This window comes from Leucopleurus acutus (genome assembly GCF_964270905.1).
Source record: "Leucopleurus acutus genome assembly, chromosome: 7".
Taxonomy (NCBI): Eukaryota; Metazoa; Chordata; class Mammalia; order Artiodactyla; family Delphinidae; genus Leucopleurus; species Leucopleurus acutus.
In genome coordinates this window covers 34,050,186-34,338,543 of record NC_139150.1, presented here as the reverse complement: position 1 = coordinate 34,338,543, position 288,358 = coordinate 34,050,186, and the positions used below count along the sequence as shown (strand labels likewise).

General features: G+C 41.9%; 5 protein-coding genes and 1 pseudogene across 9 annotated transcripts; 4 read left to right on the top strand and 2 right to left on the bottom strand.

The window, feature by feature from the left end:
* The first annotated feature begins 4,196 nt into the window (after positions 1-4,196).
* On the top strand, positions 4,197-92,684 carry TDRD7 (tudor domain containing 7). Its single transcript, XM_082842814.1, has 17 exons — positions 4,197-4,311; positions 26,313-26,525; positions 28,866-29,007; positions 30,848-31,061; positions 43,233-43,306; positions 45,805-46,022; positions 59,904-60,499; positions 64,034-64,220; positions 68,441-68,552; positions 70,295-70,497; positions 71,523-71,657; positions 73,425-73,511; positions 80,013-80,147; positions 82,408-82,518; positions 84,432-84,934; positions 89,520-89,680; positions 92,273-92,684. Exons 2-17 carry the CDS (start codon positions 26,319-26,321, stop codon positions 92,491-92,493), a joined length of 3,306 nt encoding a protein of 1,101 aa, XP_082698940.1. The 5' UTR covers positions 4,197-4,311; positions 26,313-26,318; the 3' UTR covers positions 92,494-92,684.
* A 26,256-nt stretch (positions 92,685-118,940) lies between these two features.
* On the top strand, positions 118,941-177,194 carry TMOD1 (tropomodulin 1; the record flags this gene model as incomplete). 2 transcript variants are annotated; one of them, XM_082843375.1, is made up of 9 exons in its annotated part: positions 118,941-119,084; positions 138,069-138,225; positions 145,369-145,488; positions 153,346-153,435; positions 154,353-154,483; positions 156,214-156,321; positions 161,079-161,222; positions 170,385-170,529; positions 177,087-177,194. In XM_082843375.1, 9 exons carry the CDS (start codon positions 118,941-118,943, stop codon positions 177,149-177,151), a joined length of 1,104 nt encoding a protein of 367 aa, XP_082699501.1. In that variant the 3' UTR covers positions 177,152-177,194. The 2 variants fall into 2 exon arrangements, with proteins under 2 accessions (XP_082699501.1, XP_082699502.1); XM_082843376.1 differs by lacking the exon at positions 156,214-156,321 and having other exon boundaries at positions 118,960-119,084.
* A 292-nt stretch (positions 177,195-177,486) lies between these two features.
* TSTD2 (thiosulfate sulfurtransferase like domain containing 2) lies at positions 177,487-201,816 on the bottom strand. 2 transcript variants are annotated; one of them, XM_082843473.1, is made up of 11 exons: positions 201,762-201,816; positions 198,317-198,529; positions 193,786-194,099; positions 192,610-192,730; positions 187,451-187,576; positions 186,506-186,611; positions 183,369-183,487; positions 182,719-182,877; positions 182,002-182,140; positions 180,022-180,288; positions 177,487-178,674 (listed from the first exon to the last, which is right to left on the bottom strand). In XM_082843473.1, exons 2-11 carry the CDS (start codon positions 198,479-198,481, stop codon positions 178,565-178,567), a joined length of 1,626 nt encoding a protein of 541 aa, XP_082699599.1. In that variant the 5' UTR covers positions 198,482-198,529; positions 201,762-201,816; the 3' UTR covers positions 177,487-178,564. The 2 variants fall into 2 exon arrangements, with proteins under 2 accessions (XP_082699599.1, XP_082699598.1); XM_082843472.1 differs by lacking the exon at positions 201,762-201,816 and adding an exon at positions 201,631-201,745.
* A 181-nt stretch (positions 201,817-201,997) lies between these two features.
* NCBP1 (nuclear cap binding protein subunit 1) lies at positions 201,998-241,286 on the top strand. 2 transcript variants are annotated; one of them, XM_082842527.1, is made up of 23 exons: positions 201,998-202,291; positions 209,354-209,442; positions 210,367-210,467; positions 212,317-212,473; positions 215,122-215,229; positions 215,588-215,709; positions 216,662-216,731; positions 217,179-217,394; positions 222,467-222,564; positions 223,511-223,574; positions 225,011-225,121; positions 225,848-225,912; positions 227,286-227,348; positions 227,592-227,666; positions 229,803-229,906; positions 232,252-232,374; positions 233,345-233,447; positions 234,593-234,686; positions 235,407-235,510; positions 237,434-237,548; positions 238,922-239,050; positions 239,637-239,750; positions 241,155-241,286. In XM_082842527.1, exons 1-23 carry the CDS (start codon positions 202,258-202,260, stop codon positions 241,266-241,268), a joined length of 2,373 nt encoding a protein of 790 aa, XP_082698653.1. In that variant the 5' UTR covers positions 201,998-202,257; the 3' UTR covers positions 241,269-241,286. The 2 variants fall into 2 exon arrangements, with proteins under 2 accessions (XP_082698653.1, XP_082698654.1); XM_082842528.1 differs by lacking the exons at positions 201,998-202,291; positions 209,354-209,442; positions 210,367-210,467 and having other exon boundaries at positions 212,458-212,473; positions 217,271-217,394.
* LOC309963751 (ras GTPase-activating protein-binding protein 1-like) lies at positions 219,859-221,339 on the top strand (annotated as a pseudogene). The gene has a single exon. The product of its transcript is annotated as a ras GTPase-activating protein-binding protein 1-like (transcript).
* Positions 241,287-243,632: 2,346 nt separating the features above from the next.
* Positions 243,633-279,318, bottom strand: XPA (XPA, DNA damage recognition and repair factor). Its single transcript, XM_082842529.1, has 7 exons — positions 279,139-279,318; positions 274,760-274,870; positions 258,494-258,599; positions 255,822-255,987; positions 253,870-253,987; positions 244,888-245,042; positions 243,633-243,725 (listed from the first exon to the last, which is right to left on the bottom strand). Exons 1-6 carry the CDS (start codon positions 279,308-279,310, stop codon positions 244,894-244,896), a joined length of 822 nt encoding a protein of 273 aa, XP_082698655.1. The 5' UTR covers positions 279,311-279,318; the 3' UTR covers positions 243,633-243,725; positions 244,888-244,893.
* Between the last annotated feature and the right edge of the window lie 9,040 nt (positions 279,319-288,358).

Genomic DNA, 288,358 nt, shown 5'->3' with positions numbered 1-288,358 from the left:
TGGTCTTCTTTTTGGAGGCATTATAGAGAAGATACAGGCAAAATCAGATGGGACGTGAGATGAGGGCAACCAGAGGTGTCTAAAATTGCCTCTCTAAATTTTGGAGGGTGGGAGAGCTACCTATGGCAGCTGTGAAGTCAGAGAGGCTCTGAGAGGGAGGATGAGGTGTGTCTCTTTCTTGGGCTCTATTGCAAACACCAAAACACCCATCAGGTGAGATGAAAACAAAGTGAGCCACAGGTATATTCTTGGAACGTTGTTGCTATTTCCCCTTAATTCTAAATGGTGTTTGCTGAACTGAGAGAAGGAGGGGAGGGCGGGACAGAGATTCAACTCAACCAACGGCTCTGGCTCTGTCTGCTTTTTACAGATGTTTTGGTGTTTGTGTCCAATGTGGTGGCTCTCTCCAAATGAACGGTCTCCCTAAGTGGGGATAAAAATACTTGAAGGGCTTTAGATGAAGGTTTCACACTTGAAATATTTCCTCCTTTCTCAGCCCAGGATAAACTGGCAACAAATCCATCTTCCTTCCTCATCCTTGGGCCTCACAGCTGGGCATGCCCTTTCTATGATAACCTCTCTTGGGAAGTATCTGGATGGGCACAGAATGCTTGCCAGGCTGCTGCCTACTGGCCAGCTGTTCTTGATCCCCCTACTATCCGCCTTGCCTACCCTTGAAAGCCACCTGAGCAGATCATTAAGGACCTCTTGACAGCCCTTGGGGATGGGAAGGGTGCCTGCCTTTCCTGAAAGAGTGACCCAGATGCTCCTGGACCCCACTCCTGTCTTCCAGGGATGAGCTTGAGCTTTTGCTGAGAGAGAATGCCTTCCACCTGAGTCTTGTCCATTCTGAAAATTCTGCTTTACAGCCTCATGACATATGCCTTCATCTAAGGAAGTTTTTAACAGGGGTTCATAGTAGGACTTCAGTCTACTGAAACCTTCTCTGAAATCATGTGCCAAATTTTGTATCTGTCTGTTGCTTTCACATATTCTGACTCCCTTCCCCACAAAATGGTAAGAACCATTGTGTTTAAAGAGTAGCCAATTTGTGTCATCTCTGATGTCCCTTAATTCCCCTGAAATCCAATTATATCCAGGGAATGGGAATTAATTTTTGAGCTCCCTGGGTTTTGGACCATTCCCAAAGAGAATAAAAACAACTTCGTAGCCTGTCCTTGCTATGTCAGCTACCCAAGGACTTCTGAGAACCTCCTGATATGTGTCAGCCAAAAATCTACCTGCCAGAATGGACACTTCACCCAAGAACATATCTGAAGGGGCAATAAACACATGAAAAGATGCTCAATATCATTAGTTATGGGGAAATGCAAATTAAAATCTCAATGTGATATCTTTACAGATCCACTGGCATGGCTAAAATTAAAAAGTCTGACAATTCCAAGTATTGGAGAGGATTTGGAACAACTGGAATTCTCATACATTGCAGGAAGGTAGAAGAAGGGGAGCCCAAAATGATGTAGTCACTTTAGAAAATAATTTGACAGTTTCTTGTAAAGTCAGACATACACTTTATCCTACAGCTAGCAATTCTATTCCTAAGTCTTTATGCAAGAAAAGCACATGACCACACAAAGACCTGCATGTGATTGGTATAGCAGTGTTATTCATAACAGCCCCAAACTGGAAACAGCACAAAGGTATATCAAATGTGAATGGATAAACACATTGTGACATATCTATACAGCAATAAAAAGGAACAGACTACTGATATATGTTTACAACCTGGTGATTCTCAAAAGCATTATGCCAAGGGAAAGAAGCCAGACACAAAAAGACTACAAACTGTATGATTCCATTTATATGACATTCTAGAAAAGGCAAAGCTATAGTGACATAGATCAGTGGCTGCCAGGGGCTGGAGGTAGGAGGAGGAAATTAACTGTAAAGGGGCACAAGGAATTTTTTTGAAATGGTGAACTTGTTCAATATCTTGATTGTGGTGATGGTCACATGACTGAATACACTTGTCAAAATTCATCAAACTGTACATTTAAAATATGTATTATATGTAAATTATTCACCAATACAGCTGACTTTTTTTAAAAAACTAGCTGCAGAGCATCATTTTTCTTTATATATAGGACAGTCCAAACATGGAACTCTTTTTTGCAAGGATAAAGGATCTCAGACTTGGGGTCAACACATATCATTTTATGATTTATTTTACATATTGGACTCTGGAGTTTATCCTAATTTCCTACTCCAATTGGCACTCTTTCAATTGGGAGCTGCTTTTTACATCTTTCCCATCTTAAATGTGGAGCCAGGGGATGTTATGAGCACTGCAGAGTCCAAATTGTGTCTGGTTGTATTTTAGGTCTATTAAATCCACTGCAGTGTTTGGAGCAGACTGGAGGGGAGAGAAGGAAGAGATCTGAAATAGACTGAAATACAGCACTGGGGATGGAAAGAAGTGCCAGGGAGAGATATTTCAGCAGACTTTGTCAGGGACTAGATAAGGGGTATAAAAGAGAACAAACAGTGTTCAGAGAAGACTTTGAACAGTTTCCCATTGCTTTTGAGAAAAAGCCCGAACTCCTGAGCATGGGCTATCAGGCCTTCCATAATCTACTTCTAGTCTCCCTCTTCATTGCCCACTGCCTCTTTTCACTGAATCAGAAGCTCTGCAAGCACAGAATTCTGTTACTTAACAGCAGCTGTTCAGTACATACTGGTTGTATATACATGTATACAAATGTCCATTCACCTACTGATGGACACTTGTGTTGTTTTCATATTTTGGCTATTACAAACAAAGCTGCTATGAATATTCTTGTCCAGGTCATTGTGTGGACATATGCTTTCATTTCCCTTAGGTAAACCGTGGCAATAGAATTGCTGGGTCATATGGTAGGTGTAGTACATCCATACAATGGAATACTACTCAGCAATAAAAAGACAAACTATTGGTGCACACAACAACATGGATGAATCTCAACGTGCTTCTGCTGAGTGAAAGAAGTTGCATACCCTCCCACCCCAGCAAAAAGACAGCCAGGATGTATGATTCCATTCATATAAAATTCTAGAAACAGCAAACTAATCTATAGCAACAGAAAGCAAACCAGCATTTGGGAGGGCAAGGGACAGTGAGGCACATAGGGTGAGGATTATAAAGGTGCATGGGGAGGCTTTTTTGGGGTGATGGATATGTTCGTTATTTTTATGGAAGTGATAGTTTCACAACTGTATACATATATCAAAACATCATACTGTACATTTTAAATATGTGCAGTTTATAGTATGTCAATTATACCTTAATAAAGCTGTGAAAAATACTGTTTGAATAAATAGCAGGCCCTCCGTAAATGCATATAGAATGAATGTAGAGAAATGTTCATTGTTGGTTTAAGGGATACAAACCAATATGCCCAACAAATATTGGTAGAATTAATGTACAGAAGAAATATGTGATTAAATAGTAGGTGTTCAATAATTTTATAAGGAATGAGTGAATGAATGAATGTGTTTGACAAATGTTTATGTCAGCCTATCGTGTGCCTGGGACTATCTTAGGCTCTGGGGATAGATTGGGAACAAAACAAAGATCCCTGAGTTCACAGCTTTAATTTGAGGAGGACAGTAAACAATGAAAAGATAAGTAAAACACATATAGTGTGCTAGACAGGTGCCAAGGAGAGAGAAAGCTGAGAAGGGGGACAGGGAATGTCAGGGAAGGAGACTGACATTTTTGAGATTGTGGCCACCCTCCTCCCAAGGGTGACGCTTGAGAACAGACCTAAAGGAAATGAGCGGACCAGGTGGGTATCTAGGAGAATAAAAAATGACGGCCCCAGAATTGAAGAAAAGAATAAGCAAGAACTGAATGAAACTTCTGACGAGTGAAACGTAATAGCAAGAGCGCGTAAGTGCTAATAAAGACGGCTGCGGCCCGGACCCTCCCGGCCCGCCGATCCTTGCGTTGTCCACGAGGAGGCGCTCCTGCTCCCGCCCCGCAGTCGCCTTCCGCCAATGCGTGGGCACGCGCAGAAACCGCTAGGCGGCGTCGGTTTCCCTTCCCACGCGCGGACGCCAGCGTGGGCCGACGCAGCCGGGGTGCCCGCGCGTGCGCAGAGCCGAGGCCAGTCTGCCCTTGGGGCGGGGCGGAGCGGGGCGGAGCCAAGCAGGGCGGGGCGGGGGTTTGAGGTGATTCCTGAGGCGCGGCGGCTGTTTCAGCCGTGCGGGGAAACCGAAAGTGGGCGGCGGCCGCGGCTGTAGCGCTGGCGGAGACGGCGGTGGGAGCCGGGCCCAGAGGCGCGGGGACAGGCCGCGGGCCCGCAGAACAAGGTGAGAGCAGGTCCTGCTGGCTGCGGGAACGACAGGTGCCAGGCGAGGGCGGACGAGGTTTCGGGCGGGCGCGGCGCACCTGGGTGACTAAGAGGGACAGTGGCCCAAGCGGGACTCGAACGGACCCGGGGCCTCTTCCCAGCAGCCGCAGAGGATGCCCTGGTCCCCACCCCGGAAAGCGGGCTGGGCGCCAGGGGAGTTGGCGTTCCAGAGCGTTGTGTTTTAAATCTCTGATGGGACTGTCTGGGGTTCACCTGGGAGTCGGACGGACCGCTGCCGCCTGGGAAACTCAGTGCAGTGGGGGCAGTGCAGCAGGGGGAGGGCGGGTGTGTGGACCTGGGGTGGGAGGTGCTGACCAGGAAGTGGATCCCGGTACCGGCGGGCGGACGCCAGCTGCCCGCCCGGAGCAAGGGACATGCGAGCCCCCTGGCTGTTTGAACTCCCACACCGTGAGCTTTTAAGTTCCTCTCTTTACAGACCCGCCCCTGCGGGCCGCTGGAGCAGTGCAGGACACAAATACTATCCGTTTCTCTCAAACCGTGAGCACCTGAGCCCCGGGTGGGTACAGCGCTCTAAGTTAGGAGGGAAATATGAATCCATGAGTGAGTTATCTTAACTTTCACCGTGTTCCCCAATAGTGTCAGGTTCTCAGCCTCAATTTAATGGGAGGGGACTTGGAGCCGGCACAACTATTCTGCTCCGATCCCCTTGAGTGAGTAGGTACAATACATTTCCATACATAACCAAGGGCACCACTCACTCCCAAACAATTACAAAGAACCGGAAAGGGAAATAGCTATATTAGAAAAAGTCTTGGCCCAAAAGGATTATGAAAGCCATTCTACAAAACAAAAACATCACTGATCTGTGTCATCCCTCCATCCCTATCCTCCACCCCCCCATCCCTATCCTCCACCCCGCCCCCCCGCCCCTTTCGTGCAGGTGGAAAAACTGCAGAAAAGTGCCCTGCCTAGTGATATACAACTTAAAGCCAGAGGTGGAACTTAGACCCAAGTCCCGGCCGCTTTGATGTATAGGTGTTGCATACTGCAAATAGCGTGGGCTTTGCAGATTTGGGTTGGAATCTGGGCTTCTCCACTTGCTAATTGTGTGATCTTGAACAAATTACATACTTTCGTTGAGCCTGGTTCTCTCTTTATCAATTGGAAATATTTAACTTACTCTGCAAGGCTTTTGTGAGATAACTACTGTAATTCCTTTGGCTCATAATAATAGTCAAAAGTGTTAACTCTCTTCCTTCCACCAAACTTGCCGTATTTTACATAATTGGGGTTCAGTTTCTTGGATGCAGGGACACATCTTTAAGTGCTCTATGTAATATAAATTGGCACATGGTGGAGATTTTTGCAGTTCCATTCAACTGATATTCATGGAGCATCAGTTACATGCACAGGACCGTGCCGGGGGTAGGGAATTGCTCTGGGGCCAGCTGGTTTAGAACCCACGTCTCCTGTGCCCCAGTCCAGGGCCCTTTGCCAGCCCACAGCCCCCCTCTTTGCTAGTTAAACACAGTGAACTCTGAAGCAGCAGTTGGTGGTTCCTTCGGATTTCAGTCCCTGTAGATTGGAAATGAAATGTAATCTCTGCTAATGCCCTTTTAAGTGAACTGACTGAACATGGCTGAATGAACTATTGTATTTTGTACCAAGAGATTTAAACTCCTTGAAGAACCTCTCAGAAGTTCTCTGTGCAATATAATCTAGTTGGAGACCTAATGTGAACGTAAAGGAAAAATACTTTATAATCCAACTCTAAGTGCCTACTCTGTGTTTGATCAAGTGCTATTTCTAAGAACTGAGATTTGACGTAGAGTGAGTACTTTGCCTCTGGGCACTTTCGGGGTCAACACATAAATACAGAAAGGACAGAAGTTCCTTGGTGCCTGGAGTGAAATCTAATTTCATATTTATGTGAATTGGTTTTTCTTTATGCAAAACTGACTTTCTCCTCCCTCTGTTCCCACCCATATGCTTTTGAAAGCTTCATTTTCAATATTTCCTCATTGGGCCAATTTTTTTAAAATGTTGTCTTTCAAACAAGCTAAAAGTATTGATAATTTGTCATTTTGAGCTGAAAATGTGTGTGAGGATATATGGCAGTTAGAGCTTCTGATCGGCACAATATACTCAGTGTGACCCCAAAGCAAACTCGATATTTTAGCTATGCAGCTTTGTCAGGAGGAAGCAAACCCATGATTTCCGTTAGGTCTTTGGACCCCCGTTTCAGCACTTGAAGGACTCCAGGGAAAGTTGAGAACCATGGATCTTGCCCATCCTCCTTATCTTCCATATGAAAAAAGCGACCTGAAGTGACTTGCTCAAAGGGTCATAGCTAATGAGAAGAAGACTGGGATTAAGACCCAAACTCCTAACTAAGCCATTTAGGATCTCAGAGCTTTCTCCAGTATGTAGATTTATGGAAAGCCTATATTATTCATACTACATAATTAGTAATGCATGTATAATTTGGAGGTTGAAATTGCAATAATTAAAAAAGGAAAACTGCTCTCTAAAGATACCCTGAGGGAGTATATCACCACCTGAGGGCATTAATTACTATCTTTCTTTTTTTTTTTTAAACAGGATTTTAAAAAATTAATAAATTTTATTTTTGGCTGTGCGTGGGCTTTCTCTAGTTGTGGTGAGCGGGAGCTACTCTTCATTGTGTTACACGGGCTTCTCATTGCAGTGACTTCCCTTGTTGTGGAGCACGGGCTCTAGGCATGCAGGCTTCAGTAGTTGTGGCACTTGGGCTCAGTAGTGGCTCACAGGCTCTAGACCACAGGCTCAGCAGTTGTGGCGCACGGGCTTAGTTACTCCGCAGCCTGTGAGATCTTCCCGGATCAGGGATCAAACCCGTGTCCCCTGCATTGGCAGGTGGATTCTTAACCACTGCGCTACCAGGGAAGTGCCAACTGTCTTTTTAAAAAGAGTTGGTAAAGGAGTAATTAAGGTGGTAATAAATAGACTATAATTGGAAATAAAAGATAGCATGTTAAACTGTTGCAAGATGAGAAATCACCTTGGAAGAGTCTTAGACAAAAACCTTCCCTCTCTTAGGCTCAGTTTATTGATTTGTAATAAGGGGTTTGGGATAGACTAGATGATGCCTAAAATCTTTTCAGCACAGACATTCTGAATTTTAAGAGCCTGGCTTGTTGCTAAAATAGTGTCTTCATGGAAGAAGGCAGCCATTTACCAGAAGTATGTGCCCTAAGGAAATACTAAAAATTGAGTAGCTGACTAAAGAAGGTAAGAGATTGCTTGGTGATTTCACTTTACCCTAATGATTCTTCAGATTTATTTGTGGGTTTAGTGCCACTCTTCAAGTCAAATTTATGACACACAAAAAAATGCAATGAGGAAAATGAGTCAAATGGTACAGTTGGAAATAGTTGAGAAAAGAGGAACTGAGAGGAGAGAGCATATACGGGAGTGAGACCAGCTTGGCTAAAGGTCTTTGGGCAGCAGGATTGAGGAAACTGCAGCTACAGGAAGCAGATCACATGCAAACGATGGTAATGGTAAAGGCAGGTATCCAGAGGACACCAAAACCTGCTTCTTCAGAATAAGACTCTCCCGGGACCATTTTTAGGTGTATTAGAGAGAAAAGTTGTGAATTTACAAATACAGTTTTGAAAGTGAGAATTATTTTAGGCTATTTACATTGTTTAAACCTTGCTTTCCTAAAGGTTGTCATTACTTTCCCCTACTCCTTGCCCCACTTCTTGCACATTGTTAGCATTTCGGGATACTCAAGATTAATTGTATAGCAAAATAGAAAAGGAACAGTATAAAAGGATTGAATTTTTGCAGCAGTTGGCAAGTATTTTGGATTTGGGTGCCACACCCTTAAATCAGAATGTGGCAATCCCCATTTCATGCCACTTTAAGGGGTAATCACTAAATATGCCCCAGGGTTGTTCTCCGTATTCCCCAAGTCAGATTTACTTTCAGAAGCCACCTCTGTACATTTGGAGCAGCTGTCTGAAAGGATGCCCCATTTTTGGGAGCCAGAAGACCTGGGTTCTTGTTGTGGGTCTGGCCATAAAAATATGTGAGGCCTGGAATAATTACCCTGGACCTCAGTTTCCTCATTTAAAAAAAATTTTTTTTTACTTTTATTTATTTATTTAATTTTGCGGTACATGGGCCTCTTACTGTTGTGGCCTCTCCCGTTGCGGAGCACAGGCTCCGGACGCACAGGCTCAGCGGCCATGGCTCACGGGCCCAGCCGCTCCGTGGCATGTGGGATCTTCCCGGACCGGGGCATGAACCCGTGTCCCCTGCAGCAGCAGGTGGACTCTCAACCACTGTGCCACCAGGGAAGCCCTTTCCTCATTTTTAGACTAAACAGTTTGGAGGAGATGGTGTGAAGGTGCCTACTAGCATTCCGTGCTTCTCTCTCAGCTCCCTACTCTGAGGTCGGGCCCACTGTCCTGTCCTGTGCTGTTTTACAATGTCCAGGGACATTGTGGGACATGGCAGTTAAGAGGCTTTTGCCTACTAGTTAAGTGCGAAATCTTGGAGATCTGGTAGCTTTCTTACTAAGCTTGCCAGGTCAAGTATGTTAATGAGGCAAGTAAGAAAACCTGGGAAAACGCTAATATTTCAAATTTGATGCTGTACTAAAAATTTCTCCAGTACACCAATGTCTGTATTATTGCACTCTTAGCTGTGTAATGCAGGTATTCATAGGTATTTTGCCATCCATACCATGTTTCCAGGAAAATGTAACCACCGAATGTCAAGTATTGTGGTAAGCACATATAACTCTATTTTTGACACTTGTCATTCAGAAAGAGAGGCAAGGAAAGGAGGAGAAAAACAGTGAGAGGAAGGACATGAAAGTCAAGTGCAATGTGTTGTGATCCTTGTGGCCAGTTTCTTCCTCCTTGACTGGGGTCTTTGCTTGCTGACCTTGGTCAGTTTTTGAGATTAAAATACTCTGATTAAATAATTCCCCAGACTCACCTCCACTTTACTCTGCTCAAGCAGAGGATTCTTATTCAGCTCAAGCTTCCTCTTTATTATCTAGGGAAACCCTTAAGAATTTTAACCTAAATTTAAAGAGATGACCAACTTTATTTCTCCGAACCTCACGTAACTTACGGTCACCAGGGCTTACATAACATTCTCAAAATAAAAGTACGAATTTGAATTCTCTTAAACTCTAAATTGTATTTATCACAACGCTTTTAGAGAGTAGAAATAAGTAGGAAAGTTGAAAGATCAAAATGGCAACTTAAGAAATTTGGGAGCCACACATCATCAAAAGATCTACAAACAATAAATGTTGGAGAGAATGTGGAGAAAAGGGAACCCTTCTGCACTGTTGGTGGGAATGTAAATTGATACAGCCACTATGGAGAGCAGTATGGAGGTTCCTTAAAAAACTAAAAATAGAATTACCATATGACCCAGCAATCCCACTACTGGGCATATACCCTGAGAAAACTGTAATTCAAAAAGAGTCATGTACCACAAGGTTCACTGCAGCACTATTTACAATAGCCAGGACATGGAAGCAACCTAAGTGTCCATCGACAGACGAATGGATAAAGAAGATGTGGCACATATATACAATGGAATATTACTCAGCCATAAAAAGAAACGAAACTGAGCTATTTGTAATGAGGTGGATAGACCTAGAGTCTGGCATACAGAGTGAAGTAAGTCAGAAAGAGAGAGACAAATACCGTATGCTAACACATATATATGGAATTTAAGAAAAAAAAATGTCATGAAGAGCCTAGAGGTAAGACAGGAATAAAGACACAGATCTACTAGAGAATGGACTTGAGGATATGGGGAGGGGGAAGGGTAAGCTGGGACGAAGTGAGAGAGAGGCATGGACATATATACACTACCAAACGTAAGATAGATAGCTAGTGGGAAGCAGCCGCATAGCACAGGGAGATCAGCTCAGTGCTTTGTGATTGCCTGGAGGGGTGGGATAAGGAGGGTGGGAGGGAGAGGATATAGGGATATACATATGCATATAGCTGATTCACTTTGTTGCACAGCCGAAACTAACACAACACTGTAAAGCAATTATACTCCATTAATAAAGATGTTAAAAAAAAAAAGAATTTTGGAAGCCACTTTGGAGGAGTTGCCATTGAGGCACTTCACTAATAGTTGAAATTCCCATGATAAGCTTCCTTTTGTGCTTCTAGTGGATGACATCCGAGATAATAAACTTGATTTTTATAGTTAGAAGAAAGTATTCTTATATGCATACTGTTTCCAAAAGTTCTTGAGTATAATTGCCATCTTCAGAAAACCTCAAAAAATGCCATGATAACCAAGGAATTAACAAAATTTAGAGCATTCTATAGCAATATAGTAGATTAGAAAATAATAAGTTTTTTAAGCTTTAGTTGTAACATTCTTTTTGTTCAGTGCCTGAAGTGATATTGCTAATGTTGGAATTGCAAACTGGGCTGGAAGAAATTGACAAACATGAGAACAAGACATACATCTAAACAAGATGTACAACCACATTTACCCTTCGAGGTTTTACTGCACTTACCTGTTTCTCACCATCTTTGAGATCCTCAGTCCTATAGTCTGGGGACTGCCCTTCCCTCCAAAAAGTTGTATACAAATAGAGAATTATAGTATTCCTTGAAAATAGCATACTTAAAAAAGGGGAGGGAGAGGGATGCCTAATTCAGATTGTAGCCATGTGGTCAAGCGTTGCTTCCCAGTCTCCTCAAGTATCAGGTTCTTTTTTCTAATTTTTAAAAAAACTTTGTGAAACTTCACACATGAGTAGTTGTACTTCTAATATCCGTTGGTTGATAAAATATATAACTACCAAAAGCTGTTGTAAATTCAATATCGTGTTTGTGACTCTCGACAGTATCTGCACACTGTTTGAAAAACAGGAATACATGTAAGTATGAGACACTTACCAGTGTTCAAGCAGTGCTTGCTTACACATCGGGACGTGTGGACTTTTTGCAGTAATGCTATGGCCCAGACCTGAGCCTGCTCATTGAGAACTCTGGCTCAGAGTGGAAAGGCCCAGAAATAAACTGTGTGATGAATCTCAGTCACAGCTTGGTGACATAATTGGCTGTCTCAATCAGTTTACAACAGTCATTAAAATTTGCAAATAATTTTTAATAACTTAAATTTAAGATTATTCCTTTAACTGCTCACTTGCACTACACTATTATTTTAGTGAGTAGGAGAGAAAAGGAGTGGTGTTAGTTATATGGAGAATTTCTCATTCATTCACTCTATGTGTATTGAGCTCTTGTTGTGGGCTGGGCACTAGGGATTCAGCAGTGAACAAAACCCACCGAAATCCCTGCTTTCATGGAGCTTACATGCAAGTCAGGGAGACAGACAGTAAAATAAAGAATATTGGATGGCATAAGTGCTACGGAGTAAAATAAGGCAGGGGAAGGGTAAAGGGAGTACTGGGCAGCCGGCATAACAGTTCTGGTTTTGAATAGGGTGACCAGGGAAGGCTGTACTGAGAAGGTGACATTTGAGCAAATACCTGAAGGAGGTGAGGCAATGAGCTGTGTCTACCCTGGGACAGAGGGACTGGCAAGTGCAGAAAGAAAAGCAGTGTGGAGTGGAGTGAGTGAGAGAAAAGGGGAGGAGGAGTTGAGGTCAGAGAAATGGGCTGGGTGCAGATTGTGTAGGGCCCCTTTGGCCCCTCGGAAGACTTTGGCCTTTAGTCTGAGTAAGACAGGAAGCCCTTGGAGGGTTTTGAGCAGAGGAATGACGTGATGGGATTTATGATTTAAAAGGATCACTCTGGCTGTGATGTGAAGAATAGATTATCTGTGAAGTGGAAGCAGAGAGACCAGCACAGAGGCAGTTGCCTCAATCCAGGCAACAAATGTTGTTGGCGTGGACTAGGGTGATCACCATGCAGGTGGTGAGGAGTGGGGGAACCATGAACTGAGCCTGTCCATCTTCATGTGTCACTTAGTGGTGGGGGGATTTGGCGGTGGAGAACCACTAAGACCAAATCCCTTCATCTTACAGATAAGAAGAAGGCTGGGGAGAAGGGATTTGTCCCAGGAAAAGAAGTGCTCTTTGCGTAGTGGTATTGAACTTGGGGAACACAAGCAGGAAGAGGAGGTGTGTGCACAGCCTTCTGCAATCCCCCATCTCTCCCCCAAATAAAGTCAGAATCAAGGTATCATCTACTAGTTGTCAGTAGCTTTACTCTTGAAAGAAACATTAAACTTCCTTGGTCGTAACTGTGGATTTTAACTATGATAATATGTGCATTTAAGAGAGTGAAACTAGGAGGTTATGTGTGTGGCAGGAGCCTCTCTCAGGTCAGGTTGGGAAGTCTAACTTAGAAAAATTAGTCTAACAGTTGCCAAGAAATGAAGATAGGCAAACATGAGGTTAGGGAGGGTGAGAAAAGTGAAAAATAAGGATGAGCACTTGTGTGCCACACAGATTAGCACTGTTTTTTAATTTATTTAACATTATCATCAGTTGCTCACTGTAAATACATACCTTTTACCTGCATGAAGCCTACCTGATAGTCTTGGGGTAGGAGGATAGGATAATCAGGATAGAGGCCATAAGACTACTGTATCTTGGCAGAGTTTAGGTCCCCAAAGAAGAAGACACATTCAAAGAGGGTGGGATTAAGGAAGCAAGCACTGGGCAAAGCCTTACAGCTTTTACTGTATTCTGTGGCAATTAGACAAGCTGTATATGTGGGTGTATGACCTTCTCCCTCCCCAAAATGTGTTAAGTGCTGTGTTTGGGAGATCCCTGATGACAGCTGTTTCAGAACAGAAATAAGGAAGATAGAGGGGAACATTTCAGAGAAAGTGGCCTGAAATTGCTCTCCTTAGGATGGAGGGACCAGGAGTCTTTCATTCAGGGCGACCTGTGAAACAAGCCTCTGGTTAGCTTCTAAGATGGGGTTAGAACTGTCTTTTCAAGCCAGTATCATATTGGAGTTCTGTTATATTTTAATCATAGGATTTCCATTATTGAGTAGAATGCATTTATTAGAGATTTTTTTCCCCATAAATTAGTGGTTGCTGTCTACCCCCTAAGTAGCTGGGGAAAAGTAGACCATAGTGGGAAGGTAACAATGGAACAGATGCTCTTTCCAAAAAGAAGGGAAGGAGGAGGCAGTAGAGAAGGTGATGGGTATGTCCTTCATACTGAAACTGTGGCAGGGGAATTTAAAGTTGTTCTGACTAGGGAGGAGCCAGATATGCTAAATAGTCTAGTTTGATCCTGGTACACTGCTCACACCCAAGAAGGTATATTCCCACATGGGCACTGACCACCTGACTTTATACCTACAAATAATGTGTATATAATTCATAGTCAGGGCCCACTTAGATATGCAGATGTACAAAGAGGTAAAGACCAGTTTTACTCAGAGGAGCTCTAGATGAGTAGGTGGGAGGGATTGGGTTTGAAGGAAAGAAGAGAGTAGATAGATAGGTAGGAAAGGTGGAGGTCAAAGAGAGAAAGTTGAGAAGGCTTGGCACTAGGAAGTTAGCAAGTGATCCTTTAGTTTCTCCTCTTGCAAATTAAAACTTGGCCAGCCTGCTCGCTTTGTGGTTTTTCTTACTTGAGGAAATAACTGTATACTAAAAGTTCAATGATCTTTGAATCATGAACCATTGTAAATCAAAGCATTTCTCTTGTAATCAGGAGTTTACTATTTAAGAGCCAAAGTTCATACTTCAGTTTTAACATCTGGCAACCTTGAGATATAGGTCCCAAAGCCAGCCTCTCTTTCCTTCTCACCAGCATACTCAAAATGTAGATGGACATCAGGAGTAATGCAGGTGCTCAGACTCTATAGCTGTTGTCTTTCTCTGCCATGAATTTTTAGTCTTTAGAGTGCCTGTCTCCAGTTGTCTCGTTGACTTGGGATCCATACCATACCTTTGAGTAGGCTGAGTCTACTGTTCATTTCACAGGACTGTTTTTTTTCTTCTCTTCAGTTTGCTTTACTGTCTTTCTTGATTGTCTTGTCTCCTGTTGTTAATTCTTCAGGGTTTTGTCTTTTATTTTTTTCAGTACCAGTCAGGGTAATATGATAGAAAGAATGTGGGCTTTGGCATCAAACAGACCAGGACTAAAATCCTGGCTTCCATACATCCTGTGATATGTTGGTTATTTAACATCGCTGAGCTTTGGTTTTCTTATTTACAGAATGAGAATAATACTTTCCTTCCATAGTTATGGAAGTTAATCTTCAGATAGTCCAATTCTCAGAATTTACACGAGAAAGAAAAATATATATCTTTGCAGAGCAGCTTCATTTATTTTTTATTGAAGTATAGTTGATTTAGAATGTTGTACTAATTTCTACTGGACAGCAGAGTGACTCAGTTATACACATATATACATTCTTTTTTTTTATATTCTTTTCCATTATGGTTTATCCCAGGAGACTGGATATGGTTCCCTGTGCTATACAGTAGGACCTTGTTGTTTATCCATTCTAAATGTAATAGTTTGCATCTACTAACCACAAACTCCCAGTCCATCCCTCTCTCTCCTTTCCTCCCCCTTGTCAACCACAAGTCTGTTCTCTATGTCTGTGAGTTTTTTTATGTTTGGTAGATAGGTTCATTTGAGCCGTACTTTAGATTCCACATGTAAGTGATATCGTATGGTATTTGTGTTTCTCTTTCTGACTGACTTCACCTAGTATGATCATCTCTAGTTGCATCCATGTTGCTGCAAATGGCATTATTTCATTCTTTTTTATGGCTGAGTAGTAGTCCATTTTATGTATGTACCACATCTTCTTTATCCATTCATCTGTCAGTGGACATTTAGGTTGTTTCCATGTCTTGACTATTGTGAATAGTGCTGGTATGAACATAGGGGTGCATGTATCTTTTTGAATTATAGTTTTGTCTTGTTATATGCCCAGGAGTGGGATTTCTGGATCATATGGTAGCTCTATTTTTAGTTTTCTGAGGAACCTCAATACTGTTTTCCATAGTGGAAAGCAGCTTTATTTTTAATACCCCAAAGCTGGAAGCACCCCACATGTCTATCAGCATTTGAATGGATAAACAAATTGTGGTATATCCATACAGTGGAATACTACTTATCAATAAAAGGGGATGAACTACTAGTGAGTATTGTTTATATATTCTAGTTACCAGTCCTTTACCAGGAATGCTATGAAAATATTTTCTCTTAGTCTGTGGCTTGTCTTTTCATTATCTTAACAGCCTTTAGAAGAGCAGAAGTTTTAAATTTTGATGAGATCCAGTTTGTCGGGTTTGTTCATCATGGCTCTAAAAGTTCTTTGCCTATCCCAAGGTCACAAAGATTTATTCCTGTTTTCTCTAGAAGTTTTACAGTATTAACTTTGTCATTTAGGACCTAAATGATTCATTTCAATTTAATTTTTGTGTCTGGTATGAGATTCATATTTTGTGTATGGATGAATAGTGTTCCAGCACTGTTTGTTGAACTTTCTCCGTTGAATTTCCTTGCTATCTTTGTCAAAAATCAGTTGACCATTTATGTGTGGGTCTATTTCTGGACTATATATTCTGTTCCATTGATGTGATTGTCCTTTTGTCAATGCCACACTATTCCGACTAATATACTGTTATGGTAAGTTTTGAAATCAGTCTGATTGCACCAGCTAGGACCTCTAGTGTGGTAATGAATAGGAGTGAAGAGAATGGACATTCTTGCCCTGTTCCCATTCTTAAGCAGAAAGCATCCATTCTTTCACTATTACATGTGATGTTAGCTGAGGGTTTTTCACAGATACTCTTTATCAGGTTAAGGAGGTTCACGTCTATTCTTATTTTCTGAGAGTTATTAAAATAAATGATTTTTAACTTTGTCAAATGTCTTTTCTTCACCTATTGATATCATGTGGTTTTTCAACTTTAGTCTGTTGATATAGTCAGTTACATTGATTGACTTATGAGTGTTGAACCAACCTTGCATTCCTAGAGTAAACCATAGTTAATCATAGTGTGTTATTTCTCTTACATATTGTTGGATTTGATTTACTAATATTTTGTTAGAATTTTTTGCACTTACGTTCATGAGGGATATTGGTCTGTACTTTTCTTATAATGTCTTTGGTTTTGGTATCAGCATAATGTTGGCCTCATAAAGTGAGTTCAGAAGTGTTCCCTTCCTCTCTACTTTCTGGAAGAGTTTGTGTAGAAGTGGTATTAATTCCTTCTGAAGTGTTTGGTAGAATTTGCCAATAAAGTCATCTGGGTTTGAATTTTCCTTGTGTGAAGGTTTCTAACTACAAATTTAATTTCTCTAATATTCTTAAGGATATTAAGTTTATCTGTTTCTTCTTGAGTGAGCTTTAGAAATTGTCTTTCAGTGAATTCATCCATTTCATCCAAGTTACCAGATTTATTGGCATGAATTGTTCATAATATTCTCTTTTTAATGTCTATAGGATCTGTATTTATGGCCCTTTTTCAATTGCATTATTAGTAATTTGTGTCTTCTCTTTTTTTCCCCTTGATTAATCTACCTGGAAGTTATCAATTTTATTGATGTTTTCAAGAGCTAGTTTTGGTTTCATGATTTTTTTCCTTTACTTTTTTTCTATTTAATTACTTATCTGTTTCACCATTCCAGTACTGATTTTGCTCTCATCTTTATTAATTCCTTTCTTCTACTTCCTTTTGGTATAATTTGCTCTCTTTTTTTCTTAAGGTAGCAGATTAGATCATTGATTTGGAATGTTTCTTTTTTTCTAATATAAGCATATGATGCTGTAAATTTCCCTCCAAATATTGCTTTAACTGCATCCAGCAATTTTTTATATACTGCGTTTTCATTTATTTAAATGTTTTCTGGTTATTTGGAGGAGCTTTCCTCTTTGACCCTTGGTTATTTATTACATTTGCAAATACACAGGGATTGTTCACATATTTTTCTGTTACTCATATCCAATTTAGTTTAGTTCTGGTCATAGAATACACTTTGTATAATTTCAATTATTCTAAATTGGTTGAGGATTGGTTTCAGCCTCAGAATGTATTCTATCTTGGTCAATGTCCCATGAGCTCTTGAAAAGAATGTATATTTTGCTACTGTTGGGATGGAGTGTTCTGTAAATATCAATTAGACCAGTTTGGTTGATGGTGTTGTTCAGCTCCTCTATATCCTTACTGATTTTTTTGTTTACTGGATCTACCAATTACTGAGAAAAGAGTTTTGAAGTCTCCAGTCATAACTCTATTGTTTTCTCATTCATGTATTTTAAAACTCTAATGTTAGATGCAGTCACATTTAGGATTGTTATATCTTCCTGATTAATTAATTCCTTAATTATTATGTAATGTCCCTCTTTTTAAAAAATTTATTTATATTTTATTTATTTTTGGCTGCTTTGGGTCTTCATTGCTGTGTGCGGGCTTTCTCTAGTTGCTGCGAGTGGGGCTACTATTTGTTGCAGTGCACATGCTTCTCATTGTGGTGGCTTCTTTTGTTGCAGAGTGCGGGCTCTAGGCATGTGGGCTTCAGTAGTTGTGGCACATGGGCTCAGTAGTTGTGCCTCACGGATGGGCTCTAGAGCATAGGCTCAGTAGTCGTGGTGCATGGGCTTAGTTGCTCCGTGGCATGTGGGATCTTCCCAGATCAGGGATCAAACCCATGTCCCCTGCAATGGCAGGCGGATTCTTAACCACTGCGCCACCAGGGAAGTCCCTGTAATGTCCCTCTTTATCCTTGGTAATATTACTTGTTCTGATATTAATATAGTCATGTATTTACATGCATATCTTTTTCTATATTTTTACTTTTAACCTATGTGTTTGTATTTGAAATAGGTTTCTTGTAGATAGTTTATAGGAAAATCTTGCTTTTATATCCACTCTACCAATCTCTAACTTTTTAATCAGGATATATCAATCATTTACACTTAATGTAATTATTCGTATGGTTGACTTTATTTTATTTTATTATTTTTTAAAATTTATTTATTTGGCTGTGCAACAGGATTGTGGGATCTTAGTTCCCTGTCCAGGGAAAGAACCTGGGCCCCCTGAACTGGAAGCACAGAGTCCGAACCACTGGACCTCAGGGAATTCCCCAGTATGTAGTCCTTTTTTTTTTTAAATTTTTTAATTTAATTTAATTTTTTTATACAGCAAGTTCTTATTAGTCATCAGTTTTATACACATCAGTGTATACATGTTAATCCCAATTGCCCAATACATCACACCACCACTCCCACCCCACTGCAGCTTTCCCCCCTTGGTATCCATATGTTTGTTCTCTACATCTGTGTCTCAACTTCTGCCCGCAAACCAATTCATCTGTACCATTTTTCTAGGTTCTACATACATGCATTAATGTACGATATTTGTTTTTCTCTTTCTGACAAACTTCACTCTGTATGACAGTCTCTAGATCCATCCACGTCTCAACAAATGACCCAATTTCGTTCCTTTTTATGGCTGAGTAATATTCCATTGTATATATGTACCACATCTTCTTTATCCGTTCGTCTGTCAATGGGCATTTAGGTTGCTTCCATGACCTGGCTATTGTAAATAGTGTGGCAATGAACATTGGGGTCCATGTGTCTTTTTGAATAATGGTTTTCTCTGGATATATGCCCAGTAGTGGGATGCTGGATCATATGGTAATTCTATTTTTAATTTTTTAAGGAACCTCCATACTGTTTTCCATAGTGGCTGTATCAATTTACATTCCCACCAACAGTGCAAGAGGGTTCCCTTTTCTCCACACCCTCTCCAGCATTTGTTGTTTGTAGATTTTCTGATGATGCCCATTCTAACTGGTGTGAAGTGATACCTCATTGTAGTTCTGATTTGCATTTCTCTAATAATTAGTGATGTTGAGCAGCTTTTCATGTGCTTCTTGGCCATCTGTATGTCTTCTTTGGAGAAATGTCTATTTAGGTCTTCTGCCCATTTTTGGATTGGGTTGTTTGTTTTTTTAATATTGAGCTGCATGAGCTGTTTATATATTTTGGAGATTAATCCTTTGTCCGTTGATTCATTTGCAAATACTTTCTCCCATTCTGAGGGTTGTCATCTTGTTTATGGTTTCCTTTGCTGTGCAGAAGCTTTGAGGTTTCATTAGGTCCCATTTGTTTATTTTTGTTTTTATTTCCATTACTCTAGGAGGTGGATCAAAAAAGATCTTGCTGTGGTTTATGTCAAAGAGCATTCTTCCTGTGTTTTCCTCTAAGAGTTTTATAATGTCCTGTCTTGCATTTAGGTCTCTAATCCATTTTGAGTTTATTTTTGTGTATGGCGTTAGGGAGTGTTCTAATTTCATTCTTTTATATGTATCTATCCAGTTTTCCCAGCACCACTTATTGAAGAGATTGTCTTTTCTCCATTGTATATCCTTGCCTCCTTTGTCATAGATTAGTTGACCATAGGTGCGTGGGTTTATCTCTGGGCTTTCTGTCTTGTTCCATTGATCTATTTTTCTGTTTTTGTGCCAGTACCATATTGTCTTGCTTACTGTAGCTTTGTAGTATAGTCTGAAGTCAGGGAGTCTGATTCCTCCAGCTCCGTTTTTTTCCCTCAAGACTGCTTTGGTTATTTGGGGTCTTTTGTGTCTCTATACAAATTTTAAGATTTTTTGTTCTAGTTCTGTAAAAAATGCCATTGGTAATTTGATAGGGATTGCATTGAATCTGTAGATTGCTTTGGGTAGTATAGTCATTTTCACAATACTGATTCTTCCAATCCAAGAACATGGTATATATATCTCTCCATCTGTTGGTATCATCTTTAATTTCTTTCATCAGTGTCTTATAGTTTTCTGCATATAGGTCTTTTGTCTCCCTAGGTAGGTTTATTCCTAGGTATTTTATTATTTTTGTTGTAGTGGTAAATGGGAGTGTTTCCTTAATTTCTCTTTCAGATTTTTCATCATTAGTGTATAGGAATGCAAGGGATTTCTGTGCATTAATTTTGTATCCTGCAACTTTACCAAATTCATTGATTAGCTCTAGTAGTTTTCTGGTGGCATCTTTGGGATTCTCTATGTATAGTATCATGTCATCTGCAAACAGTGACAGTTTTACTTCTTCTCTTCCAATTTGTATTCTTTTATTTCTTTTTCTTCTCTGATTGCCGTTGCTAGGACTTCCAAAACTATGTTGAATAATAGTGGTGAGAGTAGACATCCTTGTCTTCTTCCTAATCTTAGAGGAAATGCTTTCAGTGTTTCACCATTGAGAAGGATGTTTGCTGTGGGTTTGTTGTATATGGCCTTTATTATGTTGAGGTAGGTTCCCTCTATGCCCACTTTCTGGAGAGTTTTTATCATAAATGGGTGTTGAATTTTGTCAAAAGCTTTTTCTGCATCTATTGAGATGATCATATGGTTTTTCTTCTTCAATTTGTTAATATAGTGTATCACATTGATTGATCTGTGTATATTGAAGAATCCTTGCATCCCTGGGATAAATCCCACTTGATCATGGTGTATGATCCTTTTAATGTGTTGTTGGATTCTATTTGCTAGTATTTTGTTGAGGATTTTTGCATCTATATTCATCAGTGATATTGGTCTGTAATTTTTTTTTTTTTTTTGTAGTATCTTTGTCTGCTTTCGGTATCAGGGTGATGGTGGATTCATAGAATGAGTTTGGGTGTGTTCCTTCATCTGCAGTGTTTTGGAAGAGTTTGAGAAGGATGGGTGTTAGCTCTTCTCTAAATGTTTGATAGAATTCACCTGTGAAGCCATCTGGTCCTGGACTTTTGTTTGTTGGAAGATTTTTAATCACAGTTTCAATTTCATTACTTGTGATTGGTCTGTTCATATTTTCTATTTCTTCCTGGTTCGGTCTTGGAAGGTTATACCTTTCGAAGAATTTGTCCATTTCTTCCAGGTTGTCCATTTTATTGGCATAGAGTTGTTTGTAGTAGTCTCTTAGGATGCTTTGTATTTCTGCGATGTCTGTTGTAACTTTCCTTTTTCATTTCTAATTTTATTGATTTGAGTCCTCTCCCTCTTTTTCTTGATGAGTCTGGCTAATGGTTTATCAATTTTGTTTATCTTCTCAAAGAACCAGCTTTTAGTTTTATTGATCTTTGCTATAGTTTTCTTTGTTTCTATTTCATTTATTTCTGCTCTGATCTTTATGATTTCTTTCCTTCTGCTAACTTTGGGTTTTGTTTGTTCTTCTTTCTCTAGTTCCTTTAGGTGTAAGGTTAGATTGTTTATTTGAGGTGTTTCTTGTTTCTTGAGGTAGGCTTGTATAGCTATAAACTTCCCTTTTAGAACTGCTTTGGCTGCATCCCATAGGTTTTGGATCATCGTGTTTTCATTGTCATTTGTCTCTAGGTATTTTTTGATTTCCTCTTTGATTTCTTCAGTGATCTCTTTGTTATTTAGTAACATATTGTTTAGCCTCTGTGTGTTTGTGTTTCTTACGTTTTTTTCTCTGTAATTCATTTCTAATCTCATAGCATTGTGATCAGAAAAGATGCTTGATGTGATTTCAGTTTTCTTAAATTTACTGAGATTTGATTTGTGCCCCAAGATGTGATCTATCCTGGAGAATGTTCCGTGCACACTTGAGGAGAAAGTGTAATCTGCTGTTTTTGGATGGAATGTCCTATAAATATCAATTAAATCTATCTGGTCTATTGTGTCATTTAAAGATTCTGTTTCTTTATTTATTTTCATTTTGGAAGATCTGTGCATTGGTGTAAGTGAGGTGTTAAAGTCCCCCACTATTATTGTGTTACTGTCGATTTCCTCTTTTGGAGCTGTTAGCAGTTGCCTTATGTATTGAGGTGCTCCTATGTTGGGTGCCTATATATTTATAGTTGTTATATCTTTTTCTTGGATTGATCCCTTGATCATTATGTAGTGTCCTTCCTTGTCTCTTGTAACATTCTTTATTTTAAAGTCTATTTTATGTGATATGAGTATTGCTACTCCAGCTTTCTTTTGATTTCTATTTGCATGCAATATCTTTTTCCATCCCCTCACTTTCAGTCCGTATGTGTCCCTAGGTCTGAAGTGGGTCTCTTGTAGACAGCATATATATGGGTCTTGTTTTTGTATCCATTCAGCAAGCCTGTGTCTTTTGGTTGGAGCATTTAATCCATTCACGTTTCAGGTAATTATCGGTATGTATGTTCCTATGACCATTTTCTTAATTGTTTTGGGTTTGTTTATGTAGGTCATTTTCTCCTCTTGTGTTTCCCACTTAGAGAAGTTCCTTTAGCATTTGTTGCAGAGCTGGTTTGGTGGTGCTGAATTCTCTTAGCTTTTGCTTGTCTGTAAAGCTTTTGATTTCTCCATTGAATCTGAATGAGATCCTTGACAGGTAGAGTAATCTTGGTTGTAGTTTCTTCCCTTTCATCACTTTAAGTATATCATGCCACTCCCTTCTGGCTTGTAGAGTTTCTGCTGAGAAATCAGCTGTTAACCTTATGGGAGTTCCCTTGTATGTTATTTGTCATTTTTCCCTTGCTGCTTTCAATAATTTTTCTTTGTCTTTAATTTTTGCCAATTTGATTACTATGTGTCTTGGGTTTATTCTGTATGGGACTCGCTGTGCTTCCTGGGCTTGGGTAGCTATTTCCTTACCCATGTTAGGGAAATTTTCAACTATAATCTCTTGAAATATTTTCTTGGGTCCTTTCTCTCTCTCTTCTCTTTCTGGGACCCCTATAATGCGAATGTTGTTGCGTTTAATGTTGTCCCAGAGATCTCTTAGGCTGTCTTCATTTCTTTTCATTCTTTTCTCTTTATTCTGTTCTGCAGCAGTGAATTCCACCATTCTGTCTTCCAGGTCACTTATCCGTTCTTCTGCCTCAGTTATTCTGCTATTGATTCCTTCTAGTGTATTTTTCATTTCAGTTATTGTATTTTTTTTTATTTATCAGTTATTGTATTGTTCATCTCTGTTTGTTTGTTCTTTAATTCTTCTAGATCTTTGTTAAACATTTCTTGCATCTTCTCGATCTTTGCCTCCATTCTTTTTCTGAGGTCCTGGATCATCTTCACTATCATCATTCTGAGTTCTTTTTCTGGAAGGTTTCCTATCTCCACTTCATTTAGTTGTTTTTCTGGGGTTTTATCTTGTTCCTTCATCTGGTACATAGCCCTCTGCCTTTTCATCTTGTCTGTCTTTCTGTGAATGTGGTTTTTGTTCCACAGGGTGCAGGATTGTAGTTCTTCTTGCTTCTGCTGGTATGGTTGACGTTAAATCTATCATTTTGCTAGATGTTTTCTGTTTGCCTTTTCTGTTCTTTTTGTTTCTGTTTTCTCTTTTTTCCTACTTTTTTTTTTTTTTACTTCTACCTAGTTTTTTATTGAATTTCTGTTTTGTTTTACCTGTACTACTACTGGCTTATTAGTTATGCCTCTTAAAAAATTTTAGTGGCTGTCATAAGTTTTACAACATATCTCTTTATTGCATTCCTCTTTGAAATAATATTATGTTACTGTATGTATAGTATAAGAACCTTCCAATAGTATACTTCCAGTTCCTTTCACTCATTCTTTGTGCTGTTGTGGTTGTACATTTTACTTTTACATATATTGTACACCCCACATTTTTGGTGATGTCTAGATCTTGATTGTGGTGATGATTACATAGTATATATGTGCTTTCAGAACTCAATAAACACTACACATAAGTATTTTATTTTATGTAAATTATACCCAAATGAAGATTTTAATATAAATATAAACATATATTTTAATATAAATATATGTGTATATATACATATATGTGTGTGTATGTCTTTCTGTCTATAGAGAGAGTGAGAATATAGACCTAGTATAGGACTTTCCTAGACTATTTACTATTTAATTAATTTACTGTTTAATTAATAGTATTAATTAAATGCCATTGGTGCTAGTGGTGACAATTTGAAGAGTTAATGTTTAGTAGAGCCAAGTACATAATGCATACTTAGGTTATTTACCATTTAAACTTTGCCATCTTTTGAGTATTATATTTATAATCAAGAGCACCTGCAAATGAGCTATTTTGTCTCCTTTTTTAAATGGACAAATGAGGAAATTGCTAAAACTGTATGCTGTTCTTCCTTTATGTTTCTAAACCAGAGAAAGAGCAAGATTGTCTAGAATTCTGTGAAGTCTGATATAGTATCCACTTGCCCTATTTAATTTAAATTAAAATTTCAGTTCCTTAGTCATGCCACATTTCAAGTGCTCAGTAGCTACATGTGGCTAGTGGCTACCATGTTGGACTGCACAGATATAAAATATTTCTATAATCACAGAAAGTTCTTTTTTAAAATATTTATTTATTTATTTATTTGGATGCACTGGGTCTTACTTGCCGCATGCAGGATCTTCATCGTAACGTGCAGGATCTTCGTTGCATCATGCAGGATCTTTAGTTGCAGCGTGAGAACTCTTAGTTGAGGCATGTGGAATCTAGTTCCCTGACCAGGGATTGAACCCAGCCTCCTTGCATTGGGAGTGCGGAGTTTTAGCCACTGGATCACCAGGGAAGAAAGTTCTATCGGATAGCACTGTTGAAGGAAAAATTAGCAAGTTGTCCATGGCTTGCCTTTCTCCTTCCTGTAATGAAAGGCTAAATCTACTTTTCGTAGCTGCTTGGATGTCCTTCTCTGAATTTATCTTCATTCTCTTTACCATTAGTCCAAAGAAAATATGAGTGATTAATCTAGAAAAATGCCTGTTACTGATCAATGAAAATCCTTAGCCAAGGTCCCCATGGATTTCTTTGGTACCTAAATTTATTAGTCACTTTTCTTTTTTCTCTCACTTGACCTGTCTTTTATTGCATATGACATTTTTGAATATGCCATTCTTTCTGGCTTTTTCCTCTTTTTGTTTGTATGACACTGTGACTTTGCCTTTTCTACTTCTATCTCTCTGGTCCCTTTTTCTTAGCCTTTTATAGGTTCTTGTTCCTCTGCGCATCTTTTAAATGACAGCCTTCCATAGCAGTCCATCCTTAACATTATTTTTAACTCCCTGGACACCAGATACCACATATATGCTGAAGGCCAACAAATCTATAAGCAGTTCAGATTTCTAACCTAAGTTCCTAATGAATATAACTACGTGGCTGCCCTAAGAGCATCCCAACCTCCATATGTCCAGAACGATTTCACTCCCTTCCTCTCTTGCGAACCTGCCTCTACCCCACCTAAGTGTGGGCCATTACTATCCACCACGCTTCTAGCTAGAAATCTGGGGCCTCTCTCATAATTCAAACCAGTTAATCAGTTCCTGTTGATTCCACTTCCTAATTACCTCTGATACTGATTTTTTGTTTTTTCCCAAGGCCCTGTTTTCAGATCTTCCATATCTTCAGTTCTTACAACTCATTTATCTTTCTCCTTCTAGTTTATTTTCCCTGCTACTGAGGAGTGATCTTCTTAAAATGCAGAGCTGATCATTTTATTCTGCTATTTAAAATCCCTCCAAGGTCTCACATTACTTTTGGCAAAAATGCAAACATCTTAGCATATCCAGTAGTCTCTTCTGGGTCTGCCTCTTCTCACCTCTCCCATCCCCATCTTTCAGTCCTCAGCTTAGAGCCTTTGTTCATTCATGTCCAGCCACTTAACTGCCTGGGGTTCTCAGAACCAGCCATGTGCTTCTCTCTCACTTCTGTGCCTTTTGAATTTTCCGTTCCCTCTACTTGGGGCTGATACCTCTCCCCACCCCCCACCTCCACCCACACACACCCTTTGCTTCCTTGCCTGGCCGATTTCATCTTGTCCTTCAGGACTCCATCAGGCCTCCTCCCGTTTGGGAAGCGTTCCCTGATATTGTCCCTCCCCGGGCTAGTCTTTGTGCCTTCCTGACTTCCCTAATGTTCTCATAGTATTCCATGCTTTTCTCTACCATAACAGTTATTTCCCTGTATTGTAATAGTACAGAAAGTATTCAATAGCAATTTATGAAATACTCAAACAAGTGTAAACTCTGAAAATATATTTGAATTCACAGACTAATGCATCATTACAGTAACCTTCCACTGTGTTCTTATAGGTGAAGATGCTGGAAGCAGATCTGGTTTCAAAAATGCTACGAGCTGTTCTACAGTCTCATAAGAGCGGAATAGCATTACCCCGGCTCCAAGGAGAGTACAGATCCTTAACTGGAGACTGGATCCCCTTCAAGCAATTTGGTTATCCTACGCTAGAAGCCTATCTGAGAAGTGTGCCAGCAGTTGTCAGGATAGAGACTAGTAGATCTGGAGAGGTAAGAAGGTGATTGTGTGTTTCAGAAGAGTCAAACCAATTCTTAATTGCCTGTGTTGCACTTCCAATCTCATAATTAGGGTAGAAGTCAAAGTGAAAAGCACTAGCCAAGATTGGTAGTGATAGAGAGAACAGCATCCACAGCACAGCCAAGGTTCTCATGTCTTTTGTTTTACCCTCAGATTCTTTCTGTTGTAAAAATAAGGTTTTAACCATATTAAATTAAAAATTTTCAAGTTAAACTTTACCCAGTCTCACTGTCCAAACTAAATGTACTGGAGACCTTAACTGCCTAAATGTCATACCCACTCATTATAGACCTGCTACAGCTGTTTTTGCCTAGGTCACTAATGACTTCCTGATTACGGAATCTAGTAGACACTTTAAAATTCTCATAATTTGACCTGACTCCTATCTATTCCCACTGTCTGGATCCTAGTTCAGCCTCTAATTGATTGATCATCACTTTTGGTTATTACAGAGTCCTCCCTACTGTTATCCCTGTCTTTAGTCCCTAGGCTGTTCCTCACCGTCACACTTTAGTAACAGTGATCATGTTATTCTACAATTTTAAATCCTTTAGTTTCTCTTGAAGAATATTTTATATATAACATGGGCGATTAGGTGGTAGCAAGTGAATTTTTTACTGCATATACTCTATGACCCAAAAGTTTCACTTCTTGGTTTCTGCCTAATGTACAGTATGAAAGATATGGACAAACCACCATCCAAGACAGAAAGGCACCCATCCCCACAATCAGTACCTTTTTCAGGGTACATTTCTATATATGTAAATATGTAGAACAGGTCTGGAGTATTTCTCACCAAAAATTATAATAGTTGTCCTCTTAGGAGGGGGGTGGGTAGGGAGGCAGTGGATAGAGGAGAAAAGGAGCCCAGGATTGGGAGAGTGGTCAGAGGTTCACGTAATCTGTAATAAATTTTATATAATGAGAAGGTATAAACTAATTAAATATTATATTAATAATAAAACTTTCTTCAGTGACCCTGGTTCTCCCAGACAGATTTAAGCCCTCCTTTCTGTCTGCTTGGCCCCTTGTAATACATCCAGTATTACACATGACATAATGTTTTCTGTTTAGTCTCTTTGCCTCTCTTTCCTTCATAAGTTTCTTGAGGATAAGGGATTTTTTTTTTTACCCCTAACAGTAGGTGTTTAATAAATATGTGTTGAATGTATAAATGATCAGATATCTGAATGAATTAATTAATAATTTAGTAATGCTTCATATACTTACTATGCTATAATTCACTCAACTCTTTATTCTCCTATTTTGGACATTTTTAATGTTTCCAGGTTTTGACTATTAAAATAACCCCTAATGCACATATTTGGGTATGTAACTTTTTCTTCTTTTGAAATATATTCTTACATTTTCAGGAATGGAAATACTGGGCCAAAGAATAGGAACATGTTTTGGCTTGTGGTGTAAAGCCTCACTGCTTTCCTGTTCTAGATTTCAACTTAGAATCAAAGACTTTAACACTAGATGGTTCTCTAGAGATAGTCTAATCTCAACAGTCTACATTCTTTTTTCATACCCTTTTTCAAATATCCTATATATCCCACCATTTTTTTTTTAAAGATAAAAAACTGAGCTACTGTATTTTAAGTAGGTGCCAGAGGGTCCAGGCCTCTGCTTACCCTGTCTTGCCCTCACAGCCCTGAGGCACCTCCATGGAGTTCTGTGGCTCCATTGAACAGTTTGAAAACCCCAGATCTAAGCTCTTCCCTGTTTTACAGCTGATAATACTAAGATTTTAGAAGTAAACTGGATTGCCCCAAGTGACCCAGCTAATGCATTGCAGTGCAAGACTAGGATTTAGTGGTCTTTGGGAGACCACTAAATACAAATAGCAGTTACAAGTGTGTACTTTGAATTCAGAGAGATAGCCTAGCTGTGTGGCTTGAGAAGTTTGTTTAACTTTCCTGAGCCTCTGTTTTCCCATGTGTAAAATGGGAATAAAATATATCTCACAAATTATATGAGATAATATATGCAAATCACAGGTTTCGTTTGGTTCATTTGTTAATCCTACAGTACCTAACACATTTTAGATGCTTAATAAATACCTGTTTAAGGAATAAGTGAAAGTTTCAACTTGAGGAGAGATTATTCAGTGTGCCGGACTATGCTTGATTTCTCTTGCAGAAAATATAATTTAGCTCTAACATTATCAAAGAGAGAGAGACATGAATATTTGCATACAGCTTGATTTGGGACATATAAACACACAAAGATGCACTTTGAAAAATCAGCCTTTAGGTACCAGTGAATCTGAGAAATGTTTCTCCTCTTGCCTTGCCTCTCATAATTAGATTACCTGCTATGCCGTGGCCTGCACAGAAACTGCAAGAATTGCTCAGCTTGTGGCTCGTCAGAGGAGTTCTAAAAGGAAAACTGGTCGGCAAGTTAATTGTCAGATGAGAGTAAAGAAAACCATGCCATTTTTTCTAGAAGGTAAGATCTTTTCACATGCTAAAATTTTAAAGCCTGTCTATGAATATACTGTCAGATGGAAATATTGCTTGTATTCATGATAAACACCTTTATTTGTTAATATTCATATGTCAAGGGAGAAGTCCTGAAGCTAGTATTTCCATTTGAAATTAAGTGAACATGATAAGCATGACTTATTAAGTAAAGTAATTATACAGTGTGAAATAACTCAGCATAGATTTTAATTAAACTTATTATGGCAAAGTGTGGTTTTACTCTTTATTTTGGGGGAAAGGCTCATCTAGAATGTTGGATGAACCAAGAACCTCTAAGTTAATGTCTTATTTAGGAAATCATGTCTTTTACTATAAATCCTCTATTTTCAGAAAAACGTGAATTATATAGTACATAAAGGTATTATAGGCAACTCAGCCTGTGTTTACTTATCGTTTATCTCAAGGAGCTTATAATCATTTCTAAAACTAAATTCTCAAGAAATAGTTCAATGATGGTAGAAAAGAGTTGATGCCTAAATGCCACAAGGAGCATTTTAGACAAAGGAGCAATCATTGTGAGAATGGCAGTGGAGGGCTTCATGGCAAAGGGGAGACTTGAACCCAGACCTCTAACAGTTGGAAGAATTTAAATTGATGGAGAAGAGATGGGAGGACTGAGATAATGGCTGAGTGTGCTGCATTTGTAAGAATGTGAGGTGACTGCCACCACGTTACTTGGTGAGTAGAGGGAAAGTAATGGGCTAGCCTAGCAGATGAAGCCACGTTTTGAAGAACCTCATCTGCTAAATACACACCAATCTACTCATCCCCTGCTGACCGACCCTCTAGTGACCATCTCCTCATATTCTTTATTTTTAAAATATATTTATTTATTTTTTAACATGTTTATTGGAGTATAATTGCTTTACAATGGTGTGTTAGTTTCTGCTGTATAACAAAGTGAATCAGCTATACATATACATATATCCCCTTATCTCCTCCCTCTTGCATCTCCCTCCCATCCTCCCTACCCCACCCCTCTAGGTAGTCACAAAGCACCGAGCTGATCTCCCTGTGCTATGCGGCTACTTCCCACTAGCTATCTGTTTTACATTTGGTAGTGTATATATGTCCATGCCACTCTCTCGCTTCGTCCCAGCTTACCCTTCCCCCTCCCCGTGTCCTCAAGTCCATTCTCTATGTCTGTGTCTTTATTCCCGTCCTGCCCCTAGGTTCTTCATGACCATTTTTTTTTAGATTCCATATATATGTGTTAGCATACTGTATTTGTTTTTCTCTTTCTGACTTACTTCACTCTGTATGACAGACTCTAGGTCCATCCACCTCACTGCAAATAACTCAATTTTGTTTCTTTTTATGAATGAGTAATATTCCATTGTATATATGTGCCACATCTTCTTTATCCATTCATCCGATGATGGACACTTAGGTTGCTTCCATCTCCTGGCTACTGTAAATAGAGCTGCAATGAACATTGTAGTACATGACTCTTTTTGAATTATGGTTTTCTCAGGGTATATTCCCAGTAGTGGGATTTCTGGGTCGTATGGTAGTTCTATTTTTAGTTTTTTAAGGAACCTCCATACTGTTCTCCATAGTGGCTGTATCAATTTACATTCCCACCAACAGTGCAAGAGGGTTCCCTTTTCTCCACATTCTCTCCAGCATTTATTGTTTGTAGATTTTTGATGATGGTCATTCTGACTGGTGTGACACCTCCTCATATTCTTACAAACTGTTCTGAGAATAGAGACCGACAGAAAACATCTGGACAGGGGAGTGACATAATGAAACCATGGTTTTGGGAAGCTAATCGATTCCGTTATGTATGCCTGACTTTGTAGGAAAACCAAAAGCAACCCTCAGACAACCAGGATTTTCTTCAGATTTTTCTATCAGCAAAAAACCTAATCCAACACTGTTAAGAGACAAAGGAAACTCTCTTGGAGTTAAATCTGTTGCTGAAATGCCACCTTACACATTACATACAACTATTGGAAATGAAGTATTCAAAGATGTTCCAGTGCAGAGGCATGTGACCATGTCTACCAACAACAGGTATTTGTGCTTTGTCTGACTAAAAGGAGAAGTTTGGTGAACCTAGGATAATAAATATTAAACATGTGTGTTCAGGGTAAGAAGGAAGTACTTTCTGTTTTGTGTAATACAAGTTCACATGTTAGTAAAGAAATGCATCATTACTAGTTAGTCCACTTTCCTGGCTGCCTAAATGTCATTCTCTGAATATCTCCATTTTGTATTTGTTGTGCGTTATTGGTAATCTCTCTTTGTAAAAATTATTTTAAAAGCTCTCACAAATTGATCTAAGATGCTATTTCAGCATAACTTACTTTTTCTGAAAACCTTTCTTACAATTAATTTTGTAAGTTTTAAATAAAATCTGATTGATTTGTACACTCTGCTGTGTTCCAATAATTATACCCTTAATTATACAGTAGCATTATACATCCATGCATCAGAATACTGGACTGGAAGTAATAACACAACTTTAAAGTTTTAGTTTGAATGCTGCCATTCACTAGCCAGGTGAAATAAGTGAAATTATTTCATCTTTTGGGGCTGTGGTATCTTCATTTGACTAATGAAAATGTTAACTGGGTGATCTCAAAGTTCCTTTCTGGCTGTAAATTTTATGGTTTTATGAGGTAACTCAGGTGAGCAAACTACAACTTATGGACCATTGCCTGTTTTTGTAAATAAAGTTTTATTGGAACACAGCCACATTCCTTTATTTATATATTGTCTGTGGTTGCTTTTACACAACTACAGAGTTGTGCAGAGACAGTATGGCCAGCAAAGCCTAAAATATGTACTGTTAGACCCTTCACAGAAAAAGCTTGCCATCTCCTGATGAATCAGTATCACATTCTTCCATCCTGTTTGTACCTCTGCAAAACAAATTTTGTTGTATCATGTTCATTTAAATCAGTGTTCAAAACTTCCATTTTGTACAAAAGATAGTCCCCTTCCCCCCAAGCACTCCCCCTACACTAGACTATTTAGAAATAATTAATTTTGTTAAGTTAGGTAAAAGGGTACTAGTTTTTTATATTTTGGTATTTTTTATAAAGTAACCCTTAAATATTTTTCATAATGGTATATATTTAATGGTGTTTATGGTTAGTTATTATAATTTTTGATAAGGTCTAGAAAATACATAATTAAAATTTGGATCTTTACCCAAAGCACTAGTTATGTCCAGTATGTGACTGAGGTACCATTGTTTTCTCTGGTTGTGGGCCTAAATTTCAAGATTTTGAATTGAATCTATAAAATGACAGCAAAACCAGGCATCCTTGATTGTGGTCCCAGAGGAGCATTCTCCACCTCATGGCCTGGTGTCCCCTCCTTCTCACCTAGTGCCACTGCATGGCCCAGGTAAGTGCCTTCCATCCCTGCAGGTAGCACTAGCAGTGATTGAGTGGGGGCCTTGCCAGCACCAAGCAGCCCACAGAGTAGGCCCAAGGTGGTGCTCTCTGACCTGCTGCCTAGTGTGCTCCCAGCCCTCCTCCCCAGCAACAGGGGCCCAGGGAAGTGTATTCTGCTGTACCAGATCAGAATAGCACCATGAGGGCCCTGAAAACTAAATTATTATTGGAACCACAGCCTACAAAAGTGGGCCAGGAGGTATATGATAAACCTAAACGGAGTAACTGCCTGCTAAAATAGGACATTCGTAACTAATTCACTTTGTTGTAGGGCAGAAACTGACACACCACTGTGAAGCAATTATACTCCAATAAAGATGTAAAATAAAACAAAATAAAATAGGACATTTGTCTTAACATATGTCCAAATGTCCAGGTTACAATAAAAAAAGTCAATCTTTATACTAAGAGGCAGGAAAATGACAACTTGATTGAGAAAAGATAAGCAACAGACACGAACATTATGATGAATCAGATGTTGGAATTATCTGACAACGATTTTAAAGCAGCTGTTGTAAAAATGCTTCAGTTTGCTATTGCAAATACTTTTGAAAAAAATGAAAAAATAGAAAATTCACCAAAGAAAGAGAACATACAAAAAAGAACCAAATGAAACAACCAAAATAAAAATGCAGTGTATGAGCTCAATAACAGAATGAATATGATAGAGCACAGAATTAGTGAACCTGAAGATAGAACAATAGAAATTACCCAATCTGGACAACAGAGTAAATAGACTTAAACAAAACAAAATAACTAACTGAACCTGAGGGGCCTATGGGGGGAAAAAACATCTAGCAGAGCCTTAGGGACCTGTGGAGAAAATAAGAAAAGATCTAATATTTGTATTATCAGAGCCTCAAAACAAAGAATGGGACTGAAGGAGTATTTGAAGGCATAATGGCTGAAAACTTATCAAATTTGCCTAAGGACATAAACCTACAGGTTCAAGAAGCTTAGGAAATCCCAGACAGGATGAATCCAAAGAATCCCACACCAAGGCACATCATAATGAAACTTCTGAAAACTAAAGACAAAGAAAAAATCTTGTAAACAGCCAGAGAGAAATGACACATCACCCATAGGGGAATACCAGTTTTAATGACAGTGGATTTCTCATTCACAGTCATGGAGGAATCATGAAGGAAGGAAATGGGACATTTTTAGTGCTGAAAGGAAAAAACCTATCAACCACAAATTCTGTATCCAGCAAAAGTATAATTCAGGACTGAAAGGGAAATAAAAACATTCTCAGATGAAAGAAAACTAAGAGAATTTGTCATTAGCTGACTTACTCTTAAAGAGTGACTAAAGGAAGTTCTCTCAACAGAAAAGATGTAATATAAAATGGCTTGGAACTTCAGAAAGGAAAGAGCAAAATGGGTAAAAACAAGTGTAAATAAATGGATTATCCTTCTTCTCATGAGTTTCTTGAATCATATTAGTTTGAAGTAAAAATTATAACACCATCTGATGAGGTGCTAGCATATGTAGAGAAAAACTTAAAGCAATTGTATTTGTAAAGTAGGGAGGGCAAGGAGACCTAGATGAAAGTAAGGTTTTTACACTTGAAGTGGCAAAACATTGAGATGAGTAGAATGTGATGTTATATGTGTATTGAAATGCATAAGCAACCAATAAGAAAACTATACAAAGTGATATACTAAAAAAAATTATAAGTAAATCAGAATGGAATTTTCAAAAATGTTTAACCCACAAGAGTGCAAGAAAAGATAAATAGAAGAATGAGAAACAGGGAACAAATAGAAAACAAATAATAAAGTGCAGACATAAGCCCTAACAAAACAATAATTACTTTAAATGTAAAAACACATGAAAATATGTTCAACTTCATTAGCTATTAGGGAAATGTAAATTAAAACTACATTGACAGAAAAAAAAAAACAAAAACCCTACATTGACAGGGACTTCCCTGGTGGTCCATTGGCTACGACTCCGTGCTCCCAGTGCAGGGGGCCCGGGTTCAATCCCTGGTCAGGGAACTAGATCCCACATGCTGCAACGAAGTTCCCACAGACAGCAACAAAGATCCTGTGTGCCACAGCTAAGACCCGGTACAGCCAAATAAATAAATAAATATTTTTTTAAAAAACTGCATTGACGTATCACCACAACACACCTATCAGAATAGCTAAAATAAAAAATAATGATACAATAATAGTAGGGGACCTTAACACCCACTGGCATCAATGGACAGATCATCCAGACAGAAAATCAATAGGTAACAGTGGTCTTAAACAACACAACAGACCAATTGGACTTAATAGCTATCTATAGGACATTAAATCCAAAAACACATTCTTTTCAAGTGCACATGGAACATTCTCCTGGACAGATCACATACTAGGCCACAAAACAAGCCTCAACAAATTTAAGAGGAAGAAATTATATCAAGCATTTTTTTTCTGACCACAATGGTATGAAACTAGAAATCAACTATGGAAAGAAAAATGGGAAAAGAAGAAACATGTGGAGACTAAAGAACATGCTGCTAAAAAACCTTGGTCAATGATGAAATCAAAGAGGAAATCAGAGGGCTTCCCTGGTGGCACAGTGGTTAAGAATCTGCCTGCCAATTCAGGGACATGGGTTCGAGCCCTGGTCCGGTAAGATCCCACATGCTGTGGAGCAGTTAAGCCTGTGCGTCACAACTACTGAGCCTGTGCTCTAGAGCCCACAACCCACAACTGCTGAGCCCACGTGCCACAACAGCTGAAGCCCACACACCTATAGCCTGTGCTCCACAACAAGGGAAGACACCTCAATGAGAAACCCGCATCCCACAATGAAGAGTAGCCCCTGCTCGCCACAACCAGAGAAAGCCTGCGCACAGCAATGAAGACCCAATGCAGCCAAAAATAAACAAATAAAATAAATAAATTTAAAAAGTTTTAAAAAAAAGAGGAAATCAGAGAATACCTCAAAAGACAAATGAAAATGGAAATAGAACTTTCCAAAGTTGGGATGCATCAAATGCAGCTCTGAGAGGGAAGTTTATAACAACACAGTCCTTCTTCAAGAAACAAGAAAAAATCTCAAACAACCTAACCTACCACCTAAAAGAATTAGAAAAAGAACAAAGCCCAAAGTCAGCAGAAAAAATGAAATGATAAAGATCAGAGAAGAAATAAGTAAGAGATCATAAAAACAATAGAAATGATCAATGAGACCAAGAGCTGTTTTTTTAAAAAGATTAAAAAATTGATAAACCTTTAGCCAGGCTTACCAAGAAGAAAAGAGAGGGCTTCCCTGGTGGCACAGTGGTTGAGAGTCTGCCTGCTGATGCAGGGGACGCGGGTTCGTGCCCCGGTCCGGGAGGATCCCACGTGCCGCGGAGTGGCTAGGCCTGTGAGCCATGGCCGCTGGGCCTGAGTGTCCAGAGCCTGTGCTCTGCAGCGGGAGAGGCCACGGCAGTGAGAGGCCTACATACCGCAAAAAAAAAAAAAAAAAAGAAAAGGAAAAAGAGAGGACTCAAATAAGTGAAAGAGGAGAAGTAACAACTGATACCACAGAGATATTAAAAATAAATCGTAAGAGAATACTATGAACAGTTATATGCCAATGAAATGGACAAATTTCTAAAAACATACAGCCTGCCAAGACTGAAATAAGAACATACAGACAATTTAAACAGACTGGCCACTAGAAGTGACATTGAATTTGTAATAGAAAAACTCTAAGCAAACAAAGTTCAGGGCTGGATGGCTTCACAGGGGGATTCTACCAAACATATAAGAAGAACTAATACCTATCCTTCTCAAACTATTCCAAAAAACTGAAGAGGGAACACTCCCACATTCATTCCATGGGGCTACCATTATCTTGATACCAAAACCAGACAGAGATACTATAGAGATAGAAAATTACAGGCCAATATCTTTGATGAATATAGATGCAAAAATCCTCAACAAAATATTATCAAACCAAATCTGACAGTATATAAAATGGGTCATACACCATGATCCATAAGTTTGGATTTATTCCAGAGTCACAGGGATGGTTCAACATTTGTAAGTCAATCAGTGTGATATACCACATTAACAAAAGGAAGGATCAGAATCACATGATCATCTCAAGAGACACAGAAAAAGCATTTGACAAAATTCCATATCCATTCATGATAAAAATTCTCATCAAAGTGGGTATAGAGGGAATATATCTCAACATAATAAAGGCCATTTATGACAAACCCACAGCCAAAATCATACTCAGTGGTGAAAACCTTCCCACTAAATTCAAGAACAAGACAAGGATGCCCACTCATGCCACTTCTATTTAACATAATATTGGAAGTCCTAGCCACCAGCAGTCAGAGAAGAAAAAGAAATAAAAGGTATCCAAATTGGAAGGAAAGAGGTAAAACTGTCATTACTTGCCGATAACATGATACTTTAAATAGAAATCCCTAAAGTCTCCACCCCAAAACTATTAGAGCTAATAAATGAATTTAGTAAGGTTGCAGGATATGAAATTAATATACAGAAATCTGTTGTGTTTCTATACACTAATAATGAAATATCAAAGAGAGAGTAAGAAAGCAGTCACATTTAAAATGATATAAAAAAGAATAAAATACCTAGGAATAAACTTTGCTAAGGAGGTGAAAAACCTATACTCTGAAAACTATAAAACATTGATGAAGGAAATTGAAGATGATACAAAGAAGGAAAGATATCCCATGCTCTTGGATTGGAAGAATTAATACTGTTAAACTGGCCATACTACCCAGAGCAATCTACAGATTTCATACAGTCCCTATCAAAATAGCCAGGACATTTTTCACAGAACTAGAATAATCCTAAAATTCATGTAGAACAACAAAAGACCCCGAATTGCTGAAACAACCTTGAGAAAAAAGAACAAACCTGGAGTATAACCCTCCCAGACTTCAGACAATACTACAAAGCTACAGTAATAGAAACAGCATGGTACAGGCACAAAAACAGACACATAGATCAATGGAACAGAATAGAGAGCCCAGAAATAAACCCATGCACCTGTGGTCAATCTATGACAAAGGAGGCAAGAATATACAATGGAGAAAAGACGGTCTCTCTAACAAGTTAGTGCTGGGAAAACTGGACAGCTACATGTAAAATAAGATACTAAAACATTCTCTCACACTATATACAAAAGTAAACTAAAAATGGTTTAAAGAACTAAATGTAAGAACTGAAACCTTAAAAGTCCTAGAAGAACATAGGCAGAATACTCTTTGACATAAATTGTAGCAATATTTGTTTGGATTTGTCTCCTAAGGCAAAAGAAATAAAAGCAAAAATTTTAAAATGGGACCTAATTAAACTTAAAAGCTTTTGCACAGCAATAAAACGAAAAGACAACCTACACAATGGGAGAAAATATTTGCAAATGATGTGACCAACAAGCAGTTAATATCCAAAGTATATAAACAGCTCATACAGTTCAATATCAAAAAAACAAACACCCCAATCAAAAAAGTGAACAGAAGACCTGAATAGACATTTTTCCAAAGAGGATATGCAGTTGACCCCAGGCACATGAAAAGCTCAACATCACTAAGCATGAGGGAAATGCAAATCAAAGCTACAATGATGTACCATCTCACACCTGTCAGAGTGGCTATCGTAAAAAGTCAGCACATAACCAGTGTTGGAGAGGACGTGGAGGAAAGGGAACCCTTGTACACTGTTGATGGGAATGTAAATTGGTGTAGCCATTATAGAAAACAGTATGGAGATTCCTTAAAAAACTAAAAATAGAATTACCATATGACCCAGCAACTCCTCTCCTGGGCATATGTCCAGAAAAAAAACAAAAACACTAATTTGAAAAGATACATGCACCCCAGTGTTCATAGCAGCACTATTTACAATAGCCAAGACACAGAAGCAACCCAAGTGCCCATCAACAGATGAATGGATAAAGATGATATGGTATATATATACAATGAAGTATTACTCAGCCATAAAAAAGAATGAAATTCTGCTATTTACAGCAATGTGGATGGACCTAGAGAATATTATGCTTAGTGAAATAAGTCAAAGACAGGTACTATATAATATCACATTTATATGTGGGATCTAAAACATACTACACGTGAATATATCAGCAAAAGAGAAACAGGCTCAAAGTCAAAGATATAGAAAAAAAACTTGTGGTTACCCAAGGGGAGAGAGGAGGGGGAGGGACAAATTAGGGGCATGGGATTAACAAACCATTATGTGTAAAATAGATAAGCAACAAGGATTTACTGTATAGCACAGGAAATTATCATATTAGCCATTATCTTATAATAACTTATAATGGAGTATAATCTGCAAAAATACCGAATCACCATGCTGTACACCTGAAACTAATATAATATTGTAAGTTAAATATAGTTCAATTTAAAAAATAGTGATAATACTGAATCTGGCAAGGATACAGAGAAAATGGATCACTCATACATTGCTGTTGGGAATATAAAATTGTACAACCACAATAGAAAATAGTTGGGGAGTTTCCTTTTAAAAAAATAAAACATGATACCACTATATGACCCAGGAATTCCACATTTATCCCAGAGAAATGAAAACTTAGATTCACACAAAAACCTGTACACAAGTGTCCATAGTAACTTTATTCATAATAGGCCAAAACTGGCAAAAACCCAGATATCCTTCAGTAGTTGAAAGGTTCAGCAAACTGAATACATCCACACTACAGAATACCTCTCAGCAGTATAAAGGAATGAACTATTGACACATGCAACAACATCAGTGGATCTCAAGGGAATTATGCTGAGTGAAAGAAGCTAATCTCAAAAAGTTACATACTATGTGATTCTATTTATATAACATTCTTGAAATGACAAAATTATAGAGACAGAGAACAGAGAAGTAGTTGCCAAGTGTCAGGGGTTGGGGAAGGGTGAAGGGTGTGGCAATAAAGGGGTAGAAAGAGGGACCCTTGTAGTGATGGGATAGTTCTGGATATTGATTGTAGTGGTGGTTACATGGACCTATATGTGTAGTAAAATTGCACAGAACTATACACACACATGTGTATGTTTAAAACTGGTGGAATTTGAATAAGTTCTGGATTATACCAATGTCAGTTGCCTGGTTTTGATATTGTACTATGCAAGATGTTACCCTTGGGGGAAACTGGGTGAAGGGTACATGGGACTTCTATGTACATTTTTTGCAAATTCCCATGAATTTATAACTATTTCACAATAAAAGGTTAAAAATTGATAGCAAAATCTTTTTATATGGTTTTAGTTTTGAGAATTAATATAGTATATGCTTTTGTCTTTTGCCTTTCTCCATAAGAATTTTGAATTCCATATAGTTGAATGTAAAATAGAAAGAGGGGCCAAAAGTGAGGATGTACGATTGATTTATGGTTTCTCTGGGAAATGTTTATTTCTAAAAAAATACAATTCATGACTGTTGTATTTTGTTAAAATGATGAGATTATTAAAATTTGGTTTTTTAATGTATTTATGCATAAAACATAGATGAATATGGCACTGAAGACCAGGGTTCCATTAGGCCTAGAATGAGAGAAGAAATTGCTGTATATATATTGTAGTGAGTAAGATCATGGACTTTGGATATGAATAAAGGACTGTCTGGCATTAGCCAATGGGAACCATGATTGAAAAGGCATCTTTCAAGTATTAAGTTAAAGTAAATGAATGTAGGTTTCTGAGATCTTGTAGGTTTAAAAGTCATGTACTAAATATTTACAGGAAGCATTTTCTAAAATACATTTATTGCTTTCTTCTGATTACAAAAGTACTAATGTGTATGGTATAGACAATTTGCAAAGTAGAAGAAAGTAAAAGGAAGAAAAAAGTCACCTCTAATCCAAACATAAATGTAACCATTAAAAATTAACTTTCTACATTATTTATTTATATAAGTTTTTAAAAATACGTATTGGGTCATGATGTATATTACTATTTTATAACCTGTTTTGAAAGGCAATATATTGTGAACATTTTCCATATCATTAAGTACACATCTCTGTTATCATTTTTAGTGTCAGGCTAGTCCATTGTCCAGTCACTCATTGTTGAATATAAATGATTTTCACTATTGTAAGCAATACTACAATGAACATATTTGTAGAATGATCCTTGCATATATTCACAACTAGTTCCTTAGAATAAATTGGTAGAAATAGACTCTCTGGGTAAGAGGGTATACACACTAAGGCTTTACTAATTTGTGCTCTAAACAGATTATACCAGTTAGATTCTTCTAGAAGCATATGGGAGTGATAGTTTGCTTGTGCACTTGCCAACATTGGGCATCAGTGTTTTATTTGCTACTCTAAAAGGTGAAAAAATGTACATATGTTTTAATTTCTATTTCTTTGATTTTGATTCTTAAGGAAGTTACATTTTTTCATATATTTATTAGCCCATTTATAGATCTTTTGTAAATTACAGGTTTTTGTCTTTTGTTGCTTTTTCTTTCTAATTGGTAAAAATGATTTATAAATTAAGGATGTTGAGCCTTTTGTCCTGTAATATGTTGGCAATTTTACCAGTGTTGGCAAGTTTGTTTAATTATGGTATTTTTGGTATACAAAAACTTTAAAATTTTCTATTTACATCTATTAATCTCTACCTTTATGGCTTCTGCCTACAGGTGTTATGCTTAGAAAAGCGTTTCTACCCCCATATTATGTAGTATGTCTTCTGTTTTCTTTTAGAATTTTTATGGTTTCAGTTTTTGCATTTAAACCTTTAATTCATCCAGAATTAATTTTGTTGTATAGCATGAGAGTAGGAATCCTGTTAGCCAGATGTCCTAATATCAATTATGACATAATCCTTTCTTTCCCTGCTGGTTTGAAACACTATCTCTATCAATACTAAATTGTTATAAATATATGACTCAGTTTCTGGGCTTTCCATTTGGAATCACTGATTACCTGTCTATTCTTTAGCAGTGCCAAACTACTCAGATTATTATAACTTTATAATAAGTGTTAATAACCTTTACTTTTTACTTGCTCCTCTCTCTGCCTCCTAATTGAGTTGGTTGCTTTTGTCATGTGCTTTTGTTAACACCTACTGCCCCTATTATAGCACTTAGTAGACTTTGTTCTTACATACAGATTCTGTCAGTTCATTAATTATCTGTTGTGTAACAGGTTATCACGAATTTAGCAGTTTACAGCACATACTTATTATCCTGTAGCTTCTGTGAGCTAGGAATCTCAGAACCACTCAGCTAGATCCTCTGCTTCAAAGTTTCTCATGAGGTTGCAATCAAGGTATCGGCCATGGCTGGGTCAGCTGAGCAGGAATCCCCTTCCAGGCTCACTCGTGTGGTTGTTAGTACAATCCATCCCTTTTGAGTTGTCCCTTAGTTCCCTCTGGCTATTGGCCAAAGACCACCTTCAATTTCTTGCCATATAGCCCTTCCTAACATGGCTATTTGCCTCATCGAAACCAGCAAGAGACAGATTATGCTAGCAAAGTGGAAATTAGAATCTTCTGTAATCTAATTACGTATAATCCCCTCAACCTTGAAGTATCCTATTGATTAGAAGCGAGTTACTCAAAGGGAGGGGATTACACAAAGTTGTGGATACCAGAGGGGAGAATCACTGGGGGCCATCTGCTAGCTGCTTGCTACAGTCACTTTTCTCAACTATACGTGTAGTCCATGAGAATAATGGTATCTTCCTCTTGTTTAATCATTGATCATTACCCTCTGACACAATGCCTGGCATGTAATAGTAGGTCCTTAAATAAATATTTGTGGGATAATAATGTGTCTCTAATAAGTGGCATATGTATGAGTTGGGAGTTTTTTTTGTGGGGGGACAGTCTAAGTATTTCTTTTAAGAAACAAAATAATAAGTCTTTTATACTTACTGTTATAAAACTGGTTGGACCTCTATTATCTTATTAAGTTTGTTTTCACATGTCCCTGCGGTTTTCCTTGAACATCTTTCTTTTGCTGTGTTGACAGTTTTCTTTCCTGTGCATTAGGCCTACCAATGTTTGCATGATAGCAGTCTCTGCTGTATCCTTGCTGTACTTTCACTCTTCGCTTACATCCCTCTGCTTTCTGCTAGAGCCCTCACAGCTGACTCAAAGCAGGGGAAGATTCCAGTTTACATTTTTAGGGCTCTGGTGCAAGGGAAAGGATTGCTGTCTCCCTGCCAGTCCTGCAGAAGTAGGAGCTGGATATGTTTTTGGCATCTTCTGTCATTACCCAGATGCATTAATACACAAGTGTGATGCTCTTATAATTGCAGAGCATCGTATACTAAGTAAGCTTTTGCTGGTAGCCTACAATCTGATCATTTCTTTTAGAATTAAAATATTTTGAGGAGATGTGCTTCATTTCAAAGAATTGATCTAATTTTTAGAGTATTCCATACTATTGAAAAATTGCAAAATAGGTGTACTGTCACTGTCACCACTAGTCCCCTACCCACCGCTGGGCAAGATGTACTCTTTGATTCATTCAATCATCCTATTCATTCACTCTCCCTTGCATGTAGCAAGCACTGCCCTAGGCACAAGAAACACAAGTAATTAAGACACTTGGGGTCTAGTGAGGGAGACAGACATGAATACAAATTATTTCACTTTGTGGGTGGTGGTGGGAGGTATTTCTTTGTCCGCATATTTAGAAAATTTTTCTACATATATCCAGCACAATTTACATAAAAATTTTTTTGGTGAGGGTATGAGGTGGGAAATCTACATTTCTTTCCTAAGTAGTTAATTGAATTTTAATTTACCTTTTTTTTTATACCTTAGGTTTAGCCCAAAGGCATCCCTTTCGCCACCTTTTCAGATGCATCTCTCAAGAACCTGTATTAAGGAAATGAGTGGTATGTTTTCTAAACATTATTTTCGTAATACATTATGGTTTCTGGAGCCTCAGAGCCCCCCCCGAAATATCTAATGGTGGCTTTTGACATTTGTTCTCACCTTCTCCCACTTGGAATACATCTCTCCTCCCCTCTTTTTTGATTTCTTTAAGTTATGAATTGAAGTGATCTAAAGAGAAAGTAATACCTCCAAGGATATCATTATTATTCTGACTTGAGGCCTTCCTCACACCAGACCTATTCTGTTTCACTTCCACGTGTTACCTACAGAGATATTTGTGTCCCTTGTCACTCTCTTACACATTAGGGAGTAAGATTTAAAGCACATAAATAGGGGACTTCAACTCATAAAATAGTTCCAGATACTCTACCAGGTAAAATCTGGGCCCCTAAACTATGTGCATTGGCCACTAAGCATCTAAATAGGAATATAAATATATAAAATCCAAAAGGACTGTTAAGAAATCAATAGAAGACATAATAAAGTTGAAGAATCTGAAGATTAGAAGTGCACACACTCATCTTGTCTCCTCCAACCAAAGTGTAAATTCCCTGCTGTTAGACCCACCCAAGGGATACAGTATTTTCAGAAATTTTGCTGCATGAAATTTAAATGTGGTTTTAAATGATTTGCTGCTTTAAGTGTGATTCTTACTGAGTTGAAATCATTTTTTTCCAAAGGAATGTATCTCCAGTATTTCTCATGGAAATTAAATGAACAATTTGATTTTTGTTTATATCAATTACTTTTACATATGCATTTTCTGAAAAATGACTACTCAGTAAAGTCATATACCCTTTAGAGGCTGTAAATCCTTTACATTAGAATAAGCTTTTTCTGCAGAACCAGGAGGACTTGTTTCAGGAGGATTATGATTCACCCACCAGCTGATTTACACACACACATACATAACCTCTCCTACCTGCTGGCAGCCTAAATTACTTCCTTGATTTGTTTAACAAAAGGTACAGAAGCTTAGCTGACTTCAGTGGCCCCACAGAGCAGGTGCATTTGCAAAGCCTCCAACTATATGTCAGCTGCTGACACTCTCTCTTTAAGGGAGGGACTGGCCAGTTCCAAGAAACTTATCTTTTCTTTCTTCCTGGTTCTTTTATATATCATTATTTGGGAAGAACTTTATAAATTAACTGTACCTTTAATAGGATATGTATGTGGACATCCTGGACCCTTCTGTTGGCTGAGCCAAACTAAGTCTCAGCAAGGGCAGGTTTCGTTCCCTATGGTGGGTAAAGGAGAGTCAGCATCCAGCCATACTCAAGGAATAGCTCTCCCTTTGGCTTCCTGGCATCCTCAAAGGCCAGCATCCCCAAACCAGCCTATGTGTCTCCACCAGCCAGTTTAAAAAATAAAATAAAATAAAAATTGTTGAATCCCAGCAGAAATGCTATATGATTAAAATATGAACATATTTTGCTTATAGATGGTAATTTTTAAAATATTCTGATCTGTATCCCAGTGAAATTTAGAAAAGGTTTGGAATGAATTTCATAGTTCTTAAAATACCAGAAATATCAGCTACTGGGGACACTTAAATTTCTTTATCGCCTTAGGATGTTAACTCAGGCATTCTAAGTTTTAAATAAAAATAAATGTAAGAGAGCTAGCCAAAACTTTATAAATATTCGCTTATGAAAAATGAATGATTTGGATTGGTGAAATAAAAACAAATCATTAATAGTTATTTATGAGCACCAAACCTTTTATTTATGTTTATAAACTGAGGCTAGGATGATTATTACAGGTGGATCAATTTTTGAACTTTCATTTATTGCTAAATTATTTTTTCTCATTAATAAAGGGAAAAATTGGGCTTCCCTGGTGGCGCAGCGGTTGAGAGTCCGCCTGCCGATGCAGGGGACATGGGTTCGTGCCCCGGTCCGGGAAGATCCCACATGCCGCGGAGCGGCTAGGCCCGTGAGCCATGGCCGCTGAGCCTGCGCGTCTGGAGCCTGTGCTCCGCAACGGGAGAGGCCACAACAGTGAGAGGCCCGCATACCACAAAAAAAAAAAAAAAAAAAAAAACCTGGACAATTATTTATTTTTTATAAAATGTTCTTTGATCTTACTATTAAGGCATTATCCTTAGGCTTTGTAAAATATAGCTTTAAATTTATCATTACATATATACCATTATTGCCTAAAATTTAACCTTTCTTAGTTGCAATTAGAAAATGATTGGTTAAATAATAAATTTCATTATTCTTTATGAGTTTAAATTAAACTATGACAAATCCTTGGAAAATAAAGGGGCTAGGTTCCCTCTCTGAGTGGCTGTTGACCTTCCTGGTTATTTCAGGGTTAAAACTTAGAATGAAATTGTCATGGTCCTGCTCTCCTAATCCTGCTCTCTTTGAAAGTCCCTTAACCCCCACAAGCCTGAAGTATAACAAAGCCTGAAGACACAAATACTAGGTAATGGGGATAATCTAAAATGTTAAGCATTCTGGTTAATTCTATCATATTTTTTAATTTAAAGATAATTTAAATCAGGCTGTTGAAAAACCAAATGTCACGCCTCCTGCCTCTTACACTTATAAAATGGATGAGGTTCAAAACCGCATAAAGGAAATACTAAACAAGCATAACAATGGCATTTGGATATCTAAGCTTCCACATTTTTACAAAGAATTATATAAAGAAGAACTTAATCAAGGAATTTTACAACAATTTGAACACTGGCCTCATATTTGCACGGTACGTTTCTTCTTATTCCTCCCTCCTGATGCCTCCTCCCTGCCCCACTTTCAGATTTTGAGTTGTTAGTAATATCACCTTTTATTTGGGGAGCGCGAAGCTCTTTACATAATATTGCTTCATTAATCTTTATGACTAAGATTAACACATACTGGTTCTTATTTATAGGAGAAATATGTCACGGCTGAGGTCTGTGTGTGTTGTAATTGCTGTTTTTATAGATTTTAAGTTATTTTTAAATGCATTTAATATGTGATAATATATATACCATTTTGTATTGAGCTGTTACCAATAGATATTGATGGCTTTGTAATTTTAATAACTTGAACTTAACTGGTAATAGAACGTTTTTTGTTAGCCTCAAATTTTATATTCTTGTTCCTGAGCATTTTTAAAGACATTCAGCTGAACAAATTTTAGTTATTTTGGCTAATTATTTATAGAATACATCTAAAAAAATTAATACAGGGTTCAGATTTAAACTATTCACAAATTTCTTTGGAGAAAAATATTGAAAAGTGAGCTGACATCTATTTCCATGCCTCTTCCTATTTGAGAATCTATTATAATAAAACGATGGCTCAGAGTAGTTTATTAGAAATCTTTTAGTTCATCCAGAGATAGAGACAACTAGATTCTTAAAACAAAATAACTAATTTTTAGATGTTTCTTAATGTTTTTATTTACATAGAATATATTCAACAAAATAACTTTTAAATTAGCGGTTACTTGGTGCTTCTAAGCTTATAGAATTGAATATGCATGACAATTATTGCTTGGTAGAGGGCTTTCATTTCTTTAACTTAATATATATTTTGGCCCCCAACCCTGTTGGGCAGAGTGTGGGCCACTCTCTCTTATAAGCACCTGGCCTAAAGACAGCATGTATTTTTATAACCACTTCTTCCTCCAGGGCACTGACACCCACTCCAGTCCCATGGGCTTTCCAGTCAAGAGTCATCCATCCATCCATCTGTCTTATTTGTTCTTACATCATTTACTCTGCACCTGCAGGTACCATGCACTGCTTTAGGGGCTGAGACCACCTTAGGGCAATGTGATGTGCTGATGAATATACATACAGTGTGAAGTGGGAAAACAAGAAGAAATGTCAAACTCTGGAATTATGGCTGTTTCCCTACCTATAAAGTCAAGAATGATCATAAGAATGTTATCCCTGATTTATGTTGAATATGGGGTTTATTCTTGTAGTGGGAATTCCTAAGGTTGCTATTCAGTTCATTCATTTTTACTCCTTTCTGAAAAGAATATTCTCACTGGATGCAGGTTTAGCAGCATTTGAGGGACCCCCTTAGGTTTCCATAATCTTGAAGGGGACTTTTGAGGTTTCACCAGGCTGCTTGATTTGAAGGTTCAGGGCCTGGAGCTCCTTTTTGGAATGCATATGGTTCTTTTATTTTTTAAATCCATAGACATTCATGAACTTATGTCTTCAATGAACTTTAAGCCCTTTTATTGTGAATATACACATAAAACTCACTATTAAGCTTCGATAGAGAATTATCTTTAGAGAAAAAGAATTTTAAATTAACTTCACAGATTCTTCTTAATGTATTATGTTTCTGGTCACTTTGTTTTACACTGCATGATAATTACTAGTATTTGTGTAGCTTAATTTATGACTTTTGGGGGGAAATTTTCATCCTCGCTTCTCTGCATATCTGCAAAGCCTCTAAATTTCTCTTGCTAGGACTGCAGGAGAGAGAGTACCTATCTCTTTGATGTTAAAACTTTATCTAAAATGGGTGGTTTCCTACTAAATTTCAGGTGCTAAAATGACTGATTTTTAATTTTTTGGTTGCTTATATGCATCTATGTTGCATGATTATTTTCTGTCCAGGCAGTGAGGGTGGAATGTGAAGCAGAAATGTAATATATCTTTCTTATCTCCATGCTGTTTCTCTCAATTTTGAGTAAGACTGTTTAGGTGCAATCACTATCAGTTGTCAGGTATGAGAATTTACTTAGTGAAGCATTGTGCCTAGGATGACAAAAACTGCCAGTTTTAATGACATCTGTTGATATTTTTCAAAACTTTTTTTAATAGCTCTGATTTTTTTTTTTAACAGCCTACTGGTAAACAGTTTCAAACTGTTACACCATGTTTATTTTTAGGCAGTTTTAAACAGTTACACCATGGTTAATTTCCCTTTCTTCTGACTTCTTGCTTTTCATCTTGCTGAAAAGCAGGAACACTGATAGCATGCCCAGGGCTGATACTACTGCAAACAGGGTCAGACAGGTTAGAACACAGTGCAGAAATTTTAGGGTAAGAAAGACTTAGTAATGTGTATCTCCATGTTGTTGTGTAACTGAAGAAGAAATCTGAGTGCAGTGTACTTCTTTATTTAAAAAAGAAAAAAAGTGCTTTCTCCCCTCAGTCATGTAAAATGTCCCATATAAAAATATTGAAAACTAAAATTATAAATGAAATAAAAATCACCCATCATCCTACCTCCCAGAGATAATCACTTGCAGGATTTCCATTTTAATATAGGATGGGTAGCATCAGCTCAAGGGACCAAGTAAAAGCTCTGAAATTTTACCTTCATGAAGGTTTAATCAGGTATATGCTATAAGCCACTTTACAAGGTTGTTAGATGGTATTTTGATGCAGGCAGAAGGATGCTTTGAATCTGTTGTTCTTAACCTTTTGGATCTCTCTGACAACAAAATGTGGACTGAGAGTTTTGAAAGCTAAAGAGAATATAAAATCATATTAACAATGGTGACCCAGTTCCATAGTGTTCCTAGGCAACTTTCGAGGGAACTGGAACTTGTGCAGAAGCTGTCTTCAAAAGGCAAAGAGCCCAAGATGGCAGGCTTGACCAGTATCCTTGATGAAGGATACTGGCATCTAAGAATTGCCATTGAGTCCTAGGAGAAGGATAGCAACGTCTCTTGCCTGTTCTAAAGTGGTGGCCTTATTAATAATGTTCTCCTTAATTGTTGTATTTGGCTAGTATTTATAAAATGCTTCTGTGAGCCACCCACTGACCTGGGTGCTAAGAATAACAGTCAACAAGACAGACCTGGACCTTGCCCTTACGGAACTTACTGTCCAACAGGGAAAATAAACATTGAGCAGATAAGGGCAAGCCTGCAATAGTTATGAAGGAGAAATGCAGGGTGCTAAGGAAACATGTAAACAGGAGGATGAGACGTAGTCTGATGAGTCAAGAAAAGCTTCCCAGAGGAGGTGTCTGTTACACTAAAACCTGAGAGATGAGTTGAAGTAAGTTAGACAAAGGTGGGAATGCTGGGGAAAAGGCACCTCAGACAAAAGAAACAGCTTGTGCCAAAGCCTGAGACAGAAAAACATGGCTTTTTCAGAAAATTGTAAGAAATTCAATAAGAAGACAGTGGCTCGAGAAGAAACTCAAGAGGCAAATGGGCCAATTCACTTTATTAAAGAGTCATAATTTGGTGGAAACTTAGCGGGTCCCTGCCATGAGGTCACACAGAATCCAGAGCCTCTGGCCGACTTCAGTTTCTAGTAAAATTTCAAATCTTGTGACAATTACTGTTGAACATGAGAGATTTTGTTGAAATCCTCCACTCTGAAACATGGGTGGAGAAACGTCTCCATTCCTACCTGAGACAGAATATCTGTCTTTAGTGCCTTACCTGAAGCTGTGTGGAGAGCTGGGTGGCTCGTTTAGAGCCAGACAGGAATAGATGCACTCAGCTGAGAAGGCTCTCTGACAGTAGCCTCAAAGATCTGTAGCGTAGGAGCATTGGGGGCAACTTCAGGATAGTGGGAAACGTTCTGAGTTCACCTGGAAGCACCTCAGGCCTTAATTACAAAACATAACATTTAGTGAATGAGAACATAAAATGTTGTAAATGAGAAAAAATACCTAATGACACTAATTATTCATGCTTTTATAAAAAGGTTTTACTGTTAGGCTGTATTTTATATGTCATTTTTCTGTCCATTAGAAATCACTGAGCTTTAAGTCATTTAGTCCTCTAATACCTCAGACTTTTAAAAATTCCTACAGTTCTGGATTGCGTCAATATAGCAATTTCTGTAATATCAAAAGAGGCAACAGCAGTTCTGCCACTTACATATTTTTGTATTTTTGTATGTTCAGGAATTTGTCTTAACTTTAATTGTGGTAATTAATTATATAAGATAAAGCACCTGTCAGCCCATGCAAAATGAATTGCCTCTTTTTTTAAAGCCTAGATATTTCTGGGTTAAAAACAAATTGAATTTCTAAGGAAGCGAACATAAGTGAAACAGCAGTGATATATCCTCAGGCTTCGTGGTGTTGATACAGTCTATGCAGCCATTCCAGCAGAAGCAGCAGTGAGAAGTAAAGCTAGGACTTGAAAGTACAGCCATAATATCTAATTGGAATCCAATTTCCTTTCTAACTTTTCATCAGCAAAAAGAAATATGCAATGAACACGTTGGAACAGTTTTTAAATTCAATTTCAGTGACCATCTGAATAGAAGAAAGATAAAAGAGCACTGTGGCGAAATCAGAATAGGGCAGTAGGGGAGTAATGTGACATTGCTGTTGTGGAACTTGAAACAGAAAATTACCCATAAAGCCCAATAGGACAGTAGAAAGAGTTTGGGCTTTGCAGTTAGGCTTTTGCCCTGGCCATTTCTTAGTGGTGTTACTTTCAGCATATAAATCTGGGCTTCATTATGCTCTAAAATGTAACTGTTTCTTCCCATCTCTTAGGGTTGTTAGAATTAAGTTACACAAACTATAAACAGCTGCCAGTACAGTATAGAAACATAGCAGGTACATAGGGGACTTCCCTGGTGGTCCGGTGGTTAAGAGTCCATGCTTTCAATGCCAGGGGCGTGGGTTTGATTCCTGGTTGGGGAACTAAGATCCCACATGCCGCACAGTGTGGCCAAAAAAAGAAAAAGAAAAGAAAAAAAGAAACATAGCAGGTATATAGGAAAAGACAGCTGTTATTTTTCCAGGAACAGTCTAGCTTAAATGCAAGCAAGTTAAAACCCACCGGTTATTTCCCCCCAAAAGTCATAAATCAAGCTACACAAATACTAGTAATTATCATGCAGTGTAAAACCAGAGGCATACCCAGCAAGCTCTGCAGAGGAGCCTATCTCAATGAAAACAGAGGAAATGCTAAAGAGGGCAGAACAAAAGTTTAAATTGAAAAATAAGAGCAGTGGATAAAGGAACTAAAACTCTTAGATGAAGTGAATTTCTGCCATCCTAGAGGAGCAGATCCTGCTCCCCGCAAAGGTAATGAGAAGCACATCTAGTACCTGCTTAGCTTAGAATGCACAGTGAAAGCCGCAGCTGCCAGCCAAGATCATGCCCAAAAGGTCTGCACACAGTTAACCAGGAAAATGTCTTCCTGAAGGGGACCTGTGAACAAGGGCCTAACCTTGGGCCACACTGAAGGAAAATGGCTTGAAGTTTATCCAAACATAAATGGTTGTAGTCAGCATCGGTGCGAAGTCCTTACTAGGAAAGGGATGGGAGTGAAAGAGTATTAGCCTTGAAATACATAATGTCTATAAAACTACTTACCCAAGATGGTGGAGAAAGAGTTTCTCTGGATAGGTGGTTTGTGAACAGACAGGGTACCATCTACAAAGAACTTTTTTTTTTTTTTTTTTTTTTTTTTAGTGTACGCGGGCCTTTCACTGTTGTGGCCTCTCCCGTTGCGGAGCACAGGCTCCGGACGCGCAGGCTCAGCGGCCATGGCTCATGGGCCCAGCCGCTCCGTGGCATGTGGGATCTTCCCGGACCGGGGCACGAACCCGTGTCCCCTGCATCGGCAGGCGGACTCTCAACCACTGCGCCACCAGGGAAGCCCTACAAGGAACTTTTTACCTTTACCTTTGATTAAACCTCTGTGGAATATGCCACAAACACCTGTACTTTCTTAAACAGAAGCGACTAAAAATTATAACCCTTTCTGAATAATCTTGGGCGTAGCATGAACTGCTGCAGAGAGGGTGGCAGTTGTAGGTGGTCTGGAACACTGAATTGGGTGTTAGCTCATCTCAGTGTATTATCCTGCATGCAGTATAAGCCTCACCCACTACCCTTAGAGGCTTCAGATCTGAACCTATCAGTTTGTCTTCACTGTGGCCCAGTCAGGCCATTGGGGACCATTTCCTCGTCTCTTTCTCAGTTGTCTAACTTTCCCAGCACTTCTCAGCATTAACACAAAAAGACTGAGCTCTGTAGAAGGTCATCAACCAGTCTTTCTGTCTGTGAACTTGCTAATCATAGGGTGCAAGCTTCTGGTCAGTGACTCTTTGATGTTGTAGTTGTTGCTAGGTACCCAGAGGTCTTTACTGCCTGCTGAAATTGAGTTTTTTAATTGGTTTGTTTTTGAGTTCCAAGCCACTGCTAATAGTTGGAGTGCTGGAAGGCAGGTCTCCAGGTAAACGTGATTTTACCATACTGTCTGAGGTTGGTATTTAGAATGTAATTTAAAGCTTCAACACAAAAAACTACTACCCAATGGAAACAAAACTGTGTCTGAATGACACCCATACAACTGCTTTGAAACTTTTTGATTTAATTGGACAATACCAATTCTGTTACAGAATCCCAAAGAAAATTCTAATTCCATAAGAAACAGTAAGTTTACCTCAGCAGCCTATGCTGCAGAGTTAGCAGGTGTGCCTTCATAGACTCAAATGAGTTTGGCTTCAAGAACTTTACAGAACAGGTAAATTAGGAAGAAGTAAAGACCTCTTAGAATTAAGAAGACAATTTCTAGGCATATAGCACGAAGACTTCTATTTGTGTGAACTTACAGGGCTCCTGAAGAAGTTGATATTTTAAGTCCTTGAGTCTCACATCTACCAAACCTAATCTGTCAACTCCAAACTTACAAAAACTCAGAGGGATGTGAGAGAAGTATCTCATTCAAGTTGTGATTCCAAATGAGGCAGAAATCAAGCTAAATATAATGAACTTGTGGGAATAGAAGGTTTAAGGCATGTTAGATACTAGAATCTTCTGATGATCACCAGAGGAGATGGCTTGAACTCCATGGTGTAAGGAGTTAATCCTTTAGGTTACTACCTGTCTCTGCTGTTGGGAGGTGGAGGTAAGGACCCATACATAGTAAATCTATGGAGTTCCAGGTCATGCCAGTTTCCAGTCATTGGACTGGCGATTTTTTGGGTGAATATCCAAAACCAAACACAAAACTGACGAGCCACAAAACAATGAAACCGTGGAAGAAAATGGCAGGATTATGATCCTGAGTCTTCTCCTATAGAACAGGAGGCCTTTTGACCCCCTTCTCAGGTATGTACCTGAATCAATTAGACTACAGGAACTATTGGGTTGGCCAAAAAGTGCCTTCGGTTTTTAAGTAAAAATAAAAGACACACTTTTCATTTTCACCAAGAACTTTATTGAACAACGTACTCACCCTTTTGTTCCACTACTTTCTGCCATTTTTCAGGCAACTTCATAATTCCATCTTCCCAAGATTTTTTATCTTTTTGAGCAAAGAACAGTTCCAGGTGCCTTTTACAGTCTTCCAGGGAATTGAAATTTTTTCCATTAAGAAAATTTTGTAAAGACCTAAATGGAAATCCGAAGGTGCAATAATAGCTGGTGAATACGGCGGATGAATCAGAACTTCCCAGCCAAGCTGTAACAGTTTTTGCCTGGTCGTCAAAGAAACATGCGGTCTCACGTTATCCTGATGGAAGATTATGCATTTTCTGTTGACTCATTCTGGACGCTTTTTGTCAAGTGCTGGTTTCAGTTGGTCTAATTGGGAGCAGTACTTGTTGGAATTAATCGTTCGGTTTTCCTGAAGGAGCTCATAACAGAGGACTCCCTTCCAATCCTACCATATACACAACATCACCTTCTTTGGATGAAGACCAGCCTTTGGTTGGTGGTGGCTCATTTTGCTTGCCCCATGATCTCTTCCGTTCCACGTTATTGTACAATATCCACTTTCCATCGCCCATCACAATTTGTTTTAAAAAACAGAACATTTTCATTACGTTTAAGTAGAGAATCAAATGTGGAAATATGGTCAAGGTTTTTTTTGCTTAACTTATGTGGAACCCAAACATCAAAGCGATTCACATAACCAAGAAGGTGCAAATGATTTTCAATGCTTTATTTGGATATTTGAGTATGTTGGCTATCTCCCGCGTGGTATAACGTTGATTATTCTCAATGAATGTCTCGATTTGATCACTATCAACTTCAACTGGTCTACCCGACCATGGAGCATCGTCCAGCGAGAAATCTCCAGCACAAAACTTTGCAAACCACTTTTTAAAATTTATTTATTTATTTTTGACTGTGTTGGGTCTTCATTGCTGCGCACGAGCTTTCTCTAGTTGCGGCGAGTAGGGGCTACTCTTCATTGCAGTGCGTGGGCTTCTCACTGTGGTGGCTTCTCCTGTTGTGCAGGATGGGCTCTAGGCACGTGGGCTTCAGTAGTTGTGGCTCACGGGCTCTAGAGCACAGGCTTAGTAGTTGTGGCGCACAGGCATAGTTGCTCTGCAGCATGTGGGATCTTCCCGGACTAGGGCTCGAACCCATGTCCCCTGCATTGGCAGGCAGATTCTTAACCACTGAGCCACCAGGGAAGCCCCGCAAACCACTTTTGATATGTTCGATCAGTCACAGCACCTTCTCCATACACTGCACAAACCTTATTTTTGCGTTTCAGTTGCATTTTTACCTTTCTTGAAATAATAAAGCATGATATGTGGAAAATGTTGCTTTTTTCTTTCATCTTCAGTATTAAAATGGCTACACAAAAATTCACCAGTTTTGATAAGTCTTTTTTTAAATGCACACTGATATGACGACTGTCACAATACAATCTAACAAAATCGTTTCAATTGAAGTTAAAAACAACTAAGTGCTACTAGAACCATCTTTCGGAAAAAAACGAACGAACCTTTTGGCCAACCCAATAGAAGTTGTAAAAGCACCCTCCTGAAAGATCCAACTGGAATGATTAGCAGCTGATTATCACACTAAGGAAATAATAAAAGCCATGTTTCAAGTAGCCATTGACTTACCTTGGTCATTTATGAAGGCCAGAAGACAGCTGTTCTGTTTTGGGGGATGAGACAAGAGAACAGCATTTAAATCTGGTCAGATGTACCAGAGCACAGTGAAGAGTGGACACCATACTGTAACCCACATTCCAGCAATTTCTTGCCTTTGGGAAGATTCTCATAGGCTGGGAATAGATATAGTAATAGGTGTTGTTTCTAAGCCCATTGACCAGAAAATTAAAAAGAAGACACATGTTCTGGAGGACAGATGGTGATCACATTGGAATGCCTGAGAAAAGCAAATTTTCACTTTCATGAAAAATTTAAAACAAAGAGTTTAAGTTGAAAAAAATTACATTTGTCTTAAATTACATATATTTTAAATTCTATACAATATGAGTTTCATGATCTTTTCCTTTGAATTGAGTAACCCTTCAGCTATTCTCCAAAGATTGGCTAATGACGTACGTGGACCAGGCATATTTTCCATGTCACTAAATTATCCATGAATAGTTGTCTAACATGTTGAAGAACATCTGCATCAACTCCAGTTAGTGTCAGGTTCTGTTCCTAAAGTCAGGCTTACGTTTAATCTTAGTAGATGCTAATTTGAATTTAAAGAGGCCAAATTACTAGAGAACAAAGTGGAATTAGGCACATAACTGGCTTATGAGATCAAGAAGAAGCCAGTAAAAATTGGAAAGTGGCTACAATTCAAGGAACTAGTCATTTGGGGATTGCTGGGGGCTGGGGTAGGGTATCTACTTTAAGCAATGAAAATAAAACTGCTGAGGAAACAAACCTGCCTTCTAGTTCAGATGATTATTTGGCCATTGTTTGTACTTTGAATAAACTCAGGCTTATTGGTCAAAAATCTGCTTTATAGGCTGACTGGCAAAGCTTGATATAAATGCTCCAGACAAAGCCCTGGAAGCTTACTACTTCCAGGTGATCTTTAAGCATTATTCTGGAATAAAGGCCGGAAAAATGGGAATTCTTCTCTTGTCCTGACCAAATTCACATCAAGTGGACCTAATATTCGTAACTTCTGTTAAGATAGTAATCCCCAGGCTTCCCTGGTGGCGCAGTGGTTGAGAGTCCGCCTGCTGATGCAGGGGACACGGGTTCGTGCCCCGGTCCGGGAGGATCCCATATGCCGCGGAGCGGCTGGGCCCGTGAGCCATGGCTGCTGAGCCTGCGCGTCTGGAGCCTGTGCTCCGCAGCGGGAGAGGCCACAACAGTGAGAGGCCCGCATACAGCAAAAAAAAAAAAAAGTAATCCCTAGTTAGAAGAACTCAGTGTGCTGGTCATGTTCAGAGGTCATGTTTAGAGGTTTGACAGATTTGACAATTACATTGTTAGGTAATTGGTCCTGATTGCATCTAAAGCACAGGTAGGAATGGAAGCTTTGGGGCCAAGAGTGGGGGAGATTAGTAAACAAACATTGAAGTATCTCCTATTCCCAGTTAATTTATTGGAAAGAAAAGGATCGTTAAACTGAAGAACTGTTGTCCTCTTTTGGGTTAGAAGAAGCCATGTGGACAGATAGGACATGTGGCTTTTGAAAGTTATTTTAGATGAATAAGATGGACTATATTCCATTGAAATTAGCCTCTGCCATCCACTTCAGAGAAGGTGTTACAAAAAGTTGAGAAGCTGTTGCTAGGTGAAGACTGAAGAAGGGTTTTAAGATGGGCCCAGCAGGCTCAGCTGGCTTTGGATATGGAGGACTGCCATGTCTAAATCTAAAATTGTACTGACCGGGATTTTTTTTTTTGTTTTTTTAACATCTTTATTGGAGTATAATTGCTTTACAATTGTGTTAGTTTCTGCTTTATAACAAAGTGAATCAGCTATACATATACATATATCCTCATATCTCCTCCCTCTTGCATCTCCCTCGCACCTTCTCTATCCCACCCCTCTAGGTGGTCACAAAGCACCGAGCTGATCTCCCTGTGCTGTATGGCTGCTTCCCACTAGCTATCTATTTTACATTCGGTAGTGTATTTATCTCCACACCACTCTCTCACTTCCTCCCAGCTTACCCTTGCCCCTCCCTGTGTCCTCAAGTCCATTCTCTACGTCTGCGTCTTTATTCCCGTCCTGCCCCTAGGTTCTTCAGAACCATTTTTTTTAGATTCCATATGTATTTGTTAGCATACGATATTTGTTTTTCTCTTTCTGACTTACTTCACTCTGTATGACAGTCTCTACGTCCATCCACCTCACTACAAATAACTCAATTTTGTTTCTTTTTATGGCAGAGTAATATTCCATTGTATATACATGCCACATCTTTTTTATTCATTCATCTGTCGATGGACACTTAGGTTGCTTCCATGTCCTGGCTATTGTAAATAGAGCTGCAATGAACATTGTGGTACATGACCCTTTTTGAATTATGGTTTTCTCAGGGTATATGCCCAGTAGTGGGATTTCTGGGTCGAATGGCAGTTCTATTTTTAGTTTTTTAAGGACCCTCCATAGTGGCTGTATCAATTTACATTCCCACCAACAGTGCAAGAGGGTTCCCTTTTCTCCACACCCTCTCCGGCATTTATTGTTTGTAGATTTTTTGATGATGGCCATTCTGACTGGTGTGAGGTGATACCTCATTGTAGTTTTGATTTGTATTTCTCTAATGATTAGTGATGTTGAGCATCCTTTCATGTGTTTGTTAGCCATCTGTATATCTTCTTTGGAGAAATGTCTATTTAGGTCTTCTGCCCATTTTTGGATTGGGTTGTTTGTTTTTTTGTTATTGAGCTGCATGAGCTGCTTATAAATTTTGGAGATTAATCCTTTGTCAGTTGCTTCATTTGCAAATATTTTCTCCCATTCTGAGGGTTGTCTTTTCATCTTGTTTATGTTTTCCTTTGCTGTGCAAAAGCTTTTAAGTTTCATTAGGTCCCATTTGTTTATTTTTGTTTTTATTTCCATTTCTCTAGGAGGTGGGTCAAAAAGGATATTGCTGTGTTTTATGTCATAGAGTGTTCTGCCTATGTTTTCCTCTAAGAGTTTTTTATAGTGTCTGGCCTTACACTTAGGTCTTTAATCCATTTTGAGTTTATTTTTGTGTATGGTGTTAGGGAGTGTTCTAATTTCATTCTTTTACATGTAGCTGTCCAGCTTTCCCAGCACCACTTATTGAAGAGGCTACTAACTGGGATTCTGTATGACAAGTGAAAAACTTACATAGAAATAGAATTCTGTTTTATTTTTCCATTTTCTCAAAAAGTATATTTCTCAAATCTTTTCTGGATACCCAGTCGGTGTCCTTGTATCTTAAGTATCTTAAAGCACAGTGAAGATAGGCATTTTAAAATTCCAGATTTTAAAATGTGAGTCTTTGGAGAGCTAGGCTAACCATTGAGAGCAAAATGAGGAGTGTCCCAAATGTTTGTGTTTCCAGCCTTAACATTAAGGACACAAATTGTGAATATCATATAAATACCATCCAGAGTGTCACACGGTGTCAGCAGGGTCAACTGTATTTATGTTCTCTCTTCCTAAGCATTATATAGAAAATTAGTAAATGAAGTCAATGTTCTTTACTGACAAGCTACCCACCCAGCAACTTTAATATTCTATTCTTCTTGGGGAAGGGGGTGCTTCTTGTAAGCTTGTATTATCACCTTAGTGGTCTGGATAGCCTCCTAAGGTCTTAAATTTCAGCTAAAGAATAGGTGAATAGGATCTGACAGAATAGAAGCATTTCAGAGGGCTATGAGTACTAACTTCAGTCTAATCGGAAATTGAGAAATTCTTTTTGTAAAGGACCAAGTAATAAATATTTTAGGTTTTGCAGGCCAAGAGCTATGTGACTGTCACCCATAGTCTGGCACAACCACCCGACTCTGCCATTGTAGTGCAAAAGCAGCCATACGCACTACATAGAGAATGGCTGGGGGCCAATAAAACTTTGTTGATGTACACTGAATTTCATATCATTTTCATGTCACAAAGTAATTCTTTTGATTTTTTTTTCAGCCATTTAAAAATAGAAAAACCATTCTTAGCTCATGGGCTATGGAAAAACAGGTGGCACGCTGCATTGGGCTGCAGCCAGTGGTGTGCTGACCCCTGGTCTAGAAGTGGAAAGGCTTAGAACTTGGAAAAATGGTGCCATACATCAGTTTCTCTTTTCCTCCTTCTCTCATATTGAAGCCGTGCCTCTCTGGAATGTTATGAGAAGAAAATTAGAAATTGGATGGTATACAACTGCTGGGCATTCTTAAGTCTTGTTCATTAGAGGGACAACACTTTTAGCTAACTTTCTACTGTAGTTGTTGGAAAATGTGTGCCTTACCTCTGGACTGACCTTCCTACATAATGGAAAGCTGAGGGTTTTCTCAGGACACTGTAGGAAGAAGAGAGACAGCACCTCAGTTTTGCCTGAATATTTCCTAGCTTTCTTCCCAGTGGTTTATTCCTGACAGTTCTGATACCTCTTCATGGTTTCATTCCTCCTTGTATTCTGTCAATTTTGTAAGCTGTTGCTTTGTATTTGTTAGAGAAACTAGGTGAGACAAAACTATTTGTCAGAGAAACTAGGTGGTGTACAGGGCAGAAGCTCTCATGATTTCCTAGGGTTATTGGAGGTCAGGTGCTTCACATGGGAAATTCATACTATTTCATTTCCCTGCTTGTTACTGAAATGTGGTGCATGATCATGTTTGCAAGTGAAGGCAGTGTATTAAAGTCTTAGTGACTGAGAAGAGTAAAATGTACAATTTTGTGTTCTCTTCATAAATTTGAAAAGTGTTTCTCTCAAATTTAAAATGCATTAATGTGCTCTCAGGTTGTTTTTAGCCATTAAAATATCTGTCATTTGCTGTATTTAAAAATTTCAGGTGGAAAAACCTTGCAATGGTGGTCAAGATTTACTTGTTTATCCAGCTAAGAGAAAGCAGCTTTTGAGAAGTGAACTGAATGCTGAAAAAGTGCCACCATCCCCACTACCTGCTCCAAAACAAATACCACCACTCAAAGGGTGTCCAACAGTTATGCCAGGAGACTTTAAAGAGAAAGTTGAGGAGCTGCTGGTGAAATACTCAAGTGGTCTTTGGGCCAGCGCACTCCCCAAAGCATTTGAGGACATGTACAAAGTGAAATTACCTGAGGATGCCTTAAAAAATCTTGCCTCGCTTTCCGATGTATGCACCATAGACTACATTTCTGGAAACCCTCAGAAGGCCATTCTCTATGCTAAACTTCCACCACCCACTGACAAAATCCTAAAGGATTTAAAGGATGCAGAGCAAGCACATGGAGATTATGATGTCAAGTCTGTGATTGAACAAGAATATTTGCAGATAGAAAAAAACATTACCAAAAGTACCGATACCTTTATGGAGACTGTAACAATTCCTCCGTTAATCATTCCAACTGAGGCATCCCCATCTGTACTGGTGGTTGAACTGAGCAACACAAATGAAGTGGTTATCAGGCAAGTTTTATTTTCTAATTCTTTAGAATCCTAGTGTACTGTTGCTACTTGGCTATTCTTCATATAGATGCTGGTTGAGGAAGAATAATATATTTTTAGTTCTATAGAGTTATATTGAAGTATAATGTTTAAAATAACTATTTTTGCGAGAAAAGATTTCTTACAGTTTTAAAAATTGAAATGATGATATGGTCTGAACATGAAAATAATCTATGTCAAAAGCATAATGGTAACTATATAAGTCAAAAGCAATACCTAGTCCGTAGAAAGAGCAATCACCCACTAGGTAGGTAATACTGTTTAATCTGGGATTACGTAGTGTTTCCTAAAAGTCAGAATAGCTAAGCACCGCCTTCTAGTGTAATGCATCAGATTAGCCCTCTGGTTTCTCGAGCCTTTTGATATCATTGCCTGGGAGAAGGAATTATTGCCTAAGTAGCTAATGATAACTGGAATTCCAAAAAACAGTTCGGTTCAGGCACTTGATGTGGACTTTTGGAGGAAATGTAGAATACATAGAAAATGTTGAAAGACTATAATTTGCTGTTTCTGACTTGGGATGAAGAATGGTAACCACTGTAGCTGGATCTCTGGAGGCAGCAGCCCAAGGTGTGGCTGTGGCTGGAGCAGAACAGAATCCAGGCTCCTTCACCCAAAATGTCCCTGTGCGTTGGACTCTTACTCTTCCCAAGGATCATAGCTGAGCTGAGAAGATCCAATGAAAGGCCACAAAAAATAATCAAAGTCCTATACAGCAAACCTACTGAAGCTTTTCTGTTTGAACAAACTAAGTCTGATGATGAAGTGAGAATCAAGTATCTTAGGATGTTCAAATAGAACATGTAGGAGCTTTGTTGAGGTCCTTTTTATAGAGGGGTGGTAAGTGTATAGAGCTTTTATTCTAAGATGTGGTATGGCCTGAAGATAGGAATAGCTTGCTGAGGGTTAGGGTTCCTACTGTGGGTCACTAATAAACTGAGGTAAAGGAAGGATGTTGAGGAGCACATTGCTAACTTTTACCATTTGACATTATAAAGAAAATCTAAATCTGCTTCCTTGGCAGGATCCTTTGGTATCTGTTACCAGTAGTCATTGGTGCCACTTTCAGAGAGCCAAGCACCCAGCACTGGACTGGATGAATCATGTGATTTCTTACGTTCTTCCCAAGATCTGGCAAGAATCTGGATCAGTTCCAGGGCTTCAATAGGATGGGGGTTCAATCTACTCCAGGATGATTAGGTCCAGGGTCCTCAGGTTATCTAGATCCCTTTTTCAGTATAAGTTAGAATCCCAGAGCCGGCATTCTACGTGTTCATTAGGGTGGCTGGCAACCAGCAAGCATGATGGGTAATGTCTGCCCTTAGGTTGACCCTAGGTCATTAGTGTCTCCCCACCACCCTGACCCCAGCAGGCTGAGCCCTATTCTACATCCACACCTTTACCCAGGCAGTAGACTCTGGAAACTAGTAGGCTTGTGACTCATAAAAGTTACAGGGAGGTGCCGTGGCAGGACCCTTAGGTCAAGTATGGGAATCTGTTGTCTCCAGTCTAAAAATTAACTTTGTAAAACTTTGTATTTATGGCATATCTAAATTGGCCTGCATATCATTCTTTGTTCACTTGCTCAGGTAATTTGGGGATAATGTATGACCTTATTCTTGCCACTACCCACTCTTATACCAACTGTCATATTACCTCCTTACCCCGCCCAGGCATCGTTCTCTGTTGGTGGCTACAGAGAGCAGAAGCTGCCTGCAGATCTCATGCTGCTTCTCACCACCTCCCTCCTCCCTGGCAGGAGCCCATGCTATGCAGACTACCAGACCACAGGTTACAGCCTAGGCCTCTGCCAGTTGAGCTCCCAGGACTGTAGCAGCGCTACCAGGAGGCCCCATGAGACTCCAGGTCCCAAGGAAATGGGCACTTGAGCAGAGCTGCAGATCTACTAGGAGACTCCAGAGCCAAGAGTGCAGCTGTATTCCAGGCAGTACCCTAACATTTGTAAAGCTCAGTAACCTTAAATGATAGAGTATGGCAAAGCTTTTACAGCTGTTTCTGGAGTGAATAATATGCATGTCATATTTTGTTTTAAAATAGCCATTGCCTCCAAAAGAGGCATTATTTCCACATTGTGTAGGGCTTTTAAAAGCTTTTTTTCCTCTAGTAACAAATAGGTTGACTCTGGTTTCTTCTGTCCTGCTGATAGTTACCAAAAATACAGGAAGATACTCCTAAAAGGAATAGTTTCTGAAAGCTGTATAGGACCACTTGAGCCCTGAGTAGAAGCTAGAACAGTTCAAAGAGCAATGTTCTTGTGGCATATCCCCCATCTTGCTGGCCAGGTGATTCTGGTGCTGGTACAGCATAGACTTCAAACTCAAAAGGCTTCATCCCATGGCTGAGATAGCTCCTGTTAAAGGAGCCAGGTTTGATTTGCCAGGTTTTCCATCCTGAAAGGAGGCCTTTGTTGGAATCATCTCTGAAGACTAAAGGACAAGGAAGCAGCAGCCTATTTATGGCAGAAAGCAAAACAGTATGTTTTGATAACATAAACTAGGACAAGGTGATTGCAGTTGTCAACAGCCGAAAATTGTAGAAAGGGGATAGAAGAGTATCCTGGAAAAAAACATTTCTTAAAAAGCATGCAACTTAAAGAGGCATTTATCTAGAACATGTCATCTCTTTAAGGGTATCAAAACCCAACATTTTGTTGTAATTTGTTCAAATTTGTTCAGTAAGTTGGAGGGATGGGTTGTCACATGGTTCTGTCTATTGTTTTCAAGGGTTTGTTTTTCTCTAGGAGGAGTCAGATTTCATTGGTTTTCAGAGATTGAGACTTGTTCAGACCCAGCCTTAGTTAAGGCAGAACTATCAACTACATTCTCTTCTCAGAAATCTACACACATCTGCAGCAGCCTGAGTCAAAATCTCAGGTTGACTCTTGCTCATCTGGCTTCCACTGGTGTCTTCCTTTCCACTTCCTCCCTTTCCTTCCCTTGAGTCTTCTCTCAACCTGGTCCTCCCTGACTGCTTACTGTTATATCCTCTAGTTCTCTGGATTGTTGTTGAGCATTTGCTCTGTTGTGTGGTGTGTTGGACCTTGGTCTTTTTTGTGAGCTCCACAGTATTGTATTCTCCTTTTTCAAGGTACAATTGTTGGGCTTCCCTGGTGGAGCAGTGGTTGAGAGTCCGCTTGCCGATGCAGGGGACGCGGGTACATGCCCCGGTCCGGGAAGATCCCACATGCTGCGGAGCGGCTGGGCCCGTGAGCCATGGCCACTGGGCCTGCGCGTCCGGAGCCTGTGCTCCGTGACGGGAGAGGCCATGGCAGTGAGAGACCCGCGCACCGCAAAAAAAAAAAAAAATATATATATATATAATTGTTTACTAACTCCATGTTCTCCTCCCTGTCAGTGTAAGCAAGTCTGAGCCTGGAACCAAAGATGACTGTAGAAAAACAGAGTAATATTAATGAATTCCTGTAGCTTTCCTTCTTCCAGCTTGCTTCATTTGTGTTCTCTTCCTTTAATTTAGGTATGTGGGCAGAGACTATTCTGCTGCTCAGGAATTAATGGAAGATGAGATGAAGGAGTATTACAGTAAGAACTCGAAGGTCACACCAGTCCAGACTGTGCAGATTGGCCAGTTGCTGGCTGTAAATGCTGAGGAGGATGCCTGGTTACGGGCACAGGTCACCTCAACAGAAGGGAACAAAATAAAGGCAAGCATTATGAAGACAAACATTATTTTTCAGATGAAAATATTGCGTCTAATATTCTGTCCTCTCTAACTATATTTAGTTTTCCTCAGAAGTTGAAAAAATAGTATCTGTGAAAGATTATCTCTGTCAACTTTTAAGTCAGTGGTAGTTATATTATCTTAGAGTTTTAGTTTAAAAAAAAGAAAAAAAATTCTTCTCCATTGTTGTACCATAACCCATGATGTAAGCAGGAAAAAAATCTCTATTCCTATCCCCCAAGGTTATATAATGAATACTGATCAGAGCTCTGTGGGCTTCTTATCAAGGTCAATACTTTGGAGTGAGGGAAACCATACTGATTAGAGGAGATGGCATTCTTCTTTCACAGCCAGCTGAGGAGAAGCCCAGATAAGACTTGGGCCATGCCCCAAGTCTTGCCCTCTTGGTCATCTTGGACATCTTGGAAAGGTCAGAGGGCTCGTTCACCAGTCTCTTGCCTCAGAGGCTCTCATACTTCCAGACTTGACCACATTCGTGGTGATCATCCTCTGCACCATTGCCTCTTTTTTCCCTCAGCTCAGAGATCCAGAATCAGAACTCACTCACGAAGGCACAGTTTTGTCTAAATTTTGTAAGCAGGGTTAGCACATCTCAGAACCCTTAGCACTGCAGGGGACGGGAAGTCCAGGTGAACAAGACCCCAGTCAGTGTGGCCCCATCACTGCTTTGTGCTCAGTGAGAAACCTGAGTGGCCTCTAGTCGATAGGAGATAACTGCCCCAGACATTCCTAGCTAAACTTCAGTCTACTTGCTGACCGTTTCCCTGCCCTTAGGAAGTCCAATACAACTTAAGCTATTTGAAGACACAGGGATTGCTTATGAAGAGAAGAACCATACAAACCCCGGTGACATGTTAACAGTGCATCAGTGTTTATAATAAATGCTACAAATACTCCACAAGGATATCTCCTAGTCTGAGATCTATAAGGCAAAAATAACTTGGGCCTTCCCCTTCCTTCCTTACTTCTACTTTGGGAGTTTAAGCTCTGGAGTCAGTTAGACCTGAGTTTAAGTCCCAACTCTGCCACTTCTAGCTGTGTGGCCTTGGGAAAGTTATTTAACTTCTCTGATTCCTTACCTATAAAATCAGACACTATCATTATGCTAGTATCTGCCTGTTAAACTTTTCATTCATTTTTTTCCACTGTCCTAGGGCAGGAGACAAGACTGACAAGTCCTTGTTCTCAAGAAGCTTATATGCTAGTAAAAAAAGACAGATAATGAACAAGTATACAATAAATAAACAGGACAATTTAACAGCAGTGAAAGAAATAACCAGGGTGCTGTGATAGAAAATAAATTTGAAGGAAGGGATAAGCAGGAGATGTGATCTGGTTTATTTGCTTCAAAGATTGTTCCAGTGCCTGTGTGGGGCATGGATTGTAGTAGTGTAGAGAACATGGATTGTAGTAGTGTAGAGAAGGAAAGTAAGACTGACTAGTTGGCTGTTGCAGTAGCCAGCAACTTGTAACCTGAATTAGGGTAGAAACAGTGGAGACACAGGTAATGGGACGTATTCAGGATGGATTTGGAGGTAGAACTGACAGGACACTAATTCATCGGATGTGGAAGAGAAGAAAGGAGAAGATTCAGGATGGCTGCTGGGTTTGGGACTTGAGCAACCTGGTGGATACTGGTGCCATTTATTGAAACTGGGAAATCAGGGGAAAGAACCAATATATAGGAGAATCAAGAATTTTGTAGGACCTGTTAGGTTTGAGAAAAGCTATCAGATTTCACCTGGACAAGCCTGGAGCTCAGGGAGAAGTCAGGACTGGAGATGAAGCAGCAGGGTGGGAGGCATCAGTGTGTAGGTGCTACTTGAAGCCATGGGACTGGGTCAGATCTCCTTGAGGAAGAATCACCCATAGAGCAGAGAAGGGGACCCAGAACTAGGCTCTGAAACACTTCAGCATTTAGATGGTGGGTGTGAGAGGAGCAAAGAAGACTGTCAGAATGGCCAGAGAAGGAGGAAAACCAAGAAGGCAGTGTCACGGAAGCCAGAACAGGAAAGTACCTCGTAAAGGAGGAAGCAACCGGCTGTGTCATTGCTTCTGAGAGCTGTGAGCTGGTGTGAGGAATAAGTAGAGCAGCTTGGTGTGTTTTACGGTGGCAAGCTCTTAAGGCAGCAGTAGTTGTGGCAGTCCTGGCCTCATCTTGTTCCCCATATCCCATGAACCAGACAGAGATGAATTTTACCCTTTATTAGGAGAAACCCCAGCTACTTGGAAAGTCTTGTTTCTCTTGAATTTTACTGTGCCTGACAGCAAGAACAGGTTCCCTCCTTGCTTTCCACAGAGCTTGCTGAGTATGAGAAACAGGAACATGCGGTCACCCCCTCAGGTTGGTGCCAGTTTGGCCTGGCGCAAACCCACATCCCAGGGGTGTTTTCTGGTTATTACTCAGGTGGTGCTGTGAGACCTGTGGCCACTTGAGGGAGCCAGAGATCCAGGAATGAACTGGGGCCCGGTGCCACGATTATGAGCCTGCTTGTGCTGATCTCAGGGCCAAAGGACACAGGACAGAGGGTGGTGAGAGTCCAGCTGGACAGTCCATGGGCAGATGTTTTATGGGCCGCAGATGACATACAAATACATGGTATCGTGATTCAAAAGAAGAAAGAAAAGAAAACAAGCTCCAGACATTACAGAAACCCTTTGAAGATTTTAGAGCAGTATTCTTTAGTCTCTTAGTGCTAGGAGTACATTCGAAATTGCCCAGGAATCATGATTTCACATACTATGTCCTATTCACAGACACGTTGTCTCCATTTTAGACCTAGGAAGAGCAGAATCCAAATTGTGGGTGTTGATAGCTATTAAAGGACACAAAAAGCTGCGTGAATCCTGAGGCCTTTGGGAAGGAAAAGCAGGTGCTAATTAGGGGTTGGAGAAGTGGCTGGCTGTAGTGTGGGGACCCTGCCAGGGATCAAGGCCTCGGCGGGCACTGAGTCAAGATATGGACTCTAAGAGATGATCCTTTCCAACGTGGGATATACAGGCCCCACAGACACGGCTATCAGGTGGTCAGGGAAAGGTGTTAGTCATCTCTCTATTCTTTTCTTCCTTAGATTCTCTGATGGGGAGAATTTTTGTTTTGTATACTTACTGTCAGAATCTTGGTGCTCAGAAGCTGTGGACTTTATTTTACTGCAGAAAGTAAAACTCTGTATTACTTGGTATTTCTTTGCCATGCCTTTGCCCTGCGTTTTTGTGATTTGTTCTGTATTTGTAATAACCATCTGCTTTAATTAGAGAAGCATACTAAGTTTTCAACACTTTCCCTCTGATTCCTAGTTATCATTCTAAACCACAGCTTAATGTCTCTAGATTTATTTTTCTCCAAAAAGAAAAAGCCGTTGGTTATATAGTCCTTCTCAACTGAAGGTTTTATTAATACACTAAAAATAATATCCAGGCTCTCCATGATCTGTGATGGTGGTGAGGAAGTGCCATGCAAGTCTCTGTAAACACAGAGCTCTGTCCAGCAGACTGGGACCTTCTCCTGAATTGGATGAAGGCCTAACCCAGCTGCACAGCCCCCCAAAAACCCAGAATTACCTACCTTTACAGTGTAGGATTCCATGTTATCCAGCCATGGCATCATTGTTGTCATTGACAGAAAGCATCTCGGTCCCTGGAAGCATAACAGCTGAGAGCAAGCCGTCACAAGTGTTGCTCTGGGGATTTAGAATCTGATAAATACCACCAGTGTGATGCCTCCTCTAGAAATAAATAAGGATCTGCCTAAGGAAGCAGATCCTTAGTGGAGTTGTGTAAATCAAGAAAGAATAAGGTGATGTAGGCATTATGCCAGCAAGGAAAGGGCGGGGACAGTCAGGGCTGGCAGACCAGGTACGTGTGCTGCTGAGAAGCTGACAACAGAAGGCATCGGAGTTCAGCACTCTTCCCTCTTCTCCCCTTTGGCAAAGGCGCGGCGGAGGAGTGCGGCCTGGAAGTCAGGAGCCCTGGCACGCCTGGTCCCATTCCCAGCATTCCTCTTCCGGGCTAAGTCAGGGGCACCTCCCCTGGCATTTTCCAGGCAGTGGTGCCACTTCACATGCCGATTATGGGGTAAAATGAAGCCAGTTCAATGCATCAAGTGATTTTTTTTTTTTTTTTAAGAAACGAGGATAAAGAATTTTATTTGAACCTAAACGTTGTTGTTTCTGTTATCATTAGGTATGCTATGTTGACTATGGTTTTAGTGAAAATGTTGAAATGAGCAAAGCATACAAATTGAACCCGAAGTTCTGTTCACTGTCATTCCAAGCTACAAAGTGTAAGCTCGCAGGTAAAAGGAACTTTTTTTAAAGTGCTCTCCACTTTGACAAACGTATGGACCCCAAGCGGGGAAAGTTGGGGCCAGTGTGTGGGGGGGATGAGCTGGGAGATTGGGATTGACATATATACACTAATATGTATAAAATAGATAACTAATAAGAACCTGCTGTATTTCTCTTTGTAAGATTTGATCATTATAAAAATGTTATAATGTTTTAATATATTTTTGTTACGTTATATATAACATATAGCACATTTAAATTTATTATTAAAAAGCCTGTTGGACATCTGAGAGGGTTTGGTTGCTGTTGCCGTAACTGCCCTAGTAACAGCTGTTCGAGGCCCTGTATCGTGGGATACAGGATCAGTGTAAATCATGTTGTTCGACCTGTTGTAAAGTGACTCCCAGCTTCGTTCCCACTGAGATGGACTCCGTGGGTGCTGCTTGTTAGCAAGGAACACTCCCTCGTGCACTCAAGCACGAGTCCAGCTGTGGGTCATGTGCGGTCTCTGGCACTGTCACGTATCACTGTTCTTTTCTTTCCTCCTCAAGGAAGCGTAGAGAAATGCACATGTGTGAGAGTGACGTGTAGGGATGACCTGAAAGTATGGGGGGCACATGTTAATGATGAGGAAAGACATTGGAATATGTATGCCTCATGCAGGAGAGCCAGAGCTATATTCAGAAAACGATCAGAATTGTTTTCATGAAAATTAGACCTGTGAAGAAATGCCTCCTTCCCAGCAGGGATGTCTTTATGTCAGAGGAACTGGGTTTGGCTCTCTCTGTGAGATAAATCTAGAGTAATTTAAAAATACTGTTACAAACCTGTGGGAGTTAGTTTTGAAAAGAACATATCAAGAACATAGGAAAAATTTAGGATGCTGAAATGGAAGCTTTGATAAAAGCTATAGAGGTGTGTGTCTGGAGAACAGAATATGAAAAAGAGAAAGGTAGGTCAGAAAGAGTCTGTAAACTTTTGCTTACGGATTTAAAGGGGAAAAATATAGAAATAGACATTGTAGTACCATTGGGGAAATGATGCCCTAGTTTAATTAGTTTAATGGATTAACTTAGAGTTGTCATATTATGTTATATGAAATTACAATTTTCCAAGAATTTAAAGAATAATTAGACTGCAATAAAATTAACCTAATACCCACATTACATTAAACAGTATTTTACCTTTCTTTCATAAATCTGAAAGTTCTTTGGTATCCTCAGGGCCATGATGGTTTACTTAAAAAGAAAGAATGAAAGGGAGGGGGAAAGGTTGTCTAAATTTTCAATAAGTGCATGTTCATGCAAGAAATAATTGTGCATATTTAATTAGAAAATGAAAAAACCAAGGGTATATTTTTAGGAAGAGTGTTACAAATACATGAGTGACAGACATAATTGGCTGACAACTTCTTTACGTGTTAGTCTTTTTGTTTTAAATATGTGTTTGTAAGTAAAGTGAAGGCTGTTTCTCCTAAGGTAGAAATTCAGATTGATCGTCAACTTTTCTTCTTGTTTTAAGATTGCCCGCCTTCGTGTAATCATTCAAAAGGGCATTCATGTTATAATAAATATTTTTAAACCTAAGGGTGGATGGTATAAAGAAGATTGTATAACAAAGCTTCCCTATAAAATTTAAGAATTTTGTAGTAGATTCATAATTGTAATAAGTAGCCAAAACAAACACAATCTCTGCATCTTAAAATGATTCTTCTAATTAAGTAGAAATTTAAATATTCAATATTTTTCAGGGTTGGAAGTTCTAAGTGATGATCCTGATTTAGTGAAGGTGGTTGAATCTTTAACTTGTGGAAAGATCTTTGCAGTGGAAATACTTGACAAAACTGATATTCCACTGGTTGTTCTGTATGATACCTCAGGAGAAGATGACATCAACATCAATGCCACCTGCTTAAAGGCCAAATGTGACAAGTCACTAGAGGTTCACCTTCAGGTACCACTGTGACCACTGTTGTCTATTCACAAGTATCACAGGAAGGAAATTCACCAGAAAAGAACGTTGTACATTTTAGGCTAACACTAGATAGAGACAGATTACGTATGTATTGGAAAAAAAAAGGAAGGAAGGGAGCTAAAAGGAGGGGAAATGCCAAAATATAAATAGTAATTATTAAGAATTGGATTTTTGTTTTATTTTCCAGTTTCCACAATGAGCATATATTAATTTTATATGAAATTATTTTGCAAAGATAATAAAGGAGGATAATTCAAATGAAGGGAAAATTAGATCAGTGACGATGCTTATTAAATTGCTAGCTTTAACATTTTTTAAATGTGAAGAACATAGATGTCTGTACGAAAGGACACTTTTAAATAAATTATAGAGCAGCCACTCGAAAGAACAGGATGAGATGTTAAAAATGATCATTTTTAAGGCTTCATAGCAACATTGGGAAAATATTTGTTTTAATAAGTAGAACAATAGTAAATTGCCTTTATATTATGATTTGACTAAAAATGGCTAAAATTAAACCTTTACTGTGATTATAATTTTTAAAAGTTACTAAAAATTCCTGTGGCCCATGGACGTGAATTAGAAAGTAAACTGATAATGGGATTGATTTTGTGAGAGTTTTTTATTTTTATTTCTGTTAATGCTGCAAAAATATGTTTTATATAATAATTCTTTTTCTAAATTAATGGGGAGAAGATAAACCAGAGTTAAAGCAGAGCTAAAAATACTCTTAGCCTTTCAGACAGTAGAAAGTGGTAATAATATAATGTGTGTAAAATGTCTACTCTGTGCCTGACACAAATGATACCAGATATTCCTTTTGGAAAGAGTGGTATGCAAACTAGTTTTCCACATTTACGTTATGAATTTCATTCTATCTGTCCTCCAGCTTGCTTAGAAGATTGAAAAGCGCAGAAATGTTCAATGAGCTATTTAGATAGATACCCTTAGGTAGGTAAGAGCTGCACTCTGTTCTCACATCCTTGGTGTGTCCTTTGTTTCAGGTCGATGCCATGTACACAAATGTCAGAGTGACTAATATTTGCTCCGACGGCACACTCTACTGCCAGGTGCCTTGTAAGGGTTTGAACAAGCTCAACGACCTTCTGCATAAGATCGAGGAATACTTTCATTGTAAGGTATGGCCAAGCAGCATCCACCTCTAAGATGAGTCCTAACATTGCAAACAAGAGGAGTCACTAAATTGTACATGTGTAGTAAGTTTTGTATATTTTAAGGTAGACTCTCTAAAATAGAGGGTAAGTGCCCCAGACTTCAGAATTTAAAACAAAAATAAAAATCCCCACTAGTTTCTTCATGGTAAAATGAGGATAATAATAGTGAGTACCCACAGGATTGTTATGAGGACTAGTCACAAGGCTGCTTATTATTAGCACAGGGCCTGGCACATAGAAAGTGTGCAACAACCGGTAGATTTGTCATTCACAAGGTGCAGTTGATGAGCCTACAGTGCAGCTGCCTGTGACTGTCTGCTCGAGCAGCTGGCTCCTCTGCCTGGGCAAAGACGGAACCATGGAATTTAGAAGGAGAATAAAACTTCCGAGGCATCACTCTCCAACCTCTTTATGGTCCCTGAGAGAACCTGCGCCTTGGAAAATGTGGTTGTGCAGTTTACATTTATTAGTAATCTCTTTTCCCTTTAATTCTAGTATTATTTTCTGAATCAGGATCTGTAGGGGTTTTGTTTTAAGGTCCTAAAGGGATTTCCTTACCTCCATTTGGACATTATAGTTGTAATCCACAATATGCTGTGGTTTCCAAGTGACTAAACTCTGATGCCGCTTCATCTCTGACCCCCTCACCTGGAAGTGAACCCTTGCCTCTGACCTACAGAGCACCCCGAGTGCCTCATGACACTTGTATGCAACATTGTTTTAGCTGTTTGGGTATTTGTTTGCTTTACTAGAGTATAGGCTTCCTGAGGGCAGAGACTGAGCCTCCAGCTTCTGGTAAGTACCTAATTCATTTAGGTACTGTAGTAACTTATCTAGTGTCTTACATACAATAGGTATTCCAAAGTATTTGCTGAAGTGGATTAAACTTGTATTTAGACTACAGCCTAGAATCGAGACATTAGATCTATAGCTTTACCTCTTTCTGTTACAGATGTCTTAGCTTGTATCTCAAGGTCATTACTTAAGTTTGATTTGCTGATCTATCCTAGAGAAATCAGAGACATCCAGAGGGTGACTGTAGTTACTCATTTGCATGCATGTGCTTATAATCTATAATGGTGAAAAGCACTCTTGATAGTTCTTAGTGCCCTGGAAACTCAAGTGGAAGGAGACATTGCCTGTGGGGAGAGTAGAAACATTTACCCTGAAGGAAAGAGGCAATGGCAGGTCCCCCATTTCAAGCTACAGCAGAGGAGGAGGAGGAAAACATTGAACAACATTGAACTGGCACTGATATCCATATTTGTGTTGATAACGTTTCTTTTGTTTTGGATTAAAATCTTATCTTTGAATCTTGAATGTTAAAAGATGAAAAGAGGAGGCCTTATGAACTGCTAGCCTAACTGCTTCCCTTTCATACAGGCTGTTCATTTTATCGGATTCATCTTCCCTCTTTGTGTTTAACTGATGGTGCCTGAGCCTGGATGAATTATACTGACCTCCATGCTAACATTTTTAGACATTTTAACAATGCTGATTTATGAGCCATGTGCAAGGAAGAAGGGTAGATGGCTGCCACCAACATATGAGAAACAAGGCAGAAGCCCTACAACCCCTGTACATGTGGCGTCCACTGTAGCACACACCTTGCCGAAAGTCTGATCACATACGGGTGAAGCAGTTTGCCTGTGCCACAGCGGTGTTTTTCTCATGGTGTAGCAGTGTGCTCTTTGCTGAGAATAATAAGTGTCATGCGTTTCTGTTTTGCAGCACATGACCTCTGAGTACTTCGTTTCATTACCCTTCTGTGGGAAAATCTGCCTCTTCCATTGCAAAGGAAAATGGTTACGAGTAGAGGTAAAATCAGTCACTTGACTTTTTTTAAACTTAAGATAAAATATTTGAGACATATAAATGAGGTTTTTAAAAAATGGAGTAAGCATCCATATACTCATCACCAGTTTAAGAAATAAAACATGATACATAAAACCAATATACAGTTGATGCTCCCTGTCTGCAGCCCTTTCTTTTACTCCCACCCCTGGGGGAGCTACCAGCTGAATTTGGTGTTTCTCCTTCCTATTCACTGCTCTAGACTTTTACTATATTTGTGTCTATACACACATACTTTTACTATCTGTATATTTCAATATAGAGATATTTAAAATGTAGAAGTGAATAGTATATATAATATTTATAGTAAAAACATGAATAAAGTATAACTAAATGAATGAATGTCTTAAAAATTTACACATATTGTAAGATGTATTGATTCTTCTATAACATGCTTTTTCATTCATTATGTTTGTGATGTAATCTGTTTTCCCTGCTGTATGCTGTAACAGTGTACGAATATGCCAACATTATCACTCCATTCTTCTGACAATGGATATTTAGATTGTGTCGAATTTTTTGCTGTAAACAGCACTACCATGAACCTTCCTGTGCATATCTCCCAGGGTACATATGTAGGAGTGGAATTTCTGGGCATAGGGAATGCCTAATTGCTCTCCAGAGTCACCCCTCCCTCGAGGGGTAGCCCTTTGAGTGTTCTGGCTTCTTGGGGGCATCTCATGTCCTCCCTCACCTCTGCCCAGGATGGCTTGGGTTTCAGTGTTCACATATTCCTCTATTTCCAGGGCCTATAATTCCTCTATTTCCAGGGCCAAATAATTGTTTTATTTTCTTACAAGCTCAGTTATGAATTTGCAAGGAGGTTTGTTACATTTTGTCATAAATCTCTGTATGTTTTTCAAAGGTAGGTTTTGGATTTTTGTGGTTTCTTTCTTTTCTTCGTCTTCTTCTTCTTCTTCTTTTTTTTTTTTTTTTTTTGATATCTATTTTGCCCAGTTAGTAAAATTGCAAATCTGGGCTTGAATTTTTTTTTTTTCCACAGTGGTGCTTAACCTAGGTGCAAAGACCTCTGCTTACAGGGAGCGCCTGGACCCCTCCCCAACAACTGTATGCAAATTATGTGTGTGTGTGTGTGTATTATGTATTTTGGAGGGAAAGTATTCATAATTTTCTTAAGATTCTCAAAGAAACCAACCCTAAGTAAGAATCATTGCTTTATTGAGTTTTATTACTGCATAGCAGCATTGTGATAACTTAATTGTACTGATTTTCCCTTTATTTAAGTAAATCTTGGTCATGGCCACTTTAATGAAAGCATCAGTTTTGAAATAATTATTGTCAATGTGAATGTGTGTCAGAAAGTTGAGATCTGGACTAAGATTTGGGTGCTTAGCTATAAACTTCAAAACATGATTTGTTAAAAAGAACACGACATTATCTGAATTTTAAAGCTCTGTGCTGTTTAGTGTATAATATGTAAATGCACAAATACTTAATTTTTTAACCTTTTATTTTGAAGTAATTTCAGACTTTTAGAAAGTTGCAAAAATATTTTAAGGAGTTCCCATGTGCCCTTTACCCACCATCTCCAATTGTTAACGTCTTACATAACGATTATCAAAATCAGGAAATTAACATTGGTACAATATTATTAACTAATCTGCAGAACATACTGACATTTCCCAGGTTGTCCTCCATATGTCCTTTTTCTGGTCCAGGATCCCAAGATGTATTTAGTTGCCATGTCTTCTTAGTTTCCTCCAACCTGGCAGTTGCTCAGTCTTTGTTGTTTGTGGCCTCTTGAAGAGTAGCAGTGTTTTGTAGAGTGTCTCTCAAATTGAGTCTCTCCGTGTGTGGAATCAGGCTATGCCTTTTTGGCAAAAATACCTTCTCAGTGTGTGCTCAAATACTTTAGATTAATATCTAGTATTATTTGTATTACTATCAAGTTGTGTATTATCTACTTTTGAGGTAGCAAAAGTGTTCATTCTCTTAGTGATGCATAGAAAGTTAAGGAAAGAAAGATGATTAATGAAAAGCAGATCCTGTGTTTAAGTGATGTATTTGCTCTTGACATTGTAACTTGTCTAAACTTGTCTAAACTATAGTGCCTATACATTCTGAACTTATTCTGTAAGTCCAACCAACTTTATTCAGTGCAGTGGCCACTACTCTCCCTGTTTCCCTGTAGAAGTGGTCTGCATTCACTCTGCACCATCTTCCAGTCAGTCCTCAGTCACTGCCACATGACTTCTGCCCACACTCCATCACAGAGCCTGTTCTTGTGAACAGCGTCTTAATTTTGCAGTTGTATTAGTATCTTCCAGGTCTTGTCGTACCAGACCTCTTTGCTGCATCGAACAGTGTTGAAACTTGAAATTCTCTTCTCACTGGGCTACCATGTTATCAAATCCTAATTTTCCTCATGATAGTCTAATAATTCCTTCTCTTATTTTTCACCCAAACCTCCTTCCACCCCCACTTCTGAAATGTCAGTGTCCCTAAGTCCTGTCCAGGCTCATCACTCTTCTCGGCCTCTGCATCCTTCTAGGTAATCCTATCTCATAGTTTCAGGTACCGTTTTGGCCCTAATGACTCCCAAATTTGTTTTCCAGTCCTTGATGGGCTGCAGATTTGAGCAAAAAGCCAGCCTAATTGTCCATCTCACAAACTCTTTTAAGTTCTACATGTCTGAAACCAAAATTATCTTTTCCCATCCTTACCTTTCTCCCTTATCTCTATTTTAGTGGTACCTCCATTCATGCAGCCATGCAGGCTGTTTCTTAAGAGTTATCTTTGACTCCTGCATCTTCCTCAGCCCCAAGTGCAACTAATCACTGAACACTGCTGATTTTACAACTTTGTTAATTCTTGCCTGGAACACCGCAGTACCACACCAACTGGTTCCTCTGCCTTCACTCCTGTCTTCCTCTAGTTGAGCTCCGTATCACTAAGAGTAGCAACCCAAAATGCAAATAATTATACATCCAACTTATGACGAGACTTACTGTTTCCATGACACTAAATGCTTTTTTAAATATGACTGATCTCATTTCATGTTCACAAAACCCTGTTATCCCTGTTCTTACTGATGAGGAAAGTCATCCAGCTAAAAAGTGGGAGAGCTGAGATTTAAAACCAAATCTATCTGATCCTAAAGCCCTCACCAGCAATTTTAGAAAGCTGACCATCTCATTCTTCTACTTAAGGCTTGACATTGGCTTCTCATCTACAGGGTAAAGTCTTAGTTCTTGAAGGCATGATATCTGCTTCTCTTAGACCTTGCCTTTGCCTGTCTCCCAGCCTCACCTCTTGCCTTGCCCGGTCTCTCATTTTATGCTCTAACGTAACCAAAATGCTTGTAGGCCCCACACGTAAGAAGTATGTGTGTGCCTTTGCCCATCCTCTCCCCTCTATTTGAAATGTCCAGATTCGCCCCTAACTGGACTCCTACCAACCTGGTTTACTCCCATTCATCATTTAAGGTGCAGCTCTGAAAGGACATAAATTTGTGAAATTTATGAAATTTCAGTTTGTGAAAAAGGAAATACAAATGCCCAGTAAATATGATTATTTCTTAAAGTAACAAATTTGTGTAAACAAATTTACACAACCTAAATTATCCAGCCAAAGTGATTTGATAGATAAGTCACAATGTATGTATATGATAGACTTAAATAACATTAAAATGACATAGAAGACAAATTACATGAAATATTTTTATGAGACTCTGAGTGGAAAGCAGTCAACTATGAAATAGTATCTACAAATATTTTGTAATTCTTGTAAATCTAATCTTTTGTGAATCATGGGTAAAAGACTAGAAGGATAATTGTAACCTATAGTAGATTACAAGTGATTTTTATATATTTAAGTATATAAATTTTCTACAGTGGAGGCATTTTACTAAAATAAGAAGAAAAAAAAGTAAATTTTTAAAGAAAAGTACCAATTCTAGGCATTCCCTCCTCCTGAAAGCTTGTCCTAACACCTGCTTCCTGCTGGGTCAGGTACCCACCCTCTGTGTTCTCACAGTACCCCAAGCGCAACTTCATTATTGCCTTTACTACATTATAGTATGGTTATGTATTTGTGTCGTCTCTCATGGCACTAGGAGCTCTTTGAGAAGGAGAAGTATATCTTTGCAGCCTAGTTATGCCTGGATATAACAAGCATTCAACAGATACCATCCATACCAATATATATGTTCAGTATGTATGTTTGAATAAACAAATACACTTTAAAATATTCCTCCATGGGACTGTTTGTGTTTATCATGTCTTAGATTTAAAAATTTATGCTATTATATTAATCAAGCATTCTCTCGGGCAGTAGAAAAAGGCTTCACTTCTGGCGAATCTGACTTCCAAGACGAAAGTGGCCCAGTTCTCAACAGTCATCATACCGAAGGCACCACCACACTTAGGTAGCAGTTAGTGCAGTTGTAGGCGTGAGATCTCAGCCCAGATAACCGCCTCCATGGGGCTATATTTGGCCACTGTAAATATTTAACAATGGCAAGTGTCACAATGGCATTTTAGGGGCATATTAGGGGAGATTGTGGCATTTAAAGGTGCATCCAGAATCTTACATTGTGTTCTTGCCATTTGGCCACAGGTAGGTAATTATTGCTTTGATTCAGTGTGTAACTTACCCATTTTTTTTTAAACATCTTTATTGGAGTATAATTGCTTTACAATGGTGTGTTAGTTTCTGCTTTATAACAAAGTGAATCAGTTATACATATACATATATCCCCATATCTCTTCCCTATTGCATCTCCCTCCCTCCCACCCTCCCTCCCACCCTCCCTATCCCACCCTGCTAGGTGGTCACAAGGCACTGAGCTGATCTCCCTGTGTTATGCGGCTGCTTCCCACTAGCTATCTATTTTACGTTTGATAGTGTATATATGTCCATGCCACTCTCTCACTTTGTCCCAGCTTACCCTTCCCCCTCCCCGTATCCTCAAGTCCATTCTCTAGTAGGTCTGCATCTTTGTTCCCGTCTTGCCCCTAGGTTTTTCTGACCATTTTTTTTCTTTTTTCTTTCTTTTTTTTTAGATTCCATATATATGTGTTAGCATACAGTATTTGTTTTTCTCTCTCTGACTTACTTCACTCTGTATGACAGTCTCTAGGTCCATCCACCTCAGTACAAATAACTCAGTTTTGTTCCTTTTTATGGCTGAGTAATATTCCATTGTATATATGTGCCACATCTTCTTTATCCATTCATCTGTTGATGGACACTTAGGTTGCTTCCATGTCCTGGCTATTGTAAATAGTGCTGCAATGAACATTGGGGTGCATGTGTCTTTTTGAATTATGGTTTTCTCTGGGTATATGCCCAGTAGTGGGATTGCTGGGTCATATGGTAATTCTACTTTTAGTTCTTTAAGGAACCTCCATACTGTTCTCCATAGTGGCTGTATCAATTTACATTCCCACCAACAGTGCAAGAGGGTTCCCTTTTCTCCACACCCTCTCCAGCATTTATTGTTTGTAGATTTTTTGATGATGGCCATTCTGACCGGTGTGAGATGATATCTCATTGTAGTTTTGATTTGCATTTCTCTAATGATTAATGATGTTCCCATTTTTGACAAATGACACAAAGTATCATTGGGCTTTTTGACTAAGCTATAAAATACCAAAATGTGTCATGTTTTAACAATACATAGTATTGGGACCTCCCTGGTGGCGCAGTGGTTAAGAATTCGCCTGCCAATGCAGGGGACACGGGTTCAAGCCCTGGTCCAGGAAGATCCCACATGCCGCAGAGCGTCTAAGCCCGTGCACCACAACTACTGAGCCTGGGCTCTAGAACCCACAAGCTGCAACTACTGAGCCCGCACTCTAGAGCCCGCAAGCCACAACTACTTAGTGCGCACACCTAGAGCCCATGCTCCGCAACAAGAGAAGCCACCGCAATGAGATGCCCGCGCACCGCAACAAAGAGTAGCCCCCACTCGCCACAACTAGAGGAAGCCCGCCTGCAGCAACGAAGACCCAATGTAGCCAAAAATAAATTAGTTAATTTTAAAAAAAGACCAAGTTTAAATGTAAAAAACAAAAACACATAATATTTACCTACTACAAGTAAAATTCTGTCTCTGAATTCTCTCTATTATTTCCTCATTGCTAAGACACAGTAGTTTTTTTTTTCCTCACATCCTAATATTTTGGAGAACAGACTGTATCTTACGATCAGCAGTATATAATAATGTATCAAATTGTTTTACAATCATTAGTATCCTAGAATTGAAAACATAGTAATTATTACTATATTTATGAATTAACAGCAAGATGTTGAAATCAATTCTACTATAAAAATATCTATTTGGTAAATAAGTACATTTTAAAATAAGAGAAAATTCAATCAGCACTGATAGTTTTTGTTGCTTTTTATATGCATTTTAGAGCTGTACAAAATGTAATTGCACAGAAGCATTGTGGCCTTTTGGATATGCTAATAAATCAGCCAACACTTGTCTCATTGCAGATTACGAATGTTCACAGCAGCCGGGCTCTTGATGTTCAATTCCTGGACTCTGGCACTGTGACGTCTGTGAAAGTGTCCGAGCTCAGGGAAATTCCCCCTCGGTTTCTCCAAGAAATGATTGCAGTACCACCTCAGGTACTATATGTTACAAGCCTAGGAGATTGGCTGAAAGGGATTTGGATGTGTTCATAATCACATTGTGAGATGCTCTCTCAGTTTTTGATGATGATTGAGTTTAACAAAATTGGAAATGATCCAAATGGTGGCTCACGTAGACAAGAAGACCAGTGAGACTTACAGAATATTGTTTGATAAATGTTTGTTTTCAAGCATGTTGAGTCATCAGGCTATATTGTCCAGTTAGAGGTTCCACTTTAATAATTAGATGCCAGTGCTGGCTTCTACACGGTTTCAGGATATTATATGTAAATATTTACTTCCAGAGTTCTTAATTTAATTAGGTAACCATTCTCTTCGGATATATGTTTATATTTAACCTTCTCCTCATAGATTTTAGTGAAAAGATTAACTTCAGTCTATCCTTCCTCTCTTGATAAAAATTCAAGATGATAAGAAGTTTGAATTATTTTGAATTAATTAAAATTATTAATAGCTATTTCCTACTTAGGAGAAGTAGAGTTTGTACAGAAATCCATCATGCTTTGAAAATAAAATTGTTCAACATTCTATAATTTCAAGGGGCCCCTTGACCTATATTTACCAGAAGATTTCTTATGTATCAAAACTCAGTGAATAAAAAGTACTTGACCATAATTAGCATGGCTTTTATAATTTCTCTCACTGCAGTCACTGTTGCCTTTCCTAAAATGACTATTACAGAGAAGCTGTTTAACTTGAGTTCAAGCCAATTTCCAGAATCACATTTTTTCTTATTGCTGCTCAGCATAATATTGAAAATTGTTAGACCTTTAAGTGCTTTCACTTGATAACACCTCTGGCCTCTGTATCCCTTGTTAGAACATCCATCTAGGGCCAGCCTTACCTAGAAAAGGTTTCCAGGGCTGGAGGAGATAGGTGATCTGTCCCACTGCTTCTGACTGTCTGAAAATTACACAGGTGTACTTTCTTGGTAAAAGCCACTCTAATTTTTTCTATTAATCTTATCTGGATTTTTTATTTGATAGATGCGAAGTTGGGGGAACCTTTAAAACAAGCTAGGGCAAGCCTCTGGCTAACAGCATCTCCCCAAGAGGTTCAGAGTAGCAAACTGATGGCCTGTTGGCCAAGGCTGACCCATGAATATTGGGTCTGGGCCCTTGTCTCGTATAGTGTTTTAAAATGTGAATTAGTTGTCTGCTTCTAGCTTCTCTTGACCAACTAGAAAACATGACTCTATTGAGCAGTCCCCTTTATGGCACAGTGCTCTGTGGGAGCTTGGGAAGTGACGTTCTCCTCTGCAGGTCTTGTGCTCTCCAGTGCGCAGGCCCCAGCTGGCCCGCCTCACTCCCTCTTTGCCCACCTGGCACCTGCACTAGTAGAGTCTGCTCTCTTTGCTCTAAGTGACCTCCTCCCCACCCAGAAAGGTACCTCATGCAGGGGGCACAGTGGGAGACTTGGAGCCCCCAAGGATGAAGGGAGGGTGTACGACAGGGAGGTTGGGGCTCAGAGAGGAAAGAAGAAATCTAGGAATCCTGGAAGTAAGTTGCATCTCCTGCATAAAATTGCCTCCATCAATTCAAAGGCTCCCATGAGACTGGAGGGAGTCCCTGGGGTTACCTTTTCCTCCCTGATGTAGCCATTCTGCAGAAGCTTGTGCAGTGATGGTGGGAGGTAAAAAGCATCAGGGAAAATGAGGCTTTTAGGTGTCACTGGGTTTTAGTTTTTCTTTCCCTGCTTAATTCTCATTACAACCTCCTTCAAAAGTTAAGTACAAATGCCTGGGGTACTCAGCAAATGCTTCATTCAGCCGGAAGCCTCCACAGAGATTTTTACAACAGGAGTCAGATTTCATCCAAATGACATTTCATTTTTTTTTTAGTTGGGCATGAAGGGAAGACCTAGATATAAGTCCCAATCTTGTCTTCACGACTTTGTGATCTTACACAGGTTAGTATCTCTGAGTCTGTTTCACCGTCTGTAAAATGAGATCACAACACTGGCCTGCCATGCAGAAGTATTGTAGGGTGAGAAGTATGTGAAGTGCCTGGTATAACCCTGGTTCATGATAGGAGTAAAGACAATGGTAGTAATATAAATAGATCAGGAACATAGCAGATGCTCCAGCCTGAGAACTGTGATTGTCATTATTAGCTATTGCTGTTGCTTGCTCTCTACCTTGGCAACATTTGACTTGTAGGAAAATAATTATTGACACTACTCATAAGTACATATTTTAAGATGGCGTGTCCTCTTTTCCGTTGTGTTTTCTTTTCAGGCTATAAAGTGCTGTTTAGCAGATCTTCCACAGTCTATTGGCATGTGGACACCAGATGCTGTGCTTTGGCTAAGAGATTCTGTTTTGAATTGCTCAGACTGTAGCATTAAGGTTAGTTATCTTATTGGTCTTGATAAAAGGGGGCTGTCAGCCAAAAGGACTCACTTTTTTTTTTTCCCCCTTGTTTTTGTGAAAGAATTTTATCTTACTGTAAACTGATGCTTTTACCTCCGACACACTTTTATAGTCAGGAGGTTGGTTACATGTGTAGCTATAAGATATCTGATGGTTTAATTTTTATTTAAGAATTTATCCTATATCTCCAGTGTTACTTTTAAACCCTTTATATAATTTTTTGATTATTAATAAGGTAGCAGGTAGTTCCGTGCTCCTATTTTGCTCCATGATAAGGAGTTAAGTCTGCAACAAAGGACCATGTATCTCTTGATAAATGTTTCTAAAGACCATTTAAATAAGTCCGGTATTTCTTTCTTTTATCCCTAAAGTAAAATGGATTATAAACAAATATTTGCTTGTAATCTTGGTTTTTGTCTCTTCCTAAAACTTATTTAAACTGCTTTATTTCTTTCACTAGCGTGTTTCTTTTTCACACTCTTGCATCTTCATATCAAAAACACTGCTCATATTTCCAAGAATAGAAATGTAAGATAATATTTCTCTATTTTAACTGATGTAAATAGTGTTATCATTTTATATAAGCATTTAACAATGTTAGCACTGAAATGTCCTTGAGAAATATCTTCATGAAGACCTCTCACTTATTCGAGCCCACACTGATTTTCCTATCTTCATTCTCCTCTAGGGTTTATCATGTGCAATCACACAGTTATATACCATTTTATATTCTTCAATTGCCACATGAATATTGTTTTCTCAGCTACATTTTCAGCTCCTAAAGCCAGGGTATTGGGTAGTCAATAAAAATCTTTTTAATGCTTGATTTTTGAAACGGTGTTTCTGTACCATAAATATCAAAATGAATTAGCAGTCAGTACTTCATTAGCCCTCCAAAGAATGAATTTAAATAGACTCCTCTTGCTAGGAGAAAAGCTTTTAAAGTAAATTACTTTAGAAGGATTGCCTTGCTGGTGTCTCCTTGTCTTCATGCCTGTGTTCCTGCCTTTCATTTCTAGCCCAATTTGGTAAAAGATAGATGTGGCTAGAAGTGTCTCATTTTTGTTATTCCTGAGATAAACCAGAGGAGCTGATGAGAAGAATTAACAGTCACCCAGCCCTTTGGGACACACAGTCCAGTTATCAACGTGTGGTGCTCCCATACAGACATTCACCCCTCTGACAGAAAAAGGTAGCCAGGTAATCAGAGGTCTCCTGGGCGAAAGGTGCAAAATGGTGACTATAATTTTGGCCTATTCAGTGGAGCTTTCTTCCTCTTTTTCTCCCAAGGTCCCTCTCCTCTCATGTAACTGGGGGAAAGGGAGAGGAGTGAGAGCAGATATTAGGACCAAACAAGGACTTTGGACCAAAGATCCCAAAGGGTATGGTGAAGGTCAAAGTTTTTTCTTTCCCTTCCCTGTCTGAGGGTACACCAGCATTAAGCAGAATTCTTACAGGACATTTTGCCGTTTTTATTATTTTTTATTGTTGAAGTTGGATGATGAGCACATGGGGATTCATTGGGTTACTCTTTCTTCTTTGAGTGTTTTAACATGTCATTAATGTAAAAAAATTAATCATGATATATAGAATCACTTCCTCTCAGTGATAATGACCTCTAGCCAGTCATAGATATTCTCAGTTTTTAGAGGTTAGTAAATTTTTCATTTCCACAAGCTTGCCACTGGTTTCTAGACTACTTGGACCTACGAGCTTATTCATTGCTACAGCTGTGTTAGATAATTCATCTGACCTCAAATAAAATGATTTTAGCAAGTCGGGTTCTTTGCAAAATGCTGTTTTATAATATTTAAAGTTAATATTATAACCACCTCAGAATTCAGCGTGAACTTGGATTTCTTTAAGTTGGTTTTGTGTGTTTTCCAAAGGTGACAAAAGTGGATGAAACCAGAGGGATGGCACATATTTATTTATTTACCCCCAAGAACTTCCCCGACCCTCACCGCAGTATCAATCGCCAGATCACAAACGCAGACTTGTGGAAGCATCAGAAGGATGTGTTTCTGAGTGCCATATCCAGCGGAGCTAGCTCCCCCAACAGCAAGAGTGCGAACACCTCCGTTGTGGGCAACACTGGAGAGAATTTCAGAAAGAGCCTCTCGGATATCCTCAAAAAGTCGTTGGTAGACCATACCAGCTCTTTCTCCGTGGAGGAGCTGCCACCTCCTGTCCACTTGTCCAAGCCAGGGGAACACATGGATGTGTACGTGCCAGTGGCCTGTCACCCGGGCTACTTTGTCGTCCAGCCGTGGCAAGAGATACATAAGCTGGAAGTTCTGATGGAAGAGATGATTCTTTATTACAGTGTGTCTGAGGAGCGCCATGTGGCAGTGGAGAAAGACCAAGTGTATGCTGCAAAAGTGGAAAATAAGTAGGTCCTTGGACAGACAGAGCCTTTTATTCTCCTCCTAAGAAAAACGTGTAGAATGATACCAAGAGTCCTTAATCCCTGCAGGGGGACTTGGAACTGCACAAATGGGAATTTTGAATGTGAAATGAGACCAATGAATTGTGCAACTTTCTAATATTTAAAATGATGCCATTTATCTAAAAATCTAATGACCCTAGTGCTGTTAAAAACCTCATTATATCTAAAGTGAATGTTTAAATATTTTTTCTGCTTTCCTATGAGAAAAATATTTTTTTATTTAAGAAATAATGTTTTTTATTTAATGACTTTCTAAATTTTAAAAATAAAATGTTTAGGGGCTTCCCTGGTGGTGCGGTGGTTGGGGGTCCGCCTGCCGATGCAGGGGACGCGGGTTCGTGCCCCGGTCCGGGAGGATCCCACATGCCGCGGAGCGGCTGGGCCCGTGAGCCATGGCCGCTGAGCCTGCGCGTCTAGAGCCTGTGCTCCGCAACGGGAGAGGCCACAGCAGTGAGAGGCCCGCGTACCGCAAAAATAAATAAATAAATAAAATAAAATGTTTAGGGCTTCCCTGGTGGCGCAGTAGTTTAGAGTCTGCCTGCCGGTGCTGGGGATGTGGATTCGTGCCCCGGTCCGGGAAGATCCACATGCCGCGGAGCTGCTAGGCCCGTGAGCCATGGCCACTGAGCCTGTGCGTCCAGAGCCTGTGCTCTGCAACAGGAGAGGCCACAACAGTGAGAGGCCCGCATACCGCAAAAAAAAAAAAAAAAAAAAAGTATAAGAAAACAAAGTCAGTCAACCAACATAACCCTTGTTAAACTACTTATGTATTTCTTCTAGTTTTTTTCCTATACATATTTATACAATTGGTATATTACTATATATAATTTCATACCTACTTTTTCACTTAACATAATTCTGTGAACACTTTTCCATGTGATGAGATTTCTTCATAAACATTTTAATGGCTAAATATTCCATCATATAGAGAAATCATAATTTACTTATCACTTTCTTTTGTAGGTTTTTTTCTCCCAGATTTTTCACTGTTACAAATAATGTTGAACTTAAATCTTTGTTCGGCTCTCTGATTATGTATTTATGAGATAGATTCCTAGAAGAGAAGTCACTTGTTTAAAGATTACAGGATTTTTGATATATGCAGTCAGTTTCTTTCTAGAGAGCTTGTGGCACCCTTTATAAGGTGCAACAGTGCCTATTTCACTGCTCTTTGGCCTTTGGACAGTGAGAATCATAATTCCTTACTTTTGTTTTAGCACTTTCAGTCTGTTTTCTCACATTTGCACATTTGGATCCACACTCTCCTCTCCTGAAGCCCCCAGGATGTGCTGGTTCCAACCCAAGGAAGCCCAAGTTCCTCAAGCTATACGCTCACTCCGGGAAGCCCTGGATAATGGCACAAGCTCCCCGCTCCCCCTTCCCTTTGCCGGCTTTCTTAGGGAAAATGTGCCAGCTTATTTGACAATGCTGAACAAAAAGAACAATCTCTCCCCCTACCCTCCCTGTCCCAACACACAGACATACATACACACCCCCCAAAACTCAACTTGAAAGGGCAACTGCTTATTTTTTTTTCTATAAAATGCTTTCCTTCATTCTTTTGTTTGTTTGTTTGTTTGTTTTGCGGTACGCGGGCCTCTCGCTGCTGTGGCCTCTCCTGTTGCAGAGCACAGGCTCCAGACGCGCAGGCTCAGCGGCCATGGCTCACGGGCCCAGCCGCTCAGCGGCATGTGAGATCTTCCCAGACCGGGGCACGAACCCGTGTCCCCTGCATCGGCAGGTGGACTCTCAACCACTGCGCCACCAGGGAAGCCCCTCATTCATTCTTAAGATAGCAAGTACAGGCATTTATAAAATTTTGTTATTTTTATGGGAGGAAAAAAACTAATTTTCAACACTTAAAAGTGAAAAGTATAATAGCTCTCATTCTAAAAAGCATTCAACTTATATGTCATAAGCTTTAAAAATATTTTTTAAATATTTAAAAAATATTTTTACTATATGTTATTTACAATCATAAGCATAAATGGATTCCAATTTGCCTCATCAGAACTCTTTGTTATTGGATAGTTTAATCTCAGTTAAAGCCAAGCTAATGCTAACTCTTATCTGAGGAGCAGATTAATGATGATTAGTGGTGGGGAGGTGCCACTTGGAGGGAAGGATCATGTGAAGAGATCTGTAGTGTGGGACTTCAGACTCTACCCCTACTCCCCCATGGATTGAACAGTTCTGCCTCAGGACTCTGGGGCGTTAATCCGTTAATTTGTCCCAGATAATCAAGGGATGTCTTATATATGGGAACAGATTATCTGATATTTTTTGAAACTTTATGAACTGAATCAATGTAAAGTGTTCAGAGCTTCTGTCTTGCTTACAACCCAGGACTATTTACTAAACCTTGTTCCCAGCTCTGGTAAGTTAAGATTTAGGAATTTCAGGTACAGTTTTGATTTACAGTGATTTCCAAATCTATCCCAATTTAAGAATAACCTGGGAAGCCTATTAAAAATGCAGATTCCCCTTCCTCACCCCAGGCCTCCTGAGTCAGAATCTCTGGCAGTAGAACCCCAGAATCTGTGTTTTAAGTAAACTCTCCAGGTGATCCACATGTAGCCTTGCACTGAAATTGGTAATGTCGTCAAAACTGAAGCCTTTATTTAAGCTCTTAGTTTTGAAAGTTGAAAGCTAAATAGAAATGCAACACATAGGTTTCCTGATGGTTCTCTCCTCACAGCTCTGTACCTCTTATTTATAGACTAAAAGCACAGACCATCAGTCATTTGCCTTGTACAGTTTAAAGACAGTGATATTGGTGGAAACCAAATGTTTTTATCTCCTTTTACACTTATATGAATTAGCAACCTGCACCATACTGGCATTTCCACATATGGAAATTTCTCTTCAAATTAATCTAAAGTTCTTATTTGCACAGCTTATCTTCATTTTAAGAATACTTATAATAATGGCTGCCATTTGCCAACTGTCTGTTATATGCCAAATTAATGTGTTAGGCACTTCATATGTATTATTTCTGCAAGTAAATTAAAACTAAACATTACACATCAGATAATTGAGGCACAGAGAGGTTAAATAAAGAGCCCAGAGTTAACATGACTGAAAAATGGCTCAGTGGGACTCCAGCTCAGGTCTGTTTGGCCCCCAAAAGTCAGGTCTGTTTGGCCCTCAGGTCATGTACTTATTATGATACCTTTCTGTGTCCCTGTTGTCTCTGTGATTCATGGGTAATTGCTTGCTTCACTTTGGGCTTATCTGAAGGTTTCTAGAGTTCCTCCCAGAACCCCCCAATTATATACAGTGTTTGAAGTTGGCCTCTTTGTAGCTTTTTTTTTTTTTAATAAGTTTATTTTATTTATTTTTGGCTGCACTGGGTGTTTGTTGCTGCACATGGGCTTTCTATAATTGCGGTGAGCGGGGGCTACTCTTCGTTGCAGTGAGCAGGCTTCTCACTGCGGTGGCTTCTCATGTTGCAGAGCACGGGCTCTAGGCACGCGGGCCTCAGTAGCTGTGGCACGAGGGCTCAATAGTTGTGGCTCGCGGGCTCTGGAGCGCAGGCTCAGTAGTTGTGGCGCACGGGCTTAGTTGCTCCGCGGCACGTGGGATCTTCCTGGACCTGGGATCGAACCCGTGTCCCCTGCATTGGCAGGTGGATTCTGAACCACTACACCACCAGGGAAGTCCCGAAACCATTCTTATTAAAGATATAGAGCTCATTACCGAGTCCAGTGGCTTCTGTTAACTCAATCCTAGTTGACCTCCCTGTAACATGGAATGCTTTACACTACTTGTCTCTTGGTTTCTGCAGCACCACTCTTTTCAGGACCTCCTGCTGCCACCTACCTTCTATTCCTCAGTCTCCTTTTACTGGGTAACCTTCCTTTGCCTTAAATTTTTGTGTTTCCCAGGATTCTGTCCTCACTTCACTTTTTTTCAAACATTCTCTGCTGAAGCATTCTCATTCTCTCTCATAGCTTCATAAACTACCTTTATTTTGATGACCTTCCCCCCTACCAACTCTAATCTGTATCTCCTGCTTCAGCCATTCTCCTGAGCTCCAGACCTTTGGTCCAGATGCTACCTGGATAGCCCTAAAGTATCTTGCCTGGAAGTCCCTGAATTAATGCATTCTCCATACCTGGTCCCGCTTGCTTCTCTCTTTCCATCTTCCACACATGGACCTTGTCCCCAAAGTACGGCCATTTCCTGTCTCCCCGTCAAAGTGAAGGGATCTGCCAGCCTTGTCCTGATTGTGCTCTGTAGCACTGTTTCCTCCTGCTTAGTGGTGGTTTTCCTTTATTAGCTCCGTGAGGCCTGTAAAAGGGTATTGAGTGAACAAATTCCATCAAATGAGCCAGTGACAAAGCAGAGAATAGTAACCTTTGGAAAAGAAGAAGCAGTCTCTTTAAAAACTTCTACAACAGCATAGTTTTATATTTTAGTAAATAACATTTGTATTAATTTTCCTTTTTATCAAAAAATGTTGCCCTTAAAGCAGGTGTTGACTTTGTGCGTTTTTTTCTTCCTTTTTACTCCAATGCACATCTAGGTGGTACAGGGTGCTTTTAAAAGGAATCCTGACCAATGGACTGGTGTCCGTGTATGAGCTGGACTATGGCAAGCACGAATTAGTCAACATAAGAAAAGTGCAGCCCCTGGTGGACATGTTCCGAAAGCTGCCGTTTCAAGCAGTCACAGCTCAACTAGCAGGTAACTTCTGGGGAATTTGGACTCATGACACAACAGTAGTATATATTGTCATTTTGTCCTGGGTACAGAATCATTGGCCTATTGATAATTTTTAATGATCTCTCAAGGTCATGCCCTTCCACTATATCTGTTTCTGTTTTTCCATATTCCTTTCTGTCTCTGGTTTCATGTATGAGTATTTTTCTAAAACTGTAATCTTCGTACAGGTACAGTATTGCATTCTGCTTTCACACTGTTGCTTTTTGGGTGGTTGTTTGATGGTCCTGATAACAATTCTTAATAGCTGCAAAATATTCTGTTTAATCATTGTTACCCTATTGTTGAACATTTAGGTTGTTTACACTTTTATTGTAGTATTGAGGAAAAAACCCACAGCTACATATATTAGCCAAAACAAGCAGATGGAAACAATGAGACAAATAACCAACAGGAGAACATTGCGCGATTAAGATTTCATAATTTATTGCAGGAATTATAATGCATCTACGTAATGGACTTTCACAATTATAAAACATCCCTGGCTCGTAGAATATGACCATTTTCATGGCCAAATCAGTTTCCACTGGCATTGCAACTAACAACACACAAGTGTGTGATTTCACCACACTCACACCAGCCTGTTGACTGTCATAAAATCTGAGGAGCTGAGTTAATAGGTGTAGAGTGGTACTTCTTTATGATACTGTCTGATGAGATTTGTTTTATCTTCTGTGAAGACAGTGCAGATATCTGTGTGCCCTCTACCAGTAGGTAGCATGGGTGCCTAGCTGAAACTCCACCCAGAGAGCTGTCGCCGTGAGCAGAGGGTGCGGAGGCCAAGAGGGCTGAGGGGTGCTGACACCTCCAGTTGTCTGGAGGTCCTGCTGTGCTGGGATAGGGCAAGTTATGACCACATGTGCAACCCTCATTCCTCACCCCCCGCTCACCCCATACACTTAGCAGTGGCAGAACTGACTTGATTTCAGAAATGAGAGAAATTATATATATAAATTCTTCTTATTGACAGTGTTTATTGAAGATATATATATATATGTAGATAGATAGATAGGTAGAAAGAGAGAGAGAGAGAGATTGCCTTATTTGAAGTATTTTCCAGTTTCTTTGTGTCTCCTACTAGAACTCAAAGGAAACTCCCATGGTAGACAGATATGAACCAAAAATGGCATCTTACACATGACATGACTACCACTGATCTGCTTTGAACTCAAACTTCTAAATGGTTTCTTCAGAATTAATGGCTACATTTTTCATTTTCACTTTATAACATTCAGGTTTTTCTAACAACACATTTTGTTAAACATGACAATCAAACGGCCCAGTGAAGGGGTCTCTGTGAGGGAGGATCGCATGGCCCCATCATCCCCACCCCGGCTTCGTGGCCACAGTCACTGGTCTTCCCTGTGCAGGGGACTCTACAGCCGCTTCATTTCACTGAATTCGTGCCAGTGCTGGGAGGCTCAGGCTCTGTTACAGTCACTGAAGCAGCAGCTTATAGACAGTTCTAGGCTTCTCTCATGGGAAATTCTTAGTAATCAAAGAATTTAGCCCACTCACGACACCGAAAAGTCTTTTAAATTATATGTGAAACTCCCAGACCTTCATCACTATGGGGCATAATTTATATATCTAATCTAACATATGTGAACTTAATTTATGTTAGTTAATAATACTTCTTGAAAAATACATATTCTTGTCTCAGTTTTGTTTTAAAACCTAATTCAGAATTCTCTAACTTGAGCTCTCAAGTTTAAAAGTCATGGGGATTTAGAAATACATAGGACTTAAAATTCATCTGGTCCAACCACTTTATTTTACAAGAAGTAAACTGAGGCCTGAGAAATCAACTGGTTTCCTCACGATCATACCATTTGATAGAGGAAGAGCTGGGAATAGTAACTGAGTCTCCAGACTTTCATTCCAGTGCTTTTACCATGGTGATGTATGTAATTTAAAATACTGTTGGGCTTCCCTGGTGGCGCAGTGGTTGAGATTCCGCCTGCCGATGCAGGGGACACGGGTTCGTGCCCCGGTCCGGGAGGATCCCACATGCCGCGGAGCGACTGGGCCTGTGAGCCATGGCTGCTGAGCCTGTGCGTCCAGAGCCTGTGCTCCGCAACGGGAGAGGCCACAACAGTGAGAGGCCCCCGTACCACAAATAAAATAAAATACTGTTAAGTGTATTAATTCTTCTTCTTCTTCTTTTCTTTTTTTACTATATCTGGTTCATCAGGGAAAAAAATCTGTAAATAAGAGAAATGTCATTGATATTGATATTTCATTCTCCATCAGTCTATATCTACATATACGTTACGGAAACGGGCAGTCATTATTATAACTTCATTTTATATCACAGCATTAAATCTCAAATGAAATTTGTGTCTGTAAGTGAAGGTTTACAGAAATAACCCCATTCAGAATAGAAAAACTGTAAGCAAGACTGTTGTAAGATTCTTCAGCATCTGTTTTTCAGTTAGGCAAGTCTAAGCTGGTGTGTTTAACTACTTTGGGACTATTTAAATAGTTTTCCATTATAACGGGTCAAAGAAAGGCTCATTTGACCCCTCATTGATCTGCGAACTCCCTTCCTCTTAGGAGTGAAGTGCAGCCAGTGGTCTGAGGAGGCTTCGATGGTGTTTCGAAATCACGTGGAGAAGAAACCTCTGGTGGCATTGGTGCAGACAGTTATAGAAAACACTAACCCTTGGGACCGGAAAGTAGTGGTCTATTTAGTGGACACGTCACTGCCAGACACAGATATCTGGATTCATGATTTTATGTCAGAGTATCTGGTAGAGCTTTCAAAAATCAATTAATCACTGCTTCTGAGACCCTGACAACTAATTCAGATTTTTTTTAGCAATAACAAAATGTAGTAGGCTTTAAAAAAAAAAAATCTTACCTCTGCTACATGGCTCTGACTGCTGTGCGGGATTGAAAAGAATATGTTTGTGTTTGATGAAAGATATTTAACAAGTTTTGTTTTAACAGAGTTGACTTTTCAAAGAGAATTTGCACTTGAATTATTACTATAATATTAGAATAAAATGTTTATCAATACAAAAACTGACTATCTTATCATTTCTAGGCTTTATGATCTTAAGGTGAAGAGTTTCCCTTTCTATTCATGTTGTCTTCCTTGTGGTGCTCGGTTCTTTTCCAGTTAGACTGAGAATTCCGTGACTTAACCCTACCCTGGGGTAGTGATGGGTCCCAAAGCAGGTGCTCACCACACCATGTGAAGTCTCTCCCGAGTCTTTAGCCCATCAGCATTGCTAGTGGTGCTGCTGGAGGAACAGCCCAGGCAAACCAGCACATCCTGATCACCCCAGATCACCCCAAATCTTGGGTGGCTTATTGCCCAGAGAGTCTGGACTGAAAACGCAGGCCTTTACAGTCTCCCTGCCCAACCTCCCTGTTTACTACTCCTTGCGCCAGCCACACTGGACCTTCCCAAACCCCATGCATGTTCATCTAGGACTACTGATACTCTAAAGGAAGCTTCACTTCCCTCCAGACCACTCTTATTCTTTTCCCTCAGACTGCAGCTCATTTTCTCCCCACCATTTTTGTTTGTCAGTATCCTCCCTGACCTCCCAGTCTGTCCATGAAGCCTTCCCTGGTGCCCCTCCTACTGCACTGTACTTTGTGCCCCTCGTGCTGCCCAGATCTCACTGACCTTCATAGCATATAACTAGTTGTCTGTGCCAGTCACCGCAACTAGATTGTGAGCTCCTTGAGGGAGGGAGGGGTCTTAGTCATCTCTCTATCCAGTCATATCCCGGTAAATGTTTGACAGCTGGTTCTGGTGGGTGTGTGGCGGTCATGCGGGGAGTGAGCCTTGATTTGTAGTGTCTGACGATTCCCATGTTGTAAATATTCCTACTGCTGTTGCGTTCCAGCTAACAATGTGACCTCACTGAATGTGGTGTTGGGAAAAGATGCACCCAAACAGCTCTTGTGAGCGCTAGGATGGTGACCCCTTACTCAGTTTGACTGGGAAGCCTAAATTTTTGATTTTGAACATATACTGAATTTAAGCTAGTAGACCTCTGTGTGAAGATATGCATAAACTATTGGAAATATGGAGAGAAGGGGAGAAGACGAGGCCAGAGATAAAAGTTTTTAGTCATTTGCTTATTTTTATTTGAGAACATCTAGGAAAAGTAAGAACGGAAAGAAAATAAAGACCAGATGTTTCAAGTTTTTCATGTAAAATGTTGAAATTGTCTTTCCAGCTTTTTAAAATTTATATTTAGTATTTATAAATTTAAGTGATTCAAAATTCAGGAATGTTCATGCCAGTGATTTAAATAATCATTTATGATAAAGTAAAAATATCCTGACACACAAATGTTTAAGTGAAATAAAGTAGTGTAAATGTTTTTTTATAATGGTTTCTTTCCCTAATAACAACAACAACAAAAATCTTCAAATTGTCCACAGATAAGAAAGAAGTGGTTTGTACTTCACTAACTTTAGGAATGTTTCTATTACTTTTTAAAATAAAGCAATTAGTTGTGGATGTAACTGAAAAGTTAATCTGGTGCTGGGACAGTTTGACAGACAGAGAGACTTGCCCCCCACCTCATACCATATTCAGAAGTCAAGTCCAGGTGGACTGAAAGCCTAAACATGAATGGCCACTGTAGGAAGGTAACCCAGGAAAATACCTTTATAATCCAGGAGCAGGAAAGATGTCTTAAACTGGATGCACAAAGTGCTAACAATAAAGGAAAAGATTGATATACAGTTGACCCTTGAACATGGTGGGGGGAGGGCATTTAGGGGCACCAACCCTCCCTGCTGTGGAAAATCCCCATGTAACTTCACAGTCAGCCCTCCTATATGCAGTTCTTCCGTGTCTGTGGTTCCACATCTTCAGATTCAACCATCCAGAGACGGTGCAGTACTGTAGTATTTTCTATTGAAGAAAATCCATCTATAATTGGACTTGCACTGTTCAAACCTGTGTTGTTTCAGGGTCAACTGTACTAGACAAGATTAAAATGAAGAACACCTGTTCATCAAAGACGTTATTATGAAGGTGAAAAGGCAAAGCACGGATTGGAGGATATATATATACACGCATACATATATATATATATATAGAGAGAGAGAGAGAGAGAGAAAATAATAGATTACATATATTCAATAAACAAAAGAGTATCCAGAAGCAAAATGGGCAATACGTTTGGACAAACACTTTACAGAAGAGGAAATCCGACTGGCCAGTCAACATGAAAAGGTGCTCAACCCATTAGGACACAGGGAAATGCAAATTCAAAACTCAATGAGATACTGCTCATATGCCAGAATGGTGAAAATGTTTCCATTTTTGTTAATTCCAAGTGTGTTGAAGATGTGTGCGCTTGTGCAGGAGGATACTGGTAAAGAATGTTCACAGCAGCACTATTTGTAATAGCTAAAACCCAGAAACAACCTACATGTCCATTAATAGTAAAATGTATGTTTCTAAAAACTGTGATATATTCATGCAATGGAAACCTCTACAGCAATGAGAGTAAACAAACTACAGTCACGTGAGCCAACACGGATTAATCTCACAACATAGAGTTTCGCAAATTAAAATAAACTATGGAGGAAAGAGGCAAGCAAGGAAGTGATTACCGAAAGAGTCATGAAAGTGGTCAACTTCAGGAGGGAGTTGTGACGACCCGGAAAGGCACAGGTTGGGTTCTGGGCTGCTGGCAGTGTTGTTTCTTAACTTGGTGGTTGCAGCAGGTGTTCTCATGATAAAAATTATTAAACCTGCACAGTTATGTTGTATGCCCTTTTCTTAAATGTTTGATTCCACAGCAAAAGGGTTTAAAATTTTAAATCTGAAATATTAAATCATTGCATTATTTTAAAATATATCGCACATGCCCCTTGAGAGGAATATTCTCATATACCCATGAGGGTTTTGTAATGTAGGAGTACATTTGCATGGAAACAAGATTTTAAAAAGGTGTTTCTCATTAGTAATCTGTACACCAATATTAAAAAGTTTATATTAATAGGGTCTATCCCACCAGAAACTATCCTATAATAATCCAAAGACACCTTATTTTCTGTCCACACAAATTCCTTTTTATGAGCCATTTTTAAAATTAAAACACTTAAAGTTTCTGTTTGGGTTTAAGTGGTTTGTTCTGGAAAACATATTAGCCTTTTAAGAAAGTGGGGCTTTTGGAAACAAAAGCAAAAATAAACAAATGGTACTACATCAAACTAAAAAGATTTGCACAGTGAAGGAAACTTATCAACAAAACAAAAAGGCCACCTACAGAATGGGAGAAGATATTTGCAAATGATATATCCAGTTAGGCATTAATATCCAAAATATACAAAGAACTCACATAACTCAACATTTTAAAAAAATGATTAAAAAAAGGGCAGAAGATCTGAATAGATATATTTCCCCATCTGTATAAGGAAGACATACAGATGGCCAATAGGCATATGAAAAGATGCTCAACATCACTAATCAGGGAAATGCAAATCAAAACCCCAATGAGATATCACCTTACCCCTGTCAGAATGGCCATCATCAAAAAGACAAGAAATAAGTGTTGGTGAGGAAGTGGAGAAAAGGGAACCCTAGTACAGCGTTAGTAACAATGTAAGTTGGTGCAGCCACTATGGAAAACACTATGGAGATGCCTCAAAAAAATTAAAAATAGAACTAACATACTATCCAGCAATTCCACTCCTGGGTATTTAGCCAAAGAAAACAAAAACACTAATTTGAAAAGATATATGCACCCTTATGTTCATTGCAGCATTATTTACAATAGCCAAGATATGGAAGCAACCTAAGTGACCATCAACAGACAATGGATAAAGAAGAATGTACATAAACACAATGGAATACTACTCGGCCACAAAGAAGAATGAAATCTTGCCATTTGCGACAACATGGATGGATTTAGAGGGTATTATGCTAAGGGAAATAAGTCAGATAGAGAAAGACAAATACTGTATGATTTCACTTATATGTGGAATCTAAAAAAGCAAAACGAACAAACATAAAACAGGAATGGAGTTATAGACATAGAACAAACAGGTGGTTGCCAGAGAGGAAGGGGTTGGAGCGAGGAAAGAAATAGATGAGGGAGATTAAGAAGTACAAACTTCCAGTTGCAAACTAAGTCAAGGGTATGAAATGTACAGTGTGGAGAATTTAGTCAATAACTATGTAATATTTTTGTATGGTAACATATCGTAACTAGACTTATGGTGATCAGTTTGCAATGTATAGAAATATCTAACCACTATGTTGTGCAAAAGGAATTAACATGTTGTAGGTCAATTATACTTCAAAAACAAACAAGCTCATAGAAAAGAAGATCACATTTTTGTTTGGGGGGAGGATTGGATGAAGGCAGTCAAAAAGTACAAACTTCCAGTTGTAAGATAAATAAGTGCTAGGGATAAAACGTACATGATAAAGATAATTAACACTGCTGTATGTTATATATGAAAGTCTTTTAAGAGAGTAAATGCTGAGTTCTCATCACAAGAAAAATTTTTTTCTTTAATTTTGTATCTATGTGAGATGATGGATGTTCATTAAACTTATTGTGATAATCACTTCATGAGGTATGTAAATCAAATCATTATGCTGTACACCTTAAACTTATACAGTGCTGTATGTCAATCATATCTCAATAAAACTGGAAGAAAAACAAGGTGGGGCTTTTGGGGTTGTTTTGGTTATTTTAAGTCGTATTTTGGATACTCTATTCTTCCAGTATAGAGGGAATGCATTTGCCTCTCTTGGAACTGCATGTTCACAAAATGATCGTGACTAAAGCTTCGGCTCAAACCGGACCTAGTTGGGCTGCTGATAAGACCGGATGGGTCGTTGCTTCAATCAAAGGAGGTAAAGGTGCAGCAACCGCTTGGCTGGCTTTGCTCCACAAGGACCTACCGATTCTTACATCTTGGACCACACAGGAATAAAACTCCTCCCACCTTTTTCCAGATAACTCTACCTGGTAGAAGTGGGGAAACCTAGACGCAGACAGGAGGCGACGCGCACCCACTTGGCCGCGGACCCAAGCTTGGGGCGGCCAGAGTCCCTGCCCCGCGCTTCCCCTTGTGGGCGTCTCTCCCCGGCAGGAGACTGCGCGCTGCGCCCCGGCGCCCCCGAGTGGAGGGAGAGGTAAGGAAGGCGAGCTAGGCGGGCGGGGCGAGGCGCGGTGACAGCGCAGAGCCGGGCCCGCCCCTGGCTCCCACCCCCGGAGCCCACAGCGCCCGCCCGCTCGCGGCCGCCCGGGAGCTCTTCCAGCCCCGCGCTCCCCTCACCCGCCTGCCGCCCGCGCTCTCCCGCCGGCCGCCCGCGCTCGTCCCGCCGCCGCCTGCGCCCGCGCCAGCCCCCGCGGCTCCACTGACCGGTAAGTGTCCCACCGGCCAGGGGTCCCCCTCGCGCTCGCGGGGCTCCCTGCCCCCTCACCGGGGCCCCAGCCATATCTGGGCAAAATATTCAGCTGTCGCCGCCGCCGCCAAGAGGGACTGAGCGTGGCTCCCTCTATAAATAGCCGCCGCCTCGGGTTGCCTCCGGGGCTGGGGAGCCTGGGTCTCGGGGTCCGGAACCGGGCGCTCGCATCCGCGCCACTCGGCGCGCGTGGCCCCGGCCAGGGCGCCCTTGCCTCTGGACCCCGACGCCGCGTCTGTAAAAGGGAGAAGGACCTGGGGGCTCTCGAGGAGCAGCGCTGAGAGCGGGGGTCATGGCGGGGCCGGCGTTCCCGCTGCGCGCTTGACTCCAGCGTGCAGTGGCTAGGCGCCCCGGGCGCTCTGTTGGGTACAGGTGCCGCCGAGCGCTGCACTCAGGCGCGGCCTCCCCGCCGGCTGCAGAGAGAGTGGAGGTGGGAGTGGGGACGCATTGGCACAAGTGAACGTGATACCCGGGTTCGCGCTTCGCCTGTTTGCGGCAAGAAAACTTTCCCAAACTGCGTGGGATGACAAGGTTTAAAGCACCACCGTTACGCGCCTTTCGCGCGGAGGTGGAAAGAAGAGGGGAAGAGCCTGGAGGCAGGAGTTCTCTGGCTCTCGCCAACTCACTGGGTGAACTTGACAAGCCTCCTCCCTTCCCTGGGTCTCGGTTTCCCCATTTGTAGGAGCGGGGTTTGGTTCCCGCGATAGAGCTCGTGGCCAGGGCCGTGAGAGCAGTAGGGCGCGCTCTTGACCGCCGGCGCTCCCCCCACCTGTTCACCGGCTCTGGGCCTGAGACGCTGGAGGCACAGCCGCGCGTATCCGGAAGGGCTGCGGAGACCAGAGACTTTGGCGGTCCCCCTGACTCGGATCTTATACTAAGACCCAGTAGGACCCTCGGAAAGCCTGGGCAGTACACACCCAGGAAGCGCGCTCCACGGTGATTATGGGCATCTGTGCTGGGTGGCAGCCATCACCTTCGCAAAGAAGCTTGTGAGTCAAACAGCTTTAGACCCAATGAACTGAGCAGGGCTAGAGGCTCCAGTCCAGTCGCTCCCTGGCTTCTGTTTCCCCGTCTGTTTGGTGTCTGTGATGCTGCCTCGGAGCTCTGCAGGCACACCCCCTCCCCATCTTTTCTAGCCTTGGCCTTGGCCCTCTCAAACTCTTGCATATTACCTGGCCTAAACTTTTCCCTGTAGAATCACAAAAACAGACCCTAATCCAGGTTCTGGGCCCTCAGTGGGGGAACCCAAAAAATTCCCATTTTCACCCAGTGGTGACAGACATTTTGTTCCTGGCGAGGGTCTGCAGAGCCCCCTGCTCAAGGTCACACGCTGCTGGACATGCCAGGCAGTCTCCACCAGCCTTTCTCATGTCTTTCCTGACACTTCCTGCTGCTCAGGCAGGACTTGGGGATCTGTTCAACACCCCCTGTTCTTTGGTCTGCTGCTGTCCAGGACTTCCCCTTGCTCAGACAATAGCGCCCTCATCTTGAAGTTTCATTTTTGTTTCTACTTTACTTTCTATCATATATTTTTTCCAAAGCCATCTTAAAGCCTCACTGAATTAAGAGGAAATGGAGACAAATAGTAAGGTTCTCATCAATTCGAGCCACACAGCAAACAGGCAGAGGGTGAGAGCAAGGAGTGCTGCCCCTTGGATGTGTTCATTCTATTTAATGAGCCAGTCTTGCAAACCCACGTTTTAGAAGATCCTGGCGCTTAAGTTCCTCCCAGCCTAAGTAGAAAGCCAGTGTCCTCTAAAAATAGCCTCCGCCCCACCTTATCAGGGTCTCACAGTTTCTCCCTCCTCCAGGGTTGGGCTGCTTCCTGCTGCTCAGCAAAAAAACCACAAAAACTAAGAGTAGGTAGTGGCAGCTCTGAGTAATGGGCTGACCTGGAGATTAGGACACCTGGCTCCAGCCCCAGCTCTGCCACCCACTTAGAGTGACCATGAGCAATGAGGGGGTGGGCAAGATGCTTTCCAGTGGACCTGGAATTAAGAGGACTCAGAGCTTCCCTTGGAAGACTTTCTATCATGAGAAAAGTGAAGCGCCAGGGATGAAATCCAGGGGTACCCACCCTATGAAGAGGAAGGAAAGAACGGGAGAAACTGGTTCCCAAGAGCCAAGGGAGGAGAGAGATTGGCAGTGCCAGCTGGTGCAGAGAGACAGAGGGGAAGAGGACTGGGAAAGGGCCACCATGATTGGGTGACTTTGGCCAGGGCATTGCAGAGGGTTCAAAAATGGGATCTGCCACTGCTTTACTGAAGCCAGTGACCCAGCCTGTCTGAGTCCGTTTCCTCCTCTGTACAAGGGGATAATAATAGCATCCATTTCAGATGGGTTGCTGTTGGGATGAAGGGGGATGATGCAGGGAAAGCCCTTGGTCCTGTGCTTGGTACCTGCAATGATGTTAATGCTAGCGAGAGGAAGAAGAAGCTAATGGGAGCCGAAGATTTGGAGACAGAGCCCACAGCTCTTCTAAAAGCTTGGAGGAGAAAGGAAGGAAGAGAGAAGGTAGTAGGAGCTGGAGACAGGGCCGAAAGGGGAGGTGGGTGTTTCTGGGCTGAGGAGTGTGAAAAGAGACAGAGACAGACCTGGGAGAGGGGAAGAGGTGAAAAGAGCATCTAAGGGACATGCACATGGGAGGACTGAGGGCCTTCCTTAATGACCTGCTGAATGCCACAGGCTCTAAAAGCACATTCCTCTAGATTCAGGCTGAGTAAAGAAAGGGTAAAATGAAGCCAGTCCTGGCTCAGACCCTGGTGTCCTCTTGGGAGACTTCAGTATCTGTGAAGGAGGGTGGTGATGGGCCGCAAAGGGTAGTTTGACTCTGTCCAGGGGGCTCACGACCTTGGCTTGCTTGTTTCTGAAATGACGTCATGTATCGATGACTCCTGCTGAGCCCAGTCATAATGACCTTTTCCAGTCAGTGTTTTGATTTTTCTGTCTTACTAATGGACCAGCCAGGCTGCCAACATTTCTAAAGAGGCCAGTTCACTCTTCACTTAAAGCCAAAACACCAAGTAGATCAATTATTTGGCTGCTAGGAGCCATTATTAGTTTAAAGCGACAGGCTTGTTTGTATGGAAAAACATGAAGCAGATGGCATAACTTGGGGACCATTTCCTGTCTCTTGTTTTGTTTTGTAAAATCCTCCTTTGGTTAATCATGATAAAACCAGACTTTCTTTGCTCTTAACGATAACGAAAGAATGAGCTCACTGGAGTCAACCTAGGACAGTCTAGGAGGTTTTCTTCGATGTTAGGAGGTGCTGGATCTGTTTTTGATCTGAAAAATGAAACAAACTCAAGCATTTCTTTTGTTTCTCCTTTTCTTACATCCTTTCTCTTGGAGAAAAAGAGATTTGTGAAAGTGCTGTCTCTGTTTCAGTTCTTCCTTCTCAGATCCCCAGCCCCAGCCACCGCTCACTCTGGGGCTTCTAGGGAGGTGTCTCCAGGACTGTTCCTGGGAGATGATGCTGGTGGGTGATGAGGCAGAAATCCTCTTGGCCTCACTCAACCTCCTTCATGGACTCATCTCTTCCCAGCCCTTAAATATTAGTGCCACTCTCAACCATATTCCTTTTCACCCCGCACCCTCCTGTAGTCCCATCCACTCCCAGGGCTCCCACCACTCCCTATACACTCAGAACTCCCAAACTCCTGTGTCCAGCCTGGACCACACTCCTCAGCTCTAGGCATCCGTGACTCCAGCCTAGGGGACAAAGCCAAGAGGGTGTCCCTAAGGTACTTCACACCCAACAGGCCCAACTCAGGCTCACCACCCAGTCTCCCTCCAGGGTCCCCCCTTCTTGGTTAACAGTAACACCATCCACCCAGGCTCTGAGCCAAAAACCTCCATACCTTTCACCACCCCATTCATTTGGTCAAAAGTCCTATCAATTCTACCTTCCTTAACATCTCTTCTATTCATGTCTATCCCCAGTCGAGTACTTTGTCATCTCTCCCCCTGAGCTATTAGCAGAGCCTCTTAAGAGTCTTTCTGCGCCTGTCTTTTCTCTCTCTCTCTTTTTTTAACCCCAGTCTTTTCTTCTCATGCTGCTGTTAAAAGAGTTTTGTGAAACGTAGCTCGGATAGTGTTATTCCTCTTCATTCAGGGATTCCCCATTTCCTACCAGATTCCTTGGCATCCGACACGAGGACCATCTAAGATGTGGCCCCAAGCTACTTCTCCAAACCATCTCCTGACACGCCCCCCAGTTCTCTACACCTGGTCATGGTGCAAGCATATGGGACTGCATGCCTTGCTGCCTTTGCCCCTGCTGTTCCTTCTGCCTGGAATGCTGTCCTCTTCCTTCTCAACCTGGCAAACTTGTAATCCTCCTTTAAATCAAAGCGCCTCATTGCCCCACCTGTGCTCCCACAGCCCCCTGAATGGGCCTCAGAGAACCAGCCGTAGTCTGTTCTAGTGTCATCAGCTGCTTACATCCTTATCTCTGACTAGACTGATAGATCCTTGAGGGCAGAGTTCATGGCTCATTTACTGATATTTCTGCTTCCCCAGTGTCGAGCTCAGAGCTCAGCAGCTTGGCAGAGTGCAAGGATTTTATGTTTTAATTAGTGACTGATCACTGAATGAAAGAATATGTAAAAGACTAAGCAAATGAAAGCCCTGAGGTAACCGTGACAATCACACAACATTATCTACATGTTTTCCCATCCCACCACCCCGTCAGCTCCGTGAGGGCAGAAACCACACCTGTTCTGCTCCCCACCAACCCTGCAGCCCCTCAGCCCCCTCACAATACATAGAATGAACCCATGATCTCACCTGAAACTCACAGTAATCCTGTAAGGGAGGAAGGGCCGGTATAATGACGCCTTTTTATAGATAGCATAGTGAACCCCAGTAGGAATTATTCCAGGTCATCCAATTGGGATGTGTATTCCAGAAAAACCCAAGTGCTCTCCAGGGTTTGGTAAACTTGAGAAATCAGAGTCCTTGTGTTCTACACTAGTGCTTCTCTAGCATTGGAGATACTCAAGATCTTGTTAATGCAGATGCCGGCTCAGTAGGCCTAGGAGGGGACCTGAGACTCTGAATTTCTAACAAGCTCCTTGTTTCTAATAAGCTTATTAAATAATAGGCTTAATAATTCCTAATAAGCGCTGATACACATCATAATGTGAGGCTTCTCCTGCATACACTGACCACCAGACTTTGACCATCAAGGTGAGTGCTGATTATCTCAAAGTTTTCCCTTGGCCTTTGCATTAAGATAGTATTTCTAGGGCTTCCCTGGTGGCGCAGTGGTTGAGAGTCCGCCTGCCGATGCAGGGGACACGGGTTCGTGCCCCGGTCCGGGAAGATCCTACATGCCGCGGAGCGGCTGGGCCCGTGAGCCATGGTCGCTGAGCCTGCGTGTCCAAGCCTGTGCTCCGCAACGGGAGAGGCCACAGCAGTGAGAGGCCCGCATACCGCAAAAAAAAAAAAAGATAGTATTTCTATTAAAATCTACAAATGAATTCATTTAAGCCTTGACTCAAAGTCAAAAATCAAGGGCTCTTTCTGGGATTTTGTTGTTGTTGTTTGGTTGTTTCGTTTTTGTCTTTATGAGCAATGTACGGGGCATGAGGAGCATGACGGGGCACCTGCGGGGGCTAGAAGAACGCGGTGGAGCGTGTGGGGCATGGCGGCGGGACGTGTGGTGCGTGGTGGGCACGTGGGAAGGCCCAGGTGATGGGATGCATAGGGGGCGGGGATTGGTGAGGGGGCAGGTGATTGGGGGCGGGGCTTGGGGGCACGTGGCTGCAGCATGTTGGCAAGGAGGAAGTTCCAGGGATGGCAGGCAGCGGGAAGGGTCAGGCTTGCAGCTGCGGGTTCTTTCCACCTACTTCTGCCTTCCTGGCTTCTCCCTTGCTTTCCGGAGAAATTTAGGCCCAGACAAGGCTTTAAGGTCACACTGCCCAGTTCCTGGTCAGCCTGGAAACCCCCCTGAGCGCCAGAGCTCCAGGCTTCTGTGTCCGATTGGCTTTTTCAGCGCACACTGCTTACAAGTTTGCTATCTGTGAGCGCAGGGTGAGCACCTGGCCCGTGCCGGGGTAGGAACCGGATCCCGCCTCAGAAGCATTCAAAAGACAACAGAGAGGAGAGTCAGGAAGGCGGACTTCCTCCACGCAAACCCAGGAAGATTTAAAAAGTCAGACTGAATGGAAACATTGCACGCATTTGTTTATGGGTTTTATACTACATTCCACTTACACCATTAAAAGGGTATGAGATTGCTTAATAAACCGGCATAGGCAACATAACTGGTGAGAACAGAAAAAAGAAAGAAAGAAAGGAAGGAGGGAGGGAGGGCAGAAAACTTGAAAATTAGGATCATGAAGCTCTGAGAATCTGATGGGAACCATGGACTCTTGCTCCAGAAAAATGAATATATCCATGCACACAACAGTTTGCATGTCATTTGCGTGGGTGCATGGGTCTCTCTGAAGGCCTTTCAAAATGCCCAGCACAGATTAAGGAGAGAAAATATGCCAGTGTCCTAGCTGAATGATGGCAACTCTATTTGGACACTCACATCAGCTGATGAATCATGACAACTGAAGGGGAAAGGGAGAAGCAATGAATTGGAGACCACATCATGTCTGATTAAAAAAGACCAGTCCTTCAGGAGAAAGAAATGTTTTCTTAGCCCTAATTCTCAGAGTGTTGGGAGGCAGTTTTGCATAGTGGTTAAGAACATACCTCCCTGGGTTCAAATCTAAGGTCTGTCAGTTATGGGCTGCATAGACTCAGGTAACTTTTAACTCCCCGTGCCTCAGTTTCCCCATCTGTAATATGGGGTTATTGTGGGGAATCTCTATTTGCACATGTATGAAGTGGGCTTGTTGTGGGGAGTAAATTAGTTATTATATGTAAAATGCTTAAGTCAGTGCCTGGGACATTGTTAGTGTTATAAAAGTGTGAGCTGTTATGGGAAGGCAGCATGGAGCAGTGGTAATGAGTACACATTGCCCCCCTAGATTCAAATCCCGGCTCTACTACTTACTAGCTTTGTTATCTTGGTCACTGTAGTAGGTTAAATAGTATCCTCTGAAAAGTCATGTCCACCCGGAACCTCAGAAAGTGACCTTCTTTGGAAATAGGGCCTTTGCAGAAGTAATTAGTTAAGCTGAGGTCATACTGGGCTAGGGCGGGCCCTAAACCCAATGACTGGTGTCCTTATGAGAAGTGGAGTGGACATACACAGGAAAGAAGACCATGTGACAATAGAGGCAGAGATTGGAGTGATGTAGGTACAAGCCAGGGAATGCCAAGGATTGCCAGCAGTCACCAGAAGCCAGAGAAGCAAGGTACAGAGTCTCCCTCAGAGCCTGCAAAGGGAACCAACCCTGCCCACATCTTAATTTCCAATTTCTGGCCTTCCGACTGCAACAGGATACATTTCTGCTGTTTTAAGCCATCCACTTTGTGGTAATTTGTTATGGCAGCCCTAGAAAACTGATACAGTCAGATTACTGCATTTCAGTTTCTTCAGCTAAAATGGGAAGTAAGAAGTATCTACTTCACAGAGTTATTACGATTGCATGAAATTATCCACGTAGAGTTTAGCACTGTGGCTAGTATGCGGTACGTACAGAATAATGCATGCTGTTAGAAGGTACATTGACATAACAGGCAATGGTAGCCTCAAGGATGGTGTTAATAGCATTCTATTGTATGTCTACATTATAATTCATTTACCCAGTGCCCTATTGATGAACTTTTATGTGGTTTCCAGTTTTTTGCTAAGATAGATAATAACCAGATGATTTGTACATATATCTTTGTACAATTCAGTGAGTAAACTGGCAGGATAAATTCCTAGAAGTGGAGTTGCTATGTCAAAGCGTGTGTGCATTTGGATAGATATGACTTAACTTGCCTCAAGAGAGGGTGTACCAGTGTGTCCTTCTATTCTGTGTGAGAATGTTGGTCTCCTCCACATCTTGTCAACACCAGAGATTCTCAGACTTTTTCATCTTTGTTAATCTGATAGAGGAGAACTGATGTCTCCTTTCTCAATTTACTTTTATTATGGGTGGGTTTCATTCTCTGTTCATAGGCTTATTAGCCGTTGATGTTTCTTTTTATGTGAATTGCCTGTTCTTTTCCTCTTCCCACATTTTCACTGGACTCTTTTTTTTTTTTTTTTTTTTTAATTTAGGAACTCTGTTAAAAAAAAATTAGCCCTTTGTTCAACGTGCGACAAATATTTTCCCCCCAACTTGCCTTTTGCCTTTTGGTATTGCCCATGATACTTTTCATATTGACTTTTTAGAAGATACAAAAACGTGTTTCATAAACCTGTGCCTATGTTAACCCCTGCTGTGAGGCAAGGTGACAAAGTTCATGTGTATGAAATGGAGAGTGAGAATAGGAGTTAGTTCACAAGCTTTTCTACAAGCCAGCTTTTATTCCACCGAGGCTTTTGTCTTAAGGCTGTCAAAGTCAGTAGTAATGCCAAGCATTCATTCATTCACTTATTCAACAAAACTGACTTCAGCACCTGAGAGAAGCAGGGACCATGGGAGACAAGGATGCTTGCCTTCAAGTAGCTTTCAGTCTTGGGGGATGGGGGTGGAGTGCAATAAGATGATGCTTCAATGACAGAACTCTGACGGCCCCTCCCCTTGGTATTAGTATTTGGCTTGCTAGTACCCTTTTCAGCTGGTGTGGAAAAAGAGGCCATGGAAGAGGCAGAGGCTGGTGAGAGCGCGTGGTGGCCTGAGCCAGGGCAGTTGCAGAGAGGTGGGGAGAAGGAACCACAGAGTGGAGTACGGCAGGGTTTGCAGGGCCGGTGGGCAGGCCAGCTGGGACAGGGCGATGGGTTCAGCGTCTTTTCCTGGAGCCCTCTTGCTTACAATGATTCGTTCAGTGACTCAGACACCGTGATGACCTCAAGAGGTGCAAAATGAATACACACAATGGTGCATGCACACACACGTGCTTTTCTAATTTAAACCCTTTGACAGCTTTGACGTGTGGACCTTTGAGGCTCCGTGTGAACTGGGATGGGGCTCAGAGTCACTGCAGAGAGTGACGGAGTCAAATGCTGTGTCTTGTTTCCCTGCTTTTTTCAGAAGGTACTTTCCCATATGACTAAGAGAATGAGATCAGCCAGGGAGAATAATGCAAACAGGCCAGGAAACAAGTCTTTTTTAAAGAGAGCTGATCATCTCTGAGTCCCCATGCTCTCCACTCAGTGGCTCCAAACATGTCTTACATAACAGAACCAGGCCTTCATAGGCCTGAAATCTCATCTTGTCAACTCCTAAAACCCACCATCAGTCGAGACGTCAGCCGTCTCTGGAAAACCTCATCTAGGGCTCTAGCATCTCTGCTCACATGCCTAGCATAACAAGTGCTCACCACCTCCTGAATCAGCCCAGTGCCTCCTTGGGCATTGTTTATTTTTAGACAATTCATTGCGCTGATCGGAAATCCATGTCCTGGTCACCTCAGTAAATCTATGTCTTCTGAGCGCTGGCATCCACAGACCATTTTTGTTCCTTCTTCCCAGGTCAGCCCATTAGAAGTTTGCAGAGTGTGACCATGTTCCCCCGGCCCTTCAACTGTTCTTCATCTGACACCCTGCCCCCCTTCTCTGAACTCGGCCAGCACCACTCAAGAGAAAAGGCCCAATTCACAGGAGAGGTCGCCCATATGGCCAGTAGGCATAAGAAACGTGCTCAGCATCCTTAGTCATCAGGGAAATGCACAATGAGATACCACTACCCACCCGCCATAATGGCTAAAAAGGAAAGTACTGACAATACCAAGAGTTAGCAAAGATGTGAAACAACTGGAACTCTCAAACCCTGCTGGAGGGGATGTAAAATTGTACAATTACTTTGGGAAACTTTTTGACAGTACCTACTGAAACTAAGTGTATGCCAACTCTGTGATCCAGAAATTCTGCTTCAGGTACATACCCAAGAGAAATAAGTGATTATTCCCACCAAAAGCCATCATAGGGCTACTTATAATTACCAAATACTGGAAATAACTTAAATGTCCATTAACAGTAGAGTAAACAAACAAATTATGATATAGTTCATGTAATGGAATACTACACATCAACAAAAAAGAATCACCTGCCACTCTAACACACAACGTGGATGAATCTCACAGATATAAAGTTGCATCTGAAAGGAGCCAGATGCAAGAACATACCCTCTATATGTGTCCATTTATATGATGTTCAAAAACAGTCAAAGCTAATTTATTAGAAGGCTTTAAAAGTCCGAATAGTTGTTACCTTTGAGGGAGATGGACTGGGAGGGGGATGAGAAAGCCTTCTGGTGGGCTGGAAATGGCCTATATCTTCATCTGAGTGGTGTTCACATAGGTGTATGCATATGGGAAGATTCAGTGAGCCGTGCTCTTAAGACTTGCCCACTTGACTGTATATAACCAATGCCTTATTATTATTATTTTTTTTTTGCGGTACACGGGCCTCTCACTGCTGTGGCCTCTCCCGTTGCGGAGCACAGGCCCCGGACGCGCAGGCTTAGCGGCCATGGCTCACGGGCCCAGCCACTCCGCGGCATGTGGGATCTTCCCGGACCGGGGCACGAACCCGTGTCCCCTGCATCGGCAGGTGGACTCTCAACCACTGCGCCACCAGGGAAGCCCAACCAATGCCTTATTAAAAAATGAAAAAATAATCACACACCCCCAGTGCAAGAGTGGGGGCCCAGAGCTGAGCTCCAGCCTGAAGCCTAGCAAGGCCATCATCGCCCTTACTTTGTCCACTGTACCTTTATTAATGCAGCTGAGATCACACCATGGCTTTGAGGGCCAGCGCCTCACACTGTTGATTTATGTTGGGTAGACAGTCACTTGAGAACCCCCAAACCTTTCTCGTGGCTACCCAGCCATGTCCACCCATCTAATGCTTGTAGGGTTGGCTAATTGGGCTGGAGCTTCATGAAACTGAGGAAGAGGGAAGGAAACCAGCCATCTGAACTGCCCCATCCTTTACGTCACTGCTTCTTCACAGCACCCCTTCAAAGGTACAGGTTGTGCCCTCACCTTACAAATGAATCCGTGAAGCTCAGAGGCACTAAGTGACATGCCCAAGATTGCCCCACCAGTTAGAGCCAGGGCAGGGATTTTAGCCCAAGCCTGCATGACCCCTAGTCCATGCTTTCACCTGCCACCAGGCTGACCCAAGAGGAGACATCATCTGTAAAGTGGGGCTAATGGCCCAGCTCAACCTCCCTCTGAGGGTGGTGGGTGAAGAGAGGATGTGTATGACACCACCCCAGGGATTTCTGTGTGAGTCTTATCCTCCCGACTTAATTGCAAGCTTCCTGAGGGCCGGAACTCTCCTATTAATTTGTCTCTCCCACAAAGGCCCACTATGCCCTGGACAACGTGGGTGCTCAGTAACCACTCACTCAACGAATTAGGTTGTGGAAACTGAGATCCAGAGAGGTACAGCAACTTGCTCGAGGCCACACAGCAAATCCTCAACCAAAGTCAGGACTTGTAATCGAATCCCCTGACTCCTATCGCAGTGTCCCTCTGCCACTGCACAAGGGCTCCAGCTTCCTATAGACCCCAGGGAGTGGAGATCCCAGTGGGTTGGAGGATACTAGAGAAGAAAAGGACCATCCCAGGTGAGCCAAGGCTGAGTCTAGCCCTGGAGCCTTCAGGGTATGTGTCCTGGGAAGAGGGCTGGGAACAGGTTGTAGGTTGTACAGAGCCCTGCTCTCAGAAGCACTCTGTGCTTGGTTGAATGCTCGGCAGTCGATTTCTTGAAATTCTTAATTTTATCTTTGGATTTATATTTTAAAGTGAAGCCCCACGGACAGTGAAGTGTGCACCAGGGCTTTGAGGTCCCGCACGAAGTCCCATCTCCTGCTGCCTCTCTGCTTCCTGAGGATGGGTTCTCAGGCTCCAGCTGCTTCGCCTCCTGGCGCCCCCAGGTCCTACCAGCCTCCCCCTCCCCACCACTGCCCAGCTACTACTGGGGCTCTCGCCCTGGCTGCAGTCGGCTGGCAACCTTGCAGGGCAAGCCTCTTGTCATCTCGTGATCCAGGCATCTATTGTCCTGGTGCAGAGGTTGGGATACCCTTGGGATCACCCATCTCCGTGTGTTAGGGCAGTGGCCCCATTGGAAGGGGAGAAGCCTGGCTCAACTGCCCGCTCCCTACCCGCGCAGAGCATGTCTGTCCTGTATCTGGCAGGGGAGGGAAGCTGGCAGCCAGAGGACTTGGTGTGCCCTCTCTGAGTCACAGCACTCGGGCACCTGTGTAGATCATGATATTCAGTCATACATTTTAAAGACACCACGACAGATCAAGACAGAGACCATGAGAGAAAGGAAAAACTTTATGTCTTGGTACCTTTAGTGGCACTTTTTTCCCGTTTTTGAACTCAGGACCCCACAGTCTTATTTTGCACTGGACCCGGCAAATTCTGTAGCCAGTCCTGCCTGGGAGAGTCTTTCATCAGGGCTAAGTGAGCACTCAGGCCATCACACAGGGGCTGCCTGGGGACACGAGATGGTGCCTGGGAGAGCTGGGCCCTCTTGGCCCAGCTGTCTCCCTCCCCCTGTCTGTCTGGATCCAATCATAGGTGACATCATGCCAAGGCACTCTCACTTCTTGCCCTGCAGGGGACATGAAACTGCGGGCATGAAAGTGTTTGTTTGTTTTAAGTTGCAAAGGTCTCTGCACTTTTGACTGGTTTTGGGTGTAATTATTGTGTCACATTTTATGACCCTCTTCCAAAGCTTAAACACTGAGGAAGGTAAGCCCCCCAAACTTCCAATCCCTACTTGTCTACCTCTTCCACACCCTACCCTGCCCCACCCAGTCAAGGGACAGTTGACTTTCTTCCCTTTGGGGTCACTAGCCTGGGATAGAATTCTGGTGTCCACCCAGCTCCGGGGGGTCTGTATTCCTGACTGACCTGCAGTAACGGAGCCTTTAGCCTGAGTTGTGCGTGTGATGCTGGTCAGATGTGATGCTGTCCCCAACCCAGTTCAGCCTGGGGGCTGGGAGGGGGGAGCCGCGGTCACCTTCACTGGGCAGGGAAGCACTGCAGGGAGGCCGAGGCTCTCCAGTGAGGAGGTGGCGAGAGGGTGCTCCAGGCTGAGAAGACAGCGTGTGCTTGGCCCAGAATGTCAGGGGTGCTCAGGTGCTGGGGGCGAGTGGAGGGTCCAGCTGGAAGGGGAAAGCCTGTGCGGGGATTAGAAGCTGGGGTGGCACAGAGGCCACCAGGTCTCCGATGGCCTCAAACCCTAGGCTGGGGAGTTTGCGCTCCATCTGTCATATGGGGGCTGTTGAAGGTGGCTTCAGCTCAGGACCAGCATCAGAAGTGACTTTCGGGCTTCCCTGGTGGCGCAGTGGTTGAGAGTCCGCCTGCCGATGCAGGGGACGTGGGTTCGTGCCCCGGTCTGGGAGGATCCCACGTGCCGTGGAGCGGCTGGGCCCGTGAGCCCTGGCCGCTGAGCCTGCGCGTCCGGGGCCTGTGCTCTGCAACGGGAGAGGCCACAGCAGTGAGAGGCCCACGTACCGCTAAAAAAAAAAAAGAAGTGACTTTCACAAAGATCACTTGAAGGCTGAGTTGCGTGTGGACAGGAAGGTAGCAGAACTGAGGCAGGGAACTGGGTTGGGAGGCTGTTGTGACAACACAGATCCAAAAAAGGCAGTCGCCGTGACAAGGGAGAGGAGGGACAGATACAAGGGATGGTAAAGAGATGGGCGTCTAGTCACAAAGGGACAACAGTGTATGATTCCACTCAGATGACGCACTTCGAGTAGTCCGATTCATAGAGACAGAAAGCAGAATGGTGGCTGCAGAGTCTGGGGGGAGCGGGACGGGGAGTTAGCGCTTAAAGGGGGACAGGGTCTCCGCTGGGAAAGATGAAAAAGTTCCGGACATGGATGCTGGTGATGGCTGTACAACAACGTGAATGTACTTTATCCGATAGAACTATACACTTAAAATGGTTCATTCTGTGCTGTGTATTTTACCACAATCTAACAACAACAACAAAAACCCCTATAGCATTCCAAAGAATAAATGAGAGAGAGAGAGAGAGGGTTGACAGGCGTGGGGACCCACCAGAACTGGGGGGGTCGAGGGGAGGGTTCGGACTGACCCCCAGGTGTCTGGCCTGGGTGGCTGACGGCAGCAGGGTGAGGGGCTGGTGGTGGCGGAGAGGCGACTGCCCTCCGGGTTGGGCACGTGAAGCCTGAGGGACTCCAGGAGATGCGCTCAACAGAGCACGAGACCCTGCGAGGGTCATCAGCCTATCACTGATAGCTGACCCCGCTTGGAGACAGCCCCCAGGGGGAGTGTGAGATGTAAGAGGGCAGCGCCCAGGGGCACAGGTGGGCCAAGAAGAATCCGTCATCAGGGAGAATGAGAAGGGGTGGGGAGAAAGGAAGGAGGCAAACCGGGACAGTCTCGTACTTGTCTGGCCGCAAGGGGCAGGGATGCATTCAAGGTAACTGAGTGCAGCGAGGGTGTGTGAGGAGAGGGTGGGCCTTGTAAGGACTGTGGTGGGGCGGGAGTCTCCTGGGACTCCAGCAGGAGCCGTAGCAGCCCAAGCCTGAGGGAGCAGGGACTGGGCTCTTCTGGGATGCCGTGTTCCCCATCCCTCAGCCCCATGAGTTCACCCCCCAGATCTCCCCACAAGAAGGACCAGCCCTGCCACACCTAGATTTTGGACTTCTAGCCTCCAGAACTGAGAGGCAATGAATTTCTGCTGTTTAGGCCCCTCCGTTTGTGGTACTTTGTTAGGGCAGTCTCAGGAACCAATACAAATGCCAAGGAATGAAGGGGCTCATTCAACCAGCTCACTCTTTTTTTTAAATCCAAGCCACATAGATCACTGACTAGCCACTCAGTTGGCCGCCTTTGAGCCAGGCACCCACTCTGCCCAGTCAGCTGAGGTAGGGATCACATGCGATACAGCATGGCTGCCCCCAGAGGTGCCCCTTGGAGGAGGGCAGTGGGGAGACAGCTCTCTCGGGAGGAACAGAGGACATCTCAGGCACTCACTTTTGTGTCCCTGGAGCCAATGGAAGAGAGAGGCTCAGGCTTTAGTGATGAGGCATCATGGCCTAAAATCCCTTCAGCCAAAGTGTCTTCCCAAAGAGAAGAGAAGACAAAGACAGAGGAGAAGGGTTACGAAGAATCAACTTTGTTTGTAAATCCACCTCCCTTCACTGTGGCTGAAATAACAAGATGGTATAACTGGAAAATATTCATTTGAACTTGTGACTCAGCTCTTCCTGACCTCAGGGAAATGCAGTCCATAAATCAAGATACCTCTCCAGAGCCTCCTGCCGCAGTGTCCCCCGGGGCAGATGCTGGAAGAGCCATTAGCACAAGTGACTGCACCCACCTCCCGTGAAAGATCTAAAAGTGCATTCGGGCTCCAGGAGCTGCCCTGTCTCAGAGCTTTCATTCCTGAAGCTTCCTGATGGATGGCCTCAGCCCTTGACCCACTCATTTTTACCATCCAACCTGCCTGGTTCTACTTCCTGGCACAGCTTGTAAATTCTATTATTTTCATATTTAGCAGAAGCTTAAGGTTTCTGCCACTGAGAAGCAGGGAGGCCAGATGTGCCAATAGTGTAAAATGCACAGGGTTTGGAAGACTTCAGTTTTTAAACACGTTTTTAATTTATTGAGCTGTCCTTTTCTTTTCCTCACCAACTCTTACTCGGGACCCAATTTGTAAAGCAGGCAGCAGCGGTGCGGTTCTGCCCTGGGCAGCCTCATCACCCCTTCCTGCCCATCCCTCCCCTCTTGGGTTCCCAGCCCTCCCAGTTTTTTCCACGTTAAAGAAGGGGAAACAGAGGACCTGAGAAGAGAAGGGACTTGCCCCAAGTTCCAAGGACACTAGAGCAAAGCCCAAATGTGCTCATGCCCTCCTAACACCTTTACCAAGCACAGGACTAGGCACTGGGGCCATGAGGACAAGACACATGTCCTTACCTGGCAAACATTACAGACAGATCATAGTGTATGGGGGAGCAGGGGAGGGGGGCGGAGAGGCAGCGGCCCCAGCAGTAGCAGTGGCTGCCGCAGCCTCATAATAATGTGGCTAATATTTGTGGAGCCGGCGTTGACCACGCCCCAGCCCCAGGCTGGACGTGATTTTCAACTTTTTATTTTAGCAGCTGAATCCTTTCTTCAAGAGAAACCTTATGTGGAACTCTCCATAAATCAGACAGTACGAGGGGTGAGCCCTCTTGCTTAGCCTCTCCTATTTAACCCCCTGCAGGGGCTCTGGAAGAGCTTTCTCAGAGCCTGAGCTCTCCACTGAGCACAGTTTAAAGACCACCCAGGGGGATAGGTTACAAGCAGAATTTCCGGGTCCATTTCTGCTTATTTTACAGATGAGCAAACAGAGGCCCAGAGGAGGGGAGGGATTCAGTGAGGGTCACCCAGGGAGTTACCACCACAACTGGCACACCAGCCAAAGTCCTCTGAATCTCAGGTCTGTGTCCATCTGTGACACCTCTTTTACTAGGAAACAGGGGCCTTTTACTAACAGCTATAAAATACCATCTCTTCCAAGCCATCTTTTTTTTTTTTTTTTCTCTCTCTTCTTTTGGCCACGCCGTGCAGCTTCTGGGATCTTAGTTCTCCGACCAGGGATTGAACCCAGGCCCTTGGCAGAGAGAGCATGGAGTCCTAACCACTGGACCGCCAGGGAGTTCCCCCAAGCCATCTTTTAAAGCCGAGCTTGCAGTGGGCTCTATTAACGTGGTGTTTTCACCTCCCTCCTGCCCTGTCTGTCCCCCACCTCCAGTTCTTCCACATCACTGACCATAGGAGAAGAATCTCACCTTAGAGAAACTGTCCCTGGGAGCCAAGTAGATGAGTGTGGCTTGAAGCTGACAGCTTCATAGTTTACCTTAGGAGTTCTCCGTTCCTCTCAGCTTATTTAATGTGATGCCTCATCACTCTGTAATATTCACAGGACACTTGACATTAGAAAGGGCCTTTTAAATCCTTTGAAGTAGGAGTTTTAAATTCATCGGCACCGTGGAGTGTGTAAGCGGAACATTAACTTTCCTGTGTGCGCAAAGATGGAGACTTCTTCAGGAAATGTAATGATCGCATCCCTCAGGGTGGCATCTCTGGAGGTAGCCTGCTACCCAGCTCCATCCCCCCTCCAGCAGGCCCCATAGTTGCCACCTACCCCTCTCTTCTTGCGCATTCCCAGCTCGTTTTTTCCCGGTGGCTTTGACATGGATTCCTCTCTCCCCTGTTCCCTTGTACTGGCTCGTCCCTTCTCCAGGGTCTGTCCATGACTCTTTCTAAGGGTTTTAGTGCAAACCATCTAGGAAAAATGAGTCAACCGGCCAAGGTAACAAGCATGGGAAGCTCCTAGGGTTCCAAACCCGTCCCAGCTAGTTCTGTCCCCCAGCCCCTTCTTGTGTGAGTCTGAATGGCTCTCCATATGACCCAGAGGTGAATCTAAGGCTGTGTTTTCCAAACGTTCCATGAGATTCCAGTTCCAGGAGCAGTTTCTCAGAGACATGGGTTCATGGTCCAAAGGACAGGGAAGTTCTACTTGTACCCTCCCTGTCTTGGCGACTGACATCCGTTGTGGGAAAGCAGACCAAGGGTTTTGAGAAGTCAGGCAGAGTAGAGAGCGCTGTGCAACTTGGTACAACCCAAGACCTGTTTGAGCACCAGGAGCGTGTTTTGCAGCCCATCTGAGAGATGCTAATTCGGAGGTGTGTCTGTGAGTTGATTCTGGAAGCCTCCGAGCCCTTACTAGGGTCCTCTTGGCCCTGGGATGGAGACCACAGGGCCTCTCCCGGCTCCACTCAGGAAAATCCAAATTAGGTTATTCTCTGAGAGCCATCAGGAAGGTTTTTTTTTCCATCTATACCAGAGCATCGTCAGCTGCTTGTGCTTTCTTTGGAAGTAAATAGAAATGAATCAAGCCGGGGTGGGGGGGCCATTTATGGTCTGAACATTGCATTCTTGGGGTCTGGTCAAAGGAAGACGTCAGACCAAGCTGAGCCATTCTTAGAGAAAAGGATGGCACTGGCCTTTTCTGTATTTGGGAAGCAAGTCCTTTCTTATCAAGCCAGCTGTCACACACTCGGATTTCTCCTACACAGAGGCCCACACATGCACACACTTATATTAATAACGTGTATCTCTGCTCTCTTTCTGAAATGGAGGCTTTTTCTTGTAGCCTAGTCCACTTTGGCTTTTGTTTATTTTTAATTACTTTGTTTCAAATTAACAATTAACCCCAGCTTTTTGATTGATAAGTTGGTTATCTTTTCCTAGGTTTTGTTTCTCTCTACTCTGGAAAATTCCATCATTCATTTCACAGATGAGCCACGGGTTTTGTTTGTGTTTGTTTCCATTGAGGTCTAAAACCACAAAACGCTGTGAGGAAGGTGATACTGATTGTATTAGTTTGGTACAGCTGCCGTGACAAAGTACCACACACTGAGTGGCTTAAACAGCAGAGATTTTTTTTTTTTTTTTTTTTTTGTGGTACGTGGGCCTCTCACTGCTGTGGCCTATCCCGTTGTGGAGCACAGGCTCCGGATGCGCAGGCTCAGCGGCCATGGCTCACGGGCTCAGCCGCTCCGCGGCATGTGGGATCTTCCCGGACCGGGGCACGAACCCATGTCCCCTGAATCGGCAGGCGGACTCTCAACCACTGCGCCACCAGGGAAGCCCCAAACAGCAGAGATTTTTGTCTCAAAGTTCTGGAGGCTAGATGTCCAAGATCCAGGTATCGGTAGGGTTGGTTCCTTCCGAGGGCTGTGAGGGTCTGTTCCAGGCCTCTACTCCAGCTCCCGGTGGTTTGCTGGTAATCTTTGGTATTCCTTGGCTTGCAGAAGCATCACCCCCATCTCTACCTTCATCTTCACATGGTGTTCTTCCTGTGTGCCTGTGTAAATTTCCCTTCTTTATAAGGACATCAGCCCTATTGGATTAGGGACCCCTCCTCTGGCATGACCACATCTAAACTTAACTAATTACATCTGCAAAAACCCTCTTTCCAAGTAACTGTCACATTCTTACTTGGAATGTGGTTCTAGGTTACTGAGGTACAGGGGGTTAGAACTTATATGAATTTGGAGGGGACACAGTTCCACCCGTAACATCAACTCTATACATAATAACACATTTCATTCTGCAGCATTTGCAAATGCTCTGAGCTGCTGCCTCACCCTTTAGCCTGTCAGCCTCAGAAACAAAAGCTGAGCGCTCGGCTCACATAGGCTGCAGGACAGGTGGGAACTGGCTTAGACACAGAGATGCTAGCAGCTCCTGCGGCAAGCTGACACTGTCCATTTTCCAAGAGAAGAGCCCAGAATGTCCTCAAGGTGGTCTGATTGGACCACCAATGGCAGGTGAGAACTGGAATTGGGTTCATTTCAGTGAAAGACTTCCTGCTGTGTGCACAGCCCTGAGTCGGGCCCTCGGGAGAGTGGGGTGGAGCAAACCCAGGCCCTGCCCATGAGGAAGCCGCAGGAGGCAGACTTGCGAGCTGCGTGCAGAGGTGTGGGTGCAGTGCTGTGGCCGTGACGAACTTTGCTCAGAGAGGGGACACTGAGGCTTCACAGAGGAGGTGATGTGTGAGCTGGGCTTGTCATGTTATCAGACAGTTCCAGCCAAGCTGGGGGACAGAAGGGTGTAGGGCCCCACTGTGTCTCCCGGGTTAGGTGACAGGCAGTGTGGTGTAGTGGGGAGCACTGGGGTCCGGTGACAGGGGTTCTGAGTCAAGCCCTAGGTCATCCCTCAGTTTCTTTGTTGATAAAAAGGTGTTAGTTAAAAAATTCAATTTACAGGGTGTGGCATCAGGATTGAATGAGTTCTCAGGTGTGAAAGTGTCATGGTTATGGAAGTAGCAGAGACAGGATACAAACACAGGTGTTAGGTGTCATCTGTGCCACAGAGAATATGCAGTAGCCTCCTCTCGCAAGGAGAGCAGCTGGGAAGTGGCAGACCTGGACTCCCACCCCCTCGATCAATCACTTCCTCCCTCTGGGCCAGCTCCCTGGGGGGTGAAGTGAGAGGTCTGGACCAGGCAATCTCCTTCTGGCCATGAAGTTAGGTGACTCTATGAAAAGGTGCCTGATACAATGGCTAGAGCCACGTGGGCTTGGAAAGCCAGCAGACTGGGGTTCAAATGGTGGTCCTGTCCCCTCTTGGTCGTGTGATTCGTGTGAGTCACTCAGCCTCTCTAAGCTCAGCGTCCTCATCTGCAAGATGGGGATAAATGTCTACCTCAGAGGTTAAATTAGAATGTCCTTGGGAATTACTTAACGCACAGCTTGGCCTATGGTAGTAAAAGTTAGCTATTACCGTCAGCTGCTTCTTGTGAGGATTGAATGAGATGTTGTAGGGGAAGGGCCTGCATGCAGCAGGTGCTTAATTAACCACTGACACTTCCCCTGCTTTTAAGATCAGCCTTGGCAGAATTTCCAGTGTTCATGTTTTCCATCTGGGTGTGGGGTGAAGGGTAGAGGGTTGTACAGAAAATTTTAGAACTATTTGAAGAATAAAATAGTTTTCAGGCACTGGTAAGCCATTTATAATCACCTACTACTTGTAACTAATGGCCATGCCAATTACAACAATTACAAGTCGTTAAATTGCAAGCCCTCAGGACTTTTCCCTTGCAAGGTTTATGAGATTAGTCCAACTTAATACAGGATTCCAGTATAGTAATTATTATCCTGACAATTCATAAAACATGCCCAGGGCTCCATGTGAGTGATAAGCATCTATTTGCTCTGAGAGCAAATCCAAGAAGGGTCTTTCTAAGATTTTTCTCTTTCTGGTAGGTCATAGATGGGAACAGAAAGTTCTTCTACGATGTCGTACAGACGAGAACTAGAGAAATACCGTGACCTGGATGAAGATGAAATCCTTGGAGCCCTTACAGAAGAAGAGCTGAGGACCCTGGAAAATGAGCTGGATGAGCTGGACCCTGATGTGAGTAGGCACTAAAGGGGACACGTTGTCACAGTTGCAAGGACAGCAGCCATTACCACCTAGGGGAGGGGTAGGCCGACTTCCTAAAGTACCACTTCCCCTTTCCCACTATGACAATAACATTGGAGTAACATTGCCTTTGCAGGTGCGTGTGTGAGTGTGTGTTATATTAGTCAGGGTTCTCTAGAGAAACAGAACCATTAGGAGGTAGGAGATTTTATATATATATACATATATATATATATATATATATATATGTATAAAGAAATTTATTATAAGTAATTGGCTCACATGATTATTGAGGTTGACAAGTTCCAAGATCTGCAGTTGGCAAGCTGGAGACCCAGGACAGCTGGGAGTGTAGTTCTAGCCTGAGTTCAAAGGCCTGGGAACCAGGAAAGCTGATGGTATGGTTTCAGTCGAATAACTGGCAGGCTCAAGACCCAGGAAGAGCCAGTGCTTTCAGTTCAATTCCAAAGGCAAGAAAAAAAACAAAACACAAAAGCACTTACCCAGCTCAAAGTAATCAGGCAGAAGGAAATTCCCCCTTTGCTGGTAGGAGGATCAGCTTTTTTGTTCTACATGTATTCAGACCTTCAACTGATTGGGTGGGGCCCACCCACATTAGGGAGGACAATCTGCTTTACTCAGTCTACCAATTCAAATGTTAATCTCATCTAGAAACCCCCTTACAGACATACCCAGAATAATTGTCTAAACATCTGGGCACCCCATGGCCCTGTCAAGTTGAGACATAAAATTAACCATCACAAGTCCACTCCTAGTCAACTTGGCACCCATACACATCTCCTTAAACCATACTTATCTCCAAATAAAGACAATAACAAGGTCATAATTCTGCCTAACATGATACAACTATCCTGTGTATAACCTGCCAGAAGAAGAGGTAAAGTCCTTGAGTAATGTTTACTTTTCTCCTTGATCTCCCATAGTTTAATACTATGATGTAAAATTAACAATACTTAGATACCACCATATAAAACCAATACATCTTGTGTTTCATGTTAAGAGAATAAGAGAGGGAAGAAAACAAAGATATTTACTTAATACACATACATAGACTCACACATACACAAACATGTTCATAAAAAAATACAGAGGAAGTACTCCTGACCACACTGTCCTCGTTTCTCTAACTGGTCACGTGGTCATAGCTGGTGTCCATTCTGTACTTCCCTCACCTTCAGCAACCATAGCCTCAGCTGGGTGTGGTTCTTTGCCTGGCGGAGTGAACCTAGTTCTGAAGGGCCTGGACCATTAGTAGTCCTGCCTGGATTGAGTTGTTATAGTTTTCCATTGACTCTAATCGCAGGTCCTGGCAATACTAAGAAAGCCCTAAGGAATCTCCTGTATTACAGACATACTCTTCGTTACCTTCCTTGTGGAGCAGCAGTCTGATTTACCCTTGGTAACCAGGACCAATCACCCCAGCCGGTACAGAAACTCCCTCTCTGCCTATTCATTCAGAGGCATAAGGAGCCCAAAGCGGCAGTCTTAACCTCCAATCCAATGGAATCACTGCTGTGTCTCCTAGCGGAAGCATTCCTCCCTTTGGAACTAACTAAGACCTTGAGGCCAGCAGAGCATCAGGTCACAAGAACAGGATGCACAACTTTTGCCAGTGGGTCACTAGGGGTACCACTGGTAATAGTGAGGGGTGCTACTCCCGTTTTCTGGGCCCGTGAATCCTGGCCGTGGGAGGAGAAGCTCCATATATTGGACTCTGATTCAGAGTATGTACAGCCTCCTAGAGACCCTTGCCCCAGTCCTGCAGGGTATTACCACCTATCTGTACTGCAACTGAGTCAGCAAAAGCCAAGTCCACCGTTCTGTCAAGCCAGCTGCCACAGGATGGTGGGGAATACGTGTCAGGTAGCACATATAAGTGTGGTTAATACTCAGAATTTGCCTCTGCAGTGAGGTTATGGCATCACAAGGCAGGAGGCTCCCTGGTCATGTCTGTGGTTTGGCCGGTCACCATGGAGCTGTCAGCAGAGCTGAGGGAGGTGGCTATTTCAGGTACCCCGGCTAATGCCCAGCTCAGAGAAGGGAGAGAATGAATGTTACTGAATTAAGTGAATTTCCCATTTGATATATTTTTAAATTAAAAATGGGATATTTCATGCCTTTTTAAAAAAAACCTGTCACTGCTCAACCCTAGTTTAACAGTAATCCATACAAGAAAACGCTACCATTTCACTAACCCTTAAGTAGTTGCAGCTAGTGTAGAGGGAGTGTAGGTTAGCAGGGAATACGCAGGACTAGAGGTTACGTGTCCCAGGTGCAACCCTGGCCCTGTCTCTTACATTCATGTGACCTTGCGCCAGTTGCTGTCCATCCCTAAGCTTCAGTGTCCCCATCCATGAAATAATGGAGTTGCTTGGTCCCATTCAAAGCTAAGCTTCCATGAGCTTATAACCTGGTCTTATCTCTGGGTTTGATTAAATGTCTTCTTTCTAGATAACCCAGAATCCTTGTTTAGGGGTGCTGGGCCCTAGGCCACACAGAGTGACAAGCCCCTCCAGCAATGTGCTCTCATCTTGCTATTCACGACCCCTGCTGCCCCCACCCCCGACCCCGCCAGGAGGAGACGGTCCCTGAGGTGAGGCTGCTGGGGTTGATTAGAAGACAGCGTTGGTGGGAGAGTCTTGGGTTCCTCCTTCCCCTGCACCATCGCTTTCCATTAGCCTGGGTTTCCATAAAAACGAGTGACGTAGGGAAGAAACAATCAAGCTTCCAGCTTTAGTGCTATAAAGTTATTCTGTTCTGATTCTATCCTAGATCACCGTTGTCTAGAATTGCAAGAGCAGATAGTTTTAAAAAGTGAGAACTGAAGGAGGATGAAGCTACTTCTAGTCAATTCAGTAAACATGACTCAGTTACCTGCCATGCGCCGACCCCTGTGCGGCCACCAGCAGGGGAGCCTAGCGGGGATTCTGCCCTTCAGGCCCTCCATCCAGTGGGGAGCGGGCATAATAAACCGTGTCCTAAGTGGGAGCACTCAGGGAGAGGATTAATTCTTTTTGGTGGGAGGCTTCACAGAATAGGTGATACTGGGACTGGGTCCTGGATTTTTCAAAGTCAAGAATAAAAACAAAGAATTCTATGCTGAGTGAAGGTCACAAGCAAAGGTTCATGTACAGCAAGTAATTGGGGATGGGGAGTTTAGGCGTGGTTTCTGTGGAGGGCTCGCTGAGCCTGGAAGGGGGGTTGGGCTAGATATGGGGGCAGAGGGGTGCAAGGAAGACGAAAGAGTTTGGACTTTTCTCAGCAGGCCCAGGGAGTCCCGAAGGCAGAGAGTCAGTGGACTTGCTGACTAAGGACAGATGGACTGGAGGAGAGGCTGGGGAGATGGGTGAGAGGTGGAAGGGCTCCCATGGTAGTGACAGAGATCTTTCCTGCAGATAAGGAAGGGCCCCTGCCCCTCTCCACAACCCTTCTGCCATCTTGCAGAATCTTTGCTGTTTTCAGGGTGAAGCACAGACTCCCAGGAGCCCCCAGAGCCTGCTGCCTCTGGCCTTGGGGCTGTTGGAGTTGCCCTGAGCCCCTGGATGGGGGTGAGTTTAGATTAGGCTGTGGCTACAAATTGGGTAGGTGATGACAAGGGTCAGAGCCAGGCAACAGACCTGGGAGTGGGAAGGGGGCAGATGAGGAGCCCTCTCAGAGCCGGGAGTGGAGCCCCTAAGGACTGCTGGAGCCCCAGCTAGGAGCTCCATTTCACTTCTAAACTGGCAAATGGCCTCACCCCTAATATCAGGGTGTCTGGCCCTAGCAGCAGATTCCCAGGGCCTCTGTACCAGCTGCCCTGAGCACACGTCACACAGCCAGCTGCCCTGAGCCCTTCTCACCGGTGATTAACAGGAAGGTATGCGTGTGAACACTGGAGGGCTGGAGAAGCCGGTGAGGTGCAGAGAGCTGACTGACTTGCTCAGCGTCACAGGACCAGGGCATGGAGACTCAGATTTCACACAGGCTCCAAAGTGTGGCACCTCCCCCTCTGGCAGGAGGAAGGTACAAGTGCACTTGAATTTCAGAGTAGGGTTGGGCAATCCGAGACCTGTGATCCTCGTAGCATTGTGGCTTCAAATGGACATTTTCAAAGCCCCCTTTCTCTCTAAGTTCAAGAAAAAGAGAAGAGAAATCAGAGCAAGGATAGGAGATAACGGAGACCAGCGGGGTTTTTGTCCCCATCTAACAATTAGCCCTTCACTGAGATGTCTCTGTTACCTGATTTGCAAGTCAGGATGGGAGTTTTGAAAAGATCTAGTGGGGCTCCATTCTTTCTGAGAGCACAAACATTCCAGCTCGAGTTTCACCTGCCCTCAGCCCATGTTCTGAAATCACAGCACAGGGAGAGGTCAAAGGTATGCAGACCAGGAGGGGCCTCCGAGCCCCTGGCCGGGAGGGGATGCAGAGACCGGCAGGTGTCCAGCCATCCAACTTACAGAGCAGAAACTGAGCCCAGAGAGGGGAAGGAACTTGCTGTGGTCACAGGCCCGAGCAGAGCCAGCCCGGGCCCGCTGCCCTCTCTCTTATACCCTGTACTCCTCCTGTTTTCATTCTGGTTTAACAAGTGCTTATACGGCACTTTTTATGTGCAGACGCTGTTCTAGGCACTTTGAAAATATTAATTCATTCAACCGTCATCCTAATCCTATGGTGCAGGCACTGTTATCCTGCCCATTTTACGGATGAGAAAACTGAGAGGTGAAGTAACTTGTCCAGGAAACTGAAATGAGGCAGTGGCAGAGCCATGACATGGCTCTAAAAGTTCACGTCTTGGTCACACCGCTATAAGGCTTCACTGGAGTCTTCAGGAAGATAGTTTGAGCCACGGATGTGCTCTGGTTTTGTAGTTGGGGAAGGTGGTGTGTGAAAAATTATCCCCTTTTCTTCCTAGAAACAGTCTGAGATGCAGAGGTCCTTATTCAATCTTGGCTCTGCCCCCAACTTTGGCAAGTGCTTTTCCCTCTTTGGATCTCAGTTTCCCTATCTGCAAAATGGACACAGTGGGCCTAGATGCCCTCTGACACCCCCTCCAGCTCTAACTGTCTCTGATTTTATGAGCAGTTCCTGGCAACCTTATGACCTGAATTCAGCTAACAGGTAATGTTTCAGGAGGCTATGTTTTCAGTGATGCAGTTGTTAAGCCCCAGTGTCATGTGACACAGTAGAGTACACAGAGTTGGAAAGCTGCTTTGTTTGCAGCAGAGGATTCCAAACTTGGGCACAGTAAAAAAAAAAGTCCCCAAAACTTTCTCTCTCTTAGTCTGCGTCCTGGAAAAACTCAAGCTTATCATGAGATTGTTGCACTTGGACTCCCACGGGAGAGGAATGCTCCATGTGCTAAAAGTATCTGCTGTTGACTGATTCCCCAAGGGGATCTGCCCTTTCTCGTCTCTCTGGAGTTAAGTGCATGCTGCTCTGAAGCTGAGCCAGCTCCTCGGTTCAGATTGCCTTTGTACCAGGCAACAGGGAAAACGGTCAACGTACAGCGATGTTTGAGAATGACAAGTCCCACTGTGACTTGGGCAGGGTACAGTGTGTGAGCTCTTAGAGCATCAACAGATAGTTGACATTTACTGGGACAAAGCCCTGCATGGATTACCTTCTTTAGTCCTCTGAGAGCTTTGGTTATCAGCTCCATTTTAAAGATGGGGAAACTGAGGCTTAGAGGGATGAAGTAGCCTGCCCAGGAGCTGGGATTCCAGCCCAGAGAGTCAGACCCAGTAGCCTGTGCTCTTAACTACCACCTCCTGTGAGTGTGTGTGGGAGGACCTGGAAGGCAACTTGGAGAACAAAGCTGGGGAATTACCAGCAAATTACTTTTTTCTAATTCAGTTTCTCTTGGAGTTGTTATGTTATTTTCACCATAAATATAAATCTTAAAAAAAGAAAGAAACCACCAGCACAAAGAATTTCACTATAAATGTTACTTGTTAATGAGGCTTTGAGGAAAAGGAGTAATATTTTTTAGTGTCTCAGTAAAAGGGTCAAAATATTTACACAAGAGAAGATGGTAGAGATAACCCCAAACTTACAAAGAAATTGGGTTTTACAAGTTGATTTTGAAGTCTGCTATTGGGAGTCTGTGACACATTACAACTATAGAAACAACAATGGAAAACAACAGGCCCCTGCAAGGCCTGAAATAATAATAATAATAATTTTAAAACTACAGTTATTTCTCTGTTGAGGTCGTCTGACATGCCAGGTGCTAGGCTGTTTTATGGGCATCATCTCAAAAAACCTCCACGAGGATCCTATGAGACTGATCCTCATAGGTTGGGGTTGAAATCATTTTAAGAAAAGGAAATGGACGCCCACAATCACATAGCTGGTAGGTGATAGGCTGCATTCAGGTAGACCTGTCTCCCTCAGCCCAAAATGTGTCAAAGTTCTGAGACCAAGGGACCATGAACTGCAGGGAGAAATGATGGAGGAGAAAACCTAGGACTGTAGAATCTCAGAGTTAGAGGAACACTTAGACATGATCTGAGCCCCACCCCTATCCCTGTATATACAAACACGGCACAGATAAAGAATCCCTGATTTACAGAGTCCCTCCTACACACATGTCATTCACCCAGTGCTTTATGTATTTCATCAAATCCTCATACCAACCCTTTGAGGTAAGCAGTACTATCCCCACTTTAGTGATGAAAAATCAATACAACAACAACAAAAAAACCCCTGAAACCCAGAGAAGGGAAGGGACTTGTTCAAGGTCACACAGCAAGTAAGCCACAGCACCAGGACAAAGTCCTGGGTCTTCCTGTCACACTGCATGGCTTCCCACCTGACTCTACAAAATCGTAAAATCCTCCATATTCATGGCCCAAATGTTATCCTATAAACCAGAGGATGCTCTTGGCTGTGCAGGAAGCAGCCACGTTTGGTCCACAGGCCTGTGGTTCTCCCTTGTAGCACAAACCAGCAGATTCACAAGCCCAGGACAGAAGTAAACAGTTGAAATGGAAAGAAATAAATCTCTGCTCTAAAAATAGGCACACATCCTTAGAAACACTGCCGGCCGTGCACAGAGCCAAGGATGGGCCTGGTGGAGTGAGGGCGAGTGAGGCCAGGTGTCAGTGTGTCCCCATCCCACCATCTGTCTTCTGGCCCCGTGACCACCTCTCCACCCCATTGCCTTCCCCAAGACCGGCCTCCAGCCTCCCCAGAATGCCCTCCTCCCTGCCCTGCCATCGTCTCCTCCCTGCCTCTGCTGCTGGGGGACCTCTTGGATCTGGAGCCCTTCATTCTCAAGTCAGAATCCTCCCATTTCTCAAGGCCCAACCTCCCCACCCCTCCCTTGGGAAGCCTTCCTGACCCTCCCCCTCCAAGCCCCCAGCACAGCAGCTTTTTGACTTTGACATTTTTAATAGGAAATACATTAAACATATAATAGAGTACAGAATACACCTATGTTTCCAATATCCAAACTTAACAAATGTAAAAATGTTGCCTTACTTGATTCAGATCACCCTTAAAAAGAAAAAAAAAAATTACCATAGATAAAGTTTTAACCCTCTCTTCCCACTCGCCCCCCAGTTTCTTCCCCATCTCTCCCACTGCCACACCTTCTACCTGAGAGGCAGCAAACCAGCACCCACAACATCAGATAGGTAATATAACGAAGGGAGGAGGATGGACCAATTTTCGTGAGGCACGTGGCCATCTTGGGTCATCTTTTACTTTTCCACTCTTGAAAGAGATGTGGACATAAGAAAGAAATTTTTCACTTACCACTTTACCTTCCAAGAAGAAAAGCAACAACAGAGCCAGTGATAAATGTTAACTGTTTCTTGGCCTCTGTGTCAGAGACAGGAGGGAGTGGTGGGGACTGAGGCAAATGGGAGAGTTTGTGTTTGACTAAAGGGCACTTGCTGTTCCACTCCACCAATTGTTGCCCAATATTGCCACGTCATCTAATTTTTCAAGAGAGGCTGGAGGGCTTCCCTGGTGGCACAGTGGTTGAGAATCCACCTGCCAACTCAGGGGTCTTGGGTTTGAACCCTGGCCCAGGAAGATCCCACGTGCCGCAGAGCAACTAAGCCCGTGTGCCACAACTATTGAGCCTGCGCTCTAGAGCCCGCGAGCCACAACTACTGAGCCTCGTACCACAACTACTGAAGCCCGTGCGCCTAGAGCCTGTATTCTGCAACAAGAGAAGCCACCGCAATGAGAAGCCCGCACACTGCAGCAAAGAGTAGCCCCCGCTCACCGCAACTAGAGGAAGCCCATGCACAGCAACGAAGACCCAATGCAGCCAAAAATAAATAAATAAAATAATTTATTTTAAAAAATTTTAAAAAAGAGAAAGCCTGGAAATCTGAATTTTTATGTACCAGTTTCCTATTTTAAAATGTTGGCAGCTCATTCAAATATACAGACAAAACCAAGTTTTGGCATTTGATTGGACTATAGGTCTCCCAGTTTCCAATTCTGACTCTGTTCACATGACAGATTTTTAGATAGATAGATAGATAGATAGATAGATGAAAAGTACCTAGCCCAGTGCCTGGCACATAATAGGTTTTTAATAAATGTTTGTTGAACCTGAATATATGATTTGCCCACTAGAATCTAGGGTTCTTGCAATTTAGAGCCACATTGTAGCACCACAGGTATAGGGCAGCCAGGTACAGTTGTGCAAGTTTTGCACTGCACAACTCCAGCAACCACTGTTCACATAAACCAGAGAACATATAATGCCCTTGGAGTTGTGCCAATGCACAACTTGCACAACCAGATGCAGCTGCCCTGACAGAGTCTCCCCATAATTCAGTGCCTGTTCAGTTGAATTAAAGTGAACAATTATGCCCTATGGTGATAAAACTGATTGTCATAATCTGTTTCTAATATAGAGTTCAAGGCTTTATTCTGAGGTTTCAAGCTAAAGGAGATCTTGACCATTTTACAGAAAGGGAATTCAAAGTCAGAGAGCACCAGTGCCCTGTTTGTGGCCTCAAAGCCCTGGGATGAGAACCCAGGCTGTCAGTTAGAATGCAGTTTAGCTGTAAGTAATAGAGATTCAAAATAACATGATGTAAGCAGTGGTTTATTCATCTCATAAAAGTCCAGAGGTGGGCAGTCTAGGGCAGGTAGGGAGCTTAGCTCCCCAAACATCCCAGAGTCCCAGGTTCCATTCAGCTCATGTCCTTGCCATCACTAAGGTGTAGCCCTCATCCTCACGATCCAAGGTGGTGGCCAGGATAGCTGTATTCCAGGCATTAGAATAGAAGAAAAGGGGTGGGGGTGGAGAAAAGGAGAAAAGCCATTTTTCAAGTACCTTTTAAGGAAAGTTACTGGAAGTTGCCACTGGACAGTTCTCATACCATGACCCAACCTAGCTGCAAGGGAGCCTGGGAAAAGTAGTCCTTAAGCTAAGTGGCCATGTGCTCAGCTAAGGGTGGAGTGCTTTTATCACTGGAGAAGGGGAGATATGATATTGGTGACAATTTGAAGTCTGTAACTATGGGTTTGCCAGTCTGATGGCCTGATGTTCTGCTCTGCCAAAAGTTCTGAGGTGGAGTGAGAGGAGTTGCTAGGAATTTAAATCCAGATCCCCAAAGGAAACATTACAAAGGTCTTACTCTCTAGCTTGGCATTTTCCAGAATCTCCATCAGTAAACTCTGGTCCCATGGTGGGCACCCGCACTCTAGCACCCTTCATAATGCATCCCCTTCCCCAGACCTGCTTGGGGCAGCAGCTGGGTGCCCAGCAGACAGCTCAGGGCAGCAGGTGTGATGCTGACTTGAAGGGTGTCCAAGAAATACCATCTTTTCCCTGCTGGAGCATCAGTGCTGTGTGATTCTGGACAACTCAGAACACATTAGCGCTCACTGCTCGGTGCCGGAGACTCAGAGATGACTAGGATACGTCCCAGCTGGCCTTTGAGGGGCATTCAGTCTCCCTGGGGAGAGGGATACCGCATAAATGTGCTCCAAGACAAATTAGAAGGAACATTATATAAGAATTGGCAAGACGCCTCAGGGTGTTTGGAAAGAGAATCACCAGATCAGTGCCGGGAGCACTGCAAAGGCTGGACGGGGTGCCCAAGGGAAGGGCTTTGAAGGGTGTATGCGGGGAGGGGAGGAGGGATGGAATTCCAGGCAGAGAGCACAGCCTGAGTAATGCCCTGGCAGGGTGAGGGTGTGGGGCACGGCTGCGGAATGCGGAGCAGCCTGGAGTGGCTGGAACATGGAATACTTAAAGATGAGAAGATCGGGAGGCTGGAGTAGGTTGAGGTCAAATCACGAAAAGCTCTCCATGTCTGGCTGATGAATTTAGTCATGATTCTGTGGGTTAGTAGAGGTGCTGAGCGTTTGTGAGTGTGTTGGGAAGTGACCCTGTCAGATGCGCCAGTTGGTGCGGTCCGTCTGGCTGATAGAAGGGGAAGGGAGTGCAGATGGAGAGGCCAGTGGCAGGGAGGCCAGCCTGAGGCTACTCTGATGGTCCCAGCAAGAGACAGCACAGCTTGAACTAGGCCGGTTCCCCTCGGATGGAGAGGTTTCCAAACCCTGCAGCCTCAGACTCCTTCCCCTGGCGAGCCACACCCCCTCATCCTGCCAAGCCTCTGTCTCCGCGGTGCTATCCCCCGGTAACATCCCTCTCCTCTCTTCTCTTACCCCGGCTGTCCTGCCTAGTGCCCTGGGACTCACTCAGCTCAGGAGCCACCGCCTCCAGGAAGCCCGGGTAGAGTAAGCTGCTCACACTTGGGCGTGTCTCCCTCTCTTGGGCCCCTGTGGAGCGCAATCACTCATTCATTGTCTCAGGGTGCCCCGCACAGCAGGGAACGTGGAACATTTTCCTTGTACATGAGGCAGAAAAGGATGATTAGGAGAACGCCCGGAAGGGAAGGTTTGGCCTCACCTTGTGCCATGAACAGCGGAGAGACACAAAGTGTGCTGTCGTGAGCGATAGGTTCCACCACAAACAACTACTGGGCTTGGACTACGAGGGTGCCTTTGGATGTCAGCACGAATGCCCTGTAAAGCTGTCCGGGGGGTGTGCTGGCTCCTGGGCTTCACCAGTCCTGCAGCGGGGTCATGGTGGCTGAGGCAAAGGCCTGGCTCTTTCTGGAGAGAACAGGAAAAGAGGAGGAGGTCCAGGGTGCGTTGGGCGGGTGGATGGGTGGGGAATGTATGGAGAAAGGGGGCTTATTAGAGGTCTGGACCCGCTTGTCCCGTCTGTGACCGAAGCACGAGTGCTGTGCTCTCAGGCTAGGTTCTGCCATATGTGACAAGAAAGCTCTGCTGAAGCCCCACTGAGTGACCTCTAGTGGGATCTGGAAGCTGCTGGTGAACGGGGCAGAGGCCGCGCGCTCTGTCTCCTGACGAGCCCCGAGGCACTGGAGGGCCACGCTTTACACAAGGGGAATCAGACCTGAAAGATAATTGGAAAATAAAAGTCCTCAAGGCCACTTGAGAAAAACCATTTGGGTCAAATACCTTGTAAAAGGTAACTGGATGGCTGACTGGCCTGTTCAATGTTCGAACTGCTGCTGTGGTGGACGGGGGAAAGGGCGGGCGTCTGGGGCAGGCTGAGGTCGTTTGAAGCAGGAGGGAGAGAGAAATTTCTTAGTGGGAATTCTGAGAAATCTACCGCCTGGGCTTCACTCTTACCCAGGACAGTAACTCCATGCCTCCGTGCCTCAGTTTCTCCACCTGTAAACGGAGACCAGTGTGATAAAGAGGTGCACTCTGGAGAGGGAGCCTGGTTCTCACACGGGGCCACATCTGGTTTCCAGGATCCGTTCTTAGAGGAAGGCAGCCGGGTGGGATGGAAAGCTTTCTGGGGCTTGGAACTCAGGAGCCCAGGCTCTCGGTCCACGTGTGACCTCAGGCAAGGCCCTTGCCCTCCCCGGCCCTCGCTGCCAATACCCGATAAAGAGCGCGGTCCACCCTCTTCCAGGGGGCTGTGTATGGTTCGGTCACAGAACAGAAACCCAGGACTCCTGGAGCCCAGCCCAAGGGGGGGGACACATTGTACATTCCCTTGTTCTTAGACGTAGTTGATTTATGGGGGAAAAGTGATAAAATTCCTTGTTTTTTGTCACTGTGAAGAACCAGGTTAAAGGACGTTGTATATATGCTAAGCCACTAGTCTGAAGACAGTCATACTGATCCTTGAGAAGCTAATTATGTGCAGTGTCACCTATATATCAGCTCAGGCTTCCTGGCTGTGTGGCTAACAAGCTGTGTGACTTTGGGCAGTGACTTCAGTTTCCCTTGCCTCAGTTTCCCCAACTGAAAATGAAAGAATTGGCCCAGAGGCTGTCTCAGGGCTTTGCAGCTCTGAGCTGCCAGGAGTCTATGATCCTTTTAATACATTGTATGTGTATGTGTATGTGTGTGTATGTGTTGCTTGTGTGTGTACGTCTAACCCAGCCCGCAGTAGTTCTAGCCAGGATGGAGTCTCTTATAGCTCCAGCTATCTATAATTAGATAATTATAGTGATAATTGTGTAGATGCTTAATATTTGGCCTTTACTTCACCTGTTTGCATGGTGTTAGAGCTCCTAACAACGCAGTTGAGGATTTGTCAGTTTTCATTGTCCTGTGGGCAGCTGGACTCCAGAGCTTGGGTGAGAAAATTAGACTAAGATGTTAACCTGTCAGGCTGCACATCCAAGTTTTAATTTTACAACATTAAAAGGAAGTCACCATTTAAAAAACCACAAGTAGGGAACTACAGGAAGAGATTGCCTAGTTTTTCCCTCTGTGATTATTTCCAAGAACATATTAAACTTTTGATTCGTTTTTAATTTTTTTTTTAAACCTCTAAATTAAAAACCCATGTATACAACCTCTTTCTTCCTCTGGCCCAGAGCCTGAAAGGAGCAAGACATTCAGTGATCATGTGTGGAATAAATGAATGAGTATCTTCACTTTCTCTACCTGGAATTTTAGTCTGATAGGAACCTCCAATCAGAGATGGCAAAGTGGCAGCCCATGGGCTGAAACTGGCCTGCATCTGTGTTTTATTTGGTCTGAACATTGTTCTTAAAATATTTGGATCATGTGTCAATGTTTAAAAATCAAGAGCTTTCACATAAAGTTGAGCAGATCTAAGAACACCACCCACATTCTTACACGGCAGTAATTAGCTCCAATGTGCCACAGTCCTCCCCACTCCCAAGCGCATAACAGCTATAATTTTATATTTAGGCTAAGATCAGAGAGTGTCTAGAAATTCTTCCTCCTTAAAACTAACACTAACTTTCCTGTCAGGCTATAATAAGGAGATCGCCCAGGCATTAGTCACTGCCCTCCTCACACAAGTAAATTTCCAATTGTAAGTAAGGACCAAGTCATATATATTGTACCAAAGCTGTCTCCCAAAGCAAATCTCACCCATAACCCACTGGTCTTTGGAGTGAAGATGTCCATGTGATGTGTGTGTGTAAATACAGATTCCCCTCACGCAGAAGTGATATCTGCCTTGGAGGAGCAGACTGATGCTTTGAACTAAATATAAAGAAAGCACGTGCCCAGCAAATTTACCCTGTGCAGACATTAAGATTAGGAGAATGAAACTTAAGTGCCTTAAAGTTTAGATCGTTCCAATTACCAGCGGGCATCATGGACGTATACGACCTTTACAGGAATGTAGAGGCTAGTTATCGACTATTCTTTGCTATTCAGTAAAGTGGACCCCACTTTAGGATCTTGATTAACCTTAAAAACTAAAACAATACATTGTTTTCCACACGTGCTATAATTGAGACTTTTCTCTCATTTTACTCTGCTTCCCCCATTTACCTTCTGTCTCCTCAGTTATTCCAAATTAGAGAGCCCTTGGTGGGGTCCTGGTCTTAGCACACTGCCTGGACACATAATAGTCACTCCATGGATGTTTGTTGCACAAATAAGAAATGAAGGAATGAAAGATACATTTCTACACATACATGTTCAACAAATACTGTCCTGGTCGAAGGTGACACCAAAATGGTTGTGGGAACTCTTTCCTCGCCAACTGGGCAGGCTGGGTCTGAGAGTCAGTTTCAGGTTCTAATAGTCATCCAAGGCAGCATTTTCTTATACATTTAACTGCTCCATGATGAATTTACATAATATGGCACCTTGCTCTGTAAAACAAGACACCATATTAAATCTGGCCAGCTCTAGCCTGCCCACTCTCAGCATCATTTTTGGCCACTGACACACGAAGAGCCTGTGTTCTCAGCATTCCATGGGCATTTAATTTATTGCATTGGCCATTTTTGTAATTTTCCCCTCACTAACATAGTCCATTTTTTAAAAATTTATTTATTTTTAATTTATTTATTTTTGGCTGTGTTGGGTCTTCGTTGCTGCTCGCGGGCATTCTCTAGTTGCGGCGAGCAGGGCCCGCTCTTCATTGTGGTGCGCGGGCTTCTCATTGCGGTGGCCTCTCTTGTTGAAGAGCACGGGCTCTAGGTGCATGGGCCTCAGCAGTTGCAGCATGTGGGCTCAGTAGTTGTGGCTCGCAGGCTCAGTAGTTGTGGCACATGGGCTCAGTTGCTCCGCGGCATGTGGGATCCTCCTGGACCAGGGCTTGAATCCGTGTCCCCTGCATTGGCAGGCAGACTCCCAACCACTGCGCCACCAGGGAAGCCCCATAGTCCATTTTTAATAACGCCTTTTTTGAGATGTAAAATTCATAAAATTCACCCATTTAAAGTATATAATTCAGTGTTTCTTAGTATATTCACAGAGTTATACGACAATCACCATAGTCAATTTTAGAACATTTTCATCACCTCAAAAAGAAACCTCTTCCCATTAGCTGTCACTCTGCATTTCTCACCTTCCTCCTCAGCTCTAGGCAACCACTAATCTACTTTCTGTCTCTACAGATGTGACTGTTCTCTGGACATATCATATAAATGGAATCAGACACTATGTAGTCCTTTGTGACTGGCTTCTTTCACTTAGCATGATGTTTTCAAGGTTTCATCTGTGACGTAGCACGCACCAGTACTTCGTTTCTTTTTGTTGCCAAATAGTATTCTGTTGTATGGATATACCACACTTTATTTATCCATTTGTCACTTGATAGACATTTGAGTTGTTTCCACGTTTGGGCTATTATGAGTATGAACGTTCATGTATAAGTTTTTGTGTCAACATATTCTTTTATTTCTCTTGGGTATATACCTAGGAGTGGAATTGCTGTCTCATATGATAACTCTTTTAATCTTTTGAGAAACTGCCAGACTGTTTTCCAAAGGGGCTGTACCATTTTACATTCCCATCAGCAGCATATGAGTGTTTCAATGTCTCCACATTCTCACCAACACTTGTTTTTACTCGTCTTTTTTATTAGAGCCATCCTAATGGGTGTGAAGTAGTATCTCACCCTGGGTTTAATTTGTGTTTCCTTGATGGTTAATGATGTTGAGCAGCTTTTCATGTGCTTACTGGCCATTTTTATATCTTCTTTGGAGAAATGTCTATTCAGATCCATTGCCCATTTTTATATTCTGTTGTTTGTCTTATATATTTTGAGTTTAGGAGATCTTTAAGTATTCTGCATACTCGATCCTTCTCAGATATATGATTTGCAAAAACTTTCTCCCAAACTGTGGGTTGTCTTTTTACTTCACAGTTTCCTTTGAAGCACAAACATTTTCAAGTTTGATGAAGTCCAATTTATTTATTTTTTTCTTTTGTTGCTTATTGTTTTAGTATCATATCTAAGAAACCATTGCTTAATCCAGGTCACAGAGATTTATGCCTATGTTTTCTTCCAAAAGTTTTATAGTTTTAGCTCTTACATTTAGGTCTTTGATTTATTTTGAGTTAATTCTTGTATATCATGTGAGTTCATATGCTGTTTTTGAAAACAAGTTAAAATGATAAATAATCATGAGTTTAAAAAATATACAACTGTCTGGTTTTAATTGAAAATCACGTTCTAGTTCACTAGACGCACCATTTGATAGAATGAAAATAAACTCCTATGAGGCTGATACTCTCAGTATTTACTTTAAAAATCCAATAAGCTAAGAATTCTTAGAAAAGGCCTTACACGTTTTTGTTTTTTAAAAGTCAACTGCTTTCAATAAAGATAAATGAAACTATATTTTAACATGACATCTAAGTAATATTTTTAAAATACATTAAAAACATCTTCACTCCCCTATTAGAATGATATGGGCTTCAGTTTTAACACTGAAATGGTTCTCAATCGGGTGATTTTGCACCCCTACCAGGGATATCTGGCGATATTTGGAGACATTTTGGCTGGCACAACTTAGGAGCGGGATGGTGCTACCAGCATCCATTAGACAGAGGACAGAGATGCTGCTAGCCAGCCACGAATGCACAGAACAAGCCACATGACAAGGGATCATCCAGCCCCAAATACCTCTCGTGCTGACATTGAAAACCCTACTTTCCCCGCCCCCAGTTTTATTGAGATATAATTGGCATACAGCACGGTAGACGTTTAAGGTGTACAGCATAAAGACTTGACTTACATACATCATGAAATGATTACCAGTTTAGTGACCATCCATTATCTCATGTATATACAAAAAAAGAAAAAAATGTGAAAAACCCTACTTTGAATCAGTGGCCTCTATCAGATCTATTCAAAACGAGATGTGAGTTTGCAAACCCTTTTCCCCTCAGTTACAGCATCATGGGTTTCTCCCATCACAATACTGAGCCCTTCGGAAGTCAGAATGTGCCCCAGCACCTCACTGCCATCAAAATCCTTTATGGTGACAAAAATCTCTCAGGTCTTCCCTGTGGGGATCATTGGGAAAACACTTGCTTTCCATGCTTAATTCATTTTATATTTGTATGTGTTCCTTTTTTGAATTTTAAGATATATTGGGATAACACATCCCCTGTCCAACATACATATTTGGATAACCAACCTCCTGGTATAAGGTATTTTATCTGATTTTAGAACAGCAGCAATAGTCAATAATAATTTGTGTGCTCACTGTATCAGACACTGTGCTAAGCACCCTTCTGCACTATCTAATTTACTTTTCTCAACAATTCTGAGAGAGTGACTGTTATCATTCACATTTTATAGCCAGAGAAACGGAGAAACGGTGAGGTTTGCCCAAGATCATGTTGCTGGAGACATCATTACTCCAAGTCAGGGCTTAAGCCTGGTGTGGGGTAACTGTGACATGCTGGCGTGTCACAAAGAATTTGATTACTTATTATTGGTAATCACAGATGGACATTTGCCGACATTTAGGCTGTGCCCTCACTCAACTGGGCTACGGTAGATGTACTTTCACTGAATGGACACACACTAGTAGCCACAGGAAATCCTGTCTCACCTGGGACATACCTGTGGAAATGTGGCTCATCTGTGGACCATCAGCCATCCTTCATATCACGGTGGACAGTGTCTGAGGACTGCTGCTTAAGGAAAACTAGGGTATCTGTGGCACCACGTATGTTGTTGACACTCATCCACAAATCAGTCACGGCTTGATTTTCTACCTATTGGCCATCCTCTCATAATGTGCTCCAACTCCCAAATGTCCCTCCTGACTTGTGGCCTAAATGCATTTGCACATACACCAGCCCCACTCTGCAAGCCCCTGTGTGTACCGATCAGTGTGTGAGGCCCTGCTCACCTCAGCTCTCCCGGAGTTGGGCTCACACTCCAGTCTCCTGATCTTGCACGCACCACTCTTAGTGGAACAGCACAGTGGTAAACTATCTTGTAAAAAGAACAAAAAACAAACAAAAAAATCATACTGCAGTCAAACAGTAGCATTTCCCTCCCAAGCTTTGTCCTTCTATGTCCCAGGCACAGAGCTCTCTTCATATAGCTAATAGTACTCCCCTCTCAGAGGGGGCTTTTAGGAAAGGATTTGAAGTGTGAGTGAGTGAGTGAAGATATGCATTTTGCTGGTACAAAGATTGGAGACGGAACGGCTCTCCAATTTAGCCATTTTGGGGGTGCAGCAAGAAGTGAGGTGAGATTCTGCTCACATCAGCCTTCCCCATATCCTCCTGACCTCCCCGAATGAAAGGGAGTGGGGAGAGAGCAATGATCTAACTAGAAGATTGCCCTCTTCCCCCAAATCTGAAGAAGGACCCTGGTTTTGGTTCTAGATTGGGGCAAGTCTTTCTTTGCTCTTGGCCTCAGTTTCCTCTTGAAGGGAGCATGTGTACACTGGATGATCTCTAAGCATCCTGGCAACCGTAAACTTCTTTGAGTCTCTACAATACTGAGTTAAAGTGAAGTCCATGTGCTTCAAATCCACCCTGATTAGGAATCTGCTTTAGTAGTGAGCCCACACCTAGAAGCCTGTCCATGTTTGAAGAAGAGAACACAGTGATTGGTTGATGCTATCTTTCTTGAGAGACCCATCTCCACGGGCAACGTTCAAAATATTTAACAGCCAGCATGCATGAGCACGACAGTCAGGAGGGTAGAAAGCAGCTGGTAGGGCCAACCAGGGCTGCAGCCTGAGAGCATGCCTGGCCCTTCCTGCAGTCCTGCCCAGCTTTCTCTGCTTGTTTTTTGGGTCTGCCTCTTCCTGCCTGATTCTGCATCCAGGGCCCTAACTCAAACCCCCTGGGCTGCTTCTCTCCCCAACCACTTTCTGCACAACGGCTGTAAATATCCTCACGCAGCCAAACGCCAACTTAATCCTATTTCTCCCTCAGTAGATGCTCTTGGAGCCCTCTGCTGTGCTCAGCCCCTGGTCAGCTGACCCCTCACCCCCTTGCCTTTAAAACAATGTTAGAGGCTGGGAAACAGGTATGGTTAAGAGACCCGAGTCCTAGCCTAGCTCTGCCCCTGTCTGCCAGTGACCTTGGGCAAGCCTCTGCCCCTCCCATGTTGTTAGTTTCCTTACATGTAAATGAGCGACTTAGATTGAGCTCCCCGTTTTTCAGTGATGAGTTTCTGGAGGAATGCAAGTCTTCAGCAGCTGACTGCTCTCTCTCTTTCTCTCTCTCTGTGCACCTGCCCCGCAACTGCCACTGTAGAATGCACTGCTGCCTGCGGGCCTGAGGCAGAAGGATCAGACCACCAAGGCGCCCACGGGCCCCTTTAAAAGGGAGGAGCTCTTGGATCACTTGGAAAAGCAAGCAAAGGAGTTTAAGGACCGAGAAGATCTGGTCCCCTACACAGGGGAGAAGCGAGGTACTGAACAATGTTGCACTTTTGAGTACGTCATTCCCCATGATCATTGAGTGGCAGCTGTATGCCAGGCCCTGTGTTGGGCCAGATGTGACTGGACCTCCTTGCCCTCATCCCTGCCTGGCCCAAAGTCACAAACCCAACTCCAAAAGCATCAGCGCATGGGGTAGATTTAGTGAAGTTTTGGGGTAAACCAGACCCGTAACACTCCCGTAAGTCCCCTTTAACTAGGGTGTCCTGATTATTTTTCATACAAACCTGATACTGTCAAAAGGGAAAGAAGGAACTATTAAAATGGTATCAGGACATGAAGCCCAAACAAGGCCTGTCCCCTCCAAACCAGGAACAAGAGATATCCTGTCTCTACCCTAATTATCCCTTCTTTTTCCCCAAAGTTCCTCTCTCTGGCAGCTGCAGCTTCCTTTCCTTCATCTGCCCCTCTAAGACTCCCTGCCCCAGACTAAGGCAAGCCATCTAGAAGGCTCCGGTGAGCAGAGAGGCACTCCGACTATCCAACTCTTCCAGAACTTCCCCTTCACTCCAAATCATCCTTCTGTCCTCTGGTACCATGCTCACCCTTGCTCACTGCCCTGCTGCCCCACAGGCCTCTTTCTCTTCCCCAAACACTCCAAGCTCTTTCCTACCTCAGGACCTTTGCACGTATGCCCTCTGCATGGAATGCTGGTCCTCTGTCTGCCTCCAAGCTGGCTTCAGGGCTGGCTTCTCTCCTCTGTAAGAGGCGTAATGGTTAGAAGCATAGCCTGGAGTTGGGTCTACTTTGGCTACAGTCTTGGCATTACCCCTTACTAGGCTGTGTGAACTCAAGTACATTTGTTTGTTTGGCCATGCCACATGGCTTATAGGATCTTAGTCCCCGACCAGGGATCTAACCTGTGCCCCCTGCAGTGGAAGTGCAGAGTCTTAACCACTGGACTGCAAGGGAATTCCCTCGAGTACATTTTTAAACCTGCTGTGCCTCCACTTCCTCGTCTGTAAAATGGGGTTGATGAATATTACCAGCCTTCTGAGGGAGTTACGAAGATTGAGTTAAGATCTATATAAAGCACTTAAAACAGCACCCGGTGCATCCTGAATGCTATGTCAATATTAGCTATTATTACCCTTTCGGTCTCAACCGTACTGTCTCCTCTTTCAGGAAAGCCTTTCCGGTCTACACTGTTTAGGACATTCCATCCCTTCAACTCCCCCTTGGTTATTCTCCATCTCGGGAGCCTGTGTGTGTTCTTCAGAGCAATTCTTATTTTATCATTATGTGTTTATTTACACTGGCCTGTAAGCTCCATGAGGCAGGGACTCAGCTGCTTTTGCTTACACAGTTCCCCCAGCACCCAGCACAGGGCCTAGTGTACAGTAGGGCTCAGGAGAGAGGTGTTGAATGAATGAATGAGTTCAAATTAAATATATGCATAATGGATCTTATAGGCTTTTTCCTTCAAATATAAACTCCATGGGTACAAGTACCACATCTATCTAGTTCATCGTTATATCCCTATACCTCAAAAACCCTAGCATGCAGTAGGCACCTAGTAAAGTATTTGTTGACTGAAAGCATTAATTCTAATTAATTAATGGGGTAATTAATTGTCTGTGCTCCACCTCTTCCATTCTCCTCACCCCCGAGAATGTCGACATGATGAGCCAAGGTCTGTGGCATTGATTTCTGTGTCCCTGTTGTAGTAGTACAATGCTGCACAGAGCAGCTGCCTGATAAATAACAAAATGGAAGAGCAAGCAGGTGTGGGCCTTTCAGGGAGGGCTTCTAGCCATCCCAGCGCCTGGAATTGAAGCTCAGTCCAGATTTTACTGAAAACTTGGAAGGTCAGGGAAGCCCAGGAGACATCTGGATTACAGAGCTTTGGAAGAATTGTGTGGTCTGAGGCACCCTGGCGCTGGCGGCAGGGGAAGGGGCCCTTGACCCTAAGGGCTGGGGGTGCCTGGCTGAGAGCGTAGGCACAAGATGGTTTTAAGCAAGGTACTTGTACCATGAGGAGTGATTTCTGTGCAGCAGGTGAAGATAATAAAATCTCTGGATTTCATGGGGCCTTAAAACTCCCACTATCCCCACTACACATGTGAAAAATGGGGAAACCAAGGCTGTGAGAGAGTCAGCAGCAGACCTGAGTGGACAGTTGGTGAGTCATTACTGACATCTGCTCCCTTGTGTGCCCATCCCCCTCCCAGGGGAGGAGCTGGAGATGAGATGGGGGATGGGGAAGGGAATCTGGGTGATATATAAACCAGTCCTGCTTCCCCTTCGCAGAGCGCTGACCTGGCCCCAAGCCGGGAACAGCTCTCCAGACTCCCAAAGCCTGAGTGCCCTCATGAAAAACCAGGCTGACCCAAGGAGGGTAGCTAGAATTTATTCTATTTTCATATTATGACAAGCCTAAAAGGTTTATCATCATCATCACCACCACCAGCATCATCATCATAAAATATTTACATGATGATTGTTGGAGTCCATGTATATTGAATAAGTACAGTCTCAACAGAGAATTGGGGAAGGAGACCTTCCAGCTCTAACAGGCAGACGCAGGGCCGTTCAGTCCAGCTCTACTGAGCACTTGCCCCACGCAGGGCCTAGAGCAAGCCTAGGCTGAGGGGAAATAGCATTTCAGGCACTACAAAACCCAGCAGGTTGTGGTAAGATCCATAAACTGGTACAAAGTCCTGAGGAATTTGGATTTTCCCTCACTCTCACTCAAGTGGGGGAATCAGAATAAAGTTCCATGCAGGGTATTTTCATTATACAGATTTGGCTGCATGTGCTGAAGAAACAAAATAAGAGAGACTTAAAATGGAAGTTTAGTTTTCTTTCACTTAGTAGAGCTGCAGGGTTAGGCATTCCAGGGCTTGTAAGACATCTTCCTTGGCATTAGGAATCAAGACCCTTTCCAGTTTTTCATTCTGCCATCCTTGTAATATATTCTTGTCCTCATGGTCCATCTAGCTGCTGAGGCTCCAGTCATCACACCCACATCCCAACTAGTAAGATGAAGGAAGGGAAGACGTCTGAGTCCCTCTTACAGTGTCTTAGAGTCACCACCCTCATGGAGGCACCTGCTGCAGGGGCATAATAAACCATAGGTCTTAAATATTTACTGAATGTTCATCCTAGTCACTGCATCAGTCATTTTCAGAGTTCATTTTCCTTTTAGCCATTTTGATTTGCTGTTTTCCAGATGCACCTCTGGTGAAGGTTATGATACATTTTCTCCCAGATCATTTTGCTGACTGTTCTGCTTGTATAGTAATTGATCTTTGCTGTAAACTATTTATTTATTTTATAAATTTATTTGTTTATTTTTTGGCTGCGTTGGGTTTTCATTGCTTCACGCGGGCTTTCTCTAGTTTTGGCGAGCAGGGGCTGCTCTTCGTTGTGGTGCACGGGCTTCTCCTTGCGGTGGCTTCTCTTGTTGTGGAGCACGGGCGCTAGGCACGCAGCCTTCAGTAGTTGTGGCACACAGGCTCAGTCGTGTGGCTTGCAGGCTCTAGAGCACAGGCTCAGTAGTTGTGGTGCACAGGCTTAGTTGCTCCATGGCATGTGAGATCTTCCCGGACCGGGGCTTGAACCCGTGTCCCCTGCACTGGCAGGCGGATTCTTAACCACTGCACCACCAGGGAAGCCCCTGTAAACAATCTAAATAACTAAACAAAGTAATACTCTCTGCAGAGAGGTAGGCACTGATCCCATTTTAGTGAATATCCTTCTGAACATTGCTCTTCCCACCCCTCCCCACCTCTGGTCCAAGTCACTGTCATCTCTCATGTGGACTTTTGAAGGAGCCTCCTAACCATCTCCTGGCTTCCATCCTGGCCCCAATGCAGGCTATTCTCAATCAGTAGCCAAAATGAGCAGGTTTTTAAAAATTGAAGTAAAATTCACATAACATAACATTAAGTATTTTCAAGTGAACAATTCAGTGGCATTTAGTACACACACAGTGTTGTGCAACTACCATCTCTATCTAGATCCAAAACATTGTCATCACTGCAAAATAAAACCCTGTACCCAGTAAGCAGTTACTCCCCACGCCCCTCGCTCCCAACCCCTGGCAACCACCAGTCTGTTTCTATGGATTTACCTATTCCGGATATCTCCTATAAATTAAATCATATAATATGTGACTTTGCGTGTCTGGCTTCTTTCACTTAGAATATTATTTTCGAGACTCATTCATTCCCTTTCATTACTGAATAATATTCCACAATTTGTCTATTGACAAACATTTTGGTTGTTTCCACCTTTTGGCTGTTGTGGTTAGTGGTGCTGTGAATATTCCTATACAAGTATTTGTCTGGGTAACTTTTACGTATATACCTAGGAGTGGAATTGCTGGATCATATGGTAATTCTGTGTTTAATTTTTTGAAGAACTGCCGAACAGTTTTCCCAAGCAGCTGCACCCTTTTACATTCCCATCAGCAATATATGAGGGTTCCAATTTCTCCACATCCTTGCCAACATTTGTTATTTTCCATTTTGGTTTTTGGTTTATGTTATAGCCATTATCATGGTCGGGAAGTGGTGTCTCATTGTGGTTTTGATTTGCATTTGTCTAATGACCAATGACGTTGAGCATCTTGTCATGTGCTTGGCCATCTGTACAGTTGACTCTCCATATCCGCAGGTTCCATATCCGCGGATTCACCCAACTGGGCATCAAAAATATTCAGAAAAATTCCGCACAGTTTAAAAAGGCAAAACTTGAATTTGCCGCGCACTGGCAACTATTTACATAGAATTCACATCGTATTAGGTATTATACGTAACCGAGAGATGATCTAAAGTATACAGGAGGATGTGTGTAGGTTATATGCAAATACTATACCATTTTATATAAGGGACTTGAGCATCCAATCCCCCTCAGATACCCAGAGGCAATTGTATATCCTCTTTGGAGAAATGTCTTTAAGTCCTTTGCCCATTTTTAAATTGGGTTGTTTTTCTTTTTGTTGTTGAGTTGTAAAAGTTCTTTATATATTCTGAATACTAGACCCTATCAGGTATATGATTTGTAAATATTTTCTCCTCTTCTGTATGTTATCTTTCCACTTTCTTGATAATGTCCTTTGATACACAAAAGTTTTATTTTGGTTAAGTTCAATTGATCTGTTTTTCTTTAGTTGCTTATTCTTTTGTTGTCATATCTAGGAGTACTTTGCCAAATCTAAGGTCATAAAGATTTACACTTATGTTTTCTTCTAAGAATTTTATAATTTTAGGTATTATATTTAAATCATTGATCCATTTCCAGTTGGTTTTTGTGTATGGTATGAGATAGGGGTCCAGCTTTATCTTTCTGCATGTGGATATCCAGTTGTCCCACACCACTTCTTGAAGAAACTGTTCTTTCCCCATTCAATGGACTTGGCACCCTTGTCAAAAATCAATTTGCCATAGATGTATAGGTTTATTTCTGGACTCTCAATTCTATTCCATTTTTTTATATGTCTATCCTTATGTCAGTGTCACACTGTTTAACTTTGTAGTAAGTTTTGAAATCAGGAAGTCTGAGTCCTCCAACTTTGTTCTTTATCAAGATTGTTTTGGTTATTTGGAGCCCCTTACAATTCCATATGAATTTGAGGACTGGCTTTTCCATTTCCAAAAAAAAGGAGGAGGACCACTGGAATTTTGATAAGGATGGTGTTGAATCTATAGATTGCTTTGGGCAATATTGCCATTTTAATATTGTCTTCCAATCCATGAACTTGGGATATCTTTCTGTTTATTTAGGTCTTCTTTCATTTCTTTCAACAATGTTTTATAGTGTTCCACGCACAAGTCTTTCACCTCCTTGGTTAAATTTATTCCTACGTATTTTATTCTTTTGGATTGTATTGTAGATGAAATTATTTTCCTAATTTCCCTTTCAGATTGTTATTTGCTGGTGTACCCCACTTATTTGTATATGTTAACCTTGTACCCTGTATTTTTTTGTGTGTGTGGAACATTTTCTGCATATAACATCATGTCATCTGCGAACAGAGATCATTTTACTTCTTCCTTTCCAGTCTGGATGCCATGTATTTCTTTTTCTTGTCCATTTGCTCTGACTAGAACTTTCAATACACAGTTGGGTAGGAGCAATGAAAGCAGGCATCCTTGTCTTGTTGCTGGTCTGAGGAGCTCATTTCCTCACTCTGTCAGGGCCCAGCTCACAGGTCATCTTCCCTGACCACGCTACCCAAGATAGCAGAGCCCACCTCACCCGCAGCCCAGCCTGGAACTTCCTAGTCTTTTGCTTGGCTTTATTTTCCTTTGTGATTCTTAGTACTCTCCGGTATCTTTACATGTTTGTTTATTATCTGTCTTCTTTCACTAAACTGTACACTGTTCATTGCTGTCCCCCTAGCGCCAAGAAAGGTGCTGGGCATATAGGAAGTATTCAGTAAATATGTGTTGCATGGATAAATATATATTGATATATATGCAATTTTCATAAATGGAATTAAATAATGCATGCTATTTTGTAAACTTGCTTTTTCACACAAGATTTTTTCTTGGGCATTTTCCTTTCATAGTAAGTAGAGATCTCCACCATCCTTTATAATAATAACTGCTAGAACACCATCGTGTGGATGCCCCATAATTTCTTTAACAATCCCTCTTGGTGCACACTGCAGCGACCGACCAACCTCTTTGCTCTCTCGTTCAATTATGAGTCTGACACTGTAAAAATATAGTGTCCCAAGAGACATTATACTTTCTCCCTATGCCTCTTTTAATAATCTGAGTGTATTTTATTTATTTGGTTTAGAAATGTTTCTAAATTTTTCTCTCATACCAGAACGCTTGTTTAGAGTATTCCAGACCCTGGCATTTTATTATATTTTTCTTTTGTATCTTTTCCTACTTACAGATTGTTAAAATTAATAACCAATGTTTTCAGTAGTGAGCAGTCTCCCTTGACCAAGTTATAAAGTTCTTCTTTTCAAACATGCAGGGTGCTTTGTTGGAGATCTCTGACTCCCTTTCTTTGGACAAGTTTGGCACCGGGTCCCCAGAGGGAGAAGTTTTAATGGAATCTCGGCATCAAGGGATCCACAGGGCTTTGGGACGGTCCACCCAGGGCCCCAGTGCAGCTGCACTCCCTGTAATGGGCGACCCGTGTGTTTTCAGGGAAAGTCTGGGTCCCCAAGCAGAAGCCGATGGACCCCGTGCTGGAAAGTGTGACACTGGAGCCAGAGCTGGAGGAGGCCCTGGCAAATGCCTCGGATGCGGAACTCTGTGACATCGCAGGTAAGAGGCGTTCCTGATGCTTCCCCACGTCCTCCAAAAGCGTTTGACCCACATCTGCAGGCGAGCCTTGGATGGTTTATTTCAACATAAACACCCTCTCTGTTTCTAACAAGGACTAGAGCAGATAGAACTCTATTATTAAAAACCGAAATGAGTAAAATGGAGATAAAACCAAAACCCTTCCCACCACGGAGCCAGCTGTTGCTGCCATGAGACCCCAACCCAGAGCGTTGTGCAAGGCAGCCGGGGCCCTTCACCAGCCACGGCATCAAATCCTGCTCAGGCCGCCTGGGAAGAGAGGACAGAGGGGGGAAGACAGAGGGCTGCCGGCATCTCAGGTCCAGGAGGCTCACAGAAGGCTGGAGCAAGTCATCTGATTTTCCCATTTTGCACAGCTCAGAGAGCCGGGCTTGGAGGCGATCACCCCATATCTCATATTTGTACGACACCCTCCATCTTCATGTGTGTTTCCATGTGATCTTCACAAACAGCCCCTAAAACTCCAGAAGGTGGCCTGATATCCAGAGCTTTCTGCCACCTGCTCTTTCCCCCTTTTTACTGTCTGGTCCCCGTCCCACTCACCCATGTCCCTTCCCCACGGGGGGTCAGGCTCTGGCCACAGTGTGCCCACCACCATGCTGTGCTCCCTGGCCCAGTGAGGTAGCTGGTCTTTTTCTTTTGCAGCCTTGGGGGCTACTAACCCTCACCCAGATGATGACAGGAGTGTGGATGGGGTAGGGAGAGACTCAAGGCAAGTGGGAAGGGGAGAGGAAAGACAGGGTCAACTGTGAGGTCAAGGGAGGAGCCCAGACCTGGCTCCAGAGACTAAGTGGACGTTGGTGCCATTAATGACGGGGCGTTAGTCTGCTCAGGCTGCCCTAACGAAATACCACAGGCTGGTGCCTTAAATAACAGAAATGTATTTTCTCAATAGTTCTGGAGGTTGGATGTCCAAGATCAAGGTGTCCATAGTCTTGGTTTCCTCTGAGCCCTCTCTCCTTGATTCCAGATGACCATATCTCATGGTGTCCCTCTGTGCATGTGTCCCCTTGTGTCCCTTTGTGTGTCCTAATCTCCTTCTTGTAAGTACACCAGACAGATTGGATTAGGACCCACCCTAACAGGCTCATTGACACTTAATCACTTCTTTAAAGACCTTATCTCCAAATATAGTTACAGATTCTAAGGTACTAGAAATTACTTTATTCAACATATTGGAGGGACAAATCAGGACAAAATCAACAATTTTGGAGGGACACAGTTCAGCCATAACAGTGGGGAGGAGAAGGTGTAGGGGAAATACGGAGTTCAGTTTGGGACCTTTGGAGTTCAGGGTGCCTGTGGGCCACCCAATCAAGGGCAGTTGTACATGAAAGGCTTTATTTTTAAAATTATTCATTTATTTATTTATTTTTCGCTGCGTTGAGTCTTCGTTGCTGTGCGCGGGCTTTCTCTAGTTGCAGCAAGCGGGGGCTACTCTTCGTTGCGGTGCGTGGGCTTCTCACTGCGGTGGCTTCACTTGTTGCAGAGCACGGGCTCTAGGCACGCGGGCTTCAGTAGTTTTGGCTCGCGGGCTCTAGAGTGCAGGCTCAGTAGCTGTGGCGCACGGGCTTAGTTACTCCACAGCATGTGGGATCTTCCCGAACCAGGGATTGAACCCATGTCCCCTGCATTGGCAGGTGGATTCTTAACCACTGCGCCACCAGGGAAGTCCCTACATGAAAGTCTTGAGTTCTGCAAGGGGTCCATGCTGGAGATAGAGAGGTGGGTGTCATTAGCATCATCAAGTTCCAGGCAGAGGTCCTGGCCTGGCAGTAGTGGGGACCCGGGGCTCTGGAGGCAAGGGCCCTGGCCGAGGTAGAAGCCTTTGGGAGAGGAGTGGAAATGGGGTGAACATAGCCACAGTGGAGGCCAGGTAGCCACACATGGGCTGGGAACCAACGGCCAAATCAAGATGGGCAGAGCCTAACGCAAGAGCTAGGGAGACAGAATGAGGGTTCAGGGCTGGCCGGGAGACTCAGGGGTGAAGCCAGAGGCCAGGTGAGCCCGCCAGTGCCAGGAAACTCAGCCGGCCGCAGTGTCTTCTGCTTCTCACGTCCTCCTGCTTCTCGTGGGTGTTGTGCACCAGTCCTGATGACATGCTTAGGAAAGAGGAAGAAGGGGCACCAAAGCCAGGTTGCGGGGCCTAAGGAGTGAAAAAGGAGAGCCAATGTGTAGACCCTCGGTCCAGACAACCCTTTCCTAAGGAGGCAGAACATTTGGGAAAGGACAAAGGGCAGTGGCTTAAAGGGTGTCAGGGCTGAGAGAGAAAGGTGTTCATTTTCACTATGAAGTACACAGCAGTGAGGAGGTCGCCTGGGTGGACATGAAGCACTTAGCTCAGGATACTCAGCTGGTTTGCTCGTCAGAAACCACACAACGTGCATTAGGTCCACATTAGGCTCGGGTGTTTTGACGGAACCGTCTGCCTGATGCGGGGTCCCCTTGAGTTCCGGTTAATCTGTGCAGCTGGGCGGTGGGTGAGTGACATGGTTGTCCAGCATCTCCACACTGACTCACCCCAAGGGCTGTTTTTATCCTGGTCCTTCTCGATCACCCTCCATGACGTCACTCCCCTTGTTAGGCAGCCCAGAGGGATTATCAAATGACTCTGCTGTCAGCGCCAAAACAGGGCTGCAATGTTGTGCTGAATTTCTGGGTTGATATCTTGAAACTGTTCCTCTTTATTTGTGTTGGCGTGACTAATTATTAGTATCTGTGCATGATACCATACGCTTCCGCTGTCCGGAAAGGAGAGGGGTGCTGCGAGGCGACACCAGTGTTCACTGGCTAACCTTGGACACGTGTCACTGTAGGTCAGCCGTTTGCAAGGTGGCAGTGGAAGGAGGCACGGAACATTTGTTGACCACCTATGTCCCAGCTGCTGTGGGAGCTGTTTTCCATACCTTGCTGCATTTCTTGACCACAGCAATCCTATGAAGTGAGTTTTATTGATGTCCCCATTTTATAGAGAGGGGAAGTCAGCACAGTGAGGTTATCCTTGCCCACGGGGTTTGAACCCAGGCAGCTTGGTCCCACTCACAGCATCAGCACCCAGCACAACCTGGATAAAACCCTCCAGGGTAGGGGAATGGAAACAGAGTGGTGAGAGGGGGTGCATGGCAGAGTCTCACAGAGTCGGCCTGGGGAGGATGGGGCCGAATTAGGAAAGTCTCCGGATGTCGTGCAAAAGCATTGACACCCGTGCCTGGGGGAGTGTTGGAAGAGGCCGGATGAAAGCAGGGGCTTGGGCAGAGAGGCGGTGGTGTTCGGAGGACGAGGGGATGTAGGAGGCGGGCCCCAGGTAAGGCCAAGGGCTGAGGTGGACTGCGTCTGGAACGCAGTCCTCTGGCTCGGAGAGACCAGCTGTTCCTAGAGCTGGGTCAGAGGCCAAGAGGCTGAGATGACGAGACGAGACGACGGCAGGCTTTCTGGCCTGAGGCATCAGAAAACAGAGCTGGGTGCCTGCAAGGATGCAAGGAATCAGTCAGTTTGAGAGACGGAGGCGCTGGAGGCAGGACATCTTGTCGGAGTGCTGGGTGTGTTGGGGGGAGTAGCTGGAGCCCCGAGTGGATGACTCATTAGGGAAAGAAGAGGAGGGTGCGCTGGGCACAGGGTCTTCAGGTCATCTCTGCTCCCCACAACTCAACTCCCAGGCAGAGCATTTCCATTAACTAAGCCTCCGATTGCTCTGGACCAATCGTAAGAAAGTGGCCCGGTTCCTGCCCTCGAGGAGCTGAGGTTAAACAAACACTGAGGCCAACGTGGAAGGACAAGTGGGAGTGAGTGTCGGAGGGAGAAAGGGCCGAGTGAGGTGGTGGGGCTGCAAGATGAGAGTGAGACGAAGCTGAGACGAAAGGAGGAAGAGTAGAGGTGAACTAGGCGGGGAGACGCATCCCAGTGGAAGAGGGTTCAAGCCCTGGTCTGGGAAGATCCCACGTGCCGCGGAGCAACTAAGCCCGTGCGCCACAACTACTGAGCCCATGTGCCACAACTACTGAAGCCCGCGTGCCTAGAGCCCGTGCTCCACAAGAGAAGCCACTGCAATGAGAAACCCACGCACCACAACGAAGAGTAGCCCCCGCTCGCCACAACTAGAGAAAGCCCACGCACAGCAACGAAGACCCAGTGCAGCCAAAAATAAATAAATAAAAATAAATAAATTTATTTTTTTAAAAAAGAATGAAGCAGCAAGCAATGTTGATGTGCTCTTTTTCTCTATCACTCACTCCTGGTGACATGGAGTGTGCAAAACCAAGCAAGGATAAAGTCATGATTTGGTGCTTAGGGCGGGAGAGGAAATACTGGCTTCAGAGCCACCAAGCATTCTGCTCAGCAGTGGAGATTTAGCTTGGCCTCTCCCCTTCCTCCTTCCCTCCCCTTTTCCCTCCCTCCTTCCTTCCTTCCTTCTTAGAACTCTAATCTCTGAACTGCAAAGTCGTCTTATTTCTTCTTAGGGCCCCTATTGATATACATTACCTTCTAGAATATACTGTTATCTGTCCTTAGAATTCTGAAGTTGAGGACAAGTTTTAGAACTTTAGACCTGTTGGTGACCTAGTGTGTAGAGGTGTGGGTGGGGACACTAACTTAGAAGCCAGGAGGGTCCTCACCGAACGGTCTTTGACCAACCATTTCCCTCCTGAGCCTGCTGGAAAAGTGGGGACCGACAGTAACTACCCTGGATGCTTGCTGTAAAAATCAAACAGCGTAAGAAGATGAGAAATTGCCATGTGGCTATTAAGTGCCATGTGAAGGTAAGAGATCATCCTTCAAATATAGTCCATTTTACAGGTGAGAACACCGAGGACCCAAAGTAGGAGTGACCTGGACAGGGTTACCCAGCAAATTAGTACCAAGGCCCAGACTGGAGCCCAGGTCTCCTTCCTCTGTCCCCCAGCACTTCCTTGTAACCTTCCTGCCTCTGCCCTCTCTTTCTGGACCATTACAAGAAGCTATTGTCCAAGCACAAAATGCATTTTCCATTTTCCACCTCTCTATACACTCTAAGCAAGACCAGCCAGCCATATGAGGTTACATCTTTCCTACGATTCCAGCAACCTTTCCAAACTGTTTTTGCAAACCTCGAATCCCAGCAGCATCCCAGAACCACCACCAAAGCCACTCTCTGTATGGGAGCTGGAAGAGAAGGTGACTCCAGGTGATGTGATTCACCTGCTGCTGACGCAGGCTTCAGCTCCCTCCGCCCACAGAAACGCAGCCTAAATTAAAGCCCAGAGAGCTCAAAACAGTGCAGATGCCTCTCTCCTTACCAGTTCTCCTTAGCGATGAGCAGGCAAGTCTAATTTTAGCAGAGAAGACTCTTAGAATGTGAGAAACAGAAGGTACTTTGAGATCATCTTGTCTTGTGGTTTGTAGCTCCCACTAAGCATCAAAAATCATCCAAGGAGATTAAAAATACATCTCCAGAGATTCGAATCAGTTTGTTCAGGAGGAGCACTGGTATTGTCCTAAAGCTCGCAGGTAATTTGTATATGCAGCCATGATTGAGAACCAATGGTCTGGTCTCACCCCTCATTGTACAGAGGAGGCTGAAGCCCAGAGAAGGGAGGGGACTTACCCAAGGTCACACAGCATCAGGGGCAGAGTCAGGGCTGGAACTTGGTTCTCTTGAGTCTTCACTAAAGGCTCGCTGTTGTCCCTCTAGAAATCGTGTCTAATGAAATGGCCAGGGGAATTTTTTTTAATGAGCAAATGTTTACCAAATACCATCTTCTGGAAGAGGTAGAAGAGAGATAATATTCTTCCCTGACCTCCGGAAGCCCACAGTCCAGTAGGGGAAGCATGCATGTACCCAGAGAGCTCTAACACTGTGTTGACTAAGTACTGTGATAAGGACACCAGGTGCTGTGAGAGAGCTACAGAGAGAGAAGGTGGAATCCAGGAGGTCTCCCTGGGGGAGGAAGCATTATTCCAAACTTAAAGGATGGGGAGGTAGAGTTGTTAGATCAAATATAGTATGCTCAGTTGGATCTGAATTTCAGATAAATGATGAATAAGTTTCTAATATAAGAAGGTCTCAAATACTGAATGGGATGTACTTACACTAGAACATTTTTCATTGTTTATCTGAAATTACAGTTTAACTGGGTATCCTGTATTTTTATTTGCTAAATCTCCAAACTCTCCCGGGGGGCATTTCAGCAGTGGGCAGTGCAGATGGAGAGAGGATTGCCAGCAGACAGGCAGCATTGGCAGAAGCAGGAGCATCTACTGAGCAGTGACCATTTGTGTCGCCGGAGCAGAAAGGGCGTGGGCAAAGGCCAAGGCTATTGAAGCAGGGCCAGCCCCGGGGAGGGCCAGTGAAGCCAGACTCTGGAGTCACAAGGCACCGTCCTCATGGTCCTGCACGCCCATCCTTCCCCTCTAGTCAGTGCTCCACATTCAGCCTGATAACAGTCACAGAACTTGAGTCAGACCATCTCACTCCCTGCTCAGGCCACGCCTAGAAAAAGACATCTGAGCTCCTTACCTGGGCCTAGAAGACCCTGTAGGATGTGGCCTTGCCTATTTGAATAAAATCTACTCCAAAGGGTTGTTGTGAAGATTAAGGGGGATGGCATTAGGCAGTGTTCTCAACCTCGGCTGCCGGTGAAACCACCTGGGGAGCTTTAAAAAAGGCAGATGCCTGGCCCCAGCCCAGGGATTGTGGTTTAATTGGTCTGGGGGAGTCCTGGGCATCAGGAGTTTCAAAAGAGTCCCAGTGATTCCGATGCACAACCCGACTGAGTGTCACTGATGTACAGTGTACTCTCTAGCCCGACATAAGCATTTGGTGAGGACCTGTTGCCCTCTGCCACATGTCCAACTTCATTTCTATCCATCTTCAGCTTCCCCCTCCCTCCCTGGCCTTCCACTCCCCAAGCCTAGGGCTTCCCACCCACCATCCCTCTGCCCAGAATGTTCTACCTCCTTTCTCTTAACTTGGCCAACATCTATATTCATCTCTCTCATCCCAAGTTTCTCTGTTCTCTTCTCCCAGAACACACTGAACTTTTTCTTTACAACACTTAGCATACTCTGCACTTACGTTTTTAATTGTGTGGGTACCTGCTTAGTTTCTCATTCCCAGCAGACTGTAACCTACGTGGCAGAGCCCCTGTCTTTCTTGTTCCTCACCGTCCCCACCCCCCTGGAGCTGGACACATGATGCTGGCACTCGGTAAATGTCGAACAAATGAATGCATCAAAGAATGACTGATCACGGGGGGATGTGGTTAGGTTTGCCTTTCCAGAGAGATCTTTCTGGCTGCTCTGTGCTGAATGCTGGTGGGGGAAGATAGGAGGAGACTGAGGCCAGAGTACCAGTGATTCCACAGCTGTGATAATACAGGCGAGAACTGATAGGGCCTTAACCAGGACAGAGGTGATGGAGTGTGAGGTGGGACAGATGAGAGGCTCTGTATAGGAGGGTGAGGATTTAGGGGAAGGGCTGCCATGTGACTGAGGGTCTACCCCGAGGCACAGGCAGGATGACCAGATGGAACGTGAGCCAAAGGAAGAGGCTGTTGTCGGGAAAGAGGAGTTCCGTTTTGGCCGAGTTGGGTTGGACGTGCCAGTGGGACATCAGAGGGGCATCTAGGAATCTGAGGCCAGGGACAGAGAAACCTAGGCTGGGGATGGAGATTCGAGAGTCATGTCAATAGAGGCAAGAGTAAAAACCAAATAAAATTTAAAAATTTACGTGCAAGTGTTTCTTGCCATTTCTGTGAGCAAAACTTCCTGGGGCATGGAATGTCCGTGCCCAGAAGCCTCTCTGTCTGAGAGGCGCGTCATGGGCCCTTCGTGTCCCCGCAGCTATCCTGGGCATGCACACGCTCATGAGCAACCAGCAGTACTACCAGGCCTTGGGCAGCAGCTCCATCGTGAACAAGGAGGGACTCAACAGTGAGTACGGGCACCCCTCCCTGCCCCCAGCGAGGGCACCTTGGAAGTGAGGGGTCCTCCCACGTCTTGCTGCCTCTGCCCGCTCTCTGGCTCACTGCAGAAGATTTCGAATTCTATAAAGCCAAATCTATCCACTTTTTCCTTTTACTCTCCTGGGATTTTGTGACGTATTTACGAAGACCCTCCCCATCCCAGTATTAACAAAACGTCCTCCTGTATTTTCTTCTGTAAGTCTTAGAGGTTTACTTCTTATATTCAACTTCTTAATCCTCCTAGAGTTCCTGTTTGTGTGTGGTGTGAGATGAGATTGAACTTTCATTTTTTTAAATCAATACCCTGCTGTCCCAACACCACTCTGTGTAAAGTTCATCCTTTCACCTCTGGTTTGGAACTCCACCTTGATCATAAATGTCCATGTGTCCACTTGGGTCTGTCTCCGGATGCCTCTCCTGCCCCACGAGTCTCCTTGTCCTTTCCTGTGCCAATATTGCATTGTCTGAATTGCTCCACTGCATTGTTCCAAGCTGGCATTTTGGCCCCAAAGAGAAACAAGGGCACCCAACGCGCAATTATCCCTCCCTCTGGAAGGCCTACACATTTCCTTCCCATCCAGGCTTCATTTTACCCTCACAAGAGCCCACTGGGTAGAACGACTCGTTCACATTCTACAGATGAGGACACCGAGGTTCAGACGGTTTAGCGAATTCACCCAGTTGTTGCAGGACGGCAGAGGCAGAGTCCAAGTAGGGCCCAGACTCCTGGCCCCGCCCATTGCCCGCCCCCATCCCCCATAGCCCCTGAGATGCCCAGCCTTCCGTGTCCCTGAGCTCTGCTGCCGCTTCCTTCCGGTGTCCTTATGTCGAGGGAGAGTGACGCCCCGTCTCTGTGAGCCACCCGCCTGTTGTCGGTCACTCTAGGTGTGATCAAACCTACACAATACAAGCCTGTGCCTGATGAAGAACCAAACGCAACAGACTTGGATGAAACGCTGGAGGGGATAAAGAGCAACGACCCCAAACTTGAAGAGGTCAACCTCAACAACATCCGGGTGAGGTTAACCCCTTTCACTCCACTTGCCCTGCTGGGGGGAGGCGGGGAAGCCATGTCTAGTGCCACCCAGACCCAGATGGCCCGGGCCTGGCTGTGCGGAGACAGCAGGGTCCTGCTTGGACTCTGGGCGCTTCTGGATCAGGAATAGAGACAGAAGCTTTCGGAGGGAGGATAGTGTAAACTAGCACAGCCCATGGTCCTGGTTTCTTCTGGGGACTGACATCAGACCCAGATGTTCACCACAGGCCAACCCAGCTTCGGCTCTGGAAACCCGCCACCCTATTCAAAACACTGAGAGCTTCTCTGAGATAAAATCGTGAGTCAGACACATACGGCCGCACGGGATCCCGAGGCTGGAAAAGCCCAGGGCCCACCAGGTTCATGGGGTGACCGAAGCCCGGGGAGGGACCTAGCCCTGAACCAGTGTAGCTGCACACATTCAGCCTCATTCTGCAACCTTAGAAGGGAGCTGTCAGCCCAAATGTCCAAAGACATATTCGAAGCCGTCGGCCCACACCTCTCCAGACCTTTCCTGTGTGACCACTAAGGGCAGAGCGGGGACGGATGGACAGGCAGTCCTACCCTGGACAGGCTGCAGGAGGAATTCAGAAGCAGGCCCAGCTGCCTGCCCACCTGCTCAGCCCAGGGACCAGAGGGATTAGTTCTCGGGGGGTGTGGATGTAAAATAAGAAGTGGGCCCCTCACTCCCCGGCTCCCCTTTCCTTTCTTCTCCGCTTTCTTTTAAGTGGCTGCCAGCCCCACGGCACGATCAGATCGGAAACCTGTGCCCGCAGTGTTCTCCTGCACCTGGCCTTCCCCTGCTCTGCTCCCACGGGGGCTAAAGTGACACTCTGAAATAAGAGATCCGTTCAAACACAGCCAGGCTCTCTCTCTCGGGCGCCTCCGCTGTCTGCCGTGTGCACAGTGGGAGACGCTGGCACAATTCAGAGCCGTGCACCCTGGCAGTGCGTACCAGGAGGCATGGGGATGTGGAACCTGGCCACGGCCCTGTGTCTTCACCGTGAGGCCTCAGGCAAGGGCTCGGCCCTCTCCAGGCCTCAGTTTCCCCTCTGCACGTGAGGCAGTTGGACTAGGTCAGTGGTTTTCACTTGAGGAGATTAAAAAATAAATACATGCCAATGCCCGGTCCCTGTCCCCGCAGAGAGTCTGATCTTATTGGTCCGGGGCAGGCCTGTGCATCAGCACTTTGTGAAAGTCCCCCAGGCACCTCTGATGTGTGGCAGGGCTGAGATCCCCCGGGACAGATGTCTCTTGAAGATCATCTAGGGCCATGCCACACCTTAGTTTTCCAGAAACAAACCCAGAGAGGAGCAGAGATTTCCCCAGCGTCACACAGTGAGTCAGAAACATTGCCAGTGCTGGGGCGGAGGCCTCTCCCACACCCCCAGACCTGAGCTCTCACCACAGCACTCTTCTGCATCCTTTGCTTGATGTATTCCTCCTCCTCCGGTCTCCACATGTACAAAGAGACAATTACAGGTCCTGTTTGAAATTTTCAGGGAGGATTTTCTCAATCTGTTCACCCAAAAGTTCTCCTCCAATCTCAGCCATTTGGGGCAAAGCAGGAACCCTTTGCCCATTCAGCTTTTTTGGTCAGAGACTTGCAGGGAATCAGGTTGCACGTGTGAGAGAGCTGCTGCCCCCATCTCTCTGCCCTACCCGCCCCTGACAGGGGCTGCTGGTCACTGCTTGCCTTTCTCTCTGCAGAATATCCCCATACCCACTCTCAAGGCGTATGCAGAAGCCCTGAAAGAGAACTCGTATGTGAAGAAGTTCAGCATCGTGGGGACACGGAGCAATGACCCCGTGGCATTTGTATGTACCTTTCTGATCTGCTGCATTGAGAGTGGGTGGCATAGAAACAGGAAGGTTGACGTTTGTAGCCTCAGGACTGGCCATGTGCCACTGATGAAGAGCCCTGTGTGGTGTGGTGTGGTGTGATGTGGTGAAAGGCACTGTGCTAGGAGCCAGGAGAGGACATGGACAGAACAGCCATTACACAGGCACCATCTGTACATTATCCTCCATGGTTTTTAATCTCCATAACCACCCCTGATCCCAGAGGTGCAGGGCTCCCCACTTTACAGATGAAGAACCTGAGGTAAAGGGAGCTCAGGCAACTTGTTTTGTCCAAAGTTGCACAGCAAGTGAGAGGTGGAGCTGAGATTTAGAAACGAGTCAAATGTTCCCTAAAGCCAACTCTCTCACCACTCAGCATGTCATGAGTAGACAAGGGTCCACCCCTCCCTGGTCCTCCGTTTCTCCATATCTAAAAATTATTGTCTTCATCAATGGTTCCCAATGACCAATTTTATTTGTTTTTTACCTATGTCTTAAAGATATTGCTGATTAGATTAAATTGTACTTATTGTAAAGTAGCCATCAATTCATTTTTAGAAAAAAGAAAAACGTTCAACACATATTTATGGAGTCTGTCTGTGCCCAGCAGTGAATTAGGCTCTGAGAATACAACTGTGACCAAGACAGTCATAGCTCCCACTTTCATGAATATAATGGCCCATCCAGCCATGCAGACAGCTAAAGGATAACAGTACAGCGTGACTACTACAATACTAATAGCAGGTAAAAAGGTACAGGGATTAGCTTACCAGGCATGGTAATTAACCATTTAGTAGCAATCACTTTGTTGATATCCACGAACTAACTTGCTGGGATTTTGATTGAGATTGCATTGAATCTATATCAAAATGGGAAGAACTGATATCTTGACAATACTGAGTTTTCTTGTACATGAACATGGAATATACCTCCATTTATTTAGTTCTTTTTTAATTTCATACATCAGAGTTTTTTAGTTGTGCTCATATAGATCTTGTACATATTTTGTTAGCTTTATACCTAAGTATTTCATTGTTTGGGGTGCTAATATAAATGGTATTATGTTTTGTTTTTTTTATTATTATTTATGATCGGCTGCATTGGGTCTTCGTTGCTGCATGAGGGCTTTCTCTAGTTGCAGTGAGCGGGGGCTGCTCTTCGTTATGGTGCATGGGCTTCTCATTGCGGTGGCTTCTCTTGTTGCCGAGCACGGGCTCTAGGCGCACGGGCTTCAGTAGCTGTGGCACGTGGGTTCAGTAGCTGTGGCTCACGGGCTCTAGAGCGCAGGCTAGGTAGTTGTGGTGCATGGGCTTAGTTGCTCCATGGCATGTGGGATCTTCCAAGACCAGGGCTCGAACCCGTGTCCCCTGCAGTGGCAGGTGGATTCTTAACCACGGTGCCACCAGGGAAGTCCCTAACTGTAGATTTTTTTTGTAGATATTCTTTATCAACTTACGGAAATTGCCCTCTATTCCTAGTTTACTGAGAGTTTTTATCATGCATGGATGTTGGATGTTGTCAAATGCTTTTTTTATCATCTATCGAAATGACTATTTTACTTTTTTAGCTTGTTGATGTGATGAATTATATGAATTGATTTTCCAGTGTTGAACCAGCCTTGTATACCTGGGATAAATCCCACTTGGTCATAGTTCAACATACTTTTGAATTTATCTTGAGATTTCTTCTTTGGCCCATGTGTTGTTTAGAAGTGTGTTTTTCATCTCCATGTATTTGGGAATTTTCTAGTTACCTTTCTGTTATTCACTTCTAGTTTGATTCCATTGTGGTCTGAGAGCAGACATTGTATGATTTCTATTCTTTTAAATTTGTTAGGATGTGTTTTACGGCCTAGAATGTGGTCTGCCTTGGTGAATGTTCCATGTGCACACAAGAAGAATGTGTTTTCTGCTCTTGTTGGATGGTAGTCTATAGATATCAATTATATCTAGTCGATTGACAGTGTCGTTGAGTTCAGTTATGTCTTTCCTGATCTTTGGCCTGCTGGATCTGTCCATATCCAGAGGGGTATTGAAGTCTCCTACTATGATAGTGGATTCATCTATCTCTCTTTGCAATTCTATTAGTTTTTGCCTCATATAGTTTGATGCTCTGTCATAAGGCAGGCACTCATTAAGGTTGTTATGTCTTCTTGGATAATTGACCCCTTTATCGTTATATACTACCCTTCTTTTTTCTTTACATCTTTATTGGAGTATAATTGCTTTACAATGGTGGGTTAGTTTCTGCTTTATAACAAAGTGACTCAGTTATACATATACATATGTTCCCATATCTCTTCCCTCTTGCGTCTCCCTCCCTCCCACCCTCCCTATCCCACCCCTCCAGGCGGTCACAAAGCACAGAGCTGATCTCCCTGTGCTATGTGGCTGCTTCCCACTAGCTATCTACCTTACGTTTGGTAGTGTATATATGTCCATGCCTCTTTCTCACTTTGTCCCAGCTTATCCCTCCCCCTCCCCATATCCTCAAGTCCATTCTCTAGTAGGTCTGTGTCTTTATTCCTGTCTTACCCCTAGGTTCTTCATGACATTTTTTTTTTCTTAAATTCCATATATATGTGTTAGCATACGGTATTTGTCTTTCTCTTTCTGACTTACTTCACTCCGTATGACAGACTCTAGGTCTATCCACCTCATTACAAATAGCTCAATTTCGTTTCTTTTTATGGCTGAGTAATATTCCATTGTATATATGTGCCACATCTTCTTTATCCATTCATCCGATGATGGACACTTAGGTTGTTTCCATCTCCAGGCTATTGTAAATAGAGCTGCAGTGAACATTTTGGTACATGACTCTTTTTGAATTATGATTTTCTCAGGGTACTACCCTTCTTTATCCCTAATAACTTTCCTTGCTTTGAAGTCCATTCATAGCCATCAATTATTTTCTGATCTTTAAAATACGTAGGACATTTCCTTTGATGTCTTTGAAGTGATGGAAGTGGCTCATAGTCTCTCACTGCTGCCAGTGGAGAACCTCTAGATAGATGTCCTCTGACCTCAGGACATCTTGGTAGATCCTGAGTTTGCCCACAGAGAAAGAGCTGGCAAAGCCACATGCCCTGTCCACTGCTATGTCATGGATCAGAAACTACACCTGTGCATGCTGGCACTCAGCTCAGCTCCACGAATGTTTGTGGGGAATTGACCCCGTGCCAGGCGAACAGCTGATGTCAGCCCCTTCACACCAGGATACCCATTGCTGAATATGAAAATACTTCCGGAACAATTGGTAAATAGGCTTCCAGAGCTCTGCTAGTGCCCCCGCTGCCTGCCCCAGCTCTTCTCCTGCCCGTTCCTCCACTCTGCTCCAGCAAACAAAGAGTTGACACCTGGCATGACGGTGCCTCCAGGACCAGCTCAGCCACTAGTATGTCTACCTGGATTGGCCTGGTGCACTGACATACTGGTTGTTAAATTTTTTGATTATCAGGCCAGGCCTTTCCTGGGGAGTATGAAGGGTGCTGTGGAGCGGGCACAGACTCAGTCCCTCCCCTCAGGAGGGTCCAGCCTACTCAGGGTCACAGAGGAAGCTGACATGTCATCCTGGGGTACACGGAAGCAGGGGGAGCTGAGGATTTTGTCTCAGAAGGCATCCTGGGAGCTGAGCCTCGCAAAGGTTTCAGCAAGCAGGGCCAGTGGGAAGGGCATTCCTGGATCAGATCATCATTTCAGACAACCAGGGCCCACTGATCATACATCCTGGCCATCAGCTGCTGGTGTCTCCTTTCCTCCATGACACGTCGTTTCTACCACCTGCTAATTACCTCATTTCCTTTAGAGGCTCTGATTATCATCTGCACCCCTGGCTGAAGTCCTCCAAAACGTGCTGGGGCCACCCGAGCTCCTCTCTTCCGGTTTGCCCTGGTCACTTGTCCAGCGGGATGGCTTCCCAGGCTCCCCTCTCTGCTGCTCAAAGAGAATGACGACTCCATGGAATTACAACAGGGACATAGAAGAGACAAGTGGAGAGCATATAGGGAGGTTGGGACTCTACTAGTCAGTCAGTGAACAGTGACCGAGGACCTACTATGTGCTGGGCACTGTGTGGGTTGGAGGGCACCATGGGATGAATAAGGTGACCATCAGCCCACCAAGAGTACATAGGCTAATGGCGGAGCCAACGCCAGAATAAAAACAACTCTAAACGCAGGAATACAAGTTCCTTGAGGGAGGTTATGGATAAAGTCTGTGAGGTTCAAGAGGGCAGGCACAGCTAGCTGGGGGCATCAGCAAAGGCTCTTGGAGAAACGGGCACTGAGAATGGCCTTAAAGGAGGGACAGGGTTTGAACGAGTGAAGCAGAAAGGAAAGAGCATTCCAGGTGGCAGGGACAGGATGAGCAAAGGCAGAGCAGAGGGAAAACACTGTGTGCCCGGGGAACTGAGAGTAGCCCCACCAAGACTGGCAGCCAGAGTTGAGGCTGATCAGAGTGGGGGAACCAGGTAATAGAGGCTTTGGATGCAGGCTAAGGGGCTGTAAATCTCCAGCTAGGGGTTCGGGGCCATGGCAAGTTGGAGGGGAGGAGAGACACAGAGTAGTGCTTGGTGAAGGAAGTTGTGGAGATCGTCTTGCCTGGCCCCTGACGGTGTGCAAGGGACTCTCACTCCCAGCAAGGCTCCCTCAGTATTTTAGGTTCTACCCACAGGGGCTCCAGCCTTGATCAGGCTAACTCATGGGTACCCTGCATTTTCTCCTTTGGTTCAAGGCCCTTGCTGAGATGCTCAAGGTGAACAAGGTGTTGAAGACACTGAACGTGGAGTCCAACTTCATTTCCGGAGCTGGGATCCTGCGCCTGGTGGAAGCTCTTCCATACAACACTTCTCTGGTGGAACTGAAGATCGATAACCAGGTAAGATGGGCGAAGGTCTCCTTGTGTCCTTCACTTGATGCTCGCCATTCTGTACTTTCCCGCTTGCTGCCATATGGACTAGATGCTGCTGGACAGAGCAGATGCTGCTGCGTATAAAAGCACCAGAGCCCAGCTTTAAGGGACCTCCAAGGTTGTCCAGTCCACACCCTCCACCATGCTCACCTTCCTTCTTCATCATTCCCGCCAAGTGCTCCTCCACCTTCTGCTTGGAAACCCCTAGCGATGGGGAGCTCACTCCTTACCGAGATCACCCCTTTCATTCTCAGTGAGAATATCCTTCCTTATATCCAACAGAAATCAGCTCCCTATAAGTGCTGTTTGTTGAGTTTAACTCTGTTCTCTGCTGCACACAGGACACATCTGGTGCACAGGTTTTATAAACCATTGGAATCTTCCTCACTAGGCTAAACGTCCCCATTTTCATGAGTCACCCCCCCCACCCCGCAACACACACACACTCAATGGGCTTTTGGGTCTTCTTACCATGAAGGTTACTCACTGGGCAAATTCTAGTTTGCCTTTATCCTTACAGGGTTATCATTCCTCTGTACCTTCTGTGGTTCAGTCATTTATTTTCAGGGCGACTCTTTCAGTTCCAACTTTCTAAGACAATGCTAATAAGAGTATCTTGTATTTTGCATGTGTTGAGGGTGTCCTGGGGGGCAGGCTCTGTGCTGTGCACCTTATACACATCATCTCTGATCTTCCCGACAACTCTGCAGGATATGGGTGTTATCAGTCTCAGTTTGCAGAAGACAAAACAGCACAGAGAATCTGAGGGCAAGCAGCTTCCTCAGGGCCGCCAAGTGAGCACTTTCGGAAGCAGGATTTGAATGCAGGTCTCTGACTTTAAAGCCCACACTCCCTCCAGTACACCGTGTTGCTTCCAGTGCTAAAATGCTTTCTTCTTTATGGTTTATGGATAGGGAACTTGAGCGTTTTTTCCCCTACATGAAAACGTTTGCTGAATGGTCATATGCATATGTATATAGGAAAAAGATTGGGTGGAAGTATAACAAAATTGTAGACACTGGTTGTCCCTGAATGAGATTATCCCTACTTTCTTATCCTTATTGAAAAATACTACAAACAGAGAGAAAAGTGCATAGAAGTTAAATGCACAGCTTAATGAGTCATAATAGGCCAAGAACAAGCCAAGAACTAAAGCATCACCAGCCTCCAGAAGACTTTGACGGTCCCTCCCAATCATAAACCTTCAAAACTCTTCACAGTTTGCTCCCTACTTACTCTCACGCCTCCATGTCTTAGCTCTTGCTTTTCTCTCCCCCTGGAATGTCATCCCCTGCCCCTACCCCTTCTCTGCCTAGAGAAATCCTCCTCTTCCTTCTGGATTCAGTTGAAGCCTCTCTTTCTCCTAGTGGTTCTAGAGCCAGCTTGAACCAGCACGCTGGAGCTGACTGTACACATCCCTTCTCAATTCCACTTGAGTGATGGCACGCTGGTACCTTGAAGTCACTCCTAGTGAGAGTATTTACACTATGGAAATTGGCAAACACTACAAATCCAACCTTTTTGTTTGTTTGTTTGTCTGTCTGTTTGTTTTTTCCCAAGAGCCAGCATATCACCGCCTTCTCCCTTCAGCCTGCCACAGGGCCTCTAAGCCTCCCCACAAGACAGTTAGGTGCTCCTTCCCTGTGTTCTCCTAGCACCTCAGCTTCCCTGTGAGGTTCTCAGAAGACACTGCAGTGTCTGAGTCAGGTCCGTATCCTATTACCCGGCTCAGAGCTTGGCCCTGCAGTGGCACTTTATAAGCAGGGCTGCCCTGGATATTTGTATATGTTGTTCTCTGCCCAATGAGGAGGCAGGGGGCAAAATCCAACCCATACTCTACTCTCCAAAACTCGGTATGGGGCTTTATTCACCCAGAGAAGGCACTTTTCTCTAATTCATGTGAAGAGGCCACATCAGGCCTGCAGCAGCCCTGTCATGAGAGTTTGCTGCATCCAACACCTTCCATTTCGCATATGCCAGTGGCCTGTGGTTGCATCACCCATTCCCAGCCCCCATCACTTCCACCCTTTCTTCCATTGCTGACCCTGCTTTATCGCAGGCAGATCAGATGGAACAAAGGCATGTAGCAGGCTTGGCAGCAGCCCTGAGCCAGGCCCTGGGATTGGCCACTCATGTGACTCCAGGCCTACCCAGGCAGGGAGTCACTATCTACCCAGTGTCAGCTGAAACCTGAGCCCTGGGGCAGAACGTTGGCCAAAGGTGACCCAGCGCACTGGCCTCAGGTCATTGCAGCGGCCGCTTACAGGGAGTGAGCTGCCCACTACTACTCTCAGGGCTGTCTCCCCAGAGCCAGTGCTGACCATCACCCTCACCCTGGCTAAACACCCTGTGCGAGGACGTTCACTTCCCTGAGCCTGTTTCCTCGTTTGTAAAATGGGGATAGTAAGAATCTCTACTTCTAAGGAGATAAGAGATGCAAACTATGAAGTTGTTCACTTTTATAATTACTCGGAAGGTGACTTAGGGAGTTTACACGTTATTCTAAGAGTTAAGGTACTGAGCACGTACCATATATCCATTATCTCATGTAATGCTTGCAAAGACTCTTTGTGAGTAGGTGTCACAACCCACCCCAGTATTGTAGATGAGGAAACTGAGGCCCAGGCAGGCTCTGTACCCTGCCCGAGGTCACACAGTAAGTAACAGAGGCAAGATTCGAACCCACGTCTTTGTGACTCTAAAGTCCATGAACTGTGCCTGTGTGGGCTCTTGAATCCTACTGTAGTTGTGTGTGGGTCTTGGATTTTCTCAGCTATCCCTTTCCCTTGGTGCCAGGCCAGAGCACTGGTCACCACCTGCCCCCACCCCATCCCAGGAGCATCTTTCTTCAGTTCATCTCAGTGTTTGATAAGTGCCTGCTGTACCCCAGGGCTGTGCTGGGCTCTGTGTGTGAATGAGGCTCTGGCTCTGCCCTCTAGGGATTCCACACTGGATAAGAAGATGGACAAGTGTACAGCTGACCATCCAACCGGGTGCCCCAGTAAGCCACAGACAGTGGGCCACTGGGGGGAGAAATCTCAGTCAGGAGCAGGTATCAGGGAGGGCTTCTTGGAAGAGGTGGAATTTGAGATAAACCCATAGGGTGGACAGTATCTCAGAGGGTGGCCACGGCCTCAGGTACAGGGAACCACACAAAGAGAAGGAGAGGGGGAAGCCGTGGAGCCCATCCAAACTAAACGAGATTAATGGGAAAGCGAGAGGAAAGCGAAAAAAGGACTTAGGAGCCCAAAGGGCTCTGAATGGGTGGTTCGAGGGGAAGTGGTCTGTGGGCTGTTATCAGCACCAGTCAGAGTCATGCTCTGCGAAGATGGTTCTTGGCTGGATAGGAGAGGATTGGGGGCGGGGCGAGGCCATCCGGGCCCAGGAGACCAGAGGGGGCTCTGACTGACCAGATGCAGGGGGCCTGTGGGGAGGTGCTCCTGGGAGCCTGGAGTCTAGAGACTGGACTGGGGCCTGGTGGGGGAGGGGTGGGCTGAGGGAAGTCTGGGGAGGGGGCTCTGCTGGCCCGGGCTAGGGGACGCCACCTGCATCTCTCACAGTGTGCCGGGAGGCCTGGGCTCTGGGCGGCGCGGCAAAGAGGTGGTGAGTAGCGTTGGATTTATTCCTCGTTCTTGGTTAGTCACCAGGGTCTCCGGAGGCCGCAGCTTTCTCCTCAGCCCCTGCACCTGCAACCTGTGTCAGAGTCTCTGTCCTCCTTTCTCCTTATACGGCCAAAGAAAGGGACTTGGGGCATTCTGCCCGGCGTGACATGGAGCCTCGTAGGCTGCCTCGAGACACAAATGCAGGAGTAGGGTTCTGGGGCAGTTTATTTACTCAGCCAGGCTCTCTTTACCTCCAGGCCATGTTCTCTTGCCGCCTGGAGTTGCCCTGGGATGGCAGCGGGGCTGGGGTGGGGGTGGCGGCTGGCCGCAGCCCAGGGCGCTGAGACACACCTAGTCCAGCCCTCCTTTTACCCCCTCGGTGGGGAAACCGAGGGTCAGAGAAGGGACAGGCTGGGCCAAGGTCATGGATCAAGTTAGTGTCAGAGCTGGGCTGGAACTGAGGAGCCCAGCTTCCAGGCAGGCTGCATTTATGGATGGACAGAGAGGCCCTCCCGGCGCCCAGGAAGCAGGCAGCACACATGGGGTGCCTGCAGGCCCCGTACATCCCTGGCCAGCCCTATGCCAACGGTGGGGCGGCTCTCCGCCCGTCTTGATTCACCCTCCTCCCCCCCACCCCCCAGCTCCCTCCAGCAGGCCCTTCCCAGGACCCGCAGGGCGTGGGGCACTCTCCCTGCCCCTCAGCACAGATGAGGCCTGAAAACAGGACCCCAGCCCCAGTGAAGACACGGACAACGTGTGGGGGCCGTTCGCTGGATTTCTCACTTTTCATTCCAATACTTGACAGTGAGAATGTGCTTCATATTTTGAAAAGGCGCTAAAGGAAGTGGATTGGGGTCTCAGACAGTCTCTATATCATCTGCCAGGCCAAGCCGGCCAGAGCCCAGGGCTGTGCTGGCTCCTTCAAGGACAGGCCCGAGCTCTTCCCAGCCCTTTCAGGAGCCTTGCCAGATAGGCTGGTGGAATCTTGCCGTCCTCCCTCTGCCTGCCCTAGTCAGCGGTCCAAGCCCCATCTGAACCCACACAAGCTCCAGTGAACTCATAATACCTGGGAGGAGTTCTCTCTCAAGAGTCTCAGCTGCGGTTCCATGCTTGTCCATTTGGGTGTTGGGCTGATGTGTCTTCTCAGCCTTCCCAGGTTGCTGTGCATTGATCCTGTTCCTATTTTTTCCAATCAATTCAATTCCTTGCCCTTGCCCTAGAGATACGGGGTACCATGTGCTCTCCAAGGGCTCACAGTCTAGGGTAGCATCATCCAACAGAACTTCCTGTGTTGATAGAAATGTTCTGTATCTGCACTGACCAATATGGTAGCCACTAGCCAGTGGCTCTTGCACACTTGAAATGTGCCTAATGAAACTGAGGACCTGAATTTTAAATTTTATTTAATTTTTAAATGAAGTATAGTTGCTTTGCAACATTATATTAGTTTCAGGTGTACAACATAGTGATTCAGTATTTTTTTTCTAGATTGGATTTTATTTCTATATATTCTATAATAATACAGTTGAAAATCTTGCCCACTTTCACACTCAATAACTTTAACAATCAGTTCTTCTTAAAATTTTGGCCTAGGAGAACATCTGTATATCCAAACAGATGGGTTTGTGTGTGTGTGTGCGTGCACGTGTGTGTGTGTGTGTGTGTGTGTGTGTGTGTGTGTGTGTGTGTGTGTTTATAACAAAGATAAATATGTATAACCTATTGTTCCCTGTTTGCCTTGAAAGAGAGTAGCCCAAGGGCAAACTCCGTTTTTGTTTCTTGCAAACATCCTACGTGTGGTGCCTTAAAGTACACTGCCTGTGCACTGCTATATTTAAAATAGATAAGGAACAAGGACCTACTGTATAGCACAGGGAACTCCACTCAACACTCTGTAATAACCTAAATGGGAAAAGAATTTGAAAAAGAATAGATACACTCCAATGCACACCTGAAACCAACACAACATTTTTAATCAACTACACTCCAGTATAATATGATTCAGTATTTTTATAGATTATACTCCATTATAAGTTATTACAAGATAATGGCTATAATTCCCTGTGCTATACAATATATCCTTGTTGCTTATCTGTTTTATACATAGTAGTTTTTACCTCTTAATCGGCTATTCCTATCTTGCCCCTCCCCACTTCCCTCTCCCCTCTGATAACCACTAGTTTGTTTTCTATATCTGTGCATCTGTTTCTGTTTTGCTATATATATTCATTTGTATTATTTTTTAGATTCCACATAAATTTTATTTAATTTTAATTACTTAAAGTTTAAAAAAACCCAAACAATCTGATTAAAAAATGGGCAGAGGATCTGAATAAGAAGACATACAGATGACCAACAGGTACATAAAAGTTGCTCAACATCACTAATCATCAGGGAAATGCAAATCAAACCACAATGAGCTATCACCTCACACAGTTAGAATGGCTATTATCAAAAGGTAAGAATTAACAAGTGTTGGCAAGGATGTGGAGAAAAGAAAGCCTTGTGCACCATTGGTGGGAATGTAAATTGGTGCAGTCGCTATGGAAAACAGTATGGCTATTCCTGAAAAAATTAAAAATAGAACTACCATATGATCCAGCAATTTCATTTCTGGGTATTTATTGGAAGGAAATGAAAACACTAATTCAGAAAGATATATGTATCCCCATTTCATTGCAGCATTATTTATAACAGCCGAGACATAGAAGCAACCTAAGTGTCCATTGATGGATGAATGGATAAAGCAAATGTGGTATATACAATGGAATATTATTTAGCCATAAAAAATGAAATCTTGCCATTTGTGACAACATGGATGGACCTAGAGGGTATCATGTGATGTAAAATAAGTCAGACAGAGAAAAACAGATACCATATGATCTCAGTTATATGTGGAATCTAAGAAAAAACAAAAGGCAAACCCAACCAAGCTCACAGATACAGAGAACAGATTGGTGGTTGCCAGAGGTGGGGGGTAAGGAGTGGGTGAAATGGGTGAGGGAGGTCAAAAGGTACAAACTTCCAGTAATACATAAGGCATGGGGGTGTAATGTACAGCATGCTGACTATAGTTAATAGTGCTGTATTGCATATTTGAAAGCTACCAAGACAGTAAATCTTAAAAGTCCTCATTGTAAGAAAAAACCCACTTTTTTGTATTGATAACTGTGTATGGGGATGGATGTTAACTAGACTTACTGTGGTGATCATTTCACGATGTATACAAATATCGAATCATTATATTGTATACCTGAAACTAATATAATGTTATGTCAGTTAAAAAAGATTTAAAGAGCCACATTCCCCTGGTGACTGCTGTACTGAACAACACAGGTCTAGCTGGAGAGACAGTGTGGAGGCAGGTGACCCAGTAATGCAGATGGACTGGGCCGGGAGTAGAGAGGGACATACACTGGGCCACTTGAGTGTCCAGTGGAGAAGGATGGTTTCCAGGGGTAAGGATCAGGAAAGGTCTCGTGGGGAAGGGGGCATTTGTGATGGGTATTAAAGCACTAAGGATACACCAACAGGTGGGTACGGGAGGGTAGGGGCATTCCACATGGAGGCAGGAGGGCACATGAACATTTAGAAATAGACCTCTGCCTGCACGAGGTACCAGGTACCAGACCCCCCATCCCTGGGGTAACCAGGCTGAGTAAAGACTGAGAGAGGAAATAAAGGCAAGGACTAAACTGTAGCACTTGGAGTGCCAGGCTGGGGAGGAGGCGGGGCTTATCCTGTTGGGTTATTGAATGAATTGAGACCCTGCAAGTTGTGCACAAGGCATTGGGAACACAGTAAGCTCTCAATAAATGGCAGCAGTTATTGGCAGTGGGAAGTGATTGGAGGTGGTTATGTGTTTCTGTTTGCTGCTTCTTTAGATCAATTTGGCAGTCTTGCCATCTTAGCAATATTAAGTCTTCTGATCCGTGAATATGGGATGTTTTTATGTTTATTCAGGTCTTCCTTAATGTACAATGCTGTGGTATAGTGTTCAGCGTGCAAGTCTTTACTTCTTTTATTAAATTTATTCCTAAATATTTTTATGTTATTGTAAATGGAATTCTTGTCTTAATTTTATTTTTGGATTGTTCATGGCTAGTGTATAGAAACACAGCTGGGTTTTGTATATCGATCTTACACCCTACAAGCTTGCTGAACTCGTTTATTAGCGCTGATAGTTTTTTGTGGATTCCTTAGGATTTTCTAGATACAGTATTGTGTCATCTGCAAATAGGAATAGTTTTGCTTCTTCCTTTCCAATATGGTGACTTTTCTTTCTTTTTCTTACATAATTGACATCCAAGACGATTTCCTTGTCTCGTTTCTGCTCTGAGGGGGAATATCTTTAATCATTAAATATGATGTTAGCTTGCCTTCTCTGTCTTTTCAAACCTCTTTAAGATTATATTTACTTTTTAATATCTTATTGTACATAAAACTCAAACAATACAGTAAGATACAACAGAACACAAACAAAACAGGAAGACACAAAGAAGAAAACAAAAACTCCCCCCAATTCCACCACCACCAATATGCTCCCAGGCCTTTCAGTGCATATGTATGTATATGGGAAATAGAGGTAACTTTACATAAATATGACCCGTTTTGTCACTAGGCTTTGTCTACTCAATATTGTGTCATGGCATATTTTCCAGCCTGGAACTGACAATTCGCACCATCATTGTACAGCTGCCCATGTTCTATTATAAAGCTGAACCATCATTTATTTGAGCAACCCCCTCTTGATGAATGTTTGTTTCCCTTTTATCCCCACTTTTATAAATGAGACTGATGAATATCCTCATCATATCCTTCCCAACACTGTGTATTATCGTGTTTTCCTTTCCTGTCCTTTTCATCTTTGTCAGATGATCACTATAGATTTGGGGGTAGGGAACTAGCATGATCAGAGTGAGGCTTTAGGAGGCTAACTCTGGCAGTCCCAACTTACTATGGGACCTTAGGCAAATCCTCTTCCCTCTCTGGGCCTGTTTCTTTATTTGTAAATTGCTAAAGGACTGGCTAGCAAATCTGGCTGTGTATTGAAATCACCTGGGGAGTTTTAAAAACCACAGACACCTGAGTAGCATTGCAGCCAGTGATTCTGATTTAATTAGTATGCGGGATAGCCTGGGCTGTAGGATTTTTAAATCTCCCTGAGACTAGATGATGTGAAGGTCCTTCCTGCTGAAATATTCTAGGAAGGCTGCTGTGAAGCAGTAGAAAGATCTGTTCTTGGTGTCCAGCAGCCCTGGGTTTGAATCTCAGCTCATTCGCTCCTGGCTAGTTCCTGTCTTTTCAAACCTCTTTAAGATTATATTTACTTTTTAGTATGGCTGTGTGACCTTTCAACTTCTCCAAACTTCCATTGCCCGCCCCCACCCCCACCCCTGCTCTTGGAGTGGGCGGGGACAGGGAGGTGTTAAAATCCCCGCCCACCACTCAGGGTTTCTGCAGGTAGAGAAGGTTTAGGTCCTGCACAAATGAGTGAGAGGTGACTGTGTTCTTTTCTTGATCAAAGAGCCAGCCCCTGGGCAACAAAGTGGAAATGGAGATTGTGAGCATGTTGGAAAAAAATGCAACACTTCTCAAATTCGGCTACCACTTCACTCAGCAGGGGCCCCGGCTGCGGGCGTCCAACGCGATGATGAACAACAACGACCTTGGTGAGTGGACATATGCACCCTACCCGCCGCCTATCATTCTTTCCACCTGTCATGGGGGGTATGGCAGGGAAAACTCCACTGCCGCCTTCCCCAAGGGAGTCCTCTTTTTGGGCCTGACTCCCAGTTTTCATGCTGATCCCGTTCCCTTGTTTTAGGTGTTTGCGCCTTGCCTCCCCCCTAGACCCTTGCCTAGACACGAGCGCCCTGCCTGCAGGCCCGAGGCCAGGCCCTCCTCCCTGCAGGTAGCTCAGCTGAGCACAGGGCTGGACCCAGAGTGCACCCTCAGCGTGTTAGCCGGGTGAAATGAAACGTGGGAGGCACAAAGCCAGCACAGAGTCTCCTCCTCTTCTGAATACCCTTTTTGGAGCCCAGAGTCCTCTCCAGATCATACAGTGTGGCCCAAGCGCCAGATCCCAAGGCCACCAAACAGCCCTACTACCCACACCGCAAACTCAGGGGACTTCACGTTGCTTTTAACGTAAAGGTTGAAAATGCTGACTTTATAGTAAAGTAAAACAGGTCACATTTAATCTCAGTTAAAGACATAGTTTGCATTTTTTTCTTAAAAAAAAAAAAGAAAGGAAAGAAAATGTCACAGTCTTTCTTAGGAGCAAACACCAAAAAGAAATACTAGTCAGTTGAACAAAAGGGAGACCAATCACCGACTTACTTCCAGATACTAAGTGTTCTCAAGCTCTATGCCTAGTTATTTCTCATGTGTATTCCTGCTGGCTGCTTAAAGAACTTGATAGTGTCCAAAGAGGAGTATGTCTGATAAGCCTATAGGAAAATAAGAGAAAAAAAAACAAGGAGTAGGTCTGTTAACTTAATTGATCATTATATTCAGCTGTGAGTTTCCTACAATCAAGGCAGGAGGAAGACAAACGAAGTTACATGATTCTTGTCAGAGAAGGAAGCGTAATGAGTTTTTTGAAAAGAAGAAGCTTCATTCTGGGATTGAACAGTGAAATAACTGTATTTCTAAAGGACGATGCCTTCAGTGAGTTTTTCATCAAATTCAAACCTGCTCTAAATATGTTGCTTTTTTTTTTGTTTCTAACACTCAGTAAAATGCAAGGAGCTTAATACTACAGCACATCTCAGAGTTCAGGTATGTCCCTTCCTGTGATGAATCTGAAGCTAGGTTAATACATGGAAGGCCTAGAAGAATGGGGATGAGTATGTAAGTGTGTATGCACGAGGCAGGTACTCACAGAACCTGTGCATAGATAACCACAGAGCTACTCAATTCAACAAACATTTGTCGAAGTCCTATAGGGCACTGGCTGTTGAAGGTATAGGTTCCTGTTCTTAAGAGGCTATTGATTCATTGCTTTCTCCAGCTGCTACTTTTTCTAGAGCTGCAGATCTAGAAAAGTCCATCAAACAAACAAAAACAACAAAAAAACCCACACCAGGTCAGGTGTCCTGGTTTATCTGAAGTGTCCTTATTTGAAATAAAAGAGAGCAGACACAAACAACTAAGAATTAGAATTATCGTGGTGTGACAGAGGTGATAGCTACATTGAATTGTTGAGGAAGGCCTGCGACCTGGACTCTGCTGGCCCAGCTTTGATCTGGCTGCAGAACCAGCACTTAAAAGCCTTGAGTTCTATTCTGATATTCAGTAATCTCACTTTTTTTTTCTCTCTCTCAGCTTAGATTAAGCTTCTTATGTGTCCCTCGGTGCCTATCTCAAGGCTAATCCAGCTTTGGTCTTCCAGTGGCAAGATGGCTTGGAGGACTTCTTTCTAGGGACAGAAGTTTCCGGATGACTAGAGTCAGGGGTGCTGTAGGGGGGACCCCAGGGTCAGCTGGAGGCTAGAAGAAATGGCCCTTGAGGACTCTCTGTCCTGAGAGTCTATGATTCCAAAATCCAGGCCCATTCCTATCCCCAGGGACTTGCTGAGGTTATGGCAGGAGCCCGGCATGCCAGAGCTGGACGGGACCTCAGGCTCCTCCCTCCAGTTCTCCTCTGGAGAAACTGAGGCCCGGGAGGGACTGCCCTTCTAGACAGTGGCTCAGTCAAGTCACGCCCGTTGTTAGTTACAGTGAGCACTTTGGGAGCATCTTTTGTGTGCCCAGGACTGTGCGAGGTGACATAAGGGGTAGCAGAAAGCTAGGGCCTTGTAAAGAACCTTTACAACCTTTTATGGGAGAAAGTCATGCCCCCAAATTCAAGAAGGCCTACAAACTGTATCCGAACAAAGTGAGCCAATGATTTGTGAGGACAGAGGCTGGTTAATCCAAGCATCCTGGTGGGTGTGGGCATGAGTCAGCCTTTCAAGGAAGAGATAGGTTGTGTGGGAGGTCAGGAGGCCTTCCTGGCAGGGGTGCTGGTGTAGGCAGAGGCAAGGTGGTAGGAGCCAGTATGCAGGATAGGAGAGACAGAAAGTTCCGAAAGGACTGAGGAACTATTACTGGGAGTTACACCTGGACGGAAAAACAGGAGCTCCCAGAGGAGGGAGGGAAGGACATTCCAAGCAGAGGGAACAACATGGGCCAAGGCAGGACGATGAACAGGTATATGAGGTGTTCACGGGAAGGGGGCTGGGTAGGTGTGGGAGGCTGTGAGCCAAAGGCCTTTCACGCCAAGCTCAGGAGTTTGGTGAGGAAGGCAGGTGGGAAGTGGGACCGTGGCAGTTTTCTGGGCAGGAATGATAGGTGATTAAAATGGGCCTCTGAGTTACCCCATGGAACTGTGCAGCTATTCCCTTGAGGTTCCCCACAGAAGGAATTAGAGCAGAATCATCTAGGTGACTGCACGCAACAGAGTACTAGTCGGTGAAGTAGGACATCTAGCTTTAAAAGCAAATTTGCACCCATCCGCTAGTTTTTGTGAAAGAAACGCTTCTGATTCTGATGGTGCACCGGTGTCCTCCTGCAAAAGAGAAATCCTGACTTTCTTTCCAACACGGTATTTTCATCCTGCTCTTGATGCTCTAATGAAGCAGACAGGCTTCCATGTTTCTCAGCTGAATATGTTTGTCATAAAAGCCGGCCCCGGCCCAGCCACCGTGGTTGTTACTGTGTCTGCTCCTGCAGCTTGGCAGCAGCAGGCAAGCTCCGTGCAGACGAGAGCGGGCCTCTCCGATTTCCTTCTCACTCCAGCCAACCTCTGTGCTGGCTCCTGGCCCATTGCCGGGTCTGCGGGACCTGGGCTTTGCTTACCTGCAAGGCAGGTGGGCTCTTCCTTGGGAGACATTTAATCCCTAAGGCCATGGGTCAGCCCTGCCCAGGACCCATCCTGAATGGCATGTCTTTGGTCCTTCCCAGCCATTGCCCTGGGCTCTTAACAGAGTGCTCTATGGGAGAGAGTGGGGTGCCAGGGTGAGGGGGTGTCAGGAAGGAGCCGAGGACCCCCATCTCTCTTTTCCCATGGTGACACCTCAGACGACTCCTATCTCCACACTATTTATAGCTGAGAGCCAGGCTGGCACTCAGGTCCTGTAAATCTGCCACTGAAGCTCTCTTCACTTAATGAAATCTGAATTGCAGCCTCCAGGTTAAGACAGTTGTGTGGTAGAGTAACATGTTTAAAAGCAGAAAACATCCCTTCCTGGGAAAGTCACTTTTTTACTATACTCTCAAGGAAGACCTTTCTAACAGGCACCCCAGACACAGCACATACACCCCAAATCAATTTCATCATCTTCCCCCACAACCATCGTGGGAAAGGGCACTACTTTCTTTGCAGCCATTCAAGCCAGAAATCTCTACGTCTCTCTATGCACTACCCCCAGCCCAGCCAGCCACCTCCTCACCAGCCACCTTGCCCTGCCCTTTGTCAAGCCCTCATCACATTTACCGGGCATCCTGAAACGTCCTCGGGCCCTGCAGCTCCTCTAGCTCCTCCAGGGCGGGCATCTCACGCAGCGCTCATCCCAAAGCTTGTCCCACCACTCTGCTTAGAACGCTTTCTGTGTTCCCACTGCTCTCAGGTTAAACTCCTTGACGTGGCTTCTAAGTCCCTTAGTAACCGTAGCTGATACTTACATGGCGCTTACTGCGTGCCAGGCCTGCTCTGAACACTTCAATCTTACTAACTCCTGTAACGTTCCCAACAACCAGTTGAGGCAGGTGCTGTCGTCATCCCCATCCTACAGTAAGGAGACAGAGGCCTAGAGAAGTAGGTAAGGTTACCCGTTGTCCATGGGCGGAAGTGGGACTTGTCCCGGCAGTCTGGCCCCAGAACCTGTGCTCTCCACCTCTTCTCTGGGTGAGGCCCTGCCAGACTCATCTCTTGACACCCCAACAAGCCATCTTCTTGCCCTACTGGTACCAACCGGTCCAGGTAGCTGGAGTGCCTCCAGTGACCCAGGCAAAAGCCTCCCTTTAGAGGACTGTTACTCCTAATGCTCCCCGTACTTTCCCACCGTCTATCACTTTATCGTTTAAGATTCAGTGTACAACTTACCCGCCGTCCTTGGAAAATCTGACCACTTCGTTCATTGTGCCTCTCATACTTGATAGAGATCTACCAGGGTACTTGTGATGTTTTATCAGATTCCTTGTAGGTGTATCTTGGTCCCCTGTTAATCTTTATTTCTGGTACCTGTGCTTGGCACATCATAGCACTCAGTCAATGCTGTTGAATATAAAATGCTCCCCAAAGACATGATGGAGGTGTAAAGCTTGGTAGGAGCTCAAGCCTCGAATGGGGGTTGGTCCAGATGACTCGAGATTCCTTCCGGCTCTGACAATAAACGAGTCTCTGGCAGTTGCAATGATAAGCAACGTGGAGGAGTTCGCTTTAATGAATGTAAAAAGCAGGTTGATTTGAAGAAGGATATTGGGAGACCTGGCTTCTGCTCCCAGTTGCATCTCTTATTCACTGTGACTTGAGGCAAGTTACTTCCCTCTTGGCCTCAATTTCCTTCATTATTTAAATGGAAAGAAAAAAAGAAAACCTGAATAAGTGGGTGCCTTTCCCTTCTCCCCATCCAGTCCCTGCAGAAGCCAGTGGCAGGGGAACCCTGCACAGGTGCAGCCCAGTGTGCATACTGAGGGCAGGTAGGGGGAGACAGCGCGGGATCCTTTTCTGTACCTTGAGCCACGAGCTGGGGACTCAGGTTCCTGGCTCTGCCGCTTGCTCTCAGGGACCCTGGCTCCCTTCTCTTCTCCAGGGGAAAGGAGCTAGTCCTACTTGTGAGAACCAGATGAGATGTGGGTATGTAAAGCCTACATGGACAGGGCCGGATTGTACTGAGGGAGGCGCTGGACCGAGGCTCCAGATGAGTCACAAGCCTTGGTTCCGTCTGGTACCAGCTTTATTATTTTGTTCCCTGCCATACTTTCCTCATCCATAACATGGCAATGGTGACACCACTGACACTCCAGAATTGTTGGAGGGGCTCCAATGAGGGGTTGAGTGCAAAAGGGGTATAATGCTTGTTCAGCTAACGTGTCAAGCCTGGCTCATGTAAACCCTCTGGTCACTCTGGGCAAACTTCTGCTCTTTGGGCTTTGGTTTTTGTTCCCCCCCATCTTCCCCCAAGCTGTTGGACATTCTGATGGTCTCCAGAAATCTGGCCAGACACACTGTCTTCTCTCCAGGAGACTGCCCACTGATTTGCATTCATTGTTCTTTCAAGGCGGGTGGAGGGGAGGGGAGGAGCTCAGGCAAAGGCTAAACTCTAGGCCCCAGACTGGGCAGCCTGTGTGCCCCTGCGCCCCTCCACACCAGCGCCTAGCCTCAGTTCGGTTCTTGTTACAGCCCGTAAGCGTCTGAGGTCTGCCTGCTCAGCTCAGGAACTGGAAGACACCTAAGTATAGACAGACTTCTTTCCTCTCGCAATAGCTTCCTGTCTCTGCCACACCGGCAGCCCCCTTGACTGCCACCTACCGGCTCCACAGTCATTGACCAACCTTTCTCTTGTGGCCGATCTAGCTTGCTGCTTGGTTTTCATCTGCAGACACTATAATTTGTTTCGAACCCTCTCCCTTTGCTATAACAAAGGGAGCCCTACCTGCCCCTCCAACCATCCCCGCCATCCTGTCAGCTAATGACCCCAGCCTGCAACCCCCTGGCTCCTGCTTTACATTTAACTACTTTGTTATGTGAACAGTGTTTGGGCTGATATTGTCTTGCCCCCGGGAAAATGTCAAGGTTGACCATAAGGGGACACAGATAATACAGGATAATCTTCAGGGCAGACACCGTTGTTTACACAGGCAGGCCAAGAGCTTTGAGGAAGAGTTGGGGGAAATGTTTCCAGCAGGTTAAGATCTCATTAAGATCGACTGAACTTAAATCTTATCTGACCGGAGTGAGGATCTTCAGCCTCGGGGCCTCTGTACACAAAGGACAACAGCGGAGTTGGATAAAGTGGGTTTTATACCTGTATGGCCAGCGATTTAGAAGTACTTTATGAACGAATCTACGCCACTACAGACCCTCCTCTCAGTGAAGGCTCACAAGCTGTCCTTTATAAACACCAGACATCAGAGTTTGCTGAGCAAAGTTGTCAAGAAGCTTCCTGGCGCTCTCAGAGCCACGGTGGTGGTTCGGGTGCACAGGGACAGCTGGCTCACGTCTCATCTCCATTCCTTTCCAGTGAGGAAGAGGAGGCTGGCAGACTTGACCGGGCCCATCATTCCCAAGTGCCGGAGTGGCGTCTAGTGTGTGCGGGTGCCGACCACGCCTTTGAACTGGACGTGTTCTACTGATAGGCTGTGCTCTGCAGTGGAAACCGGAAGGCAAATGCCAGCACAAACCCTGTTGTGGTTCAGTTCTTTACGCACTAAGGTGTTAGGTTCGCTAGTGGTTGTAGTTGAAAATTTTATAAACTATGGTGAATGTGAAGTTTTTCTTTAGTCACAGAAGTTCAGTCCGGTTATTATTTAAAAACTAAAAAGCCCCCGAACTGGCAGACCTTACTGAAGACAATGTTAGAGCAGCAGTGACTTAACCGCAGGAGCCCAGTTTCGGTGACCTTGCTGTGTGGTGTTTCAGGTATATTTAAAATGTGTAACATGAACAAACAGCACCCTCTTCCATGTGGTTTAAAAGCATTATAAAATATTTTATTACAAACTTGATCTTAGCTCTTTAGCAAACAGAACATATCATCATTCTTTATTAATTCTCCTTTAAATTTTAAGAACCTCAAGATTAAAGTTGCTAAATTGATTTCTGGATCAAGAACACAATTTTTTTCCCCTCGAGAAAGACAGAAAGACTGAAGCCACAGAGCTCTGCCAGGAATCAAAGAACATGAGATTCCTTAAGCTGGTTATGAGGAAATGATAGAAAAAGCCAATGGTGAAGTCTCAAATTTTAAAAACCATCCTTTTTTTTTTTTAAACCAATTCCAGGCGACAAACATTTCCCTGGGTGTTCTTTATGAACATCTGGGATTTATTTACAATTTAATACTGGAGTCAGAAAGAAATTTTTCCTTATCGAATGCCAACCTTACGATGGATGTGAAAACCTATGGCCAAATACTTGAAAACACCTTTCTCTGTTGCACAGTGGGCCAATGCCTTATGTGAGGCACATCACTAGAGAGACAAATTTCTAGTCCATCATGGCTTATGCTTACAGACTTCAACTACCTATCGCATCACTTCTTAGACAAGTCACCGCTGATCTCATGCCTGTAAATTAAGCCTCCAAAGGTCAGTGGTGAAGAAAATCTAGATATTTAAGAACTAGGAAACCTGGCCAAACCACCCAAGATGATTATTCTGAAAATGTAATTTTGGCATTTCTGCTGGATCCCTTAACATCATGTGCATCTCTTAGGATCCAGCAAAAATGTTAAGCCACACTGCCCTTGTGCCTTTTAATATACCACGGTGCCAGTTAAACTAGTATTTCTGTTGCTTGGGGAGTTATTTTCGTGAGTGATTCAGCAAATCTTATGATAAAGGACAAGCCAAAGAGCTGACGAGCACAGACTAAGCTGCAGAGCACTGAGCAGAGAGGCTTTTGGCGAAAAAGGAAAAGTCTTGCACACGGAACTGTAATGATGGGACAGTACAGGGTAACCAGAGGTGGAGTCAGGGCCTCACCACTATGGAGGAGTGTCTACCGAGGCTGCAGATGGACCCAGAAGTGGCTCCGTGCTGCAGGAACGGCCAGCCCCACTCGGCTTCTCCTTGAAACACAATTGCAGCTGTATTCTGCATCAATGGAAACTGCAATATAATATTAAATCTGTTGGTCTAAGAATGGCCGTGCATGTGTTTCTTGGGACTTGTGGGCCAGGGACATGCGCCTGACATGGTGGCTAGAGGCTGGGAAACCACCACAGCAGTGCTGAATAACCTCATACAGAATGTCTTGTATTCTGAGGTGTTCACCTAAAAACTGCCCAAGTGTTAATGTCATCGAGCTAATGTGAATCTCTCAAAGAGAATACTTCAGAGCTAAGAGTGTGGGTGTTGGGGAAAGCAGATGAAATCTCTCACAGAAACCAAACCAATGAAACATGAAGGTAGACCACATCTTTAAGACCATCTCCTCCATCAGAGGAGCTGTTGGTCTAGACTAGGGGTGGCAAGTTTTTTTCTGTAAAGGGCCAGATAGTACAGGCACACCTTTTTTTGTTGTGCTTCGCAGATATTTCAGTTTTTACAAAATGAAGGTTTGTGGCAACCCTGCATTGTCAGATGATAGTTAGCATTTTTTAGCAATAAATTTTTTAAATTAGGTTATGCACATTGTTTTTTTAGACATAATGCTATTGCACACTTAACAGACTACAGTATAATGTAAGCATAGGTTTTATATGCACTAAGAAACCAAAAAATTCACGTGACTCACTTCATTGCGGTGGTTTGGAATTGAATCCACAACATCTCCAAGGTACGCCTGGAAATACTGCAGCTTTTGCAGGCCATAATGTCTCTCTTGTAAATACTTAATTCTGCCATAGGTCATATGTAAATGAATGGGTGTGGCTATTCCAATAAAATTTTATTTACAGAAGGAGGTGGGCCAAATGCCATAGTTTTCAGATCCTGGTCTAGTGCTCTGAGGCTAGCAGAGAAGACAGAAGGGTAGGGGTGGATGGCAGATGGACCTAAGGGGCCTGGTTCCGGGGAGTCCACTTCCAGGGCCACAGCTTTCACATTCTGCCATCAGGACAGACAGGTTTGCTGATAAGAAAAATGACTACTCCCAGCCCTGCTGCATGGCACAGAAAGGGCATGACCTGGTCACCAGGCTCAAGGCTCTCTCCCTCAGCAGCTTTGGGATCCTACACAGCTCACCTTTTTCTGTGCTCTAGCATCTTCTGAGTCAGAATGTCTCCAGTAAGAGGTCAGCACCCAGCTCCCTCTTCCCTCCTCTTGTGGAGGACAGGTGGCCAACATGGTGACCAGCTGGCCATGGTGGCTCTGGCAGCACTAGAGTTCCCTGTTTCTCTGCTGGAACAGCCCTAATATTCTCCAATACATGGTCGCCCCAAACCTAGCTCTGTGAAGGATTGGGGAAAGGCAGATGGGGCCGCTCATGTAAGCATGGCCCATCCTCATCATCACCTGGCCTGGGCCCCGGGCTCGCAGGGAGTCGCCCCTGCTGTAAGAGCTCCCTGGGTGCGCGTAGCCGTCGGGCTGTACACTCGCATTCCTCTTTAAAGCTGCTCTGGGCTGGGCTTGCAGCCTGCCTGCTCCCTTTGTCTTGACACGTGACACAACAGGCTGTGAATCCTTGTCCTTGGCAGGCAGGGCAGGTCAAGACGAGCTGGCGGCACTGGGGAGTGGAGCACAGTTTATACTGGTCCCATGGGGCCCCACAGTATGAACATTCTGGGGAGGAAAGAAAAGCCTTGTTATAAAGACACATGAGCACACATGTGTACACACAACAGACGTGTACACACACATACGTACCACATGCACACGCAGACGCAATTCTCCAGTTCCTAAATATAACCCTTAGCTCATCAGCATCTAATGTACCTTTTGGGTCTGAGGAAGGTTTCTAAATAGTGTAAGTCTCCTGTCTTCTAACAGACGAGGTTCCCCCACCCCCACCTTTTTGGGGGGAGGTTGCTTCTGGGAATTGTCTTCTGATTCCAGCATTCACTGACCCATTTTTCTTTTTCTCATTTAGAAAACAGGTAGTAACGTTTCTCTCTTTCATTCACTAGTCCAAAGCTGGCCAAGCACCCTTTGTTGAATGGTCTTTTTCCTTTAGATCATTCCCTTTTGCACTGGGAGACAACACGCCTGAATACAGATAATCCCACATTGACATTTGGCTTCTGCAGTCCACACGCCTCTTCCCCAGGCCTGAGGTTCTCCTGCTTTTGCCAGAGGACACTTGGCCACACAACTCCTAAAACTTATCTACTTTCTCGGCCCCTTTTCCCTGCTGACCTCCTATCACCATTGATAACATCATTCTTCAAGTCTCTTTACCTAGCTTATCTAAGCTACCTTTGGGCCCTCTCTCTCCCCTTTCTGCTCCATCTAGCTCCGTAAGAGATCTGAAGTTGCTTCCAATAAGACACAAATATAAGACCATTAAAATGAATAAAAAGATCAAGAAGAAAGGGGAGAGGAAATCAGACTCCCACCTTATTCATTATCTGGGTGTTAATTCAATCTCAGCCCCTGATCACAGGAGTTCTAGAAAATTCTGACAGCCACTAGGGTTGTCTGCCTGTGATCTTTCCCGTTCAAAATGGTGGCATCCAGGGGGAGGATCCATTTTTCTTAAGGATTATTTCCATCCTTCTTTTACTGACTGCCCTCATCTGGTACCATATGTTAGTGTGGACTCCAAACTAGTCACAGCACAGGCTTCCTGTAGCCAGCCCTGCCTCCTGCCTTGGCCCTAGGCTCAGCTCCCCCTTGGAATGCCCCACCCACCACTCGAAAGTGCACGCCACACGTGTCCACAGACCGTCTAATTAGGGGTTCTTTTACTTGTGCCGTGAATTTACTTGACAGTCTGGTGAAGACTATTCTGTCTTAGAAAAATGTTTTTACAATGCATAAAATAAAATACATAGGATCACAAAGGAAACCAATTATATAGAAATACAAAATAACGAAATATTCTTTAAAGTCTGGGATACAGTAAAATACTTGTTAACACATTCTATAACAAGACTTAGTGATGCGCGTAATAACTATTTCCATTTTGAAGCAATGATGAACATAAATGCTATTTTGAAATATTCACAGCAGCTGTAATATATGAAAATACTGTGATTTCTAGTGATAACAAAGTCACAGGTACATCTAATACTACTGATTTGCTGCTTACATTCATAATTGAAGGAAGTACTATATTTAGTGAGGGGTTATGAAACTAAAGATAAAATTATTTTCCATTCCAAATCCTGTCTGCTCCACTGCTGCATCTCCAACTCTGTTAGGAAATGGTGGTCCTACGTACTCCTTTTCCCTTGCTTTATTTTTCAAGTAATCAGTACTGGTCTGTCTTCCAGAAGGTTAATACAGAGGGTGTGCCTCATCATGAATGTAGGTTCTGAGTCTGTGCTGACCTACCTGACACTATGTCACTGTTGAAGGATAAGGCATAACGCTCATCAAACACGAACAACTTCCCTTTGTAAAAACCATCAGGAAACTCCTCCAGGTACTTGTGGATGCCACCCTTGAGCTGGAACACTTCCTTGCACACTCCCTATGTGTGGAAACACAAGAGGAAATTTGAGGAGACTAGCAGAGACCAGTAGGAAGCTCCACAGAGGAGCAGCATGCGGTAGGAATGCCAAAATGGGGCTCCTGGCTCCCGCTGCGGGACAGTGAAGAACTGCTGACCAAGGGGGCAAGGAACCAACTGGCAGATCTTGCCTACTAGGGTGATGGGAGAGGACAGCAGTCAGGGCCTTCACTCTCTAGATCCTGGGAAGCCCAACTATTTTTGCTGCTCCCTAAATATAGGAAGACACCTGTTAGGACATGTAATGTTACTGAATTTGCTCTTCTCAGGATCAAGCAAAAGGATTAGGAAAAGGGAGATATCAACTAATCTTTCCCTTTTGTACTTGATGAGTCTCTAAGACTGTTGAGTGCTTTTCACATCTTGAGATTTAAGAACTTCAGATTTTATACTTAGAAACTCTATGCTGGGGAGAATAAATCCCTGGCTGGCTGGGTGTGGGAGAGGGAGTGAAGGTGGGGATTGGAAAGTTCCACACACGCTGTGGGTGGAGCCTTCTTCACTTCCATGCCTGCAGTGCCCTAAGGGTGGTGACTCACCTTGGCTTTGAGGTAGGCTGAACCCCGCTCACAACGGATGCCCCCAGTGCAATACATCAGCACCCTCTTCTCTTTGAAAAGTTCTAGATTTTCATCAACATAGCTGGGGAAGTAACTGAATTTCCTGATGTCTGGGGCTAAGCAGCCCTGGAACCGTCCCTACAATATAGGAGCAGCAGAAAGAAAATGATCAGAAAAACATACCTGGTAAGAACAAAGCTTCTTTCTGTGTCAAACACCACTCCCCACCCCTGCCTTGGCAAGGAAGCACTTGCTCCCTGCTGTTTTCATCCCACACGCTAGCCTTTCAAACTTCAAAATCTGGAACTTAGAAACAAGGCTGGTGGGCTGTGGGTCACCCAACCAGAGACCTCAGGGGAACTGGAGAGGCTGCCCAAAGCAAACTTGACAAGATCCTTGACACATGTCAGGGGTAGGCATATGGGAGCCAGAAAGTCCATTATGTGCCAAGATGTCTTTAATCCATATTTTCTTAGACTTTCTCACCAGATTCTGAGTTTGAAGTCTTGGGTTTTCTCTGATGCTGCTAGTAGTGGGAGGAGAGCCACTGACTCAGCCACAGGTGGGCGCACAGCGTCCCCTTCAGAAACATGCTATGCTGTGGGAACTCAGTTCTGGTTCTTACTTACTATTTTGCTTTCATAGAAGTTTCTGCAGTCCAGTAGGATAGTATCACTTTCTTCTTGATTTGCCTGAGACAGAAACTTTTCTACTTCTTTATGAAATTCACCTGGGGATAAATGGATTCCTTAAACCAAACAAAAAAATCAGTTAAAACAAAACAAAAACAAAACCCAGTTACAACTGGCCCAGCCCGATGACTTCCATTTGCTTTGTTTCTCCCCACCTAAACCTTTCCTCTCATAATTACAATTACGTCTGAAAATGACACTATCTGATGATCATAATGGAAGAATTTAGTAATTCCATGTATCCTCACTCTCCCTCCTCCTAAGATGAGCACTGTGGAGACCTGGCAGTTTAGAAACAGAGAATTTTGCATCCTCATACTTGGCCTAACCCAATAATAAAAGCCAGACAGAAGGGATATAAACTGCCATGTGGGTTTTCCGGTCCATGTTATGGCCAGTGTTCTACTGTCACTGTATGTGGATGAGCCTGGGCATGTACATGCTTGACTACAGGCTTTATAAACTGTTCTATACCAACATCAAGTCCGAGGCTAAGAACCCTGGCACAGGCAGGTGTGAGCATATGGTTATGGAACAAAGTTGGAATAAGTTTTTTAAAAATACAAAAGAGTAAGAAGAATGTGTCTAAGTTTGTGTGCATGAGTAAAAAAGAAAATGGTGGGAGGGGCTGACAGCAGGAATGAAATATGAGAAAGAAGGCAAGAGAGAGAAAAGGATGAAACGCTAGAAGGAGGAGAGAAAGGAGATAAAGAAGATAAGTAACATACAAGGAGACTAAAAGGAAAGAACCTGTCCAGTGAGGCCCTCTGCCTCCTCTACTCTCTAGGATAGAAATACTCCTGTATCTTTAGGGTCCAGACATCTCAGTAGTTTGTGAGGAACTTCTGGTGAATTTGGCCACCATACATCATGTGGTGGTGGTGGGGGCGCTCTGGTCCTTGAGTCATGGTACCACTCATGATACAGCCTGACAGCTCCGCTCAGGGGTGAATCCCAACAACCCCCTGAAACTGCTGGGTACCCAGATCGGGCTGGAGACCCAGAGCACGGCCAAGGAATCTGGACTCCTACCTGCTTAACCTAGGACTGCAGGGAGAATGTAACAAGGCCAGATTTTATATAAGTTACTGTCACATAATTTACACAGTCAACAAAACAGTGGGGTGGAAAGGGAGGTTCAAAACTGTGATGAGAAGCGTGGAAATCTGCTAAGACTTCTCCTTACAGGGAGCTGCAGGGAACCCAGCCTGTTCCTGCTGCTGCTATTACTGTGGCTATTCTCCTGGCCCTGTGGAGGCCTGACCAGAGAGTGACTCACATGAAGTTCTTAAAAGAAGTGCCTCCAAACAACTTGGCTCAAATGAAAGCAGCAAAGCACTGCCTGGAGCCCACTCTCCCCTAAGCTCCGGAGCAAGGTCCTGTAGCGCCAACGAAGAGCTGTTTGTGGTCATCCTGCCTCCTGCCAAGGTAGGGACACTAAGCAGACACGGCCCTTTTTGGCCCTTTTCTCCTCATACATGAGTCTCTTTTCCCAGATGCTTGTATCTTACTCTCATTTCCCTCTGGTTTAACTCTTAGCCTTCTTTTTAAATATTTACAAGTTAAAAAAATGAACATAGAGCCAGCCAGACCTTTCTGTTTCCTGATGAAAGGGGACAATACTACCTATGAAGTAGACTTGGGGAAAAAAAAGGAAAGAAAGAAAAAAGGAAATCAAACCTGAACCTGATCAAGTCTCTAGACATGAGCTATCTAATATGGCAGCCACTAGCCACATGTGGCTAACAGGCACTTGAAATGTGGCTTGAAGTGTGCTGTAATAAGGGTGACAGAGATGCAGGATTTCAAGGACTTAGTATACAAAAAAAAGAGTAAAATATCTCATTAATAATTTTTTACACTGGATACAAGTTGAAATAATATTTTGGCTATATTCCATTAAATAAAGCATATTATTGAAATTAATTTCACTTGTTTCCTTTTACTTTTTAAAATGTGGCTACTAGAAAATGTAAAATTCCATTGTAGCTCACATTATATTCCTATTAGACAGCACTATTATAAATCTAACTACAGTTCATAGGAAATACAGAGGACAGAGGAACATCCCATGGAGATGCAATCAGCATTATACTGATTGTGGGAAATGCTATAAGCAAAATGATCTAATTCCTTCAAAAAATAAACTGCAGGGGAAAATAAAAGATGGAAGTGAATCTCTAGCTTAAAAGGAACTTTAGGAGACATAGTGATCAATCACAATGAGTGGACCTTACTTGAATCCTGATAGAAACAAACTTAAAAAAGTGTGAGATAACTGGGAATTTTAACCACTGGCTGGATATTTGATAACATTAAGAAATTGCTGTTAAAATGTTTTAGATGTGATGATGGTTTTACAATTATTTATTTTTTAAAAAACCTTTATCTTTTAGAGATAATCTACTAAAATAGTTATGAATGAAATGACATGACATCAGGATTCTCTTCTAAATGATTCAGGATGGGAGAAGGGGGTGGGGATAGATCAAAGCTGGCCATGAGTTTATAACTGTTGAAGCTGCGGGAGAGGTACAAGGGAGTTCACTGTACTGTTTTCTCTATTTTTTTTAATGTTTGAAATTTTGCATAGTAAAAAGTAAAACAAAACCAAAAAACCCAGCCAAACAAATGTCTTTCAACCATCTACGGTACCCGTGAGAGAGGGGCAAAGAGAACATTCTGGAGCACTTGCAAACAAACTGCTTTGGTGTTGAAAGCCACTTGCTTCCTGTAGCAAAAAGCCTGTGTTTTATTCAGTTGATGAACTATTTACAAGTAATAATTACACTCTTTCCAAATTGTTACCTTTGGAAAGAAAACAACTTCTTGCCAAACCATCACCAAAAAGAATAACTAAGCCACGTCATTCTAAGTAGTGAGTCTCCAATCACCAAAGAGAAGAACCAGTTTAAGCACTGAATGACCCAAGTGTTAGCCACCCCACAGATACTCTGAAGCGAGAACTCATCACAACTCTTGCTGATCAGAATGTCTAGCTTTCACATTTGTCTCTATATTAAGATTTGTCCCTATGAAGAAAAGGAAAATGCTTCTTCTTAAAGCAAGCATACCAGGCTTCTTATAGGAGATCCTACTGGGACTGATCCCCATGGGCACAATCTCTGCAAACACACCAACACGCAATTCTGGAAAACAGCAAGCTCCTCCTTTGCTGGTCTAGCCAATGAGAAACAAAACAGAATACAGTCTTTCTCGTCCATCTCCAGGTATAAGATATTTATTCAGTTAAATTATCTGGAACATTCTATGCTCTAACTCCCTTTTCCCACTGAAACAGTTGTTCCTAATTTGAGGTTTCTTAATACTTCAGCTACCCTATTATTACACAACAGATATAATTCTTATATTTGGCACTTATTTATTGTGTATCTACCATGTGCAAAAATGTCAAATTGAAAAGGTGTTTCTATAGCAATAAGCATTTAACTATAAAACTGAAATACCACTGAGCAATTTCAACATGTAAGATTACATCCCAGCTTTTAAAGCTACAACCTTTTCTTTCCTTATCATCATCACCAGCACTAACACTAGCAAGGTATTCCCCACCACCTCTATCACCCATGATGCTAAAGCATGAAGTCACTCCAACAAAGCAGCTCTCTTGGGAGAGCAATAGCTTTATTCCCTGTGTGGTGTGAAGTGCAGATCTGATCCCACCAGGTTCACTAAACACGTAGTGATCCTGATACAGCCAGGTGGTCTCTCAAATGAACAAACACGGCTAAGTTTGAGAGTTTATAGAATATATAAGCTGTAACGTCCTTATTCTATAAAAAAGGAGACCAAGGCCCATGATCACGTGGTGACGTGGTGGACGAACTGGAACAAGCATGCTCCTTCTCCTGCACTGCCTCGGGACCTAGCAAGGAAAGGGTGTTCTGTCCAGCACTGCTTACTTCTCTATAGTGATCCTCTTCATAGCCTGGAGTGGGAAGAGGCACTGAAGCAGAAGCAAATGGCTCTCGATCCATTTTATGTTCAATTTCTCTTACCTTAAAATCGTCCTTACACAGATAATCCTTAAACAATGGGCAGGAAAGCATGACTTCTACATAGAGTCTGGTGGCCAATTTGCTTCCACCCACTGTCCCATTGATTCCTTCTGTAGCAATTCGAACCTGAGACACAAGACAGTGAGAGAAAGGGAATGCAGGCTGTTCTTAGCTCGGTTCAAATCTCTGCAGGGCAGAACAGGTTTGTGTGTGTCAATGAGTTTAACAGGAAAAGCAGAAACATTGCTGTGGACACAAAAATGTTACCACACACAGGATGCTTGTAGTTTTATAAAATGGCACACTGCCCATAGTTCAGACGAGGTACTCAGTTAACGTGTGCCAAACAAGAGAATGAAATGGATAGAACAACTGGAAAGTCCCATTTGCTATGGAGCTCCAGCTGTCCAGTGGCCAAAACTTAAATTCAGGTCAACAGATGTAGGATCAGGATTCAGCTTTGCCATTTACTTGCTAAGTGACCCTGAGAAAATTAATTCTCCTCTCTGAACCTCAATTTCTTCATCTTGATAAAACATGAAAAAGAATCAACAATGAAAAACTGCTGTCCTCAAGTCCTAAAGCACAGAACACATCTGAGGGCTGGGAATGCACGTGAGCACATCTCTGCACAGTGTTGGAGGTAAAGCCCACCACCGCAAACCCACCCGTTGGAATACAAATTCCACAAGGAGGAGCTTGTGTCTCTTTTGTTCTTTGTTGCATAATCGGTGCCTAGAGTAGTAGAATTTTGCCACACAGTAGAATTTTAATATGTATTTGCTGAGCAAATGAATGTGTATCCAAATCTGAGGCTTTTTGGCTTCTCAAGCCCTCTATTCTCTTTGAAATGCTTCACTGGTTAGGGGACATTAAAGCCTGGGTTAAGGCCCCTGCCTTAAGAGGCAATCCTCTGGAGGGCCTGCAAAGTTACTTGTTCTGGTACCACAAAATCCTCTGGATAAGTTTAAAGATGGATCATCTCTAGACAGAGCTAGCTTTCTAGGGAAAAGTAAGAAAGTGCAACACTGTATATCATGGTATTCTCTGGCAAGAGATGTAATTTAAGTCAGGGTCTTATATTGTTACCACTTCGTTATATATTGTTATTTATATAGCAATGATACCTACCAATGCATTAGAATTTGAAAAATTTTAAAAGCTCCCCTTTTATTAGGGCCTAGAGAAGATACTTCGTTTGTTGCCTCACTTGATTCAATTCTTTAGGGCATGGATATAAATGGGATTCATTTCACAAGCCAGGGCCAACTCACTAGTAGTGGCTCTCCAGAGTTCCATGATGAGCATTCTGAGTCACATCCAGGCTCCTTGAGAAAGAGGAGTGCAGTCTATTGAAGCCTGTTCTGGGCTGGGAGAGGAAAGTAGGAAGCATATGCCATCTCTGCTGTACAGACTACTGCACCTATTACCGACTCGTATTTTTTTAAGGGACAACATAGAAAAATAGAGCTGAACCAACATAAGGGTCAGGAAATCTACCCTAAAACTGTCTCTGACGGGGGCAAATATGATGAGGAGGTACATACGTCTGTGTACCTGTCTTCTAAGGAGGTCAGAAGACCCTTTCCTATGCTATTTTAATCTCAGAACCCAAATAAAAGACAAGCACAGGCACTCCCTAAATACCTGAGGCAGAGCAACCTCTAAACTCATGCACTAGACTTTCAACTTCTGTTGAAGGATTCTTCAACTGAAACCTTCAAAGTAGCTGCTAGGTGAAGAAGGCCTTATACCTCAGAGATGAAGAACAATAGTTAGCATTTATTGAGTACCTAGTATGAGACAGGAAATTTACATTATACTCCTGGAAAGTAGATATCAAAATTCCCATTTGACAGAAAAGGAAACAGAAGCTTAAAGAAATCAAGTAACTTGCCCAAGGGCACAGAGTTGGTAGGTGGTAGATCTGGGATTCAAAACCATATCTTATTGGGTCCAAATCTTGCAATTTTTCCTTTCTAAAGCCTCTAATGCATCCCTTCAAATTTCTTGAGGCAGTAAGAAATGTATAGCAAAGGGATCAAAAGCTTCTTTCCATAATTCTAGAATTTTCAAGTTCTCCTCTTTCCCTACAAATGCCAACATTCTGCCAAATCTCCTACCAACACAAAACTTGAAAACTTGGCTGAAGCCTTAAAATTTAGAACTAAGATCCAGGCAGGTGCTGCCACCTTGTGGGCAGAGGCCCTCACTGCTAGGTCACCTTGGGCTGGGCCAAGAATAAAAATCGGCCCCAGACCAAGGAAACAAATTGATTTCCTATTTTGTAGGCTCAGGTTTACTGTGAGAGAATATCCATCCTTCAAGGTGTTCTCTAAATAGAGATGGTGATAAACGTATATACGCCACAAGTGTTTACTGAATTTCTTTTTTTTTTTACAATGCGCCAGCAATTGTGCTAGGAATTGGGTCATAGTGGTTAAAAAATAAATAGTTTTTGCCCTTTGGGAGCTTACAGACTTAAGGAAGATCACAGATATTCAGACAAAAGTCACACACTGACAAGTGCTATGAAAAATCACTGCAAGAGGCAATGAAAAAGTGTATTTGGAAAACTGAATTTAGATTAAAGGTCAGGAAGGATGTCTTTCAGGAAGTGTCATTAAAATTGAGAACTGAAGATTGATTAAAAATTATGATAGGAGAACCCGAGTGGGTGTGGGAGAGTTCCTTGAAGAGAATTTTCTTACAAAAAGGCCCAAAGGCACCAAAAAAACTGAGGGTTCCAAGAAACTAAAAGGCTATTTTGCTGGAGTGTAATGAGTAAAGAATGGTATCAGATTAAGTGTAAAAGGCGTAAGGGGCCAAATAATCCAGGAAACTAAGGGCACGTTAAGGATTTGGGTTTTACTCTAAATGCACTGGATAGCTACTGAAAGATTGTGAGGAGGGAGGGAGGGAGATGATTTCATTTACCTTTTAAGATCATTCTGGCTGCTGTGTGGAAAATGATTAAGTGCAGGCAAGGATGGAAGAATGGAGAGTAGTCTGGAAGCTGCTGAAATGAACTAGGTAAGAGAGGGTGGGGCTTGGTTTTAGGTGGTGGAAGCAGAAGACAGAGTGAACGGAATCAAAGGATATTTTAGAGGCAGAAATGGCAGGACTTGGTGATGAACTGAATGAGGTAAAAGAAGCTTTCAGCCACTATCTATAAAACAACATGGGTATGAAAAATATCACTGACTGATCAAATAATTGCCTTAGGGAATTAAAACCTAGGACATGTGTGGGAAACATTAGGCCTAAGACAGTACAGCGTCATAACCAGAGGTGATCTCAGAGGGAATCTAGTTCACCTCCTTTTGATTTAAAATACATATATACACATATGTGTGTGTGTGTGTATATATATATACACACATATATATATGTAATCATCGAGGATTTGAAAAAAAAATCCATAGTCCTATCACGTAGAGATAATCACAACTAACATTTTGATATTTACCACTCTCCATCTTTTTACACACACACTTGTGGTTTTGTTACAAACATACATTCATCCTTTTACTCAACATTCTCCAAATATTTACTGTCTGCTATGTGCTAAGCCCCGTTCTAGCACTGACAATATATCAATTGATTAACAAAGTTCTGTACTCATGAAGCTTATATTCTACAAGGGAGATAGATTATAACAAATTAAACAAAGATTATACTCTCCAATAGTAGTACATTTTTTGAAATTCTTTGAGCAGAAGGGAATAGAAAGTGATGAGGTTTGGAGAGAGGAATGATGAGGTTTGGAGATTATACTCTCCAATAGTAGTAAACTTTTTGAAATTCTTTCAGCAGAAGGGAATAGAAAAGTTTGGAGAGAGACAGATGAGAATTCTCAGGAGAGAACATTTGAGGGGAGATCTGAAGTGAGGAACAAGCCATGTGAAGATCTGGGGGAAAAAACATTCAAGAGGGAAAGGAAACAGCAAATGTCAAAACCACAAAATGGCAAAAGACTGACATGTTCTAAGAAAATTAGGAAGCAATTTGAAAGCACACCTATATGTACAGTTCTATAAAATGTTTTTCCAGTTAATATATCAAGAACATTTCCCCATGCAAGGGGTCAGCAAATTATGCCTGCTTTTACATAGGTTTTACTGGAATATGGCCATATCTGTTCCTTTACATATTGTCTATGGTTGTTTTCATATTACGACACCAAGTTTGAGCAGCTTTTGTGCAAATCCTAAAATATTTACCATATGGCTGTTTAAGAAAAAGTTTGCTGATCCCTGGTCTATGCCTTTATGTAGTCTTATAAAACACCATTTTTTTTTAATTGAAGTATAGTTGATTTACAATGTTGTGTTAATTTCTGCTATACAGCAAAGTGATTTAGTTATACATACATATACATTCATTTTTTAAATATTTTTTTCCATTATGGTTTATCATAGGATACTGATTATAGTTCTCTGTGTTATACAGAACGTTATTGTTTATCCATTCCATATATAATAGCTTACGTCTGCTAACCCCAAACTCCCACTCCATGCCTCCCCCAATCCCCTCCCCGTTGGCAACCACGTCTGTTCTCTATGTCTGTGAGTCTGTTTCTGTTTTGTAGATAGGTTCAGCTGTGTCATATTTAGATTCCACATATAAATGAAATACGGTATTTGTCTTTCTGACTTACTTCACTTAGTATGATAATCTCTAGTTGCATCCACATTGCTGCAAGTGGCATTATTTTGTTCTTTTTTATGACTGAGTAGTATTCCTTTGTATATATGTACCACATTTTCTTTATCCATTCATCTGTTGACGGACATTTAGGTTGTTTCCATGTCTTGGCTATTGTGAACAGTGCTGCTATGAACATCGGGGTGTATCTTTTTGGATTCGGGTTTTGTCTGGATATATGCCCAGGAGTAGGACTGCAGGATCCTATGGTAGGTCTATTTTTAATTTTCTGAGGAACCTCCATACTGTTTTCCATAGTGGCTGTACCAACTTACACTCCCACCAACAGAAAACATCATGTTAATAGCTATTTAGTATTCCACTTAAATGCCTAGCAGGAATTTGCTAATTTCTAAGAACCCAACTGGTGAGGCCTTCAAGCACAGCCTCTGCAAACTAAGTTGGAGGCAAGATGAGTCCAGTGAAGGATAGGGTGTGGGAGAAGGTGTTACCTTGCCCGTGAGGTGCAGGTGCTGACACAGAGCTGTCTGCCAGGCACAGATCCAATCAGGATCCTCCAGGTCACAGTAGCAGTAATAAAGTAGCACCTCCCCTTCACCATTGCTGTGGCCACTATAAAAAGAAAACCACAGGGGAAAAAGCATTTGAGTCACTGGCATAAGGAAAACACAATTCATAAGTATACCCAGGCAGACTCAGAAGAAAGGCCTAATGGAGCAACTCATGCCTGCCTTTGCTCCTAACTATCATTCTCCCCCTGAAATGAGAAGCAATTCCTGTCTGTATTTGCTCTAAAGAAGACAATACCTGCACTGAACTCCTTCCTTTATAAACAAGTGAGCTTACTTTGATTTCCTTGTTTAATCATCATATCCATGAGATAGGTATTAATAACCCCTTTTCATAAGACAGCTGGAAATTTTAATCCATTCTGGCTTATATTCTAACACAAGGCAGTATCTGTTTTGAATCTCTCTCTGTACAAAAAGGTTTCATTTCCATTTTTTCATGTAATCCTGTTACCCATGAGACAGGTTATTATCATCCCCATTTTATAGCTGAATAAACTGAGCCCAACTCATCCCAGGTGAGACAGCTACAAAGTGACAGTCAGGACTGGAACACCAGTCTTCTGACACTAGAACCCACACTCTTTCTACTGCACTGTGCTGACTTAAACTAACTAGTTATGGGACCTGGGCAGGTGTCTTATCATCCCTGAGCCTTGATTTCCTCAACTGTAAAACTGGAGGACTGAAATAAACTGCATTTCTCAAAGTGTGCTCTGAAGCTGTTCTATGAAATCACATGTCTGAGAAATCCTGCAGATAATATCTCCCCTTTGAGAGTCACAGTGAAAGCCCCTCATTTATTGAAGGCTCTGGGCAGTCCTGCAAAAAAGAACATTTTAACCTAATGCTTCCCAAACTTAATTGTCTTTAGCATCTCTTTTCAACACCTGATAGCATCCTCCAGAGCTAGTGTTGTACAGACATAGCATAGGCTATGGTCTTCTATTATACATAGAACATGTTTATCGGCCTAGTTTAGGCGGTAGAGAAATTCTGTGCCTTAAGGATTTGCCATTTTAGTGGATGGGTGGTATCTCACTGTGACTGGAAAAACATTTTTTAAATTAAACGAAAGGTATAGAATGAAATTCTTACCTTAACAGCTCATCAGGGCTAAAGCAGCTTATATCAGGGAGCCAAGCAGACACTTCATGGTTATGCGTAAGGTCTTCTTTGAAAGGGTTTCTTTTGTCTGCAGACTTAAGAGTCTTTGAGGTGCTTGATGTCACAGTCAGCTGCTTTAAAACAGAAGCAGTCTCACGGTAAATCTCATCAGCATGTTGTGTTGCCACATGTCTGTGGATGCTGGTCTGGTCTGTGAATAGTTGCTGACAGCATTTCCACCATTTTTCTTTATACTCAGAAGGAGGTGCTGGAAGTTCTTTAGTTTTGACAAAAAGGGCAAATGCCTACAATTAAATTTCAAATATGTCACTGTTAAATAACCTTAGGTTTCAGGCTAGAATGAAAGTCTCAGTGAAATCCCTTATCTTTCCTCAGGGATTTCTAGTTTTACGTCCTACTGTTCTATAGAAGAACTTCCCGAGAGACTGAACTTCCTCCAAAAAGGAAATGGTCAAGGAAATTATGGAGTATACTTACTATGGAATATTAAGCAGCCAGTTTTAAATTACATGGGAAAATATAATATTAAATGAAAAAAACTGGATAAAATTTGCTTATACAATGTAATCTCAACTACATTAAAAAGTACATTTTAAAAGACTGGAAAGACTACCAAAATGTTTTGATTTGTATAAAGAGGATTTAGGCTAATTGTTAAAAAAAATTTAAACAGAAGAGAAAACTATGGATGCACCATAACTCCTTTAACCTATTCTAAATGAGCGAGCTTTTTTTGTTTCCAATATTTGCAGTTATAAACAATGGTGAACGAACATGCCATGCACATATCTTTCCATACGTCTTTAACCATCTACTTAGAATAACTATTTAGAAGAAAGTTTTGGAGGTGAAGAAGCATAAAATTTTAAACTGTGAGAAACAGTGACTACCTGGAAAATCATACCAATTTATACACTCACCAGCAATGCATGAGGGTTCCATTTTATCCACAGCATTTTTATCAGTATTTAATTTTTGTCAGTATTTTTAATATTGGCCCAAATAAAAGGCAAAAGAAATATCCTGTTTTTATTTGTGTATCTTTGATTTAAGGTTGAATATTTTTTCATATTGATTTGATGTTCTTTTCTAGCTTACCTGTTAATACCTGTTGCCTATTTTTCTACTGTGGTATTTATCTTATCTTCTTACTGATTTGTAAGTGGTCTTAGTGACCTTTTGTTCATCATAGTTATTCAAATTTGTTTCCCAGCTTGTCATTCATTTTCAACTTTGTTTATGGTGTTTTTTGATGTATAAATGGAAGTTAAATGGTATCTATGATTATCAGCCTTTTTTCAAGGCTGAAAAAAATGGAAAGGTATTTTTACATATATATATATGTATCTATATATATTTTAAACAATTTTCTTAATGCATCTGAAGACTGTAGTACAGCATCCAAAATTGGGCACTCTGAAGAATAACAATTATAAATATGGAGCATCACTTTTGGACCTTCCTCAGTCTGTACACAACCTTATCTGGACTGTCCCAGACTGAATCAGGATGGGGTCGTCTGAAATTACACTGGAGGGCATTTTTTAGCCTCTCCTGCAGTTAATCCTTCTGTATAGGCAAAAAAGGGAGAGAGAGAGAGATGGTGTGTATGTCAACTTAAGTGTTTCTTTGTATTATACTTAGAACTAAGGTGTATGCATCCAAGGCCTCATTATCATCGAGGCCTCAAAAAGTCATGGTCCTTAAAGAAATACTATATAAAATGTGAATTTTTTCCTTCTTTCCTCCTTCCTTTGTCAAAAAGCCATCAGGCAGGCCTGAGCAAGATGGGAGGCCCAGTGTAAACGTGGCCTGCTGCTGGTCTTTTAGGGCCTCAGGAACAAAGCACCGAGGATCCAGCAGCAGCTAGGGCCCGTGTGAGGTCTGTTCAAGAGAGATGCAGGCCAGGGCTTCCCTGGTGGCGCAGCGGTTAAGAATCCGCCTGCCAATGCAGGGAACACGGGTTCAAGCCCTGGTCCGGGAAGACCCCACATGCCACAGAGCAACTAAGCCCGTGTGCCACAAATACTGAGCCTGCGCTCTAGAGCCCACAAGCCACAACTACTGAAGCCCACGTGCCTAGAGCCCGTGCTCCGCAACAAGAGAAGCCACCGCAATGAGAAGCCCACGCACCGCAACGAAGAGTAGCCCTTGCTCGCTGAAACTAGAGAAAGCGTGTGCACGGCAGCGAAGACCCAACGCAGCCAAAAATAAAATAAATAAATTTTTTAAAACAGAGAGAGAGACAAATTACTTCTCTAAAAAAAAAAGAAAGAGAGAAATGCAGGCCAGAGCTAGGAAGGCAGCTCAGAGGTGGGTGAGGCCTGTGTGGGGAAGGCAGGCCCTGGTGGAGGAGGCAGCTTGGCAGAGTGGGAAGACTGCATACAGGGAATAAGGAAGTAAGTCAATATATTGGGACTAAATGGAGCTAGGTTCTCCACGCATATGAAAAGGAGAGAGAGCGAGTTCCCTGGCGGTCCAGTGGTTAGGACTCCACGCTTTCACTGCCGCAGGCATGGGTTCAGTTCCTGGTTAGGGAACTAAGATCCCGCAAGCTGCATAGTGCAGCCAAAAAAAAAAACTGGAGAGAGAATAAACCTTGTGATGTTGGAACGGAACTGAAAGTATGGTATGAACTCATTTGATTTACAGTGATATAAAAGTAAATATAAAAGTATGTGTAATGTACATATGGATGTATGTATATTCATCTCTCTATATTCCTAGCTCCGTCCACCAGAGGTCCTGGGAGAAGCAGTGAGCTCACCTAGTCCCCAGGTTTTGGTTTTTGACAATTCTCCACTAGAAAGAACCAGGGCTCCTTGAAGAAATGTCTGACTCCAGGGATAAGACAGGTAAAATACAAATGACCCTGAAACATCTTGTTGAATTAGAAAGTAAGGAAATGCTCAAAGAATGATGAGGGCAAGTCAAAAAGACATAGATACTAGCTTGAAGGGGCTCCCAGCCAAATCTGAGATAATCTGAGCATCAAAATAAATAATTATAGTAATGGATTATAGCCCACTGAATAAAACAGAATTCTTGAATACACATTGATACAAATAAATTGGGAGGAAAGAAAGCTCTTCCTTACAGAAGAATGCCAAGTAAGAAATCTAGAAGGAATGAAGCAATTAGAAAATCACCATTTAGAAACCATCACAGTAATAATTCAGCAAAGAAACATCAATGGATCTAAAACTAGTAGATGAAAGTTGGTTGAGGAACAGGCTATTTACATAGTCTCAAAGTATTTCCCCCCAAATACTGAATAATTAAAAGGGAAAAAATAATTTTATAGCAAAGAAATCCGACAGGCACTTCCTTAATCAAGTACCCAAAATTAACATTGCCAGTAATGGGACAAATTGGCACTGTGACTGCATGACAGAACGCAGCCAGATGAACACAGCATCTTTTGTGGGGCAGTCTTATTAACAAAGCCATAACTTGAATCTAATCACAAGGAAACATGAGTGAAAATCATGAGACATTCTACACCATAACTCATCTGTAATCTTCAAAAATGTCACAGTCATGATTTCAGGGAAAAAAATGAGAAAGTGGTCCAGATTGAACACTTATGAGACATAACAACTAAAGGTAACATGTGACCTTAGAGTGGATATGTAAAAGCCATTTGAGGCAACTGATTAAACATGAATGGAGCTGCTGGGCAGAGGGGAGTTGGGGGTCCTCTGTACAATTCTGGCAACCTTTCTATAAGTTTGAAATTATTGCAAAGTAACTTAAAAAAAAAACCTTTCTGTACCCTTTGGGTTTCATTTTCAAGGAAATCTGTGTGAGATGAGGGTAGAAGGATGCTAGATAGGAAGTTATAAGCAGAGACATCTATTCTTCATTGACATGGAGCCAATATAAGATGATTTTGCAAAAGAGGGACAACAGATTGGAGGTAAGAAAACTAAGCCTCAATTGCACTTCCTCAGTCAAGTCATTTTCCTTTGAGCTTCAGCAGGTTTAGTCAATGATCCCTAAAAAAAGAATAAATGGCCTAGAAGAATAGCATCCATACCACCCCTGTAACCCAATCCTCAGTAAGCCTGCAGCATTCTGGGCTGCTCTGTTCCTTCTCCCAACCAACGGAGCCCTGCCAGCTGGACTGGATCAGGAGTCTTAGACAGCAGTTGCCCTAATGCCTGTCTGTTCTCCTTATGACTAGGTTTCCTGGGTTCCTGGGATTCTTCCCATACCCTAGGTAGGAAAAGGAATCCAGCCCGTCTGTCTAGGATCTGTCCTCAAGTACTCCACCATAAATAAGTGTTCCAGAGCCACACCTTGCCTATGATTCTCCTTTGCTTGACACTGAACTAAGATTACTGGCTAATGGCTCTGACTAGACCTTACCTTGAACATGGCATCAGTCTAGTGTCTCACTAGCCCTCCACTCCCTGGAGGAAAACCTTGATGAGCTACTTCTAGGTATATCTACATTAACTATACCTACATGATCCTGAAACATCAACAGCAATTTTACCTTTTTCTTTGCAAATGAGTATTTCTTCTTTGTACTGACATCTAACTCTGCTTTGATACTGCTACTGGGATTGATAAGACTTGTGTCTTTCAAATCCAGGTCTGAAAACCTTAAAACACAGGCCTCCAGGTCATCTCCTTGGTCTGGTGAAGTGGAAGAAGGCATCTGGTTTGGTTCCAGCAGTGAGGCAGACTCCTTTCAGTTAACTATCTCCTAGGAAGTAAGCAAGGGAAAAACAACAACGTCCAAGTCTTTGATTACTACTTGAAGTAAACTTGAAGCTAATCAGTCATGCAAATGAGCATGGGTCCAAGTAGCTCAAGCTATCCATCCATTCATTTACTCGTTCATCCAAGAAATATTTATTTAGCACCAATTCTATGCCCAGCACTGTTCGAGGCCCTGGAGATATAGCAGTGAATGAAGCAGAAAAAGTCTCTGCTTTCTTAGACCTCACTTTCCAGTGGGGAGAGAGAGAAGGTAAACAAATGAATAAATTGTTTTTAAAAAATAGTCAGATGGTAAAAAGGGCTATGATGACAACTAAGCAAAGTAAGGAGACAGAGTCACCAACGGGTTCTTTAAAACTCAGAGGGTAGGTAAAGTCTTTCTGAGGCAGTAGCATTTCAGCAGAAACCTGAATTAGAGGGCAAGCCATGCAAACATTTAGGGGAAAAGATACCAAAAAAGCACCAGGTGCAACCAAAATCAACCAAGCTTCCTGTTAGTACCTTCAATTATAAATGTTTTGTTCTTTTTTGTCCCCTAATTTTTGAGCTGGGCAAATTCCCTTACTTAGAAGAAATAACTACCAAAAGAGCCTCATTTTAATGAGCCAGAAGAAATATACAAACTGCTACTGTGGCCAAATCTTGTCAAAATGGACACAGTACAACCAACATGGTGTTTTTTGGTAAAGCAAATGTTACAAGTGACAAATGTGAAGAACATGAAAGACTGGGGAAAGCATGGGCTTTGGATTGTGGTGCAGCTGGGTGCAAGTGTGTGAACCTGGGCAGGATATTTAACTTTTCTGAGTTCTAATTCCCAAATGTGTAAAATAGAGATGACAGTATCTACCTTGCAGGACTATAGTGAGGACTGGAAAGGACTATGTAGCCTTTGACACATATGTAGTTCCCCTACCACTCTAGGCTCATCTAAGACAACACTCTCCCTCATGTATCCTATTCTGGCCATGCTGGACTTCGCCTAGTTCTGCAAACGAGCCCTGCTCTCTCTTGCCTCAGGGTCTCCACACATGCCTTTCACACCACCCCAAAATGACCTCCCCTCACTCTAAACCCTCTTTCAGTTCTCACTTTAACTTATTTATATATTCTTAATTATTATTTGTGGGGACTTTGCTATGTGCCTGACAGATAAAATAGTGATGCAGATGCAGGTCTTAATGAAACTGTTAAGGTCCTTGTTAACTTGGAGCTTATGTTATAGTAAGAGAAGAGACACTACGTAAACAAAAAAACATGAAAATATCAGTGATAAGAGCTACTGCTTCTCAGTTTTCTTTGTTGCGGGTCCTCCTTATCATCTCAACCTCTAAATGTTCAATCACTCTAATTACACTCACCTTTGAGGTGATCTTCATCTAGTCCCAGGGACTTATAAACTATATTTACTTCAGAATAATTGGGCAAGGGGAGATAATATAGGTAAAAGTAGGTGGGACATTAGTTGGTAATTGCTGAAGCTGGTTGATAAAGTCCATGGGGGTTCATTATATAAATTCCTCTACTTCTGTAAATGTTTGAAGCTTCCATGAAAAAATTAAAAATGGAAACAATCGTAAAGGAAATTTTATGTTTAAAACACTATACGCTAGATGACTCCAAATTTATATCTCCAGGCCAGGCCTCTCCCCTGAACTCCAAATTCATATAACCAATGTCTACTGGATGGCTTCAGCTGGAAGGCTAGGAGGCTGTTCAAATGCAACTGTTAAAACCAAACTCTTAACTTTCTCTTCCTCAGTCTTCCTTACCTCAGTAAACAATTCCATTCTTCCTGTTACTGAGGCAAAAAAACTTTGGGATTCTCATCTCCTTACTCTTTCAGACTATTGAAAAGCCTATCAATTCTGCTTTTGAAATACAATGACATCAGACCACACTGCACCACCTTCACTACCAACCTCATTCAAGCCAGCATTTCTTGACTGAATTACTGCAGTTGCCTCACTGCCCTGCTCCTGTAGAAGCCACAGAGGTAACTATTAAAAAATAAGTCAGATCGCCCTCCAAAGGCTTCTAAATTGTACTCAGATAAAAGTCCAAAGTCCTTACAAAGCCCCTCCGCCACCTCCCTAATATTATCTTCTCCCACTTTTGCTCACTACCTCTGATTGCACTGTTTGCTGGTTCCTGAATGGGTCATCAGCACTGAGAAAGCAGGGGTTTTCCTTTGTTCACCTCTGCATCCTCAGCGTCTAGAACACTGCCTGGCACACAATAAATATAACATATTTGTCAAATTAAATAAAGAGTGATTGGGTGGCCAGGGAAGCCTTCACCAAGGGCCTGATGTTTGAGCTGAGACCGAAATGACAAGGAGCCATCCATGCAGACTTAGGAGCAGAGATATTAAGACAAAGGAAATAATAAGTATAAATTCCTCAAGTGACTTACTGGAGGTACAGAAAGAAAGTCAGAGGGGTTGGAATACAGTGATGAGAGAGTAGAACCCTGTAGGAGAGGTTATGGAGTTTTTTTGCCACGGAAAGCTGTAAACAAAGGAATAACGTGATCTGCTTCTGGATCAGTTCGTAAAGTAGAGTCGGCAGGGTCTACCGATAGATTATTCCGTAGGAACAATCCTACCTACATTTTTGGATTAAGCAATAGAATGGATGGTGCCATTTACTGAAATGGGTAAGACGGAAGGAGGAATAAGTTAGGCCAGGAGAGTGAGACATAAGTTCCATTTCAGACGTGTGAAATTTCAGATGGCCATGGACAAGGCAGTTGGATAAGCAGCTGTGGTACTCATCAGAGGTGTCAGGGCGGGAGATATTCACGTACACGTATGGAGATATCCAATAACTACTGAAAATATTACTAAAGCAATCACCCGTTCCTTCCTAAACAACTCGGAGGCGCGAGAGGTCAGATGACGGCCAGAGGGTAGCCCCGGAGTAGCAAGCTCACACTAGGGAGGGTCTTTCTGTCCCCGGGGCGGCTAGAGCGGCGCTGCCTCCCACCCGGGCCCCACCCCGCGCGCCGGGCCAGGCCCAATCTCTCCGCCCAGCTTTCCCAAACCTGCAAAGGCCCGGAAGTGGGAGAAGGATGAGCACGTACCCGCCTGTCCTGATCCTTTCTTAAATCTTTCTTCACGGAAAGGTCTCCGCCTAGCAACTGTCACCGCTCACTGCCCTCGCATCTCCAGCCCCAGCCTGTGTTTAAGTAGGAAGGAACGCCGGGGACCTCACCTAACTCCGGAAGTCTAGGCCGTTAGCGAAAGGGCCGCCGGGAAAACCTCCGAGAGGCCCAGGCGTGGGAGGGTCTGAAGTGGAGGCGGGGACTAGAGCGTCCTTCCTAGACCATTGGCCGCCTGGCGTGGCTCGCGGCCGACGGGCTTGGGCTCGCTGAAAAGGCGGTGCTCTCCGCGTGGCCCCGGAAGGACTTCGAGGGAAGGCGGGCGAAGGAAGCAGGCGAGAGGCGGAGGTAGCCCGAGAGGGCGGTTGCGTGCGGAGCAGATGCCCGCGGCCTGGTGAGCTTCCAGACGCCGGCCCTCCCGGATCCAAGCCCGCGGAGCCACCAGGCCACCTCTCCCTCTTGTGCTTCCGGGAGCCCTCGCGAGCGAGTGCGCCTGCGCGACGGCCACTCCGCGCGCCTCACCGCTGTCCTCGCGCCGGCCGGCTGCCCGAAGGTTCCTGCCGAGCTTCCCGCCCGGCGTTTCGGCTCGGCGGCGCACCGGCGTGCGGCATGTCACGGCGACGGCACAGCGACGAGAACGATGGTGAGTGCCCTGGGCTCGGCCGCCGAGGCCGCGCCCAGGAGGGGTCGAGCTTTGGCTTCTTTGGTCTTCGGGTCTCGAGCGAAGGGATGGAAAGCCCTTCCCTCCGGGAGCGTTCGGGGAGCCGCGGAGAGAAGAGGGTGGTACAGCGAGAGTGTGGCCGGGCGACTTCTGAAAAGCCCCTGCTTCTCCCCACCCCGCCTCCTTCAGTCGTCTGCCGAGGAGCGGCCTGGTGGACCCCTGGTCTCTAAGGACTCTTCAAGATTTGGCCCTTAGCACCGCCGAGCAGGGAAGTACACCTGTGTCTTTGCCGCCGCCTCTTAGGGATAGTGACAGGGACCCACTCATCCCCGTGTCTCGTTTTGACCCTCAAACTGCACCTAAAAAGGGCTCTCAGAAGATGAGAGACCTGATGAATCGCAATCTGAGCTCTCTCCTGTACCGGTCATCCGTCGTTTTGCCTTTTTTCAAGCGGCAAGGAAAGAAATCGGTTTCTTATCCACACCCAAGAGGTCTCTAAAAAAAAAGATGTACGTAGGTTGTTGTGTTAGATTTTGAACTGGCCGTAAGCATATTTCTCTCGTGTAAGAAAAAGTGCCGGAAGACTGGAGAGCTCGTAGAGATTTAGATCTAAATTCTCATCTCCATTTGCATGGTTGCGCTCATGGGGATCATGGAGTTGCCATAATAAAAACCAAGAATAATTTTGCTAGTTAAAAATAGAAAAGGTGCTTACATTACAAAAATCAGTCAAGCACACACATCCAAAAAAAGAAAAATAACAGTAATTCTGTTATTAATATTGTAGGGTATTGTTCTTTGAAAAGAGTGTAGTGTAGTGGTTAAGAGCCCAGACTTTGGAATCAGAGGGCTTAAGTTCAAAGCTGGACCCTGCCATTTACTTTGTGATCTTGCCCAGGTTATATCACCTCTTTAAACCTTAGTCTGTAATATAGAAGTAATGATACATATCTCTCGGTTTTGTGAGGATTAAATGAGGTAACACATGTGACTAATTGCTCATGATGGTGTGTATTTTATCACCTGTTAATGCTTAAGAGGTGATAAACATTAGCAGATGTCGACAATGTAAGAAAAAGTACAGAAGAGAACATTTGAATTAATTTTCTCCACTAACATTTTTCTCTCCTTGAATGTTGGGGCACTTTGGGGCAGGAGCAGAATCCCACTAATTTAGTTTTAACAGTGAAATATCAGATTTCTGCTAGGGCATGGCTTGAGAGGATATTCTAGTTCAGCCTTCTCATCTGACACTTAAGGGTCTAAAATTTTAGTGTAATTAACATGGAGACACGATTAGTAGTGCCCAGGCACCAGTGAAAGCAAGTCCAAGGTTCTTGTCACTACACAGGTATTACTAAGCTGCATGCTTTGATTTTTTTTTTTTTTTTTAAACACAGGAGGCTTCTTTGTATAATGTACATACAGGGCACAGAAAATAGTTTTCAGGTGCTTTGCCTTTGATTAATTAAAAACTTAATCACCTAGAAGTCATCACTTGGGGTTTGAAGAAGTTGAGACTTTTAAAGTTCTTCCCATTTTCTTTGCTCTTCTCATGCTTTCTCTACTCTTCTTCTTCTCTCTTCTAGGGCATCCCTAAAGGGAGAGAAAATGTTTCCAAGGGGCAGCCTGGAGAATTGGATGTGAATATGTAGAAAAACAACTTTGGCTTTGGTTATTGGGATGCTGGCATAACTTTCTTAGGAGTTAGCTTCTGGCAGCTAAATCACTGTCCATTCGGGTCTTGCTGCAGGAACCTCAGAATAAATATGTAAAGACAAAACAAAATAAGGAGTTAATTAACCAGAGTTTACTATGAATAATATCGTAGTCGAGGGGCAGTTTATAGTCCCTCTTAGATACTACACCAAGTCTGGAACTTTTGTAAATTGCAGAAGTTTGGGTAATGAACAGCTAGGGTTTATCCTAAACGGTGATCTGAATCAAATATTTTAGATACTTTTCTTTTGGTTAAGCATCTAATTGTTTTAAAAATCAGAAATATTGGAAGCTTAAATACTGCAGAAAGCTATTTTAAAATAGGCTGAATTATTATTGTTGTATTAAATAGATGCATCTGAGCATTTCTGGATTATTGTCAGCTCTTATCAATCACTGACTGCCATGGCTTGTCATATGGCTTGACTAGATATAGTAATTTATTCAACAAATATTTAACAGTGCCAGGCACAGTTCTAACTACTGACAGTACAGCAGTGGACAATATAAAGATTCCCTTTTACAGGCAGACAACAATCAAGTAAATATAGTGTATCATATGGTGTTAAGTGCTATGGAGAAAAAGAAAACTGGATAAAGAAAGTAGAGGCTGCTGTCGGGGAGGAGTTGCCATTTTGTATTGGTTGGTCAGGGAAGGCCTCACTGAGAATCGCATCTGATCAAAGACCTGCAGGAGGTGAGGGGGCAAACCAGATGGCAGTGTGGGGGAAATGCAGTAGTCTAAGCAAATGGAGCCTGAAGTGCAAAGGCTTTAAGGCTAGAGTATTCCTATCATCCTGAAACAACAAGGAGGCCAGTGTTGCTGTAGCAGAGTGAGTGAGGGGGAGAGTTGTAGGAGATAAGATCGGAAGGGTAGCAGAGGATCAGCTCACAGAGGGCAATTTTAAAATTGTATCTCTGTGCTGAGACTAGAGTGTCCTTGATCCAAGGAGATAAGTTCCGGAAGCTATACCAATGAAGTTCACCTAGAGATGGATTTATAGACAAGGAAAGGAAAGTCCTAAATGGAAATTAATGTGTATGGATACTGGTCCAGTGCTAAATCTAATTCATTTCTTAGACTCTTTTTAAGAATGTCTCTGAAGCTTTTCAGTTATTTTGGATATGCATACAATAGATGTTCAATATATTGCTTTGTTCTTTCAAGAAAGTTTTTAGATTGTCCATAATCTTGGCCAAAACCCCATATTAGTCCCTTTTAAGCTACTTAGAATTAGGTCCTTACCTTTTAGGTGGTGACTGTTCTTTTACCTAACTATAGAAAATAAAACGAATAGAAGGGGCTTCCCTGGTGGCGCAGTGATTGGGAATCCGCCTACCAATGCAGGGGACGCAGGTTCATGCCTCCGTGTGGGAAGATCCCACATGCCGCGGAGCGGCTGGGCCTGTGAGCCATGGCCGCTGAGCCTGCGCGTCCGGAGCCTGTGCTCCGCAACGGGAGAGGCCACAACAGTGGGAGGCCCGCGTACCACAAAAAAACAAACAAACAAAACAAAACAAAAAACGAATAGAAGTGAAGGGATTTGTAATTCTGACAAAAAGTATAGTTTGTTTCAGAAGTGATGGTTACTTCTTTAAATCTGCAGGATCGAGGTGCTTTACTTTTCCCCTTTCCCTTGTTGTTTTTGTTACTTTCTCTTTAACAGAGTTGGTTTTTTTTTTTTTTAAATCACTTTAGTCTTTATTATTTATGTATTTATTTATTTTCTTTTGCGGTACGCGGGCCTCTCACTCTTGTGGCCTCTCCCGTTGCGGAGCACAGGCCTATGGCTTACAGGCCCAGCCGTTCCGCAGCATGTGGGATCTTCCCGGACGGGGCACGAACCCGTGTCCCCTGCATCGGCAGGCGGACTCTCAACCACTGCGCCACCAGGGAAGCCCCAGAGTTGGTTTTTGTTTCCACTTTGTGGGTCTAAAATTTTTTATAGTACATATAATTCTAAATAAGGATATAAGATGTGTAGTACAGTGTATCCATATAGAATAAGGATCACCTTACAGGCGAAAAATTATTTGGTGTATTAAGATTCTTTCTGATGGCTTTTTTGTTGCGTTTTTATTTGGCTGCATTGGATCTTAGTTGCTGAGCATGGGCTTTTTCTAGCTGCGGTGCGCGGGCTTCTCTCGTTGCAGAGCACAGGCTCTAGGCGCACAGGCTTCAGTAGTTGTGGCACAAGGGCTCAGTAGTTGTGGCTCGCGGGGTCTAGAGTGCAGGCTCAGTAATTGTGGCACACGGGCTTAGTTGCAATCTTCCCAGATCAGGGATCGAACCCATGTCCCCTACATTGGCAGGTGGATTCTTAACCACTGTGCCACCAGGGAAGTCCCTTTCTGATGGGTTTTAATAGAGACTTGCTTCTCTCTTCTAGCCAAGGGTGTCAGAACGAAGTGCTAATGTGTAGCTTTAATTTACATTGTAAAACTTCTACTTAGTTAACATGTTAATATAAAATCTGTTGTTGTTTTGGGAGCTACCTTAGATATGCTTTCTTGAGGGTAGGTGAAAACATTCAGCTCATTCCCAAAATTTTATTCTTCTTTAAAGTGCTTTATTCTACTTCCCCATGCTCTTGCCCACATTCTCTTGAGTTCAGTATCCTGTTACTGTGCATGAGTTCACATTGTGTCTGTACCTCCCCCTCCCATCCCTCTTTATATTCTCTCCAATATCAGGTGAGTGTGGGGCATCTCTTACTTCTTAATACTTTCTGCCTCTTCTCATTCTCCAAGCATAGTAAAAATGAGAAGAAGAAGAGAAAAGAGTTACACTTCAGAGATAGGACTGTATACTGTATTTTCTAGTTTTTCTTCAGAAATCCTACCTTCTCTCTCCACAGCAGTATTTTATTCTTTTCAGTCTTACAAGAGGGCCTAGGAGGGTTGCTTTAAAGACTGGGGTATAATTCTAAACTGATTTGAGAACAAGCCAGCTGGATGGTTAATTTAGAGAGCGTGTGGAGGTGGGATGTGGGATAAAGGGTTTTGGCATAGTAGATGGGCCAGAAAGAAAGGAACAATGGTTAAAGTTTTAAAAAAAAAAAAAACCTGCTCTCATTCAGCTAGTTTTTTAGCATCTGCATTCTCCCAGCCTTACCAGAATCTGGTTCTGAAGAACATTTAGTATATTCTGCTTTCTAGAACAGAGTTTCTCAACATCAGCACTGTTGCCATTTTGGGCTGGATTATTCTTTGTTGTTGGGAGTTGTCCTGTGCAATGTGGTATGTTTAGTAGAATCTCTGGCCCCTGCCCACTGGATGACAGAGTTGTGACAACTAAAAATGTCTCCAGAGATTGCCAAGTGGCTCCTGGGGGACAAAAATCCAACCCAGTTGAGAACCACTGCTTTTGGAGAAGGCTATTTTAATGTCCTGGCTGATAGCTTATATAAACATCGCATCAAATATGTCATTTTTTTCAATGAATGAATCCTGGAAATAGAAGTCCTTTGTGTCGAATTTGGCTCTTGGGGTGGTGGAACCTTTATAGAGATCCTGTGACTTCAGTTTAATGTATATTTGAGAATCAAGGTCACTGATCCCACAATACCACACATGTCCACAACTTTACACGGATACATATCTCCAGGAATACATCACAGCTGTCATGCTGCATGTGTATTATATTTTTTATGGCATGATCCCTTCAAAACTATCCCTTCAAAATTCAGTGGTTATTTAAACCAGTTCCTAATGATAACTAAGGGGCTGGGTGGGGGGGCGGGGGGTCAAAGCACACAGTGCTTTGCCCTGTGGCCTTTTATAATACTTTATTTGGCCCTATCTAGAAAGTAATAGATCGGTTTTATTCACCTTGAGTTCAGGTGGTAAGTACCTGAAGATCATTTCAGACATTGGAAAAATTTTTAACACCTCAAGCTTAGAATAGCCAAGTGCTGTGTTTTATGAAAATCATTGTATTTTTCAAGCCAAATGTTCCAGTGGCAAGTAAGTAATTATGAACTCTGTAAAAATGGTTCAGTTCCTTTGGCTGTACAAGTCTGGAGAAGATTAAAAATGTAACTTGCTACTGAGTAATCCTATATCTGCAGATTTTCCTTATTAATACAGATCTCCAACACAGTTACAAATTATTGCTTCCTTGTTCACATGCCATCCTAATAATCTAATTGGTGGAAGTTAAAAATTGAATTATACTGGGAGACTAGCCAACATTGTGTGCAGCAACAGCATCATGTTCAATATTTAACACCTTATTTGAAATTTTTTCAGCTTTATGTTAGTCCACAAAAGGATATAAGGTGGGTATGTTGAGGTTTTAAACAAAATATTGGTAGTAAGAGATCACTAACAGCAAGACTGAAGATACACAGTCCAGTGCTTAAGGATGATTTGTAGCACAGCTTCATTCAAATTGAATTCTTTAGCGACCAAAATGACAGAGAGAAGACTGCTAATGATTTCAGAATGGTAGTTTTTATTTGTTTGCACAACTCTGAATGACACCGTTTTTGAACATAATAGGATCACTAAAGTACGGAACCAAGAGCTGGTTAAAGCAGGAAACCATAAAACATACACCTTTTCCCCACCGATTGTTTGATATAGTACTCAGGACTTTTCTTTGAGTATGTCTGCTGATTGTAATTCTCATTGTTTGGGATGAACTAGACCCTAGTGCTGCAAGGTCTGTAGAAGCGAAACCGTTAGTTGAAGAGTTAAGAGTTCAGACATTTGTAAAAACTAGTGAGGAATCCTAATGTTTTATGCTCCCTTTCCCATCTTTTGAAGTTTTCCTCTTCATACCTTTCTTTTTTAAAAACTTTTTCCCCCCAATCAAGTCTTTCCACAGCACTCAACTTGGTTTTTACACCCATATTTCATCAGTTTACATAATTTTCATTATTAAAATAATGAGTACTACTGGCACTGACAGGTTTCAGGAACAAGTGACTAAGGATGAATAAACAACTCAAGTTCAAAGAATGGGAGTAGCCATACATGAGTGTTACAGGGAGTCTTCTAACTGCTAGTGGTTAGCATGTTATGGGCACCTTTGCTGCCTATCCGTAGAAATGGACAGGGCTGCTGCATTGCGTTGCTCCATGGGGGCACTATAATCACAAAATTTAACATAAATAATGCTTCCTGGAGTTATTATGGTGCCACTGGGTATGGAAACAGTTGGTTGACCTAGCCTTGTCTGAGAAGTGGAGGGTCAGTTAAGCACTTCTGTGTGTAAATAGTAGGGCTTCTGGTACAAAAGTGATTCTAGCATTAAAAAAGTTAATGTTTTTGATAACAGATTCATCGTGTAATGTTCACTTTTTTACATTGTTGAAACAGGGGGACAGCCTCACAAAAGAAGAAAGACCTCTGATGCAAATGAAACTGAAGATCATTTGGAATCTTTAATATGCAAAGTAGGAGAAAAGGTATGATCAAAATAGGCAGAGACTGTGATGGGCTTAGGGTTGTAGTTAACTGTGCTTGATTAGTTTCTGCATCTGCAAGCTCGATGATCTAAGTTGTGGGCAAAGTTTGTATTGCCATATATCTATATCCCAAAGTAAATGCATATTAAAAGCCTTGGAATGCAGAGAGTTAAATGTTATTAGTAATTTTCATAGAATATGAGTCTTAGAAGGGACCTTAGGGAATAGTCCACTCAATTTAAAAATGACGACCAGGGGCTTCCCTGGTGGCACAGTGGTTGGGAATCTGCCTGCCAATGCAGGGGACATGCATTGGACATGCCCTGGTCTGGGAAGATCCCACATGCCGTGGAGCAGCTGGGCCCGTGTGCCACAGCTACTTAGCCTGCCCTCTGGAGCCCGTGAGCCACAACTACTGAAGCCCGCGCACCTAGAGCCCATGCTCCGCAACAGGAGAGGCCACCATAATGAGAAGCCCGCACACCACGGCGAGGAGTAGTCCCCGCTGGCCATAACTAGAGGAAGCCTGTGCGCAGCAATGAAGACCCAATGCAGCCAAAAATAAATAAAATAAATAAATTAATTAAAAAAAATTTTTTTTAATGTATTAAAAAAAAATGGAGACCGAGGAAGTTCTGGATAGGTGAGGTAATTTGCCCAGTCATACAGTTAAGTGAATTAGTTAGAGAAGTAGAATAGAGCCCAGAATGTCCTCCCATTTCTAATACTTGTTTTGCTGTCTTAGATTGCTTTTTTAATTTTATTTGTTCTCTTTTCATGGTTTTCTAAGGAATAGTAACAACCTGAATTTATTTATATTAAACTGTCAGTGCCTTATGTGTAACTTTTTTATCGTCACCTAGAAAATTTTAATGCACTAATTGCTGAGTACTTGACAGATATTTAATATGCTGTCCTCTACAGAGTGCCTGCTCTTTGGAGAGCAACCTAGAAGGCTTGGCTGGCGTTTTGGAAGCTGATCTTCCTAACTATAAGAGCAAGATCTTAAGGCTTCTTTGTACAGTGTATGTATACAAAAGATTTATGAATCCAGGTGATAATGTATTATCTACTCTTAAATGCTTGTGAATGTTCAGAAGATGTGTTTATGTTTCATATGTCATCTGCTTTCATTCTGTGGGGAATTTGTCAAATGAAATGACCTTTTGCCCTTTGGCGAACTCTTAGCGATAAATAGGATGAAAATTGAGCATTTTCTTTGTTTCGTTTCTTGTATCCTTAGAATCATTTGAGTTGACTACTTTTAAGTGAGAAAGTAGACAACTTCACATTCAGCGATTTTCTTTTAAGCACGTACAATTAAATATATATAATAGGGTTTAATTTATACTTTTAATCAGTAGTATCAAACATATTTGAGAACCAGTCACTCGAGTAACAATAGCCCTTCTTAGAAGACTGAAGATACTTTTGAAGCTATGACATATAATAGGCATAATCTTTCTCTGAATTAGGTTAGCTAGAACGAGTATCAGCATTTAATTTGTAAGGACATTAGAATGGGAAAAGTCTTACATGAAATCATGAAACAGTCTCTCCCAACAGTGGAATTAGCAATCCAGACTTCCTCATCACTCAGGTGGACATTGGTCACTCTAAACTGTATGCTTTGCAAAGGAGTATCTATGACTTCTGGATAAAGGAGTCTTCATTATAAAGGTGCCTTAAAATGTTATTTCAGTTATTTTAAAATAATGGGTTTTTTAAATTGCTTACAGCTCAGTTTTGAAATTTAAAAATGTACACACAAATTGAAACTATCAGTGGATTTTACTTTAACATCTCATAAAGTACAAATAATTTCAGATACAGTTTTTTTAAGGAATCTAGTTAATATTCAGGAAGACATGTCCTTAGACTAAGAAACTTAATACTAAGAAAAGTTATTTGGCTATAGTTATCCGTAGATTCCTTCTGTTCTGAAAGCATTTATTAGAATAGAGTAGATTTATGCTTAAACTCTGATGGAAGCCATGACTTTGAAGCAGGGGAGGGTTGAGGAGGAATGGTTACTATCAATGCAGTTATTTTTTTTAAACCTAAATTGTCCCTAACACTCTTTGCTAGGAACCTTGGGAAAATGCAAAAAGTATAAGAGAATCTGAACAATCAGGAGTTCCCATTTGCTTTTCTTTTTTGAGCTGATTTCTAAAGGCTGCCTAAATTAGGGATCAACATTTGCTTTTTTCAAAGATTTATTACTGTAATCCTCTTCTCTGCTTTTCAAATAACTTTAATGAAAATTAACACACTTGAGTAAGCAAACTGGATGTAAAGATATCTTACTCTATCAGAGTACCATGTTAAAAATTCAACAATTTAACTGATAGGAACTGGTTTTAGTTCTGAATTTTTTCTAAGCAACTAGAATAGTGTTTCTCAAAGTGAAATTCTGATCCTGTGACATTTGGTTGGCTAAGTTTAGAAATGTTGATTGCTCCATCTCCCCCTTAATGATTCTACATTAAAGAACCTTGTTTCACTCAGCAATTGCCAGATATTTTACCATGGAAACCATTTTCTGTAGACCTGCTATTCAATTCCACTAAGCACATTGGAAGAAAAACTGGTCTAGTGTCAGTTATATCTATTTTAGTTTGATTTCACAATTAGAGTGTTTTACTTTCTTAACTCTTGGATTAACTAATTAGAATTAAAATGAAAAGATTGAGGGAGCCATGTCTGCAACTCTTCTCAATATTTTTGCCTTTTCTGACATTGTTTTAAAAACATAGCTAAATGTCATGCTTTTCTAAAGTTAGTAAAACAATTTAAAATTTTATATAGTATAAAATTCAGCAACTTAATGCTGTTGTTTTGGAATCTTCTTATTGTGCTGGGTTCTCAAATCAGTGCACGTCTGTTACCTGAGAAGTTGACAATTTATACAACATTAGTTGGACTACTAAATGCCAGGAATTACAACTTCGGTGGAGAATTTGTAGAAGCCATGATTCGTCAACTTAAAGAATCGTTGAAAGCAAACAATTATAATGAAGCTGTATATTTGGTAAGTTTTTTGTTTTTTTGGCTTTGGGGGAGCTTTTTGGTATGTTATGACTTAGTGTTGGGATGAAGGGGAGAGGTGAGCTACAACCAAATAATTTATCTTTTCTCTTGAAATACAGTTCCCCACTCACCACAACAGCTGCTCTTTTGAAACCATTCTTTTTTTTAAAAAATAAATTTATTTATTTTATTTATTTATTTTTGGCTGCGTTGGGTCTTCGTTGCTGCACGTGGGCTCTCTCTAGTTGCAGTGAGCAGGGGCTACTCTTTGTTGTAGTGCATGGACTTATCATTGCGGTGGCTTCTCTTGTTGCAGACCACGGGATCTAGGTGCACAGGCTTCAGTAGTGTGGCTCACAGGCTCTAGAGCGCAGGCTCAGTAGTTGCGGTGCACGGGCTTAGTTGCTCACGGCTTGTGGGATCTTCCTGGACCTGGGATCGAACCCGTGTCTCCTGCATTGGCAGGTGGATTTTTAACCACTGCGCCAGCAGGGAAGTACCGAAACCATTCTTATTAAAGATACAGAGCTCATTACCGAGTCCAGTGGCTTCTGTTAACTCAATCCTAGTTGACCTCCCTGTAACATGGGATGCTTTACACTACTTGGTTTCTGCAGCACCACTCTTTTCAGGACCTCCTGCTGCCACCTACCTTCTATTCCTCAGTCTCCTTTTACTGGGTAACCTTCCTTTGCCCTTTAAATTTTTGTGTTTCCCAGGATTCTGTCCTCACTTCACTTTTTTCCAAACATTCTCTGCTGAAGCATTCTCATTCTCTTATAGCTTCACAAACTACCTTTATTTTGATGACCTTCCCCCCTACCAACTCTAATCTGTATCTCCTGCTTCAGCCATTCTCCTGAGGTCCAGACCTTTGGTCCAAATACTACCTGGATAGCCCTAAGGTATCTTGCCTGGAAGTCCCTGAATTAATGCATTCTTTATACCTCCTTTTCTGTACCCTCAGCCCAACCCACACAAGTGGTTGCTATTTACTGGATAGCCCGTCCAGAAACCTGAGCATTAATTTTTGTCTTGCCTTTGCCCTCTCATACCAGTCTCCAAGCCCTGTCTGTCCTACCTCCTAAATTTCTCTCCAGTCTGTCCCTTCTCCTTGTCTCCAGGGCCTCTAGTGTAGTTCATGCCTTCCTCGTAATGTCTTAACAGCTCTTAACAGCTCTTTTTGCATCCAGATTCTCTGCCTTTCACTTTATCTTCTGTAGTGGCACCAGAATGGTCTTCTGTAACTAGGCTCTGTTCATGTTGGTTACAGGTTAAAAACCTCAGTTCCTTCCCATTTTCTACAGTGGATAGTCTTCAAAGCCTGGTGCACAAGATGATGCAGGAAGTAAATATCAGAACTCTTACTTATCTTAAATGGAAATGGAATTAAGCCTTATTAATACATAACACATAGATTGACAGTGGGCCAACTTATATTTATATATAAGTAGATATTTATGTGTTGAGGTATGTGATCAAATTCTTTTCTACTGAGTACATAATCAAAAGAGTTTAGACACTCATCACGCTATTAAGTTCAGATTCCATTAAGTCTGATCCTTCATGGTTGCCCCAGTCTGTTTCTCTTTGCCTCCCATATACCCTCCAGCTCTATCTGAATTACTTGCTGGTCCCTGAACACACCTTGTTTTTGAACCTTTCTGCCTAGAACCCTCTCCTTGCTCTCCACGTGAGGACTACTTTTTTCATCCTTTATGATCTAGCCCAGTTGTTACCTCCTATATGATGTTTCCCCCTACTCCCTTTGTCCCTATTTCTAGAACACTTTATTTATCTTTTAGTATAGGATTTATCCATCTGGGTTGAGATTGTGCTTGTCCCACTAGTCTGTGAGCTCCCATGTGACAGAGACTTTAATAGTGCTCAGCAGTGGCACACAAAGGGCACCCAATAAATATCTGTTCATAAATTTCCATTTCTGTGGTCCAGCGAAAATTTTTTCACAGCCAAACAGAAAAGAAGATTATTGGTTGTAATAGCTAGAATATTACAGTTTAGGTTCTTAGTTTAGTATAAATGTAAAGCTATAAATGCAGATTCCTGTCCTTCCTACAGTGTCTGTCACAACTACTCAGCTCTGCTGTTATAGCAGAAAAGCAGCCACAGACAATATGTAAACAAATAAGCATGGCTGTGTAAAAGTCGATTTGTGGACAATGAAATGTAATTTCATATAATTTGTATGAATCAAAATATTCTTTTGGGTTTTTTTCAAGCATTTAAATATTTAAAAACCATTCTTAGTTTGCAGGCTGCTTAAAAAACAGGCAGTGGGGGCTTCCCTGGTGGCGCAGTGGTTGAGAGTCCGCCTGCCGATGCAGGGGACACGGGTTTGTGCCCCAGTCTGGATAGATCCCACATGCCGCGGAGCGGCTGGTCCCGTGAGCCATGGCCGCTGAGCCTGCGCGTCTGGAGCCTGTGCTCTGCAACGGGAGAGGCCACAACAGTGAGAGGCCTGCATACCGCAAAAAAAACAAACAAACAAAAAACAAAACAGGCAGTGGGCTAGATTTGGTCCTTGGGCTGTAGTTTTTCAGAACTGTGGTTTCAAACATTACAGAATTGCTTGTTTTATAATTATTATAAAGGACATTTAGATTTCATAGAAATTGTTCTCCCCACCAGGTCCGTTTTTTATCTGATCTTGTGAATTGTCACGTCATTGCTGCCCCATCAATGGTTGCTATGTTTGAAAATTTTGTAAGTGTAACTCAGGAAGAAGATGTGCCTCAGGTAAGAAAACCCCTTGTGCTGAATCTCGTCCATACAGTACCAGGAATTTTTCACTGGTAACCCTTTAGTAGTAAAAACAGAAGATTAACAGTAGATTTATCACATTGTAAATTCTTAATGTCTAAAAGTTAAGTCAACTGGTATAATGGTGGGTTTTTTGTGACATCTGTACATTAGTTAAATGATTCTGTCTAGTAACATTAAAGCTAATATATCTAAAAATGCTCTAAATGAGCCAGATGTCTTTGTTAAGTCCTACTGAATTGCGTCCATAGGATTTCATTCAGGAATAAATATAATATGAATGAAAATTCACTAGCACCTATTTTAAATGTACCTTTTTAAAAAAATTCTTTAGGTGCGCCGGGATTGGTACGTGTATGCATTTCTATCATCTTTGCCCTGGGTTGGAAAGGAGTTGTACGAAAAGAAAGATGCAGAGATGGACCGAATCTTTGCCAACACTGAAAGCTATCTTAAGTAAGGGCACAGCAGCTTGGTAATGATTTTGTGTCCCCTTAAGTTTTTTCAGAAGAATTTTGTTATAAGTTTCATTTTCTATTAATAGGTAATTCTTTGGATATTGTTAATATCTACTTAGTTACAATAAAGCTAAAGGAAGTCTAAAGATAAAAATCTGCTTTCTCATTACACTAAGGTACCTTTAAATGATTTTTTAAATGTTTTATATTTTTCAAAAGTTGTACTGTTTTTTTAATAATATATAGATGTTTGCAAAAGAATGAAAATAAGAGTATGAATATGCTAACATTTGAATGTCATTTCCCCTTTTTATACAAATGATAGTCCAGTATACACATTGTTCTTCTATACACACTTGCTTTTTTTTCCCTCTTAATATAGTTTGGATTCGTTGCATAAGATATTTAGCTCTACCTCATTGCTTTTAACAGCTGTATGGTATTCCAGTCTTTTAATGTACCGTAATTCCTTTAACTAGTCTCCTGTTGGTAGACATTGAGGCTATTGCAAGTCTTTGGCTATTTTAAACAGTGTTTCAGTGAATATCCTTGTACATAAGTCTTTATGTGCATGTACAAATATGTTTTGGGGTGGCAGGTACAAATATGTTTTGGGATGATGTGAATTCTTAGAAATGGCATTGCTGGGTTGAAGTGTCTTTAACAATTTTAATTTTGATATTTAGTCAGATTGCCTTCAAAGAGATTATACTCTTCCATATGTCGTCTAAAGAGATTATATCAGTTAGCCCTCTGCCAGTGATGTTTTTGAAACCGTGTATTTGCCTACATTTTGGCAATGCAATACATTATCAAAGATTCTAATATCTGCCAATCTGATAGGTTAAAATGTTTCACTCCCTTAATTTGCATTTTATTAATTATGAAAGCAACTGAATATCTTTTCATGTTTTAAGAACCTAAATGTAGATTTTCATTCTTACCTTTAGAAGACGCCAGAAGACTCATGTGCCCATGTTACAAGTATGGACTGCAGAGAAACCGCATCCACAAGAAGAGGTAAATTGATTTCAGTCTCTTGTGATACAAGCACAGAGTAGATTCTTATCTCTGTGACATATTCAAATCATCCCATTTGTATACCTCAGCTGGGTTTTCACATTTCATATCAGGGGTTCAGCTCCTCATAGCCCTAGGCATATAGTGGATTTTTAATAAATGTTAGAATGTCATCAAAACATTCGCTATTCTAGAGTTGATGTATTTTTTATTTAAGTGCCCAATTTGAAAAAATAAGAGGTATCAGCCCCAGACAGACTTTATAAAATAAGTAAAACAAAAACAGAAACTTCGCAGTATTCCTTAGTACTGTATTTAATTGTAAGTTAGCTTGCTTTTGTATCCTGTATTTTAGAAGGCAGTAGATTTTTGGTTTTGTCTAGTCAAAATGTTATTTCATCTAGCCTCCAAATATCTATTAATTGTTAAAAATTAATCTGTCTTTAGTATTTAGATTGCCTCTGGGCCCAGATTCAGAAATTGAAAAAGGATCGCTGGCAGGAGCGGCACATCCTAAGACCTTATCTTGCCTTTGACAGCATCCTGTGTGAAGCACTGCAGCACAACCTGCCTCCTTTCACACCACCTCCTCACACTGAAGATTCGGTGTACCCGATGCCAAGGGTCATCTTCAGAATGTTTGATTACACGGATGATCCTGAGGTACATGCATGACCAACAAAAGTGCCTTTCAAAGCGCCTGTGTTGTGTTGTAATTGTGGTTTAATCTTGTTTGAATTATGCCTATGGGACATTTTAATTTTGAGTTGTTTATTATCTAAGAGGGTCATTGGCAGCAAAGTTAACAGTTTAATTCAGTGAATGGTATCACCTCATTATTCAAGAAATCATATTTAGGCAGTGTAAATTGACAGCACGGTGTACAATTGAAGAGTGTAGGTTTGAGAGGCCAAGTAGGTTTGGGTTTTAATCCTGGCTTAGTCATAGCCCAGCTGTGTGATCTTGAGTGAGTTATTTACCTCCCTACCTTAGTTTCCTAATGGAATAATAATAGTATATATCTCATAAAGTTGTAATGAGGATTAAATTATTAACACGCATAAAGTGCATAGAACAGTATGTGACACGTGATGAGTGCTCAATAAAGTGTTTTTAATTTAAAAATCCCAATGATTAGTATAAGCTGACTTTATAGTTCTTAAATATATGTATTTTTTATTATGAGGTCAGGTTGTTGATAGCTGTTATACTTTAGCAATTAAGAAAATGTATAATTTTGATATTAACATTTGATATAAAAATTTACATTTTAACTGTGCTTTAGTTACTTTATACCTTTGCATTTGAGTGATTTTTTTTGGGGGGTTTTTTAAAAATTTATTTTTGGCAACGTTGGGTCTTTGTTGCTGCGCACAGGCTTTCTCTAGTTGCAGTGAGCGGGGTCTATTCTTCCTTGCAGTGTGCGGGCTTCTCATTGCAGTAGCTTCTCTTGTTGTGGAGCACAGGCTCTAGGCACACGGGCTTCAGTAGTTGTGGCACATGGGCTCAGTAGTTGTGGTTCACGGGCTTAGTTGCTCTACGGCATGTGGGATCTTCCTGGACCAGGGCTTGAACCCATGTCCTCTGCATTGGCAGGCGGATTCTTAACCACTGTACCACCAGGGAAGCCCATGACTGTCTTAACTTTAATACCCAGGCAGCAAGCACAGTGATCACTGGGCTGGTTCTGAAAAGAAACTCGCCTGGCTAAAGTACTATCTATACCTGTTGCTTAGTACATTCCAGTCAGCATAGAGCAGAGTTTCTCAGCCTCAGCACAATTGATGCTTTGGGCTGGATAATCCTTTGTTGTGGAGCTGTCCTGTGAACTGTAGGATGCTTAGGAGCATCCCTGGCCTCTACCTTCTAGGTGCCAGTAGCATGTCAGTTGTGACAACCAAAAATGTCTCCAGAGATTGGCAGATGTCCCCTTAGGGGCAAAATTTCCCCCAGTTGAGAACCACTGGCATAAGAACCAATGTTACCACCTTAGGTCAAACTTGAGTTTTCTTTCCCTGTCTTCTCTCTTCTATGGAAAGTTGCTTATGACCAGGGAGATTTTAGTGTATGTATACTCTATCTCAGGGTAACAAGTTGTTGGATAATTGGTTATATATACAAAATTATCAACTTGCTACCCACTTGCAATATTGCATATATAATGCTTTTAGTTAACTTTATGTAATGGTCTAATTAGAGTATATATAATTGGAAGTCTAATTTACAGTAAGACTGTTAGAATCTTTGTGATTAGGTATTTAGGGGAACATTAGAATGGCACCTCAAAATTTGCTTTTCCTGTACTATTTGTACTTAATTGGTGTTGCCTCTGTAATGTGCCCATCATCCTTTGCCAGAAGAGCATAAATATGCAAAATATCTGTTTGAAGAGGATTCGGTTTTTTTGTTCTGGGCTTTCAAAAAATGTTTTGTTTTGTTTTTAATTAGAAATGATAAAGTAGATTAAAGTAAAAGTCACCATTAAGTAGTAAGTAATAAGTAAATAAACTCATTGAACCTGTTTGCTATGCATATTTTTTTAATTAAACAATATCATGTAGATAATGTTCTGCAACCTTTTTTAAAACAGCGTAGTGTGGATATCTTTCAGTGCATACATGATTTTTTTATGTCTACATAGTGTTCGAGACAAAATTTTCCCTCTCTCCATGTTTTTTATGGAAGTAATCCAGTCCCATGGTTTCAAAAAATAAACTGTAATGGCCACGGCGGGTGAGAGCGAGCCGCGGCTGCCGCCCGGGCCCCAGGGTGATCTCGGGGGCCTGGGGCCCCGTGCGGCCGGCTCGGTAGCTTTTCCCTCCTGCCCCCCCGCACGCGGAGTCCTTCCTCCCCTGACGGGGTCTCCAGCTTAACCCAGACCAGAGGAGGCTTTTCTTTGGGTGGGGGACACGAAAGTGCATTGAGAATTTCTCAACTCGGGAAGCAGAAGTGCTGCTCCTAGGTTTTACAGGGAGTAAGGGGGGAGCAGTGAGTTCATGGATATTGAGTGATGATAATAGCTAACCTTTTTCCAAGCCCTCGCTGTGTGCCAGGCACTGTGCAGAGCAACTTGTGTGTCTCTTATTTACTCCCGAAATGCCCCGATGAGGTTGAATTGACCAAAGCAATGGTTATGGAGAAGCCTAGTCCCCTGCTGGTCGGGCAGGAATTTGTGAGACAGTATTACACACTGTTGAACCAGGCCTCAGACATGCTACACAGATTTTGTGGAAAGAACTCTTCTTATGTCCATGGGGGTTGGATTCAAATGGAAAGCCAGCAGATGCGGTCTATGGACAGAAAGAAATCCATAGGAAGGTGATGTCACAAAATTTCACCAATTGCCACACTAAGATCCGTCATGTCGATGCTCATGCCACCCTGAATGATGGTGTGGTGGTCCAGGTGATGGGCTTGTTCTCTAATAACCACCAAGCTTTGAGGAGATTCATGCAGACCTTTGTCCTTGCTCCTGAGGGCTCTGTTGCAAATAAGTTCTATGTTCATAATGATATCTTCAGATAACCAAGATGAGGTCTTTGGTGGCTTTGTCACTGAGCCTCAGGAAGAATCTGAAGAAGAAGTAGAGGAACCTGAAGAAAGACAGCAGACACCTGAGGTGGTACCTGATGATTCTGGAACTTTCTATGATCAAACTGTTAGCAGTGACTTAGAAGAACATTTAGAAGAACTTGTTGCTGAACCAGAGCCTGATCCTGAACCAGAGCCAGAGCAAGAACCTGTGTCTGAAGTCCAAGAGGAAAAGTCTGAGCCAGTATTGGAAGAAACTGTTCCTGAGGATGCTCAGAAGAGTTCTCCAGCGCCTGCAGACATAGCCAGACAGTGCAGGAGGACTTGAGAACCTTTTCTTGGGCATCTGTGACCAGTAAGAACCTTCCACCCAGTGGAGCTGTTCCAGTTACTGGGATACCACCTCATGTTGTTAAAGTACCAGCTTCACAGCCTCGTCCAGAGTCTAAGCCTGAATCTCACATTCCACCGCAGAGGCCTCAGAGGGATCAAAGGGTGCGAGAACAGCGAATAAATGTTCCTCCCCAGAGGGGACCTAGACCAGTCTGTGAGGCTGGTGAGCAAGGTGACGTTGAACCCCGAAGAATCGTGAGACACCCTGACAGTCACTCTTTATCGGCAACCTGCCTCATGAGGTGGACAAATCAGAGCTTAAAGATTTTTTTCAAAATTATGGGAATGTGGTGGAGCTGCGTATTAACGGTGGTGGGAAATTACCTAATTTTGGGTTCATTGTGTTTGATGATTCTGAACCTGTTCAGAAGGTGCTTAACAACAGGCCCATCATGTTCAGAGGTGAGGTCCGTCTGAATGTGGAAGAAAAGAAGACTCAAGCTGCCCGGGAAGGGGATCGCCGAGATTACCGCTTTCGGGGACCTGGGGGCCCTCGAGGTGGGCTGGGTGGTGGGGTGAGAGGCCCACCCCGTGGAGGCATGGTGCAGAAACCAGGATTTGGAGTGGGAACGGGCATTGCTCCAAGGCAGTGAATTGCTCTTCACCGATCTTCAGGCAGCAGTACAAACCCTAGCTCCCACAGAATGGTGATTTCTTCAGCCAACCTTTGGTATCTTGGAATCTGATCCTAGTCTATGATAAACTGCTTAAGTTTGTACAGTTCTACTTTTTGTGTTACTGGTGTGTGCTCCTTCCCCTCTCACCCCCCCCCCCACCTTTTAGTCCTTCACTTCCAGTTTTGTGGAATGATATTTTAGGAAAAATGGATTTTTAAAGAAGAAAAAAAAAAAGACTGCATTTCCTTGCTTTATTTGCATATACAGACTGGATTTTTTTTTTAACAGTTTCCCCAAAGGATTGTCTTGCTTATTACTGACATTTGGTATGTTTCATTCATTGGAATATTTTTTACTTATTTTCTACATTTTTCAAAAGCCTGTGAGAATTACAGGATTTGATAAACATTTTGAAGGCAAGAAGAACCCAAACTGTCTCTTCTTTGAGAGTCATGACTACCTTCTGGTGTGGAAGAATTGCCGTTGGAAAAATTGACAATTTAGATTCTCTCTGGTATGGTTAAAAACTGAATAAAAGGTGTTAGTAGAGTTTTTCTTTGGATACGTGGTTGCAAAACAGTTCCAAAACCTGTTTTTACCATTGAAATTTAAACTGTGAGATAGGTTTTAAATGTCTAGAATGCAACTGATAAGCCTTTCTTGAACTGTTAGATTTTTTTTTTGAAGTAGAGTTTTTTCATGTTTAATTTGTATTTGTAAAAAAAAAACCAAAAAGACCCCAAAAATTTTCAAAAATCTGAATAACACAAAACCGGAGCAAAACTGTTGTGCCTTCTATTTATCTTTGATTCCAGTCTTGGCAATTGTTTAAAGAAAAATAATAATAAAAAAAATAAACTTAGATTTGTTCTATTTAAAAAAATAAATAAAAATAAACTGTATAGGACTAATAATATACAAAAATTACTTAGTTTGCTTCATTTAAGACTTGAAGTGGGCAAGGATAGTACAGTGTCAGATGCAGTAGAAAAAACACTATAGCTGACATTCTAATTCTCTTGTAGACATAAGTGAACAAATTTGCTGAAATACAGAGCTTTCACACTTGTGAACTTTTATCCCCAGCATCCAATACAGTGTCTGGAACATAATAAGCTCTGATATATTTGCTGAATAAATGAAAAATAATATTTTGTCTAGGTCTGGAGTATATGTATTTGGTTTTCTTTCCAGGGTCCTGTAATGCCAGGGAGTCATTCAGTGGAAAGATTTGTGATAGAAGAGAATCTTCACTGCATCGTTAAGTCCCACTGGAAGGAAAGGAAGACTTGGTAAGATGCTTTTCATGGTACTTTTAGTAGAGTGGAGAAAAAGTAGTAATCTTGATGATTTAGTAAGAGCAAATGTACGTTAAGAGTAAGAAAATCTTCCTCTCTTCCTGATGCCCTGTCTTGCTAAGACCAATCTCTAGCTTTCTGGAGGCACTTCACCCTCAAATAGTACTTTCCTGGATGCTGTATAGTACTGTAGTGCTTTATAGTAATATGCATATGATGCCTGCTCTTTTGTATGGATATTTGCCATGTGCTCTGGACAACTTAACTTGAATGGCAAGCTGTTTTTGGTATGAATGTTGTGGGAATAAATGAATACTAATGGTTTTGCTGTTTCCTAGCAGTTAGACATCAAGCTTTGGAAAAGTTTATTTTTAATATTTTCTGAAACCTTGGAAAGTTTTGGTTTAGATCTTAAAATGGAAAGGAATATAGTATTTTGGGAATGGTCTACCTTATAAAACATTTTAAGTTAGCAGATCTGAATATACTTCCTTACTATTATTACTTATATGCCTTTTTTTTTTTTTTTTTGCGGTACGAGGGCCTCTCACTGTTGTGGCCTCTCCAGTTGCGGAGCACAGGCTCCAGACGCGCAGGCTCAGCGGCCATGGCTCTCGGGCCCAGCCGCTCCTCAGCATGTGGGATCTTCCCAGATGGGGGCACGAACCCGTGTCCCCTGCATCGGCAGGCGGACTCTCAACCACTGCGCCACCAGGGAAGCCCACTTACACTCCTTTTGATCTTCTAAGGAGTTTTGCATGCATTAAAGAGTTTCCTTATGGTAGACAAAATAATCTGTGCTGTAGTTAAGTAACTGAAATCTAGAACATTTCAGAAAAAGATTTCCTTTATATCTACATACACTGTTTTTGAAACTGCTTATTTAGTTTTTCATATATCTGTGTGTACTCATTAAACTTAAATTACACTTTTTATATAGTGCTGCACAGCTAGTGAGTTATCCTGGGAAGAACAAGATCCCCTTGAACTACCACATAGTTGAGGTATGCATTCCAAGTGGAGCTTGTTTTTAAGTTTCAGAATCTTTCTGTTGACTGTAAAGTGTAATCTACCCTTGGCCTTTTTGTTGTTCTTGCTACTTGGCAGGTGCTGAAAATTAATAGAGAAGAGAGGAAATTGCTTTCAATTTTGGAGCTCTGTTAGCCATGTTAGTAAAGAGAAAAGAGGAGGTTAAGCCCAGTGTACAAATGGAATTTTGAGTTGCCTATAATTTATTTATATATTGATAGTATATCTTCATTCATGAATAGTTATCATGGATAATGTAAGTTACCTCTAACTCTGTCAATACATTGTCCACTTAACAGATGTATAAGAGGCTTAAATATTTTAAAATACTGTATTCTTTAGGCAGATAACCCATCTTTAACTGTGTTTATCTGGCCTCTTATTACTAGCATACCCCTGACTAGTGTATTATTTCCTGTATCACAGGGTAGGGATAAGTAGGAATCCTTATTTATTCTTAGAAATCAAAAGAGCCAGTTGTTTTGGAAGTGGAAAAAAATAGATAATGCTTTTGATTCCATATGAAGTCATACAGAAGGATGATACTAGTAGCGTAGTTGAACACCTTGTAGAGATTTATTTCCCAAAAAACAGTGTTTTCACTTGACCCAAACTGTCAATTGCATTATTCATTTATGTTAAAATACTCAAAGTGAGCATAATTATGTATCATTTGATTCACTTTTTATTCATACTATACCTATGTACTTCCTTAGAAATGCTGCATCTGTTCTCTTTATAGAACTTGAGAGTGTGGTTAGGCTATGAACTTGACTCAGTGACATGTCAGTTGAAATGCAAAACATAAGTCATATTTTTAAATGTGCAAAATGTGTAGAAATTCATACAAAAGTATGGGAGATGGGAGTGAGAAGAAGGAATGCAGACCAGGCTCTAGAAGTCGAGATAGATGGTCCACACATTATATAAGGAGGAAGGAAACAAGTTTGTGAACGAGAGCATGGCAAAAAAGTCTTGGAATACCAAGAATATAGTAACAGTGTAGAATGAGTTAATAACTATCTTCTGTTCCCATCCTCCGAGTCTACAAAGGACTTTTACTTCTTATAGGAATGAAACTCTGGTGGATCTGTGAGTCCCCAGTAAACTGTACCTCCCTGAATTAACTCTGATACTTCCAGAGTTGAAATTGGACAGTTCTCTGGAAGTATCAACTAAGCATTAATTTTTGCATATTCTTATTTGATTGAGTTATAGAGATAAGAAATCTTCATTACAGTATTCAATTGTAGATCTTTGTGTTTTAAAGAGCATAATTTTAAAGGTTAAAAAGTAATTTTTTTTTATTATGAATACCATAGAGTTAGACTTTAGAACATTGAGGTGTTTCTAATAGTAGAAGTGTGTAGATAGCTGTTGAATTGAGTTCTGACTTGTAATTCCTTTGTAGGTGATCTTTGCAGAGCTGTTTCAACTTCCAGCACCCCCTCACATTGATGTGATGTACACAACACTTCTCATTGAACTGTGTAAACTTCAGCCTGGCTCTCTACCCCAAGTTGTATCCTTTCCTTTGTTTTTAATGTACTCTCTTTGGCCTGACTTTAAGAGATTATTAAATATTTCTGCTTGTGGGTTTAAATCACTTCATGAAAACAGTTTGGCATTTCTTTAAAAGTTAAACATTACGTGTACTATACAATCCAGCCATTCTGCTCTGGAGTATTTACCCAAGAGAATAAATGTTCATAACTTTATTTGTAATAACCCAAAACTGGAAACAATCCAAATATCCATCAACAGAATGGATAAGCAAATTTTGTTACAGCTATACAGTGGAATACTACTCAGTAATAAAAAAAAAAAGGACAAATTTTCAATGCAGGCAGCAACATGAATGAATTGCAAAATAATTATATTGAATAAAAGGTGCCAAACAAATATGAATTCACACTATATGATACCATTTACACAAAATCCTAGAAAATGCAAACTAATATAGTGACAGCAGACCAATATTTGCTTGGGGGCATAAATGAGGGGCAAAAGGGAGAATGGATTACAAAAGAGCATGGGGAACTTTTGGAGATGATGTAAATGCTCATTATCTCGATTTCATGGGTGTATACAGATCAAATGTACATCACTGATACCTCAAAGATCAATTACTTGAAACGAAGCTCAGCATTATTAGTCATTATATAGACTTCTAAGAAATGTTATTTATTTTTTCTACCACAGCTTATTTTCAAGGAGAGTATAGTTTTCCTTATCCTGAAATTCACAGCTTGCACAGGCAACTGAAATGTTATACATGCGTTTGGACACGATGAATACTACATGCGTAGACAGGTATAGTAATTGCCTTATTTCTGTACTGAGTGTTAGCAGCTTCTTCTCCCTGTACTTTATAAAAGAATTTGATAAGGAAAACAATCACCTTTTTAAGAATTTCCAAGTTGGTTTTTCTTTCTTCCCTCCCATAAATAATCCTTTATATAATAAAACTTGTAATTGTTATAACATTACACTTTCTAGTTTAATTTTCAACATGAAATGATGCCCATACTGAGGTTTTCTTTAATTGCATTGTTTAGTTCTTTGGTATGGTTACACTTTTCCCTCTGTAATTGGGTAGGTAAGCTTTTAAAATAGGTTTTATGCTAACCCATATGTAGAAGCAGAGTCTAATACTGTATATTTATGTTTATATAATATGTATTTTTGTTTATGAATAGTATCTGCTTCTAAAATAATTAGCTACTATGTAACTACAGCTCGAAGACTCAGTTTATACAAAAGGCCATATTGGATTTTTATAGCTGTGGTAATTTCATGCCTGTTGTCGTCTTCTGGGTGAGGTCTATGTACTACCTTTATTAGCTGGTGTTCTCTCTTCTGTCAGTTTTCCAAAGTAGATCAGGACAGATATTGAACATTTCCATAATCTGTCATGTCTGCTGTTCAAATGCGATATTTGAAAATTATCAGTAAAGGCTATCCTGTGTTGTTGACCTATTATCTTGAGTAATTGTAATGACTGAAATTATAGATACATGAGGGATGTGCTTTAAGAAGGTGTCTGCTGAGGTTTTTTTCCCAGTCTAATTAATAAACCATCAGTTGTGCTGGGCATCCCTATTATGCCATTCATTCAGCAAGTGTTCATTGGGCTCTTAAAAATTTCACAGTGTTATACAGTCTACTAAGGTGATCCTTATCTAGTCAGAGAGATCAGATGTGTTTTTAAGAGAAAAGGGGGCTTTGATGGTATATTTTGTTGTTTGTGGTGAAAGGGTGTGGTATGATGATGAGAGACTACTTTGGCTCGTCCGTTTATAAAACGTTTTTAATCTTTTTTATTTTTGCACCTCACACCTCTGTTTCGTTGTCAGTTAAATGGGGAAAATAATACATTCCTCAGAAGTTATTGGGAGAATTAAATTATATAAACATATATAAGGTACTTGATATAAAACAGGCACTTGAATCATATCAATTATTCACTTAAAAAGGATAGCACTGTTAGGAGTGAGATGGGGGACTGTTACTTTTTGAAGTAGAAGGTGAGTTACAGGATTTGCACAGAAAAGGGTAACTGGTAGGAGAAAATACAGCTGTAGGTAGGGGGAAATCGGGTTTTGTCTGAAGGATTATGTAAGTTCCTGTTATAAATTGCAACCATTCATCCTTTTCTGTCCCCCCCACCCCACTTCTCTGTATAGGTTTATTAATTGGTTTTCCCATCATCTAAGTAACTTCCAGTTCCGTTGGAGCTGGGAAGATTGGTAAGCAGTGTTGTGTATATTATATCTTTCTTCTCTCTACAGTCTGCCATTTTTTTAAAAAAGTTAATATTTAAAACTATAATATAAAAGCAATCTTCTTCACAGTCTGAAAGATTTAGGGTTTTTTTTGTATGTATATAAATGTAATAATTTAGGTAGAAGGGAACTATTTGTAGCTAAGTACAAGTTAGGTATAGCTGCAGATCATGTGTAAGAACTTACAAAACTATATTTCCTCATTAGGTCAGATTGTCTTACTCAAGATCCAGAAAGTCCCAAACCAAAGTTTGTAAGAGAAGTTCTAGAAAAATGTATGAGGTAAGTTCTTTGTGTTTTCTCCTTGGCTTAGGTCTTCTAATTTCTGTGGGGGTATTTTTCCCTTCTCTGCATTTGTGATGTATGTCTAGAATATTTTTAAAATCCAAGTACCTACCTCTCTTCTCTTTCAGTTTGTAATCAAGATTTAGGCTGAAAAACTTGGGCAACCATGCCATCTGGATTCTATGTGAATTAAGCCAATAAGGTTTTTTGTCAAATAGACTTTGAAATAATTTCAGATTTCAGGAAAATTGCCAAAATAGAGCTCTGTATAGTGTTCATCTAGATTCCCTAGTTAACATTTTACTACATTTGTTCTAATGTCCTAGTCCTTTTTCCCTCTCTGTGTATGTAATCTACCCTTTATATTGGTCTTTTTCTGAACCCTTTGAAAACAAGTTGCAGATATGATGTCCAAGCATCCTTTAATGGTCGGTTGTATATTTCCTCAAAACAAAAACACTCCCCTACATGACCAGCATACAGCTCTCCAAATCAGGAAATGAGCTCTGATACAGTAATACCACTATACGATCCACAGATGCTGCTGAAATTTTGCTAACCATCCCAACAATGTCTTTTCCCTTTCTGGTCCAGAATTCTTGCATAGAACGTGTGTAGCATTTAGTTGTCATTTTCTTCAGTCAATCTTTTTTTTTTTTTTTTTTTTTTTGGCAGTACGCGGGCCTCTCACTGTTGTGGCCTCTCCCGTTGCGGAGCACAGGCTCCAGACACGCAGGCTCAGTGGCCATGGCTCACGGGCCCAGCCGCTCCGCGGCATATGGGATCTTCCCAGACCAGGGCACGAACCCATGTCCCCTGCATCGGCAGGCGGACTCTCAACCACTGTGCCACCAGGGAAGCCCTCTTCAGTCAATCTTGAACAGCTGTTATTCTTTATCTTTCATGTCCTTGTCAGTTTTAAAGAATGTAGACCTTACTTTGTTGTGTTGCCTTGATGGCGCCCTCATGACTCAAGTCTTGCATTGTCCCACCACTAGAGATGTTAACCTTGATTACATGGCCATGTCAGGCTTCTCTAACTTAAATTCACCATTTTTTCCCTTTGTAGTTGATTAATATTTTGTGGGAAATACTCTGAGGTTACATCCTGTTCTTTATCAGACCTCCACTGACAACTTGTACTTTTATCTGTCACCACTGTGGTAATTGCCAAGTGATGATTCTCTTTGTCTATTATTTTTTCTACATGTATTAGTTGGCATTCTACTGTAAGAAAGAGCTTTCCTTTTTCACCCATTTATTAATTCCTGTGTTTATATGTCAGTAGGGACTATTTCATTCAGTGGGTTCTAATTCATTACTGTCTTTATTAATTATGATGCTCAGATTGTCCCTGATTTGTCCATTGGGAGTTCCTTGTGGCTCCTGTGTCCATTTTTTTTTCTTCTTTAATGTCCCCCTCCATTCATTGAGCATTTCCTTATTTCTGGCACAAGATATTCCAGGCTTATCTTGTGTTTCCTTGCCCCTTTCCTGGAATCATCTATTTATTCAAGGAGTCCGAGTTTCTTTTAGTGGAGCATGGCACTTAGGAAGCAAGGTCTGGACACTTGATGTGCTTGTTACTATTGGGGTGTCATTGGTTCTAGGCCCTCTGGATGGACAAGGGTAGTGAATATATTTCTACACACACACATCTGTAACTATTTTTATATCCACTTAGATGTGTGTATCCCTCCAATTCCAACCAAACATCTCATTTTTTTCCTAGCCTTCCCCTTTGCCATGATTTGTAAATACCTTTGCAGGCATTAAGAAACCTGGTTCCCATTAGCCTCAATAAGTATTTATTTGCTGCAATATAACCAGTCTCCCAACCATACAAACGGTTTCCTCTACCTCATCCCACCCCACCATCACCACCCCACATACCTGGCCTCCAGGCTTGTGGACCCAGTGGCCCACACCTAGTGCAAACCAGTAAGTTTTGAAGAAGGCCTGAGTTCTCGTGCTGGCCTAGACAACAGTTTAAAAGACTTGTTGTCCTCTTTTATTTCTTGGTTGTCAGCTGAGTCCGGGGTGTTGGAGATTGTGACCTTCTGGGTAAGTTGGATGTTAGTGAAGAATGGAACTGATGAATGATATTTTCTGAGGCTCTTATTTGTATTGTAGGTTGTCTTATCATCAGCGTATATTAGATATTGTCCCTCCTACCTTCTCAGCTCTATGTCCTGCAAACCCAACCTGCATTTACAAGTATGGAGATGAAAGTAGCAGTAAGTAATAAAACAAATCCTGTTTTTAAAAGGTACTAATGCAAGTATTCTCTTAAGTCAGTTATCTAAGGTGGAGAAAGTGAACTTTTTCTCTTCTTGGGTTTATATTTTCTGTTTGAAAGGTGATTTCTCACTAACCTCTATTGTTTTATTTGCTATCATTTTGAAGGTTTATTATGATTTACTTAGTTATTACTGGCTTGTTACTTTTTTCTTTTAATATTGTTTATAATGTTATATCCATGACATTATTTTAAATGTTGCTAAGTATAGCAAGATGAATTTATAGCCAGAACTTAATAGAATGAAAATACGTTTGTCATGGCAATGGAGATTACTCGAACTGATTAATATCTGGTAACAGTTCAGATTACTCGAACTGATTAATATCTGGTAACAGTTCAGGTGCAGATGAATTTATAGCCAGAACTTAATAGAATGAAAATACGTTTGTCATGGCAATGGAGATTACTCGAACTGATTAATATCTGGTAACAGTTCAGGTGCACATAGACTGTATTTTGACCAGCAGTATGCCGCTAGAAGTAAATTCTTGAACATGCTTTTCTTACTTTTTGGTCACATCATTTCTGAGGTTGCACTATAAATCGAGGGGGGGGCTATATAATTTGATATGCCATTTTGTGCTTTACACTTAATGAAGGTAAGGTTGTACATTGGTGAGCACTGGTAGAGAGTTAGGTGTGGAGTTTCCAAGTTAGTCTTTTCACATGGCACTGAACACAGCTCCTCCATGAGCCTTCCAGTTCGTGTTGTGTAGCAGTTCTTTGCATCTTGAAACTCACTCCTCTCCCTTGCCTTCTCATATTGTACCCCTGGTTCTCCACCTGCACCTCAGACTACACCTGTTTTCCTTGAAATAAACTCAGTTGGTTCCAATGCTAAGTACATTTCCTATGTTACAATGTCACGTATTCCTTAAAACAACTCTGAGAAATAGGTATGTTTATTTTACAAATTTTACAATGAGGAAATGGCTTCAAAGAGCCAGAGTGAGATTGCTTTGAGTGGTAAAGCCCAGAGTCAGATACTGAGCAGCCCTGCTCTTGACCACTGTCTTTTCCTGAAAAAGCAAAGCTTGATGTGGTACTTGTAAGTGCCAAGTTTTGATTTCTGCTTTGTACTGGCTCAGAGAACCATAAGGTACAGTCTTTGATATCAAAGAGTTCAGACTTTTGTTGAACACTGAGCTTTCTTTTTTTCCATAGAAATAACTCAGCCTAACACTTAAGGCCCTCTTGTCATTCCTACTTTATGATTTGTCAGTTCTTCTCAAACGAACCTCCACTCCAGCCAGGCCCACTTCCTTTTTTATTTCTTCTATGCTTTCTTGCGTTTGCCTTTGTGCCATTATCCCATTCTAGAAAGCCCTTTCTCTTCTGATTCCTGTTCTCTTTCCAGGGTCTAGCCCAAGCTCCAGTCTTTTAAATATTTTTTAACGCAAGCCAGTTTTGTGTTGCTCTCTGGCTACTTCTTATGTGAATATCCTGGTTTTCCACCTAGAATGTAGACGTCACAGTGGCAGAGGATTCTGTTTTTCTTCACGTATTTTCTCTCCCACTTTCAAGAAAAGCACACAGCACATGTGACCTGTTGTAATTGACTTTATTCATTCCAAGTGCTTAGTAACTCATATTCTACGTCAGAATTTTTTGTTACCTCTTTGTCTACCTTACATTAAAAGTAGTTGTTCTGGTGACGCCATACAGTATATCAGTATATACTAGTACAATATAATACAGTAAGGACTCAACAGGTATTAACCACCAGTAAACATGTGGAGTCAAAGCACATGAGCCATCTGGCTTACACATATTCAAGTGTGTGGACTCAGCAGAAGAGAAAAGCAAAAAATCTGTCTTAAGTTGGCAGCCTTCACGTTGTTCAAACCCAAATTTAGTTTCCACTGTCTTAGGGAAAGGGAGGAGGAAGGGTACATTGACCAAAATCAAAGAGAATACATTGATTCTCAGCTTACGGAGGCCTAGGGATTTGAGGACTGTCAAAGGACAGCTGCAGCTGTGTCCCCTCACCCTCATCCCTGAGGAAGATCAGTACCCCTCATACTCTGAATTTCAGTTAGCTCCGTGTTAAGGAAGTATCGGGGCAAGAATTACCTCTTATGCTTTATTTTAGGTGAAAAAACCATTGCCCTATTAAATGAAACTTTCACATGTGGTTATCTTTATACAGAATATTGATCTTAGGAGAAAGAGTACTCTGTTTTAAAAGAAAATAATTTTTTTTAAGGTTTCTCAGTTATTTAACTAATTGCAACAATAGTCTTAAAACCTGGTCTACTCTCCTCCCCATTCTGTGCTTAGACTCTCTTCCTGGACATTCGGTTGCCCTCTGTTTAGCTGTTGCCTTTAAAAGTAAAGCAACCAATGATGAAATCTTCAGCATTCTGAAAGATGTACCAAATCCTAACCAGGATGACGATGATGGTAAGGGAATTAAATATTTCTTGAATGGAACTCTGTATGGGCCATGTTAAAAGTATAAACATAATTTTCTTAAATCTCATGGGATACTCATAAAGCAATATATTTGTTTGGCCTGTCCAGCCTGACCATTGTTCCCAGAACCCAGCTATCTTCTCCCTTAAACATTCCCTCTTTTCACTTTAGAGAGTTTCCTGCCCAGAAAGACTTGGTATATTATAAAGTTGGATTTTCTCTCCAAATTAAACTATAAGTTTATCATCAACAGATAAGACAAAAAGAATGAGAGGGACTTGCTTTATGTCGTATTAAAACATCTTGAAAATTACAATAACTAAAACAAAAAAAATCAGTAAAAGAGATGAAAAGTCTACTGGGACAACTAGGTTAACCATTTGTTGGGGGGCAGATTTTGTTGTTAGATGTGTTACATAATGACGTGCACAGAAAAATGACACAGTCAAAACATTAATGGTGTTTGGGTTATTTATTATTGGGATTTTGTTTGTTTAGATTTTTTTAAGAAACTTGTATTATGATGTTAGAGAAAATGTATTTAGAAAGTATAATTCAAAATGTTAAATTTAGACATTCTCAAACAGGACATAGACCTAACTGTTAAGGGCTTACTGTATTTTTTTCTTTTACTATATTTATTATCTTGCCACCATGTAGAGAGATAAGAACAAGGAAATCTATGTGGTATTTGTAAAAAGAAATGGATCATATAGAAGAATTAGGGAAACAATCCCAAAAAACTTAAGAATTAAGATTATGCTTAGTTTTATATTTTGAGTATTTGAAATCAGTGATAGTCTTTTATCATCTATTAGTACTCAAAGACATTTGCTTGAATGTCTCACTTGGTATTTGGATGTGAGTGTGCCATCTGTTTAGCGATTCAGGCAAGGGACCAAAAAATTGCTATACTTAAAACATTTTCCTAACTCTCTTACTGTGGGCTATTTTTCAGATGAAGGATTCAGCTTTAACCCATTGAAAATAGAGGTCTTTGTACAGACTCTGCTACACTTAGCAGCCAAGTCATTCAGCCACTCCTTCAGTGCTCTTGCAAAGTAAGTACAACAAGAACACACATGCTGTCTTGAGGGTTCAGGACTTTGTTTGGTGAACACCAATGGCATCCTGATTTTTACCTAAAATTATTGACTGTGAAGATCTTAATAACAGTATTATCATATAATTTGATACAATGGGTTTTGGTTTGTGGTAGCTAAAATCCCCATCCTATGGCTCCTGTCAGTCTGTTAGCACAGTTTGCATGTATATATATTCAATAGAATGTACACTTTTTCATATAAACCTTTAGAGAAACAAGTGAAAAACCTGAGTCCATAGGACAGTCATATATACAGTCAAGAAGTTGCCACCTTGGGACTTCCCTGATGGCACAGTGGTTAAGAATCCACCTACCAATGCAGGAGATGCAGGTTCGATCCCTGGTCTGGGAAGATCCCACATGCCACAGAGCAACTAAGCCCATGTGCCACAACTACTGAGCCTGCAAGCCACAGCTACTGAGCCCACATGCCTAGAGCCCATGTTCCACAACAAGAGAAGCCACCACAATGAGAAGCCCACTCGCTACAACTAGAGAAAGCACACACACAGCAACACAGCCATCCATCCATCTATACATCAATAAATAAATAAATAAATTTATTTATTTAAAAAAAAAAGTTGCCACCTTTTCTAAGCATCTTCCTAAAAAAAGGTTAGCAGAATTGAGAGCCAGCTACATTTTTAGGAGCCACCCAAAGGTTGGCATCTAAAGACAGAACTTTCTAACTCGTCCTACAGTTCCAAATGAAGAAAGAACATACAGATATTCCTTCAGTTGAGCAGAGAAACTAGACTCCTCACCCCATCTCAACTTCCAAGTCTGTATATGACTTGCAGGATTCTCACAGAAGGCACAGTCAGAATACTGCACCTGTGTTAGTTCCTTAGCCCTCATCTATTCTTAGATACACAGTAAACTATAGTCCTAGGCTAATGATAGTATAATTTTCCTAAGATTTTATGACAAATTCCATACAAACTGAAATCCTAATCATACCTTTTATATCCTTAATGGTTAACGTTTGGTTATTTTGCATTTATATATTGCGCTGTAAACTGAGTAGCACTGTAAAGGCTTTGAAAATATTAAAATGTTTAATAAGTTTGTATGTGGTGTTTTTCCCCCCACTGTCAAAAGGTTTCATGAAGTCTTCAAAACCCTAGCTGAAAGTGATGAAGGAAAATTACATGTTCTAAGAGTCATGTTTGAGGTCTGGCGGAACCATCCACAGGTAAAAACTATTTAAGACATATTGAGGTGCTGATTGTACAGGTATAAAAATAAGGCAGTTAATACCATCGTTTTAGTTTGCAGAACATGAAATTTGACTCTTGCCTATAGAACAGTTTTTAAATCTGTAATTTTAGTGCTATGAAAAAGTAATGATGTTTGAGTTATTCTTTAAAGAGCAATTGTTATGATTTGGTTTGGTATTGTAATATCTCAGCTCATTTTAAGTACTTAATAAGAATGCTTATTTCTTGGAAGGTTCTCCAGTTGGGTAGGAAAGAATAATCTAGTCTAGCCAGTTTCTAAAAAACAAGCTCCAGATTTGTCAAATCTCGATACACTATTATCATACCATGTATTATAAAGAGGCATTAAAATAAATTTCAGAGTTATATTAAGACTTTTGTGATAAAACTACCTTGTATTTCTAAATTTTAAGATTCGATGGAAATTATATATTTTGTATATATCATCTAAAATTTAAAGAAACATTGTTAAGTGTTAATATTCAGAGTTTTTCTTTTTGCTCAATCTTTGTGTTCTTGTATTCTTACAATAAGTACCAGAGCCAAGCAGAAGGCAAAATAAATCTTAAGACCTAATGGTTAAATTGTTCAGTTCCATAGCCACTGAAAATGAACTTCAGTTTTGCAGCAGGGGGATTATCGTGGCCTACATATAAGTGTGATTTACCCTAATAATTCATTTTCTCTGATTGTAGATGATTGCTGTACTAGTAGATAAGATGATTCGTACACAGATTGTTGACTGTGCTGCAGTAGCAAATTGGATCTTCTCTTCAGAACTATCTCGTGACTTTACTAGGTAATACGGATTATTTTACAAAGTTCCTGTTCTCTAAGAATTAGTTTATATGTGGTCCCTTATACATGAGCTCCAAATTCTGGTCCAAACCAGGTTGATATTAATATAATGGCCCAATCTGGTAGGATTGGACTTGGCAAAGATTCTTGCACAATGGAAATCCACACAGCCAGTCCGGCTGCAGTGTCTCTTAGGGATGTACGTAAGTTGAATTAGGACTCAGCCAATCAAGGAGAAATGCTTATAAATGATCCAGACTATTGGGAGGGAAGATCAGGCTGTATGGCAGGGTCTCAACTAGACAATGGGACATGGGCAGGAGTTCCAGCTCCACTGGGGACCTGAAATGCACCCCCGGAACTGGTAGAAATCACAGTCCGTCATAGATTACACATCATGGAGGGACTGAGGAAAGCCTGGTGGGCACCTGAATGCCTCTGGGGAAGGGAGGTCTCACCTGTCATAAAAGTCCTTGATTTAATACACAGAAGATTCATTCTAGACTCATTCCTCCTAAAGGAAAGAGGCTTTTCATTAAGTTTGGTTCTTATACATGATGTTGAGTCCATAGGCTTTATAACTGATCAGGACTGGGACAGCAAGAGCTGACACAAAACAGGAAACAAAGGAAAATTACTTGCAAAGACATAAATATCCATCACAACCTTTATCCTCTTCATTGTATGTTATTGGCAGAGGACACTAGTCTGAGATAAACTGAATCCTTAGGGTGAAAGAATGTGGTCTGAGATTATCATACCAGCCAAGTAGGTACTCACAAATGAAGGCAATGTCAGACCATTCTCAGATTTGCAAAATCTCAGAAAACTGACAACTCAAGTAGGTGTTAGCCATTATCCTGAATGATTTACATCTGCAACTCTAACTCTGCAAAGCCTTCCCTGACCACCCCTTCCAGAGTTAAAGTACTGTGCTCTTTTATCCTATCTGCTAACATTCTAGACCTTGAGTTTTATGAAATGATTGGTTTATTATCTTCCACTTCAACTGTCATTGTCCAGATCAAAATCTGTAGAAAGAAGTACTCTTCTGTGCTGTATATCCTGGGGTTAGGAGACCAAATGTATGGACATACAAGCAGTTAAGAAGCTACTTAAAAAGCACATGCATATTTATGCAACAAACATTTAAAGCACTTATAGGTGATCCTGGTATTTGAGCAAGTAGTTGACATAAATATCTCATTCTTAAAAGCCTAGCAGTCGATAGCTATTATCAACTAATGAGATTCTTAAATGTGTCAAGAGAATTGGCTGAGTTTGTGCTAGTTAAATATCAACAGTATAAACCATGCAAATGAGCCTCAGATTGTTTCCATTTCAAGCTGAAATACTTAGTGTTTACATTTAGAAGAGAGAAAATGTATTTTTGTTCCTAACCTGTTTTTTCTGGTTTGCCATTTCATTGAATATATACACATACCTTCTATGTGTGTCTAGTAGGGGATGGAAATAAGAAAAATGACAAGGACCCAATATGAAGCTCACCTGAGTAATGGGTGGAGCTAGATGTTTGCACAGTTGACAATACAAGAAAAATCATAATGTTGCTGGAGAGATATGCCTTATTCTGTCTGCCTAAAGAACAGAAGGCTAGGGCTTCCCTGGTGGCGCAGTGGTGGCGCTGCCGATGCAGGGGACACGGGTTCGTGCCCCGGTCCGGGAAGATCCCACATGCCGTGGAGCGGCTGGGCCCATGAGCCATGGCCGCTGAGCCTGTGCTCCGCAACAGGGAGAGGCCACAACAGTGAGAGGCCCGCGTACCACCAAAAAAAAAAAAAAAAAAAAAAAAAACAGAAGGCTATATAAAACCTCAAGAATGAGTAGGTTATAAAAGTTGAGAGGTCTTATTTTCTATGAGTAGAGTTTAACATATAGTAATCAAATGCCTTATTACTTTAAGATTGTTTGTTTGGGAAATCTTGCACTCCACAATTCGTAAGATGAACAAACACGTTCTTAAGATCCAGAAGGAGCTAGAAGAGGCTAAAGAAAAACTCGCAAGGCAACATAAACGGGTAAGTCTTGTGTTGATTGTAAATGGTCAAAGAAAATATACCAGAAACTTTTGCGAATATTCATTACCTTGATGGGAACTTATTTTTTCGAGACCAAATCATGCAGAGCTGTTTGTAGAAGTGGAGGAAGGGACGGACCTGGGGTCTGCTGTTCTCTCGTTCTGCACGGTGAACCTGTTTAGGAAGCCACAAACCTCACTTCTCCATAGTTCACCATCTCTGGATCAGTTTCATGTTTGCCTTCCCAAAAAGGGAGGAGAAGGAAGGAGGACACTTGTGTTTCTATAAGAGTTTCTGATGCAAGAGGGGAAGAGGGAGAAGATTGTCTGTGTTCACCACTCCCCCGGTAAGGTTGGGGGTAGTGGGGGGGGGCACTCCCAGGCCTGTAAGATACTTCTCATATTAATAAGAAGTTAAGTATTTTAGCTATTTGGCAGAAACAGTGAGTTGGCTGTATCCTGTGATTTAGCAAACAGTGCTGGTATTGTTCATGACAGAATTTTCCAGTTATGCACATTTATCAGAGTAGAGGGTAGAAGCAAGTTTAATGATTTATATGAACTAGAGCAGGTTCGAGTGCTAGTCTCCATCTAGACATTCATATATACCTGAGTGTATGTAAACACACAGATCTAAAATACTGTAAGGTAAATGGTATCATCCCCATTTTATACATGTACAAACTCCAGAGACTTGACTTCACACCACTCTGGTCTCTAGATATGTGGTGTCCAATATGGTGACCACCAGCCACATGTAACTAGTTATAAGCTAATTAAATCTGAATACAATTTAAAAGTCAGTTCTTCAGTCACACCACATTTCAAGTGCTCAGGTGTCATGCGTGGCTGGTGGCTATTGTGAGGGCAGCGCAGATCTACGGTGATGAAAGTGTTGTGATGAGAGGCTCCCAAGACCCTAACCCTGTATTTCCCCTAGGAGCAGCAGTTCAGTGTTCACAAACTCAGGATTCCCAGCAATTTCATAAAACAGACTATGGTGAATAACAAAAATCAGCTGTATATTTTCCTTGGAGCTCAAAGCTGTTTTCATTTTGAATGGAGAAAAATGTGACGCGTATTTCCTCCTTGAGTGGGCTGTCTTAATAAAAGGCATAACTTACTTCTGCTTTATAGCAAATCTACCACGATTGCCCAAGTGCCACTGAATTTCCCTGGCCTAGATAAGAGGTACTCATAGGACTTGGGACATTTTGCCTGTATGTTTGGGACACTGGAGTACTTTTACTATAGAATACAAGTCTTCAAATAGCATTTGACCAGACATAATAAAAATCCTTAGATTTGCTTGATGTGATTTAATACACTGCAATCCTAAATGGTGTTTTCCCTTTGTTCCTTTGCATTCGGTAGCGAAGTGATGATGATGACAGAAGCAGTGACAGGAAAGATGGGGCTCTTGAGGAACAAATAGAAAGACTGCAGGAGAAAGTGGAATCTGCTCAGAGTGAACAAAAGAATCTCTTCCTTGTCATATTTCAGGTATCTTGGCTTGGGACACTGATATGTTCAAAGAAACAGTACATTTCTTTAGTTTTAAAAAATGTTTTTATCACAGAAGTAATACATATTCATTTATAAGATCTTAAATATATAAAAGTTTCTAAGGGAAAAATAAAAGTAATTCTGTTATTTACTTAATGAGCATTCTTGCATGAGCATTTCTCCTTGCTTTAAAAAAAATGGATACTACTGTTAAATACCTCTTTCATATTTAATTATTCCCAATTGTTGATCTATTTATTGATTGTTTTCCTTCCTGAAGATTTTTGTGTATACACTCCTGTTAACATTTCTGATTATGTCCTTAGAACAGGTTCTAAGAAAAATTACTAGCATAAGTTAATCTAGACATTAAAGGTCTTCGGGTATTGCCGAAAACGATGTACTAACTCATTATCACTGCTTTTCTACACTGACAGTATTTATTGAATTATGAAAGTTATGAATACACACCACAAAGGGTGAAACAAGCAATACCTTTGAGGTCTCTTGGTCAAAAATTTGATTGTTTCCGAAGTATAAGAATTTTTTCTGACACCTCTGGAACTTTGTACCCCATTTCCAGCGTTTTATCATGATCTTGACTGAGCACTTGGTACGATGTGAAACTGACGGGACCAGTGTATTAACACCGTGGTATAAGAACTGTATAGAGAGGCTCCAGCAGATCTTCCTACAGGTTTGTGGAAAACTGATTATATAATAAACATCATTATTCCCAGCCACAGGGATTTTCCATTTCAAAAAGTCATCAAATCTGTCAGGAGGTTATGTAGTACCTGTAAGCCCCTTAGTGTCCATTTGTTCCTACTGCTGCTCATCACAATATTTAGGCTTAAATTGGCTCTGTATCATTCAGACTCCTAATTGCCATTCTCTTTGGAGAGCCTAGCTGTAATACAACATATAGAGAAAAAAATGCTAAGGGAAGAGTAATCAGATTTTAAGAATCTCTGTAAATTCAATGTGCAGATTGATAACCTTGTTTCTGGAGGCACTATTTAAGTTCTCTGAGGTCCTTATAGAAAGCAAAATGCAACACCTATTCTCTGCTAGATTTAAAGATCTGTAAGGAAAAAAAAAGAAAAGAAAAAAGATCTATAAGAGAGTGAAACTAATCCTTTGTATCTTCAGATACTAACACCCCAAATCCTCATTTGTTTGTTCTAGAAAAGAGTGATTAAAGCAGAAGGCATAAAAAGGGGGGGGGGGAGTGCTTTAAGGCTCCAAACAAAAATTTATTCTAGATTTTTTAGTTACTGTCAAATTAAAAAGCTTTAACAGCCCCTAGTTAGTCCTATAGGAATCTGAGTATATTAAAGTTTATATTTGTACACATAGAAGAAACTATTTTCTGACATTTTTTTTCCCAGTTAGGCTCAACAAGTCACTGATTTTCAGTAAGACAGATGACCTCTTTATTTTTAAAAGATTAATTAAAAAAAATGAGGTTTTCCTATTTTGTGGAATACTTCACAGATCACTGGCTAATATCACTGGCTAATGCTCTTAATATTTTTTTCTTTTGCAAAGAGATACATTAAAGCCCTAACCAAAAAAAGGAAATGATTCCAAATTTTTATGTTTCAGGGACCATGGTTAAAACCATGGTTACTTAGTAACAGTGCTATTCTTATTTGTAATGTATACCACCTCCCCCTCAACACCCCCTTTTTTTTTTTAAATCTTCCTAGATCAGTCCCTGTCCTGACAGCTTTTAAAAAGTCATACTGTATTTTGTCCTGATTAGGGAAGAGACGCATCTGAACCTCATCTAGAATAGTAGCAAGTGCTGCTGCCACTGCCTTGAAGTAAATTGCATTTACACAGAAGCAGGCCAGAAATGGATTTTTTAAATTATTGAACATCGTTTTGTTTTGTTTTGGAACTCGTTTACTCCTACATTTTCTTAATGTTGAGGCTTTTCAGGGGCCTATTATTCCTACCAGCAAAACCACTTTTTTTTTTCCTGTTCTTTCCCATCATTCCAGTGTGGATGGGCCTCTGAGGAAAATGTTCTGCAAGATTGCTTATGTGCGTTTTCTCCTGACCTAAACACTTATCCCCTTTTCTGTGTCCACAGCATCACCAAATAATCCAGCAGTACATGGTGACCCTGGAGAACCTGCTCTTCACTGCTGAATTAGACCCTCATATCCTGGCTGTGTTCCAGCAGTTCTGTGCCCTGCAGGCCTAAGGGTCATTTTTTTTCCCCCTCCTGTCAAGATTTTTTTAAGATCTCAAAATAATGTCTTATTTTTGATGGTTTGAATGCTTGCTTTCTTGTAGCATCCTTTCTTGAAGCAGAGGGGGAGGACAGGACAGTGAAGAATATGGTATTGATTACCTTTAACTGCCCCCTAAAAAGCAGATATTCCCTAATGACAATAATGTGACAATGACCATAGGATGGATGTATTATATATGTGACAGATACAACTTTTCTCTGATATTTTTTCTCCTTAAGGCACAAAAGATAACTGATGTGAGGTATGTGCAACACTAGAGGTCAAGCTTACAAAGTAGTATATAGAACTGATGGGTTTATTATCAAGTAGCATAGCTTTTCACAGCTCATGGGTAACCTAACATGGCTGAAATAAAACTGAAAATATGTTTTTTAAACCTTGGTATTTCATGATTTATATCATCTCAGTCTACTTTAAAATTAGTGGTTTCTTACTAAAAGTGAGGTTTCTTACCTCCATCTGAAATTTTCTCTTCAAAGTATTTTTCATTACTGTAGCATTTTAAGACACTACTGTTATTAAAAGATGTTACTAGAGTAGAAGTTCCCAAATTCATCTGAACATAAATCACCTGGGGCTCTTCTAAAGTTTTTTTTTTTTTTTTTTAATTAAACCACACTCTCTGGGGGTGGAACACAGACATTGGTAGTTCTTAAAGCTCCCGGGTAATTCCAATGTGCAGATAAGTTTTGAACTATCATCATCTTAGAACATCTGGTCATTTCCTCAAATCTGAGACATCTGTCAGGTCATACAGTGAATTACATGCTAAAGTGGGATTTAGAAGTAGCTAGATTGGCTAAAACTATACTTGGCATTAGATGTAGGTTTGGATTTTATTTCTATGGAGTCTGGGTGGGCCAAGTAATTACTAATTCCAGAGCCTGTTTCCTATATGGTGTTGAGGCTTAATTAAGATGGTAAAAGTACACTGTTAATTAAATAACACACAAGGGATTATCTGACATTCCAAATCCTAGCATTTTTAAACTTTTTTCATTAAATCTTCAGAAAAATTTACCAGTAATCTCACAACTGTAAGTATCTTTGTGCATTTGTACAATCTTTTTTTTAGCTTAGTACATCATAAGTTTATGATGCATTGGTATTTTCCATATTAATATATGGGGTCTCTTTGGTTTATCATAACATTTAGTGGCTACAGAATATAGTCTACTCAATAAATGGAAATTCCTAGGATTTTTAAATACCGTACCATTTAACAAATAGTCACAGGATTAAGGCTGCATGGCAAGTTACTGGCAGAAAGGGAACTAAAACCCAGGTTCTTTGCTAAATGTTCTTTTGTTTACACTGTTCCTCCTTCCCACAAACTACGTAATTAGAAAAAGCTCCTATCCTCAAGAAGCTAAAGGATAACCATTTAAGGCTTTGGTTAACTTTGATCCTAAACTGCTTTGTAATCGTTTCATAATGTATTGCAAAGTTTGGCTAGTTATACTTACTTGATCCAAATCCTAGAGGAATTTCTAGGTTTTCACCTCCTTTCTCTTGGACCCTCTCTTCATGTGTAATGGTTGCTTTTAACAGTTGCTCACTGATGTAACCCTGCTCTGACCCAGTCTGGCAGCTAGGTATATGAAAAAACTGAAACAGAGACTGGGTTTTGAAGAAATAAAGGTACAAGAGCAAACATTCAACAGTTGCTCTCCCCACTAATGAAGCTCACACAGACAGAAGAATGGCATGTCACTGTAACTGTACGTCGTACCTTGCAATAAATCAATATTCTATTAAACTGTGCTGATGCCATTTAACATGCTTTTGTCAAAGTGAACATATACTTTTCCTTAACTCTCAATCTCCCAGGAATTATTCAGAAAGCAGTTCATATGAAGTTTGTTTGCTTTTTCTGGAAAGTATTTAGCAATGATATTTAGCAATGATTTGTATTAACTTACTAATCTACAATTATACCTGAAAATGAAAGATGAGGACAGAACTTGGCAACCAAAAGCAGATCTGGCTGTCAATGTTAACTGGATACCAGGATTGTCCTAAATTGATGAAGGTGAAGAGTGACTAGAAGCCCACCTCAACTGGACAAGTCTGTTAACTACACTGGTCCTGATGATATGATGTGCTCATTAACAACTGGCTGTTACGTGCCAGATGCTATAGATTCACCGTATTTAATCATCATGAGAGTCCTAACATTATTATACCCATCTGATAGATAAAAACAGGCCCACGGAGTAACTTACCCAAGGTCCACAGGTAGTAAGTGGAATCTGAAACTATGTCCATGTGGTGGTTTTAGGGCTTCTTGTCTCCCAGTAGTAATGCTGTTGTCAGCAGCCTGAACCCCTAGTTACTTGCTGGGAAGGTGTTTTTTTTTCCCCCAAGAAGTTCTTGCCGCCCATTTGGAATCGCTTTTTAGTGAGCTGTAATATTCAGCATAACACATTAAAAAAAATCAACACTCGATAAATATATTAAACATTTCTGTATTGAATACTTATATAGAGAACAATCAGTAATTATAGTCTCAAGTCTTTGGATTTGACTTGTTTTGACTTTTGCCCTTCTTCAAGCATAATCTCCAAGAGCTGATCTAGAGAGAGAAATGAAAATGTACAAAAACTTCCTATTTACTTGTAGCAGTAGGATAAAAAGTCCTGTCAAAGAACTTGAAAATATCTAGTTTATCATAACTTGTATTTGTTTTTATCAGGAAAAGAATGCATAGACCCTGTAATCAAGCACTCAGGATCAAATGCTCTTACTAGATATAACTACCTTGTAATCCTTTTGACAAGATAGAGGAATATTTCACTACCTAAACTTGATCAAGATGTCTGGGGTGATGTCAGGTTGTAGGTTACCCCTCCTTTAGAAGTGTTAAAACAAGCACAGCAAGCTGTCTTCCCTCCCAGGATTAAATGAGAATACCTGTAAGGCACTTAGCATAGTGTCTGCATGGCAGGTGGTAAATGCTCAGTAAATGTTAACAAGTTATGATAAACTTATCACTACCTTTGATCAACAAACAATATAGCTGTTTTTCCATTTTAATCCAGATTTGAAAAGGGCTATCTGGAAACTAATATTAAGATCTATAGTAGTAAACCCTAAGGGTACAGAAAACTTGTCCCAGCAATAGCTCCCTGCTCCCTGACTTGCAGACAGTAGTAGTCTAGAAGACTTGGCCCAGCCTCTGGGGTGCAGTGGTCTACCACCATCCCTGCTGTTTCTTGGGATAAGAATCCAGTTCAGCCAGTTTTTGCCTTTACTACTAAAAGCTCTTCCTCCTACCCCAATCTAGGGTTTGTCCTGGTTGCTTCTCAATTTTAGCTCTAACCTAACATTTTTGAACCTATCACTCAGCTCCCATCCCTATTGTAGAAAAAATGGTCACAGACCCAATATTTTGCCCACAACCAGACCTGCTGGACCTTAACTGAAACTTGTTCTTAAGCCATAACATACATAATTATTTAAGCATTATTTATACAAGTGTTTCATTCATCTATGAAGACTTTACGTTTTGATGAATTTTGAACAAGACCAATCTAAATTTCCACACTATAAAACATATCACTTAACTAAAAATCACATTTTCTCGTATGTCAGTTCATGGCCACACACAGTACAAGTCTTCCGGTACACGTCATCCTCTAGGTTTTCTTCTGGTCCATACTCATGTTGATGAGCAACTGTCTCCTTTTTCCATAGACTGCTTCTTACTGCTCGCCGTAATTCTAAGAGAAAAAAGCCAGTTTTTCAGTGGTGCTATTTCAGCTGTGTGTGTTTAAACCAAATGTGGTTTACACCTTAATTTTATAACAAATCAAAACTGCTGATACAGATTTGGCAAGCTTACTTATCTCACTCACTGGTTTGGCCTGTGAAATCATTCATGTGATTGTTGGAGTTAGTGTGAAACAGGAGATTCAGAATTGAGGTATATGGACTAGAGGGACCGCAAAAAACTAGATTCAGAAGACAAGTGAAAGAACAGGGTTTGTTCGAGCAGCTGGCTACAGAAAACAAGATGCCACAGCAGGAAAGGGCAATCAGCTGGGATGACTGAGGATAAAGAGCATTTTAAATTCCTTGTAAGTCAGGAGCTACTTCTCTAAGAGGCAAGTCAAACTTTGCTTGCAAGAAAACTAGAAAGCCAAGAACTCCGCCACTAGTTCATGGCTGATGTTAGAAAAGCTGCTCATGCAACTGACCTTATGTCTATTATTATTTATCCTATAAAATGAGAGCAATAGTTTAGGACATAAATTGCTAGTAATCATGCAAAGTACAACATAAATAAAAGAATCACTGACTATTAAGACCCGGAAAGAACCATGGAGTTATTTTACTTCATTTTACTTTGCAGGTAAGGAAATTGAGCAAAGATAGCATGGGAACCCAGGTCATTTATTCCAATGTTTAGAACTTTTCTCGCTACATCACGTTAAGATGTCATTTTCACAAAGAAAAGTTACGTTGGATGCTCTGAAAAGCGATTAGGACATTATAAAGTTCACACTGCATGTTACCTGAAGAAACCAAATGCTTTGTGTTAATCGGAAATTAACAAGCTAATAACATCTCAGTTTCTAGTTTAATGAATAAAAAGCAACATGAGTTGTTTTCATTTTTCTATTCTGACCAATGGTCCATCAAGCCCTGCACTTTTGACAGCAGCACTACCTAAGGGAGGGTATGATCATTATCTTCTATAATCTCAACCTTAAAAATCAAAGTACACCAAGTAATCACACAACATTTTGTTTAATCCATTTTACTATGATAAGTACTATCAAAATAATACTTGAATCTTTGTATTTTCAGCCTTTATTTGTACCATGAGGATAAGCAAGCAAATAGGGCTATGTATCAGGCACTGTTCTAAGCACTTTATTTATAAACATTTAATCCTCACAACACTTTGCAATAAGTACAACTATCAACCCAGTTTTACAGATGAGAAAACTAAGGCTCAGAGAAGTTACATAAGTTGTGCCTAAGATCAGGCAGAGGCACAGTCTAGCTCAGGCCATGTTCTTAACCACTAAGCTGTGATGCCTTTTCATACACCTCCAACATGAAAAGCACTTTATCTGAGACATTTTCAAGCTTCAGTGTATATACCTCTAGACAGTTTCCAAACTAGGGAGAAAATCATGTTCATCCAAACTCTAACCTTTATTCCTATATCCTCTCATATTCTGAAGAACCCTAGTTTTTCTAAACATATCTGGAATGCCCTTTATCCTTTTATTTTTCTACCTTGGGATATTTTTAAAATAAAAAATAAATGATATGCTGACCAGAACTGCACAGATGCCTCATGGTTTCAGATAATGACAGGAAGATGTCTCCTGTCCAAGTTCCAATACCTACTTTTCAACTTTGCTCTGATGGAAGGTATCCTGGCCACTTTCCCTTTACTACCCCACGAGGAAAATCTCTCAAAATCTGACTGCATCCCAGTCGCTAAGCTAACTGCCCAGTTTGTGCATTATGTGAACTTAGGAAGAGAGATAAGAAAATTTTCTTAACACTAAAAGAATACTTAACAAAAATCCAGCTTACTAGCCATAACTGTCACAACTGAACATAAGGTTTTATACTGACTTTATGGCTTTTCTTCCCATCCTTCAGCTAATCTATCAAGATCTATAATGACAATAAAGCCACATCTTTAGTATTTACTAGACATTCCTGGAAAAACTTGTGCTAGGAGGCACTAAAACAAAACAAAACAGAACTGGTATATCTGTCATTTTCTTGCCCTTCTTTCCCCACACGACCGATCTAGTCTTAAAAGCCATGAGGTGGAGCAAGTGGGCATGGGGGTGGGGGGAGCCCGAGATAGATAAGGAGGGTCTCCTAGAGAGGAGGCAGCAACAGTGAAGGGGAATTAGGTACATTCAGGGGCACCAATCAAATAACTATATATTATAACGGATAATGGAAATCAGGTTTCTCACTGTCAAAGAAGGAAATTACAAATAAGGAAAGGAAGAAAACCAGAATAAACCCTAAAATTTTGGATTAGAACTTGGTATAGTGTAAACTCAAGGATTTAATTATGTATTAGATATACACGTGTTTTAAGCTAGAAAGAAGTGGTCAAAGATTGATGAAGACATGTCAAAAGGACACAAGACCTAGCCTGAAGATACTCCTATGGGCCCAAATCTGAAACAACTTGAGCACCAAAATAATTGAGGACAGAAATGAACCAAAAGCCACTGAGAAGAATAGGAATTAATGAATCCATACCAGTAATAAGCAAATGGGGGAATGATGCTATAGAATGTCGATTTCCAACTGGTTAAATGTGGAGTGAGCGCTGAAGGTAGAAAACAATTTTTGCAACCATCATCCTAAATACTGATTCAGGCAAGAACCATCCACGGATGAATGTTAAATTTAGGGTGAAGTGTTGAGGAGAAGCAGGACATTTACGTGGTCTTACAGGGGTTTTTTTGCTTATCAAAAATAAATATTAACATCACCATTGAGGGCCGATGGATATCACATGCCTCCAGATGTGATGCCCTAGAAAAGTCACTTCATTTATGTTCTATCCAACCTGAAATGAATAACCCGAATCTAACCACCAGGAAACATCAGAAAAACCTCAAATGAAAAACATATTACTGCAAAAAAGGTAGGCAGGGGAAGAGAAAAGACTTCTTCAAAAATGTCAGTGTCATAAACGATAAAGGCTGTGGAAATATTCCAGAATAAAGTAGTTTAGGAAGACTTGGTACCTAAAGCCAATACCTGATCCTAGACTGGATTCTGTACTAGAATAAAAAAACTACACAGGACATGATTGGGTCAACTAACGGAATATGGATGACAGATTAGATAAAAATATCAGTAGTATACTTCTGTAAGAGAATATTCCTATTCTTAGGAAATATACACTGTAGTATTTAGGGGTAAAAAAAGGGTGGCAATGTACACAACCTACTCTTAAATGGCTCAGAAATAAACGTATGTGTAGAGAGAATGCAAATGACATAAAGTTGTTAATAGGTAAATCTGGGTGAAGAATCTGGGTGTCCCTTGTACCATTCTTATCCTTGCAATTTTATGTAAGTTTGAAATTATTTCCAAATAAAAACATTTTTAAAAGACAGTAGCTAGATTGAAGGGCCTTCCAATGGCCAAATTTGGGCATCAAAATGAATAATCAGGAATGGACAGACTGTAACAGTTACTTGAGAATAAGAATCCATGAATCCAACTAGTACTAAAAAAAAGCTCTTCTTTCCAAAAGAAGCCAAATAGTAATTGTAGAAATAACAGAAAAAGAAAGTCACCATTTATATCCACCCTAATAATAACTGACTCAGGCAAGATTCAACCTGGGTGCTAAAACCACTGAGTGAAACTTAAGGAATGAGATGTTCACATAGTGTCAGTCACCCCATGGATTTCTTATTAATTACAAAGGGGAAAGGGTACCTTTACAATGGAGAAATCTGGCAGACACTACCTTACCTAAGCGATACCATGTGTCTCCTGAGGTAACCGATCAGAATCTAATCGTGAGAAAACTGCTAATAAACCAAAGAGACCATGGATATGCATCACCTTTGATTGGCCCCCGGATCCAGCAACTAAAAAGCTATAAAGGGACATTGGAACAACTGGGGAAAGACAAATAATATAGATTATATACTAGGTAAAAGCATTATATTAATGTTGTTTATTGAGTGTGACTATTTTTTGGTTAGCAGAAACATGTCCTTATTTATAGTAGATAAATGCTTAAGTATTAATAAGAATCACAATGTCTGCAAGTAACTCTTAAATGGTTCAGCAAAATATGTGTGTGTGAATGAGAGAGAAAAAAGCAAATGTGGCAAAATGTCAACATCTGGTGAAATAAAAAATTTGTTTAAATAAGGATCAGAAAGTTTTTCACATTACTTCATTTAAGCAACTTAAAACTTTGGAAAGTAGAGGTCAACTACCTACTGCTGAGAATGAGAAGAAAAGGTGGAAAGATCAGAGACTTTAGAAGAGTGAGAAAAGGTCTGCTAGGCCTTGGGAAAACTAAGGAAACCTTGGGAGTGGAGCGGGGACATACCAAGCAGCCCTGAAAGCCTAACCGAGGCTGGAGAACAGGACAGCGGTTACCGCGTTCCAACCTCCTGGCCCCACTGGCCTAGGATTTCACAACACAAAAAGCTGTAGACTACTTCTCTGGGAAGGTTATAGAACTGTTCGTGATAACCATCAGTCTTGCTACTGATTATCTTCAGGGACTGTTTCTATTTTTTACCCAAAGAAGTTTTCCCCTAAATCTTTGTTTCAATGAAAAATGTATTTTATACCACTCTAAAACTTGTATTTTATCCAGCTTAATATCTTAATTTTACAAAAGAGGCAGCCTGTATTCAAAGAAGCCCAATGCTGTTTACCAGGTAAACTTATAAAAGAACTAGTGGAGAGAGACCAGATACTTGTAAATACCTGATGGGAGGGCAGGAAGTTTTGACATAGGGTGCCCACTGGTAACGAGAGGGAAAAAAAAATCACAAGGAAATAACATATGAAGCTTTGATCTTACTTTGTCCTCCAAAACTAAGGATAGGAAACTCTGTCCTTCAAACTCCCCTGAGAGAAGCCCAAAAATAGTCATAAATATAACCACAGGCCCAGAATGTAAAATGATCACAAACTTAGAAGGAGCCTCCAAATGGGATTTTCTCACCCACCTCTTTTGGGGAAAAAAGTGCATACTAACAAACAATTAAGATTAATTGTTCTTTGTTTTTAGAAGGCTAACCTCTACCAGTATTAAGAGAAAGCTGAGTATAACTTTAAAGAAAAGCCTTACAGCTTCCTTATCTGTGGAAAGGAGCCACGCAAACCCAAAATGTTCTGTGTATTTGCACCAATTCAAAGTTCCCATCCAATATCCAGGCCAACACACACTGCCTTTTTTAAAATCTAGTTAAACTAAGCACAGTGATGCCATCCTTTCTACTTCTGCCTTCTTGGATCTAAGAGATCTGTAACAATTTGAACTTGCCGACAAGGAAATTCTTTGTCTTTCACCTTGTCTAAATTTATATATACACCTTACACTATCTATAATTTCCTTCTCTAGTAAGATCAATTCTTTCTCAAACTGATAAAGTAGAAGATCATATTCTAAAAACAGGTAAATGTAATCTCTTACCTTTCCATAAAGAAGTAAACTTTGTGTCAGCTTCTTTGTGGATCAAAATCAGAAGACCAAGAGAAACCAGGTTCCAATTTCTTTTGAACTAAAAAAACTTTTAGACTTGCTTTTATTCCTCTCTGTTCTGAGCCTTCTGAGCAAAGTGCATAGTAAGCTCCTTGTTTCTAATTTCTACAGTGTCTACTCCACTCTCAGCCCTTTGTGGCCTAGTCAGGAGGACAGGAACATATCCACCAACCTCTAAAGTAAATCAACAAGAAGAAGCCATAATTAAAGAAGGCATGGCACTGACCTCTGCACATTAAAGACCAGAAGACAATGGAGTAACGTTTATACAACTGAGAGAGAACTCAGGTTTTCGTATGCAAGAGAAACAGAAAAACATTCTTAGATTCGTAACAGGGTCTTAGAAAATAAACCATTCTTGTAACCACTTGGAAAATTTCCTCAAAAAAACATGCTTCACCCAAACAAGAAATAAACTGAATTAAAGAAACCAGTCTTAAGAGGTCCAAGAAAAAATTTAGGGCAAATTCAAACTCTTCAAGGATGAGGAAAATCCACAGTAGTTTATCTGGTGGATAATAGCAGCAATTTAACATAGCGAGAAAAACAGCCAATTATGTTTGAGTTTATACTTCTTTAAAAAAAATACCCATGTGAACTGTGTAAATCTTAAAAGAAATGTTCTATTCATGCTAATATTTAAATAGATATGACTATCTTAATAGAATTGTTACAGAAAAAAGCATGAAAAAATTAAACAGATGCCATTATCTGTTATTGTTAGTCAAATTATAGAATTTAGTCCCCTTTAGATGACATCTTGACCAAACTACAGAAATATTATAGTATCTAATAAAACTAAAGATAGACCCTCTTTTTAAAATATTTCATCACTTTGAAGGTATAAGTTTCTAATTCCTTTATCCATATATTATTATCTACAGCAAAATACCATCAGGAAAGTGGTTTGAGGAGGCAGCAGAAAGGGAAGAGCTGAGGTGATTCAGGGAGCTGGGGCTGACAAAAACTCTAGGCTGGTATGTGATTAGTCTATCAATGTGCCCTCCTCTTTCACACCCCTTAAGGTGCCTTCTGTTACCTGATCCCTCAAGGCTTTCCTTGAAGTTGGAAGAGAAGAAGGGTCGGGGTAAAACATGGAAGAGATTAAAGAAAGGACCAAATTCAAAAGATGTCTTTCCAAATCCTCTCAACTGGCCCTTGCAGGTATTCTGGAAGACTGTGGTACAGAAGTGGCTAATCTGGGGATGAATCTTCAATGAAAGGCTCTTACATGGCATAGTTTGCTATAGGAAACCTCTCTACAAAGGCATATATATATATATATATATATGTGTGTGCTTATTACCCTCTGATTCAGGAAATGATATGTTAAGTAACTATAATTTATATAAAGATGTATATAAGGATGTTTATCATGGGGTTGTCTGTCTTTGATAAATTTTTTTATTAAACTTTGATTTTTATTCCTTACTGTTAAGTTGATCAATTTTATATATCAAAATTTTCATTTGTAATCAAAATTAAGAAAGCTGAATTAGAAATCTGAAATATGCTCAACTATTATTCCCTTCCTGTAATTAAAGAATAAAGCAATCATTGACAAATATTTGAACATTTACACCCAAGTCCAAGGATATATAAGTGGATCTTTTACCTGCCTTCATTATATAATATCTACAGGGGAAAAAAAGAAAACTTTTCTCTAAAGAGTATCCTTGTACAGCAACACATGCAGAACTGCCATATTCTTATAATAGGTACATAATATGCCATAGTAATACTACGATCTATGGGATGTCACTCTGCCCTAGTTCTCATCTAAGCAACTTACGTGTAATGTCTCACTGATTCCTTACTAAACTTTTATAAGGTGGGTGGTATTATCATCATTTTTATAGTTGAAGAAACTGAAATACAGAGAAGTTTTTTTTTTTTTTTTTTACAGAGAAGTTTTGATAAACTTCATAAATGTCCAACTGTGCTTCCATTTTTATAAAAATGTTTTAAGGGCCTATGCATAGAAAAGAACTGGAAAAATAGACATTAAACTGTTACTGATGATTGTCTCTGGGTAGTATAATTATGGGATAGAAGTTCTTTATAGTTTTCTAACTTCTCTGCACTACACATGAATTACTCTTGTACTGAAAAGGGGGAAAGAATTCCCTCACAATAAGAAGGAACAAGGTAGGCTTACATTCAATTTTTTTTTTTTGCTCTTTTGTTTTTAAGACATCTGAACTATCTTCATTCACCCTCCAAAACCTCTTCTAAATCCTAAACACATAAGCAAAATTACTTATTATGGCTACGATACCCATTTTAAATGGATCAATTTATTATATTATAACCCTGTATAAACAGAGAATACATGTTATCTATATACACTTGACACCACACTGGCACTCTACTGTATGAAGAACATTTATGCCTACTTTTTAAGATTCTCTGTAGGGAATCTGTGATACAGCCAACAAGTGCCCTTTGTGCTCCTATAACACCCTATGTTCATCACTGTCACAGTACTTATCACACTCGATTATGACTAAGTTTATCAGTCTTTCTCTTCTGACAAAAGTTGACGCCAGCATTTGTGTTAGCACAGAGCCTGGAACACAGCTGACACTTAGCAATTGTTGGATACACTGATTACAGATGGACGGACAGACAGACTTCTGCACATATGCATACATAGATGGATGCATGGACAAATGAATACAGAGATAGATGGACAAAAGAATGGATAGTCACATGGATAGACAGATGTATGGACAGAGGAATGAATGTACCAATGCAGACTTTTGGTCATGAAATCCTGGCTCCAGTCCCAACTCTCTAGCACCTATGTAACAAGTCACTCTACCTTCCCAGGTGTTTTATTCATATATAAAAGTGATTAGACTATCTGACATTAGAAGGTTCCTTCTAGCTGCTAAATTAGATCACTGAGACTTAGGCATTATTTTTTCATTTTAAGCAATTAGAGAGGTTTGCTGGTGGAAAACTTCACTTTTGATAACCGTGTGGGTCACATTTAAGATTGCATTGAAGCCAAACCCTTAACCAGGGGTACATTCCTGACCCTACCGCCGTTCCTATACAAAAACATGACTCACTTGAAGACAAGGGCTTACATGCTTTTTTAGAATTGCAGTGAGGTTTGGACTGAGAGTCTCAAACACCAACTTACTGAGGGCAAACTTTAAGTCTTTTGTTCTTCAATTTATGGAAAAAAAAAACTTCCAATCCAACAGTGACATTGTATCTTTAAAGTGGAAGAATTTAGCTAAAGGCTCTTTGCAAAGCAGTAGAGCACAGTCCTTCATGATATAAATGTAGCCACTTACCTTTTACTTTTTTATCAAACTTCTTCTGTTTCATTTTTTCTCGGTTTTTCTGTTGAACTTCCTTTGCTTCTTCTAATGCTTCCTGACTACCCCAAACTTCAAGAGACCTCTTCACAATCTGAAATACAGAATCCATAAATTAGTTGTGATTCATTGTTGTAAAATAGTTATAATTATTAAATCCAAAGGTGCCAAAGAGTGATCTAACTTAAGTGCAATTTTATAAGTATTTATTTGAAATTTAAAAGTTTTTAAATATTGATAAGAAACAACTCTACGGCTTTCCTGGTGGCACAGTGGTTGAGAGTCCGCCTGCCAATGCAGGGGACACGGGTTCGTGCTCCGCGCTGAGTCTGCGCGTCCGGAGCCTGTGGTCTGCAACGGTGAGAGGCCACAACGGTGAGAGGCCCGCGTACCGCAAAAAAAAAAAAAAAAAAAAAAGAAACAACTCTAATAATATCTCTATCTATAAACCTATGAAACCCTCAGTGAATGTATGATGAATAAGATTACGTATTTGCAAAGCACAATAAAACTAGGTGTACCTGTGTAAATAGAAAAGCTGTCCTCTGACTGCAATCACTTCTCTGCTTTGTTTTCACGTGAATCAAGAGAACTACATGTACTCAGTGGGTTTGATCGAGTTTTGGCAGGATCACCAAAAAAAAATCTGCTGACCAATTAGCCATAGCAGATCTAAATATGAGGTCATCTCCAGAAATCTCCCATCACAGGAAATCAATCACTACTACTCTTCTCCTGAATCAATAACAATTTCCATCCACTTGACTAATTTCTGATCTTAAAAATATGAATTTTCTTTAAAACCTTTGGTAGCTGAATGACCTAACAAGTCTTTATTCTAGTTTAAAAACCTTGGAATATATATATATATATATATATATATATATATGTACTCTTTATAATATTTATTTACATGTAGGGAAATAATATACACACTGAGAATTATGCTCGGGATATCTCTCACAATATGTTACAGGGACCAAAATATCAATCAATAAAGCCAAACTGAAATTTCTTAACATAAAGTAATATACTGTTATTTCATAAATTCTAAAACATCACACTTTCCACAATTTGACATCCCTGAAAATGCTGCATCACTAATGTAACTTAATGGTACTTTAACAACTCTGAGTCAAGAAGTGGTTCAGAAGAATTGGACTCTGAATGTAAGGAAGTTTAGGAATACCTTAATAAATCTGTGGTACTTGCATTTTCCTTGTTATGTACACACAAGCATGATTTATAGCAAAAAAAAAACTATAGTGAGTCTAATGGCACTATTTCAATAAAATAAAAGCCCCAAGTGATAAGGCAGCACTGGGTCAGTTTAATTAGCATTTTTTCATTTTTAATAGTACATAAAATTATGGTGAATCTTTTAATCAACAGTGTATTATGTTTAGTGAAAATTCAATATATGTCTGCGTTTACAATGTGGTTTCTTTATTAGAAGATACTAGGATCTTCTAGTATATTCCAATCAAACTGTGCTCTAAAGCAATGCCTCCCAATATTTTTTATATAATGGCACAAAAAAAGAATATTATGATATTTGTACCATTCTTGGGTAGATACAGGAAGCTGGAGTTAGATTCTGGGCATCTGTGAAATTCCCAAATTTTTTTATGATTTTATTTGGGGGGTAGGTGGGCAAGGGCTGACTCCCATTTCAAGCATTTTTGTTTCCAAATTGTACTCCTAACATCACCCAGTAGTAATATATTTGCTTCAAAGTGCCACATCAAAAAGCAAAATAAGTAAACATGTTATTAAATGTCATTATGTACGACTATGGCTCATGTAAAACAATAAAATGAAAAGGATCTTTTTAACTTTCTGTAAGTAAAAACTAATTATAACTAGTTCATTGTTAAAACTTCACTCGACCCAGGGTTTACAATGACTGAATATAACTTATTAGAGACCTGTAATTTTAAGTAGAGTTTCATATCACCCCATTGTGCATGATGAGGATTCTTCTTCACAATAAATTTAAGAGCTGGTTCTCTTTTTTCTAAATCACAATCTTTCAGAAGGTATTCTTGTTTTGCTTCTGTTTTAGTTATAAGCTTGTGTTTATCATCAGCATCTCTGAAAACAGATTAAGTCCATTATATAAAGTAGTTGTTTTAAATAAATTAAGATTTTTCAAACAGTCCCCAAACCTAGGGGCATACATGCCAAAAGAAACATATAAAATACTTTTTCCTGAAACTCTCATGGTCAAATTAGCAGCATAAGAATTCCAACAGAAAAATACTTTCTTTTACTAATTCTGAGAAGCTATTTATATTAGCAGCAGATCCATGTTATTTAGCATGTTAAGAATTTCTTTTTACTAAGTCCCTCTTTTCCACAAAGTATTTGAAATAACTTACATGAACACAGCAAATATAAATGAGAACTAAGACTCAATAAGTAAGAAAATATAAGGCTTAAAGTCAGGAGAGGCAGGATATAAGGAATATAAACATGCAAGGTCCAAAGGCACCAAGCACAGCTGAGTTTCCAGTTGGCTCTGAGCTTTTTCAAAGCCCAGGTAAAAATGAAGACATAGTCAATTACATAGCTCTTCTCATTCATTTGTTCTCCATCTACATGCTACGTACTGTTCAAGGTACTAGGAATACAGCAAAGAATAAAACAAAGCCTTGTTTTCAGGAAGCTTACATTCTAGTTAGGAGAAGACAGTCAATAAGCAAACGTGATGATTGATAAAAGTGCTATAAAGGAATACAAAGCATGGTAAAGGAACAGAAATTTTCAGAGAGATTGGGAAATCGCGAGAATGCCACTGATGAAGAAACATTTGAGCAGGGCCCTTTAGAAGTCAGAAAACATTCTGAATAGCTAGAGAAAGAACATTCATAGCAGAAAGAAGAGAAAGTGCAAAGACTCTAGGACAGGAGTGTGCTTTGCAAATGGGAGTTCACAACAAGCGAGCCAGTGTGACCAGAAAGCTTAAAGTAAGTGATGGTGAGGAGTGTGGAAAATAAAGTCAGAGACAGGCAAGGGTCTTGTAAGAAATGGTGAAGACAATTTTATTCTAAATGGATTAGAAACCATTAAAGAGTTTTGAGTAAAATGCTATATGGAGAAGAGACTAACCGTGCAAAAGTGGGGGAAGAGGCCAGTTACAAGAGTACTACTGCAGTGGTCCAGGCAAGAACTGATAGGGGCCCAGTCTAAGGCAGTAATAGTACAGAGGATGAGAAATGGATGGATTCAGGACATGGTTTAAATATAGACCCAAATGGATTTGGAATTAAACATGGGATAGAGAAACAGCCAGTGAATGAAGTTGGCCTTTACTGAAGTGGTGAACACTTAGGAGGAGGTATAGAACAGGCGGTGGGGGAGGGGGAGAGGAGTTATAATTGGGAATAACTTTAAGAAGACTAAATAATTTGGAAGTATACACCAAAGGAGGGGACAGGTAAAGTACATTGTACTAATCTATAATCGTCAAAGATGTTGGAAAAAACAAATAGAATGGAGGGCTGTATTCCTAATTATGTTTACATAACTTTCTTTAAATTGATAATTAGGTTGCTTCCATTTTCTCATGGAAGTAAGGTTATATGTGGTAATTTAGTTCCTGAACATTATCTGTACTTTAAGGAGAGTGATAACACTGTGGGCCTTAACCACTGTGTGCATTAATGATACTGTTACATCACTGGGAATAGAGTTAATAATTCCAGTGGGTACCAGAACATTTCCCATCACAGATCTGATCATGAGACCAGAAACATCTCCCGTTCTATCTTCTAGGGATCTACTTAGCAACAAGTCAGTGGTGATGGCTCTAGATGTCTGCAGCAGGGACTCTGAAAAGGCAGGTCCACCAGGCGTGTGAGCAGTTGATCTGGGACTGTAAGTACAAGAAGTGGGGACAGGGAACAGATAAGAGGGCTAAGTAAGAATCCAAGGTGGGATCTTTAGGTGTGAAAGACACCAACACAGGACTTGGCTGAGATAACCAGTAGGGACAGGAGAACCAAGTGGAGTGAGTAATATTCCGTGATGATACAAAAAGAGATAAAGGCTAGGAGAAGAAAAAGAATGACAGAAGAATGTGATTTTTCCTCATTTAATCTCTGCCCTGCCAATTCAGGAGAGTAGAAAATGAATGGAAAGAGGTGTTCTGGGTACCAGAAGGGTAGCTGGAGGCGTTATACTTCCCTCCTCTCATTGAAGGTGCCAGTCCTCTGACCAAGGTATCAACACACACTAGTCAAAGAAAGAAAGAAACAAAGGGATCCTTAGGGTCTGGGGGGAGAGAAGGGTTAGGAACCTGCTACTGAGAGATGGTTAACGCCCCCCCAACCCCCCAGCAGAAAGGAAAAGGACATATCTATGGCAGAACCAGGGACATCCTTCCTATTTATGTGGCGTAACGTTGATAAGCATAGTCTTCCTGTAATTCTTTAGCAAAATGGAAAATACAGAAATTTTAGGAAACTCCCAAAACAAAAAACATATTTATGAAGAAAATATTAAATCCAAATGGATCTAATTATTGTTTTGCCCTAAACCTACAAGCAAACATTAAATTTTAGTAATTTAGAACATGCTCTGAAATAAAAATAAGTACCTGCAGTTATCACAAGTTGCCAAATCAAAGTGGTTCATTAGGTAAGAATCCATAAATTCTTTACCACATTCTTCACATATAACATAATCAAATTCCATTACAGGTCCTAAAGAAAGGAAGATTAATTCTCTAAGTTGCCTTTTTTTGTGATTAGAATAGAGCCTCCTCTATTTTATTAGCTTACCAGCATGTATTTTATGCCTGATACAAACATATTTACGTAAAAGACAACATAAAACCTTGATTAAGTAATCTTACATTTATCTAAAAAAAATTTTTTTAAGGAAAAAAGAAAAAAAAAGGAAATAACATAAAGGAAAAAATTATGGACTCACCCAGTATTTTTGAACTCAAACAACATGGAAGGTACTTGTATTACTTTTGTATTGCTGATATAACAAATTACCACAAATTTAGTGGCTAAAATAACACAAATTTATTTTCTCACAGATCTGTAGTTTATATGTCTGACACAGGTCACAGTGGGCTAAAGTCAAGGTGATGGCAGGGTTGCACTCCTTTCTGGAGGTTTTGAGGGACAACCTATTACCAGCTTCTAGAAGCCACCTGCATTCCTGGACTCATGACTCCCTTTCTCCAGGGATGTAAGCTGGAGCCAGCAACTGCAGCTTCTTACATCACTATGGCTTCTTCCATAATCACACCTACCCCTGCCTCTCTCCTGCCTCTCTTCTACTCTTAAGGATCCTTGTGATTACACTGGGCCCAGCTGGATAACCCAGAATAATCTCCCCATCTCAAAGTCTTTAACCTTAATCATATCTGCAAAGTCCCTTTGGCTCTGCAAGGTAATAAATGCATAGGTTCCGGGATGGTTAGGATGTGGACATCTTTGGGGGCCATTACTTGGCCTACCACAGTACTGTTGAGAGTACAAAGATTAGTCTCAAGGCCGGAGGGAGGTGGGGGAGCTGCTTACAGATAAGGGAGATGGGCACCAACATATAACACAGAAAACAGAGGCAACACAGAATTCACTTTCAAATGGGAAACTTTTTCTCTCCCTCACCCCCAACAACAGAGTAAACAGCTTCCTCTTCATCTGTCTCAACCACTAGATTGGAAATCTCTTGAAGGCAGAGATTGTATTTAGTTTAGCTATATATCCTCAATACCCAGCACAGAAACTACTCTAGGCAGAGTAAGGCCAGATTCTTTTTTTTTTTTTTTTAAAGATTTCAAATACCTAGCTAAGAATCTTTATCCTACAGAATTTTTTTTCCAGCAAGTCTGAAGGTTTTACTCCTAAGTCTTTAGGATGATTGCTACTGCCAAGCCCCAACTCTGAGAACTGCCACAAGTCCCAGCAGGAAGAAAAATGGAGTTGCCATTTGTTCATGATTTGTTCAACGTATTCCTATCACTGCCTTCCCTTACCTACTTCCAACACAAGAAGGTCAGTCAGTATTCTAGCACTCCTCAATATTACTAATCTCTAAACTCTAACAAAAAAAATCACTCTTCTTTCTAAAATATTACAGGGGCATAGCTATGGACAAAAGGAAAAACTGAAAATATAGTCGAAGTGGTATCTTCAAAAAACTGGTTACTGGAATGTGTTTGGATAGAGAGAAATCACAGTCAGAAATACCAATTAGGAGGCTACTGCACAGTATTATTAATCAAAAGCCATAAAATGTGCATACATTTTCCTAATTTTAAAAATGCCTTATAATGGAAATTTTTAAATATACATAAGGATGATTTTTCAACTCCATCACTCCCTTTACATTTACCATTTGGAAATTGCCAGTCTACTGTAATCAAGAGCCTTCCCCTCCCCCATTCAGTCCTTCATTCACTAACACATTTATTATCCACATAGACTCATGGATTCCTATTATTTCAATGGTGTCCTTCATTATTTTAGCATTCAAATTGTCTGAAATTTGGCCAGTGGAAGCCCCTTCAAGCTGACACTTATGCCTCTGTAACATGCTTCTATCACTTTCTGAACACTTACATATTTTCTGGCATTACAAAATGTCCCAAGCTCATCTTGTAGCCATCCTGCCCCAACCCTGGAATCAGCTATTTCTCTGAAGGGCCCTGGTTCCTTTTAGTGGAGAACAGTATCAGCATCCAGGATCTGGACACCAGCTGTGCTCATTGCTACTGGGCTACCTCTGCTTCACGGCCATTTCTGTGAACAGGGCTGGGAAATATACGTATATATAGACACAAATACTCATACATGTACTGTACACTTTTTTTGTTGAGATATAACTGACATAACATTATATTAGTTTCAGGTGTACGACATAATGAGTCAACAATTGTATACATTACATAATGATCACCACAGTAAGTCTAGTTAACATTCGTCACCATACGGTTACATTTCTTATCGTAAGAATTTTTAAGATCTAGTCTCTTAGCAACTTTCAAATATGTAATACAGTATTACTGTTACCATGCTGTACATTACTTTCCCATGACTAACTGGAAGTTTGTACCTTTTGACCCACTTCAAACATTTCACCTACCTCCCTCCTCCTCCCCCCTCTGGCAATCATCAATCTGTTCTCTGTATCTATGAGTTCGGGGTGGGGGTTGTTTTTAGATTCCACATATAAGTGAGATCATATGGTATTTAACTTTCTCTGACTTACTTCACTTAGCATAATGCCCTCAAGGCCCATCCATGTTGTCATAAATGGCAAGATTTCATTCTTTCTTATGGCAGAATAATATTCCACTGTATGTATATATACACACACACACACACACACACACACACACACATCACACTTTCTTTATCCATTCATCCATCGATGGACACTTAGATTGTTTCCACATCTAGTTATTGTAAATAATGCTGCAATGAACATGCGGGTGCCATGTATATTTTCGAGTTACTGTTTACATTTTCTTTGGATAAATACCCAGAAGTGGGATTGCCGGATTATATGGTAGTTCTAATTTTTTGAGGCACTTGCATACTGTTTTCCATAGTAGTTGCACTGATTTATATTTACAAGGGTTCCTTTTATCCACATGCTCACCAACACTTATTTTTTGTCTCTTTGATAACCACCATTCTAACAGGTGTGAGGTGATAGCTCACCGTTGTTTGATTTGCATTTCCCTGATGATTAGTGATGTTGAGCATCCTTCCATGTACGTACTGGCCGTCTGTACGTCTTCTTTGGAAAAATGTCTATTCAGATCTGCCCATTTTTTAATCGGATTGTTTGGTATTTTGCTATTGAGTTGTAGGAGTCCTTTATGTATTTTGGATACTAACCCCTCATCAGATGTATGATTTGCAAATATTTTCCCCCTTTCAGTTGGTGGGCTTTTCAAAGGTTTGCTTTGCTGTGCAGAAGCTTTTTAGTTTGATGTAGTCCCACTTGTTTAACAGTTTTGCTTTTGTTGCCTCTGCTTTTGGTATCATATCCAAAAATATCATTGCCAAGACCAATGTCAAGGAGCTTTTCATCTATTTTCTTTTTTGTTTGTTTTTTATTTATTTGGTCGCATTGGGTCTTAGTTGCAGCTCACAGGCTCCTTAGTTACGGGTCCAAGCTCCTTAGTTGCAGCATGCAAACTCTTAGTTGTGGCATGCATGTGGGATCTAGTTCCCAGACCAGGGTTCATACCTGGGCCCCATGCATTGGGAGCACAGACTCTTAACCACTGCGCCACCAGGGAAGTCCCCATCAGTTTTCTTCTAAGAGTATTAGAGTTTGTCTTACACTTAAATCTTTAATCCATTTTGAATTATTCTGTGTGTATGAGGTAAGACAGTGGCCCAGTTTCAATCTTTTGCAGGTGACTGTCCAGTTCTCCCAACACCTTTTATTGAAAAAACTGTCCTTTCCCCTTGTATATTCTTGGCTCCTCTGTCATAAATTAATTGACCATATGTGTAGGTATATTTCTGGGCTCTCTCTTCTGTTCCATTGATCTATGTGTCTGTTTTTATGCCAATACCATACTGTTTTCATTACAATGGCTTTGAAATATAATTTGAAATCAGGGAGCATGAGGTCTCCAGCTCTGTTCTTTTTTCTCAAGATTGCTCTGGCCATTCAGGGTTTTTCATGGTTCCATGTGAATTTTAGGATTGTTTGTTCTATTTCTGTGGGAAATTGCCATTGGAATTTTGATAGGGACTGCACTGATTCTATAGATTGCTTTAGGTACTATGGACATTTTAAGAATATTAGTTCTTCCAACCCAGGAGCACAGAATGTTTTTCTATTTATTTGTGTCTTCTATTTCTTTCATTCATGTCTTATAGTTTTCAGTGTACAAGTATTTTACCTCCTTGGTTAAATTTATTCCTAGGTATTTTATTCTTTCTGATAAATGGGCAACTGTAAACAGGACTGTTTTCTTAATTTCTCTTTCTGATAGTTCACTAGTGGTGTACAAAAATGCAACAGATTTCTATATATTGATTTTGTTTCCTGCAACTTTGCTGAATTCATTTTTTAGTTTACATATACACTTCTACATGCATACACATATACATGTTTTAGAAATCATGAGTTCACACTGATACTGGCAATTCTAATCCATCCCCACAGGGTTCTTTCTTGCCTTCTCCCATTCCATATTTGTATGTCCTTTCTTCTACAATGAGAACCTTGGCTCCCAACAACATCAAGAAATACATTCATCTGCATGAGCCAATAATACATCTAAACTAGTTTCAAAATTTCTTCACTCATACCACTCTATAAAATGAGTTCAGGAATTTTGTGGTTTTCCCCTTACACCACCCACCTCAAATTAAGGATATACTGTCAAATACTGTCCTCATAAATCATTTGGACTAGTTCTTTCTGTCCTCCCCCTCTTCAACATGATCATGTTATTTCATTTGGAAAAATATGTCCATTTGTTTATTTGCTTTTAGGTTGTTTACTCCTTCTAGCAATGTTAATTTAACTTTTTTTAAGTATGTAAACTTTACCAGAAATATACATACTTTTGGGTCAGTTACCCTACTGCTATGAATCAGAGCGCTGGACAAAAGTTTACCTCCAAATATATTCACTGCAGTAATAATTATTAGAATAGAGAAAAGAAATAAACAAAAGAGCTGCATTTAAATGAACCATGGTGCAGCCATCAAAAGGAGTATTACGTAGCCATTAAAAAGAAAGTTCTGAAAGAATATTTAAGAAATGGGGAGGGCTTCCCTGGTGGCGCAGTGGTTGAAAGTCTGCCTGCCAATGCAGGGGACACAGGTTCGAGCCCTGGTCTGGGAGGATCCCACATGCCGTGGAGCAACTGGGCGCATGAGCCACAACTACTGAGCCTGAGCGTCTGGAGCCTGTGCTCCGCAACGAGAAGCCGTGAGAGTGAGAGGCCCGCGCACCGCGATGAAGAGTGGCCCCCGCTCGCCACAACTGGAGAAAGCCCTCGCACAGAAACGAAGACCCAACACAGCCAAAAATTAAGTAATTAATTAATTTTAAAAAAAGAAATGGGGAAATGCTCTTAACGACATTTTTATAAAAGAAAAATATTACATTCTCATTCACATATCAAAAACAGTCTCAAAGATAATACATCAAAATGTTTGTACAGGAAGTTGCTGTTTAATGGGACCGTTTCAATTTTGGGATGATGAAAAAACTCTGGAGATGGATGGTGGTGACTGTTACAAAACAACGTAAAGGTATAGTACTTAATGCCACTAAACATACTAAACATATGCTTTAAAAGGTTACAACTGTAGGGCTTCCCTGGTGGTGCAGTGGTTGAGAGTCCGCCTGCCGATGCAGGAGACACAGGTTCGTGCCCCAGTCCGGGAAGATCTCACATGCCGCGGAGCAGCTAGGCCAGTGAGCCATGGCCGCTGAGGCTGCGTGTCTGGAGCCTGTGCTCCACAATGAGAGAGGCCACAACAGTGAGAGGCCCGCGTACCCCCAAAAAAGAAAAGGTTACAATTGTAAATTTTATGTTATATATATTTTATCACAATTTTTAAAAATAATTTTTTAAAAAGACAGTATGAACAGTGACTGACCTCATTGTTACACACTATTCTCTCCACATGGTTGCATTCCCCTGCAGTCTTAGAGTACACAGTGGGTTTAATTCTAGACTAGAGGTTGTCAAAGTGTGGCCCCTGGGCCAGCAGGATCAGCATCACCCAGGAACTTGTTAGAAACAAATTCACAGTCCCTACCTAAGACCTACCAAATCAGAAGAAGCCCTAGGGATGGGGCCCCATAACCTGTGTTTTAATAAAGCCTTGCTGGTGATACTGAAGAACCCTGTTCTAGATTCTAAAAGCATCTGATAGGCTCTGTTTTATAGGCAGCAAAGCTTAATGACCCAAATAAATTATTTTGATTTTTCTCAGCTATGCTACAAAAATAGACTGTCTTTAAAATTAACAAAGAAATCCTTGGTGGGCGTGTGCTGCAAAGGGTTCAAGGGACACCGCCCTCAGCAAAGATAGAGTACCCAGTCATAAGAATCCTGGGAAGCAGAGGGACTTCCCTGGTGGTCTGGTAAAGAATCCGCCTTCCAATGCAGGGGACATGGGTTTGATCCCTGGTCAAGGAACCAAGATCCCACATGCCGTGGGGGCAACTAAGCCTGCGTGCCACAACTATTGAGCTTGACCTTGCGAGCCTCAACAAGAGAGCCGGCGTGCTGCAAACTACAGAGCCCACGCACCCTGGAGCCTGCACACCACAACTAGAGAGAGAAAACCCCCAAGCCCCAACCAGAGAGAAGCCTGAGTGCTGCAACGAAGAGCCTGTGAACCGCAACAAAAGATCCCGCATGCCGCAACTAAATCCCAACACAGAGAAAGAAGGGGAGGGGAGGGGAGGGGAGGGGAGGAAGGAAGGAAGAAAACAGAGGAGGAACCAAGATGGCGAAGTAGAAGGACGTGCTCTCACTCCCTCTGGCGAAAACACCAGAATCACAACTAACTGCTGGACAATCATCGACAGGAAGACACTAGAACTCACCAAAAAAGATACCCCACATCCAAAGACAAAGAAGAAGCCACAATGAGACAGTAGAAGGGGCACAATCACAGTAAAATCAAATTCTATAACCGCTGGGTGGGTGACTCACAGACTGGAGAACACTTATACCACCGAAGTCTACCCACTGGAGTGAAGGTTCTGAGCCCCAAGTCAGGCTTCCCAACCTGGGGGTCCAGCAACAGGAGGAGGAACTCCTACAGAATCAGACTTTGAAGCCTAGTGGGAATTGACTGCATGACTTCAACAGGACTGGGAGAAACAGAGACTCCACTCTTGGAGGGCACACACAAAGTAGTGTGCACATCAGGACCCAGGGGAAGGAGCAGTGACCCCATAGGAGATTGAACCAGACCTACCTGCTAGTGTTGGAGGGTCTCGTGCAGAGGCGGGGGTGGCTGTGGCTCACCGTGGGGACAAAGACACGGGCAGCAGAAGTTCTGGGAAGTATGCCTTGGTGTGAGCCCTCCCAGAGTCTGTCATTAGCCCCACCAAAGAGCCTGGGTAGGCTCCACTGTTGGGTTGCCTCAGGACAAACAACCAACAGGGAGGGAACCCAGCCCCACCCATCAACAGTCAAGTGGATTAAAGTTTTACTGAGCTCTGCCCACCAGAGCAACAGTCAGCTCTACCCACCACCAGTCCCTCCCATCAGGAAGCTTGCACAAGCCTCTTAGATAGCCTCATCCACCAGAGGGCAGACAGCAGAAGCAAGAACTACAATCCTGCAGCCTGTGGATCAAAAACCACATTCACAGAAAGATAGACAAGATGAAAGGCAGAGGGCTATGTACCAGATGAAGGAACAAGATAAAACCCCAGAAAAACAACTAAATGAGTGGAGATAGGCAACCTTCCAGAAAAAGAATTCAGAATTAATGATAGTGAAGATGATCCAGGATCTCGGAAAAAGAATGGAGGCAAAGATAGAGAAGATGCAAGAAGTTTAACAAAGACCTAGAAGAATTAAAGAACAAACAAACAGAGATGAACAATACAATAACTGAAATGAAAACTACACTAGAAGGAATCAATAGCAGAATAACTGAGGCAGAAGAACGGATAAGTGACCTGGAAGACAGAATGCTGGAATTCACTGCTGCAGAACAGAATAAAGAAAAAAGAATGAAAAGAAATGAAGACAGCCTAAGAGACCTCTGGGACAACATTAAACACAACAACATTCATATTATAGGGGTCTCAGAAAGAGAAGAGAAAGGACCAGAGAAAATATTTGAAGAGATTATAGTCGAAAAATTCCCTAACATGGGAAAGGAAATAGCCACCCAAGTCGAGGAAGCGCAGCAAGTCCCATACAGGATAAACCCAAGGAGAAACACGCCGAGACAAATAGTAATCAAATTGGCAAAAATTAAAGACAAAGAAAAATTACTGAAGGCAGCAAGGGAAAAACGACAAATAACATACAAGGGAACTCCCACAAGGTTAACAGCTGATTTCTCAGCAGAAACTCTACAAGCCAGAAGGGAGTGGCATGATATACTTAAAATGATGAAAGGGAAGAACATACAACCAAGATTACTCTACCTGGCAAGGATCTCATTCAGACTCGATGGAGAAATCAAAAGCTTTACAGACAAGCAAAAGCTAAAAGAATTCAGCACCACCAAACCAGCTCTGCAACAAATGCTAAAGGAACTTCTCTAAGTGGGAAACACAAGAGAAGAAAAGGACCTACAAAAACAAACCCAAAACAATTAAGAAAATGGTCATAGGAACATACATATCGATAATTACCTTAAACATGAATGGATTAAATGCTCCAGCCAAAAGACACAGGCTTGCTGAATGGATACAAAAACAAGACCCATATATACGCTATCTACAAGAGACCCACTTCAGACCTAGGCACACATACAGACTAAAGGGGGGGATGGAAAAAGATATTCCATGCAAAGGGAAATCAAAAGAAAGCTGGAGGGCTTCCCTGGTGGCGCAGTGGTTGGGAGTCCGCCTGCCAATGCAGGGGACACAGGTTCATGCCCCAGTCTGGGAGGATCCCATATGCCGCGGAGCGGCTGGGCGCGTGGGCCATGGCCGCTGGGCCTGCGTGTCCGGAACCTGTGCTCCGCAGGGGGAGAGGCCACAGCAGTGAGAGGCCCGCGTACCGCCAAAAAAAAAAAAAAAAAAGAAAGCTGGAGTAGCAATACTCATCTCAGATAAAATACTTTAAAATAAAGAATGTTACAAGAGACAAGAAAGGACACTACATAATGATCAAGGGATCAATCCAAGAAGAAGATATAACAATTATAAATATATATGCACCCAACATAGGAGCACCTCAATACATAAGACAACTGCTAACAGCTATAAAAGAGGAAATCAACATTAACACAATAATAGTGGGGGACTTGAACACCTCACTTACACCAATGGACAGATCATCCAAACAGAAAATAAATAAGGAAACAGAAGCTTTAAATGACACAACAGACCAGATAGATTTAATTGATATTTATAAGACATTCCATCCAAAAACAGATTACACTTTCTTCTCGAGTGCGCACGGAACATTCTCCAGGATAGGTCACATCTTGGGTCACAAATCAAGCCTCAGTAAATTTAAGAAAACTGAAATCACATCAAGCATCTTTTCTGACCACAACGCTGAGATTAGAAATGAATTACAGGGAAAAAAACATAAAAAACACAAACACATGGAGGTTAAACAATACGTTACTAAATAACCAAGAGATCACTGAAGAAATCAAAGAGGAAATCAAAAAATATCTAGAGACAAATGACAATGAAAACACGATGATCCAAAACCTATGGGATGCAGCACAGGCAGTTCTAAGAGGGAAGTTTATAGCTATACAAGCCTACCTCAAGAAACAAGAAATATGTCATATAAACAATCTAACCTTACACCTAAAGGAACTAGAGAAAGAAGAACAAACAAAACCCAAAGTTAGCAGAAGGAAAGAAATCATAAAGATCAGAGCAGAAATAAATGAAATAGAAACAAAGAAAACAATAGCAAAGATCAACAAAACTAAAAGTTGGTTCTTTGAGAAGATAAACAAAATTGATAAACCATTAGCCAGACTCATCAAGAGGGAGAGGACTCAAATCAATAAAATTAGAAACAAAAAAGGAGAAGTTACAACAGACACTGCATAAATACAAAGCATCCTAAGAGACTACTACAAACAACTCTATGCCAATAAAATGGACAACCTGGAAGAAACGGACAAATTCTTAGAAAGGTATAACCTTGCAAGACTGAACCAGGAAGAAAGAGAAAATATGAACAGACCAATCACAAGTAATGAAATTGAAACTGTGATTAAAAAACTTCCAACAAACAAAAATCCAGGACTAGATGGCTTCATAGATGAATTCTATCAAACATTTAGAGAAGAGCTAACCTAACACCCATCCTTCTCAAACTCTTCCAAAAAATTGCAGAGGAAGGAACACTCCCAAATTCATTCTATGAGGCCACCATCACCCTGATACCAAAACCAGACAAAGATACTACAAAAAAAAAAAATTACAGACCAATACCACTGCTAAATATACATGCACAAATCCTCAACAAAATACTAGCAAACAGAATCCAACAACACATTAAAAGGATCATACACCACGATCAAGTGGGATTTATCCCAGGGATGCAAGTATTCTTCAAAATACGCAATCAATCAATGTGATACACCATATTAACAAATTGAAGAAAAAAAACCACACGATCATCTCAATAGATGCAGAAAAAGCTTTTGACAAAATTCAACACCCATTTATGATAAAAACTCTCCAGAAACTGGGCACAGAGGGAAACTAACTCAACATAATAAAGGCCATATACGACAAACCCACAGCAAACATCATTCTGAATGGTGAAATACTGAAAGCATTTCCTCTAAGATCAGGAACGAGACAAGGATGTCCACTCTCACCACTATTACTCAACACAGTTTTGGAAGTCCTAGCCACGGAAATCAGAGAAGAAAAAGAAATACAAATTGGAAAAGAAGTAAAACTGTCACTGTTTGCAGATGACATGATACTATACATAGAGAATCCTAAAAATGCCACCAGAAAACTACTAGAGCTAATCAATGAATTTGGTAAAGTTGCAGGATACAAAATTAGGTAAAGATGCAGGATACAAAATTAATGCACAGAAATCTTTGCATTCCTATACACTAATGATGAAAAATCTGAAAGAGAAATTAAGGAAACACTCCCATTTACCATTGCAACAAAAAGAATAAAATACCTAGGAATAAACCTACCTAGGGAGACAAAAGACATGTATGCAGAAAACTATAAGACACTGATGAAAGAAGTTAAAGATGATAACAACAGATGGAGAGATATACCATGTTCTTGGATTGGAAGAATCAATGTTGTGAAAATGACTATACTACCCAAAGCAATCTACAGATACAATGCAATCCCTATCAAATTACCAATGGCGGGCTTCCCTGGTGGCGTAGTGGTTGAGAGTCCGCCTGCTGATGCAGGGGACAGGGGTTCATGCCCCAGTCTCGGAGGATCCCACGTGCCGCGGAGCGGCTGGGCCCATGAGCCATGGCCACTGAGCCTGTGCATCCGGAGCCTGTGCTCTGCAATGGGAGAGGCCACAACAGTGAGAGGCCCGCGTACCACAAAAAAAAAAAAAAAAAAAAAATTACCAATGGCATTTTTTTACGGAATTGGAACAAATCATCTTAAACTTGTATGGAGACACAAAAAACCCTGAATAGCCAAAGCAGACTTGAGGGAAAAAAACGGAGCTGAAGGAATCAGACTCCCTAACTTCAGACTATACTACAAAGCTACAGTAATCAAGACAATACGGTACTGGCACAAAAACAGAAACACAGATCAATGGAACAAGACAGAAAGCCCAGAGATAAACCCACACACCTATGGTCAACTAATCTATAACAAAGGAGGCAAAGATATATAATGGAGAAAAGAGAGTCTCTTCAATAAGTGGTGCTGGGAAAACTGGACAGCTACATGTAAAAGAATGAAATTAGAACATTCCCTAACACCATACACAAAAATAAACTCAAAATGGATTCCAGACCTATATGTAAGACCGGACACTATAAAACTCTTAGAGGAAAACATAGGAAGAACACTCTTTGAGATAAATCACAGCAAGATCTTTTTTGATCCACCTCCTAGAGTAATGGAAATAAAAACAAAAATAAACAAATGGGGCCTAATGAAACTTCAAAGCTTTTGCACAGCAAAGGAAACCATAAACAAGACCAAAAGACAACCCTCAGAAAATATTTGCAAACAAATCAACGGACAAAGGATTAATCTCCAAAATATATAAACAGCTCATGCAGCTCAATATTAAATAAACAAACCCAATCCATAAATGGGCAGAAGACCTAAATAGACATTTCTCCAAAGAAGACATACAGATGGCCAAGACGCACATGAAAAGCTGCTCAACATCACTAATTATTAGAGAAATGCAAATCAAAACTACAATGAGGTATCATCTCACACCAGTTAGAATGGGCATCATCAGAAAATCTACAAACAACAAATGCTGGAGAGGGCATGGAGAAAAGGGAACCCTCTTGCACTGTTGGTGGGAATGTAAATTGATAGAGCCACTATGGAGAACAGCATGGAGGTTCCTTAAAAAACTAAAAATAGAACTACCATACAACCCAGCAATCCCCCTACTGGGCATATACTCTGAGAAAACCATAATTCAAAGAGACACATGCATCCCAATGTTCACTGCAGCACTATTTACAATAGCCAGGTCATGGAAGCAACCTAAATGCTCATCGACAGACGAATGGATAAAGAAGTTGTGGTACATATATACAATGGAATATTACTCAGCCATAAAAAGGAACAAAATTGAGTCATTTGTTGAGACGTGGATGGATCTAGAGACTGTCATACAGAGCGAAGTAAGTCAGAAAGAGAAAAACAAATATCGTATATTAACGCATGTATGTGGAACCTAGAAAAATGATACAGATGAACCGGTCTGCAGGGCAGAAGTTGAGATACAGATGTAGAGAACAAACGTATGGACACCAAGGGGGGAAAACCGCGGTGGGGTGGGGATAATGGTGTGATGAACTGGGCGATTGGGACTGACATGTATACACGGATGTGTATAAAATTGATGACTAATAAGAACCTGCAGTATAAAAAAACAAACAAACAAAAAAAACAACTAATACTAAACTTTCTTTGGGTTATTTGTATGGAAGTATGTTAATATAAATGTTTCAGACATTACATGAAATTTCTAAAAATCTTATATGTTCTGGTATAATGTTATAAGTCATAATTCTAGTTATTACTTTAAAATGTATATCTCAGAAATAACTAAAAAAAAAAGAAAGAAAAGAAAGAGCTCTTAAGCTGCACCAATTTTAAGTAACTTAAGACATTAAAAAAAAAAAAAGTCCTAGGAAGCAGAAAAGCACAGAGAAGCAACCAGCCTCTTCTCCATAGGCATCTAGCTTTTTACCAAAGGAGAGGTTCCATTGCTCCCTCAGTCAAGAGTTGCAGAAGCTCCACCCCAACCCCCCTTTCTGAGATCTCCCTTTGCAGTGTCCTAATCCACGGGGCCCCTCTCCAGTATGTATGGAGACATCCAAACTTTTATAAACCTAGTGAAGCCCATTTCCTTTCCTTTTCAAGCCCTTTCATCATTGTGACTGTCTGAAATTCTGCCAAGTACAGAAATTAGTGTCTGACTCTAAAAAAAAAAGTGATAGAAAATATTAATTACTCTCCCTGTTTTCTTCTACCCATAGAGGTCAACCACATAAAGTCTTAAAAGTAGGCTCCTTGTGCAAAGGCACCTGCCCAAGGGGGCAAACAGGTGTCAAAATGCAGCCCATGACCACTTTTTAAGCCATGAGCCCTGGCCCAGGCTAAGTCAGCCCAGAGAAAGAAGGTCTTTTTCTACTTTCTCTCCCAAAGATGACACTGTGGAAGACGTAATCAAGGATGTGACCACCGGTTAACCTGTGAGCTGGACCTGGGCAATCAGAGGCCCCTCACTCTCTCTTCTTCTCTCCTTGGGATGTACATTCTGCCCCATGTTCCCACAGTGGGAGCTGTTTCAAGGACACAGCCTTGAGAGCATATGGTGTTGTTGAGAGCGTATGGTGTTGTTGAGACCATGTGGACTGAATATGGAACTGAACCCAGTGAAAGCTTCTACATATACTTTAAGATTTGGCGAGCGGGTGCGGAGATCTACTCAACTCACAGCCACCCAAGACAAGCCTTGTAAGAAAGTTCCCTTGCTTATTAAAACTGCCACCTACCAATCTGGAGTGCTCTGACTCTTTCTTGAGCCTCTCCCTGCCTTCCCTGTATGGGGCCAGCTTGCGAATAAGAGACACCTTTACTAACCTGCACAAATTCGTTACCAGAGTGCTAACTGCAAGCAGCAGCCCTACCGTCAATAACAGTATATGACACATGCCACATACATACCTCAGTCAAGCACAAAGGCACTACAGTAGGTTCTCAATTAATGTTTGTTGCATGACCTGTTGAATGAACAGGGCTTTATAAGCCCGTGGTGGATTCAGGAATCTACAGAAAAACAGTTACAGTGAATCTTCATATCCATAGAATCATAAGGACTTTACAGGTCACTGAATTCAAGGCATTCCCTCCTGATACAGGGTTTTTCTACAATATCCTGCTCAAGTGGTCTCTCAATCTCTGAACCCCTCCAATGCTTTGCTATTTAGAGGCAGCACTCCACGTGGTTTGGCTCACATGATGTATGTGCCAACACCCTATTTAGTGCAAAGTACAAGTTCATTATACTGGGTTGGAATCTCCCTCGCTGTTAACTGTTATCCACTGTTCCAATTCTCCCCTTCAGAGCAAATCGCAGTAAGTATAATCTGTCGTCCACAGAGGAATACTTCTTGCATTTGCAGGCAGCTGCAGTGTTTCTAAGTTAAACGTATCCAGTTTTGACAACTGTTCCTCACATGCCAATTTCAATATTTCCATTTTGACCACCCTGTTTTGGACATATACACTTGTCAATAGCCCTCATAAAATATGGCACCCAATATATACAGTGGAATATTACTCAGTCATAAAAAGAAACGAAACTGAGTTATTTGTAGTGAGGTATATGGATCTAGAGTCTGTGATACAGAGTGAAGTAAGTCAGAAGGAGAAAAACAAATACCATATGCTAACACATATATATGGAATCTAAAAAAAAAAAAAAGGTTCTGAAGAACCTAAGGACTGGACAGGAATAGAGACGCAGACGTAGAGAATGGACTTGAGAACACGGGGAGGGAGATGGGTAAGCTGGGACGAAGTGAGAGAGTGGCATGGACATGTATACACTACCAAATGTAAAATAGATAGCTAGTGGGAAGCAGCCCATAGCACAGGGAGATCAGCTCAGTGCTTTGTGACCACCTAGAGGGGTGGGATAGGGAGGGTGGGAGGGAGATTCAAGAGGGAGGAGATATGGGGATATATGCATATATATAGCTGATTCACTTTGTTATAAAGCAGAAACTAACACACCATTGTAAAACAATTATACTCCAATAAAGATATTAAAAAAAAAAAAAGCACCCAAACTGAAAATAAGTATTTTAATCCTTCAGGTGTCAGCTTCTGAAAACAACAGTTTAGATACACACAGAAGAGAACAGGATTATTACCTACCTTGATGAATACACAACACTTCTAATGCTACAACCAAAACTGGAATAGCTTTTTTAAGCTGTTATATTCCACTACTGGCTTCAAACTTATGATCAAGTAAAACTATCTTTTTCAAAGAGTGTGAAAGTACCCTCATCCAGAGGATAGATGGATATAGATATATGTGATTTACCAAAACTTTAACCTTACATAATAGCTATTTTATTATTCTTTTTATGCCAGACCTATCTTGTACTTTACAGACCACTTTTTTCCTCTAAACATAAAGAAAAGACCTAAAGTTTATCTCTTGCATTCAAGTCCCTCATTTCAGCCTATCAAGATACTTCTAAGTATTTATTCTATCAGCCTGCCTATTATAAAACAGAGAGCATCAACCCTAAGTACACAAATGACATGTTAAATGAATCACTGCCAAATCTGTTTCATTTTTAATCTACCAGCAAAACTGCCAAATTTTATCACTCTTATAAAGCCAACCTGCTCAGTGACTAGACTAAATGTGGCATTTTCTAGCATCACTTTGCAAAGAATTATGCATGTTACTCAAAATGACCAACCTAGGTATCTATTTTCTGAAAACACACTTTACCTGGTTGATGAACAACTTTTCCAGTTGTATGTTCTTCTTCCTCCTCCTCTTCCAGAATGAAGCCTCCTCTTGTGTCAATTATCTTCGGGGCTGCTTTTACATTAGCCATGCCTACAAAAAGTAAGAGTGGTCAACAAATGAACTAGGTAAGCCCTTATGTTCCCTTGTGCATAAACAGGAACTTTTAAAAATTTAATATATATCAAACAAGACAAGGATGTCCACTATACCACTCCTATTCAACATTATAATGAAGGTCCCAGCCACTGTACTACGGCAAGAAAACAAGACAGGCATAAAGGCTGGAAAGAAAACAGTATTCACAGATGATGTGATTATGTATACAGAATATCCAAAAGAATCTACAATTAGAATTAAGAAATAATACCTAGGAACAGGTGTGTAAAACCTCTACACTGAAAACACTACTAAGAGAAATCTAAGTCAATTCTCCCCAGATTTACCTAAAGATTCAATGTGATTCCATTCAAAACCCCAGCAGTGGCGGGGGTGGGGGGGGGTGGGAACGCACGTGCGTGTGTGTGTGTGTGTGTGTGTGTGTGTGTGCGTGCGCGCGCGCATGTGTGCGGAGGCACACTCAGGAGGGGGAGTAGCAATGGGAGCTGACAAGCTGATCTAACATTTATATGTAAATACAAAGAACACACAATAGCCAAGATAATCCTGAACAAAACTGGAGGATTTACACTACCAGATTTAAAGATTTACTACAAAGCTTCAGTAATTATGACAGTATAGTACTAAAACAAAGGGGCCAATGTATTGATAGTAGAAGACAGAGTCCTGAAATAGACCTACACATATTTGGTCACTTAACTTACAGCAAAGGCTCCAAGACAATTCAGTGAGAAAAAGATAATATTTTCAATAAATGATGCTAGGATTTATGACAAAGGTACTACAAAACAGTGAGGAAAAGATGGTTATTTCAATAAATGAACTCTGACTCTACCTCATACAATATACACAAAACAATTTTTAAATGGATCATAGTCTTGAATGTAAAGGGTAAAAGGTAAAACAATAAAGCTTCTACAAGAGAACATTGGAGAATAACTCAATGAACTTGAGGTATCCAAAAACTTCTTCAACATGACACAAACGTATTAACCGTAAGAGAAAAACTGCAAATTGAACTTGATTAAAACTAAGAACCTGGGCTTCCCTGGTGGCGCAGTGGTTGAGAGTCCGCCTGCCGATGCAGGAGACAAGGGTTCGTGCCCCGGTCCGGGAAGATCCCACATGCCGTGGGGCGGCTGGGCCCGTGAGCCATGGCTGCTGAGCCTGCGCATCCAGAGCCTGTGCTCCGCAACGGGAGAGGCCACAACAGTGGGAGGCCCGCGTACCGCAAAAAAAAAAAAAAAAACAAACTAAGAACCTCTATTCATCAAAAGACACCATTATGAGAGTAAAAAGACAAGATACAAATCGGGAGAAGCTATTTGCAATATGTATATCTGACAAAAGACTTATCCAGAATACGTAATGAAATCCTATAAACCAGTGAAAGACAAATAGCCCAACTTAAAAAAAGGGAAAAGACCTGAAGAGAAACTTCACAAGTGAAGATATGCAAACAGCTAGTAACCACATGAAAAAGGTCTCATCATCATAAGTAATTAGGAAAATACAAATTAAAACCATACTGAAATATCACCATTCCCACCAGAATACTCAAAATGAAGAAGACTGACAATACCAGGTGATGAGGGTGTGGAGCACCTGGGACTATCACTCACGGCTGGTAAGATTTTAAATTCATATAATCATTGTTCGGCAATGCCTGCTAAAGTTAAAATATACATCTCCCCTATAACCCAGAATTCCATCTCTAGGCATGTACACAACAGAAATGAGTGCATATGTCTACCATAAGACATATCAAAAATGCTCACAAATGTTTTCCTCATAACAGCCCCAAACTGGAAACAACCCAAATTTCCATCGAAAGAAAATGGAAAAACTACGGTATAACAACCTAAAAGAGTACTACAGAACATATAAATGAACAAACTACCAACACATGCAACAACACGGATGAATCTCTCAGGTATTATGTTGAGCAAAAGAAGCCAGTTACTGTATGATTCCATTTATATGATGTTCAAAAACAGACAGTACTAATCAAATGGTCGGAATGATAGTTACTTCTGAGGGTGAATGGTTGACTAAGAACTGCCATTAGGGAAACTTCTAAGGTTCTGGAAGTGTCTGTACAGTATATTGATTGCTGTGGTATTGACATGAGTATTCACATAGGTAAAATTCAGATGAGTGCATTTTACATTAATGTATCAATGTTATAACTAATTTTTAAAGACAAATTTAGTAGGTATTATCTTGCTTAAGTCTAAACTCCCCTTCTCTGGCCTCAATTTATTAAATAAAGGAATTAGAGTATAAGCCTGTTTATACAGTTAACAGCAGTTCTCATATTCTACTACATTGTCTGTCCATCTCTCTACACCCCTTCATTAGACTGAGTGCTTTTATCTCCGTAATTCTGAAAAATAGTTAAGCATTCCACGAATATTTACTGACTGGATAGAAATCAATGAATGTATCAGAATATGCTTTTGATTTCATGAATAGTGTAGCAAATGATTAGAATAATCATTCATGAGTGCAGTAAGAATTAAGAAGGGAAGCTGGAGTAATCAAGACCATAATCTGAGCAGGATCCTGAACAATGGTAAATCATGCCAAAAACAAAGCCCAATTTCTCTCTACTGCTATGCCTTGTTTGTTCCCCAGGCCCTTAGCACTACTCTTAGCAACACATTCTACGCAAGTTCTTCTCAGTTTTTTCATGGCATGTCATAGCACACACAGAAAATGAAAACTGTACAGTACACTGAAATAAAAGTACTACAAAGATTAAAAATCTCAGCACCTACCCAACTCTTGAAGCACAGCAGGTTGTATACAATGCTGTAACACAGTTCAGTTCTTTGGCAAATACCTAAGAAATCTAACAAAATATTCATGCTACCTTGCTTTCCATTATCAGACATTTAGTTTAATACCACTTTATGCTCTATTTCGCACCCGTGTTCCATGGTCTTTTAGTACAGATCTAGAAACCTTTATGGAATAATGAATATGAATTAATCAGTGCAGATGGACAACTTTTTGTCCTGACCCTAGAATGCTTCAAGTTGGGAAAGGAATAAAAGAAAACCACTATAAAGCAGAAAGGATGAGACCAGAACCATTAAAACTGGTTGCAATTTGCAGATTCAGTGTCAGTATGAATATCAAGACACGCAGCTCGCTCTTTTCACTCTTCCTTACTTCTGGCTGATGAAAAAGGGTAGTGCATGACACAGCTCTGACCGTGCTCAACTGCTCACACAGTATGGATATAGGCTTAGGAACACCTGTGCTTCACATTATAGAGGTGGTCCTGAAGAACCACGTGTCAACCAAACTGTATTTCGCTGAGGAAAATTATTAGTTGACCCCACTGGAGAATTACATGATAGACACATACATGATAGGCAAAGAGACAAATAAGCCGCCAAGGGCTGCCCTAAGAAAAGGGAAAGGTGAAATCCAAACAAGAATAACAGCCTTTCTTCCTATGGGTGAGAGAGATGCCTAGTATAGCAGAGGCAGCTGGAGAGCAGGGAGAGGCCCCGAACCCAGGGTCAGATGACCCGAGTTCTAGTCCTGATTAGCCTTTGCACTTACTGGGATGCACCTGAGCTAACCCCCTTTCCTTTTCTGATCCTGTTACCACCTCAGTAAAACAAGGATACCAAACCCTGTCCTAATTATTTTCTCACAGGTTAGCTGTGAGAATCAAATCAGCCAATTTGAAAAACGTGAAGCACAACAGGTGCCACTCTGTTAGCCCCACGAAGGCAGCAGCTAACGTCTGTTTGCTCCCAGCACGGAGCAAGCACTGTGCCGGTTACGGAATATGCACTCAATCACCCTGTGTTAAATGGATGACTGAGGGAAGCTGGTGCAGGACCACTAGTTAAATGTGTTACAAGGTCTAAAAACTTTACACAAAAACCACCCCTGGGACCGGTGGAAGCTGCAGAAAGAGAGCGGAAAGGGAGAGCTGAGGCACTGGCTGGCATTTCCTGACGGCGAGGGCGGCTGCATTCCCAAGCTAAGGACCGCCCAGGAGCAGAGAGGAAAGGCCAGGGCTGGGAGTCAGGAGTCGCCCTGTGGTCTCGGACAGCCCACTGTGACAAGGCCCGCTGAGCGGATCCCACCCCCACCCCCCCGCACCTGGGACTGCGGGAGGGTCTGCGCGGAAACGCTAAGGGAGTGCACGCCACACCCAAGACGCTGCCCCCGGTCCGCAAGGAAAGAGAAGGGGCAAACGCCGCCCGGGCCCAAACCTCCGGTAGCCGCAGCCGCCGTCGCTGGGTAAGGCCGGGCCGCCAGCCGGGCCTGGCGCAGCATCAGCGCCCGCTGCCGCTTCCGCTCGATGCTCGCCCGCACCGCGGCAGACAGCTCCGCCGGCTGTTCTGAAACCGCCGGCTCAGACGAATCTCCCCCGGCGGCCGCCATCTCCGTGCTCCCCCAGGGACTGTAGCTCTAGCCCCGCGCACGCGCATTGGCTACCCGAAGCGTGCCCAAGCCCCGCCGGCGCCGGCACCGCCTCCGCGCCTGCTCCACGGCTCAGCCTCCGACAAGGAGAGCGCCTGCGCAATTTGAGAAGCACGTGGGAAAGGGAGGGGCGGCGGGCGAAGTCTGCGCACGCGTCGCCGCGGGGAATATTGGCCGGCTTGTAACCCAGGGGGAGGGCCTTGGCAGAGATCGGTGATGGTCATCTTTAAAATAATAGTTTCGCTTGGTGGTTCAGAATATGGACTTTGGAGTCAGACTTGGGTTAAATCCTATCTCTAACACTTGCCATCTGCCTGACTTCAGCAAGTTATTTAACCTGAGTTCAGTTTCTTCAGTAGTAAAATGAGGATAATTACGGAACCACTTCCATGGTTGTTGGGAAGATTGGATGTAGCCTTTCAGCACAATGCCTGGCACATAAAAAGCTTTCAGAAATGATGGCAGGACTTCCCTTGCAGTCCAGAGGTTAAGACTCGGTGCTTCCAATGCAGGGGGCGCAAGTTCCAAACCTGGTTGGGGAACTAAGATCCCGCATGCCAGCAGCACAGCCAAAAAATGTAAAATGAAATAATAAAATGGCAGCTAGTAGTAATAGTAGTGCCAATCAAGAGAGATCAATAGATGATTGGTCTGACTACTTACAACACCTGGCCTAGATTCGAAATGAGAGCGCCTGGGTTTAAACTCTCACTTGCTGTGACATCAGGCAAATGCAGCACCAGGTTCCAAAGGCTGGTATGCTTGAGCTCGGCTGTCTTCTTTTCCTTGGAATATTTCTTCATTGTGGATGAGCTGCCACCAGGTAGACAGTGGGTTTGGATTTGGGCCAAATCCTGACTTCCTAAACATGTGGCAAATGAAGCAAAAGAAACACTGCATGATTTTCTAAAAATGTATGTTTTTTCTTTTTTTTTTTAACTCTTCTGTTTTTTCTTTATTACAAATAAAACCTAACTGAAGCCAGAAAACATTAAGTTCTAATTACTACATATACCATTTGGGACTAGTTTTTAGAGCAAGCTGGCACAGTGAGGTTTCCCACTAATATTCAATGATAAAAGTTTGAGAAGCACAAACTAGTGGTTCTAATCTATCAAATATATGTATATTTAAACTGGAGGACCTTATATAAAGCAGAGAAATGCTGAGCTCTTCTGGTTGAACTGGAGACAGAGACCTCAAGCCATCCCTACTCCCTTTCTCCTCAGATTCTTCTTGCTCCCCATCCATTGATCTTGTCCAGGTGATAAAATCTCAAATTCTATATGACACCTAAAGCACGAGCAAGAAAAGAAAAAATTAGAGAAATTTAACTTCATCAAAATTGAAAACTTTTGTTCATCAAAGGACACTATCAAGAAAATGAAAAGACAACTCACAGGATGGGAGAAAATATTTGGAAATCATAAACAGGTTTCCATGTTCCCTATCCAAAAGTAGAGCATTCCTAAGAAACCTTTTCTAAGCCAAAATGGCATAAAGCAAAGAAGCAATTACCTTAGGACACATCTTGCTAACGAACGCACATGCACAAAATAAATCGAGATAAAGCACAGATGCTCACAGACACAGTTCAAAGCTATGGCAGCTGGATGCTAAGATGCTGAAGGTAGTTCCCCGGGAAGGAACTTGGTGGTGTCATTCTCTCAAAGCGTGCTGCCTCTATACTGCCTCATGCAAAACAAACTCGAACACTATTTTTGCTTTTCCCCTTTTTTCCTGAAAGCGGAAATCTTCTTCACATTTCTTTCTGTTAGCGAAAACAGGTACCAATGAAGGTCTTTCATAAAAGCAAATTGAGATAAAGCAAACTTGAAAAGCGAGGGATACCTGTATCTGAAAAGGGAACTCTTACAACTAAATAACAAAAAGGCAAATAACAGTTTTTAAATGAGCTAAAGACTTAGATATTTTTCTAAAGAAGATATACAAGTGGCCAAACAAGTACATGAAAAGAATTCATCATTAGTGAAATGCAAATGAAAAGCATCAGATCAAAAGTGAAGTGTGATACCATTTCACACCCATTACTATGACTAGAATTAAAAGGGAAAAAAAACAGAAAATAACAAGTGTTGGCAAGGACGTGGAGAAATTGGAATCCTCATACATTGCTAGTGGGAATGTAAAACAATGCTGCCCATGGCAAACAGTCTGGCTATTCTCCAAAAAGTTAAACATATAGAATTACCATATAAGTCAGCAATTTCACTCCCAGGTAGAACTCAAGTCCTCAAAGGTTGAAAACAGGTGTTCAAACAAAAACTTGCATACAAATGTTCATAGCAGCACTATTCACAATAACCAAAAGACTGGAACTACCCAAATGTCCATCAAATGATGAATGGATAAACAAAATGTGGCGTATCCAAACAAGGAATATAATTCAGCCATAAAAAGGAAGTACTGACACATGCTCCAACATGGATGAACCTTGAAAACATTATAGGGACTTCCCTGGTGGCACAGTGCTTAAGAATCCACTGGCAAATGCAGGGGATACGGGTTTGATCCCTGGTCCTGGAAGATCCCACACGCCGCAGAGCAACTAAGCCCGTGCACCACAACTACTGAGCCTGCGCATTAGAGCCCGTGTGTCACAACTACTGAAGCCCCCGCACCTACAGCCTGTGCTCCTCAACAAGAGAAGCCACCACAATGAGAAGCCCGCGCACCGCAACGAAGAGTAGCCCCTGCTCGCCACAATTAGGGAAAGCCCGTGCACAGCAACAAGGACCCAACACAGCCCAAAATAAATAAATAAATATATTTGTTTTTTATAAATTTCTTTTATATGAAACATTTGAAATAAGCAAACCCATAGTAACAAAAAAGCAAATTAGTGGTTGCCAGAGACTGAGGGGAGGGAAATGAGAAGCGACTGCTTAATAAGTATGGGACTTCCTTTTGGGGTAATGAAAATGTTCTGTTGTAACGGCTTCACAACACTGTGAATGTACTATGTGTTACTTTTTAAATTTTATTTTATAAAAAGGTTTTTAAAAATTCCAATTCTAACTGGGCCCAGGCAGGTAATGGAAGTTAATGAATCCATCCATGTGTGGGGCTCTGGCAAACTGGAGTGTGAGGGCCCCGCTAAGGGAAAAGCTACTGCACAGCTCCAGTGGGTAGACAGAATTTGGGCCCATTGTTGCCAACTGCCCAATGTTTGAAGAAAAGTAACTACTTCTCAAATTGTAATGCACATACAAGTCACATGGTGATCTTGTTAAAATGAGCATTCTCATTCAGTAGGTCCATGGTGGGACTCGAGAATATGCATCTCTAATGAGCTCCCTGATGGGGCTGCAGCTCCACGAACCACAGATCCAATAGTAAGGGTCTGGCCCACAGGTTCTCAAACTTGGCTGCACGTTGAAAGCACCTGGGGAGCTTAAAAACCACAGAGTTTGATATCATTGGTCAGAGGTGGGATCTGGGCATTAGGATTTTATAAAGCAACCTCTCCCCCACCCCCATGATTCTAATGGGCAGCAAACTTTGAGAGGCAGCACCCTTAAATGACCCCTCTAGACTCTACACAGCTCTAGGAGCATCTAAGGCTGTGCAATATTTCCATAGGACAAGGTAACAGTTCTCCCCCAATGTAAATTTTGACAATTAGCCACTAGAAACTCCTCCCCAGAAAAGCATTCCAAGCTTGAATATTGAAGGACATAGACCATAGCTCAGATGCTGCACCAGCCCTGGTATTTTGTTAACTCTTGACAAACTGTTGAATTTCCTTTTACCGGTAACTCCCTCTCCTCGGGCTTCCTGACCTTTGTTAGCAAGTTTCGTGTAATTGGGTCTGAATTGTTAGCTGAGGCCTCAACCGAGGTAAACCGAGACTCCTCCTTTAGAGAAAAGAGGAGTACATGCCCTGATCTGTGCGTCCCACACAGTGACAGAGGCTGCAGGGCTTGCCTGGAGCACAGGGGCATGAGTCATCTTGGTGGGGGCACAAAAGGAAAACAGGCAAGGAGAATAGACCAGTGGATGTGTTCTTGCTTCTTCCCATTCACAATGTCGGGAGAAACCTGCAACTACATCTATCTTCCTGCTTTGTACCTCTCACATCCCAGACCAACTGTGATCCTGGCTGAAAGAGGGGTAAGTAACAAAGCACAGGAAGAACTGAAAGCCCTTAATGGAGGCTGAAAAAGAGCAGGCAGGTAAGAAAGGAAGCCAGGAAGGGGAATGAGAAACTTGGCAGTGTTTCCTGACAGGGCCTCCTCTCTGAGAGCATTTCTGGGGTTATTCATGCCTGAGATGACAGGATGTGAACATATTTGTCTTTATTATCTAGTAAATAGTACATGTGTGTGTCTTTCTTTTTTACCTTCATTTTTCCCCTGATTCCTGGGGCTTTACCCCCTTAATGTGGTTACTTTGAACATCGTTGGCATAAATTCACAATAGGAGAACATCTGTGGTAAGGAGCATGCCAAGGGGGGAAACTGTCTGGGACGAGGATGCAGCAACACAGAAATTAGCCCGATCCTGTAGACCTAAGCTGTATTGATTTAGTAACCAGGAAATGCAGTCTCTTTTGGCTGTGATTGACGCTCCTTCTGGAAAAACTTAGATTTCAACCTCCCTGAACTAAAAGATAAAGGGATTGAGGCAAAAACATCTTATTGGAAACTTGATCAATAAAATGTGTGTGCAAAGGGATTTAGAAAACATCTTAAAGACTCACAAAAATTTTCTTTCCAGAAGCAATAAGAAGTAGGAGGGTCCAAACATTCAACTAAGGACAGGACCTAGGAAAAATGATTATCAGCACTGGAAGACAAAATCCAGTCACCCACTGACCAGCAAGGGCAGATCTTCCCGACTCTGCATTCCCCAGGCCCTGAATGTGGCCCAAGGGACCTTGCTTCTTACTACTTTTTCCGGGAAACTTGCCTGTCTCCTTCCTCAGCCTCCTATGAACCTCGTGTGTGCTGGTGTTGTGGCTCTTCCACACCAGAGGTGATACCTACCTGCCATCCTTAACTAGATTATCAGGTCCTCGAGAGCTGGGACCGTCTGGTTCATCCCAGTATCGCCAGCACAATGTCTGGCACAGAGTAGCTGCTCATTAAATGTTTGTGGAATTAAATAAACAGAATGAATAATACTGAAGAAACCTAGTCGGATGTCTCACCAGCACCGAAAACTCAGTGTCCAAAGCTGAACCTGACAACCACCTCAGCTCTGCTTATATACCTGTGGTGACAGGGAACACTCTACTTCAGAACAGCCTGCTCCATTGTTGTCTAGCTTTGGTCAGTGTTTTTTGCAATAATAATAATAATAGTAAACACTTACATGGTGCTTAGTATATGATATAGTAGGTGTTTTTAAGCATTTAAAATTTATTAATTAATCTAATTTTCATAACTACTCAATGAGTATATTCACTAGTGCCAGTTTATAGATGAGATAACTAAGGCACAGAGATGTTAAATAACTTGTTCAAGGTCAAGGTGACAGAGCTGAGTTCAACCAGGCACAGCCCAGCCCCAGTATCAATATTCTCAACCACTAAACTCTTAAGTCTCGAAATTAGAATGTCTTCCTCTTACTTCTCCACTAGTATTTGTTCTGCCTGAGTTAATGCAGAGCTGGGATCAGAAACCAGATCCTTGTAATACCCTACATGCTAACCAAGTGGCTTGAAACAGACTGGACTGTCTTTGTCTTAAGCCTGATCTGAGAGTTATTATTGCCAGTCTTAGATAGGGCCAAGGGAGGATGAATGTGGTCCAGGGCTCATTCATTACATGGAACTCCAATCTACATAATGGGGTCATAATTTTGTGGTTCCCTGTTTTCTTACTATCCCCAATTGGGGTTTTTGTTTTCCTTTCAATTACCTTTATAAAAAGTGTGGTTGAAACTTTTATTCCAACTTTTTATTGGCAAGTACTTCCTCTAATAGTTGGAGTTCTGTTGAATAGGTGAACTGTTTGTCACCAGATGTACTTGCTTTTACAGTTTTTATAATGCTTGGAAATTGGCTGAATGTCTCTGGCTTCCATCCCTTCTCTGGTCCCACTACTACTGGCCTAGTTTACCCCCATCATCTTTTGCCTGACCAGCCTCTAAGCTGGTCTCCCAGCCTCCAGGCTGACCCCTTCTGACCCATCTTCCACTTGGCCTTACAGCATCTTTCTAAAGTACAACTTTAAGGAATTCCCTGGCAGTCCAGTGGTTAGGACTGGACTGTGCGCTTTCACTGTGCGCTTTCACTGCCGAAGGCCCGGGTTCAATCCCTGATCAGGGAACTAAGATCCCACAAGCTGTGTAGCGTGGCAAAAAAAAAAAAAAAAAAAGTACAGGTTTAACCATTTGCTCAAAAGTCATTTGACCCCAAGTCTATAGCTAATCCCCATCATCTGGTTTCAGCTGCCTTTTGCGGGGACTTACCTTCCGTGAATCCTCATTGAACTTTATGCTTTAGCCAAACTGGTCTATATTCTAAGCCAGTCCTGCATTCCTCTTGCTTCTGAACTATTTGTCTCCCTGCAATTCTTTTGTTCATACACTCACTCACTCATTCTTTCATTTGTATATTCACTCAGTCAGCAACTTTATGACATCATGACACCGTGTTCCAAGCCAGGTCCTGTGCTGAGGACCAGGAATACAGCAATGAATTAATGGTCCTCCTCTCAAGGAGCTTCAAGTCTAATCTGGATTCTTCCTGATCACATCCATCACCATCTGTCACGATCTTATCTGAAAGAATACTATTCCCCTCTCCTTGAAGCCTTTTCCCAATGTTTCAGCTACAAGTAACCTCTTCCCTTCTCTGAGGCTACTCCATTACCCTCCACCTCCATCTCCCAAGCACCCCCATCTTCCAACCTTGCATCCTGTATTATAATCATGCAGCTGCCTTATTTCCCCTGGATGATACAAGATGCACTTCAGCTTCTTAAGGCAGAATCCCTCTGCATCCAGGGACCATCAGAGGAGCTAGTCCAAGGTGGACACCTATCCAGCCAGGGCTGCCGAGAGACACTGTATCCACCATGAGCCAGGCAGAACACATCTCAGAGAGGTTCCACAAAGCACTCACAAAAGGCAGCGTCGTACAGCTTTATTAAGATTTAAGTCACATACCATACAATTTACCCATTTAAAGTGTGCAAGCAAATCATTTTCAGTATATTCACAGAGTTATGCAACTATCACCACCATCTATTTTAGAACGTTCTCATCACCCCAGAAACAAGCACCATACCCATTAGCAGTCACTCCCCATGTCCTCTCAAACCCTCTCAGTCCTAAGCAACCACTAATTTGTTTTCTGTCTCCATAAATTTGACTGTTCTGGACATTTCACATGAACGGAATCATACAACATGTGACCTTTTGTGTCTGGCTTCTTTCACCTAGCATAACGTCTTCAAGGTTCATCTATGTTGCAGCATGTACCAATATTTCACTTTTTAATTGCCAAATAACATTCCATTTTATGGATATACCACATTTTATTTAATCCATTCATCAGCTGATAGACATTGAGTTGTTTCCACTTTTCGGCTATTATGAATAATGATACTCTGAATGTCTGTTTACAAGTTTTTGTGTGGTTATGTGTTACCACTTCTCTTGAGTGGACACCTAGGAATGGAACTGCTCAGTCCTACGGTAATTCTACGTTTACTAGTCTGAGGAATCGCCAGACTGCTTTTCCAACGTGACTGCATTATTTCATATTCCTACCAGCAATGTATAAGGGTTTCAATTTCTCCACATCTTTGCCAATATTTATTATCTTCTTTTTTACTATAACATCCTAGTAGATATGAAGTGGTTTCTCATCATGGTTTTGATTTGCATTTCCTTAAAGATTAATTATGTTGAGTATCTTTTCATGTGCATATGGGCCATTTGTATTATCTTCTTTGGAGAAATGTCTATTCAAGCCCTTCGCCTGTTTTAAAATTGGATTATTTGCCTTTTTATTGTTGAATTGTAAGTGTTCTTTATATACTGTAGATATCCCAGAGTCTTTAATTGTTTTCCTTATGCTTTTTGTATTTTCTAAGTCTTCTACAATGGTAATGAGTTACTCTGGTAAGCAGAATATCTAATATGTGATACTAACCTACCCGAAAATATAGAAATTGTACTAATCAAACTTATGAAGGAGATTAAGCTAGAAAGGGTGATTAATGTGTTTGGGGTTGTTTGTTTGTTTGTTTTACAAAATCAAGATCCATTCCTGGAGGAGTGGAGCTGTGGGTAAAATAGTACTAAGTGTGTTAGTGTGAACTTTGTCATTTCAGTTCAACAATTTTGTCAGAGTGTCTGATGAAGTGGTCTCTTTCTGCCTATGTGGGAGGTGACATTAGATGATCTCCAGGACCATGTTCAACATTCACTGTCTATGATTTTCAGTTAAGGCAGGGGTAGAACTCTCTTCTCTTGAGAAGGGTTCCTGAAAAAATAATCTGAAGGTCTCGGTGTCTCACAAACTCAGTGGCGACCAACATGTGATGTGACTGATGAAAAGAGATGATGTGATCTGAGGTGACAAGAATAAGAGCAGGATGTCTGAACTGGGGGAGACGTTTGTCCTGCTGATTTGAGCTGTTCAGACCACATCTGAAGCTGGTGCCCACTTCTGGACAATACTCCAGGAATCAGAGCACTGTCCATGTGGCCAGGATGGAGAGGGAAGGGCTGGGAAGAAAGTGTTGGGAGGGAGGCCAATTCAGAAAAGTTGTGATCAAGGCAGTACATCTCCAAAGGGCTTCCCTGGGCAGAGGCATCGATGTGGTCTGCCAGGCCTTTATCATCTCACTTAACTGGAAATTCATAGCAGCCTCACTGGGCAGGATTTCTTCCTATCTCAGACCACAAGACCCAGTACTACACTCATGGCCAGCTCCAGTGGCCCCTCATCTCGGGAGCTGAAGACCCAAGTGGCAAGACGGTGAAAGTCTGACCTGAGGTCCACACAGCAGGGATGAGAAGACATGAAAG

Coding starts and splice junctions, on each gene's coding strand:
- NCBP1 (XM_082842527.1), top strand. CDS start 202,258: ATGTCACGGCGACGGCACAGCGACGAGAACGATG. Junction 225,122..225,847: donor CTGGCTCTCTACCCCAAGTT/GTATCCTTTCCT, acceptor TGAAATTCACAG/CTTGCACAGGCAACTGAAAT. Junction 239,751..241,154: donor TCCAGCAGATCTTCCTACAG/GTTTGTGGAAAA, acceptor CTGTGTCCACAG/CATCACCAAATAATCCAGCA.
- TSTD2 (XM_082843473.1), bottom strand. CDS start 198,481: ATGCCTTCTTCCACTTCACCAGACCAAGGAGATGACCTGGAGGCCTGT. Junction 183,488..186,505: donor GATCTCCTATAAGAAGCCTG/GTATGCTTGCTT, acceptor GTTTGGTTTAAG/GAATCCATTTATCCCCAGGT. Junction 178,675..180,021: donor GAGCCCGGGGCCCAGGCCAG/GTGATGATGAGG, acceptor ATTATATTGCAG/TTTCCATTGATGCAGAATAC.
- XPA (XM_082842529.1), bottom strand. CDS start 279,310: ATGGCGGCCGCCGGGGGAGATTCGTCTGAGCCGGCGGTTTCAGAACAG. Junction 274,871..279,138: donor GGCGGCTGCGGCTACCGGAG/GTTTGGGCCCGG, acceptor TACTTTTTGTAG/GCATGGCTAATGTAAAAGCA. Junction 258,600..274,759: donor AAAAGTTGTTCATCAACCAG/GTAAAGTGTGTT, acceptor TCCTTTCTTTAG/GACCTGTAATGGAATTTGAT.
- TDRD7 (XM_082842814.1), top strand. CDS start 26,319: ATGCTGGAAGCAGATCTGGTTTCAAAAATGCTACGAGCTGTTCTACAG. Junction 31,062..43,232: donor ACCATGTCTACCAACAACAG/GTATTTGTGCTT, acceptor TTTATACCTTAG/GTTTAGCCCAAAGGCATCCC. Junction 46,023..59,903: donor ACTGGCCTCATATTTGCACG/GTACGTTTCTTC, acceptor TAAAAATTTCAG/GTGGAAAAACCTTGCAATGG.